The sequence below is a fragment of the Cervus canadensis genome, chromosome 11 (genome assembly GCF_019320065.1).
Source record: "Cervus canadensis isolate Bull #8, Minnesota chromosome 11, ASM1932006v1, whole genome shotgun sequence".
NCBI classification, from domain to species: Eukaryota; Metazoa; Chordata; class Mammalia; order Artiodactyla; family Cervidae; genus Cervus; species Cervus canadensis.
Window position 1 is genome coordinate 57,579,480 of NC_057396.1, and position 244,298 is coordinate 57,823,777.

General features: G+C 42.7%; 1 protein-coding gene and 1 non-coding gene across 3 annotated transcripts; one reads left to right on the forward strand and one right to left on the reverse strand.

Annotated features, from left to right (window-relative positions):
• Positions 1-7,249: 7,249 nt before the first annotated feature.
• On the reverse strand, positions 7,250-208,173 carry LOC122450289. Of its 2 annotated transcripts, none has more exons than XM_043482539.1 (3): positions 208,068-208,173; positions 108,165-108,408; positions 7,250-7,689 (listed from the first exon to the last, which is right to left on the reverse strand). In XM_043482539.1, the coding sequence occupies exons 2-3, from the start codon at positions 108,380-108,382 to the stop codon at positions 7,305-7,307; spliced, it is 603 nt and encodes a 200-aa protein (XP_043338474.1). In that variant the 5' UTR covers positions 108,383-108,408; positions 208,068-208,173; the 3' UTR covers positions 7,250-7,304. The 2 variants fall into 2 exon arrangements, with proteins under 2 accessions (XP_043338474.1, XP_043338475.1); XM_043482540.1 differs by lacking the exon at positions 208,068-208,173 and adding an exon at positions 198,225-198,528.
• LOC122450688 lies at positions 194,338-194,460 on the forward strand. The gene has a single exon (XR_006272187.1). It is a non-coding gene; the product is annotated as a small nucleolar RNA SNORA26 (small nucleolar RNA).
• Positions 208,174-244,298: the final 36,125 nt, after the last annotated feature.

Here is a 244,298-nt window from a genome sequence, read left to right on the forward strand (position 1 = left end):
CTTCAGCCTTCCTAGCATACGGGTCTTTTCCAGTGAGTTGCCTCTTTGCATCAGGTGGCCAGAGTATTGGCGCTTCAGCTTCAGCATCAGTCCTTCCAATGAATATTCAGGGTTGGTTTCCTTTAGGATTGACTGGTTTGATCTCCTTGGTGTCCAAGGGACTCCCAAGGCCTACCAGGCCCGATAGCATCTGGTCCTTTCCCACCTCATCAGCATCACTCGGTTTCACCTCCCATAGCAGCCTCACTGACTTTCTGGTCCTCAAACACACCAAATTCATTTCCAAACTGGGCCCTTTGCACTTGCTGTCCTTTCTCATTGGGAAGCCCCAGTGCACACGTCCTGGGGTAACTCAAACATGATTCCTCAAAGGGGACCTTCCCGACTCCATTACTTGTAGTAGTCCTTCAGGCTTCCCTGGTGGCTCAGTGGTAAAGAGTCTGCCTGCCAATGCAGGAGCTGCAGTTTCGATCCCTGAGTCAGAAAGATCCCCTGGAGGAGGGTATGGCAACCCACTCCAGTATTCTTGCCTGGAGAATCCATGGACAGAGGAAGCAGGACCCCCTGGCTACAGTCCATGGGGTCGCAATAGAGTGGGATACAACTTAGCAACTGAACAATGACAACATTTGAGTCCTCATTTCCCTGTTTTATTTTCTGCCTGCTATGTACATATTGCCATTTATATTTGTTTCCTAGGACTGCTATATAAATTACCATACAAGAGTGTGGCTTTCAACAACAGAAACTGAACAGTGCAGGCTGGAGTCTGAAATCAAGTCGTTGGCAAGACTGTTGTTCAATCACTAAGTCATGTCTTACTCTTTGCAACCCATGGACTGCAGTACACCAGGCTTCCCTGTCCTTCACTGTCACCCGGAGTTTGCTCAAACTCAAGTCTGTTGAGTCAGTAATGTCATCAAACCATCTCATCCTCAGCAGGACAGTGCTCCTGAATGCTTTAGGGGAGAATCCTATAATCCTTGCTGCTTCCTGCTTCTGGTAGTTCAGGTGTGCCTGCTATGACTGCTTCACTCCACTCTGCATCCGTCTTACGGCCTTTTCCCCCTCTCTCTGAGTGAGTCTCTCTTGTGTGTCTCTTACAAGGACACTTGGAATTGGCTAGGGCCCACCTAGATAATCCAGGGTGATCTTATTTCTAGATCCTTAATTATATCTGCAAAAGGCCATTTTTCCAAGTAAGCTCATATTCACAGGTTCCAGGAGTTAGGAGGGAGACATATCTTTTGCGGGGGTACCTATCAACCAACTGCCTGACATCTTGTTTGTAAATTGTTCATCTTCCTTGAGCTAGAACACAAGCTCTATGACAACACCCTGATTTGTTTAACTAACTGCTGGTTCCCAGGACCTAGAACAGTTGAGCAATAAAGCCTAGCCTACAATAAATACTCTGTAAGTATTTGCTGAATGAATGAGAGATTGTTAGCTTTAATGAAAGAGAATACTCCTGGGGCGGAGGGGGGAACAGAATTCTATAAAAAAATTTTTTTAAATAGCTAACATTTGCTGAATGAAAAATAATTTGCCTAGATTCCAGAGTGATCAAATGGCAGGACCAGAATGCAAATCCAAGTGTTCCTTGCTCCAAAATCTGTTGTTTAATACTAAATTTTACTGCTCAAAATCTCTGAATCTGACATATGTTCTCTTTATTTCTTTGCTCACTCACTGTATATGATTATGTGGTCAGGAAATGAGAATAACTCACTTACCTAGAAATAGGCTGACACTTTTTTTTAAGCAATGAGAACCTGTCTTTAAAAAAATGAGAAAATAATATAGTGTAACCTAATTATAAGCATAACACTTTTAAAAGGTGCTAACATTATTTTTCCCCCAAAAGGGAATACTGGCTGGTTTATTAAGTTATACATAGTCAGATGTTAAATATATTTTGAACACTAAGTTTTTCCCTTTCAAGTCAGTGCACATAAGACGAGAACCCTCAAAGAGACTAGTGCTTCTGGGGCTGAATTTAACACTATTTAAGGAAAGAAAACCTTAGCTAGGGGACATAGCTGTTAACATGGTGATTTGTAAAGCCTTAGATTTCTAATAGGGTCTGACTGTTTCAAGGAAAACATATTTTGTTTCTAGGTAACATTTCAAGTCTGATTATGAACAAATGCTACAAAATTGATCTGTAATGGGAAATACTGTTATGTCACAAAGCATTATCTATATGCTTAATGTGACTGAAAGCATTAATTGCTAGGAGCCAAAATCTGTCCAAGCAAAACATGAACATGTATTTTGTATCTCTTGTCTCTTACTGTAGATTTTCGAATGAATTCGAGTGTAACAAAGATGTAGTTAGAAAATCTGCACACCTGAAGGCTTTCTTCACCCGCTTGGATTACTGTACTTGTTCCTTGTTAGCAAATGCAGGAGTCGTAACTGCTCAGAAGTGCCCAGCAAACAATAGATACGTGGCCACTTGTTAGTAGCTCAGCAAAAACCTCTTGCAGAGTGGTGAATGGCTGACTGCATTTTCAAGTCTTTCTAGATTTATTTTGCCACCTTTATAGTAAAAGTCAGCTTCCTCCAACTACATGCAACTAAGATTTGTCCTCTCTGTATTTTTTTTTTTTAATTCTTTCTGTATTCTGAAAGCAAGGTCATAGTGCTAGGATTTCCCACCAAAAAACCAATGAGAACCATAACATCTAACACTTTGGCTCATGTTGAAGCATTAAAATTTTGAGCAATGGAAAGATTGTGTCATCAGCACTCAAACTCATGAGATTTACAATGAACTTGGAGCAATTTCCAAGTATCCATCTGTACTCTCAAATATAGTCATTTCCAGGGCCTGGGACTGGGGAAACACACCCTAGGTATAATGCATCCCATCATCCCGTGTGCTTTAAGTACCTCTCTGATTCTTCTCCTATAAAATAGTGCCCAATTTCCCAGAGAGACTCATAAAAGAAAATGAATGTGAAGACTGGTTACTTTCCTACCTTGGAGGTATTTGTGTAGTGGGAACACACAGTATTTCTTTTCTCCTACGTAAATACTAATAACACCTGTACCAGGCACCCTGCCAAGGACTTACATACACTAACCACTGAACCCTCACAACAGCCCTGTGAGGCTGGTACTTGTAAGAAAGAGGATACGCTGGGTTAAGCTGCAGTAAAAATCATACCATCTCAGTGGTTTACAGCAACAGACAGTTAATTTTTCCTTTCTCAAACTCTGCTTTGGTTCTGAGCCATTGTCCATGGCAGCTGTGGTGTGGGACTCAGCAGGGTGGCTCCATATCCATCCATGTCCACTGAGAGGTGGAGCACAGGCACAGAAACATGGTCACTCCTGAAGGTGACCTTGTCTCCCATTCATTGGTCAAAACAAGTCACGTGGGCACGTGGCTCCCATTCATTGGTCTAAACAGGTCACATGGCCACATCTAACTTCAGGGGAGTAGGAAGCGCAATTCTACTATTGCTCTGGGTGAAGGGTCAGGGTGTTAAAAACATTGGTGACTGGCACTCCTCAGTAATTAGTGGTTCAGTTCAGTTCAGTTCAGTCGCTCAGTCATGTCCCACTCTTTGCAACCCCATGAACCACAGCACACCAGGCCTCCCTGTCCATCACCAACTCCCGGAGTCCACTCAAACCCATGTCTGTTGAGTCGGTGATGCCATCCAACCACCTCATCCTCTGTCGTCCCCTTCTCCTCCTGCCCTCAATCTTTCCAAGCATCAGGGTCTTTTCAAATGAGTCAGCTCTGTGCATCAGGTGGCCAAAGTATTGGAGTTTCAGCTTCAACATCAGTCCTTCCAATGAACACCCAGGACCCATCTCCTTTAGGATGGACTGGTTGGATCTCCTTGCAGTCCAAGGGACTCTCAAGAGTCTTCTCCAACACCACAGTTCAAAAGCCTCAATTCTTTGGTGCTCAGCTTTCTTTATAGGTCCAACTCTCACATCCATACATGAACACTGGAAAAACCATAGGCTTGACTAGACAGACCTTTGTTGGCAAAGTAATGTCTCTGCTTTTTAATATGCTGTCTAGGTTGGTCATAACTTTCCTTCCAAGGAGTAAGCGCCTTTTAATTTCATGGCTGTAGTCACCATCTGCAGTGATTTTGGAGCCCAAAAAATAAAATCAGCCACTGTTTCCACTGTTTCCCCATCTATTTGCCATGAAGTGACGGGACCAGATGCCATGATCTTAGTTTTCTGACTGTTGAGCTTTAAGCCAACTTTTTCACTCTCTTCTTTCACTTTTATCAAGAGGCTCTTTGGTTCTTCTTCACTTCCTGCCATAGGGTGGTGTCATCTGCCTATCTGAGGTTATTGATATTTCTCCCAGCAATCTTGATTCCAGCTTGTGCTTCTTCCAGCCCAGCATTTCTCATGATGTACTCTGCACAGAAGTTAACTAAGCAGGGTGACAATATACAGCCTTGATGTACTCCTTTTCCTATTTGGAACCAGTCTGTTGTTTCATGTCCAGTTCCTGACCTGCATACAGGTTTCTGTTGCTTCCAGTTCCTGTTGCTTCCTGACCTGCATACAGGTTTCTCAAGAGGCAGGTCAGGTGGTCTGGTATTCCCATCTCCTTCAGAATGTTCCACAGTTTATTGTGATCCACACAGTCCAAGGCTTTGGCATAGTCAATAAAGCAGAAATAGATGTTTTTCTGGAATCCTCTTGCTTTTTTGAAGATCCAGCAGATGTTGGCAATTTGATCTCTGGTTCTTCTGCCTTTTCTAAAACCAGCTTGAACATCTGGAAGTTCACGGTTCATGTATTGCTGAAGCCTGGCTTGGAGAATTTTGAGCATTACTTTACTAGCGTGTGAGATGAGTGCAATTGTACTGTAGTTTGAGCATTCTTTGGCATTGCCTTTCTTTGGGACTGGAATGAAAACTGACCTTTTCCAGTCCTGTGGCCACTGCTGAGTTTTCCAAATTTGCTGGCATATTGAGTGCAGCACTTTCACAGCATCATCTTTCAGGATTTGAAATAGCTCAACTGGAATTCCATCACCTCCACTAGCTTTGTTCGTAGTGATGCTTCCTAAGGCCCACTTAACTTCACATTCCAGGATGTCTAGCTCTAGGTGAGTGATCACACCATCGTGATTATCTGGGTCGTGAACCAGTGGTAATAGTACTATTTTTTCCATTTTATTAAGTGAGGGAACTTTAAGGGGAATTAATATCCAAAATAACACAACTCATAAGTTAGGTGACTATATGATTGATTGGCAAGATCAGAATACCTTTGCCAATGAAAGGAGGAAGTCTTAATCAACACCTCCCTAAATCCTGAGCAACCTGCACTGACCACATTGGGATTTACAGATCCTCTCTGTTCTCCTCTGGCTGGGATCCTCTTCCTCCTCCTCCTGAACTGAGGAGTCCACAGCCAGGAGACAAGGTGAGCAACGCATATGCAAGAACTCAAGAGCAGAGAAATGAGACACACAAAAAGGGGGTTTTCCCCAATGACCTTCCTGAGCAGGTCAAATGCCAGAGGTCAGATAAATCAGTGCCTACCAACCAGGCTGCTGCTTAACGGTCTTGCCAAGATTTAGAATTCTTGTACGAAGTGTTTTAAAACCTAAAAGTTGATCTATCACTAAGTGAAACTGAATGAATTAAATGACAAAGGAATAGCTTTTAATGTTGTTTTTATCATGGTCAGTGTATTCCAAAGCTAGTTGTATGTGGTGGCAATTTGAAACTCATTTCAAAAGCAGATCAGAATCTTAGTACAATCAAAAATATTCAGGAAAGGTTATATTTTCAGAGGTGGAAACTGAGGCCCAGAGAGATTAAGCTTGTGTGTTTCCCTATCTCAGGACTGAGAGAGAAGTTGGACTAGAATACCTTCCCCAACTCCAGTTGTTCTCTTTAAAAGCTCAGTGTTCTCATCTGAAAAATGGCAACAGTAACTCCTACTTTATAGAAGAGAAATCAGGATGAATTAAGGTTATGACTATAAAGCACTTTGTGTGGCTAGCACGCAGGAAATGGTAACGATTTTCATTGTTATACCAAAGCAGGGTTCTTACATATTTCAGCATCAAAGGTTTACTTTTAGATTGCAACACATGCCATTAGTGACTGATGGACATCGTGAATTTATCAGAAAATTGTCAAAGGTGTGTTTGTTGTTTTAAATACAGAAAAGAACGTTGTTTTTTCCTTTTTTTTAAGTTCACATCTGACCAAAAAAAAAAAAAAAGAGTTCATGTGGTTATATTAACTGTAAGAAGCTGAAGACATTTAAAGACTCAGATTAGTGGTTTTAAATCACAGCAAGTATGCAGCCATGCTGCTGGAGATAAAGATGCCTGTAGCCAGCATGCCCAGGTGAGTTGAGAGACAAACCCACTCACTAGCTGAATGACTTTAGGCCAATTATCGATATTCGCACCCTGCAAACCTCATTTTCCTCTTTGAGAAAGGAGGGAAGGGCAGCACCAGCCTGGCTGGCTGGTGTGGGGGCTCAGTGAGACCCTGGGTGTGAAGCACTCTGCCCTGGGCCTGATGCACAGGGATGCTTGACTGGTGAAGCGAGGTGACACTCATAAAGGGTAAAAAATACCCTCTCCTCAGGGTGGAAAAAACCACGTTAAGGAATAAAAAGAAATCATCTAGAGAAGGAAATATTGCCATTTGCAGCAACATGGACAAAGATGGACAAAGAGAACATTATACTTAGCAAAGCAAGACAAAGACAAATATTATATGACATCACTTATAAGTGGAGTCTAAAAAATAATACAAATGAATCTGTATACACGATAGAAAAGACTCACTGACAGAGAAAACAAACTTTTAGTTACAAAAGAAGAAAAGGAGTAGAGAGGGATAAATTAGGAGTATAGGAATAACGGATACAAACTACTGAGTGTTAAATAGATAAGCAACAGGGGGTGTCCCCTGGTGGTCTAGTGGTTAGGATTCTGGGCTTTCACTGCCTGACCTGGCCTGGGTTCAGTCCCTGGTTGGGGAACTAAGATCCCTCCCACAAGTCACATGGTGCATCCCCCACCCCCCAAAAAGATAAGCAACTGTACAGTACAGGAAATTATATTCAACATCTTGTAATAACCTATAATGGAAAGTAATATGAAGCACATACATACATATATATATTATATATATATATATATATATAACTGAATCATTCTGCTGTACACCTCAAACCAATACAACATAAATAGACCAAATGTAGTTCAATTAAACAGAAGAAACTGTTAAGAGGATCATCTACCCTTTATTTTCTGGCAGGCGTGACTCCCATACAGATGTTCACCCTGGAGCCGGGCTCATCAGCCGCAGGAGGCCCCTCCGGAAGTCTTCGGGAAGGCCCACCGGCTTGCTGGTGGCTGGATTGACAAAGACATGGACTGAAGACCCTGTGGTACAGGCCAAGGCGGCAAAGTGAGCCAGCTTGGGGTGGCCGAAGAAGAAGCCATCGCTGAGGTCCCAGTGGTCGACGGAAGGCGTCTCCCTGGTGGGCTTAGGCGGGAACAGAGCAAGGCGGTAGTGCACGCTGGAGCGACCCACTTTCTCCACGGCCAACGCAGCCACTGGGATCTGAGGAAAGCTGACCGGTGTGTGGAAGGTGCACTGATTGGTCGCCATGAAGCCCACCATGGGGGACGTCAGCAAGCCCGTTTTCAGGCCGCAGTACCTGGGAAAGTACATTACAGTGCTTACTGTGGGTCTCCACGATGCGGTCTCCCAGCCCAACCCCGGTGTTTCAGCCCAGCGGGACCCAGCTTCAGTGGGCCTAGAATCAAATCCCAACTCCGCCCCTCACTAGCTGGGTTACCTTAGGCAAGTTACTGAACTTCTCTGTACCTCAGTTCCCACAATAATGTAATGTTCACAACACTGGTACCTACTTCATAGGCTGACTGAGAATTAAATCAGAAGTGTCATCTAATACAGTATAACATGTAAGACACTAACAGTTCACAGATAGTTCTCATTAAACACTGGCTATTGTTATTAATATTGTGTCCATCTTGTCTTCAAGTCTCCTTGTAAAAAATCAGGTATTTTTGTGCAAATGAGAGAATTACTGTGTCTCTTACATATGTTATGAACTTGTAATCTCTTTAAGGACAGTGACTGTGTCTTTCTTCTTAAGTTTGCTGACTAGAAATAAGACTATGTTTGAGATAGGCTCACTGGGTAAAGAATCTGCCTGACAATACAGGAGACACAGGGATTCGATATCTGGGTTGGGAAGATCCCCTGGAGAAGGAAATGGCAGCCCACTCCAGTGAAAAGTGAAAGTGAAGTCGCTCAGTCGTGTCCGACTCTGCGACCCCTTGGACTGTAGCCTACCAGGATCCTCTCAGTCCATGGGATTTTCCAGGCAAGAATACTGGAGTGGGTTGCCATTTCCTTCTTCAGGGGATCTTCCCGACCCAGGGATCGAACCCGGGTCTCCCACATTGTAGGCAGACGCTTTACCATCTGAGCTACCAAAATCCCATGGATGTAGGAGCCTGGAGGATGACAGTCCATAGAGTCACGAACAACCAGACACAACTGAGCGACTGAGCACTGCTGAGAAAAATGTAGAGGCTGAACAAAATCAGAAACAAAAAGCATCATGCTTAGCCTCTTCCTTCTCCTCCAAAGAAGTCTACTTATGATTGAAACAGATTAATCATATTGTCTTTTTTTTTTTTTTTTGAGAAAATTAAGACTGAATGTGAGAATTTGCTGTAAGAAAACAATTGTGGATTGCCTAAAGGTTTGCCTACAAAGCTGCTCACTTCGGCTCACATGTTTCACAGAAACAAGCTATGAGTCTCCTTCCAGGGCGGGCACCGTGGGTGCCAGGGGCCAGCCACCTGAGCATCCACTGATGTCACCCATCACGACATTAGATACATTCATTTACTGACATGGGAAGTTGTCAGTGAAAAAGATCATATTACAGAACAGTATGTAGCATTCGATCCCATTTGTTTTTATAAGAACATACTGGCTTATGTCCTTATTGCCTAGAAAGAACTCTGAAAGGATAGACTCCCAAGTAGTTTCATGGTGATCTAGCAGTGGAATTTTGTATGATTTTTTTTCTTTTTTTGGCTTGCATATATTTTCCAAAACAAACATGATTTGCCTTTGAAATAAAAAAAGTCCTATTTTGTTTAAATGTCTGAATATGAATTTAATTTCTCCAAAGAAACAATGGAGAGACAAGCAGGCAGGAGAAGCAAGGCTCCTTCTGCCCACTAGGATCCTGCCCCCGGCTGCACTGCCTGAGGGGCCTCCCTCCTGAATAAAGGAGAAGGAAAAGGGAAGAGGAGAAGAAAACCCTGATTTTCAGTGTGACTGAGATCCAGTGAGAACGAAATTCTCCCATTTTTATTTCCCAGGCTTCTTTCCTGCAATTGCTTTCCTAGTTCCCTGCCACCTTTTCCTCATTCTTTTAAGGCACTGACAGTAAAGAAATAGTGCCTCCTCCCACTGGGAGTACAGCATTTCCTGAGCTCCCTGCAACTCTGAGCCAGGCCACCATACCTTTAAATAATTAAAATGCAGGAGTACTTTCAAACAATGAAATCGATGAGCACCTGGTCACCAGGGCCGGCTGGGTGTTTTACATTTTGTTATCCATCTTCAAAACCACCCTGCAGGTAGGTCTCATTTCCCCCATTGTATAGGAAAGAAAGAAGAGCAGGGAGGCTGGATCAATTTCCCAAAGGCATGCGTTTGCACAGTTAAGTGGTGGTCCAGGCCCAAAATTCAGGCTCTGGAGAGCCAAAGCCATGTTTATCCTTCATTCTGGCTTAGTAGATAAAGTAGGTGAAGCCAAAATCTACATTTTAGTCCCATGAATGAATTGCATTTTCTTTACGTGTTCCTTTGACTTTAAGAATGATATTTTCTTTAAGAACTGAGTGATGGCTTCATTACATTTGGATAACAGACTTCCTGTTTGTAAGTTCATAACCAATTTGATTTGACTGGTGGTGACCATAGGGTATTTGGGCTTCCCAGCTGGTTCACTGGTAAAGAATCCACCTGCCAATGCAGGACACACAGGAGACATGGGTTTGATCTCTGGGTCCGGAAGATCCCTTGGAAGAGGGCACGGCAACCCATTCCAGTATTCTTTCCTGAAACATTCCATGGACAGAGGAGCCTGGCGGGCTGCAGTTTATGGGGCTGCAAAGTGTTGGACACGACTGAGCACGCACAACCATAGGGTACTCAGTAAGAATTTTTCCACATTTCCATCTTTTTTAGGTTTTAGTCTTTATCAGAGTTTATACACATGAACATACTCTAAAAAGTCAAACTGCTGCTTGAGGCTTATTATAAAACCAGTGGTTCTCTGGCTGGTTATACCATTGGTTACAGTCTAGGTCAGGGACTCATAGTAAATTCATTCATTTCACAGCCTCCACAGTTCACCTGCTCTTTGTTAGACGCTGAGGCTACAACACTGAGTAAGAGAGGATTCCCGCCCTCAGGAGTTCTCGACTTCAGGGCAGTGGTGGGGCAGGATGTGTCCACTCCTGTCCTCTATTTGGCCAGAAGGAGCCTGTTGTTCCTTTCTGGTTCCCCTTCCACTTTCTTCTTCTTCTCTCCCTTTCTTCCTTTCCTCAGCAAACATTTACTGTGCACGTCTGTGTTCCAAGTGAAGAAGGAATTCATAGGGCCTGGACTCCATCTCAGGCCTGTCCATGCTGGCTGTGCTCGGCTGCCTCTCCAGCGGACTCTGAACCCTCTGCTTAGTGCCTGTGGGGATGACAATGGAAGGATAAGACCCCCTCCAGACAGGGGAATCTTGAAGATCACATCCAGGCTACTCATAGCCTAAGAGGAAGCATACCGTAATCACCCCTGTCTCCGGACAGGTCATAAACTTTTTTTCGTATCTATCAGGATGTAATCACAGGCTTATCAATTATTAACTGGTTGGAATGTAACTGCGGGCTTATTGACTATTGACTGTTTGGACACGTACACATGGGGTAGGTGGTGGGTTTGGACACGTACGCATGGGGTATAAAAGATTTTCACAAATGCTGGACGGGGTCCTTGGCTAAGAGGAGACTCTGCCTTGGGCCCGCCGGCGTAGTAAACTGCACTCCACTATCTGCATTGTCCTTCTGAGTGAGTCTGTTTCCCAGAAAGCGTGGCTATAACACAAGCACGGAAGAGAGAGCCATGAACAGTCAGTAGGTGACAGTCCATGCCTTCACATGGCCATGGTCTAGAAGGGGGCACACTCAGAACTCAGGGTGATGAGCCCTAGGCAGGGGAAGCACAGGGACTCTGGGAGCTCGTAGCAGGGGGTCTGGCTCCTTTTTGGTATCAGGAAAGACCCTCTGAGAAAGTGACAGCTAAGCTAATAAGCTAAGGAGAAACTGTACAAACTTTTCAAGTGAACAGTTGGGGAGACAGCTTTCCAGAAAGAGGAATGGCCTTTGTGGTAGTCTAGAGGCCAGGGACCTGAGGGCACGTCCCAGAGACAGCACAGGTCCCGGAGGGCCGCCACGCAGACTGCCAGCAGCAGCGGGGGAGCAGGCAGGAGGCAGACTGGGGAGGGTCTTGGTGAGGATTTTGGATTTTATCCTGGGGCATTGGGAAGCCACTAAAGACAGGGAGATGTTCATTCACTCAGTCAAGTCTGACTCTTTGTGACCCCATAAATTGCAACAAGCCAGGCTTCCCTGTCCTCAACTATCTCCCTGAGTTTGCTCAAACTCATGTCCATTGAGTTAGTGATGCCATTCAACCATCTCATCCTCTATCATCCATCCCCTTCTCCTCCTGCCTTCAATCTTTCCCAGCATCAGGGTCTTTTCCAATGAGTCAGCTCTTCGAATCAGGCAGCCAAAGGATTGGAGCTCCAGCTTCATCAGTCCTTCCAATGAACATTCAGGGTTGATCTCCTATAGGATTGATTGATTTGATCTCTTTGCTGTCCAAAGGACTCCTCTCAAGAGGCAGGCAGGGAGAGGCAATATCAGATTTATTTAGTAAAACTGTGGTTTTGAATCAAACAATGAATTAGACAGAAACAGTGATGTATGCAGAAGAATAATTAGGTAACTACATAGTTCTAGCAAAAAATGATGGTGCCTGCGACTAGGATGATGAGAGCAGAGATGGAGAAAACTAGATGGAATCAAGAGAGATTTTGCATAAGGTGTGATGATAAATTGAAATGAAGGAGACAGAAGAGCCCAGAGTTGCTCCCAGTCTAGGTGACTTAATGCTTTGAACAGGTTGAGCTGAGGTGCCTGTGAGACCCTAAGATGATATGCACAGTAGGGATAACAATACCTCTGAGTGAGTGAGTGGAAGTCACTCAGTCGTGTCCGACTCTTTGCGACCCCATAGACTGTAGCCTGCCAGGTTCCTCTGTCCTTGGGATTTTCCAGGCAAGAATATTGGAGTGGGTAGCCATTCCCTTCTCCAGGGGATCTTCCCAACCCAGGGATCGAACCTAGGTCTCCCACATTGCAGGGAGATTCTTTACCATCTGAGCCACCAAGGAAGCCCTAGCTACAGTTTATTTAGTCCTGCACGGCATGCGAGGCCTTCCATGGATTATCAATCCAGGAGGCATCTGGATCTACGGGTCTGATGCTCAGAAAGAGGTTTGGGCTGCAGACAGGAGTTGAGCTCAGATCTAACATCAGGGTCTAGGCAGGGAGGGTGAAGAGTGGAAGCCACTGGCATAACACACGCATCGTGGTGGGCCTGTGGTGAGCTGGAAAGCAAAGGCCCAGTCTGACCTCACGCAAATTCAGACTCTAAAAAAGATACTGATGTTAAAAAGAAATACTCAGCCTCAAATGGAGTCATGGCTCCTTCAGACAGCACACGAACACATCACTGCAATTTCAATCCCTCCTAGGAATGTGACCTTTGAAACAGTCAATCTGAAAAGTCCTACCTACGGGAGTGAGGTTATCTGCATGATAAAGACCCCTGCTGCTCCCTGCCCCCAAAAGAAGACACCATGGTCTGAAATAATCCTTTCTTCTCTTTGGCTGATACCTTCTTGACCCATCCTCCTTTTACCTATAAACATCTTCCATTTTATACAACTCCTCAGAGCCTCTTTCTATTTAACTAGACGGGGTGAATAAAACCAATTGGATCTTCAAATTTACTCAGTTGAAATTTGTTTTTTTAACACTGGGCAGACTAAGTAAAATTCATGTGTGTACTGTCTGGATTTGTCTTTCTGGTTCCTGGTTTGTGACCTGTGGGAAAGACTAAATCAGGCGAGAGGGAGGGCCTAAAAGAGAATGTCGGGGAGGGTAGTGAAATCAAGCCCAGATTCAACCTGACACACACAAAAAACTGTCTTTGAATAAGCTCTCAATGGATATTTCTTGGGATACAACAAATGACTGATAAAGTGATTGTGACGCTGCCTAATAATTAAGGTGAATGTCCATCTTCTATGCTTTCTTACACCTGCTTTATAAAGTAAACTTTAGCATAAAGGGCTGTTTGACTTGGAAGACCCCTTGTGACTTACTTAATATAGGGGTTCCCCAACTCTAGTGTGGGACTTGGAATCTCCTGGGGAACCTTCACAACATCCAGATCTCCGGAGTCCTCTCACATCTCCTGAATCAATATACATGGCATCCTGACTCTTAACAAAGTCCCAGGTGACTCTGATGCACACTTAGCATGGGGGTTGTTCCTCAAGGGCTACCCTCTCAGATAAGGAAACTGCCCAGAGAGATGAAGTAAGTTGCTCATCTGCACACAGCTAGAAAGGAACAGGGTCTATCTACACTTGGCGGTCACTTCAGCCCTTTCCATTAACCTCCTCAGCCCCAGACACAGCCCCATCCCAGGCTTGGAGACTAGTGCATCTCTGGGGCATTTGTGGCTCGGAATCAGATCAACTGTGTTCACGATCTCACCCTGACACTGCACCCAACTCCACCGGCTGGGCTTGGTCGTCTCTTACTCCTCCTTCCCAAGCTCCTGTCTCCTTCCTTGAGTCCACAGCTATGTTCTGCCTTGACCCTAGCGCTGAGGCTCCGCCTTGGTGCCTCGCCTCCCCTGGTTGCCTCTGGAGCAGGAGCTGTGCACACTTGGGGGACACGGTGCCTCTGGGTCTGGGTGAGCACACAGTCTTGTCGCCTCCTGAGGTCTGGAGAGAAGCGCCTGTCAGATGGTAGGAGGCCAGTGGGCATATGGCACAAGTAACACCTTTCAGAGAGGTGAGGCTATTTTTGTCACTTGCTATAAATAACATAGGATCGGCCATGGCTTGTGGTCAGTTACCTGGCATGTCAAGGCAGGATTCTGGCAGGAAGTCCATCCCCACACTCCCTGAAACTAAGAATAAGCACAAGCTGGGCAGCGTGACCCCATGACTGTGCTGAGTCCTGAGGGAGCATCACGTGAGCTGCCGAAGAGAGACTCCGGCCAAGGGAATCTGCACAGAGGGGCCCCAGCTTGGGCGGTGTCAGGAGGTTATGTGGTTACAAGGAGAAATACGTATTTAGAAATATAGACCTGGGGAGAAAATACCTTAAATGTGAACATGTATAGAGCTAAAAGATTAAGATGATGAAGCTCACACTTAGGAATATACTCTGAATGTCTTTACATAAATAATTTATCTTCCGTCAAGCCTCTTTGGATATTGCCTTCACAGAATGATTTTGGTCTACAGGGGCTAATTGAAATTAATTGTAGGCAAGTCCCTGTGCCATCCATTTCTATTGACCTTGGCCTGCAGTGTAAAATACTGGTTAAGAGCTCAAGTCATTAGACCTGGGTTTGAATTACAGCTCTGCTGCTGTGTGACTTCAAAGAGTCACTCAACCATCCCAGAGGCTCAAATTTTTCTCATTTCTAAAATGAAGACAGTAACACAGACATGACAGGGTTTTTGTGAAATTAAATAAGGCAACGCATATCTTATATGTCTTGGCTGATTACTGCAACTTAAAAGATTTTTGTTGTTATTTTTGTTTGTTTTTAAAATTTTTCAACAATTTTGGTCTCTAGGGGTGGACATTTACATCTGTCTTTGGGCCAAATGTTTCCTTTATTTAGGGAAGACCGCTTGTATCAAAACCCTGGCAGCCAACCAAGGTGTCGACATGGTGTTCTCACAGGAGAACTATCAAAAGGGCCAGTGTATTGTTTCTTCAAGTGGTTTTAAGAGCAGTGGAGGGGAGAAATCAGGCAAGCAGAGCAAGAGGGAAAGGACAGGATGGATGAGACATGGCAACTGTTGCACTTTAGGAACTTTGAGAAAAGGCCGAGAAATGCTTTGAAGGGGAGGTAGGACAGGTTCAGCAACTGAACCAAGTAAGTTTGAGCCAGTGTACTTTGCATAGAAAACTTACAGAATTTAATGATTGCTGCAATGTCGTAACAGACAAGAATTTACTCAAGAGGTAAATGGAAGTTGTTCAGTCCCTCTGTGGCAATGACACAATCATACCAATTTGTGGAGCTAATCCTTCTCAGCAGAAAATGGTAAACCAACCTTGACTTCATCTGAGGTCTTACTGACCTAACCACATCACTGGGTTTGGTGCTGGTGATACGGCAGCACTGGGTCCTCTTCCCCGGCAGAGCTTACACTTAAAGAAAGGCCATAAAGAACACAAGCTGGAAGTGCTCTGCGGGAGATGGACACGGCTGTATAAGATGCTGTAACAAGGGAGCCTGAAGCAGGTGGAGGCAGGTGGGAGTGCAGAGCTCCTGAGGGACTGAAGGAAGGCCAGTGAGGCCCCGTGGCTAGACCACGGGACAGGAGGGGAGGATGGAAGTGGGTGAGGTACGAGAGAAAGGCTGGGCCTGATCCTTCACCGATCGGATTTTAACCTAACACAATGGGAAGCCACTGCTGAGTTTTAAAGAGGAGGGAGAGTTAGCATTTCACAAGTGACCCTTTAGGGGATGGATGGGGAAGGCAAAAGCGGAGGTCGAGGTACCAGTTAGGAGAGCTGGGACTGGGGACAGGACTGGGCTTGTGGCTCCACAGATATTCAACATGCGGCTCAAAGGACCCATGCCTGGGCCTCCCTGGCTGGCTGGCTTCCACCTCTCACAAAGGTTACTGCTCACACTAAGAGCATCTACAGCAGAAACAGGGGTCTCCACCATCCCGATAACCTTTGAGACTATGATGAAACCTCGCGTTCCTCACTGTAATGCCACTCTCCCCAGGTTGATTTCTGCCTCAGTTAACTGTCACTGGGCATGGCAATACCTGTGGTCTTGTCTCACTCTCTGAGCATAGTTTTAGATCTAGGTTTTCCAGGTTTTTCAAGTAGTTAAGGAGGAATATTATTCCAAACCCAAGGGGAAATGACTACCTAGACAAATGAATGTATCTGCAAACGTTTCAGCTATTTTGCTCCTGAAAGGGAGAGGGAGGCAGTTAAGATAAAAATAGGAAGAAATATTTTCTGACAGCCTCACAGTTTGAATAACCATGACCTGAAGAATAGTGAGTTTTCCTTTGGTTAGTTTCACGTTGCTTTTAAGCACAGTTTGGCTTTATTTTAAAGGACAAATGGTTTTTAAAAAGGACAAATGATATAAGTAACAAGAAGGATTTCTTAGACTTTTAAAGTCAAGTAGGATGTGAGATTGAATAAATAAACAAGCCTACCTCACATTATGTTTACTTTCATTTGGCAATATTTTTTTAAAAACCAAAATATATATAAATAAACTGGGTTGCCTATCTCTGAATATAAAAAGCTGATATAATGAGTTGGCAGTAGCTCACATTAGGAAAATGCCCAGACCCAGCTGCCTGCACATCATCACAGTTTTCAAAGTGCACGCACTGGGTCCCCAAACTCAGCAAAACTAATGAAAATCATCTGCTGTTAGAGCAGAACAATTTTCGCAACTGTGTTCTCCCAAGAAATTCATTCTGGTAAATCAGTGTCAAGATGACAAGAAAGTCCAACATATCTCAAGAGGCACAATCTATAACAAGCAAAAGTCCGTGCTCAGAAGCAATATTAAAGGATCTGATGAAGAATTCAAGACTCAGAAATGAAGGATGTGAAACAAATTCATTAAAACATTTTGAATAAAAATAAGAAGACTGTGACATGATGCTCAATTCACAGGAAAACACGGTCTCAAAGGGTAAATGTGATAGATGATGATCAGATAATTTCGGACATCCAGACGCAGAGCCAACTGTGGGCGAAGGCCAAGAGAAAGTAGATTAGGGTCAACTTGGACTCCACACACTAATGATACTACTACTGCTGCGCTTTCTGTCTTTGTTGGAGTTGCCCTCTGAGGGAGAGAGTTCAAAGACAGCATCTTTGAAAACTGACTATTAGATCTTCCAGGTCCTCAAAATTAGGCAGGCCAGGGATATGGTGATAGTTCCTGGGCCCGCTGAGAAAAAAGAACAGAAGTTAAGAAAGGTGTTTATGCATTCCATGAGGTCCCTAAAATCCAACTTCTTCCAATTAGTTATGGGCTTCCCTCTCTGGTGGCTCAGACCTGCAATGCAGGAGACCCAGGTTTGATCCCTGGGTCAGAAGGGAATTCTACCCACTCCAATATTCTTGCCTGAAGAATTCTATGGAGAGACGAGCCTGGTAGGCTACAGTCCATGGGACTGCCAAGAGTCAGAAGAGACTGAGCATTTAACACTTTTACCTTATGGGAAAGTCCAGGGGCCTGTGAAGAACAGCAGTTAAAAACCTATTTTAAAAACCCATTTTAAACTGACCAGTAGAGTAGAAAGCACTTTAACACATGCAGAACCGTTTAGAATAACAAATACACCAGCAATAACTCTCTGAGGGCTTTCCATCTACAGAAAGCAAAAGTTGGAGAAGAGTTAGAATGGAAGATAAGTTTTTCTTTTTTTAATTCCACAGAGTGTGATGTAGGAAGTTGAAAGAACTTTGAGCCTTGGCCACAGAAAGAGGCTAGTGAAGAACGCAGGTGCCCAGCTCAGAGGATTCCCCATCAGTCCATGCACTTGGGTGGCTTTAAGGCTTTTTTGTCACGTTTCCTCATGATTTTTAAATAATTTTTATTACATAATTAATGCATACACATTGTAGAAAAGTAGAAAATATAAGCAACTACTAGTTTTAATAATTTTATTTAATTTTGGCTGCGCTGGGCCTTTGTTGCCCTGTGCAGGCTTTCTCCAGCTGCAGGGAGCCAGGGCCACTCTGGTGCAGCGCGCGGGCCTCTCGTTGCGGTGGCCTCTCCCGTTGCGGAGCACAGGCTCTAGGCAGCTGCGGCACACGGGCTTGGTAGTTGTGGCCCATGGACCCAACTGCTCCACAGCATGTGGAATTTTCCCAGCCCAGGGACCCCACGTACCCTGAGTAGGCAGCTGGATTCTTATCCACTGTGCCACCAGGGAAGTTCACATTTTTAAAAAAATTACCCTTTATTCCATAACTCAGAGATCCCCAGAATTAACATTTTGGTACACATCTTTTCAGACTCTTTTTCAGAAAAGGAGGTTTTTGTTTTGTTCTGAATAAAACAGATCACACTGCAATTTGCTTGCTTCAGTCAATTATATATTATGAACTTGTTTCTATGCCAATAAATGTATTTTTAATGACTGCTAAGTATGCCCTTGTATGGATGTAACATTTAGTGAATCAACCCCAAAGCAATTAAAAAACTTGTTGTGAAGTGCTTTTCGACTTACAGAAAAGTTTGCAAAAACAGTACATAAGACACCTGCATAACTATTGTACAGAGCCGTCCATTCTTAACATTTTGTCACATGTGCTTTAGCATTAACATTTATTACTTCTGAATTACCTGAGAGTATGTTGCATATATCATGCCACTTTTCCCTAAATATTTCAGTGTGTGTTTCCTAAAAACAAGGATAGTCTCCTCCATAACTACAGGACAGAATTTGTTATCAAATTCAGGAAATTTAACAACGGTCTAATCCTTCTAGTAATCTACAGTTTATATTCCAAGTTGTTTCAATAAGGTGTTTTACTTTTTAAAAAAGAAGAGGAACTGCTATGGTGGTCCAGAGATTAAGACTCTGCCTGGCAATGCAGGAGACACAGGTTTGATCCCCAGTGGGGGAACTCAGATCCCACAAGCTGTCGAGCAGCTGAGCCCACGTGACACATCTGAGCCTGCACACTCTGGAGCCCTCGTGCCACAACTAGAGTTCATGCACCACAAAGAAAGATGCCGCCTAACACAGAAAAGAGCCCGCGTGTACTGAATAAGACCCAATGCAGCCAAATATTGTTTTTTAAAAGAAGAAACTTCTTTTTCCTGGTGCAAGATCTAATCCCAGATCATGTGTTACATTTAGTTGTCACAGCTCTTCAGTCATCTTTTAATCTGGAACAGTCCTTCGGTCTGTGTTTATCTTTTATGACACTGATATTTTCCTGATGAATAAATACAAGCTAGTTATTGCACAGTATGACCCTTTATGTGGGTCTGTATGATGACCCCTCAGAGTTGGATTGAGGTTGGAACACTATACAAATGTCAGTGGGCCCTTTTCAGGCTTCATATACAGAGCCACAAGAAGTCCATTTGTCCTTATTGGTGATGTAAATTTGGTCACTTCATTAAAATATCTATTGCCTACTTTTTCTATTGTATAGTTTTCCTTTTGTCTATTTTTTAAATTGTGGTAAACACAAAATTTATCATTTTAGACATTTTTAAAATGTATAGTTCAGTGGCAGTAAGTATTGATACATTTATGTTTTTATGCATCTGCTCTATAGTATTTATTTTTCCTTTTAACAAGTAATCTGTAGAAAGACATGAACATGATCTTAGCCTCATGCTCAGATACTGTCCTTAATTACCTCTCCTCCTACCTGCTACTTCTTGATCTAGGGCTCACTGATGATTCACGCTGAGACTAGAGACTAAGTCCTGACATTAACCCCAGCCCTTTCCCTTTCCCCTTTGTCTTCCCTTCATTCCACAGACAAGGGCGTAAAGTTCTTCTAGTCACTGGCTCTGGATCTGGAGAGAGAAATGCTGACCTGGATGATTTCCAAGAGCCATTTCTGCCCTAAACTGCTATAATTCTTTACAAAAATAGTCATGCCTTTCCTGGTCTCATGTCCAGTTCTTCAAACAACTCTTGGTTCTACTCTGGGCCACGCTCTATACTGGATGTCAAGAAATAAAAATGGATAAAGCAAAAGCACCTTTTCTTGAGCTGCTTACATTTTGATGGGAGATACACAAATGGTGGGGGTGCAATGTGGGGACTCTGGGCATGGAGGTGGCCTAGAGCACAATGGAAACACACTGTTACAAAAATGAAAAGACAAGCCACAAACTGGGAGAAAATACTGGACAAACCTATCCAACAAAGGACTTGGATCTAGAATATATAAAATACACTTACAAGTTAATAAGACACACAAGACAATTTTAAAATGTGTGAGATTTGAATAGATACTTCACCAAGAAGATATATGAGTGGCAATAAGAATAAGAAAAGATGTCCAATATCATTAGTCATTATGAAAAAGATAATTAAAACCACAATGAGATACCCATTGAACACCCACTAGAATGGCTAAAATGAATGAGATACACTATATCAGGTCTTGACAATGATGTGGAGGATGGATTGGAGTTCTCATATACTGCTGATGGGAATGGGAAAAGGTACAGCTGCTTGGAAAAATACTTTGCCAGTTTCCTGAAGAAAAGGCAAAAATACACCTACCATATGACACAGCTGCTCGATTCTTAGGTAATTATCCAAGAGAAATGAAAGCATTTTTACACAAAGGCTCATGCCTGAATATTCACAGCAGCTTTATTTGTAATAGCTGGAAAGCCCAAATGTTGGACCACAAGTGTGGTACATTCATACTATAGAATACTATTCATCAACAAAAAGAAATGAACATACAACAAGGATTAAACTCAGGGTAATTATGCTGAGACAAAGAAGTCAGACCAAAACAAAAGTACATACTGTAGGATTCCACTTACATAAATTTCTAGAAAATGCAAACTAATCTCTAGTGAAAGAAAGCAAATAAATGGTTACCTGGGGATGGGGGTGGGGAGGACTCGGAGGAGGGATGACCAAGAGAGCACCAGGGAACTTTGGGTGGTGTTCCTTTTCTTAATTGAAGTGAGGATTTCATGAGTGTACAAATATGCCAAAACCCCTCAAATTGTGCACTTTAAATATGTGCAGCTTACTTTGTCAAAGCTGTTTGAAAAAATACAATGAAAAGAAATATGCCAATATCTTAGCAATAGCAAATATGCTAATATCTAAACAAAATCAGTCTCTGATTATAGGATGGGGGAATTATTAACAAGGACTCTTTTCTTCTCATCCTTTTCTGAATTTTCCAAATTGTCCAAAATGAGCAGGCTATACTACCTAAATCAAAAAAGCTACTTTTGCAGAAAAAGAGTTAGATACACAAAGAAATCTGTAGAAAACAGTCTATACTTATGAACTTTAAGACTACTGGGTGAAAAAAATCAAAGACATGGCACTTTTCAAATAACAAAAGAGCCTCTATTCTTTCAGAAGTTATGGCAGACCAGAGGGGACCGTGAGAAGGTTTTATATGTTCCACAATAATAAAAATATCTAAGTTTAAAGCCATCTATGGAAAAGGTACCGTATTAACAAAATGCATCATTTAGCTGGATTGTTCAGCTCAAATGTCTTTCAAATACATGAGTGGGAGGTAGATGCAGGGAACCGGGAAAAGGAAGAGACAATGCCAGACATCAAAGAAGGTGAATTTTTACAAGATGTCCTGACCCTTTATTTCTTGAGTTCACCCAGAAGTATAAAGATTAAAGAAAAATCCAACATAATTAGCAAGTAAACTGCATTGCATATCCTTAAAAAGAGTACATACTGCAAAGGACAAGTTTAGCCATGGAAAATGCCATTCCACATCTGACCAAATATGGTTGAGAATCATTACTCTGGGTTTCCACTCTTGGAAATGTTTGCTACATCTGTCTGTAGTGGGTTGAGGATTCACTCTGAATTTTTACTAATAGTGAAAATAATAATTTTAAAAAGCTTTCAGGGAACATATTTAACCTAATTAGATGATAAATAAGTTTTAAAGCCTGCAGTGCATTAATTATTTGGATATCAAGAACTGAGGCTTATGAAGCAATTAAGTTCATTTATTCAACAAAAGTCACCTTCAACAACTGTGCTAGACCCTAGATTATAAAGAAGCAAAGACAACCCATGCACTCTTAGAGCTCTTAGTCTAAGGAATAAGAAATCTGTAAACAGTTGCAATACAAAGTGTCCACGGCTTGGGAGAATGGAAAAAAAGAGAAGCCTACAGGAAGGAGGTAACACTTGAGGAGGGCTTTGAAGGCTATGTAGGAGTTCTCTGCTTAGGAAAAGAAGGACTTTCTAGGCAGAGGATAGCATGAACCGGAGCAGCAGGAGAAAGCTGGATTGTTCGGTAAATGGCGAGAGTTCAGTGAGGATTAAGAATAGGATTCACCTGGAGGGGAGAGGCCCTGAAGATGGAAGTCCTTTACTCCATGTTAGAGGAAATGAGGAACTGTGTGTTGGTCACAACTCGTTCATTTTAGAAGAAATGAATTTGTTAAAGAAGTGAGAGAGAAAGAGAGATTGAGAAATAGAGAGAGGGAGAGCGCAAGCGCTGTTTCTGTCTGTAGAGCCCTCAAAGACTTCGTGCAGTCAAGCCCAGGAAGGGGCTGGAACTGAGAACAGGAAAGCTAGAGGAACTCTCTTCTACCTTTTATCTTTTTTTTTTCTCTCTCTAAATCTATATTAGCCAGGATTCTTTTGGTCATAAGTGACAAAAATATAGTAGTTCAAGCCAAAAAGGAAAATTTTTTACTCTTTAAAATGAGAAGTATAGGCATGTTACAACATATATAAACCTTTTTTTTTTTTTTTTATGTTGGCCCTCAAATGGTCTCACTTTAGCATTCCTCAGTGATGCCTGCCCTTAACCTCAGAGAGGCGTAAGACCTGAGACCAACTGGGAGGGCCCAGTCAGATCTGAAAGCTGCACCCACTGTGCTCACCATGCTCACCTTAAACTCAGGCCACTTAGATACCCACCCCCTCTCTAATCTAGTGGGCACCACACTTATCCATCCATTCCAGCCACCTTGATTGAGGACTTCCTCTTTTTTTTTTATGATCCTGAGGACTAATAGAAGGTTCGAGGAAACGCATCATATTTTGGGGACACTTTTTTTTTAAGATTTTTTCCGATGTGGACCATTTTTTTTTTTTTGATGTGGACTATTTTTTTTTTTTTTTTTTTAAGTCACGTCAGTCGTGTCCGACTCTGTGTGACCCCATAGACGGCAGCCCACCATGCTCCCCCGTCCCTGGGATTCTCCAAGCAAGAATACTGGAGTAGGTTGCCATTTCCTTCTCCAATGCATGAAAGTGAAAAATGAAAGTGAAGTCGCTCAGTCGGGTCCGACTCTTAGCGACCCCATGGACTGCAGCCTATTGGGCTCCTCTGTCCTTGGGATTTTCCAGGCAAGAGTACTGGAGTGGGGTGCCATTGCCTTCTCCACTTTTTTTTTAACCTTTTATCCCCTTCATGCATTTCTCCCACACCCATGCCCCCACAATACCGCTACCTCCTGCCTCTGGCAAACACCAGTCTGTTTACTGTATCTAAGAGAGCTTGGGCTTTTTGTTGCTATTGTTTGGATTCACATATAGGAGAAATCATATAGTACTTGCATTTCTCTGTTTGATTCATTTATCTTAGCAAAATGCCCTCGAGGTTCATCCATGTTGTCACAAGTGGCAAGATTTCCCTCTTTTTTTAAGGCTGAATTTATAGAATATATAGAATATATATATATTATATAGAATATATATATATATATATATATATATATCTCACAACCTCTTTAACTATTCATCCATTGACAGACAACTTAGGTTGTTTCCATATCTTGGCTATTGTAAATAGTGCTGCAATGAACATGGGGTACACATATTATATTTTTTCAAGTTAGTGTTTCTGTTTTCAGATAAATACCTGGAAGCGGAATTTCTGGGTCATATGGTAGTTATATTTTTAATTTTTTGAGGGGTCTCTGTACTATTTTCCAAAGTGGCTACACCAATTTACATTCCCACCAACAATGCACAAGGGCTCCTTTGTCTCCACACCCTAACCAACACTTGTTATTTCTTACCTTTTTGACAATGGCTGTTCTAACAGGTCTGATGTGATATCCCACTGTGGTTTTGATTTGCATTTCCCTGATGATTAATGATGTTAAGCACCTTTTCATGTACCTGTTGCTCATCTGCATATCTTCTTTGGAAAAATGTCTATTCAGATCCTATGTCCATTTTATAATCAGAATTTTTTTCTACTAAGTTATATGAGTTCTTTATTATATCTTGGATATTATAACCCCTTATCAGATACATGATTTGCAAATATTTCCTCCCACTCGGGAGGCTGATTTTTCATTTTGTTGATGGTTTCCTTGCTGTGCAGAAGCTTTTTAGTTTGATGTCATCTCATTTATTTGTTTTTGTTGGTTTTACTTTTGGTGTCATATTTTAAAAATCATCGCAAAGACCTATGTCAAGGAACTTACCACTTAAGTTTTCTTTAAGGAGTTTTATGGTTTCAGGTCTTATGTTCAAGCCCTTGATGTATTTTGAGTTGATTTTTTTGTTTGTTTAGTATAAGATTGTGATTGTGTTTCATCCTTTCAAATGTGGCTGTCCAATTTTCCTTACACCATTTACTGAAGAAACTGTCCTTTCCCCATTGTATATTCTTGACTCTCTGTCACACACGAATTGATCATATATGCATGGGTTTATTTCTGGGCTCTATTCTGTTTCATTGCCAGAATTATACTATTTTAAAGATTACTATATCTTCATAATAGAGTGTGAAATCAAAAAGCTTGATGTCTCCATCTTTCTTGCTCTTTCTCAAGGTTTCTTTGGCTGTTTGGAGTCTTCTGCATTTCATACAAATTTTAGGGTTGTTTGTAATATTTCTCGGAAAATGCCACTGGAAATTTTGATAAGGATTGCACTGAATCTATAGATTACCTTTCTATTTTTTCCTGATTCAGTCTTGGTAGGTTGTATGTTTCTTGAAATTTATCCATATCTTCTAGGTTGTCTAATTTGTTGATATATAACTGTTCATACAGTATTTCTGTAGTATCAATTGTAATAGCTCCTCTTTCATTTCTGGTTTTATTTAAGTCCTCTTTTTTACTGATAAGTCTAGCTAAAAGGTTTATTAATTTTGTTTATCTATTCATGAACCAGCTCTTATCAGCCTGAAGACATTTTTCGATGTCAAATAAGCTACACACAAATGAAAAATATTGCATGATTCTACTGACACAAGGTACCTTGAGCTGTCAATTTGTAGAGACAGAAAATAGAATGGCGATAATCAGGGGCTAGGGGAAAGAGAAACAGGAGTAACTGTTTTAATAGTTTAAGTTTGGGAAGATAAAAAGTTCTGGAGATGGATGGTGATGACAGTTGCACAACAGTGTAGAGACACAATGCCACTGGACCATACACTTAAAAGTGGTTACTTTATTTGTTATGTATATGTTAACAAATTTTTTTTAAAGTGGGAAACCTAGGAGTAAATACAACTTCAGGCACTGTGAGATTCAGGAGTCAAGGGACACCACTGAAATTCTGTCATTCTCTATTTCGCTCCACTTCCTTCTGTGTCAACTTCATTTTCAAGAAAGTATAGTGGAGGTGAAAAGGCCACTCTCATCTTAAATCATCTATAGAACTAAGCATGTGCCGTGTTGTGTCCAACTCTGTGCAATCTCATGGACTCCTCCAGACTCCGCCATCCATGTGATTTTTCCCAGAAAGAATACCATGGGTTACCATGGTTACCATTGGGTCACCATGCCCTTCTCCAGGGGATCTTCCAGACCCAACCTGTGTTTCCTGCATCTCCTGCATTGCAGGTGGGTTCTTCACCACTGAGCCACCAGGAAAGCCCATTGAACTAAGGGCCGCAGTAAAAAAAGAGCTTCTTCCCTGAAAGTTCCAGCTGAACTTCAGGGGATGACTGACTGGCCTGGTGTTGCATCACAGAACCATTCCTGAATCAATCACTGTAGCCAAGGAGTAGAGTACTCCGACTGGCTGAGCCAGGGTCATGTGTCCAACCTTGAACCAATCACTGTAGTGAGGGGAACAGAGTCTTTCGGCAAAGGTTCCACTTGAATATGCAGAATGAAAGAAGGATGATTTCCCAAGCAGATATTGGGCAGTCAAAACATGTCCATCACATGTTCCTTCTTCTTTCTCTGCAGAGCAGTTTTCTGCCTTTTCAATCAGTATAGGAAGAGAAATATTGCCACCCTCAGCTTAAGTTACACTTTTTCTATTCAAGAACTTTTAAGTGCCAATTCAAAATCCCTGGGAGCATCTGATTAATGCAATTTGTCTAACTTATGGTGGGGGTGGGAATAGTCTTAGGGATAACATGGCTACTACAGGGCCACTTTTGTGAGCATCAGGGTAAATTACAAGAATCAACAGAAGCAAGACTGATACTTCAAAATACATCTTTTACAACAAATAATAGACCATTTTTTACAGGAAACTGATGTAAACAGATTGTATGAAAATAGTACTGGCAGCTAAACATAGGATATGTTGGAGCAGGAAAATTTGATGGCAGGAAGACTAATCATAGGGCTACTGCAGAACGATGCTGCTGGAATTTCTAGCTTCAGAGAATGAAAATATGGCGATGTCATCCATCATGAATGAGATTATAAAAGCTATGTCTGGTTTGGGGTGGAGTGGTATCAATAGGGCGATGAGTTTAGCTTCCAAAGGGTTTCCTTCAAGATGCCTATGGAACATGGAGGTGGAAAAGCTCAGTGGACAGCGGGAGATAGAGTTCTGAAGGAGAGTGCAGTTGGGGATAGGAATTTGGGGATTCCTGGGAATTCCTGGTGCCAAGGTCACAAAGCATGTGAGATCGCATGCAGAGCACATTGAGTGTAAGCAGAGAAGTGAGCGGAGGGCAAAACCTGCATGTGAGGGGCTGGGGCAGATACCCTCAGTGCACTGCCCATATCTGCTCAGCACTCACTGTTTCCAGATATGCCAGGGTCATCCCACTGAAACTCCTGCTGGGGACTTTCTCTCAGATTGAAGTTGGCGCCAGTGGGAAATGCACCTTCTGCCAGAGTAGCTGGATTGGACTGGAATGGACTAAAGTAACACTGCCTGAAGACCACTCCCCCTTCTCTCCTTTGCTTCTTAGGCTCTGGGACTGAGTCTGACACTTGCTTCTCAGGGAGAAATCTCTTTTAAGGGCCTGCTCTCTTCCTTTGCTCTTATAGTAATACATACTCAGAACTCAATTACTTAACTATTATCTATGCCCTTGAGACTACTTACAACTATGGTCACTGTACAGTGAGGATGCTATACAATGGGATGCTTCACATCTCTTCCCAGCTCTGTCTTTAGTAGCCTCAAGCTAGTACTTGAACATATTGACCATGGTGGGAGTATTTACACCATGGAAATCAGCAAAAAACGTTATTGTTTTGATTTACTCAATAATATATTGTCTTATTGATTGTCATGACAGGGAAGGTAGTCAGCAAACATTTTCTGTAAAGGGCTGGGTGGTAGACCTTTTAGGTTTTGTGGGCCTTCTGGTCCCTGTCAAAACCACTGAACTCCACTCTTGCATGATGAAAGTAGCCATCAGTTCAGTTCAGTTGCTCAGCCGTGTCTGACTCTCTGACACCATGGACTGCAGCACACCAGGCTTCCCTGTCCATCACCAACTCCTGGAGCCTACTCAAACTCATGTCCGTCACATGGGTGATGTCGTCCAACCATCTCGTATTCTGTCATCCCCTTCTCCTCCCACCTTCAATCTTTCCCAGCATCAGGGTCTTTTCCAATGAGTCAGTTTTTGGCATCATGGATAATACCTAAATGAAAGGGCATGGCACTGCTCCTATAAACTATATTTGCAAACATAGGCAGCAAACCAGATTTAGCCCAAGGGCTGTGGTTTGTTGATCCCTGGGCTAGACTAAAGACTTAAGACCATGTTAATAATACAGATAAAATTTTTAAGTGCATAATGTCTGTAGTGTGAATCGTGCAAAAGCTGAAGAAATATTTTTGCAGTATTCAAAAACTATTTTCTCTCTTAGCTCACAACATACTTCTTACTCATTAACATGAACAAAAATATCAACCAACATTCATGCCAGAAACTATACTTATCAATGCAACTAAAGGTTAGCTAAGGATAGAAGAATCCAGCTAAAGAACAATGAAAACATTCTGTGAGAACCAACTGACTCTATGGAATTTACCATAAAGAGGATTGTATATTTTATTGCAATTTGTAAATTGTGTGGCTAGCATCTTTTTTTATCAGTAAAATTTATAATGACCTTAAAACATTTACCAGCACACGATTCACAAGGCTCCCAGTCCTGATGAAAAACAGTAGATGTAACTAGATCCAGGAGGAGGGAACTGTTGCCATAGATCACAAAGCAAGTACACCTGAACCTTCTTTCAGGTCTGTCTGGGGACCCCAGCACATCTCCATTTCACAGATGAGAAAACCCAGGTTTGTCCAGAGTCACATAACTAGTGATTGACAGCACTGAAATCCAGACGTTAAGTCCATTTGACTCCACAGCCTACCCCTGGAGACTGCTTCATTAAAAGCCATGTATTTTGTTCAGAGGGCTTCCCTGGTGGCTCAGATGGTAAAGCGTCTGCCTACAATGCAGGAGACCTGGGTTCGATCCCTGGGTCGGGAAGATCCCCTGGAGAAGGAAATGGCAACCCACTCCAGTACTCTTGCCTGGAAAATTCCATGGACAGAGAAGCCTGATAGGCTACAGTCCATGGGGTCGCCAAGAGTCAGACACAACTGGGTGAATTCACTTCACTCCACTTCATTTGGTTCAGAAGAACATGTGCATGTGTGCTAAGTCACTTCAGTCATGTTCGACACTTTGCACCCCACCCCCCCACCCCGGACTGTAGCCTGCCAGGCTCCTCTGTCCATGGGATTCTCCAGACAGGAATCTTGGAGTGGATAGCCATTCCCTCCTCCAGGGGATCTTCCAGACCGAGGCATTTAACCTGCATTTCTTGTATCTCCTGCACTGGCAGGTAGGTTCTTTACCATAAGAGCCACATGGGAAGCCCTCAGAAGAACACAGGGAAGTTTTAAGTGAGGCTCAGTTTGGAAATGACCTAGAGGAGGCATGGAGAAATTCCAGATGAGTTGATACCTAGGTGAAGGCCAGGCAGGGCTATGGGAAAGGAAGAGTGGCTATGATGGGGCCACATGCATGAATACAGATTTTAAATGTAACTGACAGCAAACATTTGGACACAAAGATGAGGAAGAAGGCTCTCCAATGTCAGGCTGCAACAGTAAGCACATTTCCCCTCATCAATGGTGGTTTGTACTGATGAAGAAATTGTGAGTGCAAGCATCTATAATCCAATTAAATAGTTTTGTGATAGGAAATGGAGCGTGTTTTTTAAGTGGTATGCAGTCAGAGATTAATAGGAGGTGCTGGGCCATGGCTGGGAGCAGTGCTAGGGGGTTGTAAGGTACAGTGCATTTGTGCTGACGTTGCAGCTTGGGAGGTAAGGAAGTAAGAGCGTGGGAGTGGGCCTCAGAACTCATGTCTACTTTCTGGCAGAACATGAGCAAAAGAAAACAGCACCTTTTGTGGCAGCACCTCCAACGGCCTAATGACCCTGGCTGGGAGGGGTCATTGCTAGGACATAATCATGCCTCACCCCAGCACCTGACAAGAGGACACTGAGTTCCTGTTTCCTCGAGGTTCTTCCAGCAACAAGAGATGAAAAGTCAGCTCAATGGCTTAAGTAGAAAAGGGGAACATATTGGCTTGTGTCACTGGGAAGTTGAACAGTGGCCTCAGGACACTAAGTATTAGTCGCTCAGTCGTGTCTGACTCTCTGTGACCCCCCCTGGATGATAGCCAGCCAGGCTCTTCTGTCCATGGAATTCTCCAAGCAAGAATGCTGGAGTGGGTTGCCATTCCCTCCTCCAGCGGGTCATCCCAACCCGGGGATGAAACCAGGGTCTCCCGGTTGCAGGCAGATGCTTTACCAGCTGAGTCACAAGGGAAGCCCCCAGGACCCTAAGGACTGAACCAATTATAAATCAGCTCGGTCACACTTCCGCTCTGACTCTGCTTCTCTTAGCTCCGGCAGACACTTTCTCCTGCAGCAGGCAGGAGGCATGGCTGAGACAACTCAAGGCCACATAGCCTCAGCTTAACACTCACCCCAGAGGGAGAGAGCTCCAGACTGCCAACACCTGGATATAAGTTCCCACTGGTCCACCTTCAGCCATTTGCGCTTTTCTGGTTCATTGGTGAGACCAGGCAAAGGGATGTTATTACTGCCCAGGCTGGTGTGATGCTGAATTGGTGGCCTCACCAGAACCACGTGGAAGGAAGGGGCCTGCCCTACCCACCCAGTGGGTAGCCATTCCCTTCTCAAGGGGATCTTCCCGACCCAGGGATCAAACCCAGGTCTTCTGCATTACAGGCAGATTCTTTCAGCTCAGATTCTCATCTGAGCCATCAGGGAAGCCCAAAATAATGTTTAAAAAAGTAATCAAATCACTTTACTCCCTTGTTTAAAAGCCCCCAAATGATAATGTCAAGAACAAATTTCCATGAATGAACTATACAGCCCTTTATAGTCTGTCTGATGACTGTCTTTTCAATCTCTTCTCCTGATCCTTCACTGCTAGCAGAGTAAAAGGAGGAGAGGGATGCTAGATAAATAACAGCTGAAGTCCCTTGATGAGCTGAACTCTGCAGGGGGTTCTCAGACACAGAACAACTGCTAATATCAAGGCTGCAATTATTAAGCGGCAAGGGACTCAGTGTCTTGACAAGACAGGAGGGAGGGAGGGAGGGGTTAGCAATCATTGGGTGGGCACTGTGTGAGGGAATGGACTTGTCGGTACACTTGCTGCATCTGATTTTTGTTACTACGTCATCCTCACTTTACAGATGAGGAAACAGGACTGGAAGGTTAAGTAACTGCCTAAAGTCATACAGATAATAAGCATCAGTGTCAATAGATGGGAGGTCCAGGCTTTCATCCTCTGGCAGTGAGGAAAGTGCCGATACCTAGTCCCCTCTCTTATCAGACCTCACTGTCAAAGCCCTACAGATATATTTTATGCCCCTTCAAGCACATTTTCTTTGGGCTATTGCCAAAGTTCAAGATGTAGCAAGATGTCTCCTCTTTCATGTCTGATTTGGGGAGGATGAGATGTTCGATGCCAATGTCCCTGAACAGACACAGAAAGAAATGGAAAAAAAAGGGGTAAGACGATGATGTTTTCACTGCACAGGTGGTCGCTGGGCCCCTGACAAAATTAACCAGCACTCAGCCTGGCTGTGGAGCTTCCCTCTTGTTATACTTTGTGAGACAAACAACATGGGTATTGCAGAGTCAGCAGGGGACAGAGTCAGTTCCATTGTGTGTCTGTAGCTCAGTTTTTTCTGACTCTTTGCAACCACGTGAACTATAGCCCACCAGGCTCCTCTGTCCACGGGATTTTCCAGGCAAGAACACTGGAGTGGGTAACCATTGCCTTCTCCAGGGGCTCTTCCCAACACAGGGATTGAACCCTTGTCTCCTGCACTGCAGGCAGATTCTTTACCGTCTGAGTCAAAAAGGAAGCCCCCCAGGGACTGAATCTGAGCCTTTTGTGTCTCCTGTATTGGCAGGTCTTTACCACTGGGACCACTGACTCTAGGAAGCCCCAGAGTGAGTCCCAACTTGTTCCTAATTCCTGCCTCTGACACTTGCTGGCTGAATGAACTCTCACAGATAACATCTATCAGCCTCAATTTCCTCATCTGGGATCTTTCTTTCAGCATGTGGGCTCTTAGTTGCAGCATTCGGGATCTATTTCCCTGACCAGGGATCAAACCCAGGCCCCCTGCACTGGGAGCATAGTCTTAACCTCTGCACCACCTGAGAAGTCCCACACCAGTTTTCAAGATGCACCAAAAAGTTGTTATTATCCCCATTCTTCTTACTGTGCCCATAACTTCTGTCCCTTTTCCAGTGGTGGGCGCTTGAGATGAAAGGCTCTGGTGATTGGAGCTGGAACAGCTGTTTGGGCCCAGGCATAAAATAGATGAGCAGAGGATGCTATTTGAGGAGAGAGAGAGCCTTTGGGAGTTAAACAGATACTATAGGAGAGAGAGAAGTGGGATGAGAACAGTAACATGGCTCCTGAATGTTCTATGTTATCTGAGACAGCTTGAGGAACTGTCCACTCCTTGTATCAAAACAATACAAAACAGTACATCAAGAGGAGCAAAAGGACCGCTATGAGCATTCCTGTTTCTGACACATAGTAGGCACTCAATAAGCACTAGAACAGTTCTTTCCCTGGACTTGATTGAGGGAGACTAAACTCTTTCAAATTAGTCCCATGTGCCTATAGCCAGATCTATATTTGGATCGTCTTCCCTTCTATTCCAGAAATGGTGGCCAAACTGACTCTGCAAGATATACTGCACAATTAGTGTGCACCTCTTAGCCTTGGCTAATTACCTCTTTTATCAATTAAAAATATTTTCCCATTAAGCCAAAAAGTTGTGTGCGCGTGCGCGAGAGGAATCTCCTCTCTATTTCCAAAGCTTCTCAAAAACCCAGCAAGATAATGTCACTGATTTGGTTAATTTCAGGTGCACATCAGGCCATTCAACCTAGGTGAATTTAATGACTCAGGACAGGTCAGGCGATGAATGTCCCTGTAAATCATTTATAATTGCAAGCATAAAAATTAAAAATCAGTCTGAAGAGCAAGATAACGTAATGCTAATGACGGAGGGCAGTAATCTGAAGATAGAGGTTTCCCGCTTTAATCAGGCCCATTCGGATGACAGAGCGCTAAGCCTCTAGGGGATTGTTCTGGAAACAAAAGACTGAGAACCTACTTCAGTCTTTAATGACTCACCGTGATAAAAGAAATTAACTGAATTTTCATATTATAATTATAAAATTTAATAGGGAATTTTTTCCCCTTGATACTTTTTATTTTTCTCCTAGTCACAATAAACCAACACACAGTCTATTCTCCTCATAAGGATGAATTTAAAAGGCTAGTTGTGTTCAGCCACATCACGTTGAAAGTCCAGTTAATAAATTAGGTTCAGGATGAAGAACTGCCAGTGCTATAACAGAGACAGTTTCCAGAGGCTTTAAGAAATTAGGAAAGTCTTTACCTTGTTTTCTATGTTTATAAAATACTGCAGTCCCCCAAGTCATTCAGAATAAAAAATGGGGTGAGCAATAAAACATCAAATTCCTCCCTTGGGATGCTTTCACACTACAAACTGAACACTCTGACTCACTTGCCTTTTCTACCTGGTGGGTGTCTAATTATATTTCCAAGTTTAATTCAGGTGGAACTTCTGGGATTTATCACACTGTATTGTAAGGTACAGTAGTAATGTCATTGCATTCTCTCCTCCAAAACTGTAAGTTCTTTGATGGGAGACTATTTGGGAACCACGACTGATGGACCCTCCAAATACCTGGCACTTTGTGGGCATTGATAAATATTTGTCAGCTTTCTGAGTTTTACCTTATTTCTAGGCTGAAAACATAAAATATGAAAGTGTTAGTAAGTTGTGTCTGGTTCTTTGAGACCCTGTGGACTGTAGCCCACCAGACTGCTCTGTCCATGGAATTCTCCAAGCAAGAATACTGGAGTGGATAGCCATTGCCTTCTCCAGGGGATTTTCCTGACCCAGGGATCAAACCTGGGTCTCCTGCAATGCAGGAAATTCTGAGCCGTCTGAGCCACCAGGATAAAAATGAGAGATAAGTCAAGAAAACACTAAAGCACTGAAGAATAAAAACTACAAAGAGAGATGCAGGAAATTATAAAAATAGATCTGTTGTTTTCAATAGGTAAGTTTTTTAAAGTACACAAACACACATACATATACACTTGCTCTTGACAATAAGAAAAAGCCATGAGGTGTTTTCTCTGGAGCTTCTAAGTATTTCCAAGAGCCTTGGTAAAATTATAGTCTTTTCTAGAGCAGCTGGGGTGACATCACGCCACATAATTTCTTCTCTGTGTGAATTGTATTTAGTCATATTATGAAGCAAATGGGTAAGGATCTTTTCAGTTGCAAGCAAAAAAAAAAAAAACCAACTTTAATCAACTTAAGGCAAAAACAGTAAGTCAGGGTGTATTTTGTTACTAGGACCTAGAAGTATCTCACCAAAACCAAGGACAGGAACATGGCTGGGTATCAGGAATTGAGAGCTGGCAAGTTACCTCATCCAGAGAAGTTTCCTCTTTCTTTCCCATCAGTCATATTCCCTAGGTATCTTCCCCTTGATACCAATTGAGTGTGTGTCAGAATCACTGGGAGGACCTGTTAAAATGTACATTGCTGGGCTCCTCTCCAGAGATGCCAAATCAGAAGGTTGGCAGAGGGACCTGAGAATTTGTGTTTTTCATCAGTTCCCAGAAGATGGTGCGACTGCTGGTCCACACACCAACTTTGAGAACCACTGCACTATACCAGTTAGTGCACAGAGCAGGGAAATGGCCCCCAGAGTCGCTACATTTGAAGGTTGCAGCTCTAGTCACCAGGAGAGACTATTAAATGTATAGGTGCAAGAAGGAATTAGACTTTCATCAGATTGTGTGAGAAACTCCAGGAGAGGGTGGGAGAGGGTCTAGAGCAATAGTTCTTAACTGGGGAAGATTTGCCACCCAATGACAAAACAATTTCTGGAGACAGTTTTGGTTTTCACAACTGGGATCAGGGAGAGATGCTTCTAGCAGCTAACAGAGATGCTGCTAAACATCCTACAACACACAGGACAATTGCCACAACACTGAGTTATCTGGCCTGAAATGTCAATAGTGCTGAGGTTGAGAAATCCTCATCTAGAACCTCAGTTCAGTTCAGTCGCTCAGTCACGTCTGACTCTTTGCGACACGATGGACTGCAGCACGCCAGGCCTCCCTGTCCATCACCAACTCCCAGAGTTTACTCAAACACAAGTCCATTGAGTCGGTGATGCCATCCAACCATCTCATCCTCTGTCGTCCGCTTCTCCTTCCACCTTCAATCTTTCCCAGCATCAGGGTCTTTTCAAATGAGTCAGTACTTCGCATCAGGTGGCCAAAGTATAAGAGTTTCAGCTTCAACATCAGTCCTTTCAATGAATATTTAGGACTGATTTCCTTTAGAATGGACTGGTTGGATCTCCTTGCAGTTCAAGGGACTCTCAAGAGTCTTCTCCAACACCACAGTTCAAAAGCATCAATTCTTTGGCGCTCAGCTTTCTTTAGAGTCCAACTCTCACAACAATACATGACTATTGGAAAAATCATAGCCTTGACTAGATGGACCTTTGTTGACAAAGTAATGTCTCCACTTTTTAATATGCTATCTAGGTTGGTCATAACTTTCCTTCCAAGGAGTAAGCATCTATTAATTTCATGGCTGCGGTCACCATCTGCAGTGATTTTGGAGCCCCCCAAAATAAAGTCTGTCTCTATTTCCATTGTTACTCCATATATTTGCCATGAAGTGATGGGACCAAATGCCTGATCTTAGTTTTCTGATTGTTGAGTTTTAAGCCAACTTTTTCAATCTCCTCTTTCACTTTCATCAAGAGACTCTTTAGTTCTTCACTTTCTGCCATAAGGGTGGTGTCATCTGCATATCTGAGGTTATTGATATTTCTCCCAGCAATCTTGATTCCAGCTTGTGCTTCTTCCAGCCCAGCGTTTCTCATGATGTACTCTGCATAGAAGTTAAATAATCAGGGTGACAATATACAGCCTTGATGTACTCCTTTTCCTATTTGGAACCAGTCTGTTGTTCCATGTCCAGTTCTAACTGTTACTTTCTGACCTGCATATAGATTTCTCAAGAGGCAGGTCAGGTGGTCTGGTATTCCCATCTCCTTCAGAATTTCCCACAGTTTGTGGTGATCCACACAGTCAAAGGCTTTGGCATAGTCAATAAGGCAGATGCTTTTCTGGAACTCTCTTGCTTTTTTGATGATCCAAAAGATGTTGGCAATTTGATCTCTGGTTCTTCTACCTTTTCTAAAACCAGCTTGAACATCTGGAAGTTCACGGTTCACGTATTGCTGAAGCCTGGCTTTGTAGAATTTTGAGCATTACCTTGCTAGCGTGTGAGATGAGTTCAATTGTGCAGTAGTTTGAGCATTCTTTGAGCCTTTCTTTGGGACTGGAACAAAAACTGACCTTTTCCAGTCCTATGGCCACTGCTGAGTTTTCCAAATTTGCTGGCATATTGAGTGCAGCACTTTCACAGCATCATCTTTTAGGATTTGAAACAGCTCAACTGGAATTCCATCACCTCCACTAGCTTTGTTCTTAGTGATGCTTCCTAAGGCCCACTTGACTTCACATTCCAGGATGTCTGCCTCTAGGTGAGTGATGACACCATCATAATTATCTGGGTTGTGAAGATCTGTTTTGTATCTAGAACCTACAAGATTTAGAACCTAAATAATATTTAGAACCTAAAAAAAGTACAGTCTTCTCATCCACAGCAGGGGCAACAGGGCTCTACATAGTTGAATCCCAGTCCCGCCTGCTGAGCTGGGGTCTCACACCGCTGCTTGCTGGGCCTCCATCTGATCAGGAGAGATTTCAGAGCTCAGTCCATATCCCTGTCCAATCTGAGTCCAACAACCAGAGGTGATTACAGAGCCTAACTAGTGGTCCCACCTGACCATGGAACATAGCCAACAGTCTCACCCAGTCACAGAGTCCACCTAATTTGGACATGAATGTAGAGCCCAGCCAGAGGATCACCTGAATGTGGAACCCAGTCAGTGACACTTCCCTGACTTTACAGCACAGGCAATGGCCTCACCCATCTAGAGACTCAGGTAGCAAATCCTGTTTGCTCATATATGCTACTAGCTGACCTGTCTAGTACATCAAGCTGAGCTGACTGGTAAAGGTCCTTCCCTGACAAAGAGAACCTTTAAAAATGGGAAGAGGAGGTCTCCTACTGCATGTGCAAATACCAATACAAAAATCAAAGATTACAAAGAATCAGATAGATATAACACCACTAAAGAAAATTGACAAAACTCTTATAACTGACTCTAAAGAAACAGATCTATGAACAGGCTGACAAAGTATTCAGAACAATCTCTTGAAGAAGTTCAATGAACTACAAAAACTTACAGACAAATAAAATTAGGAAAGCAATGCATGATCAAAATGAGAAATTCAGCAAAGAAATAGACACCATTTAAAAAACCAAACAAATGGAAATTCTAGAGCTGAAGAAAACAATGACTAAACTAAAGAATTTAATGGAGAACTTAAGCATTAAACTTGACTAAGTAGAAGAAAGAATCAGTAAACTAGAAGATAGGTCATTTGAAATTATTCAGCCAGAGGAGCAAAAAGAAAAAAAGAATGAAAAAGAGTGAAGAAAACCTATGGGACTAATGGGATTTCAAGAGAAAAAAACACAAGAATCCCAGAAAAAGAAGAGAAAAAGAGACAAAGTCTGTTTAAAACAATAAAGGCTGACAATATCCTAAATTTGGGAAGATAAATGGACACCCAGATTCATGAGGTCTAAAGCACACCAAATAGGTTGAACTCAAAAAGAGTTACACTGAGACACATTATAATTAAATTGTCAAAAGACAAAGAGAGAATTTTGAAAACGGCAAGTAAAAAGCCACTAGTCACATAGAAGAGAGTTCCCCCCTCTCTACTCCAGTAATACTACCAGCAGATTTCTCTGCAGGCCAGGAGAAAGAGGTATGACCTATTCAAAATACTAAAAAAAGAATATTGTCAACCAAGAGTACTATACCTGGCAAAACTGTCCTTAAGAAGAGAAGGAGAGATAAGGACTTTCTTAGATAAATAAAAGCTGAGGGAGTTTATCATCACTTAGACCTACCTTACAAGAAATATTAAAGAATGTTCTTCAAGCTGAAATAAAAGGATGCTAATTACCATCATAATACTTATGAATGTATAAAACTCATTGGTAATAGAAAATATATAGTAAAAGTCCAATTCTCTGATATTGTAATGGTGGTATATAATTCACTTGCAACTATTGCTTAAAAGTTTAAAGACAGACATATTTTTAAAACCACATTAGGCATATTAAAAAGAAACATAACTACAATAATTTGTTATTGGGTTCACAACACAAAAAAAGAGATAAATGTAACATCAGTAACTTAAAATATAGGGTGGGGGAATAAAAGCTTAAAGTTTCTGTGTGTTATCAAAGTTATCAGCTTAAAGTATTAATAGGATATTTTAAATATAATTTATGTAAGCCTCAAGATGACCACAAAGGAAAAACCTTTAGTAGATACACAAAAGTTTATGATAAACAGGTTAAAGCATACCACCCCCACCACCACCCCCCCAAAAAAAATCCTCACATCACAAAGGAAGACAGCAAGAGAGAAAGCAAGGAACAAATGAGCTACAAAATAGTCAGAAAACAATGAACAAAATGGCAACAGTACATTCTTGCCTGCTAATAATTATTTTGAAGTAAATGTATTAAAGTATCCAATCAAAAGACACAGGATGGCTTAATAGGTTCAAAAAAGATCCAATGGCATGCTTCCCACAAATGACTCACTTTAGCTTCAAGGAAACAGATGGACTAAGAGTAAAAGAATGCAAAAAGAAATTTCAAGCAAATGGTAACCTGAAGAAAGCAGGGTAGCTATTCCAGACAAACAATTTGCATTTAAACAATACTGTAAACCAAATGGACTTAACAAACATATAAAAAAACATTCCATCCAACAGCAGCAGAAAATACATTTTTTTCAAGCATACAAGAAACATTTTCTAGGACAGGTCATGTGATAGGCCACAAAACAAGTCTCAACAAATTCAAGAAGACAGAAACTATATCAAATGATCTTTTCTGACCACAATGTCATGAAACTAGAAATCAAGAAAATTAACAAATACATGGAAATTAAAAATATACTCTCCAACAACCAATGAATCAAAACAGAAACTGAAAGGAAAAACTTAAAATATCTTGAGACAAATAAAATACAGCACAGTATATCAAAATTTATGAGATACAGAAAATAGTTCTAAAAAGAAAGTTTGATTAAAAAGAGATCTCAAATAAACAACCTAAATTTATATCTTCAGGAACTAGAAGAATAAGAACAAACTAAGCTCAATATTAGCAAAAAGAAAGAAATAATGAAGATTAGAGTAAAAATGAATGAAATATTAATAGAAAAGAAGGAAACAAACAGGAAAGAGTAACAACATAAATTAGAACTAATAAAGGAATCCAGTAAGGTTGCAAGACAGAAAAATCAATGTTCAGAATCAGCTGTGTTTCTATGTACTAACAGGGTACTGCAAGAAAAAGAAATAAGGAAAGTGATCTCATTTACTATAGCATCAACAACAGCAAAATACTTATGGATAAATTTAACCAAGGAGGTGAAAGATCTATGCACTAAAAACTATAAAACACTGATGAAAGAAATTGAAAAAGACACAAATAAATGGGAAAATATCCTGTGTTCATGGATTTAAAGAGTTAATATTGTTACAAAATCCATACTACCCAAAGACACCTTCAGATTCAATGCAATCCTTATCAAAATTTCAGTGGCATTTTCACAGTAATAATGCAAAAAAATCCTAAAATTTGTACAGAACCACAAAAGACTCTGAACACCCAAAACAATCTTGAGAAAGAACAGATCCGAAGGCATCTCACTTACTAATTTCAAACTACATTACAAAATTCTAATAATTAAAACAGTATAATACTTGCATAAAAACAAACCTAAGACCAATGGAGCAGAATAAAATAGACAGATATACCTAGGCACATACAGCCAACTAATATTTGACAAGGGAGCTAAGAATGCTCAATGGAGAAAAGACATTCTCTTCAATAAATGGTGCTGGGAAAATGGGGTGTTCACATGCAAAATAATGAAACATTGGATTCCTCTCTCACAACACTCACAAAAATTAATACAAAAGGGATTAAAGATTTACATGTAAGACCCGAAACAATAAAACTTTTAGAAGAAAATTATGAATAAATCTTCTTGGCATCGATCTTGGCAATGATTTTATGGATATGACATCAAAAACACAAGCAACAAAATCAAAATAAACGTGGGGACTACACCAAACTAAAGAGCTTCTGCACAGCAAAGGAAATCATTGACAAAATGAAAAGGTGATCTAGGGAACAGGAGAAAATATTTGCAACCCAAATATCTAATAAAAGGCTAATATCAAAGATTAACTCAAACAACTCAATAGCAAAAAAAAAAAAAATCAATTAAAAAAGGCAGAGAATCTGAATAGACATTTTTCCAGAGAAGACATACAGATGGTTCATATGAAAAGATTCTCAGCATCACTCATCACCAGCAAAATGAAAATCAAAACCACAGTGAGACACCACATCACACTTGTTAGAATGGCTATTACAAAAAAGGCAAGAAATAACAAGTGCTGTGAGGATGTAGGAAAAGGGAACTATTAGTGAGAATGAAAACTGGTGCATCAGTTATGGAAAACTTTATGAAGGTTCCTTAAAATTTTTTTAAATAGAACTAGTCTGTGATTCAGAAATTCCACTTCTGGGTATTTATCCAAAGGAAATGAAAACACTCACTTGAAAAGATATATGTACCCCCATGTTCACTGCAGCACTACTTACAATAGGCAAGATGTGGAAACAATTTGTGTCTATCAACAGATGAATGGATAAAGAAGTTGTGGTATATATATGAAATAGAATATTATTCAGCCATAAAAATGATGAAATCTTGCCATTTTGACAACATGGATGGACCTTCAGGGCATTATGCTAAGTGAAATAAGTCAGAGAAAAATGGATACTCTATGATCTCACTTATATGTGAAGATGAAAAAATTGAACTCATATAAACTGAGAGGAAACTGATGGTTGCAAGGAGAAAGCAGGAAACAGGAGTTTGTGGGAGTGGTTGAAGGGTACAAACCTCCAGTTACAAGATGAATAAGTTCTGGGATGGAATATACAGCATGGTGACTATAGTTTACAGTGCTATCAATATATATTTGAAGGTTGCTAAGACTGTAGATCTTGAAAGTTCTCACCACAAATATAAAAATATAATTGTGACTATGTGAAGTGATGGATATGTTAACTAACCTTATCGTTAATACATACATATATCAAATAATTGTGTTGTACACCTTAAAGTTATACAATGTTATATGCCAAATATATCTCAACAAAGTTAAAGGGAATATCTAGTAATTAAAAAAAAAGGAGGATAAGCTACTATGGAAAAGAAAAACCCAGGGTTTGGAGAAGCTGCTCGTCTTTCAAGAAGGAGACCATGGACTTTGTGAGTGCCATCATTCTGCATTCCCTCTCTATCTCCTAGCAAAGTGTTCTTATCTTGGCACTTTTCATACTGAATTAGGGAAAGTGAATATTAATCTGAGCTGATACTAATCACCCATGACAGAAAATTCCCACTGTGATCAAACTTTCATAACATATTAAGAGTAAAAAGCCCTCTCCTGCTTCTCACAGGTCAATCTCCAAGCTGCCTATAAGCGTATGCTAATAACAAGCATCTGTCCATCTGCAAAAGGCTCCTTAGCATAGGGCAGTGACAGTGTGAAAGCTGAGACTGCAAACGAAACGTTAAAAGGCCAAGTGACAAGGCCAGCCTCCGTCAAGTGGACGGTAGTACCCACTGCCTCCTTGATCCTCCAGAATGCCAGCACAAAGCTCTGCCCACGAAGACGTCACATCAGGGAGAGCTTCAAGTCTTGGAACTTCAGAGCTGAAAAGAGCTTAGGTGTTTACTAATCCAGTTCTTTCTTTTGAGCTATCAGTTCAGGGAAGGGATTAGATGAATTTCTCTAACCACAAGATATTAAATCTTTTGCAGAACTGGACATTAACTAGAGCTGAGGAATAATCTGAAAGTCCTTCTCTCCCAATGCAGTTTATGATGGTTCTTTAAAACTAGGGACCAAAATCTAGCTGGATTTTGAGGTGTTTTATTTTTAATTTCATTATTATCCAATCTGATAGTCTCTTATTTAGTGGGATAGTTACATTTATTAATTGTTTCTGCCTTCATATTTTGTTTTTTTCTGATGGCTAATCTGTTTTTCTTGACTTATTTCCTCTCTTTTTCTGATTTCTGCCATTTTCAGTACTATAGTCCTTGATCTATCCTCTATGTCTTTTAACTTTTTAAAAATTTTATTGTTTTATTAAAATATCCTTCCCATCAGTACCATATTCTGAATCATTTCCCCAGTGCTATCTTTCAATTCACTAATTCTTTATTCAATTGTGTATAATCTAGAGTTTATCTTATACTTCTTTTTTTTTTTTTTTTGGTTCAGTAAGTATATTTTTTATTTCCAAGATTTGTAATTAGTTTTTGTTCCATTTATTGGTTTGTTTTGCCTCTCATTGCTTGTTCAGTTTCTCTTGTCTAAGAGCTTACAATTACCTCCATGCAGGTTACCCCCAGTCAGGTCTTTTAAAGGCATTTCAGGGCACCCATTTCCATGTATTACTAGGAAAACAGAGATCCAGTCATGAGACAATAGGCAACTTGGTTAAATTCCTAACTCTAGAGGGTTCCTGTTCTCCAATTTCTATCATTTCTATAGCCTCATGGTTCTCAATGAGGGCTTACTTACTCTTTCCCTTAGGAGACACTTGGGAATGTCTGGAGAATGGCTGTCACAACTGGAAGGAGGTGGTTACTATTACTGACATCTAGCGGGTAAAAGGGGCTTTCCTCATAGCTCAGTTGTTAAAGAATCTGTCTGCAATGCAGGAGACCCAGGTTCGATTCCTGGATCAGGAACATCTCCTGGAGAAGGAAATGGCAACCCACTCCAGTATTCTTGCCTGGAAAATCCCATGGACAGAGGAGCCTAGCAGGCCACAGTCCATGGGGTCGCAAGAGTCAGACATGACTTAGCGACTAAATGATGAGTGGGTAAAGGCCAGTGATGTTGCTAAACATCCTACAATAGACAGAGCAACCCCACTGCAAAGAATTATCTGACCAGAAAAGTTAATAGTATCAGCCCCCAGCTTTAAGCAGCAGTGTGGCTGAGTGAGTGCTGGTAACTTTTTTTACCTCTCAGTAGACCTTCTACTCATCCTTGTTGACTTCCAGACCCAGAGTCAACAGGCCCCAGAATTTATCCCCATTCATTTTTAATTTCTTGCCCATATTTCTGAACCAGACCTTTTATACCTTTTAAGTTTTCTACTTTAATATTTTGTCTCTTATTACTATGCATTTGAAACTGAGATACTGGCCCAAAGAATGAACTCATTGAGCTATCTTAACCCAGGCCAACTTTCTCGTGGAGCAAGTCCATATGAATCAACCGTTTCTTGGTCCTTTTTTAAGTTTCTTTTTTCAACAAAAATGTCAGATATCTTGCAAAATGCTGACACAACCCACAGTATAATGAGATAATACTTCCTAGACAGAAATCTTCTCAAGTTACTTTTCAGCAGCTAAAATAGGCCTTTTAGATCACCATCTAAAAACCTCAATGAATGCCTGCACCTTTCATAGGAGCTTCTCCTACACAGGACACTGGGGATTATGGTTAGAGATTTCTGAGAGTTACATTTCAACAAACACAGGTTCCTCCCCCTGTGACTTATATTTTTGCTTCCATGTGTCTTGGTGACCCAGTGAAAACTACAATATACAGCAAGAGGACAGCTACAAAATACCCAAGGTATACGTCTCAGTCTCAAATGAGATTCTGGAGTGGCACATGGAGAGGACTGACCTCTTCATCATTATATCATGATCTTTTTTTGCCTCTTCTCACAACACATCCTAAAGTTCTCTGACATGAGATGGAGCACAGCTGTCTTCATCAGCCAACATCTTGTTCTTCCAAACTTACTGGGTCTGTGTGCTTTAGGTGTATGACCAGCACTTTTACATGTAACATCCCACACAGTTCCATCTGACTCAGATGCCAAGCATCCGCTACATCCTCTGGGGAATGCCCCAGCCCAGGCAGAAGCATGTCTCCTACAGATTTACAGCATCTCCTCCCACAGCCCGGCTCATCATGGGTCTGCTGCTCACCCACCCAAGACACATCCGATTGGATGATGAATGGACACTTGGCCTCACTAACTTCTTTATGAGAAACTGGACTGGGGCCAGAGAGACATGATCATTTACCTGTGGGGAGCTTGGCTATAAGGTCACATGGAATTGGGAGCTGAAAACACCATTTGGGTTTTGCAGGATAAGGCTGTGTGCAAGCAGGGTCATCATGTACAAGGGCACCCAACTGAGAGGCAAGTGAGCACTGAAGCCCAGCATGCCATGCTGTGCCCTGGACGGGGCTCCTTCTCCTAATCAGCACAACTGTCACACAGGCTAGCAGTGAGTCCGGTGTGTAAACAGATGAGGGTGTAGAGAAGACGGTTGGCAAAGATAAGAACAGAGGTAATGGGCTATAGTGATGAGAGATATTCAGCCCCAGAGAGAAAGAAAGAGATGGACAGAGAAGCTGCCTGGGTCCTGAACACTATCAAACACTTTGTTCCAGTTTCTACAACACCCAGCTCTACTTCCTGCCCTAGGTTTGTCCTTCTAATAAACTCCCTTCATTGGTTTTATTGAGTAGGTTTCTTGTAATTAAAAATATCCTGTTGTGATTAAGCGGCAGGAGGGCAGGGGCTGGATCTTGTTCACTGTTACATGCTCAGAGCCTAACACAGTGATGGCAATGAATAAGAGTTGCTCAGTGAAGATTTGCCAAATGAATGAATGATGAGAAAGTTGTGACATGCATGATTTGAGAAAGTGGCAGCCTTTCAGACTCCTCATCAGGCCCACCTAGAATAACAGAAAGATGAAGCTTTCTTTGGTGAGGTTAAATCAGTAACGTTTTTTTTTTTTTTTTACCAGAAGTCACTGCCAAATTTTCAATAGTCCAAAGAAAATTGTGTGAATCCTGATTTTCAAAGGGCTGTGATGTTCCCTGGACAAAAAGAAAATTTATCCCTGTGGTGAAATAAAATCCAGGATTTAAAAATAACCTGGAAAATGTTTTTCTAAGTAAATAAATATTACAAATTTTAAATTCTTTCTGGATTCATAGATATTAACACTGGGATGCAAAAGATCAGTCCATCCAGCACTGCTCTTTGAAGTAGTTGCTCAGAGAGGTTCAATAATTTGCATGAGGTCACACAGCCTGAGTAGGGGAAGGGAGCCTGGACCTCATGTCTTTGACCTCTTAGGGCAGGGTTTCTACTATAACCAGCTGCCCTTGGCAGAGGAGGTTCTTATCATTTCTCTGCTGCTACAATTAAAAAGACACCTTTTGAAACAATTCCTGTTTACTACTTAGTCTTTTAACCCTGGCCAAATGGTTGAACTAATGGCAGCATTTATGCATTTATAAATTGAGTGCACATTTAAGAAGCAACAACCCATCAAATATATCAGCTTCACTGTAGCCCCATTAAAACAAAAAGTTTTAAATGACCAGGGTACCAAAAAAAAAAAAAAAAGGGTGCAATTTTCAACTGTATTATTACCTGTTGAAATATTACAAGTGAAAAATGTAATTACCTTAATGCTATTTTTGATATCATATCAGCAAATTACTCTGAGTCCCCACTGTGACACTTCTATCAGGGTAAGCATTATCCTGTTGTGAGTGTCGATCCCTGGGGAAAATGAAGTTGCTCAAACGGTTTCAATGCTTCAGCAATTAGCCACCTCGAGACTGCCAGGAAGGGCTGATTTTTGAGACACTTATGGGATGTTTAACCTATAAACATCTAGGACATTTACCTCCTGTTTGTTTTTTTCCCGATTAAGCCCCAGAGAATCCTCTTTATGCAAGCAAAGCATCATTTTATGTAATAAGAACTTTTCTCCCTCTATTTTCCTTCTTAATCATCAGTAAATCCGCTTCTGCTATTAAAATACACACCACGAAAACTGGAAAAAGAGCTAATAAGTATATATTGTACTGAAGACTAATACCCTAATGTCATGAGGGAACAAAAACACACACAATGTGATGTGTTGGAGGATTAGCAATCTTCATGTTGCACAAACAAAAATAATCACTTCCAGCAATCTTTGGAAGCCTGTGATTTGTTTTCTGAAGTTCAGAAGCTTTATTAGGAGATCAGAAAGGATGCAAGCACAAACACACACACACTTAAGCTTTGCAAAATAGCTCCATTTACTTTGGGTGTAAAAACATCGTGTACTGAAGTCAGGTCCAGCTATAGGTTAGAAATTGTTTGGGCAAAAATGCCTCTCTGTGCATGTAAGGTATCAATATCATGCACAATTTCAGTTTCTCTACCAAAATAAAGGACTTCATCCTCATTTTACTCTTAATGAGCTCTGTTAAAAATTAACTCTGATATAAATACAGTAGTAGGTCATTCATATCATCCAGCTTTAGGAATGAATTCTGTAAAAATTAAAGTCCTGAGGACTGGCGATTGTTCATAAAGAACTATGTTCTCCATAGTATAAAACCAGCCTTTTGGAAAAGGAGCAGCCTTTTCCAGTTTAGCTGCAAAGATGAACATATTCAGGTCGGTTACTGGGTCTTGAGCATCTCTGCATTTTCGGTGTCTATTTTAGGTAGAGAGTCATCCCTTAGGCTGCCATTCCATCTGGAAAATGTAATTAATAAATCATCAGCTCTCAGCTCTGCATGCTGCCTTAAAATGTGTACCCAAAAAATGAGAAAGGCTAAGATCTATTTATTATGTATTGGCCCCCAGTGCCGCCTTGCACACTTTCTTAAGTATCCCCAGATCTCCAGGAAAACAAGGTGCTTGGGTTTACTTGAAGAAATGCGGCTCTCTCCTGTAAGCACATAGATTTGTCCCTGCTCCTTCCAACCATCAGATCCCCAAGCCCAGACTTATCACACATCTCAAACTCTTAGCTTGAACAAGGGAGGGAGAGGCTGAAGAACAGAACTCATCAAGGGGGCTCCAGGGTCTGATCAGAGACACCTTCCTGTGACCAAAGGGAAGGAGAGGCCTGGCTGGGGAGCTCCAGGAACAGAGCATCCTCAAATCAGAATCAGAACAAACAGGTTCAGGTCCAGTTTCTGTGTTGCCCTGTGAACTGGGGAAGTGTCTTACCTTTTCTGTCCCACTTCCAAGTAAGGACTTAATTATTAGCTATTATGATGATTAAAAGGAACTCATTTGTTCGCAGAGCAGCAACAGCCTCTCTGCCCAGGAAACACCTCCAGCTGGGTTCTGATTCTTCAAGAAAGATCATCCCAGAATGCTGAGTATTAATAGAAGTTGCTCAGCAATGCAAGCCAGTATCTTTACTTGCATTTCCTACAGAGGAAATGGATGTGCAGAGATGTAAACAGCCAGACCAAGGTCAAGATGGTATCTCAGTACCCTGGTTTAAAGTCCTATCCAAGAGCCCAGGGTCCTAACCCCATGAAGGTTTCATTCTTCCCAGATAATCTCAATGTCTCTCTTGTATCTTTAGGCCAGAAGAACCATTTTAATGCTACATTTAACCTAAAAGGCTTATCTTTTCATCCCAGCCCATTTTAGCTTTAAATTTACAACATTTACTCACTCTGCATGCGGCCCTGATTAATGTCCAAATTCAACCATGGTGGTTGTGTGTGTGTGTATATATATGTATCTTACTTACAATTCCAATCCTCCATAGCTAACCAGAGTGTTATCTTACTTGGCTGCTGGGTTTCTGTACCTCACTGGTTCAGAGTGCCAGGTATTTGGGATTAAATCCAGCCTGGAATGTTATTTGCTCTGTTTAGTGCTTTTATGATGATTCTCTTATTATCTGCATGTGCCTCAGTGCTAATTGTACATTACAATGGTTGTGTGCAGGCAGCTTGTGAGGCAAACAGGAGTCGGGGAGGGGGTGGTATTCAGAGCAAGCCACTGTTCCATGGAATCCAGACAAGGGAAGGACCAAAGGGAAAGATGCCAAAGGGAAAGAACAAGGGGGCAGCCTAGTTTGTAGTTCTGAAACCACTGCCTTGTGCTGCCCCGAGGGCCAGATTAACTGTTTCAGGGCATTTAGCAAGTGTTCCGACAAGAAAGCGTAAAGAAGAAGAAAATGTATGTTATTTCTAAAATCCCATGTGGGTGTTCAAAATAAACCTGAATCATCAAACTCCAGAATTCCTGTATGATTATATTCAAGGGATGTTTGGAAAGGGAAATACCACCATTTAAGTTGTTAAAATAGTTCAAAGACCTCAACGATAGTTGACACACCAACTTAAGCATGAGGTTTAGAATAGGCAAATATTAAATCCCTGAGTCCCTGAGTCTGAATAGAAATTTTTAAAAATCATCCTTCTGATGTTTATCAGAACTCATAGGAACAATTATGTTCCACCTTTTAAAAAAACATTGTCAGTAGTTTAGAAATCACAATGAGTCCTGAAATCACAGTCTCTAGTGAAATACTCTACTATGTTACACATAGTTTGCAAATTATTTTGAAAGACAACGTATGACACTAAAATGCATCTATAGTAGTATGATAAATTAAACATAGAAAACAAATTATGTGGTAAATCTTGGCAAGTCTATCAGCTTAAAAATGATTTTAGCACTGACATTTTGCAGTATAATGAAACACAAATTATAATTAAAGAACACCTTTAGGTGTTCATTCTCGAAACCATCTTTTGCAATTCCTGGTTTCCTGACAACTGCTCAGCGACTGGATATGAGGACAATCAACCATTCCCAGCTTTAAACTCAACTTTCCAACAGTCTCTAGGATTTCAGCTCCCTGCAGGTTTCATGCTGATCTGGACAAGGGGCAAACTGATGTGGGGTTATTGAAGCCTGAGCTTCAGGGCCCTTCACTCACTGGGGCCTCTTTTCAAGACCATGGACTTAATTTTCTGCTCCTTTTTCTTAGAAATGAGTCCTCCCAAATGCATAAACTTCAAGCCCCACAAAAACTGCCCCTGGGTAAAGTGGATAAAACTTCTTTAAGCATCTGAGCCACACCAAGGATCACAAAATGCCAGTCCTTCCTAATCCCTTCACAACCAGGCTTGGTTGCCTTGACATTATCATACTACAAACAGACACCACGTGGAGAGCAGCTGGTACCACAGGTAACAGGGTCGGTGGGTGATGCTCCTTGTACTATATAGGCAGATACTACAGTAAAAGATGATTTGATATGATCTTTCTTTTGTTAAAATAAGCACATGTTATAAACACTTTGTTAGTTCTTGTTTTTGATATGCAATGAAAATTTGCAGATACCTCTGAAATGAACCTTGGCATTCCAAAGCAGTGATTCTGACCAGTTTTGAGTAAGCATAGGTCTTTTAAAATTTTCAAACTTGCCAAGTGGTATATTGCTTGGCTTCTGCCTAAACATTTGAAATTTTCCTAAAATTTCCATTTCTAATCTTACTCTGATTTAAAATTTTAATTTACGCACAGCTTAATCCAAAATGTTCTGCAAACTCCACAAAAATATCTAAAATTTCTGCCTCTTTTTCACTTTTTCTCAACTCAGTAATCAAAAGTTTGCAGATTTCACAAATTATTTCTCTAAAGACTATCTGGAGTCTTTATCACTATGTAAATACATTTTATCTTAGAGTTTCCTATGAATACAGCGTTAAGAAACTGGGTGAAAAGATCTAATTTTATTGACCTCACTTTTCCCACATGTTAGTACAAAGCTAACATAAATCTCAGAATAATTCTATAAGGTAAATACTATTATCCTTATTTAGTAGCTGTGGAAACAGGCTCAGAGAGACAAAGAAACCAGTTTAAGTTCAGTCATGTAACTAATAACTGAGTAGATGTGAAGTCTGATCAATTCTATTGTATCAGACAACGAAGTATTTGAATATACACATACCATTCTCACTTAAGAGTATACATGAAAAGAATTACTAAGAAAAGCCCAGGATTTATTCCCAACCATAGTTCTAAAAAATTAATACATATAGTTTGATAATGCCTAAACAATTTAAGTGAGGTTTAGGGAAGATGGGAATAACGTCACGGGCAAATATGAGTAAAAAATTGAGACTCTTTACAGAGTAAACATTTTCCAATTCTAGCCACATGTTATTAGTGCTGACAAATAGGAACTATGAAGAGTTATAGACAGAAGATAATGCAACAATTTTTTTAAGAATGCTGAAATTCTTGGGCTGCAGCTAAAAACTGATCAAGGTTACCAATCCCTGCAACCTGGACAGTATGCTTGACACTTCCTATTTAAGAAATAAACAGGTACTAATAAGCAACCCAAGACTAGAAAGCAAGGGAATTTTTTTTAGAGGTGCTAGGCTTAGCACCAGACCATATACTCCAAGGAGAAGAGAGTGTCAGGATGGGATCAAGACAATATCAGTTTAGAAGTAAGTTGAGATTCTGAGGCTGCAAGTCAAAGATCAGCAAACAAGGTCATTTATTCCAGAAAGTGATGTCGTTGAGATGTCTCAATGGGATTCAGTGGAAATGGAAGAGAGTTCACCCAGTTTTAAAGCAAAAAAAAACCTGACAGGCTGAATGAGAAAAGGACAGAGGCTAAAACACCAAATCAAGGAAGATGAACAATCTTTGGCAAGAGAAGAGTAGACCTCTAAAATGAATTTGGGACAGAGGGCTGATTTTAGGTCTTTTGGAGTGGATAAAAAAATGACAGCAGTTGCTTGATTTGATCTTAAGAATCAATGCCAACTCCTTATTAAACTGTCAATCTTTCTTAGTGTTACCCTTAAAGATCTCGATTCAGTGAATGCGCCCGTGAACCTGAAAGCTGCAAGTTTCAACAGCTCTCCTTGCAGCGTAAACATCAGGCTCCTGCCCAGATTTGCCAGAGTTTCTGGTGCCACTGAGTGCAGCCGTCACACAGACGTTCCTAACAAGCTCTACCAAATTGTTTACTTGATGAATAATTTTCAGCAAACATCTAATCTTGGGAAATACTTTTTAAATAAATAGCTGGTACTGATTTCCCTAGAGCCCACAAACAACTAAAACCTATCATTCCCCAGCCCGGCACTGTGAAAAATGGTGAGAATGGCCACGTTGGCAATCTGAAAAAAATATAAGACCGTGATAAAAATCAGTAACACCATCCAAGTCATTTTTCCCTGAAGGATAACTCCTGTGTCATCCATCCACTTGAGCTCTTTCGGGGTTAATGGAGAAACCAGGGCAAGGATTAAAATCTGATCCTTCTTTGGGGAGTTCAAAATGGAGAACTCCTTGCCTTCATGGCTCCCAGGATCATGCAATGACTTGGGTCACTCATCTATCTACACCAACTTTAAAAGTTAGGCAGGTTCCGAAAACCCAAAAACAAAGCATCTACAGCTGCTCAACTGCCATTTTGATCTCAACCAGGATGTTCTCTGCATGTGGAGGGGCAGCGGGTCTCAGGCGTCTTCTCCTGGGACGTCTCACTCAGCTGTTACTATGACCAGGGCTCAACCCACCCCGGACCAGTGGGCCCCACACCACAAAGGCCAGACAGTGACACAATCAGGCTTTGTTTAAGGACACCCGCAGAGTAACACATATAGATGATGTGGCCTGTGAAGCTGAGCTCTCTCATTACCCGCTGGGTCCCTGAAGACCCCTATCCCCACCTGCATCCATCCACCTCCATGTGGCCAAAGCCACATTCCCTGTTCCCACTCCATCAATGTCCTCAGGCATACCTGGAACCCGCTTTGTCTAGCTCTAGAAAGGGGAGGTCAGGGAGAGATAGGACTCCCTCCTCCAGCTTCCAAGGCCCCTTTGCAGTCTGTAGCTCCCTCTCTCCTGAGCTCTAGAGTGGTCATCTCCTTCACAGGGGTGACTTAGCCTTTGACTCTCAGCCTGGGCTTTACTCTGGACTCTACCAGGTTAGAATATGATACCTACACAAAGGCCAGAGACACAGTGGAACACAGAATGTGGGTGTCTGCTGATGGGGCTCTCAATGGCAAATTTCAGACATGAGTCATCCACTTAAAAACAGCATGAGCAACTCTTTCTGGGCCAAACACTTACACACACAAAAAATGGAATGTTGTTTCTCCTGGAAAGACACAATAAAAGAAATATACCATGAGCCACATAGGTAAGGTTAAATTTTCTACATTAGCAGCCACAAGTACAAAGAAACAGGTGAAATTAAGTGAATAGTATACTTTTTATAAGCCAATATATAAAAATATTATAGATTTCAACATGTAATTAATATCAACAATTATGAATGAAATACTTAACACTTTTTTGGCACTACCTCCTCAAAATTCCAACTGACACTTATCAGGTCAGTCAGTTCAGTCGCCCAGCCATGTCCGACTCTTTGCAACCCCATGGACTGCAGCACACCAGATTTCCGTGTCTATCATCAACGCCCAGAGCTTGCTCAAACTCACATCCATTAAGTCGATGATGCCATCCAACCGTCTCATCCTCTGTTGTCCCTTTTTCCTCCTACCTTCAATCTTTCCCAGCATCAGGGTCTTTTCCAATGAGTCAGCTCTTCGCATCCAGTGGCCAAAGGAAGTTTCAGCTTTAGCATCAGTCCTTCTAATGAATATTCAGGACTGATTTCCTCTAGAATTGACTGGTTTGATCTCCCTGCAATCCAAGGGACTTGCAAGAGTCTTCTCCAATACCACAATTCAAAAGCATCAATTCTTTGGTGCTCAGCTTTTTTTAGAGTCCAACTCTCACATCCATACATGACTACTGGAAAAACCATAGCCTTGACTAGATGGACCTTTGTTGGCAAAGTAATATCTCTGCTTTTTAATATGCTGTCTATATTGGTCATAGCTTTTCTTCCGAGGAGCAAGTGTCTTTTAATTTCATGGCTGTAGTCACCGTCTGCAGTGATTTCAGAACCCCCCAAAATAAAATCTGTCACTATTTCCATTGTTTCCCCATCTATTTGCCATGAAGTGATGGGACTGGATGCCATGATCTTAGTTTTCTGAATGTTGAGTTTTAAGTCAACTTTTTCATTCTTCTCTCTCACTTTCATCAAGAGGCTATTTAGTTCCTCTTTGCTTTCTGTCATAGAGGAGGTGTCACCTGCATATCTGAGGTTATGGATATTTCTCCCAGCAATCTTGATTCCAGCTTGTACTTCCTCCAGCCAGCATTTTGCATGATGTATTCTGCATAGCAGTTAAAGAAGCAGGGTGACAATATATAGCCTTGACATACTCCTTTCCCAATTTGGAACCAGTCCATTGATCCAAGTCCGGTTCTAACTGTTGCTTCTTGACCTGCATATAGATTTCTTAGGAGGCAGCTAAGTTGGCCTGGTATTCTCATCTCTTTAAGAATTTTCCACATTTTGTTGTGATCAGCACAGCCAAAGGCTTTAGCATAGTCAGTGAAGCAGAAGTAAATGTTTTTCTGGAACTCTCTTGCTTTTTCTATGATCCAATAGATGATGGCAATTTGATCTCTTGTTCCTCTGCCATTTCTAAATCCAGCTTGAGCATCTGAAAGTTCTTGGTTCACGTACTGTTGAAACCTGGCTTGGAGAATTTTGAGCATTACTTTGCTAGCATGTGAGATGAGTGCAATTGTGCAGTAGTTTGAATGTTCTTTGACACTGCCTTTCTTTGGAATAGGAATGAAAACTGACATTTTCCAGTCCTGTGATCACTGTTGAGTTTTCCAAATTTGTTGGCATATTGAGTACAGCACTTTCACAGCATCATCTTTTAGGATTTGAAATAGTTCAGCTGGAATTCCATCACTTCCACCAGCTTTGTTCGTAGTGATGCTTCCTGAGGCACATCTGACTTTGCACTCCAGGATGTCTGGCTCTAGGTGAATGATCACACCATCGTGGTTATCTGGGTCATTAAGCTCTTTCTTATATAGTATTTCTGGGTATTCTTGCCACCTCTTCTTAATATCTTCTGCTTCTGTTAAGTCCATCCTGCTTCTGTCCTTTATTGAGCCCATCTTTCCATGAAATGTTCCTTTGGTATCTCTAATTTTCTTGAAGAGATATCTAGTCTCTCCTATTCTATTGTTTTCCTCTATTTCTTTGCATTGATCACTTAGGAAGGCTTTCTTATCTCCCCTTGCTATTATTTGGAGCTCTGCATTGAGACGGATACATCTTTTCTCCTTTGCCTTTTGCTTATCTTATTTTCTCAGCTATTTGTAAGGCCACCTCAGACAACCATTTTGCCCTTTAGCATTTCTTTTTCTTGGGGATGGTTTTGATCACTGCCTCTTGTACAATGTCACGAACCTCTGTCCATAGTTCTTCAGGCACTCTGTCTATCAGATCTAATCCCTTGAATCTACTTGTCACTTCCATTGTATAATCATAATGGATTTGATTTAGGTTATACCTGAATGGTCTAGTGGTTTCCCCTACTTTCTTCAATTTATGTCTGAATTTGGCAATAAGGAGTTCATGATTGAGCCACAGTCAGCTCTGGGTCTTATTTTTGCTGATTTTATAGAGCTTCTCCATCTTTAGCTACAAAGAATTTAATCAATCTGATTTCAATATTGACCACCTGGTGATGTCCATGTGTAGGATCAACACTTATAGCACATCTCAGTTCAGACTAGTCACATTCCTTGGTGGCCATGGTAGCTACTGGCCCTGGTACTGGACAGTACAGCTGCAGAAGCTTATAGTCCAGTGGAGCTGGAAGATGTTCCCATTCTCTCTAACCACCTCTCCGTGTAAAGTGATGTTGAGATTCAGAATCCATCCTCTCCCTTACCCTGAGGATAGTGGCCCAGGAATTTTCTGGATGAATGTCCTTGTGGCTGTGGTTCAGTCGCTAAGTTGTATCTGACTCTGCGACCTCATGAACTGCAGCACACCAGACCTACCTGTCCCTCACCATCTCCCAGAGTTTGCCCAAGTTCATGTCCATGGGATCGGTGATGACATCCAACCATCTTATCCTCTGCTGCCTTCTCCTCCTCCTGCCTTCAATCTTTCCCGGCTTCAGTGTCTTTTCCAATGAATCAGCTGTTCACATCAGGTGGCCAAAGTATTGGTGGTGAATGGTATTGGTGACAGGTCCTCAAGCAACCCTTTAACACCTGTGGACTAAGTGCTCTGTGCCAGGCAAAGGGACAGACACAAAAGAGTGGATCGCAGCCCTTGCTTGGCACAGTTAGCACCCAGATTGCCTGATCCCAGACAGTCTGATCCCCAAGGAACCTCCTTGGGGTTCCTGCTACAGCTACTTTCAACAAGGTGTAAAAAAAGCCCATTGAAAGATAGGAAGTTGAACTACCCTACACAAAGGCTTTCAGAACTCTTGTCTCTGACTAAATTCCATTCCATTATTGATCTCTGAACAGTTGATTCTAGTATATAAGACACTTTGGATACTGGTAAAGTTACCAGTTAGAAACTCTGCAGCTCCAAGTGACACACTAACCAACTCAAATTAACTCAAGTAAACAGTGATCAAAGGGTATGAGTGTTTTATCAGCCCACCTAACTAGAAGACCCAGAGAAGGTAAGCTTCAGGTGAGGCTTCATCAGTTTCACCAAGGACTTGGCCTCACACTCTGTCCATCTGCATTCCTCCATGTGGACGGACAAAAGCTTCAGGTGTGACACAGTGGTCTCTAGCAGCTCCAGGAAACCACCCTGAAGTCTCAGAGTGACTTCAGCAGTAGCTCATCTCACATCCAGTGGGAAAAAAAAAAGAGCCTCTTCTCCAGCTTCCACAGATCTGAGAATCATCCTCTGCCATTGGCCAGAACTAGGTCACATGTCCATTTTGGAACCAACCACTGCAAGTAATTGCTGGCTTTCCTAACTGGCTTAGGCCAATCAGGGCCCATCCCAGGAGCAGGAAGAGGGTTCATTCCACCCAAAGTGTATGGCAGAGAATGGAGGGATGGTACAGTCCCTTAAGGAAAAATCCAAGTCCCTCAGTGTGAGAAGCTGGGGGTAAACATGGGAGAGTCCCCAACACATGTCCACCACAATCAACATGATGTGTCCAAGGCTGTTACTTTATCTTGCCTGATGTGTGTGGATTCAACTAGGGAACTGTGAATTTTCTGGTAGCTTCAACCATGTCACACAAAATTAATTTCAATCCCTCCAGAGAACTGTCATAACCACTGCACTCCTCTGGCTGGAGAAAAATCTCCCCAGCACAATGTTTTTAGGAAAACAAGTCCCCCTTCCTGGATGGGGGAAGTATCCCTGAGACTGCTCTATTGAAATCCTGAATGCAATCCAGAGATATTAAGACATAGATGCTTCATAAGAATTAAACAGTACAGAAAGATATTATGAACAAAGCTCAAGTACTGTCAGCTATTAATATTACCCTAAGATTACAAATAAAGCCTGGTCAAGCATGAGGGTGGCACATCTTTCAACATGTAGTAAAAGAATGAAAGAAGTGTGTGATGTCAACTTTATGTGAAGGGTCCTTCACTTTTTTTCTTAAACTCACAGCTTACTGTGCCAACTCCTTCTGGTGACAAAGACGCCACATGTGCATAAGTGGTGGAACTTGGAGAGGGTCTCTAGGGATAAGGAAGCAAGGGATGCACTTTGAAAAAGAATAATTCTTGACACTGGGACATCCCTTGGTCTATTTCTGCTCCAGAGGTCTTTAAAATATCACATCCATTTGAAAGATGGAACGTCCCACCTATGTTTATAATCTATAGCAATTACTGCCATTAATAATTGGTGACATCCATATGGGCAGGAACTGTGTATGTTCTGTTCTCCACCGTGTACCCAAGTCCTGGAACGCAGTAGGCACTCAGTAAACGTTTGATGTAGTGAAATTAGGTTGAATTTATTTTGTAGAAGCCTGCCTGTTTTAACATACAGATTCAGTCTGAAGACTGTTCCATGTATTCTAACGTAATTACTCTCGGTGGTTGGACTGAGGTGGGGCAGGTGGTGACAATGGTGGTGGTGAGGGAGAGGGGTTGAGAACGTAAAAGCACTTAATATAACCTAAGAGCAATCTCTCCAGCAAGTCGACCCTGGCTTGCCCAGTGCTGGGGATACAGAGATGGAGAAAACGTAAGTGCATAGATGTCCAGGGCAAGGGGGCACCCTGAAGTGGCAGCAGCACAAAGCAAAAATATCTAACAGGAGGATGTGTGAAGTGATAGAGGCATGAGGATGAAGATGAAAGGACAATTCATTCCCCCTAGGAAGATCAAGGAGGGTTCCAGGGAAGAATCTTGGGTTATAACTGGCCCTGCCAGAAGCTTCCACAAAGACAATATTTAAAGTCTGCCGAGACCCAGAGGAATGGTGAGTGGGAGGCAGGAAGACCGGAGGTGCCCTGCTATTCCTGGAGCCTTTAAAAGCAGCCAATTTGTCTTCACAGATGGACAAGGCCTCCCTCTTAGGCCCCCAAGAACCTTTGTGTGTGTCCCCATCACAGGCCCACAGGTTCCCAGTCTGCTAGAACAAAGCCCCAGCTAGGAGATGACACGATGTCCTGAGGAGTCTAGCAGGGAGGGACAGAAAGTCCTTGCTTTGAAAGGAGGCGGTGGGTTGTTTTTGCCACGCTATTTTGTTTCTGGTGAAATTCAATAAACATTGGTTCACTAGAAGGGGCCACATCCTCTCCACTAGATAGATCTGCTTTTGCCACACGGTTTTCAGTGTTCCTAATGAACTGTTAACAAGCTGTCAGTTAAGTGCACAAATTAGAAGAGATGACATGGAGGGGTTTGTACAACACGGCACGCTCTCAGGCTGCAAACCACAGACCTTCCAGAGAGCCTGAGGACCGCGTATTCGGACCACCCCACGGATACCTTTGACCCGATGGGGAAAATACTGCAAATAGGCCTTGCTTTGGGGTGGGGGAGGGTGGTTTAAGATATGAACTAAGTATAAAATAACAAAATTTTCTCATTCTAAGCATTGAAAATCCTCTTGGCTTATGGCAAATCAAACAGTTAATTCTCTGCTGCAACTTGTAAACCTGTTTTACTTAAATGGGTGCTGACAGAAGACTTTATTCTGTGTGACTTTTATTGTCATTTCTTTTCCAGCTAATTGGTTCTGTAGGCTTTCTGCTGTTTATCAGGCCCATCTTCTGGGGGAAAAAACTCCACACAAAGGAAGAAAAGTACACAAATGAATAACAAACTTTAAATGTAATTATCTCTGCTCTCTGCCTACTGCTGTTCCCAAGAGAGTCTCCTAAAAGGACATCTCGTGGAGAAGCCCTGATTCTCCGAGCCCATTTTATTGCCAGAGTTGGGATGTTAAGGGACCAGCTTCAGGGATGCTAAGAAAAGCAAGGCAGCTTAGCTCATCAGAGATGGGGTGGCAGGGGGAGGGGGTGGTGGGGCGGGGGTGGGGGTGGGGTGGCATGTGAAGTTCTCTGGACACAAAGGGACATGAAAGGTTTTATGCAGACCCAAAAGAGAAAGGAAACAAAAATCACAAGTGCTCCCTCGGTGAGAATTGCTGGAAGGGTCCCTCACAGAGAAATGAGACAACAAAAGGACCAGTTACTGGTTAACTTTAAGAAAGAGCCGGACACACTGGGGCCAGGGCAGCATCTTAATACAGTGAATGAAATGGCCCCATCAACAGGTCTGTCAAAGTGTCGGTGGTAGGAGTTAATTCTGGAAAGGAGGCCGTCAGGAGGGGCAACCCCTGAGCTCGGGGAGCTGATAGGAAATCATCACATTCACATCGCCTGAATAGAAGAGCCGACTGACTGATTGGGAAAGATCCCGATGCTGGGAAAGATTGAGGGAAGGAGGAGAAGAGGGCAACAGAAGATGAGATGGTTGGATGGCATCACTGACTTGATGGACATGGTTTTGAGCAAATTCTGGGAGATGGTGAAGGACAGGGAGGCCTGGTGTGCTGCAGTCCAAGGGGTTGCAAAGAGTCAGACATGACTGAGCGACTGAACAAGAACCCCAGAGTCAATCATTTCCCCCAGAAAGACAAGCAATCTCTGGTGACTGGGCCCTGAGATTTGCGGAGCTGATTCCTGACTGGCTCCAGTGCTCTGTGACTCAGTGTCCCTACCTGCCAAAGACTGGAATGATGGTGAGGGGAGACACCCAGAGGCAGATGGATGTGGGCATGTGAGTGGGTCTGGCCAGCCGAAGGCCCCTGGAGGCTGGCTCCCAGCCCCTCCTTCCCTTCCTGGGCCGCCTCTGTCTCCTGCTGTCCCGCCCATTATCTCTCAAGTCTCAGGTTTCTCCCTCCCTCTGGCTCATCACCATCTCCCTCCCCACTCAGGACTTCTCTTAGACGCACCGTGGGATCTTAGGCCCTTACCCTCCCTGCTGTAAGGCAGGATCCTACATTTGGAATCTGAAAAGCCAGGCTCGAGTCCTAGTTCTGCCATTCACAATGTGACAATAAGTGTATTTCTTAACCTCGCTGAACTTGGCTTCCTTTTCTGAAAACAGATCACAGAGGAAAAAATAATCTCTTATGAGGTTCAAGTGAAACAATGGAAACTCTGTAAACTAGAAGGCAATAAACCAGAAATTTTAAAAATCTGGGTATTTATTCTCTTTTAGCAGAGGCAGCCTCTTTTCCAAATGACATCCTAACTGCACACACAGGAAAATCAGAGGGTTCTGGGGGATCGGGGCAGAGCCCACCTCCCCTTGGCCACCTCCTCCAGGTTGTGTTCCCTGCCTCAAAGTTTGAAAACCACTGCCCTCAGGTCATAGCCACTAAATCACTAAGCATAGGTATTTTGAAAATACAATTCCATGCTATTACCGACAACTGGAATGGAAGATGGACAAACAATGCCCTTCAAATGTTTATTCACCTTGACAGTTACCAGTTCAGGATGGGGCTGACTCCCACCTATTTCGGTATAAACTTATTACAACAACCTGGTATGGTTTAAGCTTCCTCATGGGCACTACTGTTCCATTCACCACCACATCACTGTATCACCCTGCTCCCTTCATGTCTTACACTCATGGTTGTTTATCCTTAGGAGGTAACTTCTGCCCATTTTGTGACTCACTTGTACACACACACGCACACACTCTCTCTCTCTCTCTCTCTCTCTCTCAATAGCCAAGTTTAAGTTTCTCAAAACCAGTCTAAGAAATATGAGCTACAGATTCATTAATAAGAGCCCTTCGGAACCCCCAATGGTCCCCCACCACGAGACATGTTTCCAAAAGCAACCACCAATAATTGTCCATGGCTGACTAAGGTCCCTGTCTACAAGAATGGAGTTTGCTGGACAGAGGAGGGGTGGGCAGGTATGTTAGCAGAGATCCTTGGCTCAGCTCTGCCTAGGCCTGGTTTTAATTCAAAGTATTCCTGCAGGAGCCACCATTACCTCCCCCTTTTTGCACTCTGCCGATTTCATTAAGCAGTTCTCCCAGATCTAAATGCTAACTGTCATGGCAGGCTGCAAAGCCGCACTCCCTACCCCCAACCCCCGAGAAGCCCAGAGGGAAAGTCAGCAGGCGCAATTATAGCTTTCATGTGTCTTTCTGGAGAGAAGACTTAAGTGTTATTTTATATATTTTCTCTGCACCATGTCAGTGATTTTCTCGGGAAGCACAAGCCTCAGGCCTTTTCTCCCCCACAATGAAAATTTCATGGAAAACTAATCCAGACTAAGGAAAGCAACATTTTTATTTCTGAGAGGCATCTATCTGGTCTGCTTTCTCCACACGCTGGTGCCGTAAACAGAGTCATAAATAAATCCAAGAAGGTAAAAGAGGGGTGTAAAATACGAACAGAGAAGGAAAGAAAAAGAGGGGAATCAGAGAAATTGAGAGGGCTTAGCATTTATGGGGAAAAGGAATAATAAACTGCCTTCTTTACAAATGAGAAAATCAAGCCTACGAGCGGCCTTTTCCTACTGTTCTGATGCCGACCTACCAAGCCATGGGCATTCATGGCTCTCTTGTGCCCTCTAGTGGGCAGAGGAGGTCAGTGTTTTTCCTTGAGTGACAGCCAGCGTCTCTTATGCACTTGTCGGCCTTCTTATTACATCATGAATTTTGATAAGCCCATTAGCCAGCCAGGCAGCCAGGAGGAGGATGTCTTTCTCACTTGATGACTACACAATGAGGAGTAATATATTTTAATTTAAACACCATAAACCTATTGAGTGCTTAATTAACTTTAACCGTCTTTAGGGGAATGAAGCCAATTTGAGGGGGTCAAAAGGAGTTGTTTCAATATCAAACAGTTTTACATAGTCAATCCATTCATTCGGCCTACAGCTACTGATTAACACACAAAATTAACATGTTAGTAAAAATTCATATTCAGGCCTCTGGGGAAATTAAGATGCGCATGCACAGGGCATGATTAGCACAGCTATTGTTTTCTCCCAACAATATAATTTAATGGGTTTTTAGAATTACAGAAAGAGAGACTCGGTGCTGGTTTGAATTGATTATTTACCACAAAGCTTTGAAATATAGAAAAGATAGAAAACATCTCAAGCCAAAAGGGCCAGTGAACAGAGGCGGATGGGCTTGGAGTGAGTGCATCTTACCAAGGAGCTTGGCCAGGATGAGCCGGGCGCCACAACCAGGCAGCAGCCAGGGCGGTGGCAGGAGCAGGGAGACGGCTCTTGGCTGCATGGCAAAGCACAGTACAAGCTACCTTCCCAGGGAGGAGGAAACGGTTTCATTTTAGATTTAATCGTGCCCAGCCTATTCCCAGAAGCATCTGAGGCATTCACGTTACTCAAACCCATTTTAAAAGAATAAACAAAAAGCATATAATTTTGTTTAAAAAAAAGATATGCAGTCCATGAGAAAAGAGAGCAGAGAGTAACAGAAAAGGTAATTATCCAATTCGCAAAGCATATTTAGTTCTGAGCTTCCTGGCAGCCAAGGAAACAATGCTAAGTATACTGGGGTATATACTTCTCATTATCTGATGTCCTCATGGTAGCATGTTTTTCTGGACAGACACGTGTCCCTCTTCATGTTGAATTTGAGAGAAATTGTATGGTTACTTTCAGAAAGTCACTGTATAAGAAGATGATCGGCGGCTTCCCTGGTGGTCCAGTGGTTAAGAATCTCCCTGCCAATGCAGGGGACACAGGTTCGATCCCTGCTTTGGGAAGATTCTTCGTGCTGCGAGGCAACTATGCCCGTGGACCACAACGACTGAACCAGTGCTCCAGAGCCTGCCCATTGTAATTACTGAAGCTTCACGTGCCCTAGAGCCCATGCTCGGTGACAAGAGAAGCCACCAGAACGAGAAGCCCATGCACCGCAACTAGAGACAGCCCTCGTGCATAGCAGCAAAGACCCAGCAGAGCCAAAAATAATAAACAAATAAGTAAATCTTTAATTAAAAAAAAGGAGATCATCAATGTGCTTAATTACTGACTAGCAAGAGATTTAGAGATGTTCTTCAGAAAGTGCTTCTTGTGTTATCCCTCCATAAAAGGTGAGCACAAAGCCTTGAGCTGAAATTGGCAAAGCCATCTCTATAGGGAACTAAAATAATACAGTCCAGGTATATGCTTTCTGATGGTCTTTCTTGAGTACCTATGATAACAGTGGCTTTAGGACCCAGATAAGCAGGAAGGAAAAAGCACCTTTTCTCACACAGAATTTATAGGGTTTTATAAGAACCTCATAAGTGACCCGAAAGCCTTTAGTCTCTTTCCCTCTTCACATCATCTCTACAGGGCCAAGAAATGAATCTCCCTAAAACATTTACTTTAATATACCCATCTTTGCTCCAAACCCTCAGTGCCTCTTTGCCCCCCACACAGGTCTGTTTTCAGCCTCATCTCTCAACACTGCCCAACACGAATCCTTCAGCCAACCTCCAGCCAGGCCTCGGGGCCCAGCACAAACCGTCCCCTGATCCCGCCCTGGGCTGCCTTTCCTCTGCCTTTTCCATTTCTTCAAATCCTTCTTTCTCCACCAAACCTTTCCTTACTCTCCTCAAAGGCTAATTTTATGAACGATAAAAAAAATCAAGGCCCTTCACTATCTGACCCCAGCCCTGCTCCCTCCACTACATTCTGCATGCCCCAAGCATCAGGCTACAGAACTCTTACTTTTCCCCAAGCTTACCACCATGTTCAAATCTCTGCATCTTCGCTCATACCATCCTTCTGCCTTGCTGTCTCTCCTCTTTCAAGCTGGCACACTCCTCCTTCAAGACCATCTGAAACCCCTTTTGTGGAGCTGCTCCAACCCTCCAGGCAGAGTTAGTCTCCTTTGCCCTCTGCTCCCAAGGCGCCTGCCCCCGTCTCTTTGGGAACTCAGCAAGGTTGACTGCCAATATCTAGGTCAGCTTCCTTCTCCCCTGCCACACTGGGAGCTCCCTGATAAGGAGTGTGTTTTAAGTGAGCCTTCTTTCCTTTCTTTCCCTTCACTTCCCCTCCTTTCCCCTCTCCCTCCCTCCTTCCTTCCTCCCATTCTCCCTTCCTTCCTTCTTTCCTGTGTCTAATGGTGCCTGGCACTTATCAGGGCTCAGAATATGCTAGTTGAACTAAATCACTCAATAGTCCTCACCCACATCTACCAGGTGACAGGGTCTCAGGGATTTGCTTCTTGGTGTTCCTCATGCTGGTCCCCATGTCAGGGGAAAGTGGTCACAGTCTCCACTTGTGGAGACAATGAAAGGTCTGACTGTCCATCTGTCTGTTTGACTGACTGGCTGCCTGCCTCCTCCTCCCCCTTTTCTCTCTTCTCTCATAGGCTTTTCTTCAGCAAAGAAGCCTGGCAAAGATGACAGGTACATGAAACCCGAAAGAGAAAAAAGATGATGGATGAGAAGACCCAAAGAACACAGACTGACTTGGACCCAGTTGGCCTTGATTCCTGGAGCTGGAAGAGGCCCAAGGTCAAAGGATACTAAAGCCCAGTCCTTCAGCAAAGTGAGCAGACCAGTAGTCAGGTCACTCTGACAGGCTGGGGTCAGAGCGATGGAGACGGGACTGGGACTTCCGAGCAGGAGAGCTGGGGTCTGGGAACTTCGCATGTGTCAGGCTCCCTGGGGAAGCGAGCAGGGCTCACAGGCTGGGGAAGGCTGGCAGCCGGTCCAGCAGAGAGGAGATGGCGTCTTAACGTCCCAGTGACCCTGGCCTGCTTCCGCTTCTCCTGTTTTCTCCATTAACCACTTAGTGTTCACTCTGTTTCTTCATAGCGATCAGAAGATGCAAACATTTTCAGCCAAGTTATATTCATGAGGAAGTTTTTCCAATACTGACTGAGGGCATGGGTGCGTGCTCAGTCACTCAGCCGTGTCCTACTCTTTGAGACCCCCTGGCCTGTAGCCTGCCAGGCTCCTCTGTCCATGGGATTCTCCAGGCAAGAATACTGGAGTGGGTTGCCATTTCCTTTTCCAGGGGAATCTTCCCCACCCAGGGATTGAACCTGCATCTCCTGTGTCTCCTGCATTGGCAGGTGGAATCTTTACCGCTGAGCCACCCGGGAAGCCCTGACTGAGGTCAGTGGAGCAAATGCTGCTCAGAGGCGCACACCAAGTCCTCTGGCTTTAGCCTCTCTGTTGGGCTTCTTTTGTTGATTCCCGAACCATCCAACAGAAGAGGCCGGTCCTGTCACTGGGTTTGGAGTTCACATTCTGACCCCCTCTTTCTCTCCCTCTCCCCGTACCATGCTATCTTATTACAGAATAAATGTAGGCACACTTCATCGTCATTGGATAGAGTGAGTGGTTTGGGGCTAAGGCAGTTACACAGCTACGCAGGCTCAGCTCCTCATCCGAGGCACGGAGGCAGGACGGCTCTCTGGGTGTCTGAACTGACCACCCCAAAGGGTACCCTCCACACTGCTGGGGAGGGGCTTCCTCAGGGAGGTTTGCACACTCACCTGAAGTCATAAAACTGTGCACCCAGTGTCGTAAAGCTGGACACCTTAGGAATTTATGCCAATAAGTAATTGCAGGTGTGTTCAGAGATTCATCTGTATGGACATTCATTACAGTATTACTTTGGGAAAGCTGAAACATGCTTAACAAGAGATTAGGTTCCTTAATGAAATTATGGTGTCCAGTAAATGGAATACCAGAAGTCTAAAGTAGATTAATAATTACAGACAGAGGAAAAAATGTTCCTCCTATCTTACTAAATCAAAAAGGCACAGAAAAAAACAGTTTCTACAGCGTAATCCCATTTTACTTAAAAATATGTGAATGTACAGAGGAAGTTCTGTAAGGATGGTTACCAAGAAGTTCTCAGTAGTTATCACTATGTCATGGAGTCATGGTACTTTTTCATTGTAATCTTTCTGTGAATCCACAATCTTTCATTTTCTAACAATAAAACTGTGCTGCTTTTGTAAAAGAAAAAAAAACAGGAGTTATTTTAAATTATTTTTTAGAAACCTGAATGTGCAGCTGTAAGCTATTCTCACTCTTCACTGCAATATTATCCTCAGATTTTAGGAAACTGTTATCTTGCTTGGCTAAGATTCTGATTGCCACCCAGCACCCATTCTCCCCTTCTTTGGTAAGGAAACCTGAATGTTATGCTGGGTAATAATCACTCAGATAAATGGGCACTTTTTCCAGCCTCCTATATGGATGGCATGGCCCTGAGCGTAAGTGCTGCCCAAGGAGACGTTTGCAGAAGTGCTGTGTGGAGCTCCCAGGAAAACTGTTCAAGGAAGCTGAATCCATGGGAAGTTTTATCCATCTGTTCTTCCTCCTTCCTTTCTTCTTATTGCCAGGGTGGCTGATGCTCCAACAGCTTTCCTAAATCGTGGATGGCTTCAAGTTGGAGGCCTCATGATAGAACGGTGGAGCAGAAACATAGAAGATGCCTGGGTCCCTGTCATATCAGCCGTGTCCACACATCTCTGGACTTCTTTCATATGAAAAAATGTACATTCTTGTTTACGCCCCCATTATTTGATTTTCTGCCATACATAGCCCTTCCTCCTCCCCACTGCTACAGTGGGTCAACAGTTACTTAGAGGAAAAATAAAAGAAGTAAAAGGACTTGAAATTCTAAATTAGGATGGCAAAGAAAGCCAGCAAACACTTCAGAGCTGGGCTTTTATGTGCTATTATTTAAAATCATAAATGCTGACATTTATGCAACTGAGGGAGGAAATGCCATTATTTCAAGCATTAACAGCACAGAGCTATGGCAAGTTATTTCACTTAGAAAATGTTTAACACAGGTACCATAATTGTCAGTTAATGGGTCAGGGAACCAAGAGAGACCTGCTTTTGTGTGTTAGGGCCTCCTCTCTGCAGATCACAAATATTTCCTTTTATGTTTAGGAAATGTAATTACATCTAATGCAAATTACAAGCCAGAAAACCACCACAAAGCGTATTGCTTTGTGACGGTTTAGTCCTTCCATTAGTTTACAAGCGCTGCAGTCCCCCAAAGGCAAAGCTTAACTCCCAAGAAAGACCCTGTGAGGGATGTGTAATTTTGTCTGTCTGTCACGGAACGGGTCAGCACTGCTGTTGGGCCAAGCTTCCAAGGAGAGTTTTTTAACCACAGCTTTCCCCTAAGGGAATGGCAACCTACTCCAGTACTCTAGCCTGGAAAATTCCATGGATGGAGGAGCCTGGTGGGCTAGTCCATAGCATCGCAAAGAGTCAGACACGACTGAGCGACTTCACTTTCTTTCTTTCTTTCCTCTAAGTGAAGCTTTCAGGTACCTCCCTCTCACCTGACTTATTTCTTGTCTTTTAAGATTCTCGTCTGGTATCCCCTCCTCCAGGCAGAGCTCAATTAGGGCCTTGTCCTCAGTGTTCGCATCACACCTACTGCTCACCATTCATAACAGCGGCCACCTATTAGTCCTTATCAGGCACTAGGTACTGTGCTAATTGGTGCTCCAGGTGGACTACCTCATTTAACCTGCATAACAGTCCTATGGGTAGGTTCACGGGCATTTTATAAACGAGGATACGAGGCTTAGAGAAGCTAGCCACTCGCCAGAGACTTTGCAGTTATGATCCCAAGATTATAGGAAATAATGATTCAAACAATTCATCAGGCTCTAGAGGCCAAGTCATACTGTCAAATAAACCAGAAGCAGCCTCTTACTACACTGGAGTACTTCCCATCCCTGGGCTGCTCAGCATCCTGGAAGTACTCAATAAGTGTCAGCAGAATAACTGATTGCTCCAGTGACCATTCATTCCTATCCAACTACACAGACTTGGGTTAAAAATCACCGGATGAAACAGAATTAGTCTCCAGGCCTGCAATAAGCAGCCTCTGTCCCTGGGGTTACCCAGGCAAGCATACTGGAATGGGTTACTATTTTCTCCTCCAGGGGATCTTCTTCACCCAGGGATTGAACCCGCGTCTCTTATGTCTCCTGCATTGGGTTCTTTACCCGCTGAGCCACTTGAGAAGCCCCTTTGTGGGAAGTGAGACCCACAGTGGAGGACGGAAGCTCATTTTAAGATGCGTCCTTGTACTGCTGAAGGATGCCTGGGTGGGAAGAGTCCACACTTCCTCACGATTCTATATGGAAAGAAGATAACAACCAACAGCAGCTTAAAAACACATAAGGAAGAGCACCCTAGAGGCCGGCCCAGGCCTGTGCTCTGACTCCAGGCGACAGTGGCTCCAAACTCAGAACAGGATCCAGAGGGTGTCCTTAAAGAGGCTCCAGAGCCTCACAGCAGAGATCTGGCAGAGGCTGGGGCCGGAGACCACCCACCAGCAAGGCTGTCCTCCGACCCCGCAGCGAGGCTGGCCCTGGGGTTCCCGCAGCACCCAGCGCTAGCCTACGCTCCCGATCAGGCCCAACGCTGCCCCGTGTTGAGTCTCCAGCCCACACCACCCGTGTTTCTGCCCTGGGAGGATGCGCAGAGTTAGGCAGGAGAAGAGCTTTCTTTCTGCTCAGGAGACTCTTAGAGACCAGGAAGTGAAGCTTCAGGAGAAGAGGGGTGAGGTCTGTGGTCTCCCCTCCTGTGAGCCCCCAGAGACAGCCTCCCCACTGGGCCTTCGGACCGCCCCCCTCAGCGAGCCCCTCTGTGCCCCTGGCTCTGGTGCCCTCCGCGGGGGAGCCCGGCCCCGGGGGGCAGGCACAGGAAACGGGCGCCACGACGGGGGCCCTGCCAAGTGGAAGCACGGCTTCCAGCAGCAGCACCTGGCCTCCTGGCAATGCCACAGCCGGGCTTGGAGTCGTGCCTGAGTTTTTTTGTTTCTGATTTTTAACATCTCCCCCCACCCCACCCCCACTTCATTTTTTTTTCCTTTTTTCTTCCTCCAAAAAGCATTCTCTCAAAAGCCACCCCTTGTCGCTCTGTGAGGGGCCGGATGGGGTTGGTACCTGATGGCTAGTCCTCCGTTTACTATGGAAGCTATCTCTGACTACTCAGCCAACCGCAGGCTAAAATCTAGCATTCTTGAAACTGCAAGTTTGATTTGTGAAATGAAAACGAAATCCCTTCTCCTCTGGCAGTCTATAGCATGGCTGCCGTGGTTAAGGCTGTGTGTCTGCGGGCAGCTATTAGCTCTGCCCCGAACATGGAGCAGGATCATTGTCGGTCTTATCAGTGGCCACATGAGACCTCAGCATCCTGGAGAGGAACGGGACAGGCTGGGGACAGGGAAACCCACCATCTCCCAGGTCTTCCTTCTTCCCACACATCCACAGTCACCAAGCTCCATGAATACCACATCTCCAATGGCTATATCACAGCCTTTTCTCTATGCCTGGCACCAGGAACACCAGCCTGCGAGGTCTTTTGCCTGGGCTGTTATAATGGCTGCCATCTCTCCTCCCTTTCTCATCTCCCTCCACCCTGCAGCCCTACAGCACAGCGTGATCATGTCTCCCCCACTGCCAACTTCTCAGTTCCACAAGCTGGCCCAGATACACTCCACCATCCTCCTCCTCACCTTTGGCGATTCCCCTCTCCCCACCGTACTCTTGAGTTCTACCCTAAGGACACTTGCACACCTGTTTGTGTGGTGTTGCCCCTGGAGTCTGTTCCCCACTCTCTGGTTTCCTGTGCTCCTCATTCTTCAAAATTCAGTTCACATCACCCGCTCTGGGACGGAGACCACCAAGCTACACACTGCCTGCTCCAGGCTGAATGAATGACTCCCTCCTGTGTATTTGGTAACTCCTCTCCTTTTTTGCCTCCCCTGAGGGACTGTGAGCTCTCCGAGTCTATGGCCTGGTGTGAATTCATCTTTGCGTCTCCAGCAAAGGCATGTCAACCATGCAGGGGGCCAGCAGCTTTGAGGTGTGAATGACAGCAAAAGGGAAGAGCAGACTATGTGCACAGACACCAACCTAGAAGCCAGGCTCCAGTGAAGGAGGAGAACTCACCTGAGACACCCAGAAAGACCCTCACGCTCCTCAGCACGTGCGCCCTCCAGGGACAGGTCTCTGGGGGATTACCCAGCCCTCATCAGTGAGCTTGAACTTTGGAGATTTCCCACTTGCCGTGGGCAGATGACTCACATTCCCGAGTCACACCCCTTCCCTTTCTGAACTTGCTTCTTCAAACATCTTCCTCCCCTAACTGCTCACACGACCCCTGTCCCCAGTTGCTTTCTAGCTGTGGATTTGGTGCTGGTAGAATTGACCTTGGTCTGCACCCTGCCTCTGAGTAACTCAGCTTCTAGGGGGAAATGACTGATGTCTTCCTCTCCCAGGTATTCTTCCAAGGACAAGACGAATGCCTCGATGCAGGTCACGCGGCATCAGGCCGTTACTGTGAGGTGCTCCTGGGTTAGGGGAAAGGCGAATCCGATCTGGTCCACTGGGTTGTCCTCTCTCACTACAAACTCATCTTAATGAAACTGAACTTGTTATCTTCAGTCCCTCCAACTCCATTACCTCTGACAGCTGGGTTGTACCAGTCTCACATCCACAGTCACACACAATCATCTCCCCTTCCCCGCCCCACTTCCCCTGTCATAAGTGGGATCTTATCATCCTTCACCTGGGCAACTGACGTAACCTATGAGGTGAGCTCCCAACATCCAGTCCCTTCCTCCCTGTCTATCTTCACATTGGAGACACTAATCTTCCTAAAATATATGGTGATGATGTCCCTCTCCTGCTCAAAATTCTTCCATGGCTCCCCACTGCCTACAGAATGAAGTTCAAATGCCTTCACCTGCCGTTCAAGATTCTCTAATGATTTAGTCCCCACCTGCTTCTGTTGCTTCATCTCTGAGCATCTACCTACAAGGACCTTGCCCTTCTTCCCAACAGGATTATCACTGTTGCTCTCGATCCAGGTATAATATCCTCTTCTCTCTGGGCAAAATCAATCCCTCCATTCCCAGCATTTGCACAACACCAACTTCCTATCTTAGATGAGCAGTCCTTCATTCTGCCTTTTATTACACTTGGCTCCTTGCATTGCACACTGGCCCTGCTGGGCTGTAAGCTCTTGGGTATAAGGAACCTGCCTCATCCACCTCAGTAATCCTCCACCATTGCCTTGACCCCAACAGATGATCAGTGTATTTCCATTAACTGCAAATGAAACAAAAGAATCAAAGAAGTGAGTTGTGTTTAGATAGGTTCATATGCATTTGAAAGACCCTGTGATCAGGATCACAGTGTGAAGTAGCTCTGGAAGAGAAAATAGCTCTCAAGGAGCTCATAGAATATTTGAGATAATACAGGAGAATGTCCAGACAATAAAAGCCACAAAGCAATGCAAAGAAAAAGAATGTTCTTCAAGCATGCATGCAAAACAAAGCAGAGATTGCACACAACTTATAAAGTCTGTGGAGGTGTTTTCACGCTATGAAAGAATCAGACTGAATCACATCTAGGATTTAAAATACTACCGACTTTGTTTGGGGAAATGAAGACTGTCTGAAAAGTCTTAGTATGGTTACTTAGATTGTGTCACCATGATCTGTCCAAACAAGGGACTCTTCCGGCAAAGTGTAGCCTCGTGATGAAGAGCCAGATCACCTGAATTAAAATTCCAGCTTCAACACTTCCTCGCTGTGTGATGTTGGGCAGTGACTTAAGCTCTCTATGCCTCATGTTTTTCCTTCTGTAAATGGTGCTTCTGCCCGTGCTTAGTCGCTCGGTCATGTCCGACTCTGAGACCCCTTGGACTGTAGCCTGCCAAACTCTTCGGTCCTCGGGATTCTCCAGGCAAAAGTAATGGAGTGGGTTGCCATTCCCTTCTCTACAGGATCTGCCCGACTTAGGGATCAAACCCTGATCTCCTGCACTGCAGGCAGATTCTTCACTTTTTGAGCTACCTGGGAAGTCCCCTGTAAATGGAGGGCATAATAAATATCTACCTCACTGGATTTGGGGAAGAACTAATTGAGTTAACACACAAAGTTCTTAGAACACAGTAAACCATATGACAAACATTGACTATTATTTTTAAATACACCAACTTTTCAGAGACAGACAGACAGACTATACAGCTTCCAAGAATGTGTGTAATACCTAGACTTGAGGCGACTTCCCAACTGGCACAGTTAGTAAAGAATTTGCCTGCTCAATGCAGGAGACACAAGAGATGCGGGTTAGATCCCTGCCTGGAGGAGGAAACGGCAACCCACTCCAGTATTCCTGCCAAGAAAATCTCATGGACAGAGGAGCCTGGTGGGCTACAGTCCATGGGATCACAAAGAGTCAGACATGACTGAGTATGCACACACAAGATAGCACTGAGGTACTATTCATTCCTTCTCATTGTTTTTAGGGACTAACTTTTAATGGAAAGTTTTTATTGTTGTTGTTAAGTGGTTACCATCCATTAAGGGTTTCCTCTTTTCATAGAGTATGTATATAAATTAATCATATATTCAAAAGGACCACAGTAAAGTAGCTAAGAGCTTAAACTCACGTAGCCAGGCCTGCTGTATTATTCGTAGGTATCTCCACTACGTGACTTAGGCTTTCTGGGTCTCAGTTTCCTGGTTTGAAAAAAGGGAGTAGTAACAATATCTACTTCTTGCCACCCTTGTGAGGATTAATGAGTTGGACACAGAAGAGGCTTAGAACAGCCCTTGGGAGGTTGTGAACACTCAATAAATGTTATTTATTTTCTTAATCAATTAACAGGTACTGAGCACCTACTTATTGTATGGGAGACAGGGATCAAGACCATCCCCTAGAAAAAGAAATGCAAGAAAGCAAAATGGCTGTCTGAGGAGGACTTACAAATAGCCGTGAAAAAAAGAGAAGTGAAAAGCAAAGGAGAAAAGGAAAGATATACCCATTTGAATGCAGAGTTCCAAATAACAGCAAGAAGAGATAAGAAAGCCTTCCTCAGTGATCAGTGCAAAGAAATAGAGAAAAACAATAGAATGGGAAAGACTAGAGATCTCTTCAAGAAAATTAGACATACCAAGGGAACATTTCATGCAAGGATGGGCTCAATAAAGGACAGAAATGGACCTAACAGAAGCAGAAGATATTAAGAGGTAGAAAGAATACACAGAAGAATCATACAAAAAAGATCTTCACAGCCCAGATAATCACAATGGTGTGATCACTGACCTAGAGCCAGGCATCCTGGAGTGCAAAGTCAAGTGGGCCTTATGAAGCATCACTACAAGCAAAGCTAGTGGAGGTGATGGAATTCCAGTTGAGCTATTTCAAATCCTGAAAGATAATGCTGTGAAAGTGCTGCACTCAATATGCCAGCAAATTTGGAAAACTCAGCAGTGGCCACAGGACTGGAAAAGGTCAGTTTTCATTCCAATCCCAAAGAAAGATAATGCCAAAGAATGCTCAAACTACCACACAGTTGCACTCATCTCACACGCTAGCAAAGTAATGCTCAAAATTCTCCAAGCCAGGCTTCAGCAATACGTGAACCGTGAACTTCCTTCAAGCTGGTTTTAGAAAAGGCAGAGGAACCAGAGATCAAATTGCCAACATCCACTGGATCATCGAAAAAGCAAGAGAGTTATAGAAAAACATCTATTTCTGCTTTACTGGCTATTCCAAAGCCTTCGACTGTGTAGACCACAATAAACTGTGGAAAATTCTGAAAGAGAAGGGAATACCAGACCACCTGACCTGCCTCTTGAGAAACCTGTATGCAGGTCAGGAAGCAACAGTTAGAACTGGATATGGAACAACAGACTGGTTCCAAATAGGAAAAGGAGTACATCAAGGCTGTATATTGTCACCCTGCTTATTTAACTTATATGCAGAGTACATCATGAGAAACGCTGGGCTGGAGAAGCACAAGCTGGAATCAAGATTGCTGGGAGAAATATCAATAACCTCAGATATGCAGGTGACACCACCCTTATGGCAGAAAGGGAAGAACTAAAGAGCCTCTTGATGAAAGTGAAAGAGGAGAGTGAAAAAGTTGGCTTAAAACTCAACACTCAGAAAACTAAGATCATGGCATCCAGTCCCATCACTTCATGGCAAATAGATGGGGAAACAGTGGCTGACTTTATTTTTGGGGGCTCCAAAATCACTGCAGATGGTGACTGCAGCCATGAAATTAAAAGACGCTTACTCCTTGGAAGGAAAGTTATGACCAACCTAGACAGCATGTTAAAAAGCCAAGACATTACTTTGCCAACAAAGGTCCATCTAGTCAAGGCTATGGTTTTTCCAGTGGTCACGTATGGATGTGACAGTTGGACGGTGAAGAAAGCTGAGCACCGAAGAATTGAGGCTTTTGAACTGTGGTGTTGGAGAAAACTCTTGAGAGTCCCTTGGACTGCAAGGAGATCCAACCAGTCCATCCATCAGTCCTGAGTGTTCATTGGAAGGACTGATGTTGAATCTGAAACTCCATTACTTTGGCCACTTGATGCAAAGAACTGACTCATCTAAAAAGACCCTGATGCTGGGAAAGATTGAAGGCAGGAGGAGAAGGGGATGACAGAGAATGAGATGGTTGGATGGCATCCCTGACTCAATGGGCATGAGTTTGAGTAAACTCAGGGAGTTGGTGATGGAGAGGGAGGCCTGGCGTGTTGCAGTCCATGGGGTCACAAAGAATCAGACACGACTGAGCGACTGAACTGAACTGAACTGAGCACCTACTGTGTGCCAGGCACTCTACTAGTTGCTGGCCATCCAGCAGCAAAGAAGACAAAGTCCCCACACTTTGGAGATGTGTGATCTATTCTCACCATCCTCAATCTTGAAACTGAGGATTAGGGTGATTAAATCTGCCTGAAGTTCCTTATGAGTAAGTGAACAGGCTGTGGTGTGAACCCAGGTAAGACTTCACCAGACCACCATGCCCCTTCAACATGGAGCCCTCAGGGCTCAGTTTTCACTCCTTCATAACCCGAGAGATCTGGGTCTCTGTCTTCTGATTATCCCGAGTTAGAATTTGGACTCCTTAGGGTGTTACCCCAGACATGTCAACCATGGTTCCATCTTCATATCCCTTTCTGTGGGAAGCAGCTTAGGGGTGATCCACAAGTAAGACAGAGCCACTCACTGGAAAACAGCTAGGCACCCGACTCAAGAGCAGTCCAACTACAGGCTGACCATGACCTGTGATATGGCCAGCACAAAAACGATGCCCAGTGAGGGTTATGGCAGCTAGTTAAGCCAATTAGACTCAGAGTCTCTCTCTAGAAAACTGGGGACAAGCAAACCAATGGGAATGATGGGCAAAAATAAGAAAACACCCAAACAGATGCAGAGAACAGAGGGGCAGCTTCTCCCTTATTGGAAGGGATGGCAGGGGTGGAGATCTCAAACTCCAGGTGGTGAGGAAAAGGCGTTGGATTCAGGACAATGGTGAATCCCATGGAATTTCCTACTTCCTTCCAACCCCCCATCCTGACCAGAAGCCTCTCTTAACAGAGAGAGCTCCTGAGACTTCTCCCCCTAGCTGTGTGCAGCCATTCAAAGCTCTCTGATCCCAAACTACCTGCCCTCCTTTCTCTTCCATTCTGCTCTACACACAACACTCCTGGGACCCAAACAGGCCTCAAGCATTCCTGCTCACCGTCTTCCATGCCCTCGGCCCACTCACCTACTGCCTGATGGCCCCCTCAGCAGGCGCTGCTCCCACCTGTGACCTCTCCCATCTGCTGTTTCCTTCTTTGCCTTCAAACACAGTCCTGTCTGCCCAGCACAACCCCAGTCACGCTGCGGGCCTAATACCTTCTCACACAGAGCCCCGCGCACAACACAATGAAACCCAATAATATTTGCTGGTTGACCAGCCTTCTGATCATGCAAAGTACCGTAGGGCTAGAGAAGGAAGTCTCACCTGCAGCCCCAGGGGCTATTTTGCCCAAACGGAACATTTGGCAATGTCCAGAGACATTTCTGCTTGTCACAACTGGAGGGACGTGTTACTGGCATCTAGAGGGTCTAGGCCAAAGATGTGCTAAACTTCCTACAATGCACAACAACCTCCCCACAATAAAGAATTATCAGACTTTGGGTTAGAGCCATAAGAAAAATAAAAAGAAACAAGATTTGAGGAATACACTTACCACAGTAACACATGGTTAGACATGGAAGGTTCAGCTAGATTATATTCCTCTGAAGGTTATTCATGACTTTAGAAAGATAACTGTGAATCCCTGTGGTCCTGAACCACAAGATAATGCTAATTTGGAGGCCTGGTAATCAACAAACAATTGACAGAAAACTCACCCAGCCTTTGCTTTCACCTCTCGATGAGCAATAATGTGACCCCACATTTTATGGGATGGAGTTTGAGACTCCACCTACTGTGTTAGGTGGGGTCAGAGTGTAGTTCCACGGTGCTGGCAGAGATCAGGAGCAAGCTAGTGCCATTCTGCCAGTCAGGTGTTTTTTATTTTTTATCCAACCTATGGGGCTTCATTGGGATTGGTCCTATTCACCCTTCTTTTTAAGCTGAATGGCATTTGTCTTTTCATGTTGGTTAAACACATAGGCTTTGGAGATGGGTGAAGCCAGAGTGCACTCTGATCTGCCAGTGGTCCGGGTCTGTGCACCCCAAGGGCAGAGACCGGACTGTGCCACAACCACTGTATATTCAGTGCCTGAAAAGTGAGGGGACCCGGGACACGTCTGTGGAAGGAATGACTACACTCCCTTGCTCTCTGACCTCATTCAGACTCACTTTCTTCATCTATAACATGGAGAATAGCACCTGGGACAGCAGTTGTTTCAAGAATGCAGTGAAGTAAGACCATGTAGATCAAGCTCCCAGTGCAGGTTTGGACACAGTTCAGTGACGGCTGCTATCCCTCCATCTGAAAACTAGTAACCATCTGCTAGTTCTCTCAGAGTCCTGAAAGGCATCATGAGTTCCTCCCTGAACACTCTGTTCTTCAAAGAGGCACTGTCAAGCCAGAGGAAGTTCTAAAGCACTGAGGCTGGGGTAGGTTTATTTTTCTGAAACTAATCAAAAATCAAAAGTTCTGCCATGATTTCTAAGCCAAATTTATTCTCACATGTGGGCTTCCCACTTTAAATTTTAATTTGATTATGCACATTTCAGATTAGCAAGAGAAATGGATGAGGACCAGTGTCCTGTCTTTTTATATTTTCTCAGCATTACCTCCCTACAGCAGGTACCTAATCAATAGTTAATGAACAGAGGAAAGGACCATAACCTCAGGCTTTAGCTACCAGATTCCCTAAGGGTGAAGACTAATTATACAAACATGAAAGCTTATCTATCTGTACTTTGGTTCACAACTGAACATAAAGCTACCAGGATGAAAGAGTTTCACTGTAGTGTTAACGCTTCAGATAAAACCTTGCAGACCCTGCTGGTGCTGAGAGAATTTCCATTATGCAGCATCCCTCAGAAGTCAGACCAGGAAGACAGGGTGGCAGAGCAGAGCAGGTGAGAGGGCCGGCTCCAGATCAAGCTGGGTTCAATCCTCAGTTCCACCACTTTCTAATTGTGCAACTTTAGGTCTCAGTTTTCTCATCTGTAGAAGGGCAATGCAGAGAAGGCAATGGCAACCCACTGCAGTACTCTTGCCTGGAAAATCCCATGGACGGAGGAGCCTGGTAGGCTGCAGTCCATAGGGTCACTAAGAGTCGGGCACGACTGAGTGACTTCACTTTCACTTTTCACCTTCATGCATTGGAGAAGGAAATGGCAACCCACTCCTGTGTTCTTGCCTGGAGAATCCCAGGGACGGGGGAGCCTGGTGGGCTGCCGTCTATGGAGTCGCACAGAGTCGGACACGACTGAAGCGACTTAGCAGCAGCAGAAGGGCAGTGGTATACCTGCTGGCTTTGAGCTGAATTGGACTCCCTGCCCCAAATCCAAAGTTGACATCCTAATTCACATGACCTCAGAACGTAACCTTATGGGCTTTTTACAGAGGTAAGCCAGTTTAAGTGAGGTCATTGGGGTGGGTCCTACCCCCGGACTCCTTTTTGTCCTCACAGAAAGAGGACTTTGGAGACAGACAGGCACACAGGGAAAATGTCAGGTGAAGATGAAGTCAGAGATCGGGGTGATATTTCTACAGGCCAAGAAACACCAGATGGCCAGCAAACCACCAGAAGCTAGGGTGGGGAGTAGACAGGTCCTCCCTCCCAGGCCTAAGAAGGAACCAAGACTGCAGACAGCTTGATGCTGGGCATCTGGCCTCCGACAGAACTGGGACAAATTTCTGTTGTTTATGCCACTGTTTGTAGTACCCTGTTATGACAGCAAACTAATACATCTGCATTATAAGCTTATCCCAAGAAATCAAAATGAAGTTATAAAAGACACATCCCACAGCTTACAAGAGGTGGCAAAGCTGATAGTTGTTGTTACTACTGCTTATTAGAATATCACAAGTTGAAACAACATTGATATCAGACACACCTGTATGCTGAACACAGGAAATATCCTACTGTCTGAATATAAGTCAACTCCCTAAATACTAATTTACCATTTTCTTTCAATGAAAAAACCAGGGAAATAACTTTTAGGGAATAGAGACAAACTAGCCAAATGCCTACTTATAATATGTAGTGTAGCTGAGTGAAATGTGTACATGCAAAATCACATATATTAAAAATCACTTGGTGACTTCGAAATAGTGCTTTTCCCATTTCCATATTTCATGAAATAATTTTATTCTAACATCAGTTTTCATCACCTAGGACTTTTTGGAGTGCATTTTCAAGAGAACTTCATTTTCATTTCCATCTAAGTTATTTGAGATGGAGCAATCTTGAGTCTGTGTATGATGCTAATATGAAAAGCCTATCCTAAACCACAGTACTATTTTCACATACCATTATAACTGTTGTGGATTTTTCCATTTATTTGTACTTATATGTATAAAATGGGCTCAACAAAGGACAGAAATGGTATGGACCTAGCAGAAGCAGAAGATACTAAGAAGAGGTGGCAAGAACACACAGAAGAACTATACAAAAAAGATCACGAGTATAGTCACTTTGGCACAGTGGTAAAGAATTCACCTGCCAATGCAGGAGGCACAAGAGACGTGGGTTTGATCCCTGGGTCGGGAAGGTTCCTTGGAGGAGGAAATGGCAATCCACTGCAGTATTCTTGCCTAGAAAATTCCATGGACAGAAGAGCCTGGCGGGCTACAGTCCATGGGGTCACAAGGAGTTGGACGTGACTGAGCACTCACACACACACTCACATAGATGCTTTACATTGTCGTGCTAGTTTCTGCAAAATGAGTCAGGTATATGTGTGTGTCTGTCTATCTATCTATCTAGATAGATAAAATCCCCTCTTTTTTGGATTTCTTTCCCATTTAGGTCACCACAGAGCACTGAGTAGGGTTCCCTGAGCTATGCAGTAGGTATACATAGTATCAATAGTGTATGTATGTTGATCCCAATCATCCAATTCATCCCACCCACCCTGTTTCTCCTCTTGGCGTCCATATGTTTTTTTCTCTGTATCTGTCTCTATCTCTGCTTTGCAAATAAGATCTATACCATTTTCTAGATCCCACAATGTGCATTAATATATAATGTGTGTTTCTCTTCCTGACTTACTTCACTCTGTATGACAGTCTCTAGGTCTACCCATGTCTCTACAAATGACCCACTTGCATTCCTTTTTATGGCCAAGAAAACCCAGCACTTTAGTCCAGATTATAAATAGCCTATGCATAATTTTATCAATCCCAAAGCTTTTTCCTATGGCGCCCTGATTCTCATCCTTCAAGGCCAAGTTCAAATGTCCCTTCCTCTTTGAAGCCCCTCCCCCAGGTAGCTGGAATAATTCTCTCATCACTTAGGTCCCACTGCACGCCATGGTCCATCTCCCATTGTTTTCTTTAGCCTGGAGACAGGGTGCTTGTTTTAATTACCCACTGGCAGCGCCTTGCTTTGCAAACAATAGGTTCCTTTTTCTTTCATGAATGAGAGAAAAAAACTTTATTCTTTTCTTCTGATAATAAAATTATTGCATATTCATTGTAAAAACTTTAAATTTCACAGAGATGTTTCAAGAATAAAGCCCACCTTCTAAAACTCCTCCACTGTTAAATTTTTCATGTATTTACTTTCAGAATTTTTATTATGTGCACATAGCAGATACATACTTATACATGTACATACACATGCATATACATTGAAGGACATTTTAAAGAGATGCACAATCATGCCATAACATGTTTTGCAACTTGATCTTATCACTTAATAAATTATGCACCCTTTCTATGTAAAAAAAATACAAATTCATATTATAATTGTTAAAGGTAGCATAGTATTAGACTATCAAAATATACCTAATCATTCTCATACTGATGGACCTTCAAGTTGTTCTACATTTTTTTATAATCACGTGAAATACTACAAAGACAAGCCCTGAGATTATAGCTTAGAAAAATGATCATTTCCTTAGGATAAATTCTGAAAAGTAGTGTGACAGTTCAAAAGGGTATACTTAATGTCAGTTTTATTTATTCCCAGTATGAGTGCCAAAAACAATGCCTGTTTTCCCAGGTCCTCACCAACGTTAGAACTACCACTGTTTTTAATCCTGGCCAAAATGAAAATCATAAAAAGTAACATTTCACTGTTTTAATCCCCATTTTTATTACTCATGTGTTTGAGCATCTTTTTGGTTAATTCAATTATACAATTGTTTATTGCACAATACAACTATTTATATTATAGTAAATATATTTGAATCCCATAAAATTGTTTATTGTACAGTGTAATTTATCCATTGTATTGCATTATAATGTATCATTATTAAGTTCCTAATAAATATTTGCAGAATAACAATAGCTAACACTGGTTATGTGCAAGCCCCTGTTCCAAGGACACCTCTACATGCTTACCTCCTCTGGGCCATCTGGGTGCATTTATCATTGACTAGGTGAAATTAAAAGATGCTTGCTCCTTGGAAGAAAAGCTATGCCCAACATAGACAGCATATTAAAAAGCAGAGACATTACTTTGCCAACAAACGTCCATCTAGTCAAAGCTATGGTTTTTCCAGTAGTCATGTATGGATGTGAGAGTTGGACTATAAAGAAAGCTGAGCACTGAAGAATTGATGCTTTTGAACGGTGGTATTGGAAAAAACTCTTGAGAGTCCCCTGGACTGCAAGGAGATCCAACCAGTCCATCCTAAAGGAGATCAGTCCTGAATATTCATTGGAAGGACTGATGTTGAAGCTGAAACTCCAATACTTTGGCCACCTGATGCGAAGAGCTGACTCATTTGGAAAAGACCCTGATGCTGGGAAAGATTGAGGGCGGGAGGAGAAGGAGAGGACAGAGGGTGAGATGGTTGGATGGCATCACCGACTCAATGGACATGAGTTTGAGTAAACTCTGGGAGCTGGTGATGGACAGGGAGGCCTGGCATGCTGCAGTCCATGGGGTTACAAAGAGTCAGACATGACTGAGCGACTGAACTGAACTGACTGAGGTGAAGGCTGTCATTTAGTTTGAATAGTGGTGTAGTATTTTTGGAATACGATTGCTTTTTGAAAGAATGGTAATATTTGTTAAACACACTTTTTCTCATTCTCCCAACAACCTCGCACACCTGGCACCACTACAATTCTCACTTTGCAGATGAAGGAACTGGTACAGGGGGACTTGGGTGAATTCTGAGAGTACAGGTCTAAGACACACAGTCACAATTTGAACCCAGGTTTTCTGATTCCAAAGCCTCTATTCTTAACCACTACAATGAACCGCTAGTAATAGAAGCCCCTGTTAGGTACACTTAATGTCCCCAGACAGAAATAGTAGCTGGCTCACAGAACTCGTCTCTAAGTCAGAAGGGACACTTACACCTTTAAAATAAAACAGTACGAGTTAGAGACATTTCAGGTCATTGGAAACCCTCATGCTTCCGTCCAGCGGTTCAAACCCTCCTCCATCAGACACAGGAGAATCCCTGAAATGGCCCAGGCTGGACAGGGTTGTGGGAAGAGGCGGGGGAAGGGGGGATACAGGAGACGGGGTGGGGAAGGGAGGGCATGGGGGCGGGGAGATTCCTGGCATACAATGGCAGGAGAGATCAGGGAGCACCAGTACCCTCACTGGCTGGCTCCAAGTAGAAACCTAGACTAAGAAGCTTTGTTAGCCAACCAAAGAGAGCGGGACAGAGCCAAGTCAGGGAAAGGAAGGGTGAGGGAGAGAGGGAAATAAATAAAGCAACATTTTCTGAGGTTTTGCTGAAGACATGTTAGAGAGGGTTCTGGAATTTATTTTTAACCAAGAGGCTAAAAGAAAGCAAAGGCAGAAGAGAGTATAGTGTAAGGTAAGTGTTCAGGGGATAGAAAGTCACCCTTATGTCATGAGCACCGAGAGGAACTCTTGAACGCAGAGGGGGCATTTCAGGGACAAGGCATCCCAAGACCAGCTCTAGTCAAAGCTCCAGCAGCCTTTGTTCCCCTCGTCACAGTGAGGAAGATGAGTGGAAGCCAGAAGAAGGTTTGCACCTGCCAGCCTTGCTGAGTCTGAAATTCATTCTCATGAACAAGGTGTGAACAACACCTTCCAGAAGATGAGGTCAGAGAGCCTCAAAATGAAGAGAGATTTGTTTTTAATATAAAATGTAAAATGTGCATTCCTTTTGACCTAGAAAATTCTCCTTCTGAAGAAGAGATCTGATTATGGAAAATATTAATGTTATTATAAATCATATACATGTCCAGCACAAGTGTGCTTGGTATACATATGAAGGTACCTTCCTATAATCACACAATATATGGCTATGAAAATTAATGTTGGGAAAGAATACTTACTAACATTGAAAGATGTCCATGCTATTTGGTAAGTCAAAGAAATTGAAGTATGAAATAGAGTATTATTAAATTCTTGCAAAAGAAAAAAAAATTAATGTATGGAGAAAAACACCAAAGTGTTCATGAAGAGGTTATATGATTATTGATGAGTATGGACTTACTGGTGATTTTGACTTACCTATATTTTCTAAAGCTTCTACAATAAACATTTATTATTTTTGAAATAAGATAAGAGATCAAGAAGTCAATTTTAATTGTTCCTCCCACCCAGGAAAAAGACCCAGAGCAAGTACAGGGCTGGCTGTGGCTCCTGGCTCTTATTTCTACGACTTGGCTTGTTCCCAGGCACAGAATTCAAGGTTGGGTATCAGAAGATAAAGACTGAATCCTCACATGGACCCTGTCCACTGGAGCATATGCTTCTCAACCTCTCCATTCGATCACCACTATTTTATTTAATTGAAAAAAAAGTATTTGAGTCCATTCATTCCTAGTGTGTGTGGGGGGCAGGGATCAGGGGGGGCGGTGCTTCCCAGGTGGTGCTAGTGCTAAGAACCTGCCTGCCAATGCAAGGGATGTAAGAGACTCGGGTTCGACCCTGGGTCGGGAAAATCCTTTGGAGGAGGAAATGGCAACCCACCCGCTCCAGTACTCTTGCCTAGAGAATCCCATGGACAGAGGAGCCTGGCGGGCTACAGTCCATAGGGTTGCAAAGAGTCAGACATGACTGAAGCGACTTAATATATATAGTGCATTCCTAGTGTGCATGGGTTATACTTAATAGTAAGAGCTGTCATTAATTATGTGTTACTTCCATGCAGTATGTGTTACATACCTTCAAATTACCTCATTAAACCCTTCAACAACTGTGAAACTTAGGTACCATTATTCTCATTTTACAGCCAAGGAAAAAGAGGCCCAGAGATATAAGTCACTAGCTCAATTCCTAATGACCAGTAAGTGACAGAGTCAGGTTTAAACTCTGGTCTGTCTGAATCCAGAACTTTCTTCCATCTTTATGTGATTCTGTCCTTGAAAGGAATTCATTTATTAATCTTTATAGAGAATACATATGTGTTGAAAGAGGTCTTCCAAATATCCTAGGACTGGAATGAAAACCTTCATCCAGGAAGTTGTCAAATGTGAGGTAATACGTGGCAAATGCGACAATAAATTATATTTAAAACAAAGGTATTAAATGTACTACTCAAACCTCATCACCTCCTCATTAATTTACTACATTTTCCTACTAAGTATACTCTTATGTGTGTAGTGGAAATACTATAAAAAGGTGTCCTGTTGCATATCTCTTCCTAATTCTGCATTCCATGATACCTTGTTGGTAGCCTGAAATTAGTTGTAGTGGAGTACTTACACCATGGAAATTAACAAATGCTATGAATCAAGGCTTGATTTATTGTTTTGTTCACTGTCTAGACTTAAGAAGGCAATGAAGAAAATGAACTTAAACTGTGCTATGTCTGGCTGTCACATCACGAGTAGTACCAAAAAAGATGAAAAAAAACATTCTTCCAATATCTAATATCTGCCTCAGTGCAGAACTATCTCACATCATTGACAAAAGAATAAAGTACTAATATATGTCTTTGTTGAGTCATTCATGTTGGAACTGTACTCATTCATGAATGACGAGGCAACTTCTTTGCTGAATCACTGTAATCAGACATTCACTTGCAGTCCAGTTTTGTCAAACTATGGTTGGATTGCTACTATAGGTTGGCTACAGATACAAGAGTTCAGCAAAAATCAACAAAAGCATTCTGTGATAATCAGCTGACTCTGAGATTTACAATAAATATGTTATATTTTAATAGCATTTGTAAGATATGAGCTATACATCTCTTATGTCAGTAAGTTATAACTTTTAGGTTAAACATTTAAAACACACCCCTGGGTGTAACCACGGGCAACATACAAAGCTCCTCCAGCAATAATTTCTCATGGTTGTACAGACAAGGTCTTCAGGGATCCCAAGGAAACCCTAGGGAAGTGACATTTCAGACCTAGCCCCTTCTCAGAAATGATGTCCCAGCACACACTTTTTTAAGGTCACTTGATCTCTGGGCCCATCTCTCAAAGAGCTAACCACAGATCTCTTAATAGAACTATAAAGTCCCCCCTGGATCATAACGTGAAAGTGAAAGTCGCTCAGTCATGTCTGACTTTTTGTGATCCCATGGAATGTAGCCTGCCAGGCTCATGGAATTCTCCAGGCAGGAATACTGGAGTGCTCCAGTATTCCTGCCTGGAGAATTCCATGGACTGTACAGTTCATTGTCGTATTTATCATGTGACATGGTTACTGATCTACATGTCAATCTCCCCTGTTAGACCATGACCTCCACAAAAACTGGGGTGTTTATTATTCATCCCATGCTCAGCTAGAGTTCAGTCAATGTTCTACAGCTCATGCATGAAGGCCTAAAGAGAGGAAGGCTGAGAGGGGAGGAAGGATTTCCTCTACACACTTGGTGTTGGCAGAATTAACATGTCTGTGTTTTTTAGGTATTTCCTGCATGGTTCAAGAGCAATGTTCTGATTGTGATGCTACATCCAAATAGATGCAATAGCAAGTCAATTCAAAAGTCATCCAACTTTTTCAAAATATACTACATATATACTCATTGTTCCTACTGTATAAGATCCATAGTGATTGTAATTAATGAGCAATATCCATGGAATTCATAGAAACAAATAAGCTGCCTTTGCATATATAACTCCCAAATTTCCAAACATATGAACTAAAGATACTGTTCAAGTACAATGCAGACTTGCCTCTTGAAGTTTTGTATTTGTAGAGTAGGGGCAACAATAACCCATGCTGTGTGACTGTGTATGGTGGAAGCAGGTCCCACATGTACAACTTTATCCAGGGTATATCTTGTCTACCTGTTTCAGAGTATATACGAACTCATGCCTAGGGCATTTTGGGGACAGAAGACTGAGATGTTGAGAGGTGAAAACTATTCTCCAGAACACTACTGATCCTGAGAGCAATAGCAGGTAATACCCACACAGGGACTGCTGCAAAAACATCCATAGCTTAGTTTTCTAAGCTGTGTATGGAACTGTTTTTTTTTTTTTTTTTAAAGAAGGGACTTCCCTGGTGGTCTAGTGGTTAAGAATCTGCCTGCCAATGCAGGGCACATGGGTTTGATCCCCAGTCTGGGAAGATCCCACATGCTGCAGAACAACAAAGCCCATGCAACACAACTACTGAGCCTGTGCTCTAGAGCCTGCAAGCTGTAACTGCTGAGCCCATACATGGCAACTTCTGAAGCCCATGTGCCTAGATTCCATGCTCCGCAACAAGAGAAGCCACCTCAATGAGAAGCCTGAGCTCTGCAACTAGAGATTAGTTCCTGCTTATTGCAACTAGAGAAAACCTGCACACAGCATTGAAGACCCAGTGCAGCTAAAAATAAATGAACTGAAATTTTAAAAAATAAAAAAAATGAAAAGAAGAATGCCAAGCAACACATTTAAGGTAATTAAGTCATCATTTAATTCAATCAACAAAATAACAGATATCAAAATAGGACTAGAATTCTCCTTTGGGATCCTTATGGATATTGATGCTGGCCACCGTCCTGAATTCCATGCTTTCCATGGCTTTTAATTTTTCCTTTCAATGACTAGAAACCAAATACAGGATTTTATCCTTCTTAATTCTCTCACTAGAAGTTGGAGATTTTCTGACTTAAGAAGCTAATTAAAAATACATTACTACCGCAGGGATTGCTTGCCTTGCAATGCACCTGGTATTGAGGGGTTAATCTCACACATTTAATACCCCACCTTAAGCAGGAATAATAGAAGCCAGGAAGCAGCTTTCATGACAACCTTCCTAAGATGGTGCTACTTCTTCACAGCACAACAGTTTAAAAAAAAAAAAAAAAAGGCCATGCAAATGGAGATAAATGGTACGCAGGCCACCGAGGTAATTAAAAATGTATTTTCCATCTCCTAGTAATTGAATTGTGTACAAGCTGCAAGTTAATGAGGTCATCTACCCTCGAGCACTGACAGGAAAGCAGGAATAATTATCTTTCAATTTTTTCTTATGTAGCAATTAATTTTAACCATTCGCCTACACCCCACTTCCACTCCCCTCAATCCAGTCAGTCAAAGTCATGGCTAAACTGAATTGACAAGCAATTGATACGGTGGAGGCATCAAGCTGCCGAGGCGGGCAAGGTAATCAAGGGGCTGCAGCTGTCGAGGGCTGAGCGCGTCCAGGTGAGCATCGCCGGAGATTTCGCATTCTGCCACTTGGAGGACGCGGGACACACAGTGGTGGCTGACAGAACATCTGGTGCCAGGTGGGCTGGGAAGAGGCACTGGTGACTTGGGAAGGCAACAGAAGGATGGACAAGGATTGATGGATGGACAAGACTTTGCAACAAAATGTCACTTACAAAAAACGTTACCCAAAACCGGGGAGAAGTGCTCAGCCACTCGCTACACTTGTCCTGCACTTATGGTACCGCTGAACTTCTCAGAGCTTTTTGGCTGGTTGACTTTGGAGTGGGGTCCTCCACTGGAGTGGGGACTAATGCTTCTAGAATTCATGGGTGCAAAAAGTTTCTTATTTAGCTCAACAAAAGTTCATGGCTTTTATCAGTCATTCTCCTTCCAAGCCCAGTGTTCTAAGGCCAGAGTAATGGTGAAAGTCGCTCAGTCATGTCCGACTCTTTGTGACCCCATGGACTATACAGTCCATAGGATTCTCAGGCCAGAATACTGGAGCGGGTAGCCTTTTCCTTCTCCAGGAGATCTTCCCAACCCAGGGATTGAACCCAGGTCTCCTGCATTGCAGGCGAATTCTTTACCAATTAAGCCACCAGTGAAGCCCAAGAATACTGGAGTGGGTACCCTATCCCTTCTCCAGCAGAGAATCCCAGTTCGATTCCTGGGTCAGGAAGAGCTGCTGAAGAAGGGAAAAAGTCACCCACTCCAGTATTCTGGCCTGGAGAACTCCACGGACTACAGTCCATGGGGTCGTAAAGAGTCAGACAGGACTGAGAGACTTTCAGAGCAATGGGAAAGCCTTTTATTCCATTTATGCAGCTATCTGGCTGACTCAGCCCCAAATGTATCGTGTTATGATAGGTGTTGACGGGAGTCTGTCCATCTGTGACTCCAGTTTGCCCAATGTTTAGATCAAGTTCTGAACACCCAATTCCATCCCCGCTTCTCTAATTGGTGAAATTAGAGCAAAATCAAAATATTTAAGAGAAAGAGAGATTACTGGGTAGCACAGGAACTATATTCAATATCCTAAGATAAACTATCATGGAAAAGAATGTATGTATATATATAACTGAATCACTTTGCTCTATAGCAAGAATTAACACAACTTTGGAAATAACTATACTTCAATTTTAAAAAAAGAAATCAGGTCTCCACTCACCCTACTCAGACTTATTAAGCTTAATTAGATAGCTCTTAATACTAAGTAGAGTGTGTTACATCTGTTGTCCTGATACACTGATTAATAGCATCTACTTTCACTTTGAAAGTATCCCACGATTGATGGTAACTTATATGGCCACCTGGTGGATGGGGTGAAAGGTAGATATGGTGAGATTACAAGCTTCCTCAAAGTTATAAGCTCTCCCCACTCCTTGAGAGCTGCTTGCCATGAGTTATTCATCTTTCCTTTCCTTCCCACAGTACCCAGAACCACCAGGGAACATGGCAGCCTCTCACTAAATGCACATAAATTACTTTGTCAGTCCCATATGAGATGAGAAGTTAGTACAGGGAACTTACACCAGGCAATGTGATGGGGGTGGGGGGTGGAAAACAAAACAGATCTGAGATAAGGCTAGTTTCTTCATTCCCAAATCAAGGTAGGCTTTCATGACAAACCAGATAGAATACATGGCTGGAAATCTTTACACTTTCCCAGATACTTGCAAAAAGGGAATTTCCCTTTGAAAATACGGACAGTTCTGAATTAGAAAGATTAGCACAGAACAAAATGAAATTTCTCAAGAGCTACTCATTAGGACAACAGATATAAACTGAGTGTCTTCAAGTCAAGCAGAAGGGCAAAGTGTGTAGCTTCTTTTCTTTGTTCTTGAGGCTTTTGTGGCCTGTTCATTCTCATAATGTCTATGCTGTTTCCCCAAGGACACCACAGAAACAAGAGCACCTTGGATCCAGCCTTACTCTGATCAACGTGGGGATGACCCAGGTGGGCTCAGAGATCCATGGCAGGACAAAAGAAAAAAGTCTCCCTCAAAGGCTATGAGGGAATGTAATCCTGCTCCTATCCATGGCCTGAAACAACCGCAGAAGGAGACTGCAAGGGTAAGCTCTCCCAGGCCACTTTTCAAAGATGAGCGGCTCTTGTTATAGGCCTGCTGATACTGCAGTTAAATCCACCTCTGCAAACCCAGAATCCAGGGAAGTCGTCATGGAAAGATGCACTCTGTACGTCGCTACAACTTCTCTTAAAGGGTTAACTCTCACCGTCCTTGCCTTCCTGGCTTCCCAGGTGGTGCTAGTGGTAAAGAGCCCACCTGCCAATGCAGGAGACGCAAGAGACTCGAGTTCAATCCCTGGGTTGGGAAGATCCCCTGGAGAAGGAAATAACAACCCATTTCAGTATTCTTGCCTGGAAAATTCTATAGGCAGAGGAGCCTAGTGGGCTACAGTCCATGGGGTCGCACAGAGTCAGACACAACTAAGTACACACGCATGCACTAGCACAAATCTCTCTCTTAAGAGGATAAAGAAGCTAATGTTGATTTAGCTCCTACCATGTGCTAGGCAGGTTACATGTGTTTATTAGCTTGATTTTCATAGCAAATTTATCCTGTGCCCTATCACAGATGAGGAAACTAAGGCTTGGAGAAGTTAAGGGATTTGCTTAAAGACATTCAAGCAAGATTAAAGACAAAGGCTTAAGACCCTAAACCCCTTCCCTTTTCCTTGACATTACTCAGTTGGACCAGATAAATGAGGTTTTCATCTTTCCTTCATTGCAGATGACTTTTCTTTAGTGCTACAATGAATGGTACCAGATCTCATTTTCTAAACAAGTGAAGTGACATCCATGCTGATGCCTGAGTGACCGTTCTTGGTGATGTCTGTGTTGAGCATTGCCCTCTTCCTCTTCTACAGGTAAACCCCACGTGGGAGGGGACATACAACTGTCTCTATTGCCTTGGTATTGCTGAATTTACTGGGTCACTTTTCTCCTGAATTATGAGACTGTCAGGAAATAAGTTCTATGAAAAGAAAAGAAACCCAGAACCAGGGAGAAGGACATACATGAACAGGCTGGGGTTGAATAGTATGTTGGTCAGAATTTTCCTGAGAATCAGAAACAACAGATTTACAAATGTAAATAGATAGACAGAAAAAGAAATTTATTTTAAGATACTGGCTCAATCAATTGTAGACACTTGGTGAGTTCAACTCTGGCAGGAGATTCAGGAAAGAACTGCAGTTCAAATTCAAAGGTAGTCAAGCCTGGAGATTCAGGAAGAGTTGATGATGTAGTTCAGGTCTGAAGGCCATCCACAGCAGCATCTCCTCTTACTTAGGGGAAGTCAGTCTTTTGATTTATTCAAACTTCTGATTAGATGATGCCCACCCACCTTATGGAGGGAACTGCTTTACTAAAAGTCCAACAATTTAAATGTACATCTCATCCAAACACCCTCACAGAAATAGTCAGATTCACGTTTGACCAGATATCTAGGCACTGTGGCCCAGCCGTGATGGCACATAAAATTAATAGTTATTAGCAGGAGGGAGTGACAAAGCTGGTATCGTCTCAGAGCATCTCCTGGGCCAAGACCTGGAGGAAGTAAGACTGCTGAGCAGCTTTTATCCTTCACATCACTTTTCTGGCTCCCCAGAATCCCGGCCCTGATGAAATTGAGAAAATAAAGCATGCAGGATGCTTACTGGGAAAGATACGTAATTGATTAAGGATGATGGGAAGATATACTAAAGATGGGAGATAGTGGATCAAGCATCTACACTGGCAGGAATGATCCCTTGGAGAGGGAGAGAAAAGTAATTCAGAGGGACAGGTAATGGCCAAAGGTACCAAGATCTATAGAATAGGAGCCACTGGTACAATCATAGAACCTTAGAGCTAGAAGAGACTCCTGAGTTCCCCACACATTCTACCCATCAGAACTTCAAGGGGACATGACAGAAAAGGCCACTGAGCTACTTAATAGCACAGCCCAGACTGGGACCCAGATCTTATCAATGACTTACTGTTTGTTGAGCACTTACTTTGTGCCAGAAATTTATTTTACAGAGCAAGAAACTGGGACTCAAAGAAGTGAGCTGTTCAAAGTTACACAACTACTAAGGGTGAGGGCTGAGATTCAAGCCTGATGATGTCTGATTCAGAAACTCAGACACTTATTCTCTGCACTAGATGGCCTCCCAGACCAGGGTCCCCATGCCCTGCAGGGGAGTCACTGAGTCTCTGGAACAGCTCATCTGGGGCTTCTCACATCCTTCTCAGGGAGAAGAGGAATGTCCCGACCTCTTGCAGGGTGGTCCAAACAGGAGTGATTGTGTCCGTATCCATGACATACAGTCACACAGCTTCTCAAGGTGGGAGACGAGACTCTAAGATCAGATCCTTGAGAGAGTCTGTCAGGAACACCGCTCACAGACCCACACCCGCAAAGTGCTCACCAACAGACAGCAGAGCTTCACATAACTCTGTGAGGAACAGGGGCTGCCAGCAGGAAGCTCCAGCATCACCTGCTAATGACAGGCTGTTCCACCCCCAGCAGAGCCCTGGAACCGGTATGCGCTCAGACACAAAAAAGCCCAGCTTCATTTTAGCAGCCAGATTGCCATCCAAAGAAAAGGCTTCCCAGGACAACAGATTTCTCTGAGGAGACCACAAAGCGTGGACAGGTGGTCTCCCATTGAAGAGCATCACCCATAACTTCCTCTCCAGACTCCAGGTGGCCTAGTCAGACCCCAAGAGGAAGAGAAATGCTGGCTCAAAATAGAGAGATTTTTTGAAAAGCACATGTACTTTTGGAGTTGTTAGACATTTTGTTTCAATAGCTAAAGGAAATTTCTTGGAAAAACAGTAAATGATAATGATAATGATGACAGCTACTACTTATTAAGCTTAATAATGGTAGCTGCAATTTATTGAGCATTTACTATACATACTAGGAGGGCTTCGTAGGTGGCTCAGTGGTAAGGAATCCAACTGCCAATGCAGGAGCTGCAGGAGATGTGGGTTTGATCCCTGGGTTGGGAAGATCCCCTGAAGAGAGAAATAGCAACCCACTCCAGTATTCTTGCTGGGATAATTCTATGGACAGAGAAGCATGGCATGCTATAGTCCATGGGGTCACAAAGAGTTGATCACGATTGAGTACGCATGCACTTCACTTCCTAAGTGTCGGTAACTATGCTTTACATGCTTTCTCTAACTTGCTCTTCACAACAACTGTATGAGGAGTATTCTATTCATATTACCATCTTAAAGAGGAGGAAATGGAGTGTCCAAAAGGTTAATTCATTGCTAAAAGGACACACAGCTATTAAGTGCAATTGCTGGGGTCACTGGGAATTTCTGGGAATCCAAGTCTGATTCCAGAGCCAGTGCCCCATCAGTGTGTGGGCATGGAAGTGCATGAGTGTATGTGTATCTGAGTGGTGTGAGTGTGTATGTGTGTGAGTAGATAATATAAAATGCAAAGCACTTTGGGCAGTTAGAAACGTCCAAGAAGCAAGAAGAACTTCAGGACAGAGTGAAGTCAAACCTTCTCCTCTCCACTAACAGGTCCACACAACTGGGGATATGCAGGTGAGTGCCCACAGCTCCTCTGTGCTCAGAGGGCGAAGGTGGAGGGAACTCCTGCTCCTTTCCTCTTTGCCAGAATGTCTCAGCTTTCTAGACCCTAGTCAGGCATGCATTCCCTGGGGCCCTCCCCAACACTCTCCATGACCTCTACCCATTGCCTGCACCCCTCCCAGTATCTTTAATAACAGAATAAAAAGTTCTTTCCTTGGCCAACAAAGCCCTCTGTGATCTGACTGACTGCCCCCGTGCTCAATACTGCTGAGCCCCCCGTCAGCCTCAGACCCTCCACCTGCACTGCTGATAAGAGATAAATAAACCTCTCTCTTGTTTAAGCCCAGCATTTGGGGAGATCTGCTACAGCCGCCTAGCCAGTATCTGACTCATACTCATGGTCTCTCTGACCTTGACATTTTAACTTCCTCCACTCTCCTCGAATCTCTGGCCTGCTCTGACCTGCAACCCCACAGTCACAGCAGATGACTTGACCTACTATTTCAGAAAGAAAGGAAGTCAGCACACTCTCTCAGCTTTCACTACCACTTTAGGTGACCCCCCGCACCCTGCCCACTCCTCCCTTCTCTGCTCTGATTCCATGGCAATGTCCCTCCTCCTGTCTGGCCAGGACTTTTATCGGGGCTTTGAGTCCCATCCTCTCTGTTCCTCAGAGAATTCTCATTTTCAGTCTCCTCTCTTTTTTTTATAATTCAACCTCCCCCCTCAACTCTGTCCACAGTAGGTTCATGATATTCTCATCTTAATATCACAAAAAAAATACTAAGACTTCTCTTGATCACACACCACCCCGTGCTCTCAAACCCTTAGAGAGAGCTGTGTGTGCTTTCTGTCTCTATTTCTTCAGGTGGGATCTCCTCTTCAAACCACACTCCCCACCACCCCCATAGGAGTCATGTCGCAACACTGCACTAGAAGTCCTGGTTAATCTCTCCAGCGATGTTTGGTCGAGAAGTCCGATCTTCATCCTCCTTGGTCTCACAGCGGTGTTCACCCTGTTATCCTTCCCTCCTTGAAACCGTCCTCATGACACCTCTCTCTCCTGATTTTGCTCCCATTGGTCTTGTGATCCCTATCTCATCTAATTCTCAGAATGAATCTATGAGGTAGGGCTATTCCTATCCTCATTCTTGAGATAAACAAATGGAAACCTAGAAATGGTAAATACATTTCCCAAGGTGACACGGCTAACTGGATGATCTGGGATAGGAACTCAGACCCCTGACACCAAAATCAGTGTCCTGCACCTCCACATGACATTGTTTTCCTCACTCAAACAGCTTGAAGCCTGCTGATTATGAAAATACTTGATTCTTTTCTCCCTACAAAGTGACAGTTAGCATGTAAGTAAGTAGCAAACTCTTTAGCATGGGCACTTTGCCCATCATAGGCTGAGCTTGTTCAGTCAATGAATCCCCTGAAGAAATCTCTGCCACGGCCTTTATCCACAGAAACACTCCGGACAGGGTCACTGTCTTGGCTGCCATCCTACATGGGATGCCACTGGTCCTCCACCTTGGCCAGGATGGATTCTGAACAGTCTCTACATTGACACGTTGGTAGCTGCCGATTCACAGCCTGAGGCAGGTGAATTGACAAAGCCTGGGTCCTGTGCCAGCATTTTAGCTGCAAAGGAGGCTAGGAGAACAAGTACCTGGCATTTTCAGCTTCTACATATGCGTGTTGGAGAAGAGGAGTTTCCTACAGTTATAGGAAACGTGTTTGGTTGCTGACAGCCAAAAAGAATGATTAATACTAACTGACAAGTGAAATAATCCAGTACCTGATGTGTTATCTGTCACTCTTATACCTCATCTTACCAAGTCTGGGTTGAGCATAGTGCCAGAACGCTGTGTTGTAAAGACATTCACAACTTCCCCCAGTTGCCCCCAACACCCCATGAAACTTCCCATCCAATATTCACCTATCTCCACATCCCACTCTTTATTCTTCTCCCCCAGAAAGTGAAAGTAAAAGTTACTCAGCTGTGTCCAACTCTTTGCAACCCTATGGACTGCAGTCCATGGAATTCTCTATGCCAGAATACTGGAGTGGGTAGACTTTCTCTTCTCCAGGGGATCTTCCCAACCCAGGGATTGAACCCATGTCTCCCACATTGCAGGCAGATTCTTTACCAGATGAGCCACAGGGGAAGCCCAAAAATACTGGAGTGGGTAGCCTATCCCTTCTCCAGGGGATCTTCCAGACTCAGGAATCAAACCAGGGTCTCCTGCATTGCAGGCAGATTCTTTACCAACTGAGCTATCAGGGAATGCCTATCTGATAAACAAATCTGTCCTAAATGATGATGACTGAAAATGGGTTAATTAGTGCCTGATTCTTTCCAGAATCTTCCTACTTTCCCCAGGAGATTCCAGGGGCTGCAAAGGTTCAGCCCAAAGTGATTTAAAGTGAAAGTGAAGTTGCTCAGTCGTGTCCGACTCTTTGCGACCCTGTGGACTGTAGCCTACCAGGCTCCTCCGTCCATGGGATTCTCCAGGCAGGGATCCTGGAGTGGGTTGCCATTTCCTTCTCCAAAAGGGATTTAAAGCAGCTGTGGAATTTATCTTGGAGAGGTTCTGGTCAGCACAGTTTTTCGACTGAGGCAGCCGCTCTTCAGTACGTAACCTGGGGTAAATCGGTATCACCAACTCCCTAACAACCCCAGACCCATGAGTAGACCCACATGCTTACGTTTGATCTAACCCAATCTTCCCTCCAAACCTCATATGCTCTCCAGGGTAAGTATAATTATCTTCATTTGATAAGTGAGATACCCATATAGGTTTAATGAATTTCCCAAGGCACTCAACCTGGTAAACAGGACAGCTGAGATTGGACCCAGATTTCTTGACTCTTATCAAGGTGTTTTTCACTTTCCAGAACTCCTGGCTGCCCTTTTCCGGATCTTGAACAACCCCAGGGCTGGAATGAATGAAGGACCAAAGGAACCCGAGGGACAGTCCTGGGAGGCAGGAGAGATTGACAGGGGAGAAGAAGCAGCCCCAGGATGTTCCCCTTTCAAGAGCACATCCTATTTACTTTGATTTGACTCTGTTTTCAAGTGGGTTCTGATTGCAAAATATTTACATTCACCAGGAACACTAAACATAATGGCTTCATTTTTATCTCAAACATTACAAAAATTAAAGGACATACAAGAACCACAGATGGAATCCAGGAGCTGAGCTGGGGTGGGGAAAGGAGGACCAAATCTGCAAACCAGTGTGAGCCTTTGTAGCTGCAGCGATGGGGAAAGCCTGCCGTGTCCAAGCTCCATGATTAAAAGCAACTGCAAATTAGTTTCCGCAAAGGTCTTTCCCTTTAAATTGAAAAGCATGGTGTAATGGAATTTCATAGACGCAGCTTTGCAAATGACTTCATACCTCACTCTGTTCAGAGCTGAGAGGTGGCCACATGCTGTGAATTGTAAGAGACTGAGGCTCTTGTGAGACTGCAGATCCTTCCTCCGACTGACTTTGGTATCTAGACACTCACAGACTCACCCCATCCCTTAACCTGGGGAGGGAATGAGTGGGCTGAGAGCACTGGAGTCACTGCCGCATGGTTAGTAGTCTTCCCCTCCCCCAAACCAGGCTCCTGACCTGCAAACTGTACTTTCTACCACAGTCAGGATCCTAGGCCTTGCTAGCTGCCTACAGATGGCCCAGGTATAAGCATTTACACATAAAAGGTTTTGGAAGGCTGTGGGGTTTCTGAGTTCTAATAAGATTTCCAATAGAAATGATTAACTCAGGCTGACTGATATACTGAATGCCACACCATATTCACTGACCACCTTAGGTTTCTTGGGGGTACCCCTTGAGCTTAATATGGAAATCATATTTCTTAATTGTCAGCAAGTTTACAGTGACTCAAACAGGTTGCATTTCAGTGGCAGGCCTGATTGACTAATATTTTCAGACAGCCCAAATCTCTAATTCATTCACACAAGAAAAAGGTATTAGCACCTACTATGTGCCAGGCACTATGCCAGGCCCTGGGATATAACCTGAGTCACAGCTCTTGTGGCGATTACAAATGACAGACAGGATGCATTCAAATGGCTTTTCCAATGAATGTAAAGCTGCAACTCTGACAACGTGATCCTGTGGGCGATGCTGAGAGAGAGCCCAGGAGAGGGGGATTAGAGCTGGTCAGGGCATCCAGAAGACATCCCTGACAAAGTGACCATTCAGCTGAGAACTATTAAAGGTCAGAAAGAGCCAAGAGAAGAGAGAAGGGAAACCCCTGAGGCAGAGGGCACAGAATAGGCAAGCCCAACAAGGTCAGGGGCGTGGTGAAAGCTGGGGGGGAAAAAGGCTAGGATACATTAAGCTTGGTAAAATAGGGGAACAAGACACCAAAGGAGCCTGAAAAAGGGGAGACCCTGCTCTGCAGGACCTGTGGAGGAGTTTTGCCTTTATTTGAAATGCAAATTGGATGCCATGGAAAAGTTGTAAAGGGGATGAGGGCCATTCGAAAATGTCTCTCTGGAAAAAAAATTAAGAAAACGTCTCTCTGGCTACAGTATGGCAGCCAGATTAGAAGGGATGTGGGAGGGGGAGTTGTTTGCCAAAACCCATCAAGGGAAGTAGGGTGTTCAGAGTCTCACTTACCCTGGCAGTGACCTGAGTCACCCATAATCACAAGGGCAGTGGCACAGTCAACTCAGGAATTCAGGACAAGAGTGTCTAACACCAAAACTCTTTCCGCTACAGAATTACCTAGTAGCACAATTTTAAGGTGTGATGTTATCACCTGGGCAATAAGTTAGTAAACCAGACAGTACATCCCTTCACCTCTCTGGGAAATGACCCATCGGGCACAGACAACAACACGGAGAATAATAAGCATTGAGGTACCAAGTCCAGTGATGGGTCATCAGCACACAGAATAATCTCTTCCCAAATGTATCTATATATCCTCTGCCTGAGAGAGAAGTTCAAATGTATATGCACTTTAAAATGACAGTACTATCTATTCGGTGGTTCTCAGGACAATTTTGTCCCCCTCCACTGAGGACATCTGGTAGTATGTGGAGGCATTTTTGGCTGTTACAGTGGGCGGGTGTTCAGCTGACGTCTAACAGGCAGACGCCAGAGATGCAGCTAAGCATCCTACAATGCACAGGACAGTCCTCCCCAACAAAGAATTATCTAGCCCCAAAATGTCAACAGTCCTGCTCTTCAGAAATCTGATCTATGAGAGCTCAAAACCACAAGGTGGGTTCTTGAGTAACTGAATGGACAAAACATCACCCCCCCACCACCACAAACACACACACAGACCTCCATTTGACAGTGATTTAAACAAGAAATAAACTTTTGTTGTGTTAAGCCACTGAGATTTGGAGGTAATTCATTATAGTTGCTAGCATTATTTACTTTAACAAATACAACTGATAGAGGTTAGTCCTTCTAGGAGGACAGGTGCACCCTAGCAACAGAGCCATATCACTTTATGACAGTACTGGGAAGGTTTCTGGAATTAAAAAGTGAACAGTAAGGAAGTTCCTTTAAAAACTAAAAACAGAACTACCATATGACCCAGCAATCCCACCACTGGGCACATACCCAGAGAAAACCATGATTCAAAATGACACATGTACCCCATTGTTCATTGCAGCACTATTTACAATAGCCAGGACATGAAATCAACCTAAATGTCCATCAGCAGAGGAACAGATAAAGAAAATGTGGTGCATATATACAATGGAATATTACTCAGCCATAAAAAGGAATGAAATTTGGTCATTTGTAGAGACACAAATGGAACTAGAAAGTGTTATATAGAGTGAAATAAGTTAGAAAGGGAAGAACAAATATTGTATGTTAACACATATACATGGAATCTAGAAAATGGTATAGATGATCTTATTTACAAAACAGAAATAGAGACACAGAGGTAGAGAACAAACATATGGTCACCCAAGAGGGGAAGGGAGGACGGGATGAACTGGAGTTTGGGATTGACATATATATTAATACACTATTGACACTATGTATAAAACAGATAGCTAATGAGAACCTACCGTATAGCTCAGGGAACCCTACTTAGTGCTCTGTGGTGACCTAAATGGGAAGCAAATCCAAAAAAGAGGGAATATATGTAACGTATAACTGATTCACTTTGCTATATATTAGAAACTAACACAGGATTGTAAAGCAACTATATTCTGATAAAAATTAAAAGTAAAAAAAATTTTAAAAGGAAGTGAAGGACTGTGCATGCCTGGCCCTGTCCTGGAAGTCCTGAGACCTCCCATTGCCATGGGGATGAATAAGTCAGGAGCACAGTGGCTGCTTTCCCCCCACTAATGACCAGAAGCAGCGCCTCTGGGGAGAAACTCTTAGCAGCTCAGCGGAGAAATGCAGCAGGAGCCCACCAAGCAAAATCACAAGAACTAGCTCATCTTCCTCTTTCCCTTTCCCTTTCTTTTTATGAAGACAGGGACTAGCTGACAATAGTCAGCAAGGTCCATTTAGTGTAGGGTCTGGTCTTGCTGTGACTAATAAGATGACTGGTTGTATATCTACTCTTTATGGTTGTTCATTATATCACCCTAACATAAAGTAATTTAATTTCAGTGGGATAATTAGGGTATTTCTAATCTAACTGATAGTCTGAATGAAATGAGATTCTCAGAGGGAGATTTGTGTATCAGGAGACTGGTGACCTCCGGCCCCAATTTTCACACAGTATATTAATCTGATAGCCCGACTTCCCAGGCATCCTGGATCTGGACGTTTCCGAGCCTGTGGGTTGTAGCACACACTGGCAAATGAGATTACCTTACTTATAATGAGATTTCCATGGACTCGGGGAGGTAGATCATAATATTTGAACTGAGAACTTCAGATTGATGGAGGAACTATATGTAAGCGGAGACCCCGAGATACAAATGTACTCAAGAGGGCATACGGTCCATGCAGGGTCTCAGAGATGAGACTCAGAAGAAGAAAGGCAGAGAGAGCCCTGTGTGGTGTCTGGCTGACTGGGACACCCAGGGCCACCCCAGCAGGGAAGTCTCGTGCTGGGAGGATGGGCAGGACTGTCCTCAGGAAGACGCAGAAGGAGTCTGCTCAGTAAGCCTGAGATGGAGAACCAAGGAAGGAGACCTGGAAAGAGGAAGCAGCAGAGGTCGGAGGGGTCAGGCCAGCTTTCTGAGCAAGGAGGCAGCTGAAAGACCTGCCACCTGCTCCCCAGTCCCCCCCACACATCCCCAGCGGCAGACCCACTCACCTCTGTCCTCCACGCTGGCTCCTAATCTGACGCTGTGCTGTGCTTAGGGCTCAGGCGTGTCCGACTCTTTTCAACCCCATGGACTGCAGCCCGCCAGGCTCCTCTGTCCATGGGATTCTCCAGGCAAGAACACTGGAGTGGGTATTCTTCTCCTCCATGCCCTCCCAACTCAGGGATCAAAACCAGGTCTCCTGCATTGCAGGCAGATTCTTTAAGAGTCACGCTTTCATACCCATTATCAGAGGCAGGATACCAGCTCTTTTGAAAGAAAATCTGCCACTGAAAACACTTCCCATTTTTCATTTGTTCAGTGAGCACCCACACACGGCAAGTACCAGTCAGACTTGCAACAGATAAAAATCTCTCTTTCCACACTAGTTACATCCTTTTTATTTTGTTGCTCAAGCCTCCTTAGTAAATTCCTTTAAATTCCCTTTAGAACTTAATTTGAGAGAAAAAAGTTTGTTTTTTTCTGGAAGAAATAATGTTTTCTCTTATCAGATAATAAGAACTATATAGCTTGTTTCCCTTGTTTTTTGGGTGCTAGGAAGCCCAGAGGTTAATGTCATACTCAATCTCAGCAGTAGGTTGATGTTTTGTGCCTTTTTCTTTCTTATTTTCTATTTTTCCATTTCTAATGAAAAAGACTTACTTAATGCTTTTTATTTGGTAAGATATTTCAGTATTTCAATACTTTTTTGAAAGGAGTGTTAAATGTATTTAGTCAAACATTAAAAAATAAACAAAGATAGAAGTATTGGCTTACAAAAGCCCACTGTCAAAAACCCTTCAGTATTTACTAAGTACCTATCATTGGCTGAGCATGTAACATGGGCCCCTTTCTAAGCATCCTGTCCGTCACAACAGCCTTTGAAGTAAGGACTGTAATCCCCACTCTAGACAGGAGTGAAGAAGTGGGGGCTAAGGAGACCGCCTGAGATGAGATGATACAGTCAGTAAGAAGAAGCACCAGAAGCAAAACCTGAGCAGTCTGGCACCCGAAGCTGTCCTCTTAACCACTGCCGCTGCACATGCAACTTACTACGCTGGGCAACGGAACAGGTACAGTACACGTTCGGACACCTCTGCCAGGTGGCCTCACCTCCTCAGTTCCCCCTTTTGATCCCCAGCCATTGCTGCAGCAACCGGCCTTGCTGGTGCTCAGGTGTGACCGGGCAGCCCCTTGCCTGGACAGCGTGGAGAGTCTCCCGCTTTCTGACCTAGGGTGGCAGCAATCCGTTCAGTGAATCTGACACATGCACACACTTGGAGAAAAAAAGAGCTAACACTCCATAGAGCAAACCTGGACCAAGGAGGGATGGAGCCAGCGGATAAACGCTCCTGTTTCTGTCCTGTGGGCAGAGAACTCCAAGGCCCATTCTACACAGCTCCTGGAGGGGCAGGGGGATGCCCAGTGGGATCCGGCTGCTGCTGCCCACTCTGCTGATCAGCCCAGTAATACTGGGTTGGCCTTCCTTCGAGTTCACTCCTCCTGGGCCCCCCTCCTTCTCCTTGGGGACCCATTTCTAAAACAAACCACCTGTATGCACAAGCTTGTCTCTGTTCTGCTCTCTGAGGAAAGCAAGGCTAAGACACCGCAGTCCCTATTCTGAGGAGTTCAGATTTGGGTGGCACATCATCAGGAGAGGAAAAATTCAGTGCCACTGCATCAATGATCATGACAAAGCAGCCAGAAGGGTCACTTGGACCGTGAAACCACAAGAGCACGGACAAACGGAACAAGCAGGGAACTCCACTAAGGTTTCCTTGATTCAACCACACGCTGTCTACGGCTGCCTTCCCACCACAGCAGCAGAGCCTCAGAGCGGCTACACAGCCCACCACCAAGACAAAAATACTTCGTATCTGGCTGTTTCACATCTGGCTGTTTACTGTAAGTTTCTGGGTCTCTGGTACAGAAGAGCCAGGATCCTACGGGGATACAGAGAATGGGCGCAAGTCCTATTAATACCTGTGACGGGCAGTTGGGAGGGTCGGACTGTTGAAGAATAGGAGCAGGGGCGTTCCAGGTAGAGGCAACAGCTGAACCAAATGCACAGAGCTGCGAATCAGCACACGGCTGGTGAGCAACCACGTGGTTTTACCATCGCAGGAGACAAAGGAACCATGAGAGGAGTGATGGGAGATGAGGCTCAGACAGAGACTTGAGAAATCTGCTGCTGGGTTGATTCTCTCCTTTCAGGCGATTTCCTTCAATACCCAAATATACTGTGTGTGCGTGTGTGCTAAGTCACTTCAGTCGTGTCCAGCTCTTTGCAACCCCGTGGATTGGAGCCCACCAGGCTCCTCTGTCCATGGGATTCTGCAGGCAAGAGTACTGGAGTGGGTTGCCATGCCCTCCTCCAGGGGGTCTTCCTGACCCAGAGATCAAACTCACGTGTCTTGCCGCTCTTGCACTACAGGCAGATTCTTTACCACCAGGTCACCAGGGATGCACCAAATATACTGTAACCAAGAATAACTTCAGAGTTGGATGTGTGCCTTCTACTGAAGGGAGTTTATATGGAGTTTGTAGTATTTCTGTTCTGATGAATAGTGGGAGCCTTCTCGCAGAGCAGCCCTCTTTGCACCTGGGCATTCCTGACATTAAAGACCCGCTACTCTGCCCTTCTCGGGCGGCCCGCTTTGGGATGGGTCAGTTCAGGTCTCCTGATCCTCTCGCTGCTGAACCACACATGGCTGATGTGTCATCATGAAGGTCAGACCGCACTGCACACTCTGATCTTTCTCCCTGCAGGCCTGCTTTGTGGTTTCCTGGCATGAGGATGCAGTGTGTGCATGCTAAGTCACTTTAGTCATGCCTGACTCTTTGCAACGCTATGGACCATAGCCCACCAGGCTCCTCTGTCCATGGGGTTCTCCAGGCAAGAATCCTGGGGTGGGTTGCCATGCCATCCTCCAGGGTATCTTCCTGACCCTGGGAAGGTTGCAAGGATTGAACCTGTGTCTCTTATGTCTCCTGCATTGGCAGGTGAGTTCTCTATGACTACAGCCACCTGGAAACAGGAGTGGGTTGCCATCCCCTTCTCCAGTCGATCCTCTCAACCAGGGATCGAGCCCAGGTCTTCGGCATTGCAGGTGGATTCTTTACCATCTGAGCCTCCACAGGAGCCCAGTAATAGATGTCAAAAACAAGCATGGGAGACTGAGACCTGCCCTGCAGCCCCAGGAGGCAGCGTTTCTTCCTGCCACTGGGAAAGGAAGAACCCGGGGTGATCAGCATGGTCTGAGGTTGAGTTCTTTTGTTTAGTTCTTTCAGGAATACTTCCTAAGGAAGGACAAAATACCTGCCAGGCAGGGCAATCTACTCAGGATACAGAAGAATGACGAAGGGCCTGTCCTGCCCTCAAGGACCTCACAGTCAACTGGACAGAGGTTCTATTTCATAGCAGGAAGAGCCTGCCAGCTCCCCTCTGATGGGAATGCAGCCCTGAGAGATAAAGCTGAGAGGATAGTAAAGGCTTAATAACATCCTATCTGTTTTAATGATTATTTTGGAATGAAATACAGTTACCAAATCAATTGCTGAAACGCAAGCACATGCATAAAGTACTGAAGGATACTCCAAAACAGTTTATTTCCCCCTCAAGAGCTTCAAGATTTCCCTGACAATACTTATTTACATTGGTTGGGTGAACCACTTTTGAATAAGCAATGCAAAGGTAAATTTCAGTCCCAAAAGGACAGACATGAGCATTACCTGGAAAACACACTGGTCATGTCAAGCTGCTGGCATTTAGACACCCATTTCAATTGTTTCAAAGACCAAGATGGAAATACTGAAAACCAACACTGATTTTTATCAAAAAGAAAAAACAGTTAACATCTACTAAGTATGTGTATTTTATCAGACACCGCGCTAACAGCTTCATATGCTGTACTTCATTTGGTCTCCACAGCAATCCTCGAGGTAGATTCTAGTATCATACTGCCTCCATGTTACAGATGGGACAACTGAGTCTTAAACAGGTTAACTAACCTGTCCCCCCACCTCCCTGCCATCACTGGAGGAGGCAGATGTCACCTGACAGTCTATCCACAGGGGCCACACCCTTCACCAGCACACCAACTGTCTCCCCTTACTGGCCAGTCCCCAGTTCCTGCCTGGGACACCTTTTTTCAGCAGTTTGGCCCAGACTAGGTCTCAGGATAAGTTCCTTCGTGGTGATAAGCAGGGCCCACGATCTCTGACAGCTGTTCCCCGCTCTTCATCATCATCTGAAACAATCAGTAAGCATTAGAGAGTACTTCTCCCTTTACAAAGGTGATAATTAGATAACAAGCTGAGATTAAAGTAATTACAGTTAGACAGCTGGCGAGGCAGCACAGTCATGTTGAAATACTGTTGGTACTTCAGCATCTGGTTCTAATAACAGCATAGGCTAAAGGATTTTACATTAATTACAGAACATAATTTAATATAAACACATTTAATTACAATTGATGAGCGATAAACTGTTCAAGAATGAGTTAACCCCTTCTGCGTGTCAAAGTGATGGGAACTTTGGGCAGTCTGCGTGGCCTCTTCTACTGTCTCTCCTTCCCCCTCCACAGCCTCCATTTTACCCTGGTTCTCTCTCCTGGAGAAGACCCTCCTCAAAGAGGGAATCTTCTAGACACGGGTGTGGTTCGTTGATTATCCCACGGTGTTTGGCACATGTGCAGAGCCACCCATCCTTAGAAAAGCCAGGTGGAAGAGGGCCAGTGAGCAGGCCAGGCTGGGAGGCACCGCTTCCGCCTGACCAGCTGCCTTCCTCGCACTGACTCGCACTGGGACAACCAGCCTGCCTCTCCCTGGCCGGTCTTCCCAGGGTCCTCACACCTCTCTGTGGTGCTGGCTTGGCTTCCGACAGTCAAGTGAGCAGCCCTAATATTAAACAACCCTCAGCTCTCTTAGAAAACGTATGAAGGTGAATCCATTTTTTGCCATGATCAGGAAGTCTCTGGTCACAATGGTCAGGGTATTTTCACAGTTTTGGAGTCAATGCGTAATATCTGGGGATTTCTACATGAAACAGGACACTACTGTGGCAGAAATTCTTCCTCACATGCTGCCAATCCCCTTCCCTACCCCCCAGGACTGGCAGAAGCAGAACCTGGATGAAATGGTTGATAATGAATTGAGACCACACAGACACAATCTCCACTGGGTGAAGGACTCAACCATTATCTGCACACTGCCTTTCTAGAAGGCCCATTTACAAATGAAAGACTTCAAAAGTCACAAAAGTGATGCTGTAGACTGCATGTCTCTTTCCCCCTTGAATTCAAATATTGAAACCCTACCCTTTGATGGAATGGTATTAGGAAGGAGGTGGAGTCTCTGGGAGGCAATCAGATTGAGATGGGGTCATGAGGGTGGCTCTGTCTCTTTTTTTGGTCATGAGAGGATACAGCAAGAAGGCAAGTGTCTGTAAACCAAGAAGAGGGCCCTTCCCAGAACTCGCCCATGCTGGCATCCTGATCTGGGCTTCCCAGCTTCCAGAACTGGGAGAAACAAACTTGTTATCCAAGCCAGTAGTTTGTATTTCTATTGGAGCAACCCAGGGCTTCCCAGGTGGCACTCACTAGTGGTAAAGAACCTGCCTGCCAATGCAGGAGACGTAAGAGATGCAGGTTTGATCCTGGGTCAGGAAGATCCACTGGAGGAGGAAATGGCTACCCACTCCAGTATTCTTGCCTGCAGAATTCCACAGACAGAAGAGCCTGGAAGGCTACAGTCCATGGGATCGCAGAGTCAGACACGAATGAAGTGACTTGCACACACACACACACACACACACGTAGCAATCTAAACTAAGACACACCACTAGCTCTCGATGGCAATAAAATTAAGAGTCAACCCAAAGAAATTACAAGGCTGATCCTTCCTTTAAAAAGAGTAAGTAGCCCTGGAGCGAGTTGGGAAAATTCATTGTCAAGTTTCCCTATGTGACAAATGATGTGAAATTACAAAAGGCCTCAAATACTGTTTTTACCTCCTGCTGTGGATTTCAAAGTATAAAGCACACATTCTCCTAAAAGCTAACACGAGTGCTGAAAAAAACATTTATTATTCATAAGTAAGCAGGTGTAAGCCAGTTCTGGAGGAATCACTGACAGGTGCACACAAAGTGAAATTAGTGTGACAATTCAGGACTACATAGCATATGAGAGAAGCAGGCAGTCTCAAGTGAAAGTTGTTCTATTCTTTTGAAGAAAGAAGACATTTAGTTTCTCTATACATAGCAAATTTGCACTGTGAGTGCAAACTATAAGGTACATCTTATAGATTAAATCATCCTGCAGAAGTGAGGAAGGGACAAGAGGAGAAAGTAGCCAATAAAGCATTTGCTATTTAAGAAGTGACCACTGTCATCAAAATTAAAAGCTCATGCATGTCAATGGACACTAGCAAGAAAGTGGAAAAAAAAAAAAGAACACAGAATGGGAGAAAGTATTTGTCTTTTCCATTTTTCCCATAGTCCTACCCAAGCAGGTGGGGATCTTTGTTGCAACTTTGGTTGCATGAGATCTTCTGCAGGCTTTCAGTAGATATTCTTGAGAATTATTCCACGTATAGATATATTTTGAAGTATTTGTGGAAGTGAGTGAGCTCCACATCCCTCTACTCCAACATCTTGATCTCCGGGAGAAGGTATTTGTGAATCATTTATAATAAGGGTGTAGTATTCAGAATATATAAAGAACTCTCACAACCAAACAGTAGAAATCCAAATACCCCAGTTGAAAAATGGGGAAAGGATCTGAATAGGTATGTTTACAAAGAAGATATACCAAAGACCAACAAGGACATAATATCCAGAACATCATTAGTTATCAGGGAAATGCAAATCAAAATGAGATACCACTTCATTTCCACCAGGATGACTACAAGCAAAAAAGACAGATAGTAACAAGTATTGGCAAGGATGTGCAGAAATTGAAATCCTCATCATTTTGGTGGGAATATAAATGGTATAGTCATCAAGGAAAACAGTTTGATGGTTACTAAAAAGTTAAATATATGAGTTACCCTATGATTCAAGCAATTCCATTCTAGGTACATACCCAAAAGAACTGAAAACATGTCCACACAAAAACTTGTACACAAATATGCATAGTAGCATTATTCATAATAGCCAAAAAGTGGAAACAACCCAAATGTCCATCCAATGACAAATGAACAAACAAAATATCAATACAATGGATTATTATTTGACCATAAAAGGAAACAAAGTACTAATAAAAGCTGCAATATTGACCAACCTCAAAAATGTAATGCTAAGTGAAAGAAACCAAACACAAAAGATCACATATACTATGATTCCATTTATATGAAATGTCCAGAATTGGCAAATCTATGGAGACAGAGGATGGGAGGAGAGAGAAACTGAAAATGACTACTAACAGATATGGGGTTTCTTTTAAGGGGGGGGGGGATGGAGTTCTGGAATTAGATGGTGGTGATGGCCAGACAGCATTGTGAATATACTAAAACCACCAAATTATATGCTTAAATGGTTTTAAAATAGCACGTTTTATGGTGGGCTTCCCTTGTGGCTCAGCTGGGAAAGAATCTGCCAGTGATGCGGGAGACTTGGGTTTGCTCTCTGGGTTGGGAAAATCCCCTAGAGAGGGGAAAGGCTAACCTATTCCAGTATTCTGGCCTGGAGAATTCCATGGACTATATAGTCCATGGAGTCGCAAAGAGTCCGACATGACTGAGTGACTTTCACTCTCACGTTTTATGGTGTGTACATTTTATCTCAGTTTTTTTCAAGCTACCAATCTGGGAAATGGAGCCTAATCCCACTAGGCAAGCCTGGGAGCCTGTGTACAGCATGCAGCTCAGATAACTCAGCCAAGGAGTAAGGAAGTTGGGGTATTCATATTATACACTAACTCCCATCAGTCAGTGACTGAAGGTTGCTTTTAGGGAGCACTGATTCCTTGGGCTTCTGGCCTGCCTGCAAAAGGGGCTCTGGTGGCCAGAGAAAGTCCTTAGGCGAAGAAATGTTAGTGTTCATAGCCGAGAGTCAGGCCAGCATCCCCTGAAAGGTACAGGCAAGGGGGTTCAGGCAGTGGACCGACAATCTGCTACTCTCTCATCAAGTTGTTTTTAGATTAAACAAGAAAGGCTGTGCAAAAGGCTTCACAGTGCTAGACGCAGAGAAAACTCTCAATATATGTGAGTTATTTTTACAAAAGCCTCAATAAGGTTAAATAATTTGATCCAAACTACACAGTTAATACAAGTTGGAGCTGGGATTTACACAGCACTGTGTGCAGCCCAGTCTTTCATACAGAGAATGATATTAACAAACATACACTAACCAATCTTGCAAACACACCTCAGGCAGCGATCCTGTCGTCATGGCATTCAGAGGCTACAATGTGCATCTTTACTCTTTAGTCTCTCTCTCCTCCCCGTTATATGCCCTCGGTGGGGGGAAGCAGCTGCTTTTCTCACAAAAAGGCCTTGAGGGCTGTTACTGTCTGCTCAAGTTTCAGGGTTTGGATATTACATGGCTTGGTGTGCAGTTGCTTAATTGAGATTCAAAGCCTGCACATTTGCTGATGATTTAGTGCAAAGGACCAAGACAGACAAACACCTGCGACTGCAGGAGCAGCAGGGCAACCGTGTCCTCCTCACTCACCTATTGGTCCAGCTGTTCTCCAGAATAACCTGACTTCAAGTTGGCTCAACAAAGGAGCCATACCAGCAAAAACACTAGAGGAAAATGGGCATCTCCTCCCAGAATGCCCTGCACTTGCCCCCACCAGAGCACGCCAGAAAGGTGACATGAGGATGGGGGCTGAAGAGCCCGCACCTACCTGATCAAATACTGGTTGATAATCGTGTCAAAGTAGCTGTAGTACACGACATTGTTCACGTGGCCGTACTGGTCATTGTCCTGCCACCTCGTCTGGATGGGCAAGAAGTACCCGTAGGCCTCCTGGTGCCGATGGCGATCCTCAGCTCGCTGGTTCTCTGATGCTGTAGCCAAGGAACGGCCATTCCGAGGAAGCAGCCTTGAAACCCAAGAGGTCATACTGGGGCTGCTGCCTTGGACAGTACCTTCAAGAAAAAAAGCAACAGAGGATGAGAATGGTCTTCAGAAATCTTGATGTTAGTTTTACAAAGGCAACTGCATTAAATCTTGACCATTGGTTCCAAAAGGAAATTAGACTTTTTTTTTTCTTTGGCTAGGAAATAAATCTTCCCTGATAATCCAGGTCCTTACCACAAACCTACTGACTTTTTAAAAAGGATTCCTTATTTAAAAGATTTTGACACACACTGACAGAAACAGGTGAAGCCTTTGTTTGAATTTGACCAGTAAGAATTTAAAGTACATTTCTATGGAGGTGCTCTACTCCACAAAGTATTTCAAGGTGGGCACTGTTTCTGACAAAATCTGTACCATCACTAAGGGCATAAAGACAGAGCTTAGGCAACCAGTATAAAATAAAATGTTTACTAGAAAATATTATCAGTTGGGCCTATCAACTGTAAGGGTTTTTTCTTTTATTTATTTATTTATTTATTTTTGGCATGTGGGATCTCAGTTCCCTGACCAGGGATTGAACCTGTGCACTCTGCGTTGGGAGCACCAAGTTTTAACCACCTGACTACCAGGGAAGTCCCGGGTTTTTCTTTTAAGGGCATTAATTTTCCTTTAGAACAAAAGTAACGTACTATGGAAAATTTTTAGATGACGCACAAACAAAGGAGGAAAAAACCCAACAATACCAGCTATTAACACTTCCATGTGCATTACTCCTGTCTTATATATCTGCATACACATTCTTAAACAGGATCATACTGCTCACGTTGCTTTGTAATCGCCTGTGCTTAACAATACTCGCTAATGTTACATAGAGAGTGTCTATGCTGCGCTGTACTTAGTCGCTCAGTCATCTACGGCTCTTTGCAGCCCATGGACTATAGCCCGCCAGGCTCCTCTGTCCATGGGGATTCTCCAGGCAAGGAGAGTGGGTTGCCATGCCCTCCTCTAGGAGAGAGTAATAAATATGCTTAAACATTCTCTTCTGTCACTTGCAATGCTGGATTCTGTTACATTCCATTGTATAGAAGCACCACAATTTATCAAATATTCTTTTGTTGCAAACTGAGGATTTTGATTCCAAGTTTGTTAACTGGGATTGGAATCTTTGTAAATAAACCTTCACACACATCTGTGATTATCTTCTTAGGATAAATACTTAGAAGCAGAATTACTGGGTCAAAGAGTACATTGTTAAGGATTTTGATATAAGTTAATGCCCTCCAGAAAGGTGGTACCAATTTATATCCTCCACAGCAGTGTACAAGCAGGCCAATTTCCTTGTCAATTTTTAAATATTTTATCAATTTGACTGTGTTTTCTCATTTCTATACAAATTTAAAGAGATGTGCTCAGTGGAAAGATGACTGCTGCAACCATCTATGATGGAATAACCAGTATCAGAATAACCCCTCTGAGAACAACTACAGGAACTAGATGAGACACACAAGCAAAGCTGTGTGGAGGTTTGAAGAGAAAAATCAAGGCAGCAGGACTCTCCAGGCTGCACCCCTGTACACTGCTGTTTCTCATCAGGGCATTTGCTAATTTGCCACATTGGGGAATAAAGGCTGAAGAAATAACAGCAAGCTAGAGTTTGCAGTAAGTAGTCTCGCTGTGGTGGAAGAGTTAACAAAAATTGAAAGGCCAAGACCCTGGAGAAAGTGAGCAAATTCCCCTCAGGGCCTTTGCTGACTCTCAAGCTGCACATGCTCAGAGAAAAGAGAGCAACTAGCTGAGGCAACTGTGTATGGCTAACGTCTCCGGAGGAGAAGAGAGTCTCATTACACCGAGGACCCAAAAATGAGCTTTCGGGGCTGACAAGGGAGGGCGAAGACTAGACTTTCAGTTTCGACCCAAGAAGTATTACTCCCTTAGAATGAAGGCAAGCCTTACATTGACAAGCCTTGATCAAGATTATCTACCCATATATCATCTGTCAGCTAGTAGAAAATGAAATCATCTCTGAAGGGAAACACCACCCTCCAGAGCCTGTACATCATCATTTTATACACAAAGACTGGCCTTCACTCAAAAATACCAAGTCTAAAAAAAAAAAAAAAAAAATACCAAGTCTACTAGCAAAAAGGAACAGAAGAATTAATTTTAATAAAATAGAAACAGTCCCACAGACTCACACAGATTTCAAAATAGCTATGATTAACATACATCAGAGATAAAAGGCTAATATCCATGCCAACACATAAAGAATTCTAAACCTGAAGGGGAGAAATGTCAAAAACCCAATACAAAAATAAGCAAAAGTCACAGATAATTCACAGATAAAGATTTTAAATGACTTTCAAACATATGAAAAGATGGACAACTTTAGTTATAATAGAAATTATACCTGTGCTGAGATACCATTTCTCAATTATTAGATTTGGTGAAAATTACAAAGCTTGATAGCACATTCTGTTGACATAGCCATGAGGAAAGAGACTTTTATACATCGCTGGTGGGAATGTCTCCCACACCTTTATGGGAGGAGAATTTGACAATATCTAACAAAACCACAAGTAAGCTTACCTTTTAAATTGCATCTAATAATTTTCCTTGAAAATACACCTTCAAGAATGTAAAAAAAAAAAACCGAAAACATATGAACGAAGGACATTATTTGTAACTAAAAGATATTGTGAAAAAACACACATTAAAAAAAAAAACACATACACATAAGAGATTGGTTGAATGAACTATGGTATATTCGCACAATAGTATACTGAAAGTGAAAGTCGCCCAGTCTTGTCCAACTCTTTGGGACCCCATGGACTGTACAGTCCACGGAATTCTTTAGACCAGAATACTGGAGTGGGTAGCCTTTCCCTGCTCCAGGGGATCTTCCCAACCCAGGGATCGAACCCAGGTCTCCCGTATTGCAGGCAGATTCTTCACCGGCTGAACCACAAGGGAAGCCCCAATAGTATATACTACGTAACTGTAAATAAAAACTAAATAAGACATGATATGGAGTGATTGACAGAATATATTTGTTGTCTATCAATAAAAGCAGTAGTTTTTAACCTGGTTGTCCAGTGGTTAAGAATCCACCTTCCAATGAAAGGGACACAAGTTCAATGTCTGCTTGGGGAACTAAGAGCCCCCATGCCAGGGGGCAAACCAAGCACACATGTTGCAATGAAATACCCAGAGCAGCCGAAAAAAAAAAAAAAACATCAAAACCAAAGTGCAAAAGGGCATATACAGAATGATACTTTTGTGCAAGAAAGAAGAGGAAATAAGATAATAAAAATGTATTTACTTTTATTTTAAAAAACAAATCCAGGAAGGATGAACCAGAAATTTACAAGGGTGCATTAAGGTGCATGGGGTGGGAAAGGGGAAGTAATACTCCTCTGAATATAGATTTTTGTGTAATTTTGAGTTTTGGAAGCATGCTAATGCTTTATATACTCATACAAAATAAGGATGATGATGATGTTAAATTAACAATGATGGAGGGGAAAGAAACCAAAAATGGAATACAAACAGAAATAAATGAGCCTAACTAAAATTCATATGAATAACAATAATCACACTGAAGGGAAAAATAATTACTTTTGAATGCAGAGTTTTAATTATATACTCTCAGTTTGGAAACAAAAATCTTTTTATATGCATTGAACACTGGTTAATCAGCATGATTTTTTATAGTGGTAGGGGTAGCAAATCTAAAATACTCTCTGTGAATCTAAGCCTAGGCAAGTGAGTAAAATATACTGAGAATAATCTGAGCCAGATTTGTCACTTGTAAAAAGGGCTTACAAATATAGAAAGGAAAAAGACTAAAGTGAACATTCTGGTGTTCGATTAGATCTGGGATCATCAATATGAACTCCATGGTTAGAGGCAGAGATAGAGATTTCCTAATCCAGCTGAGACTAGATGTAATGGCAGAGACTAGATATAATATAGTACATTTTCTACTGCAGTAGAAAATCGGCACACTTGGTGTCTGCTTCCCTTGTGGCTCAGCTGGTAAAGAATCTGCCTGCAATGCGGGAGACCTGGGTTTGATCCCTGGTTTGGGAAGATCCCCTGGAGAAGGGAAAGGCTACCCACTCCACTATTCTGCCCTCGAGAATTACAAGAACTGCATAGTTGTAGGGTTGCAGAGTCAGACACAACTGAGTGACTTTCACTTCACTTGGTGTCTAGACTCTTTTTCTTTTTTTTGGTCACACCACACAGCATGTGGAATCTTAGTTTCCCAACCAGGGATTGAACTCTTATCCCCTGCATTGGAAGCACGGCGTCTTAACCACTGGACCACCAAGGAAGTTCCCAGATCTAAGTTTCTAAATACCCACCTCCAGAGAAAGGAACCAGGGCTCCTTAAAAGAAACAATTGATTACAATGCTAGGGTAGATAAAGTAAAAGATGATCCTGGAATATCTCACTGTGCCAGAAAGTAATGAAATGTACAAAGAATGATGAGCAAGTCAAAAGTTCATGGGAACTTGTTTGAGTGGGTTCCCAATGGCCAAATCTGAAATATCTGAGTATCAAATTAAAACAAGATCAACGGATTATAACATTTTGAATTAAATAACAATTCTTAAGTCTACCAAATTAATAAATAGCGGTAAAAGAAAGTTACCCCTTACATCAGTATGCTGAGTCATAAATGTAGAAAGGATAATGGAGTTAGAAAAATCATCATTTTGCAAATACCATAGGAATAACTGATTCAGTCAACAATCATTGATGGATGATAAAGTATACTGGGTACAAGTTTGGTGAGAAGCAGATAATTTCCACGGTCTCAAAATAGTTCCCCACAAATTACTTATTCATTACAAATTAACAGTATTAAGTTTATGATGGCTCATACTGGTAAGACATCTCCTTACGCAAGTTGTCAAAGTTAGTATCACTAATACTGAATCAAATGAACATCAAATGCCTCCTGATACAATGGCCTGAGAAGGACACAACATCACTTTTGTGTTATTTTACAATGTTATTGCATTGTAAAATACCTGAATCTAATCATAATGAAACACCAGAGAAACCAAGATTTAAAAATTCTACAAAGTGCTTGCTTGTACTCTTCAAAAATATCAAGATCATGAAAGACAAAGGGAGAAGAATTGTTTCAATTAAAGGAGATTAAACAACCATGACAACTAAATGCAATAATCCTAGATTACATACTTAACTGGGAAAAAGATTCTGCTATAAGGGAAATTATTGGAATAATTGACAAAATTTTAATTTAGATTGTAGATCAGATAACAGTATTGTATCAATACTAAATTTTCTAATTTTGAAGTTGTACTTTAGTTACATAAGATAAATTCCTTGTTTTTAGTAGATACAAACTGAAGAATTTTAAAATAAAGAAGTATGACATCTGCAACATCTTGCCAAATGGTTCAGAAAGAATACTGTGTGTGTGTTGAGTATGTAGGGGGATAATACACGGGCATGAAGGAGAAGATGATAAAGTAAATGAGGAAAAAATGTAAAATATTGGTGAATCTAGTAGAATATATAAGTAATCCTAATTTAAGATTGACTATAAGTCAAGGAAGCATGGTATAATCTCTAGGATAATCAGAAAAAGAATATTTAATTAACAAAGGGAAAACTAAACAATAAAGATACTTTTCAAAGCCAAAAGAAAGCCATATGTCAGACGAGAGGACCAAAAACAGATTGAGACAAAAAAAAAAAAAACAAAACTGTAAGATAGTAAATAGACAAGAATAAAAATTAGCAGTAATTACATGAATTGCAATGAAGTACTCCAAATAATAGGCATAGACCCTAAGAATGGATATTTTTAAAACACAACTACATGTTATTTATAATAGACACAACTTAAATACAAGGAAAAGAAAACTCAGTAGTAAAATGATAGAAAACATACAAACATAAACAAGAAAAAAGGGTGATGTAGATATACTAACGACAGACAAAATGGATTTTAAGGCAAGAAGTATTACTACACACAAAAGAGAAATTTTGGTAAAGATAAACAGATCAATTCAACCTGAAGATTTCATAACATAGCCTCAAATATAGTAAAAACTAACAAAACTACAGGACTAATAAACATATTCCCACTTGCAATGTGTAGCTCTAACACACCTCTCTCAATAGCTCAAAGAAGTAGCAGAAAATACATTAATCTATAGAAAATTGAACATGATTAAAAACTTAACACGGGACCCACTGATTGGAGAATACACATTATTCTCAGGTACATATAGAAGTTACCAAAATAAAACATATACTAGGACATAAAACAAGTCTCAAAAAATTTTAAAGAATTAAAATCAGAGTATGTTCTCTGACCACAGTGGAATTAATCTAAAAATCAATAACAATAACCACAACAAAAACACAATTTTAAAAATCCCCAAAGGCCAGATGATAAATAAAGTTAAATAGGAAATCACAATGGAAAATAAGAAAACATTTTCAACAGAATGGTAATAAAAATATGACATATAAAAACTTATGGGATATACCTAACATGTAGCTAGAGAAAACACAATAGTTAAGTGAAAATCTAAGGATGAAAAGGAGTGATCTAAGGATCCATCTCAATAACCTTAAAAAGAGGAGCAAATTGAACTCAAAGAAAGTACAAGAATAATAATGAAGATAAGAACAAAAGGCAATAAAATAGACCAAAAAGAACAAAACAAAACAAAACAAACAAACACCACAGTAGAGAAGTCTTTTTCTGTAAAGTACAAATGGTAAACATTTTAAATTTTGTGGGCCATATGTTACAACTACTCATCTCTGCCACTGTAATGCAAAGCAGGCGTAGTCAATACAAAATGAATGGACACAGCTGTGTTTCAACAAAACTACGTTTACAAAACAGGTAATGGGTTATATTTGACTCATGGGCCATATTTTGTCAATCACTACAGCAGAAAATATAATAAAGCTAAAAGTTTGTTCTTTGAGAAAATAAAACAAAATTGATTTAAAAATATAGTAAGAGTATAAAGAGAAAAGAGGGTACAAACTATCAATATAAGAAATGAAAAAGGGACATCACTACAGATCTCACAGGTATTAAAAAGATAAGATGCTATAAATATCTTTAGATCAAAAAATTTGATAATTTAGGTGAAATGGATAATTCATTTTTTAAGATACTAACTTACCAAAACTGACACAAGAAGAAATAGAAAATTCAAATAGCCTTATATCCATTCAAATATGCATCTATAATTAAAAGCCTGTCCACAAAGAAAAGTTTAGGACCAAATGGCTTCATCAGTAAGTTCTTTATTTCATGAACTAATACCACTGTTATACAAATTATTCCAAAGAACAGATAAAATGAATTCACTTCTGAACACATTTTATGAGGCCTATACAGCCTTGATACCAAAACATACCAACGAAGAAAAAGTACTACAAGAAAGGAAAAGTATAAGCCAACCTCTCTTATGAACATAGATGCAATAATTTGGCAAAATGAAATTAAATATTGGCATGTCAAAACTGGGGACATAAAAGAGAATAGATCTCAACTAACTTAATTTATAATACTAGGCTGATTCATATCAATGTATGACAAAACCCACTGGAAAAAAAATTAAAAAAAATAAAATAAAATAAAATAAAAATAAAAACTTGAAAAAAAAATTAAAAAAAAATAAAAAGACACATGAAAATCCTCAAAAAAAAAAAAAACTTGAAAATCCATCAATATAATTTACTCCCATTAACTAAATAAATAACAAAAGTTATATTGTCACTAATACATGAAAAAAAGCACTTGATGAAATTCAATGCCAATTCATATTAAAATCCTAACAAAGTAGGAATAAAAGAAACTGCCTTAACTAATAAAGAATATCTTTTTTTAAATTTACATTAAGTATATTAATGGTAAAATAGTGAAAGTTTTACCATTGAAATTGGGAATAAAATCAGAATGACTGTGATCATTTTTATTAAATATTATATTGTGGTCCAAGGGAAAAAAAATAAAAGTTTTTAGGGAAAAAATCACCATTGTTCAAAGATGATATGAGTACACACCTAACATATTCAGAATAATCTATTAAGGATTAAAAAGTGAATTTAGCAAAGTCCCTTTAAATCATACTTAAAAGTCAATTATGTTTCTAGATATTAACACTAAACAACTGGAAAAGGAAAATCTAAAACAATACCATTTTTATTAGTAAAACATATACTACCTAAGAATCAGTAAGTTCAGTTCAGTTGCTCAGTCGTGTCCGACTCTTTGCATCCCCATGGACTGCAGCACGCCAGGCCACCCTGTCCATCACCAACTCCCGGAGTCCACCCAAACCCACGTCCATCGAGTCGGTGATGCCATCCAACCATCTCATCTTCTATCATCCCCTTCTCCTCCTGCCCTCAATCTTTCCAAGCATCAGGGTCTTTTCAAATGAGTCAGCTCTTTGCATCAGGTGGCCAAAGTATTGGAGTTTCAGCTTCAACATCAGTCCTTCCAATGAACACCCAGGACTGATCTCCTTTAGGATGGACTGGTTGGATCTCCTTGCAGTCCAAGGGACTCTCAAGAGTCTTCTCCAACACCACAGTTCAAAAGCATCAATTCTTCGGCGGTCAGCTTTCTTTAGAGTCCAACTCTCACAACCATACATGACTACTGGAAAACCATAGCTTTGACTAGATGGAGCTTTGTTGACAAAGTAATGTCTCTGCTTTTTAATAAGCTGTCTACGTTGGTCATAACTTTCCTTCCAAGGAGCAAGCGTCTTTTAATTTCATGGCTGCAATCACTATCTGCAGTGATTATGGAGCCCCAAAAAATAAAGTCAGCCACTGTTTCCCCATATATTTGCCATGAAGTGATGGGACCAGATGCCATGATCTTAGTTTTCTGAATGTTGAGTTTTAAGCCAACTTTTTCACTCTCCTCTTTCACTTTCATCAAGAGGCTCTTTAGTTCTTCTTCACTTTCTGACACAAAGGTGGTGTCATCTGCCTATCTGAGGTTATTGATATTTCTCCCAGCAATCTTGATTCCAGCTTGTGCTTCCTCCAGCCCAGCATTTCTCATGATGTACTCTGCATGTAAGTTAAATAAGTAGGGTGACAATATACAGCCTTGATGTACTCCTTTTCCTATTTGGAACCAGTCTGTTGTTCCATGTCCATCCAGTTCTAACTGTTGCTTCCTGACCTACATACAGGTTTCTCAAGAGGCAGGTCAGGTGGTCTGGTATGCCCATCTTCTTCAGAATTTTCCACAGTTTCTTGTGATCCACACAGTCAAAGGCTTTGGCATAGTCAATAAAGCAGAAATCAATGTTTTTCTGAAACTCTCTTGCTTTTTCGATGATCCAGCAGATGTTGGCAATTTTATCTCTGGTTCCTCTGCCTTTCTAAAACCAGCTTCAATGTCTGGAAGTTCACGGTTCATGTATTGCTGAAGCCTGGCTTGGAGAATTTTGAGCATTACTTTACTAGCGTGTGAGATGAGTGCAACTGTGCAGTAGTTTGAGCATTCTTTGGCATTGCCTTTCTTTGGGATGGGAATGAAAACTGACCTTTTCCAGTCCTGTGGCCACTGCTGAGTTTTCCAAATTTGCTGGCATATTGAGTGCAGCACTTTTTATCATCAAAATGATAAATACCAGAAACCTAGAAACAGAAGTATTAAAAACTGCCCAAGACCTATATACTGAAAACTATGAAACACTGCCAGGAGAAATTAAGAATGACATAAATGGAGGGATATATCATAACTGTGGACTGGAAGACCAAGTATTGGGAGGGTCTCCCCCCATTGATCTATTTAAGTTCAAATAAATTCTAATCAAAATCCCAGCTGGCTTTTCTATGAAAACTAATAAACTGATCAGACATTTTACACAGAACTGTAAAAGACAGAGTAGTCAAAACAAACATGAAAAAGAATAAAGTTGAAGAATTTACATTATCAAATATCAAGACTTTAATTATAAAGTATAGCCTAATCGAAACAGTGGTATTGGCACAGGATGTACAAACATATTGATGAAATAGAACAGTGGGTCTGGGAAACAGGCCATCTTTACAAGACCAAATAATTTATGAAAAAGGCGCCACTGAAATGCAATGGGGAAAGGATAATATTTTTAGTAACTTGTATTTTATAATGAAACTTTATCCCATCTCAAAACATGCACATAATTCTATATGATTTATTGATTTAGATGTAAAAGAAAAAACAATAAAGTTTCTAGAAAGTATTATAGACTATGTTTTTAACATTGGGGTAAGCAGAATAATCTCTTAATACAAAAGGATACAAAAGTCACTTATTATAAAAGAAATGATTAATAAGTTTAACTTCTTTTAAATTAAAATTAAGAACTTGTGTTTATCAAATGACACCAGTAAGTTATATAATACATATATCCAAAAAGAACTAATACCCCAAATATATAGAGAACCCCTACAAATCAATGGAAAAGAATTACACAACCCAAATTTAAAAAGAAAAAGTTAAAGACTTGAATGGGCACATGATGAAAGAGGATACTCAACTGGCCAATAAATATAATTAATGATACTAAATATCATTCATTACCCATCAAGAAGAAAAGAAAGTGAAGTCGCTCAGTTGTGTCCAACTCTTTGCGACTCCATGGACTACAGCCCACTAGGCTCTTCCATCCATGAGATTTTCCAGACAAGAATACTGGAGTGGGTTGCCATTTCTTTCTCCAGGGGATCTTCTTGACCCAGAGATCAAAGCTGGGTCTCCTGCAATGCAGGCAGACCCTTTACCATCTGAGCCACCAGGGTATGAGTATGAGCCATGAAGAAAATGTAAATTAAAACCACAGTTATTTCACTTCTAAACCCCTCATAATGGCTAAAAGTTAATTTTGTTGGTGAGGATGTGGAGCAACTGGAACTTTAATACTCTGCTGGTGGAAGTATAAACTGGTAGATATTAATAGAATTTAGCAATCTATTTCACAGTATTTACTGAAAGTGTACAACTTGATATATTATGACCCAGCAGTTCCACCCCTTGTTATATAGTTTGCAAAAATGCTTACATATGTCCCCAAAAAAAACACATACAGGGACATCCTTAGCAGTGCTGCTCATAACAGACCCAAACTTAAAACAACACAAGTATTCATCAGTAGTACAATGGATAAATAAAAGGCAAATACACATATAACAGAATACTATACAGCCTTGAAAAGTGACTTTCTGCTACATACAATCACATTAATAAATCTCACAGGCATAATTTTGTGTGAAAGGAGCCAGACAGAAAAGAGTAGCCACTGTATGATTCCTGGTATGTAAACTCCCAAAACATCAGAAACAGTCTTCATCAATGATAGAACAATCAATGATAGAAATCAGAATGATGGTTACTTTGGGACAAGGGATAATGACAGGGAAGGGACATAAAGAAGGCTTCTGTGGGGTTAATAATGTTCTACACCTTGGTCTGGGGTGGCATTTACACGAGTACATGACTTTATAGAAATTCATCAAGCTTCTTTCATCTATAAAGGTGTTATGCTTATGGCATCAGCATGGTAGCAGCTGGTGGCTCAGGCAGTAAAGAATCTGCCTGCAATGCAGGAGACCTGGGTTTGATCCCTAAGTCAGGAAGATTCCCAGAGAAGCGAATGGTTATCTACTCTAGTATTCTTGCCTAGGAAATCCCATGGACAGAGGGGCCTGGTGGGTTACAGTCCACGGGTTACAGAGAGTCAGACATGACTGAGGAACTAACACTATCACTTTTCAAAATTTGTTCCAAAAAAGAGTGCAATGTGAACAAAAATTACATCATTACTCTAAATTAAGTCTCTAGTGTCCAAAACAATTTATTTTTCCTTTTTATGTATACAAGGAATCTATCTCTTGTCCATTCACCTTCATGCAAACTCATAAAACTTAAGGGAGTCAAGATTCTTCTTTATTCACTTAATGCCTTATTATATAGATTGTTTTGTGGATATGCACATAATTACACAGCCGCAAGCAGGCAATGATAAAAATGGACTTTAACTGTCACTTAGTAGAAAGCATGGAGAAGGAAATGGCAACCCACTCCAGTGTTCTTGCCTGGAGAACCCCAGCGACAGAGGAGCCTGGTGGGCTGCCGTCTATGGGGTCGCACAGAATCGGACACAACTGAAGCAAGGCAGCAGCAGCAGCAGTAGAAGCAAGAAATTACTTAGAATCTTTGATGACCTGAAAATAAACTGCCATCCAAGTGACATTTAAAAAGAGAAGTTTCTTTACTTGCACATCTTTATGTGAAACTTTCTTAAGGAATCAACCTGCAACATCTGTTTCTCTTCGTAACACACAGGCCAAAATTCATCCACTTAAGCAATACAAAAATCTGAAGAGTGCTCTGCATGGTACTGAGTATCAGTTGGCATTTTGACTGACCACTAAGAGAAAGTAGAAGGAAATCATTTCCTAAAACAATTTTAAAGAACTATATCATTAAGTAGCAAAGCATACTGGCATAATCTAAAGGAAATCAATTTTGACAACTGCTTCACAAATATTCAGATTTTCCAAATAATATTAATGGAATTCTAAATCCTTTGGGAAAGTGTCTTGACTCCACAAAGAAAGTTATCACAAATGGGCACTTTGCTCAAGTCTAAATGTGTGGGGGAGGAGAATCCTGCCATGCAAAGAAATTCTCAGGAAGCTGTGAAGATATTAGCTATTTGACTCAATTGATTCCAAGCTGAAACATAATAGTACATTATAAATCTGTTTTGATTTTACTTAATCTAATGAAAAAATGTTCATCTTTTTGATAAGTGCTCATTAGCCGTTTTTTTCTGACATAAACAGACAAGAAAGATGTTCTTGTGCTGCATTTAAAACGCAACTCAGCTAATTACAGTGCCATGACTCAAAGAACAAAATCAATGCACTGAAGTTTCTCACTTGAATTGTTTTTATAGTTGAATTAAAAATCTGACCAAAAAAAATTTTAAAGGGGCCCAGCAGTGTTTTTACTAAGGTTGAATACTGTTTAAGTAAACAAAGGCTACTTTTTAGCCCATTATATAAAATTTTTCTGTCAATTACTAAGAATAGTTGCTAAATTTATCAACCAATGGGTATGTGTTGGGGGTGGGGGTGCTCTCTTTTTTGGGAAGTGCTGATAAATTTGCATAAGCAATTCATTCAATTTCATCTAATCCTCTGTGAAACCAAAAACCAACAAGGAGATAATACCTGGTCAGGGTTGGAGCCTGTCAAGGACCAGGGAATAACATGAAGGAAAGTGATCATATAAGAATCAAGCCAATTTAGAGCCCAGATTTATGCCCAAGAGTTTTAGAAATATCAGATGTTTTGGGCTTTTTGAACCACCGAGTATTACTCTGCTGAAACATTATTTTGAATGAGTCTAACAGAATTAATCCCGTTCCTAAAATGCTTGATTTTTGCTTCAGGAAATATTTTAACTACAGTAATCTGGGTGTCTTCGGGTATCTGATATCTGGTTATGACTCAAATAATCATTTCACTGATTTTTTAAACTGACTTTTTACTATAAGGTATACTTACCTGAAACTAGAAACTTTAGAAATTATTTTAACTCTATGACACATGAATTATGCATATTGTATGCAAATTTCAAGGCAAAACATTACAAAGAGGAGCAAGTAAAGTGAATTACTTAAATATGTCACTTCTTCTTACCCTGTCTATGAAGTCAGTAGTTAAATGAATATATGAAACTTTTTAAAGGTTTAATGAGCAAAAATAGGTTAATGAGAGAATAATCTAGCACTAAACTTGTTCAGTGGATGGTTGTCAGAGTCACCTTCATGATTTTGCTAGCATTTCATAGCCTTTAGACGTTTAGAGTACTAAGCAAAAACACATCTTATGTTCAGAAAGAAGTCAAATGGCTTTCGTTAACAAAGCTGTAAACACCATATAACCACCTTGAAGCAAAAATGCATAGCTTGGAGGTCAAGAATTGAGGGTGGAAAAACCAAGATCAAGTTCCAACTCCACCACTTGCTCTTCAAGGGAAACTGGACAAGATGCCTCACTTCTCTAAGATTCATAAATGATTAATGTTTGGGGAAAGAATACCTACATTGCTGTTTTGATACTACACTTAATAAGACGATAGATAAAAAGCACTCAGCACAGGGCATAACACATCATTAGGATTCAAAAATTCTGCTGATACAAACAAACCTATAAAACTTGAGTCTCAAGGACCTTTCCAGGGATGAGGAGTCACCTTTCTTCCATTTCATCCTATGTCATTTTCAATATTCCAGCATTGTCTGGAACAAAAAGGCAGACCATTTCCTTATATCACACTAACTGGTTTATATCAGGCATCAAACCTACAACCTTGACTTTGTTATTATCATCTCAGCGTAACCAGCTCTCTTTATTTGACTTTATTTCAAAGTGTCAGCATGTAAGAGAAATGCAGTACATGGTGCACTTGGTCATTATGGCTCACCAGAAAACCACATTTTTTCTGTAATTCAATATTATATTTCCATTAGTACTATTTGGCACAAAGGAAAAGTTTACCAGCTTATTAAGTAATGGAATGGGCCATATTCACGTTACTCTGACTTTATCTAAAGCAAATGAAACCATCAATGTTTACATACTTATCAGGTCTGATCCAAGTACCTCATTCCTTTCCATTAATATAAAAGGTTAATGGTCAACCATTAATGAATGCTTACTAAATTCCAAGAACTATGTGACACTCTTTCATGGACTATTTCACTTAATTCTCCAACAATCCTAGACAGTAGCTACTGACATCCTTATAACCAGAAAGTGAGACTCAAGACAGGTTAAGCAATGTATTAAAGGCCATGCAGCTAGTAAGAGATTATTAGCAAATATTAATACATCCAAGGGCATTCACATCAGTAAAAATTAATTCCAATAGGGTCAGAACTAGACACCAATTAAATGTTATTCTTCTACTTTGGGGTCATCTGGACACTGCTTAGCAAGTTCATTCTTTCATTTACTTCTGTTTGTATTTACTGACTTTAGATTCATTTAGATAACTAAGATTAAACTTTGGGCAAGTATTTTACATCCCCTAGCACCAATTTCCTCATCTTTAAGATGAGAATATCAAATATCTTGAAGATTAAATAGCATGATATATGTGAAGCACTTGCAGCAGGAATTGGCACATAGTAAGTGCCCAGCAACGTTCGCTGCTGCTGCTGCTGCTAAGTCGCTTCAGTCGTGTCCGACTGTGCGACCCCATAGACGGCAGCCCAACACGTTCTGCCATCCCTGGGATTCTCTAGGCAAGCACACTGTTCGCTAGCTATCATTAAATGAAAGCATATTTTAAGACATACTACGTAGAAAAGGAAATCATGACACCAATGAGTTGAATTGTGACTTTATTATCATCACCTCTAGAAACAAATTCTAGGTTTTCTCAGACAGAGATTTTTTCTTATTAGAATATAGAAAAGGTTTCTAATCACCAAGACATTTAAAAAACTGCTACAATATGGGGGTCAACTCTCTGCTGTTACAAGTGGACAAACAGCATGTTCCCCTCCATCATGATTGTCATTGGGAGGGAGGTGGGCTCACTGTCTTACACATTTCTTTCCTACTGTAAGACACTGAATTTGAATTAAATTTTCTGTAGAGTGAGCACAAAAGAATCATGCTAGCCTGACCTCAGAAGAGAAGATGAGGAGAACTGAAGGCAGTTTTCTGAAGCACTGCAAAGACAAGGGATTTCTGGGCCTGAGAAGACTCATATGGCCAGAGGCCAAAACAAAAAGTGCCGGAATATTTTGCTTGGTTCCTGGAAACCAAATGCAAATCTAACCAACAATCAATATTTATCATATCTAGCATCATGAAAAGCTCCAGAAACAGCGCTGGAAATAGAATATGATATTGTTAAGGATGACAGTGACCATGAGCTCGTGTTTTTATCTCCGGATCTGGGCTATGTCTTCTGAGGCCTGAACTCACTCACATTTGCTCAAAGATACCACTCTGGGGTTCCTCTCCTAGACAGGGAAGCACATGCTTTGAAGAGCCACAGCATTTAATTCTGCAGACAGTTACTGTAAGGTTGGTGATGTTACTCCCCCCCCCGCAAAAAATGGTTCCTTTGCAAAATATAGATCAGAAGAGTGAGAGTAAGGAGTAACAGAGGAGACTCTGGACTGAATATTTTTAAAGTTTATACCCAAGCTCCTGGAAGAAAATACATCAAATCCAAATTTTAAAAATCTGAAAAATAAAAAAAATAAAAAAAAAAAATCTGAAAAATACCTGGCCTTGTCAGAATTTTAAAATAAATTGTCATTTTAAAAACTACTTTCCAGTCCCTTGCAGACACTGTTAACTTAGTTACCAATCAAAAGCTTTTTTATGCATTTAGCCCCAAACTGTCCTGCTGCCTGCAAAATCTGCAATAAAGCAATTAGAAACCGTAGAGCAAACAAAATGTGTTCAATAGGCTGGCAGGCTCGGGAAGCAGATCAGAAATATTCACACACTGTCAGGGTGTTTTCTGGCTTTTTCTCTGTTTTATTCATTTATACTAATGTGTGGACAAGGGGGTTGAAAACATTTTGCTAAGAATGAAACCCTGAGATTTATATGTAATTTCTAAGCTTATCCTTGGGAAAGAAGCCACAATCTGTTTTCAGACAAGAGTAAAACACTCGCAATTCCCTTTGAAAAACAACGTCCAATCTTCCCTTAAATTGAGATGCCAGAGCAACTAGATTGCGATTTAAATCAGAGGACAAAATTAGCCCAGGTACACTAGGGTGGAAGGAGAGGCAGAACAGACACTGGTAAATAGCCTATGAATTCAAAATGTAGAGCCTTCTTCCTGCCCTGAGCCAGGTTTGACTTCCAACAAATTAGAGAAATAAATTGGCAGTTCACCTACAATTCACTGGTAAACAAACATATTTCACCAGCTATTTCATGACCATCTTTTGAGCTGAGCCTTTTTAAATTCCATAAAGGACTGGGCTGTAACGGTAACTCTTGGAGTTCACAATAACCCTTGGCAGGGCTCTAACGAAAAACAAAAATCTCCACCTAATTCCAACAATTTGCCATAGTAACGGAAGCCTTCATATTATTGATACTACTATGACCTGAGGAAGAGTTAGAACCTCAGTGAGGGGCAGAGGCTGACAACAGAAGCTAAAATATTGCAACTCTTGAGATTCCACTTTCAAGTTGGGTTCAAAAAGCACAAATTTGGACCAATATCAACCTCAAGGATGGACTTGGCCAAACAGCTTCATATGTAGCAGAAAGGACCTGATCATCCTGGTTGGACAAGGGCTTGGCCAGCTAAGACTTCTTTCTGCTGTTGGTAATGGATCCATTCAATGGTTCTTCTTACAAACTGGATTAAGAGTTTCACCTCCACATTCCCATAAAAGTCAGTACACCTGGGGATTAATCATGATCCCAGATTCACCTACTCTTCTCTATGGCTTCTGTAACCAGCTGAGATCTCTACTGGCAGAAAATTGAGGGTTTAGTAGGGAGGGATGGAACACATTCTGATGGGAGGAATTTCTACTCCACAGAGGCGCCTTTATCTCTGCAAATACGTCCCACTGGCAGGTTGGCTGGAACCAGACCTATCTCTCCAAGGCAAAGGCATTTCAGGACTCAGCCCAAGGTGGCACCTATTTAGTCCAAAAGTTTGCCATCAATAGAGCTCACAGTCTGCTGAGCAGGGCTTATGTGGTTCCCCCACCCCCAATTCCTTCCCCAGTGAAAGGCACTGATCCCAGGTGAGGGGACAGCCAGAGACAGGAGAAAGAGTCTTCTAGAAAATAATTTTTGCAAAGGTTCAGGTAGTGATAAGGAATGGGGGATAAGAGATGATTTGCATGAATCTAACACTATAGCATTAAAATTCAAAAAAAAAAGTATGCCAAATGCTGGAAAATTATAATCAGCTGAAAGCAAAGTGGTCCTTCCTTACAGAAGAGTTTCAAATTCAACATCTTTTTGATGAAAGAGATGGGTTGGGAGGTAGGAAAGTGAGTTTCTAAAAGACACGGCAGATCACAAATGTGCTGATCCAACACTGTCAATGACATCTCATCCCAGATGGCAAGTGAAGGAGACACTGGGATTTAAGGCACCTAGATACTTGCCAACAGAATATGAAGACATTAGGAAAAAACAAAAAAAACTAAACAAGAATCCTTAAAATGCATTGCTTAAAAGGCATATAGATCTAAAAGTAATCTAAGGAACAAGTTCAAAAATAATAAGCATCTAAACCTCAGTATAATGAGAACCTCCAAATGCAGCGAATAGGGATGCTTACTAAATCCAAATCTGTTCAGAGACTTTATTCCAGGGCATGAGGCTGAGCTGCTGTAATGTACACAAGTGGGGTGTAAAGTCAATGGGATTACATTTTCCTAATTATTTTCCGCTTGAGCTTTACAGCACACACACAAAATTAGATCAGCCGGGACTTGCCTCTCTAACAAATCACTCAGATTTAAACATTGCTCACATAAACAAAGGGGGTGGGGTGGGGGGAGAGAGGCACGAGGCTGGGAAAAGACAGAGATGGGCTTCTTCAATCACAGTTGCAAGGAACAAAAACCTGGAGGGGGAAAAGAGTTGTTGGACCGCCACCAAATCTCCCCCACTGGAGACGAGAGCCCATCTGCTGAGCTCGGCAACTTCGCTTTAACTACCATTCAGCTCGCGTCTCTGCAGAGATCTGTCTGCAGAACTGGCAGATGGACCCCTGCTTCCCTGAGTCGCTGTGTTATTTGTTTAATAAATTTAATTAATATCCATACTGCATTGGATTTCTCCCAGAAAGGAGGCCGAAGTGCTCTCTTTCCTGATAGCCACATGATGAGTGATTTCCCAGAAAAGAGCAGATAACGGTGCCCTGGGGCCACAGAAAAATTAAAAGTACCATGTGCTTACATTTCTTTGCATGTATTCCCATTGTTTGCAATGCACTAATAGTTTTGGTGGATATTTTAACTTTATCAAAGTATGCAGTTCTTAAAGAAGGCAGATTACCTCTTCTTTCAGATCAGTTATATTTGTTGGAATGTTTTTTACAGAATCCAATTCAACCACATCACTCAACATTTTTATCTATTTCCCCCAAAATGGTGAGTCATGAATGTTAAGGAGGTTCTATTTGGCAAGCAGCTAGCTCCACAACCACTGTTAGCAAATTGAAATTTTTCTTTGATCTTATTGAACTTGTATGATTTCCTAAGCTGGAAAATGTGGCCACTGCAGAATGGAGAACAGGAAGGGTCTTGAACCAAATCAAGGCAGTAACGTACTCTCTCTTCACTAAGCGCAGTGCCAAAAAGCTCTTGGTGACAGAGTCCCTGCCATCAACAAGTATGAATTAAAACAGTGCTTCCCCTGCCTTGTTATTCAATGTCATCCTATCTTTCTTGGCAGCATATTTCATCTTAACCTAGATTTCTCAGAGTGTGTGCCAAGAAAGAATAGCCCCTTGAGGATAAAATAGTCTAGGAAACATTATGTCAAAGAAGGTTAAACAGGCTTCCTTGCTGCAGGACTTCTCAGAGCCTTCCATGTGCTAACAGGTATTGTGAATATTCCCATATGGGAGGATGGGGTTCAATATAAAAGGCAGCATTTCCCAAAACCCAGGCTAGTTTGGTTCATCACTATATCCCAGGGCTTAAGGTAGGGCTTGGCAGATAGTAGGTAATCATTAGTACTTGTTGAATGAATGAATCAAAGGGATGAGTGAATCAATGAGCAAAGTAAATCCATAGTGGTTTTGCTTAGAGGTAACCCTTGGGCCCCTGAACCTGACACTGACAAGATTTAAAAAACGAATGAACAAAATCACCTCAACACTAAGGAAGAACTGAATTTGAACCAAATGTTGAATTTGGAGGGATTCCATTTCAAGATGCTATTTTCTTATATTAAGTTTATTCTGCATTTAAACTCTTCTCTACTGTTCAATATTCAAAACAATCCCCTCTTCCTTTAGATCATGAAAATCTGATCTAGTTGAATTTTGTAAACTTCTCAGCTCCTTGGCAATACCCTAATTTATTTGTGCTTGATATGCTTAATCTCTTCCTAGGAACCGAGTAATGAATTCAGTTCCATCATAGGCATTAAGCTGGTGATAAGAATAAAAAAAATTACTCCTTTCAAGAGAATTATTTTAAGTGCAAAAGCTCGCAAAGGCAGATTTTGAGAGTTTATTAATAATTTCGATGTCAAATTGAAATTAAAGTTTTATTTAACAGGAAAAAAACAGTCATTTTAATGTAGGTTACCACTCACGCACTTTGTCTAAAACAATCCCCTATTGCTCATTTTCCTTCTGTAATTTTCCTGCAACACTCCATCATGTTGATACAACACTGAGTTCACTGTCTTCCTCCTACAATTCCAGACACTTACAACTCTTCTTGCTAATTAGATACTCACGGAGAATACAAAGAATTAACACTGGCTCTTAAATATCCAGAATAATTAGATGACAGAAATCGCTCCTCTAACTCAGCTGGCTACTAATCTCTAAACTTACAGAAAAAAAATCTGCTGTTACCTAGGGATTTCAAGCTGATGATGACAGTTTTATGTTGAGAAATCTTAGAAGGCTTTGCTAACATTAAAACCTTTAAAAGGAAAAGGAGAAATGAACCTTAAATAAGCAGAGCATTTTTAAAATTTCCTGCATCAAAATGTTTCTTGAATTGGGAGAATAGATAATCCACAGGTAGAATTATGTGGCGTTAGTCGTAAACAATCTGTCTGCCAATGCAGGAGATGTAAGAGACGTGGGTTCAATCCCTGGGTCAGGAAGATCCCCTGAAGTAGGAAATGGCACCCTACTCCAGTATTCTTGCCTGGAAAATTCCATGGCCTTAGGATCCTGACAGGCTACAATCCATGGGGCTGCAAAGAGTTGGACACAACTGAACACACATACACACACACACACACACACAGAATTCAGAAAATATTACGGGCTAGATTTTAGGAAGTAAGGGGAAAAAAGAAGGGGCAGGAAACTTGATATTAATTGCATGCCTACTTACATGCCAGTCAGAGGGTTCAGTACCTTTAATAATAATAAAAATAATCAATGAGAGCTAACTGTTACGTGACAGATATTATGATAAATCTTCATATGGATATCTATTCCTGCCAATAGGTACTGTTTTATGATTTTAACTTGAGGAAACTGGGGTTCAGAGACCCTAAGCAACATGCCACAGGTCATATGACTAGTAAGCAAAGCCAGGGAGCTCAGTTTTGAACTCTGACAACCTGACTACAGGGCTTATGCTCCCAACCACTATCCGTTCACACTTCTTGCATGTTTACCTTATCTCAGAGACTATATACAACAATATCAGATCCTCTTGGCCCCTCCAGGGTGGAAAAAGACATAATGAAACTATTTCACCTTAATACTCCAAATATATAGTAATGGCAGAACTGTGTCATAACTGATGCTGATAAAGACAAGCCCTGAACTAAAACTCTGTAAACTTCATCAAAACCCAAGGTCCCTCTGCACTGACTTAGCCCTCGTTTCCTCTACCACACTGTCTAGCCTATATTTCAATGAGATTTTCTCTTGCAGGTGTCATTTTCAATAGTCTACCTAATGTGATACACTGTGATTGTTTATATCCCCTCCTCAATCTTCTCGTCACTTTGGGAGCAGCAATTACTACAGACAGCTCTATTCAACAATAAACACAGACAAAAGACAAATAAGTACCTCTCTACAGTTGTTTGCCTTCTCCCTCAAAATCCTCATTTTCCTTCAGGGCAACATGAAATTTTTTGCTTTGTATGTATGTGTTATTTTTTTATCTTTATTGGAGTACAGTTGACTTACAATGGTGTGTTAGTTTCAGGAATGCAGGCAAAGTGAATCAGTTATACATATACATACATCCACTCTTTTGAATTCTTTTCCCATTTAGGCCATTACAAAGTATTGAAGAGTTCCCTGTGCTACACATTAGGTCATTATTAGTTACCTATTTTATATATAGCAGTGTATACATGTCAATTCTAGAAAAATTTCACAAGAATTTTGGCTGTCTACTACTTATAAAGGCTTCCCAGGTGGCACTAGTGGTAAAGAATCTCCCTGCTAATACAGGAGATGCAAGAGATGCAGGCTTGATCCCTGGGTCGGGAAGATCTGCTAGAGTAGGAAATGGCACCCCACTCCAGTATCCTTGCCTGAAAAATTCAATGACCAAGAGAAGCCTGATGGGCTGCAGTCCATGGGGTTGCAAAGAGTGGGACACACACATCACTTATAAATATTAATAAGCATGCATTGAGCACCTTCTGAGTGCCCCCCCCCACCTGCTACAAGGTACTGGCTAGGATACACTCTGTTATCCCTACTTCACATAAATACTTTATTATTTATTTACTTGCACTATAACAAATGACCCCCAAACTTCAAAGCTTAAAACAGTAAACATTTATTCTCTCACTGTTTCTATGGGTAAGGAATTTGGACACAGCTTAGTTGGATGTCTCTGGCTTAAGTTCTCTCATGAAACTGCAGCCCAACTGTGAGGTAGGGATGCAAGCTCATCTGAAGGCTCAAGTCAAGTGGGGAAGGATCTACCTGGAAGCTCATTCACATGGTTGTCAGCACTATCTATTTCCTCAAGAGCAGTTAGATTGAAAGGCATCAGTTCCTTGCTGGCTGTTAGCCAAAGACCACCCTCAGTTCCTTGTTACATGGTTCCTCTTTACAGGGCAGCTCCCACTGTAGCATCTGACTTCCCTCAGAGAGAGCCAGAGAGGGAGACCAAGATAGAAACCATGCTATCCATGTCCCTTAATCTCCAAAGTGAGCTTTCCTCGAGGTTCAGATGGTAAAGAATGCGCCTGCAATGCAGGAGACCTGGGTTTGATCCCTGGGTTGGGAAGATCCCCTGGAGAAGGGAACAGCTACCCACTCCAGTATTCTGGCCTGGAGAATTCCATGGACTGCATAGTCTACAGGGTCACAAAGAGTTGGACATCAGACCAGCTTTGCCATATTCGATGTGCTATAAATGTGTGTAGGGCCAGCCTACATTCAAGGACAAGGGATTACCTAAGGGTTTAAAAACCAGGAATCAGGGACCATTGAGGGGAATCTTAAAGGCTGCCTACCTACTTCCACTGTCGAATTTTTTGTGCCCCTAAAGGGCACACACATGAAAAATCTATAAAATAATTCTTATTTCCCAACATTTCTGTTTTAAAGCTAAATGAACACATTTAGGAAAAGTCATTCAACAAGTATTGATGGAATGGCTAATATGGCTAACATGACCAGATATGAAAGATGCTGGGAAAGATTGAAGACGGAAGGAGAAGGGGACAACAGAGAATGAGATGGTTGAATGGTATCACCGACTTGATGGACATGAGTTTGAGCAAGCTCTGGGAGTTGGTGATGGACAGGGACGCCTGGTGTGCTACAGTCCATGGGGTCACAAAGAGTCGGACACGACTGAGCAACTGAACTGAACTGAATATGACCAGACACTGTTATAGAACAAAAGAAATAACTAAAACTGTGTTGTAAAAACTCACTAAGACCACTCCCTCCCCGCTGCCACCACCCACCCCAGGCAGAAACAGGGAAGAATAAAGATTAAGACAACCATTGTTCTTTTCTAATTAAAACCACTTCAGCATTTACTGTTATAGACTATTTTAAGAACGTCTTCCGAAGCTAGAGCAGTGACAAGCAAATCTACTTGCCCACAGATATAAAACACATTCTCTAACATCAGCTTTAATAACAACAGCAGTGCTATTTCCACCCCCATATGCCTTCCTCTTCTATCTTATAGCTCAATTGATCGGAATTTGGGAGAGAAAGAGGGGTATTATTTATTGATTCCATTCAAAATTCAATATACATTAAGTAGGGGCCATCAGCAGTAAATGGTACAAACCAGACACCCTGTCCTTGATGCTAAGGAAGCACTTTAGCGTCTTCAGAATTTTAAGTGTCTCAAGGAGAAGAAAATGAGAAGGGTGAAAGAAACACATTCTTTTTTTCTTTCTTTTTGTAAAGAAAGGTGTATATGTTTATTTTTGGTGGTGCTGCAGAACATGTAGGTTCTTAGTTCCCCAACCAGGGATCAAACCTGTACCCCCTGCAGTGGAAGCATGGAGTCTTAACCACTGGGCCAGGAACACATTCTTAATTGAAAGAACATTTACCAAAAAGAAACTTGAGAAATTATCTACACAGGAAAATAATCTGAAAAAGAATGGATCTGTGTGTATGTATAACTGAGTCACTTTGCTATACACCTGAAACTAACACATTGTAAATCAACTATACTCCAATATAAAATAATAATGTTTTTAAAAGAAAGTGAGAAAATACAGAATTACCTGAATTTACCTTGAGTTGGCAAGACTCCTCCCCTCGCCCCATCACCAATCAAAACAGGAACTCATGAGCTGGCTTAGGTTCAACCAAAGAGAAATAACATTCCATTTTGCACACCTAAGTTTTTGAAAATGATGTCTTAAACAAGCAAATAAATAAAATCTGCAATAAGTGCCAAGAAGAAAAGAGGGGGAAATGATAGAGGGTAAGTGATGAAGAATTGCTTAGTTGAGAAAGAGCTCTCTAGAGAGGTGATATTTTAGCTGAGACATAATACAGGAGAAGATTCCAAGCACGCAAAAAGTAGGACAAGGAGTTCTCCAGGCAGACAGTGAAACCAAGCAGGGCCCTGTGGGGCTCCTGGGCATGGAAGCCTTTCTGTCCCTCATTTCTTGTAGACAAGACTCCAGCTTCCATGACCTTCCCTGAGTTCCAAAGGACAGATTTGAACGGTTGCTAATCAAGGGAGAAGCAGCCAAGAAACCACTTGAGGCAAGATTAAAGGGACCAGAGAAGCGCATCAAGATCAGGAGACCAACCACCTGAGACCCTGCACACAACCTAATCTTGTCAGCAACCCCACTCTTGAACCATTGCTATCAAATTCCTCACTACGTCCTCCCAGGTTGGAAAGCATAGTTTTTCAGAGCAGGAGCCTGCTGTGTCCCCCTTTTCCTGGCAAAGCAATAAAGCTATTCTTTTTGACTCACCCCAAACTCTTGTCTCTAAGATTTGATTTGACACCACTGCACAGAGGCCGAGGTTTCAGCAGCGAGAGGACTGCATGTTTCCTGATAAGAGGAAGAGCCTGGCATGCCACAGGAATCAAAAGAAGGCCAGCTCTGGATGAAGCAGAGAATGGAATAAAATGAGCCCACACCAGCTACTGTGAGGGAAGTGGACAGGGCAGGATGGGCAGATCCGTTCTGAGGCTGCTGGAGGAATTTGGCTAAGAGATGGTGGTGGCTCAGTCTGGAGTATTGTTAATGGAAACAGAAGTTAGAGGCCAGAAATACTGAGGACATAAAAACAACCAGTGAGATTGGATAGGAGGGTGAGAAAGAGGTGGAGAGAGAAAATGAGAAAGTGAGAGACAGGCCGAAGAAGAAAGATGACTTCTATGAGGACAGTTTCCATGTGTCTGAGTTAACAACGTGGTGAGCAGTGTGCTCCAAAGGGACCTACATCTTTGACTTTGAGAAAACAGCTTCCCATTTGCCTCATGAAAAATTCTGAAAAACCCAGTTCTCACTTGTGTTTATCCTGTCAGCCACAGATGAAATCTTCCATTCATTGGGAAGTCAGACAGGAAACTAAAATGCCTCTAGAAAGAGGGCTGAGAAATTAAGATTATACACAAAATCCAGAAAGTGTGTTTACTGACCACATATTCCAACCATTTTATCAGATGAGAAAAGTGTGACTCTGAGAAGTTAAGGAGCAGGACCAAGTTAACCATCAGTTAAAGGAAGAACGAAGGCTAGGATCCAGTTCTTCTGATTGGTCCAAATACAAACGAAGCACTATGACAAATGGGCACAATGATTACATGTACTTAATAGCCATGTATTCATAATTTGCTGTCTTCCATCCTCCTTCCTTGGTGGAAGAGGTATGGCATTTGAATGCAAATTGCAAGGGGATGGGGGCAGGTAAAGTTTTGCATCGATTTTTTAAGAGAGCCTGCTAAACATATGCACAAGCTACAGGACACTAAACTGTAGTGGTATAAATGTTACTGAAGAAAATGAAGAAAGGATGGAAGGGAGGGAGTGAATGACAGAGGGAGAGAGGGAGGAAAGAGAAAATCAAAAATTTTAACCTCAAATTATATTGTTGAAAATGAACATATTTGGACCCTATATGAACATTAATGTAATGCCTCCTTTGTTCTACTAGGTTATAAATGATATGAAATTTGTGTGAAAACTTTTAATATTTCAATTTCCTAAGTCTAAGAATCTAATTTTATAATATTTTTCACATTTTTCTAGTCTTCCAATTCTAGTTCTTTCCCAATATGAAGAAAAGAATAGCTTATCAGTTCAGAAATAGGCAACAAATGGAAAGAGAGAAGATGATAAATGCAAGATATTATGATTTTAGCTCTAGTATTCCCTTCCCAAATGACATTTCAGTGCTACAGGCTTCTCATCTCACTCCCCAATTCACATTTACTTTTAACTCTCCTTTACAAACCCATTCTGATACAAATTCAGAGAAAAATCTATGTAAAATAATTCAAATTGTTACTCATCTCACAGTCACATGTTTGACTAAATTCAAGTTCTCAGGAAAAGACAACTTTGAAGTCTTTCGTGCAGACTTACATCTCCAAGCTTTAATAAAAAACATGCTTATGTCAACAGATCCAATTTTACATGAGAAACAAATAGCTTTCATACACATTTACACCCACCAACAGAGAAAACAATCTAGCCTAATGCTACCCACTTTTCCTAAAATTATGGATACCCTATGCAAGTTGAAAATGTCTGTTTGAAAGCTTTAAAAAGCCAGAATTAATTTTTCTTTTTTCTTTTTTTTTAAGACAGCCACCAAACGTCTTTTCTCTTAACAGGAAAGTTAATTCTCTGAGTCTGGGCACACGGCAAATTTGAAGTTTGAAAAGATCAATTGCTTCTCTTTTATATTTCATGCTCTCACACTCAAAATGGCTGGCTCAATTTAGCTAACACTTTCCTCCAAACACCTCTCATTGTAAAGCACAATATGACTGCTCAGAAAGTTATGAGTCATGGAAAAGAGGAGGTTACAAAACCTTTCTCCTCTAAACTAAATAAAATCATTTATTGCCAACCACAGGAGATAAAAGTCAAATCAGTCTTTCTGCAAGCCAGTGAATCAATTCTATAACCTCCCACAAGATTCTTCTCAAGTAATTTGCAAAAGAATTAGCACAGCCTTCGCCAAAGAAGTTGAAAAAACATCCCACTGTGTTTCTATAATTCAGTGATGAATTTATGAGCATTGATAATTTTCTTGTCAACAGAAAGACCCAACTTCACTCTTTTCCAATTCAGTTTTGTATGTAAGTGATACCGTGCAGTTTAAAGAATAAACCTTAATCAAATAATAAAACAAGGCAACTCATGGCATTTTATTATGGCATAAACAATTCAATCCCACTGCATACCCAGACTATTTCAGGACCAATCCACAGCCAAGGGATTCATGGTTCTCCAATCATGTCTGACTAGGGAGAAAAGAGAAAGGGACATGATGAAAGCACCAAGCCTACTTGCCTTTCTCCACTGTGTTCCAGTTTTATGTGAAAAAAGCAAAAGGGTTTTAAAAATATTTTCAGGATAGTAATCTACTTACAGGGACGCAAAATAAAGAGTCCGTGATTCTTCTTAATACAAAGACATAAAGTTATTGCTAGGTGAGTGCCTCTTCCACATACGCAAGCATTGATTATTTACTTGGCTGGTTTTCCACTCAAGGACTAGCACCCCCACCTTCATCCTATCCCCACCCTAACCTGCAGCGCCATTTCACCCTACCCCCATCTCCCAGTCAACGGCTAAAACCGAAGGCAGCGCGCACTGATCTGACTTGTAACATGGCTCTAGGAAAGTAGTCCACAAGGTGGCCAATCACGGACCGCCCTCTAGGGACGCCTCCACAGTGGTTCCTCGGAAGAACACAATTCACAGTATGTGGCAGAGGCAGGTAGCCCACGCTCTTGCCAACTCAGTTCAGCTCACTCAGTCGTGTCGGCCTCTTGGCGACCCCATGAACCGCAGCACGTCAGGCCTCCCTGTCCATCACCAACTGCCGGAGTTTACCCAAACCCACGTCCATTGAGTCTGTGATGCCATCCAACCATCTCATCCTCTGTCCTCCCCTTCTCCTCCTGCCCTCAATCTTTCCCAGCATCAGGGTCTTTTCCAATGAGTCAGCTCTTCACATCAGGTGGCCAAAGTGTTGGAGTTTCAGCTTCAACATCAGTCCTTCCAGTGAACACCCAGGACCAATCTCCTTTAGGATGAACTGGTTGGATCTCCTTGCAGTCCAAGGGACTCTCAAGAGTCTTCTCCAACACCACAGTTCAAAAGCCTCAATTCTTCAGGGCTCAGCTTTCTTTATAGTCCAACTGTCACATCCATACATGACTACTGGAAAAACCATAGCCTTGACTAGACGACCGTTGTTGGCAAAGTAATGTCTCTGCTTTTTAATATGCTGTCTACGTTGGTCATAACTTTCCTTCCAAGGTGTAAGCATCTTTTAATTTCATGGCTGCAGTCACCATCTGCAGTGATTTTGGACCCTAGAAAAATAAAGTCTGACACTGTTTCCAGTGTTTCCCCATCTATTTGCCATGAAGTGATGGGACCAGATGCCATGATCTTAGTTTTCTGAATGTTGAGCTTTAAGCCAACTTTTCACTCTCCTCTTTCACTTTCATCAAGAGGCTCTTTAGTTCTCCTTCACTTTCTGCCATAAGGGTGGTGTCATCTGCATATCTGAGGTTATTGATATTTCTCCCAGCAATCTTGATTCCAGCTTGTGCTTCTTCCAGCCCAGCATTTCTCATGATGTACTCTGCATATAAGTTAAATAAGAAGGGTGACGATATACAGCCTTGATGTACTCCTTTTCCTATTTGGAACCAGTCTGTTGTTCCATGTCCAGTTCTAACTGTTGCTTCCTGACCTGCATACAGGTTTCTCAAGAGGCAGGTCAAGTGGTCTGGTATTCCCATCTCCTTCAGAATGTTCCACAGTTTATTGTGATCCACACAGTCAAAGGCTTTGGCATAGTCAATAAAGCAGAAATAGATGTTTTCCTGAAACTCTCTTGCTTTTTTGATGATCCAGCGGATGTTAGCAATTTTATCTCTGGTTTCTCTGCCTTTTCTAAAACCAGCTTGAACATCTGGAAGTTCACGGTTCGTGTATTGCTGAAGCCTGGCTTGGAGAATTTTGAGCATTACTTTACTAGCGCCTGAGATGAGTGCAATTGTGCAGTAGTTTGAGCATTCGTTGGCATTGCCTTCCTTTGGGATGGGAATGAAAACTGACCTTTTCCAGTCCTGTGGCCACTGCTGAGTTTTCCAAATTTGCTGGCATATTGAGTGCAGCACTTTCACAGCATCATCTTTCAGGATTTGAAATAGCTCAACTGGAATTCCATCACCTCCACTAGCTTTGCTTGTAGTGATGCTTCCTAAGGCCCACTTGACTTCACATTCCAGGATGTCTGGCTCTAGGTGAGTGTGAGTGATCACACCATCATGATTATCTGGGTTGTGAAGATCTTTTTTGTACAGTTCTTCTATGTATTCTTGCCACCTCTTCTTAATATCTTCTGCTTCTGTTAGGTCCCTATCATTTCTGTCCTTTATTGAGCCCATCTTTGCATGAAATGTTCCCTTGATATCTCTAGTTTTCTTGAATAGATCTCTAGTCTTTCCCATTCTATTGTTTTCCTCTATTTCTTTGCATTGATCTCTGAGGAGGGCTTTCTTATCTCTCCTTGCTATTCTTTGGAACTCTGCATTCAAATGGGTATATCTTTCCTTTTCTCCTTTGCTTTTCACTTCTCTTCTTTTCACAGATATTTGTAAGGCCTCCTCAGCAGCCATTTTGCTTTTTTGCATTTCATTTTCTTGGGGATAGTCTTGATTCCTGTCTCCTGTACAATGTCATGAAACTCCATCCATATTTCATCAGGCACTCTGTCTATCAGATCTAGTCCCTTAAATCTATTTCTCACTTCCACTGTGTAATCATAAGGGATTTGATTTAGGTCATACCTGAATGGTCTAGTGGTTTCCCCTACTTCCTTCAATTTAAGTCTGAATTTGGCAATAAGGAGTTCATGATCTGAGCCACAGTCAGCTCCTGGTCTTGTTTTTGCTGACTGTATAGAGCTTCTCCATCTTTGGCTGCAAAGAATATAATCAATCTGATTTCAGTGTTGACCATCTGGTGATGTCCATGTGTAGAGTCTTCTCTTGTGTTTTTGGAAGAGGGTGTTTGCTATGACCAGTGTGTTCTCCTGGCAGAACTCTATTAGCCTTTGCCCTGCTTCATTCTGTACTCCAAGGCCAAATTTGACTGTTACTCCAGGTGTTTCTTGATGGCCTACTTTTGCATTCCAGTCCCCTGTAATGAAAAGGACATCTTTTCAGGGTGTTAGTTCTAGAAGGTCTTGTAGGTCTTCATAGAACCATTCAACTTCAGCTTCTTCAGCATTACTGGTTGGGGCATAGACTTGGATTACCATGATATTGAATGGTTTGGCACAGCACTAATTCACCCGTGGGCTTGCCCAGCAGTTCCACCTGTTACACACATGGATAAAGGAACTCATCTGAAAGACGAGGCCAGACGTTGACAAATCAAATTCCAGGAAATGGGGCCCCAGTTGGCATCCACATCAACAGGCACCCAATTTTTTAGGAAAGTCTTCAAATCACAGTAAAGTATTACAGATGAATAAGTTAATGAAAAAGAAGGGCCTAGACTTTACCTTGCTTGGGCCCACTCCATCCTTCCAAGCGCTAAACAGGATTTTATTATCTATTTTTATTAATGTTTATTTCCATGTCCAACTCTGCAACAGGTTGTCTTCAAAAAAAAAAAAAATCCTTAGGCAAATGGTAACTTTCCATAATATCACAAGACTATGCAGATGTCTTTGGCAACTCTGGCATCCTAGGATTTTGCACATATAGGTTCCTTTTATAAGTATTACATTTAATTTTGAAAAACTTATCTATTTGAGGTCCAGATCTGGATTCCTCCCTCTGAATAGAAAAAGTAACAGAACTAGTAAATTTGTGTGTATGTGCGTGCGCACATATGTGTAGGAGAAGCTTGTTAGATGTTAGGAATTGACAAGAAAAATGCTGGGGAAGACTAGTGGGCCAATTAACACAGCCCCCTAGACCTACTTTAAGAAATATCTTAGATCTAAATGGTACTTTATAAGCACATCTTTATAGTTTATAAGCCCATGTGTTTCTTTATAAAAAGCCTCATTGCACCTAAAACTACTGAGATGAGTCATAATTTAGTACAAATTGAAAACAGAATTCTGTACCCAAGTACTGTGCTCCTTCAGGCAGTTTGTACTAACTGTGAGTAGATTTTTATCCCCAATATTCACAGATGTGGGAGAGAGCTGGGAGAAATCTTATAACCCTAAAGACTCTTAAAACCTCTAAGCCAAAGTAAGCAGGCCAAATGTGCTAATAATCAGGCAAATGGAGATGGCCGAGACCTCCACTCAGAGCTTTAGGAAGATATTCTAAAGTTCACATTAGTGCAAATAGGATTTTCAGGATATGAATTTCACTAAAGCACAAATTGAATCATGTCGGTTAATCCTCACATATTTCTGCCAGCTGGGATCCTGGATGTTGAGATGTGACCATCTCTCCATGGACCTGAAACCACCAATCTGTCTCACCTGGGTTGCTGCACGGCCATCAGATGGAGACACTGTGTGGTCACTACTCTAACAGACAGATCCAAAGCACCTACGTCTAGGGAAACAGCTACAGCTCCCATTTCCAATCTCCGGAGCCATCCAGTCCCTCTGCAATGGAGTATCAATAGAGAGGCTAAACGAATTGTTTACTTAATTGTGCTGTGCAAGCTGAATAATTGTGCGCTTTCCAGAAAGGCTTTGTAACCAATGAGACAGTGCTGGATCTGCCAAAACCTTTACCTTGAAGCCAACATCCTTTCTTTCTAATACAGTCTCTCTCCTATCACAAATAACGGCAACCATGGTATTATTGCCAGAGGAGGCAAAACCATGGCAGAAACATCAAAAATCATGTCTTTCAAAATGGAAAAATCTCCATTAAGCTGCTGCTGAGAACTGCTATCTCCGAATATGCCAGTGTGAAACCTTTAGTCACAAACCGGGATACAGTGGATTACATACTGAAGCAGTCAACAAATGGCATCCTCAGTCTACCTTTAGGGTGAGCAAAATTGGCCCATTAAATATAATAACCACATTTTAAGAGGAGAAGAGAAATGTGATGAAAACAAGAGGGAGTGTTGGGAGCTGTTTTTCAAATACCAAATATTGTGCAAGAAGGCTAGAAAGATGGAAAATGGAATATTACGTACAAGTCAAAGTCTCTAGGATGATAAAAATCAATTAATGCCAGGTTAGAAGACAGTGAAATAAGGTATGTCGAGTGAAAAAAAAAAAATCTTAAGGACAGCAACAACCAAATGTTTAGCCAAAGAAAACCCTATATTACTTGATAAGTCAAGAGAATAAGACCAAGACAGATGTCTTTTTAATTCTTTTCCTGAAACTTGCTTCGAGCATTAAAAAGCACAATGGAAGTTCTCAAAACACTTACTTCTGGTAGAGAAATTGCTTGCAGCACACCACACTTGTTTTTTGGTTTTCATTAAGTTACTTTTCAACAGATAAGGCTCCAAAGACATGGTTCAAAATTGAGAAGTCTCCCTCCTACCTGTCTCCAGCCATCCATACCTTTTCTCAGAGAAAATCACTGTTTCTTGTTTCCTTCCAGACCAGAAATCTAAATATTTTTATATTCTATTTTATAATAATTTTCCTTTGATATGTTCTTGCCTATTTACTACCTTGTTTTTATTTCTTGCAACAGTTTTTCATTAATAATAATCAAGGTCTTTTCTCCTTGGTAGGTCTATGTTCATATAGTTTGAGATTCTCCAATTGGCTGTTTCTTCTCAGTTGTCATAATCCCCCCTGATACAGTCTAATTGTGTGAGGCGAGCAGAAGTAACGCCATGGCAGGAAGCTTAGGTTAGGAGTAGGCCTTCCTACTTCTGGGTGGTAAGATTATCAGGCCACCTGGATACAACCAATCAGCTTAACACTGACCGCTGTTTGCCAATTAGGAATGGGGCGGAAACCCCCGGGAAAGTCCTGCGCGCGCGCGGAAGTTTTGAAAGACCAATGAAATTGCTTTACAAACTTGTAACCAATCCACTTAAACCAACTACCAACGGCATGTGCTCACCCTATAAATTTGTGTAAAGCTTAGGCTCAGGGCTCTCTGACCCCGCACCACTGCGTTGGATGCGGCAGGAGCCCTGACTCGAGTCAGCAATAAACACCCCTTTTTGCGAGTTGCATTGTCTTGGAGGCTTTCTCTCTTCCCGCTCGGGGATTCGGCCATCAGGCATAACAATTGACATGTCTCACTAACAGAATTAGGACTTTAGAAAAACAGTATGCATCAGGATCTGACAAGAATGCAAAAATGCTATTTTTATGCATATACCCTTCAAAAAATACCCAAGAGATTGAAAACAAATGGGAAATAATACATCGTGCAGCCACCAAACCAAAGTTCTAAGTGGGTTTGAGTCTTGACAGGACATTCTTATATCCTGATTCAAGAGCCAGCTGGCTTGGATTTTGAAACATCAACCTCATCTGATTTTTCAGGTTTAGATTGGTCCAGAGCAATACAGTTCTGCTTTTACAAAGTTTGCTTTACACCAGTTTGCTTTTACAGAAGACCTACATTAGTACCTGTTTGGGCTAACCAAAAGAAACTCGAAGAGGATTTTCACTTTTATGAAAAAGACAAAAAGAGAAACTAGCGTTCCGTGTTTGTTCTGTAGGTAACTGTTACTCAGGCAGCTTGAACCACAAACAGGAAGAGTGGCACCGCCAAGCTCCTTCCCAGGAAATAGACTGGGTGTCTCAGCACCAAGCTGCAATAGCTTTGAACTGTGTCTGTTCTTTATCTCTGTGTATTTTGTGCATCCAATAGCAACGTGTATCCTAAGTTAATTGCTTCTTCACTTTCACTTAAGCCGCTTAGGCTCACGAAAGGTTTCTTAGGAACACTCTCTTTCTGATAGCGCGGGAAACCTGTATTGGCCTGAGTGCTTAGGAGTGGGGAAGAGATGATGGGTGCTGGGAGGGAAGATAAACAGGGTGCCCCCCCCCAACAGGCAGAGAGGCCTTCCAAGGAGTCCTTGCTATGAGAATAATTGAATGGAAGGTAACATGCACGTTTCAAACACTTCAAGTGTGTTTTTTTTCCTTCCCAAATTCATCTGAGGCTATGGATAGTTAGGAAGGGAAAAAAAAAAAAAAACCTAGGCTCTAGCTCTGGTGTCATTTTGAATTTAATGTACCCTTGGCTTAATCACCTTCGATTCACTCTCCTCATTTATAAAATGAAGACCTTGGCTGTGATGAGTTCTAAAGCCCTTTTTCCTTTTAACCCTCTCAATCTAAGATTCAATTTCTCTCCATATATTGACTTATATGCCTGTTATAAGGGCATAATTTTTTTCATGTCCCACAAATTTATTTACCATGAAATAACAAACTTGGTATAAATATTTTAAAATCCTCATCAAGGAAGAGAAGCGACTGTACTGCACAGCTCTCATTTTGAAGATGTCCATCATCCCTTCCCCCTCCTCAGCAGCACCTGGATCGCTTTAGGGGGAAGTATCTGTGTACACCTGAGGGGAGATAAGCCCAGGTGTTTGCCTTCCCACTACAAAAGCTTAAGAGGAAACTGGAAATTTCCTTCTCCCAGAGTCTCCTCTCATAAATCAATACATCCATAGAATGGATGTGTGACCACCAAATTTTCTCCTGCGGGCCTCTCAATCTTTAGCAGAACAACACAACAACAAGAGAAACAGCTGGAGTTCATTCACTCCAGAAGTGCGACTTAGGCAAGACTGTGGAGTAACTCCTGCTACAAGGCTTTCTATCCTTTCATTCTGAAGTTTTCCCTTAAAACCTACAAACAACCCAGTATCCTCACAATAAATTCTCTTTTCTATTTAAGATAGTGGTTTGCTGCATACTGATCTACTTCAAAACTTAATGGCTTAAAATAATAACCATTCATTTGCTCACAGTTCTATAGATTGGCAATTTGGGTAGGGCTCAGCTGGGATGGTGTGTCTCTGCTCCACGTGGTACCAACTGGGTTCATTTCAACATCTGCAGTCAGTGGGAAGATCTGCTCGGGGCTGACCCAGGATTGCCTCACTGACTCACTTATTTGGAAGCTGGCTGAAGCCATCAGCTGGAACACATCAGTTCTCCACGTGGCACCTCGTCCTCCAGTAGGCCATACTGGAGAAGTGCTCAAAGAGAATAAAGCAGAGCTGAAACTTCCCTGACATCACATTCTGTTGATCAGATAGTTTAAAACCAGCCCAGATTTAAGGGGTGGGAAAAGAGACTTCATCTGTTAATGGAAGGAGTGACAAAGAAACCTTCCCATGTAAAGGGGCTACCGGGAGACATGATTCACTGAGGACCATTACTGTATGAGTCTACCATGGTAGAGTTCATTTCTGTTGCTTGCAACCTAACAATGATAACTAATCCATCCCTTAGTGTAATGGGACATGGAACACATTAGATTTGGAAGGCCTCAACATTTAGGACCTTTTCCCTGTTTCTACCTCACATATTAATGAGATTATTTGGAAATAATGTGGTATCATGGTAGTGGGACTGTAAGAAGAATGAATTTAAAGTGAAATTATCATGTTTCAAGTCTTACCAGCTATTTAGTCGTGTAATTTTAAACCTACATAATCTCTGTGACTTCATTTATATATATGAATGAATGGATGGATGGATGGATGAAATGGGCTGATAAGATTTGCCTGAATTGCAAATATTGTTCAGTTCAGTTCAGTCCCTCAGTCGTGTCTGACTCTTTGCGACCCCATGAACCGCAGCACGTCAGGCCTCCCTGTCCATCACCAACTCCCAGAGTCCACCCAAACCCATGTCCATTGTGTCAGTGATGCCATCCAACCATCTCATCCTCTGTTGTCCCCTTCTCCTCCTGCCCTCAATCTTTCCCAGCATCAGGGTCTTTTCAAATGAGTCAGCTCTTCACATCAGGTGGCCAAAGTGTTGGAGCTTCAGCTTCAACATCAGTCCCTCCAATGAACACCCAGGACCAATCTCCTTTAGGATGGACTGGTTGGATCTCCTTGCAGTCCAAGGGACTCTCAAGAGTCTTCTCCAACACCACAGTTCAAAAGCATCAATTCTTCAGGGCTCAGCTTTCTTTAGAGTCCAACTCTCATATCCACACACGACTACTGGAAAACCATAGCCTTGACTAGATGGACCTTTGTTGACAAAGTAATGTCTCTGCTTTTTAATATGCTGTCTACGTTGGTCATAACTTTCCTTCCAAGGTGTAAGCGTCTTTTAATTTCATGGCTGCAATCACCATCCACAGTGATTTTGGAGCCCAGAAAAATAAAGTGAGCCACTGTTTCCCATCTATTTGCCATGAAGTGATGGGACCGGATGCCATGATCTTAGTTTTCTGAATGTTGAGCTTTAAGCCAACTTTTCACTCTCCTCTTTCACTTTCATCAAGAGGCTCTTTAGTTCTTCTTCACTTTCTGCCATAAGGGTGGTGTCATCTACATATCTGAAGTTATTGATATTTCAATTGTGGTGGATATGAAATAGAGTAACTGTGTGAACTACAGGAAATCTTCACTTTGTACTGTAGTACAGGACCATAAAATGATCACACAAGTTGATACTGTGCAAAACTGTCTTAATGGAAAACATTATAATTGTTCCATAACCTCTAAACATTTTTGTCAAAACATTACAATCTTTTTCACTATTGGTTATAAATGTTTCAGTAAATGAAAAAATAGAACAAAACTGTTTTTGCTTAGTATGCTATCATTTAAACTAGTAAAAACACTAAAAATAAAGTATCTTATTTATTTGTTTAAAAAAAAACTTATCAAGATTAGCTTGGTAGTGTTTGTCTTTTTGTCATCATATTACTGACAATGTGGAATGAGGATATTTTCTATGCCTTGGCAAATTGTCACACTGCTTTTTAAGTTTGCATCTGCTTCCAACATTTTTTTTTTTTTTTTGCTTCCAACATTTTATCCCTTATATTTTTAGTGTCATGAAATGTCTCCAAGAGTTTTTTTTATGTGAATTTTTTTTGCTGGTGTCACTGCCTCTAGGACATTTTTATCCTTTCATACAACCACTTTCCTTATTTATGTCAGTAAATTTGCCTTCACCAAATTCCTCTGGGTGCATGTCTTTCAAAAGGCAGTAGTATTGACATTCCCACAATCAACTTTCTTCTACGTTCCATTTATGTTTGACTCAAACTTCACTTTCAGCATTATTACTTTCGTTTCTTTTGTTGAACTTTCATTTTTGCTGAACTATTCTTTCTTTTAACTATTCACATTTGTAAAATGTCACATGAGTTTATCGCTGGGAAACAAAGAGGCAACACAAACACACACTTTGCTGTCCATTGTGAACTGTACAGGTGCACCGTATCAATCACTGCAAGAAGTGACAAGATTGGTCACTGATAGTAATGTGCATCTGTCACTTATGTAGTGACTTGTGGACCAAAGAGTTAGCGGCAATGTTTGTACTTTACACAACTTCTCAGTGAATATATTTGGTAACTGAAATTTGAACCACGTCGCTGGGAGACTGATGTTATTTAAACTGAGGTAACTGACATGTGTGCATATGAAACTATGCAAAGTAAACCATTTTAAAGATGATGTTAAGTTTAATTATTGCCACAGTTGTTATTAAAGAGAGAAAGAGAAGACCTCATTTTTACTGTATTAAAGAAGTTCAGTTAATTTAATCACTATTAGGCTCCAACAATTTTCATCTTTGCCACTGCAAGGTCTGAAGATTAGTACTAAGTGCAAGCAGAGAAGAGGGGAGGAAGAAGGACTGAAAAAAAAAAAAAAAAACCTTCATCTTAACCTTTCCACAAAGGCCTAGAAGAAAATAGAATACACCAAACCCAAAGGTCATACAAAAGTGAGGAAAGATATTATCCAAATTAAGTAGCTCTTTCTACTACTCTTTACTTCTATGGCCAGAAGGAAAATATTTCGATAACTTTCCAGGAATGGGGCTGGTAATCTCCCAATATTCATTTGCCTTTCTTAGTAGCAGAATGCCAATCTTTGACTGGTTATGCTGCTACCCAGAATATTTCCCAGCTTCCCTTGCAGCTAGCTGTGTCCACATAACTTAATACCGCCAATGAAATATCAGTGAAAGGATTGAGGGGTTGGGGGCAACTCCTTAAAAGGAGCTTATTCTATTAGGAGAAGCAACCTTTTATCCTTCCTGCTGAATAGAATGTGGGCAAGACATTAGAAAGTCATCTGGGACTAAGGAGGCAATGTTGAGAATGGAGGTCAGGCATTGGAATGATGGAACATAAATAAAGACCAGCACCTGAGTCCTTTTTGGCTTTATGCAAACATTATACCAGCTCTGGGCTCCTCTCTCCACACTACTTTATGTATATTTAAGCCATTCATTCTTACCCACATCTGAACACAGTTGCTAACTGATAAAACAAATACTCTTATCTAGCCAATGGGCTGTATCAGTGACTCAAGTAACAACGACTGACTCTTGCATCATTCTACACAACGAAGGTCCCAAATGAGGCACAAACCCATGGGCAAAACAATACCCTCCACGTGGTGTTGGATATTTAGGAGAACAAAAGCTTATGGTTGTTTGTAAAATCCTAAAACAGATTTTGATAACCAAAACTCAAACATAGACCTGACTTAGAAACTGTTTGGACAGGGGAAAAAAAAAGGTGAAAGGGAAGGAAAGAAGCACTAGCTCACAGCTAGCTTGTTATGAATCAGAGAGTATGGGTGGGAAACAGAAGCCCCAAAATATAATTCAGTATAAGGCTGCCCTCATGTAAGGGTGTAGAGGAAAACAAAGGAGGTCCTAGCTTAGTGCTGGTCTCCCGTTAAAAGGGACATTTAACAAACAGAAGTAAATTGAGGTTATACAACAACCAGGGTGATCTGGACTTCCCATTTTGTGAAGGATGGGAGAAGAAACTGGGATTATGTACCTAGGAGCAAAGAAGACAAAGAAGAGGTACAACTGGTGTTTCAAAGGTGAAGTGACGTATTGTGGAAGAGGACTTTGTGTTAATCTGCATGGTTTTAAGCACTGGAACTAATGAGTGAAATAAAACATATTTCAACTCAATAAAACGAAAAAACCTTCTGAAAATTAGAATTTTCCGAAACTGTAATGCACTTCTTTGTAAGGTAGTGAGTTATCTGACATGGCAGTGGATCTTTTTAAAAGTAGGGACCATAATGGAATTCAGGACTCTTTCTGAAATTCAGAATAGAAAATGAAAACTCTATTGTATCTTCAAATCGTTGAAAAAATGAAGTGATTTTAATTCTAGGACGACTGTCAATGAAGAAAAAGGAGGTTGCACTGGATGAGAAAATGACCGAGGTGGCTCTTCCATTCTTATTGCGCTATTAATCCTGTATTTTCCTGTTACATGTAAAGTAGTTAATATGCAATGATCCAGGTGTTGAACAAATGCTTCCTGAGGAAAATTATGATGATTGTAGTGGCCAGAACTCTTCCACCTGTAAGTGGATGAAACCAGCTTAGACTAGACTAGGGGTAAAAATAAGAAATTCAATGTTAGGGGTAAATCTCATTTCAAACTCAAAAAATGTGGTCAGATTCTTTCTCTTCCTCTTGGATCAATTCTCTCCAAGCTGGCTTCAGGCAGAATCTTAGCCATGGAGAAGCCTAGACCACCTCTCTCAGCTTCATACGTCGTTTCCTAGCCTAGAAATTTCAATGGACAGAGAACTCCTTTTCATTTAAAAGTCTTATAGCTGACTTGGACTAACCTGACTTCAAACACAGTTCATTGTTTATCCAATTACTGTGGACTTGGATTGACCAGCTTGGGTCACATGAACTGAGTACAGGGCACAAGTGATTTCCACAAGGAAAAGAAGCTTCTGAAGTATGGATGCTGTGAAGATAAAAATAATCAATGTTCACTACAATGACACAATGAATGTAGTAGATTTTTTTTAATGGCCACTTCTGGGCCTTTTATGAATCTCAAAATAGGAAACAGAAACACCATTGTACCTTTTTTCTTGTTTTGTTATTGTTGTTCACACTGTGCAACATGCTAAATCCTAGTTTCCCAAGCAGGGATTGAACCCACGCCCCCCTGCAGGGGAAGCACAGAGTCTTAGCCACTGAACCACCAAGGAAGTCCCAAAACACATGAGAATATGAAGTTAATTTGATTCTTAATCTAAATTATAATACTCTGGCAAATAATTTTAACATGTCTGTCTTTTCACCAATTCCCTCTTTTTTTCCTTAAGATGCCTCGGTTCACAGCCTCATCAGACAAAGTAATAGCAAATGAAGAGAAAAGCCTAAAATGTTTATTGAAGTGGATAAAGGCATGGCATGTAAAGAAAAATTATTCATTAATAGTTGAAAAAATATTTATATTTAATATTCAGGTGACATATTTCTACTTCAAGAGAAGTAAATATTATAGTCATGAATAACAAACAGAAACACAAACTCCATTTATTTGTAAAATAAACTCATTTTCTTTTCATATGAATGCAAAAAATGACCGAATACCATATGTTCCATTTGCCATGATTCTAAGACAGCAAAGCTATACAATTTCTAGATCATTAACTTGTCCTCCTATTTTTCCATGTCTTACTGCTAGGTAAGCGTTCATTCATTCACTTTGATAACGCTACTTTTTATAGGTTTGGTATTTCATTTGCTCAATTACTCCATGAAAAACTACAGCAGCCAGAAAGTGCAGGTTTGGGGAAGAAAAGGACTCACCCCACAGTTTCCCTAAAAGAACAAGAACTCAGGAAGGACTACGCTCCCAATGGTTTCAAACAAAAGCGGGTTTTGTCTTTTGCTAGTTTCAAGTTTGAAAAAGGCATCCATACCCCCTCATTTTATATCACTGGAACCAAGTTGAGTGCCACAGTATTCAGGAGAGCACAATGGTACAATATAGCAGCATGTCAGCTCTGTAAGTAGTGGGTGGGAAGATAGGGAAGAGGAAAGAGTCCCTGTAGTCACATGGAAATCGTGGAAGGGTCGCTAGAAGGGAAGAGGAGCAATCATGGGGCTCTAGGTGATCTGCATAAAATCAGAGACGTAGAAATAAACCCCAAAATTAGACATGAAAAATATAATTCAGAGTCATGGAATGATACGAGAGAGAGAGATTCTGAGGTTAAAGCAGCCATGTATCACAAAAACCTAAGTTTTCCATTTTTATTACACTGCTTAGCTACCCACAGAGATTTCTTCCAGCCAGCTTAATCTTTTCAAAATGGTTTCATGAGATTGAGAACATTTTGAAAGAAAAAAATGTACTCAACTTCTGGGACAAGCTGTAGAATTCACACTAAATAGCGTAGTATATGTGACTTAAAATATAAGTCATCAGTAGATGCTTACCCAAAAAATCAAATAGGAGCTAGTATATAAGCTGAATACATAAACATGTTAACAGGACGAAGGAGCAAAGCAGTAAAAAGAGGTATAAGAAAATGGAGTAACTCATGACAGGGGCATGCCTACACAGTTATAAATTTACTACTTCTCTTTTGGAGATAAACTCAGGAGTTCATAAAATGAACAGACATAGTAACTACAAAAAGACCATCATGATTTATTGAGCATGAATAAATCCTTTAATAAAAGCATTGGAGGACTTCATCCAATTCTTTCTAGAGGCAGGCATTAATAGCATCTCCATTTTACAGGAGAAGAAAGTAGATTTCTGAGAATTTTTGTGTAATTTCTTTAAAGTCACACAGCTAGCAAACACAGAGCGAAGATTTTAACCCTGCCAGTCTGATTCCCAATTCTGTGCTTTTAACCACAAGTACTTTTTTCTTAAGCATTTTGCATGAACTCACTCATTTGAGTCTCCTTACAATCCCAATAAACTGAAATTATTATTTCCAATCTTTAATGAGAAAATCAAGAAGACAGAACCATTGTTCTAGGTCACATGGCTGGCCAGTGGCAGAGCCAAGATTGGAACTTATGTCTCTCTGACTCTAGAGCCTTCTTTCATAGATAATATGTTACAGGCTGCTACTTGCCTATTGAAATCTATTCTCTTCTTCCTGGGAATGAGTCTGCTTAGCCAAAAACTACACTTCTATACTTTCTTTGCAGTTAGGTATGGCCATTTGACCAAGTTCCTACCAAAGGAATATGAGTGGAGGCGACACGTGCAACTTCTAAGTCAAAAGGAACTCCATGATCCCAGACCTCCTCTTTCTCTTTCTCATGAATCAGACCTCAGAATAGGAGGGGCCATAATTCATTAGAACAATCAGGTTAGAATCCACCAGAACATAAAAAAACAAAATTCCTTTTACAGCAGGTGTACTGAAATGAGCCCAAGTCACAATATGGTGACGTACTAAGTCACAATACTGACATCACTTCAGTTATCTTAATTTCATCTCTACCCTGCCTATTGCCTCTCTTAGAATGCTGTTCTGGGTCATATAGTACAATCTCCTTTGCCATCTCTTTGAAAGATATCAGGAAATATTATAGGGGCCAATCTTCAAGTATACACCTATCCCAGGTTACCCAAAGAATCCAAATGGGATCTTTAAACTGAATCTAAGAAACCTTAAGTTTTAATTTTTTAATGTAAAAAAAAAAATTTCTGGTGGAAAGTAGTTTTCATAGAGTTAAAGATCCACTAAAATGATCCTAACTTTTGACACTCTAACACCAAACCACATCTGGATGCTTATTTTAATGAAATGATAAAAAGTATTATATTTGCAAAGATGTTCACTGAAGCATAGCTAAAGAAGGGGAAAAAACTGTAAACAAAATGTGAAACGGTAGATAAAATTAGTTAAATAAAATGAAGGTTCATCCTGAGGGGAAATATGAGGCTGATATTTAAAAACAAATTCAAAAATCCAAAGCAAAGGCACTGAGAAATAAATTAAAATTTTCCAGTTAATCTGTCAAAGTGATAACAAAAGATTTGCTTTGGATGATCCAGAACAACGTGTCCAAAGGAGGCAACATACAGTGTAGAATTACACATTCTGAAATGACATTATGGAAAAGTAAACAGATACATCCAAATTGGGTACTTCTATAGCACAGTTGACCAGGTTTTTTCAACAAGTTAATGGCATTTCTTAAACAGTGAGTCTGCTATAGATTAAAATAATGTTAAGAGATATAACAACCCACTGGAATGTATAGATCATTATTTGCATCCTCAGGTATACGAATCAAGGTTAAAGAAAGACATTTTTGAAATAATGAAGGAAATTTGAATATGATTAGATTATATGTAATATCAAGGAATTGCTGCTAATTTTGTTAGGTACCATAATGGTACTACAGTTGAATTAGAAAACATCCTTATTTTCCAGAAATGAATAATAAAGTATGTAGGGGTGAAATGACTTAAGGCCTAGAACTTGCTTTAAAATATTTCAGTAACAATAACAGCTTTAATGTCAAGACACAAAGCAGACAGTGTACAAGCCCTGCAGCAGCCTGCCTAAGGAGCTCCAGTTTGGATCCAACACTTACTAGGTGTATGACAAGTTACTTAACTTCCCAATGCCTTGAGTTCCTCTTTTGTTTACTAGTGATAACAATCCCATCTCTTGTCTTAGGTTACTGTGAAGATCAAATGAGATGAGCTCCGTAAAGAACTCAGCACAACATGTTAGCTATTATTATCATCATTATAAACCAGTATGCTCTTCACTCATCTAAGACTCCAAATGTCACTCACCAAAAACACTTAATCCCTTGAAATCTCTCCTCTGTCTTTCTCTCCAGGTTCCTTCTTGTTTCCTCCCTCCCTAGCCTATTTCCTTCTTCAGGACCTAGAATTTATGCTTTGATTGTTAATAATGAACTGCTGCTGCTGCTAAGTCACTTCAGTCGTGTCCGACTCTGTGCGACCCCATAGATGGCAACCCACCAGGCTCCCCCGTCCCAGGGATTCTCCAGGCAAGAACACTGGAGTGGGTTGCCATTTCCTTCTCCAAAGCATGAAAGTGAAAAGTGAAAGTGAAGTCCCTCAGTCGTGTCCGACTCCTGGCAACCCCACAGACTGCAGCCTACAAGGCTTCTCCGTCCATGGGATTTTCCAGGCAAGAGTACTGGAGTGGGCTGCCATTGCCTTCTCCGTAATAATGAACTAACATTTCATTAATTTTTAAAGTGATTTTCTTTTTTAAAACTAAATTAGGAAAACTGGAACAAGGTAGAAAACAGGAGAATACAAAAGAAACTGGGATAATTATCCCCAAGTATAAACATGGAAAACAATCAAAGGAAAAGTAGAATATATAAATGGAGATTTTCCTTATACCTAGTGATTCTTACATTAGGTTCAAGCACGACATTTTTTTTAAAAAAGCAAATTCTACAGACCTAAGAGACCCTAAGAATAATTGAATAATACATGTGTGTGTCTTTCAATGGAGGAGGGCATGTTTGGCTGTTACTGGCAAATCTAGAGTATAAATAGGAAGACACAGAATAATAAGAGCTATGACAATACTTCTTATTCCATTGATTCCATGGTATCTTGGGTGTGTGGCCTGTGCAGTCACATAGGACCTTGCGTTTAGGAGGGCCCTGTGAGTGCGTGTGCTCAGTCATGTCTGACTTTTTGTAACCCCATGGACTGCAGTCCACCAGGCTCCTCTGTGCATGGGATTTCCCAGGCAAGAATACTGGAGTGGGTGACCATTTCCTTTCCAGGGAATCTTCCCAACCAAGGGATCAAACCCAAGTCTCCTGCTTGGCAGGTAGATTCTTTACCACTGGGCCACCTGGGGAAGCCCTCAGAAGGGCCTTATACTTGGTTTACTATCCTGCTATCACCATTTTGAAATTCTTACTTTCTAAACAAGGGGCCCCACATTTTCATTTTGCACTGGGCCCCACAAATTATGTAACTAGTCCTGACTGCACCTTATGAGATGGACACTATTATAATTCCAATTTAAAGGTGAGAAAGTTGAGAGTTAAAGGACATAGCTAAAGTCACACAGCCATCAAGTGACAGGATGGATATAGGAAGAATTCAAAGTGAAAGATAGAGAATGGGGTAAAGAACAAAAAGAAACCCAAGTAAGCCAGGGCACAAGAATATTATCATCCACCTGGGGGCCAGTTCCTGACTGATTAGGCAGTCAAAACTCCTGGGTTTAGGCTGAGAGTTAAGGCCACCCCAGGAAGGAATCTGTTCTATAGCCCATGACAGGCTCTATATCACAAGACTGTCAGCGTGGAACATAGAAAGGGTGCAAGTATCCATTGGCCCCTCTGGAAACAGGATCTACAGAAAAGAAAGGCCAGAAGTGTTTTCCCTTAAAAATTGGCCACCTTTTTGCAAGCTCTTGTGTTCCCCCTTAAAAATTGGCCACCTTTTTGCAAGCTCTTGTGTTCCTTGAAAAACTACAGCAGTCAAGGATTAAGATGATCCTGTCACTTTGTTAAAATGAAACTTTAAAAAACATATTTCAACACAATGCTTTCTTAGCTTAGGCAGCACAGAAAATTGTTGATCTACCCACTTGTCCTCACAATCACTCCAGAAGTCAGGCAGCGCTGCTGGCATCAAGAGCACTCAGACCCACCCTTGGGCTTCCTGTTGCCTGACTCTGGAACAGCCTAGGATTGGGAGGGTCATCTTGACAATGTTAACAAAACACAGAGTCACACAAAGTCTTAATGGTCCTTTCCAAGAGGTCTTATGGCTATGGCTGTTCCTTTAGATGGATCATTAGAGTTAGAGCACATTTCTACAGGGGGAAAAAAATTTTAGATGTCAGAGAAACAGTGAGTGCCCAGATTAGAATTAATAATAAGAAAACAATTCAAAGGCTCCCATCCGTAGTTTCACTTTGGGGGAGGATAAATGAATTATATTCTGCTGTGCCTGTTAAAGCCAGAGGGTGAGGCCACAACCCTATGTGTGGAGAGGGTTGTAAAGACTCCGAATGGGGCTCAATGGGAATGAGACTGATTTTTCAGTAGGAAGCCAGTCTGTAGAGGCCAAGCCTTAGGCAGGGAAGAAACCCCTGTCCCTCCTTGGGACCCACTTCTCATAACTGGACCTGCCTCCTTTGCTGTGTTTGAGAGGGACACCTTCTGCCCCAGGAGGAAGTCAGGAGATGAAGCCATAGTTTCCAACTAGCCTACTTCTCTGGAGTAGCTTTTTAATATACATATTCCATGACCTACTCAAGGGCAACTGAATTGGAATTTTGAGAAATGGTCCCAGATATTTTTTCTTTAATTCATCTGTTTTATATTTCCCAGGTTATTCTTATGCAATCAGCTCATACTGATTCACAGACTAGTTTTTAGAACCACTAGTTTTTCTTTTATTTATTTATTTATTTATTTATTTTTCCCGTGTTGCTCAGTTTATTTCCTTTTGCTATACTTTCTGGCTTTAGGGACTTGACCACATAGTTGTGCATCCACTCCGCCTCTTTGCAATGCAGCGGAAGAGGTGGACAGCGCCCCCTAAGGAGAGAACGGGTGATTGCAGCAGTAATTAGTGAAGACACCCAAAAGGGAAGTGGCCAAGACTTCAGGGACCAAGACTTAGCTACTGTGAGGCTGAATCCTGCTTCAACCAGAGTAGTTCTGCATTTATCTGTTATATACACCTTGTATATTCATCTGAATGAAAGGTTCCAATGCAAGAGGAAAAAGTTTGAAAAATAATGCTTTTTCTAGAACCATAACATAACCAAAACACATTTCTTCTTCAGTTACATTCTAGACAAACAGCGTTTTGCGGGCTACCCTGAAAATCTAAATATCATTTATAACATGGATCTTGTGGAAAAATCTGAATTCAAGATGGCAAAAACACATCTCCCTCCCCACCTTCCCGCTTGCCACTGACTGAACAGCAAGATGGGATCTGCTGGTATTCTGGGATGCCTCCCAGAATACCTTCAATCCCACATACAAGACTAAAGGGATGCCTAGCTTGGAATAAAGGAAACTCTCCCTGAAGCCAGGAGGGAATCTCTAGTCCCTCCCTTCTCCCCTTATCCACTACCTGCAGTGGCCACAAGGGCTGGAGATGGTCCAATGCAAAGGGACAGCAGAGATACACCAGACACATCGATGCTCTGGGGCTCAGGAACCACTGCCCCCCACCCCCACAATCAGACTCTTAGCTCTACCAGTAAGTGCCCCAATAAATATTTCAGACACAAAGAGGAAGCTACTGCCCTACTGCCATGAGCGTTGTTAGAGAATGTGCTCTGAATTGCTTTGAGGAGTTAGCTCTGATCTTCACATGCTCCCTGGGGAAGAGCAGCATTTGTGGAGTTATCCCTGGACACAGATTAAAGTAAATCCATGTGGCAACCTTGTTCTTAACCTCCTGACTACAGTGTCCCAACCAGACGTGGCCAAAAAAACACCATGGTAAGAACTAAGGCATTGCTAACTACTTCATTTGCCAGACTTGTATTTCTCTTCTCTTTGAACTCTGTCTAACAAAATTATACTCTCGAGACTGCTAAGTCAGCACTAGGAGCCAAAAGTCCTATCTATTCCTGGTGTTAACTAAAGAGTTGAATCGATGAAAAAAAAAATTAATTCACACCTGAAAACAAACCAATCCTAAGCATAAATAATCCACAATATTCCACATGTGTCTTATGGAGGGAATACATTTATTTAACTCAAATTTCTCAACCAGCTGCATCAACAGCTCCAGTAATGACCTATAGATAATGACCTAGTAATAGGTAATGACCAATAATTGGTAATGACCAAAACATTTGAAGGTTTACCTAGGAGACCTGAAGAAGCCTCAGTTACAAAAGACTGACTTGGGCTCAGAAAACTGTGTTTATTGATAGAGGGAAATTAAGACTCACATATTTCCTCATATACTCAGGAACAAAGTTTGAAACCAAAGAGGTTTAGGGAACAGTTGGCAGCCCACTCCAGTACTCTTGCCTGGAAAATCCCATGGACAGAGGAGCATGGTAGGCTACAGTCCATGGGGCCGCAAAGAGTCGGACACAAATGAGTGACTTCTTTCCTTTCCTTTCCTCCTAATTATAAAGGACAATGTCTTGAGCATTCCAGTTAATGAAGAGATTGCCTCATGATTGCATCTGTAACACTAATGTAAAAACACTAAACTTTTTACTCATTCATATATTAAATAATTTTGTTGTTGTTTAGTCACTAAGTCATGCCTGACTCTCATGACTCCATAGATTATAGCCTGCCAGGTTCCCCTGTCTATGGAATTTCTCAGGCAAGTATACTGGAGAGGGTTGCCATTTCCTTCTCCAGGGGATCTTCCCAACCCAAGGATCAACCCCACATCTCCTGCATTGCAGGCAGATTCTTTACCACTGAGTCACCAGGTAAGCCTCCATATTAAATAATAATGGCAGTCATATATCAGGCACTATGCCTGACCTCTTTTCTAATTACCCATAATGGACTAGTTCCAAATTGGGAAAGGAGTACATCAAGGCTATATATTGTCACCTGGCTTATTTAGCTTATATGCAGAGTACATCATGCAAAATGCTGGGCTGGATGAACCACAAGCTGGAATCAAGATTGCTGGGAGAAATATCAATAACCTCAGATATGCAAATGACACCACCCTTACGGCAGAAAGCGAAGAGGAACTAAAGAGCCTTTGGATGAAAGTGAAAGAGGAGAGTGAAAAAGCTGGCTTAAAATTCAATATTCAAAAAATGAAGATCATGGCATCCAGTCCCATCACTTCATGGCAAATAGATGGGGAAACAATGGAAACAGTGACAGACTTTATTTTCTTGGGCTCCAAAATCACTGCAGATAGTGACTGCAGCCATGAAATTAAAGGACACTTGCTTCTTGGAAGAAAAGCTCTGACAAACCTAAACAGCATATTAAAAAGCAGAGACATTACTTTGCCGACAAAGGCCTGTCTATAGTTAAAAAAAGCTATAGTTTTTCCAGTAGTCATGTATGGATGTGAGAGTTGGGACTATAAAGAAAGCTGAGCGCTGAAGAATTGATGCTTTTGAACTGTGGTGTTGGAGAAGACTCTTGAGAATCCCTTGGACTGCAAGATCAAACCAGTTAATCCTAAAGGAAATCAGTCCTGAATATTCATTCATTGGAAGGACTGATGCTAAAGCGGAAACTCCAATACTTTGGCCACCTGATGTGAAGAACCGACTCACCAGAAAAGACCCTGATGCTGGGAAAGATTGAAGGCAGGAGGAGAAGGGGACGACAGAGGATGAGATGGTTGGATAGCACCACCGACTTGATGGACATGAGTTTGAGCAGGCTCCAGGAGTTGGTGGTGGACAGAGAAGCCTGGCGTGCTGCAGTCCATGGGGTCACAAAAAGTCGGACACGACTGAGCGACTGAACTGAACTGAAATTCCACCTTCCAAATATACTAAGTTGCTCACAAGGCTCAGAATATGCTCTGCTCTCTCCAGGCCTCAACACATGCTATTCCCTCTAGCTGGAATGCCTTTCCTCACACTCCACAGGGACTATACACACAGACACACACCACTGCCTTCATCATCTTCTGGCACAAACGTCTCATTCTCATTTACTGAGCTCAAAGGCCATTCCTTCCAAGAAGCCCTCCTCCACCTCCTATAATAATATGTGCTGCCCTTAGAAAAGACTCTGACGCCGGGAAGATTGAAGGCAAGAGGAGAAGGGGACAACAGAGGATGAGACAGCATCACTGACTCAATGGACAAGAGTTTGAGCAAACTCCAGGAGATGTTAAAGGACAGGAAAGCCTGGTGTGCTGCAGTCCATGGGGTCACAAAGACACAACTGAGTGACTGAACAAGTCTGTCTCACTGCAAAATGGAACCGATTTATGTGCGTCTTTCTTCCAGTGAGCTCTGGAGAGCTGAACCTTGGCATTAAGAAGCAGTTCCTTTTAGTGGTTATACAAGCCCTGCAACTGACTCCCTGGATTCTAATCCCAGGTTTATCTCTCTTAATCTCTGCATAATTTAGGGCAATAACTTAATCTCTCTGGGCCTCAATTTGCTCATCTTTAAAATGGGCATAACAACTGCGCCTATCTCCTTGCATTATTAAAAGGACTGCAGAATACATGCAAGTCTCATGAGAGGTATTGGTCATAGTAAGAATTCAATAAATGGTCTTCTAAAAGTCTCTCCTATAGAAAGGTCGGGAAAATTACCTGTCTACACCTCCATTATATTCTGAAAGGGCACTATACTTAAATGATTTATCTCTTTTAAAATGCCCAATAATAAAATTAAGTGGCAAGACCTACAGAAAGAGGCAAAACCAAGTTAAAAGTAAAGCAAGTACTAGAAAAGGTGGGCTTCCCTGGTGGCTCAGAGAGTAAAGAATCCGCCTGCAATGCAGGAGACCCAGGTTCGATCTCTGGGTCAGGAAGATCCCCTGGAGTAGGAAATGGCAACCCATTCTTGCCTGGAGAATTCCATGAACAGAGGACCCCGATGGGCTACAGTCCACGGGGTCCCAAAGAACTGGGCACAACTGAGTGACTAACACTTTTACTTTCAGGACAAGGTACTTGCAATGCAATTAACTAACAAAGGATCTGTTTCCAGAAAAGATTTTTCAAAAAGAAGAAAGAAAAAAACCCTATTATGAATCAATAAGAAAATCAGAGACTACCTAGCAGAAAATAGGCAAAGGATATTAATTATGCATAAGCATTTCACAGAAAAAGAAACCTGAATGACCTATAGAACTATATAGCAATTCTCAGGGAAAGAGAGATACCATTTGATAGCCGCTAGATAATGCCACATGTAGCTGAGGATGCAGGAATCTTTAGGCTAGCAAGGAAGTGAAAGAGAGGGGAAAAGGAAACTTGAAGTAAACATGACACAATAAATATGAAATCTGAACTGTGGGTACATGGGTTTCTAGAAAATTATTTTCTTTTCTAATTGTTTTAGATATCAAATAATTTAAAATGTTATGCCAAGTAAACTTATAAATAAGAACAGGTATTACAGACTTCCTGTTTCCAGGTATATTTCAAGACACTGAATATTCAGATCTTTTATAGATGCTCAATATTTTCACTGATTCCACTAAGTGGATGACTGGGTGAGAGGATGGGCAAACAGAGGCAGGGGTGAATGGATGGATGGACAGATGGGTAGGTGGACAGACAGATGAACAGGCAGCTGGGTAGACTGACATTCAAGTACATAAACAGAGACAGAAGAAATAAAGAAGTCACTTACTGAAGTGAGAAGTTTTAATGAAGTTGTATAAAATGAAGACTTGGGAGACTGAAGTCCCGGCTCTGGCAACCCTCGGACAGCTACCTTGGCGGGCCACCGGGTGAACTGCACGACACCAAAGGGCCCTATGTACGCAAACGACAATGTGACTGGCGCCCCCTGGAGTTGTGCAATGCCCCAGCCCTGGAGGATAAATGCCATTACCTCTCTGAGTCCTTATTTCTCCATCTGTAATATACAGCCCTATCATATCTGCTTCGTGGGGTCTATAAGAAGACTAATGAGACCTTGTGTGTGAAGTGCTTAGCACAGAACCCAGCACGTGATAAGAAGTGAGAATGTGCTATTATCATCCAGGTAGTACTAGGAAAATGGACACTAAGGTTCAAGACTCGGTTAATGTGCAACAGTCGCCCGAGGAGCTGTCTCCTCAGGATTTAAGGAGTAGGAAAGTAACATATGTACCTAGCGGCATTCCTAGCCAGTTTGGGATCTTAGTGACTGTAAGTTTTCCAGCAGACACTTTCAATCCATAGTTCCAGAGTTCACTGGGGTGCCTCAGGTTCCAGGGGGTGGGGTTAGGCTGGGCGGCTGAGGGCCCAGACTCTGCCTCTGCCGTCATCGGAGCAGATGGGCCGCTCTGTGCCCTCAGATGCAGGTGTCTCTTGGCTAATGTAAGCAATGTTAAGACTTCACGAACATAAATCCCATTTTATGCAACACTTTCCACAAAGCATCTATCAAATGTTCACGGGGCACAAACAAACACAGCAAACTCAGCCATGATGTGCACCGCGCACATGGAGAGCAGGGCGGGGAGCAGGCAGGAGGAGGCAGAACAAGGGGCAACCGGCAGCTGTCTCTTCCCTGCCTACACTGTCATCATCCAGAGCCCAGTTTCACAATTTAAAATAAGGGGGCTTTTCCACAGACAAAACAGACTGAACATAAGGTTTCCCTGAAGGGCACCTTTTTTAACACAACAAACTACTCCAAAACTTAGTAGCTGAAAATACCGAGAAGTGCCCATCTCTCCTGACTCTGCACTTTGCTGGGAGTTCCTGCTGGGCTTGCACCCTCTGCTGCAGTCAGCTGGAGGGCTCCTGAGCTGGAAGGTCCGCCGTGCCTCGCGGCACTCCGGGCGGGATGCCGGCCGCGAGGCCTCGGGTCTCCATGTCTCCTCCCATCCCCTGGCGACTAGAGCAGCTTCTTCTCTTGGTGGCCTCGGTGGTCTCGGGGCAAGGAACCAAGAGGAGAAGAAGTGCGAGCTGCCAGGCGTCTAGACAGGGCTGGGGCTTGGCTGGCACAGTGTCACTTCCACACATTCTTCTGGTCAGAGCAAGTCAAAAGGCCACCAGACACAAGCGGAGGAGAAATCAATTCCACCCGGAGAAGCAGCAAAGGCCTCTCGCCGGGGGGTGTCCAGGGACGATCTGAGGAGACCACCTGCCATACGGCCCTTGGAAGTCAGGCGTGGACGGGCCTGGACTTCTGAACATGGTCTGTTTGTTAAGGAAAAAAAAAAAAAGTCCAGGGCTTAAAAGAAGCATTTGAAAACCACTCCATGATAGCCAACAGTCCAGAAAACACTGTGAACACAGGCGGCTGCTGCTAAGTCGCTTCAGTCGTGTCCGACTCTGGGCGACCCCACAGACAGCAGCCCACCAGGCTCCACCGTCCCTGGGATTCTCCAGGCAAGAACACTGGAGTGGTGAACACAGGAGTGAGAAGCATTTATTCTTCTCCTGAAGAAAAGTCTTCCTGGCAGGAGCAACAGGGTTCCTGAGGAAGCGCGATTTCTCCTCCACTGAGCAGAGAGTGACAGTCATATAGATGTGACCAATGAAGATGGTGAACAAGTGACCGGGGGAGGGGAAGACTGGGCCTCACCGGAGCAGGTACCTGAGACATGTCCTCACAGGACAGTGACAACGACCGAGGATGATGCTTGCGTGCGGACAGGCCAGGCTGTCAGGTAAGAGAGAGGTGGGGCGAGGGGAGAGGAGCCTGTGCGCAGGGGGAGGGAAGGGCGCTGAGGGGAGCAGATGCAGAAGGAGGCAGAGCTGCTCGGCTACAGGGACGCCCCTCACCAAAGGAACACAAGGCTGAAAAGCCAGCCTCCGGAACTCTTCTTTCCTCTTCTGGAGACAGCAGGAAAAATAAGAACAAGGCTTTGTGCAAACAGCAAAGTCTTATCAATACAATAACTGGATGCTAAGTAGATGAGAAGAGACTTCAGAATGCTCTGACAAATCAAAGAAGAGGACAGATGAGAAGAGGGCAGGATAAGGCCGAGATTCAGACAATAACCAAGCCATCCGCCTCTAAGAAACAACCCGGCTCCCTCTGTGGGGACAGGTGGACACATACAGTCACACTTGTATGCGTGGGTTTATAATTGGTTTCATTTTATTCCACAGTAAAATGGGTTAATGGTACATCCATATTGTCACAACATTCTCTAGCAAATGTCCTAATTAGGAACCCTAACTAGCTTTCCATTATTTCAAAACTGTCCAAATCTGGGTAGACCCCGAAGACCATCTGGAACCTGGACTTCTGCCCAGGCAGCAAGGGATTGTCCTTCATTAGACCTCTCCACGCCCCAGCTAACTGAGAGAGAGACAGAGTGATGGAGAGTTACGTGGTAAACACACTGGGAAACAGCATTTCTTGCTCAGATATTTGGTTTTGTGATTTTATCTTCCTTGCAAGTGACCATGTTCATAAAACTTCAAAGGAGATTTTGATTTAAATCTGGTGCCTTGGCTATTTAAAATTAACTGGGACATGCATTTATTTAAGCATGCATTGCTGTCTGCGGGCATATGCAGAACACTCATCCAAGAAACAGCAGAAAGTACTGTTATTCTTTATCTTTTAACTATTTTAGTTTGAAGGGGAAGCTTTTTAAAAAATCAGGAATAACTTCAAAATCCAGAGGGAGGAATTGCCAATAAAGTAAAACCATTCACATTGATTTATCATTGTATTTCTGCAACCATTGCTTGCTTCACTAGCTTGTCACTGTATGTGTTTTGAGGGTGGGGGGAGGCAGTCATCTGGATCTCACATCACATATAGAAGCTGATATAGATGATAAAAGTCAATCATAAAGCTCCCCCAAGTGGATGTTTATAAAACTACATCAAGAAACCAGCCACTCTAGCTGGGATTGTGATCAACACTGAGGCCCCAAATGATAAGCAGCAGTGACCTGGCTTATCCATTATTTTGTACATAATTTAATAAGATCTGCATCTTGGGAAAAGAATTCTATAAATTTTAAAAGAGATTCTGCAAAAACGCTCCTTTTGGCTTCCGGGGAACTTAACTGGGCCTGGAAGCTGCTGGTGGCTACACTAGACCTTACCTGGACGCAAAGGATCCCGGGATACAGTGATTTGCAGCTGCTCAGGGGTGCAGAGTGCCCCCATGGCCCCTCTGGAAAAGCTCCCCATCCACTCAGTTGTGTTCCTTATGCCACTAGCGGGGCTGATTATACCGAATTACTTGGCACCCCTGTTAAGCCTGTCACTTAGATTCCAGAACAAATTAAGTTTGCTGAAGGCTTTGCTCTTTCTCTCTATTAAAATATTCATATCTACTCTAACAACCTGATAAAAACTGGCTAAAAGCCTTGCAGTATCCCCTATAGGGAGTGCCATTTTTAATGAATCTGCAAGCATCATAAATAAAAAATAACTGGTCTTAATAAAGAATTGATAGAGCAGCTCTGGTCCCAGATAGGTGTCAATGGGGAGGCTACACACAGCCTTAGCAGACCCAGTGCAGCAAATGAGTCTCCCAGTTAGATGGGGAAGGCCCCCATCCACCAGTAAACTCCAAAAAAGGGCAGCATCCATGAATAACTTTCCATAGAATAGTTGAACCTAATGGATCTCATTGGGGATGGATGGTAGAGGGGTGACAGGAGGCCCTTCCAGGGCTGTATAAGAAAGTGGGGAGGAGGACAGGTGATAAGAAGAGTAACAGCTAACATTTCTTGAGCGTTTACCACGTACCAAGCATTCTTTTCCCAGCAAACCTACTAAATGGGCAGTATTACCCGCGCCTTAGAAATGAAGGCTAATGGAATTTTTGGGCTTCTCCTGGTGGCTCAGAGGTAAAGAATCCACCTGCAATGCAGGAGGCGAAGGAGATGCGGGTTCGATCCCTGGGTCAGGAAGATCCCCTGGAGGAGGGCATGGCAACCACTCCAGTATTCTTTCCTGGAGAATCCTCATGGACAGAGGAGCATGGTGGGCTACAGTCCATGGGGTCGCAAAGAGTCGGACACGATTGAAAGGAGTTAGCAGCAGCACCAACAGAATTTATATAAGCAGCCTAAGAGCTGAATTCCAACACAGGTCTGACCCTCAGCCCCAGTCCCTAAGCACTAAAGGCTTGATAAAAGCATTAGAAACATTTCATAAAACTCTTAATTCACTCCAGTTATTTTTTGGCAAAAGGTGGGACATGAGGCCAGCAATCAGCCTTCACTTGGCCCTGGGGCCAAGGACCAGGTTGGAGTCTGGGCCTCCTTCCTGCTAGGCCAGCAAGCTGGCTGCTCACTCTGACTCCACCCCAAGGCTCCACAAGAGAACACAGGACCCAGAATCCTAAGCTCCAGAAAATAAACTAAATAGCTGTGTTTAGTTACAAGTTTCAGACCAGCACCATTTTCAAGAACACTGGCACTCCAGACTCCAACGAGACCACATTGTGTAACCTAAGGTTTCTGATCCATTATACGGGGAGAGTGATCAACTGTAACTCATAAGGTGGTGGTGAGCTTGAGTGAAATCAGCCATGTGAAAGCTTGGCATATAGTAAGTGCTCCATAATATTAATAGTTAGTTTTTATTATTGGGGCTAAAACAGACTTGTGCTAGCCTCAGAACCTGGCTGCCAGTTAGAATGCCACTGTTGCCAAGAGAAAATACATTCTATTAATAAGATGCAAAACACAGGTTGACAACCAACTTTTGACAATGAGCTGTTATTAAAAAAAAAAGGAAGTCAACATTCAACTTTCAACTTTCTGGGGGTGGGGGTGGGGCTGTGCGGGTTTCCTCCAGTTGCTAGAGCAGTAGCTACTCTCTAGTTGCAGCGCAGGCTTCTCGTCGCGGTGGTTTCTCTTGTGGCGCATGGGCTCGGGGGCACATGGGCTCAGCAGCTGCAGCTCCCAGGTTCTGAAGCACAGGCTCTGTGGTTGTGGTGCACAAGCCTAGCTGCCCCGTGGCATGTGAGATCTTCCCAAATCAGGGACTGAACCCATGTCTACTGCATTGGCAGTCAGATTCTTTACCACTGAGCCATCAGGGAAGCCCCCATTCAAATTTTAATCAGCTAGCTATGCTAGAAAAAGATCGCCTTTTCAAAATCAACACAAAAATGTGGTACTGATCACCAAAGATGCTGTTGCAACAAGCAACATCCTTTTCTTCATCCAATGAGTCTAATGTGATCAATGATTTTTTTTTTTTTTTTTTTTTAATGTATGCCTTTCACAGCATCATGTCAAAAGTTTCTTCGGTTCAGGGTATGACAGAACCCAGTCACCCTCAACCCCCACTCAAGGCCATCCTCAAAGTCTAAGTGGCATCAGGGATCTTCACTGAGTGACAGCTACATGGCTGAAAGTTAAACACATTTTTCAATGGACTGTTGGGGTCAGAGAGAAGTGCATGCCTTCCACCTACTACTCAGGGTCAGAACATTTGCAGGGGTGGAGCAGGAGGTTAAGCCCTGGTCTTATCTCAGGTGGGAAGGAAAAAGGTCAGGATTCTTACTCAAAAAATAGCTCCCCCATAATCCCACCAATTGGTTTCACTGAGTCTACAAAGTTCTCCTTTCACAACTGAATATTACACAGAAAAGGATTCTAAAGAGATGCTCCACAGTTTGACACTGGTTTTCTATAGGTGGTGGGACTGTGGTTGATTTGGGGTTTATACTTTTATCTATCTGTATTTTCTAACTTTTTTACAGTGAAAAAGTAAAAGTTAACTTTGATTTTGAAAAGACCTTTCTTGGCAGGATTAAATAAATTATATTTGGTAGGAATCAGCTTAAAAATGGAAGAAGCAAATCACAATGAAGTATCATTCCATACTTATTAGGATGGCTATCTTTTTTTAAGGAAAAATAACTAGTGTTTACAAGGACACGGAGAAACTGGAACCCTCCTACACTGCTGGTGGGAATGTGAAACAGTGGAAAACAGTATGGCAATTTCTCAAAATCTTTGACATACTGTTATCGTATGACCCATAGCTCCCCATCTAGGTATATATTTAAGAAAAATGAAAACATATAGCCACACAAAATTTGTACACAAGCCTTCACACAGCATAATAGCCAGAGAGTATAAACAACCCAAATGTCCATCAATGGACAAACAGATCAATAAGATGTAGGCTATCTATATAACAGAATATTATTGGATCATAAAAAGCAATGAAATACTGCTACAGCATACTACATGTATAAACCTTGGCAACATTATGCTAAGTGAAAGAGGCAGTCACAAAACCCAATGTCATTTGATTCCATTTATATGAGATGTCTAGAATAGACAGATATATAAGGACACACAGGAGATAGATAAGCAGTTGCCTAATGCTGGGGGATGCAGAGATGGGGAGATCGCAGCTTAAGGGTACGGGTTTCTCTGCGGAGTGATGAAAATGTTCTCAAATTGTGGAGAGGACTGTACTCGTATGCAAATATACTAAAAAAAACTATTTTTAAAATAAATTTATTTATGTTTTAATTGAAGGATAATTGCTTTACAGAATTTTGTTGTTTTCTGTCAAACCTCATCATAGGTGTACAGCCATAGGTGTACATATGTTCCCTCCTTCTTGAAGCTCCCTCCCATCCACCTCCCCACCCCACCCCTCTAGGTTAATACAGAGCCCCTGTTTGAGTTCCCTGAGCCAGAGAGCAAATTCCTATTGGCTGTCTATTTTATATATGGTAATGTAAGTTTCCATGTTACTCTCTCCATACATCTCGCCCCCCTCCCCTCTCCCCATGTCCATAAGTCTGTTCTCTATGTCTGTTTCTCCACTGTTGCCCTGCAAATAAATTCTTCAGTACCATCTTTCTAGATTCCATATATATATGTGTTAGTATACGATATTTATCTTTCTCTTTCTGACTTATTTACCCTGTATAATAGGCCCTAGGTTCATCCACCTCATTAGAACTGACTCAAAGGCATTCCTTTTTATAGCTGAGTAATATTCCATTGAGTATATGTACCACAACTTCTTTATCCATTCATCTGTCGATGGACATCTCAGTTGCTTCCATGTTCTAAGTATTGTAAATAGTGCTGCAGTGAACACTGGGGTACACGTGTCTTTTTAAATTTTGGTTTCCTCAGAGTATATGCCTAGGAGTAGGACTGCTGAGTCATATGGTGGTTTTATTCCTAGTTTTTGAAGGAATCTCCATACCATCTTCCATATAAAAAACCTCTTAATTATTCACTTTAAATGAGTGAATCATGTGGTATATCAATTATATCTCAATAAAACTGTTCCTTTCCAGTAGTCATGTATGGATGTGAGAACTGGACCATAAAGAAGGCTGAGCACCAAAGAATTGATGCTTTTGAATTGCAGGGCTGGAGACCACTCTAGAAAGTCCCATGGACAGCAAGGATATCAAACCAGTCAATCCTAAAGGAAATCAATCCTGACTATTCATTGGAAGGACTGCTGCTGAAGCTGAAGCTCTAATACTTTGGACACCTGATTCGAAGAACCAACTCATTGGAAAAGCCTTTGATGCTGGGAAAGACTGAGGGCAGGCGAAGGGAGCAGCAGAGGATGAGATGGTTGGATGGCATCACTGACTCAATGGACATGAATCTGAGCAAACTCCAGGAGAGAGTGGAGGACAGAGGAGCCTAGCATGCTACAGTCCACGGGGTCTCAAAGAGTCAGACCTGACTTAGTGACTGAACAACAAAGCTGTTCCCCTCACCAGAGGGAAGAAAGCAATCTGAGAAGGGTGGGACTACTGGCTTGTATGAGGAGGGAGCAACTCTGAGTTGTGAGGGGTCAGAAGTCCCTGGAGAGGAAGATGTCGGCAAAGAGACTGCAGAGTACCAAAAGGCACGGTATGATGTGCAGCTGAAGGACCAACCTGCAGAGACTGGAAAAGTCAGCCCTGGTCCTCAGCACAGGCCTGGGCTTCCTCTCCTACACACACCCAAGCATTTTTACCATGAATGAATCAAAACCCAATTATTCCCCACGGCTCACCTTAGGCACTGGGAAAATACTGGAGTGAGAAAGGCAGAGTCAGGAATCAAGAACTGACTCCACCATAATCACATAATTCAGGCTAACTCAGCAGTGATTGCCTAGTGATTTCTGATCATCAGACTTGCCCAGGGAGTTTACTGGACTCCCTTCTGGTTTTGAAACATAGACCATTGGGCCCCACAACCCAGAGAGTCTGATCCCACAGGCCTGGGAGACAGTTAGGGACCCTGTACCCTTTAGAGGTTTCCTCCATGTTTCTGACTATAAATCAAGCACAAGAACTTCTGAAACGAACAACAAGCCCTCTTAAAATATTTTTTAAAAGAAATAAGAATAAACATTTTTTTAATTTAAAAAATCTTTAGCTTTCATGCAAAAAGAATATACTTAAACTGCTTAACATATGGTTCTGTAATCCCTGGTATAGCTGCAAAATTAACTTTTAGAAGAATAAAAATATTCGTGACTTCACAACTTACCAATTTTCAGTTTTAGTCAGGTATCCCAATCAATTCTTCTAAATTATTCCTAAACCACTGTTTAAATATCATCGAATTTAAAAGCTGAAGCGCCTTGGATACTCCTTCAGCAATCTCGTAGACAAGAAGCATTGTTAGCCACAGAGATGAAGTGTCTTGCTCACCCAGTGGGCCCACCCGGATCAGAACCAGGAGGGTGTGTTCACAGTCCAGGCCCCTCTCTGCTACATCTAGGACATTTCTGCAAGAAGAGCTTACACTGTGCCTGCAGTTGTAGTAACATTAATCTCTGCAGATACAAAGGGACAGCATTTAAGCTGTACCTCATATTAAAGAATGTGAGGCCCATTCTAACAAGAAGGACTCTACAAGAAGTCTGCAAGACTAAAAATCTACAAAGAACAGGTAACCCATTCCATAAACCATAATGAAGCAACAGAGAACAATATTGGAAGACAGGGCTTGAATGGAAGTCTCTGAGAGAGATGACTTACTAACCCTCCCAGGACCCAGCCTCTCATCTCCTGTGAATTATGCAGGAGGCACTGAGGGGGCATCGCTAAGCTGTCTCTGCCCCTACAAAGATGTAATCACTCTCCCTCTCCGAGTTTGTACTCACTGGTCATCCTGTACACAGCCTTTCCAAGGCAGTCGGGCAACAGCAAGGAGATTTTCCCTGAACTCGAATGGAGTGGAATATCGGGCTTGCCAGTTTTGACTTTTGTCACAGGCATGATCAGCAACAAGTCCTGCCAGGTCCCCCCTGGCTGTGGCCCCCGGAAACTCCTCTGCCTGCCTAACTGACCCTGAAACTAGGAAGCCACGTGTGCCCCAGCAAGTGCTTGTGACAGGACACAGGTGGCGTTTTGATTCACAGGAATAAGGACAGTTTACCTACAGGAACTGGATAGAGTTTATATGGAAATATCACTCGAAGACATCATGGTGTAAGAGTGTCACTGGTGCAATAGAGGGACAAGGTCACCACCAAGTAACCGTGTGCTAATTCTCCTCTATTCCCCCCTGGAAACTCGACCATTCAGTTAAGTGCTCTGATTCCCATTGACTCCTCTGTAAAACAAAAGGGACAATTAAGATGTCTTACCTCCCAGCTTTAGCTGAGCTCACATTTGTAAAAAAAAGAAAAAAAAAAATGAACATTGTTAAACTCTGTAGCCTACCCATGTAAATTGTTCCTGTTACTACATGGTGTAGGGTTATGGGAAGAGTGATAGTTACTAAAAAAAAAAAAAAAAGCCCACCAGATAATAACAAGAGCTACTATTCCTTGAACACTTACCAAGAGTTTTGCCAAGTTCTTTAAAATTTGTTCCTCCCCAAAATCCTATAAGGAAGGTGTATTATCACTGCATCTTCAGAGGGGAAAGGAAATAATAAAACATTCAAGCATTTGCACAGAGCCCCACAGCGAGTAAGCAGCAGAGCTCGATTTTGAACTTAGGCGTCCATCAAGTGCATCAAACAAGCAGTCATCCTTCCATTTTAACTCTTCAAATAATGGATATCTAATGCAAAGCTTAAAATGAGTAGTGGTGGTAGAACTCTTTTTATTTTGGTCTTGGCGATGGGGCATTCCTTTTTACTGCAGTTTTAAACAGTTGTGTGAATCAAGGACAAGGCTGTGTTCCCAGGTTCTCTTATCCCCTCTCTGTAACGCAGCTACTCTTTCTGGAAAGCCCAGCCCACTTCTGGCAGCCTGCTCAGCAGTTGTCTCCTACGCTCCCATGTTGCATTTTCATCAAACTGGCAATGGCTTATCCAGATCTGCCTGATGGGAAGGAACGGGCTGCTTGTGTCTAAAACCATCAGAAGGAACAAGCTACTTGTCACTAGAGCAATACCTTACATGGTCTGTGCAAACCAACTACAAGTTGAAGTATTTTTGCAAGAGGAGACGCGCCCAGGTTTTTTTTTTTTTTTTAATCCAAAGAAATATCTCCAAGCAGAGAAGCTCAAAGGAAAAATGTCAGTTTTCTTAAAAAAAAAAAAAAAATTTGTTTTTTATGTGATTTGTGAATCAGCATCTGAGGCCACAGTGGAAGCAGCGGCATTACTGTTCCCTGCTGCCCCCACCAGGGAGACAAGGACTTTTATCATCAGGGGCTGAAGGGGGCCTGCCAGTCACCAGAGTTAGAAAGACCCCCTCACAGGAAAGCCCCCTCAGGCACCGAGCTGGTGGAAGAGGTCTAGACACCCACCCTTTAAACAAGGGCAAGTGCATCGCAAAGCCTCCATCTTCCCCACAGTTCTTCTAATCACAGAACTTTCCTAACCAGTGCCTCCTCACTGGCACAGGGGCTGGCTGGAAGTCCCAACCCTCAGCAAGGCCTCTGAGGCCCCCTCGTGAGGCTCTTTCATGAAGATGGGCCTCACGATGGCATGAACCAACCCAGTTCACCCATCTTCTCCCTCTCAATCACCAGGACTGCAGCCTGACCAAACCACTGTCCACCCTGACCTCCCCACTCTAAGTCACAGGGCCCACCCAGGGAGGTAATGCAACCATCATCTGCTGTATCAATGAACACTTGAATCTCCCTAAATGAGGCATGTTCTCTCTCATCCTCTCCGATTGAAGTGTCTTTCCCATTCCTCTACCTAACTCCTTCTCTTTAAAGAAAAAAAAAAAAATCAGCTTTAGAGTTCTTCTCACTTGGGAAATCATTTTTGACCCTCTCTCTGAGCTGGAGTGAGGGACACCAGTTACCAAGAAGATTCTGGGTTTGATGGAGAAGAAATGGCACCAGGTTTTGCTTTAATAAGCACATATAAATTTACATTCCAAATAAGTGGTGTCCCCTTTAAAGAAGTCATTAGTCCATCTCAAGGGCTCAGTTGGGTTTATGGTGTTAGTAACCCTCTTAGAAGGCTAAGAAATACATTAAACTTCCCAGAACATCATACCACTAAGGGAGACATCACTCTTCTTGTCTACCAGAATCTTTGACTGAACCAAAAACCCAAGACTGGAAGTTAACTTGGAGATCATCTCAACCCCCCAGCCTACAGATGTGGAAACTGAGGTCCAGGCTGAAGTCATTCCAGAGCTCAACTAGGAAGCAGTTGGAAGCGTTCAGACAAAACTCAGCTCACATTTAAGCCAATCATACCTTCAAGACTTTAATCTTGGCATCTTACACTCAGAATAAAAAGCCAGTAAATTTCTCCCAATACCTGCTTTGAATCATATATTCAATGTTCCTTAAACATCAGTGCTTTGCATATTATTACCTCAATTTTTGTCATATTTGAACACCATCTTTATTATTTAATTACATATTTACTCTAACTCTTTTACTTAACTCACTTTTTAAAACATAAATATCTAGCTTAACCTAAGCCTAAGCAAAATAATAATAAATAATCAAAGAAATCACAGACTTGGTATGCTCTCATATCTTCCTAGCATATTTAAGATGAATACATTACTATTGAAACAAAATACATTTTTGTGGCCCCTTAAAAATCACCCTGTATACTACCAGTAGTATGCATGTAACATAGGAAATTGTGCTTTTACTCTAGAGCACAGTTGATTCTATTCAAAGCGGAACTAGTCTCTATAGTTTCTGTTCAGTCTTCTGCATGCACCTAATTTATCTGAAATGCCAATCAGTGGTAGCACAAGCAGATCCCAAACTAAAGCTTATCTTTGCACTAATAGCTTCTCTTATCAACCTCTGGATCACTATGCCTTCCACACATCTGATCTGTCACTTTGTTTGAAATAATCCTTTACCCTAATGTTCTTCACTGACTATTAATAAATTACGAACAAACAGCAAAAATAATTACCCTTTCACCTAGGAAAACACTGGTGACTACGACTTAATGGTCTGCCAGTGACATACGGCTTTCCCCAGCATAATGGATGCAAATGCGTAACAGGATCGGGGCAAGTTATTTTCACACAAGCTGTCACTTGTCACACAAATTACATGGGGTTCTATTAGCTGTTTAATTCACAGATTAAAAAACAACAACAACACATTCCATTCACAATACCTGCATCATCCCTGGATCTCCTCGAGAAGGCAGAACCAACCCACAAAGCCGCTGAAGAACAAAGGCTGCGGGAAGGACATTTTCTGTTTGCATAAAATTCTGCTGTACGCAGGTGTAGGTAACATAAAACTCTGTGAGCAGAGTTGTCCAAGGATTCAGAAGTCTTCAGAGCAGAAGAGGGAGACCTGAGATTCTGAAAGAAGCCCAGCCCTGGATGCCACATCAGAGCAGGAACTCTGGTTGATGGGACTGCCCAGGCTGTGCTGGTGAGGCTGGTGGGGCGCCATACAAAGTCGAGGCTAAAAGGTCAGCTGCTTTACATCATCAATCTAGACTGGACAGAGCCCTGAGAAGGGTGCCTTCCATGCCCATTCCTGAGGAGCACTGTCTGGGAACTGAAGTTGAGGGGAGCTCCCGTGTTGCTGGGAGCCCTGGGGCCTGAGGCTGCAGCTGCGGGGCCAGCTTCAGTCCAGGGCTTTGTTACGCTTTTAGGACACCAGCAGATGCTTTTGAACATGGATGTGCCTTTATTCACAGCCCTTATATCTTAGAGTTAGTATATTTTACATTTTCCCTCCTTATAGTAACAGTAGCTATTACTGATCCAGTACTTGGCATGTTTCCCAGATGACTTGGTGGCAAAGAATCTGCCTGCCAAGGCAGGAGGCACAGGAGATGTGGGTTCAATCCCAGAGTCGGGAAGATCCCCCTGGAGGAGGTAATGGCAACCCACTCCAGTATTCTTGCTTGAAAAATCCCATGGACAGAGGAGCCTGACAGCCTACAGTCCATGGGGTCGCAGAGTCAAGACATGATTGAGCACTCTCACACTTAGCACTGTTCTAGACAGTTCCAGGTGTGAACATATATAGCATCACTGAAAGTTCGATCTGGAAAGACACTCCGCCATTATGGTGGGAGGAACCCTGGACGTACATCAGGAGACCTTGCCCCCTGTCAGCTATGAGATCTTGAGTGAATCCTGCCTCTCCCTGGGTCCCAGTTTTCTCATCTGATAAGGTGGTGAGAGAATAAGAGGATGAATAGACCTCTACCTAAATGCCAAATCTGAGCTGCCTGGGACACAATGCAGAGTGGGATTCCATGCCCCAATCTGTTAGCAATGTCTGCCACCACAGGCTCAGGGGCAGGGGGTAGGCACGTCACCTATTTGTGTGGGCTTCCCAGGTGGTTCAGTGGTAAAGAATCCGCCTGTCAATGCAGGAGCCCTCGAGTGGCACTAGTGGCATAGAACCTACCTGCCAATGCAAGAGACATAAGAGACACAGGTTCAATCCCTGGGTCAAGAAGACCCCTGGAGTAGGGCCTGGCAACCCACTCCAGTATTCTTGCCTGGAGAATCCCATGGACAGATGATCCTGGTTGGCTACAGTCCACGGGGTCACAAAGAGTTAGATACGACTGAATGAATGAGCTCGTGAGCAAAAGTCCCTTCCTGCTCAGATTCTTGAATTCATGGTTCCAACCAAACCGCCTCACTAAGCATAGTCTCTTCATAAATTAAAAAAGAGAAAGAGACTAAGATTAGCTTTGAAAACGTGGATACCTCACTTCTGCTACAGAATATGTAGCCTTTGACAAGTAGTTGAGTCTCCTTAAGTCTCAGTTTATTCATCTACAAAATAAGGATAAAAATGCTTAACCTGCATAATAAATAAATGTGTAAAGCACATAGCAGAGTGCCTGGCATCATGCTGATGTTCAATTAAACAGAAGCTGGTATTGGTATGTTCATCACTCACATCGTTATTAGTCTATCAACCCCATTTTCTGAGCCATGATTTGTAACTGAAAGAATACATGCTTACAGTAAAAACCCACTAGATCACTCTTGAGGAATATATGTGAGCCCCTTCCCAAAGAAATACAATTTAGATTTTTATTATGGACAATTACAAAATATACAAAAAATAGAGGATATTAAAATGAACTTCCATGGACCCATGACTGAGCATCACAAATTATCAATCCATGGCTACTCTTGTTTCATTTATATCCCCAACCACTTACTCCTCTTCCAGACACCCTGGATTTTCTTTTAAAGCAGATCCCCAGTTTTATATCATTTCATCTGTAAATATTTCAGTAACTATCCCTAAACAATAGAAACTATTCATTCTTTGTAATTTAACAAATATCTGTTTTTAATTAAATGTAATGGCAGCAAGGCATAATTAGGAAGTTATTTCCTCACATCTCTAATAACATACCATAAAAGTCACTAAAAGTGTATGTATTTAAAAAAATAATAATAAGGGGCTGGCTCAGGAGGCCACGTGGGGACTGTGGTATGCATGATTTATTACAGCTACACAAAGTGAGTTATTTCATTCTTTCAGATATTTATGACACTGCTAAAACGCTGAATACATCAACATCAAAATTAATCATGAATAATATTTAATTAGTGCTTGACAAGGATCAATTTGGCAACTCTTTTTGTTCTTGCTCCTTCCCCCAAATAGAAAAATAGTCATAAACTAAAGTGTTTTATTTTTTCCATCTGCTTCTGGTAAAGCGCATCCCTGAATTGCTAACTTAGTTGCGATCTCCTGAACTTTCATATACCCAGGTAATTAGACTCAGATGCTGTCCGGACTGGGATTATAAATCAAGTCTGTGTATGTAAGCAGAAAACAGACCGCTCACACCAAGGGCGGGTGCTCTGGCAGGTCCGTTTCTCACAGACCTGTCCGTGGAGCAGACAGAAAGCAGCTTTCATGTAGATCTCATGTCACTGAACCCCTTCTCTCACCGCTGCAATCCCCAGAAAGCACTGATTCTCAGTTGAATTCTTTATTTACAAAAGAAAAGAAGTCCTTTTGGGCTGCTCTCAAGCAAAAATTCTGCCCAGAGCTGTGCTAGTACATTCGAGCCAGGTACGTGGCAGATGGCATCTTTCCAGCCAGACTGCTAATGTCCAAAGCACTCGGTGCCCCAAAAACTTGTGTACCATTTCCCAACCAAGGAGTTTCATTCCACAGCAGAATGATTAGGAAAACTTTCAATCCACTGTTTTGCAACAAGATGTGCATGCGTTGAATTTTAACAGAACAGCAATATTTGTTTTCAGTTAAGTTAGTATTTTAAATTGTGGAGCCAAAGACTCCTGGGCTTTTGAAGATGTCTGAAAGGAAGTGCTAAATGATTATTTTTAACTTGGAGAGCGGGTGTCATTCTAAGGGGTCGTCTTTTCTTTACCTCTGACTCATATCAAGTAAAACAAAGTTGAAGTGTCTATTGGAGACAATACACATGACCTTAGGAGACGGGGATCTAGAGATCAGCTAACATTTGTTAAGTTCTAGTGCCAAGCCTAGTACATCCTCCAGCTCACAGAAGCCTCACAATACCCCTGGGGTGGTGGGATATGGTCATTCACTAGAGGATGAGAACATAAAGCCTCAGGTGGCCATAGGGGTGTCCAGAGTCATGCATGAGTTAGGGGTCCATATTCAGGCCTTTCTGATCCCTCAGTCCAGGTTCATCCCACACAAGCTGGTCCTATAAAGGATCTCCGATCCTCAAATATAATAATTGATATTTATTGAGCACTATGTACTAACAGCTTTATATGTGCTCGATCGCGTCAGTCAACTCTGTACGACCCCATGGACTATAGCCCTCCAGGCTCCTCTGTCCATGGGATTCTCCAAGCAAGAACACTGGAGTGGATTGCCCTTCCCTTCTCCAAGAGCTTTATATGCACCTCATTTAATCCTCACCCAATGTCACTTGTTCCTTCCCATCTTACAGATTAAAAAAAATAATGCTTAGAAAGGATAAGTGACATACTCATGGCCAGAGAAAATTCATCTGACTGAAGGGTCCTTAGCATTCTGCTACATCTCCCTGAAAGGCAAACTGGGCCACAATTACAATTATATTGTAATATAATATTGCAAATACACTATTGTTTTTCTTTGGGCTGTGCCACACAGCATGCAGGATCTTAGGTCTCTAACCAGGGATTAAACCTGTGCCCCCTGAAATGGAAATGTGGAGTTTTAACCACTGGACCACCAGGGAAGTCCCTATATTTCCATTTTTTAAAAACTGGGCCATATTCATGACTTTTAGAAGGCACAATACTCTGAAGTCCTGAGTTCCCACAGATCTGTAAATACTGCTGACCGACTGCTGGGTAGGTACAAACTGACTTCACACCATCTAAGGGCACAAATAACTAGAACTCTAAGACCTTCAACAGAGAACATCCAACACACACACACTGCTCATAAGAACACAAGTAAAAATGGGTACAATTGAATGATTTTTCATAAGGGGGAGGAATAGTAAGAAAGGAACTGGCCAGAGTTTATCATAGAAAGCCAAGCTCAGAAGATACTATTGAAATAAAATTTCTAACTGCATGTATCCTCCCTATGCCAAATGCTGACTTTCCCTCCTCCATGCTGGGGCGATGAGGTCAGTGGATCTTGTTTCTGCTCCACTGACTTTTCCACATGCAACCTGATAGCTTCTGGAAACAAACCAATGATTACAGATCATTAAAGTATGTCATTTTAATTAAAGGAGGGTGCTACGTGGAGCAGGGAGGGGCAGTAACCCAGTTAGCAGCCAACCCAAGTACCAGGTAAGAATCCATGGTCGGGCTCACCAATCCCTTCACATGCTTCTGCCTCCACACCACAGCCTGACTGGGCCCAATTCTGCTTTGAGCCCATATGAAACTGAGTCAACCCACCTAGTACCTCACATGTGGCATTTTCCAGATATGCCTTGAGTGGCGAGAAGTTAGTGCATTAAAGCAGTAATCACCGCAAGTGCTAAAAGAGAGGCTTGAAATTTAATAGGGTTTTGAGAAAGAAAAAAGAATAAAAGTCTAGACTGCCAAAAAATAAACGGGCATTGCTGTAAAATTGTGTTGCACAGAGAGAATACAAATATTATTCATGTTAAGGAAAGGGTTGACCTAAGATGTGATTTATAGGCACTTCAAATGCAGTACAGGAAGTAAACGGAAAAATTAGGGTGTGAGGTCACCGAGTAGGCAAGAGTCAACTGAAGGGTAAAGTTAAAAACTTTAGGAAGGGAGCACACAGTTCAGCTTGCCATATAAATTAAGATCTGCCCTCACTTTGAAAAAATGGAAAAAAATTAAATATTAACGTACATATGTTACAAAAGGCATTTTCTGCTCCACATACAGGAAAATAGATAATTTGTTATAGGATGAAAAATGTCAATGGGATGTTTCATAAAGAAAACAGAGAGGAAGTTGATGCAATCCAAAAATCAACTGTGTTATCAGTCAGTAATGTAAACGAACCACAGTTACAAGTTAACGGGCTGCAGAGGCACTGTCCTGAGCAAGAACAAGGAATCCAAACTAAGTTTTGTTTTTAGGGATGTGTCATTTCATTTTTTATTAAAATAGTCTAAATTGGTTTGGACAGTTCCCTAACTTGTTAAGTGCCAGGAAAGGGTGACTGAAGCAGAAAGAGGTTTCAATTGTCAAGTTCCAGGCGCTCTGCTCTCTGGCCACTCTATTTAAAATACCCTCAGCATGTGAGCATTAAATATTGCCTTTCTTCCTTTCTTTTTCTCCGGGGAATTGGAATGTTTCCCAAAGACCCACTAGAGGGCAGAGCTTTGTGAGGTTCTGAAATTAGTAATTGCACAACCAGCCCAGTTTCTTGGGGACTAGGAGGGGGTAATCACAAGAATGGCTGTTACCGCACTTCTGGAAAGCTTGTGACTGTCTCCCCTGGGCCAAAGTCCACATAAAACAATAACAGGCGAGAGACCCTCTATCCCTCCTGGTGGAAGGAAACCGGGGAGGTGGTGGGGAGCTCAATGACTGCCTGACACAGGCCAGGCCAGAAGGGGGCGCTGCAAGCCGAAGGGGATCAATACACCGCGGAGGCTCAGACACTGAAGACGCGCCGGCTTCCTCCGCTGCCTGGGCAACTACACAGGTGGGCACGGGCCGCCCCAGCGAGCACTCCACTCACGCGCCTGGGACTGCTTTTCACGGCAGTCCTTCCCCGCCTTGAGCAAGGCCTGGCTGTTCATTTTACTGTCATTTCATCTGCATATAAAAATACTGGGTGAGAAAAGCCAGGCTATCAGGAAAATCCACTCCCCGCCTAATGCCTCCCATATTTTCAGCCCTCATCGCAAGCTCGCACTGGCCTCTGTTGGGCTGTAAGCCTGGAGCGGCCAGAATCAAGGCTGGAGGCCGCATCCTGAGGGCGGCTGAGATACAGAGAAAACGGTGCCTGGGAGAAATCTGAGTGGGCAGCTCTCAGCCCTCGGCTGCCACGGATGGCTCCCACAGAGTCCCACAAAACCCAGAGGTCACTCTGGCCCCTACAGGGCATTCTCACGCTATAAGACAAGGAAATATGTTCCCGGGGCCCGAAGTCCCTTCGCTGCCTGGGGACCTGAACACAGGGTGAGAGCTAATTCCCCGTGATCATTGGCCACCCCTGCAGTCAGGGTCCTCATTAACCCATGCCCTCCTAGCGAATCTATCAGAGAGAAATCTGATCTCAGCTAAGGGTGTGGGAAGGGGCAATGGGAATTTTCTCTGTCTTTCAAACTCTGCATTAGAGTGTCATACCAGGTATAATTAAAATTTTCATACCTGCAGCCTCTGTCCAACTGCTCTAAGCCTCAGTTTCCCAATTTATTAAAAGGTAAGAATAAGATTAACTATGTCATGGGATCTCCAAGAAGCCAGAATGTGGTCATGCGGTAATCCTCGCAAAGCCGCAAGTGCCGCTTTACATTTTGGTCAGCCTCTAATTGCAGGGCTGTGGCTGTCCATCATCTCATGGGATGGTCTGCTTTTCCACCAGAAACTGTGAGGTCAAGGAGGGTGACCTTAACCTAAACAAGTCTATTTCTGCCCATCACCTGGAAAGGACTCCAAATTAATCTTGTGACCTCATAAATAGATGCCTGGTTTCATCCGTAAAATAATACAAAATTTTATCTTAGTTTCCTTAGGGATCCCAGGACAATCCATGGTTCAAAACTATTTCTAGGACTGCATCTGCTGCTCCACCAGCCATGTCTCATACAGAGGTGGCCCATCTTAAGCTTGTGGACACTTATGAGCCCTACATCTTTTTCACAGGGGCTAATCCTAAAGCAGGCCTCCATTGCCTCGAAATGAAAATGTGCCCTGAATTTAGAACAGTATATTTTTCTTCTTGCAGGTTTCAGCGCATGTTTCAGCCTGTTTGGATCACTCTGAATCTCCAGTTGAGTCTGAGTCTCTCCCAGGTTTAAGTCAAGTCTCTAGATTGCAGGAGAGGGGGATGTCCAGGGTGAACTACATGCAGTTAACATACAATATCTTTTCATGGTCAGATCACAAAGGAAGAGGGGTACTTATCTAAAGCTAAATACCAAGGGGTAGAGGGCATTGAAGGACGACAGGAGTCTCTACCTGCAGGGCACACTGTCAAGGTGTAAGAGATCACGTGGGTGAGATATTAGCACAGGAGTTGGCATATGGTAACTACTGCTATTATTGCTTTTATTATTATTAATGTACAGTTTCATCAATTTAGGGCCTCGTTTTCTCCTATTGTTCAGCTTTGACCATATGTTCACACCCAAACCCAAGCATGGTGTGGTACAGTGGGACAAACACAGCTTCAGAAGCCCACAACCTTGGATGAGTTACTTAATGTCTCTTAGTTTCCTCATGGAGAACAGGCAGGTACTAAGAGCATCTCTAGAACTGGTGTGAATAGTAAAGATATGATGATGTATTTGCATAAGTGCCTAACAAAATGGACACTTGCTGAGTAACAGTTATCACTGTGATGAAAACAGGTACTTGGAAAACTTGTTAATTGTCTTAGAAGAGGAAAGACACTTCAGAGAAAATGGCATCGTGTGTAAGGCTACACTAGGGTTCTGGAATTACCAGTGGATTTCAATAAGTAATTTAGGCAGGCTCTTCTGCTTTCTAGCCACTATCCCCACACCCACTCCCAAGACACACACACACCTGGAGATAACTCTTTAAGAGTTTCCCATCAGACTGGAACAAAACCTGAAATCCATCCAGTGCTGCCTCTAAGGGCACCTGGATGAACCTGGGCAAATCAGTGAGACTATCGAAAATCTCCATCAGTAGAGAAGTTGTAAAGATCCAATGAGAAAATACATGTAGCAAATGATTTACAAATTCAAAAGTATAATTATAACAATCCTTCCTCTACTGCCCTGATGCCTCAGTGGTAAAGAATCCGCCTGCAATTCAGGAGACCCAGGAAACACAAGTTCGATCCCTGGGTCAGGAAGATCCCCTGGAGGAGGAAATGACAACCCACTCCAGTAGTCTTGCCTGGAGAATTCCATGGACAGAGGAACCCGGTGGGCTACAGTTCATGGGGTTGCAAAGAGTCAGACACGACTACACTTAGTAAGCACACAGCGCTCCTCCACTGCACGCATTGAAGAAGTCCCCAGTGGAAGGACCACATAGGGTGTTTTGCGAAGTGACAGAGTCTGGTGAGGAAACTGAAATAAACATTCTTTAAAAACAGATGTGTCACTCACCATTGTCTAAATGAAACCTAGATTTAATGACTAATGACCAAACCATGTCAGAGCTCAAAATTATATACCAGTTTCCTCTGTGTTGCTTCTCACAGGCTTCAGCACCAAACCTTGTCTAACCCTGATTGTGTTGGGTTCTGCTGTTGTTCCTGGTTTTGTTTTAGGCGGAGTTCTCCACGGGGATTGCCCAAGAGGGAGTGAGCCGTGACAGCCCCATGGTAGTGCTCACCAGTCACAGGTTCGGTTCTGGGGGCTCAGAGCACGCCCCAGGGAGCACGTGGCAACAGGCTGGGTCGCCCCAGGGCAGGGATGGTGGAGGAGTATATATATGACCCAGGTTACTAGAACTGGATAAACACACCACTGGCGCTCAGATCCGATGGCTAAATCACAGCAAAGAGGCTTTCAGTAAGAGCCCAGGGTAAGATTCAGTTTATTTAAAATTTCCTCCCAGAGCCATCCTTATAATAACCCAGGCAGTGGTTTCTGTAAAAGCCAGATTAGATCGTCCTGCCCTGCCTTTTAGAAGTTTCCACAACAGATGGAGGGACACGGCCTAGAGGAAACCCCAACTCACATCCGTCTGCATTCATTATTGGCCCTGTTCTCGAAATGCTATATGTTATCTTGGGCCTGTTTGTTTTTATCTGTCAGAGTGGTTTATTGTTAGGGAAATGTGGTGTCAGCTGTCTCTTCCCCACCATCAAAGCCGCTTCATTAAAGTTAATAGTGTTTGACTTGCAGAGATCTCTTACCGAGGTAACCCAAGAAAGCCCCTGCTGGCTGTTATTTTTCCGGCAGTAAAGGCACCAAATGGATGCAATAACTGCATTAATCTTTTAGGAAGAAGAAGAAAACCGTACAGCCTGACTCTTGTCTAGTAGCTGCTTAGTAAATGCACCTCGGATTTGCAAGGCTAGCTCTACCCCTCAGTTCAGGACAGGGAGTCAAAACTAGACAACCTTTGTCCTGGCTCTGCCAATTAGGGCTCTGTGGACTGTGGCTTGTCACTTCTGCAGGCTGAGCTTCAGTTTACTTATCTCAGAAATGGATTTCAAGGAAGCCCTTCTTTTTCTAACTGGGAAATTCTTTGGACAAAAGTAATCTTATAAGGAAAACTGACCTTGAAAGTAGATAAAAGCAATATATTTTCTAGCTTGAGGTGAGGAGAGAGACCAGAGGACGTACCTTCTTAGCATCTTTACCCTCCTCCATCCCCCCTCCCACCTAAAGCCATCCTCACCCCTCCCCAGAGGGTCCTGGTAACCTCTGTGGGCTCCCGCTCCCACTAAGGACTTCCTGGAACATCATTTGAAACCTACTGGCCTAGCAGTCTTATCTTTAAGATCTTTTCTGCTCTGACTCCGGATTCTGTGATTAAGTAATTGAAATCAAACCACATGAGGACCGTTTCTAATTAGTGTAATAACTTTATAGAAGACGCTCTGCTCAGCGCCAGACAAACATGAAACAGTTTAGGGTTTGCTTTGTTTTCTGTCTTCTAATCACGGCTGCCAAATCTCCCTTCTCAACCGGAGTAGTGGATCTCAAGCAAGTCCCATCACCTCTGCATCCCTGTCACCGAGTCCTAGTTCGTTCAGTTTGATATGTCAAACTGACTCAGTTGGAATCTCATCACCTCCCTCCCCTGCAGGGCAGGCTGAGGCTGGAAGCGTGACTCTTCAGAATGCTTCCTCACCCAATGGGCATCCTCACAGGTAGGAAAACCAGCAAGAGAGTCAAACACTACCGCCCTCGGCAGAGTGCGGACCAGACCAAGATAAACTGGGGCATCCTCACCACCTCGGCCCCGCCAGCATCCTCCCGCGCCTCTCCAGCCCTCTTCTCTGCTCCAGCCGGCCAGGGGACAGATAGAGCAAGATCAAGCAGATGTCCAGTAGGAAAAGCTAAAGCCAGTTTTCCCTGCTTGCAAACAAGAAGGAATTACCCCCCCTCATTAAATTTGTTGAGGGAAGTCTCTGTCTCTCCCTCTCGGAAAGAAGAGAAAATCATGAACTTTGTTCTGCCAAAAGGCTGCAATCAGAAAGACTCTCTCCCTCTCTCTCTTCCCCCACAACCTCCATAGAAGGCCTTGAGGATGAGACAGGAGACTGGGTCAGTGAATGAAGGTAGAGGACCAAGTAGGCTACCCCAAAGTAGGGGATAAAGGGGAGGCAAGGAATGGAGATGGGACAGGGAGGGGCCACAACTCTCACTGACTTTATTTAAAATCTGCCTTTTCAACTAGGGCTCTGGTTGCCAAGTCCAATACCATAGGGGGAAAAAAAAACTTCCACCAAACACCCTGCACACATGCAATACTAGGATGTCTACCAGATTATGTTTGTGTTTATACATGTGGCTTGGACTTGGATGGGTACCAGTACGTGCACATGTGTAAAACTCTAAAGAATCCCAAGCCACACATTTAGTTTTATTTTTTTTGACCCATCTCTGACGGAGAAAATAAAACGAGCGGGAAAAAAAACATTCATTTACTCATGCATGCATTCAGCACTATCTATAGAACCTTTCCTTAACACCAGGCACTTGAGCAAGGCAATGACAAATAAAGCATACTCTCTGTCTGGCCATGGTTATTCAAAACCACAGAAGTAATTCCATTTGTATAAAACTTTAGCATTACTTTTCAAGAAGACTTTTATACACAATAGTTCATTAGGATCCTCGCAGTCATAAGATGGTTATGGTAGATATAATCACTATGTTACAACTGAAAAAAAACAGAAACATGGCAAGGTTAAATGACTTGTCTAGTCCCACAGATACTTGAGGACAGGGCAGGAATTAAAATTTAAATCATCTGCCTTCTGGTCCCAGGCTCTTTCTGTTTGATCAAACTGCAGCGGAATATATCCTGTGACTTCCTTACAGCTGCCGTTACAATGTATAGCCCAGACTTTGAAGCATCTTTTCAGTTTCAAATATTCCATTCCCTTGTCCACCAAATTTTGCTTGTCAGACCGCTTGAACTAGTTCTGAAAATATAGTCACTTGTACCAGCGTTTAGGTTTGAAAAATATAACTCTTTTTTAGTTGAAATGGATTGAAGTTAGCTTTAGACTTTATAATGTTAAGACTAGGCAAGAGTCACAATTTTTCAATCAAACCATCCTTTGGTGTAGAAAATTATTTCACTACACACATTATTTAAGCTATTCTGAAACCTACTCTGACGTTCTTTTTATTAATCTTTTTCCTGTTTCGAATCCTTCCATCAGGCATTTCTGTCAGGCTTCTGAAGGGTCCCATATGCACACTTGCAGTGCAGAAATGTGTTCTTTTTTGGTTCATTGGAATCCTTCAGAATGTCTGGCACCAAAACATATTGGCTTTAATTAAAAGGCTATGATTTCTGTGAATTCCCATTAAGCTAGTGAGAAAAAAAATCTGCATTTAAAAAATACAGTTAACACATTAAGATACAGTTGTACTGAAAAATGGTTCATGTTTTAAAAACTACTTAAGCAGATGAAACTAAGCTGCCTGTAATAAAAATAAGCTCATTTTTAGTAAAATCCTTCACTTCTAAATAGAGGGGTTAGCTTAGTACATATGTGCCCAATTAGCCATAAAAACTCAACTAGACATGAACCATGCAATCCACCGATTCGCCCTTGACTTTAAAACATAGATTCTATTAACAGGAATGTAATTTAAATGGTTAAAAAATGATAAAGTACATAACTATAATCTGATAGGGTTTGGAATATGACCCTGCTGTATACTGATGACAAATTAGTTTTGGATTATGACTCCAGCAAAGTTTGAAATAGCTCAAGCCTGATAATTAGTGATCCACAAATTCAAGAACTGCCTTATATTATGTTATATATTATACTTACTCACACCTCTTTGCCCATGAGAAGCACATTCTCAAACATTCAAAAAAAGGGCCATGTCAATCTTTTAAAATTCTAGGACCTAAATGCCCTAGAAACCCCTGACTTAGTTTTCTCTATTCAGCTTATCTTTAAAACATGGTATAACTCCAGACAGTTGCTCAAGAAAATATTTAAGAGCGCCCACGGAGCACAGCGAGGCGCCGCGCCCAAAGTGCCAGCACATTTGGGAAACTCAGCCGTGGCCACAGGACTGGAAGAGGTCCGTTTTCATTCCCATCCCAAAGAAAGGCAATGCCAAAGAATGCTCAAACTACTGCACAATTGCACTTATCTCACACACTAGCAAAGTAATGCTCAAAATTATCCAAGCCAGTCTTCAGCCGTGAACTTCCAGATGTTCAAGCTGAATTTAGAAAAGGCAGAGGAACCAGAGATCAAATTGCCAACATCCACTGGATCACTGAAAAAGCAAGGGAGTTCCAGAACAACATCTATTTCTGCTTTATTGACTATGCCAAAGCCTTTGACTGTGTGGACCACAATAAACTGTGGAAAATTCTGAAAGAGATGAGAATACCGGACCACCTGACCTGCCTCTTGAGAAACCTGTATGCAGGTCAGGAAGCAACAGTTAGAACTGGACATGGAATAGCAGACTGGTTCCAAATAGGAAAAGGAGTACGTCAAGGCTGTATATTGTCACCCTGGTTATTTAACATATATGCAGAGCATATGATGAGAAATGCTGGGCTGGATGAAGCACAAGCTGGAATCAAGATTGCTGGGAGAAATTTCAGTAACCTCAGATATGCAGATGATACCACCCTTAAGGCAGAAAGCAAAGAACTAAAGGGCCTCTTGATGCAAGTGAAAGAGGAGAGCGAAAAAGTTGGCTTAAAACTCAACATTCAGAAAACTAAGATCATGGCATTTGGTCCCATCACTTCATGGTAAATAGATGGGAAAACAATGGAAACAGTTACAAACTTTATTTTCTTGGGCTCCACAATCACTGCAGTTGGTGACTGCAGCCACGAAATTAAAAGATGCGTGCTCCTTGGAAGAAAAGCTATGACCAACCTAGACAGCATATTAAAAAGCAGAGACATTACTTTGTCAACAAAGGTCCATCTAGTCAAAGCTTTGGTTTTTCCAGTAGTCATGTATGGATATGAGAGTTGGACTATAAAGAAAGCTGAGCGCTGAAGAATTGATGCTTTTGAACTGTAGTATAGGAGAAGACTCTTGAGAGTCCTTTGGACAGCAAGGAGATCCAACCAGTCCATCCTACAGGAAATCAGTCCTGAATATTCATTGGAAGGACTGATGCTGAAGCTGAAACTCCAATACCTTGGCCACCTGATGCAAAGTACTGACTCACTGGAAAAGACCCTGATGCTGGGAAAGACTGAAGGCAGGAGGAGAAGGGGAAGACAGAGGATGAGATAGTTGGGTGGCATCAATGATTCAATGGACATGAGTTTGGGCAAGCTCTGGGAGTTGATGATGGACAAGGAAGCCTGGCGTGCTGCAGTCCATGGGGTCGCAAAGAGTCGGACACAACTGAGTGCCTGAACGAAAGTGATGAAGTACAGAGATGTTCCTTGGTTACTGGAAAAATGCACAAGGAGCATGAAAATAATCACTTCTCTCCAGGGCCTCCCTGGTGGTTCAGTGATAAAGAATTCACCTGCCAATGCGAGAGACGTAGATTCGATCCCTGATCCAGCAAGATCCCACATACTGGGGAGCAACTAAACTCCTGTGTCACAACTATTGAGCCTGTGCTCTAGAGCCCTGGAACCACAACTATTGAAGGCCAGGTGCCCTAAAGCCCATTCTTGGAAACAAGAGAAGCCACCACAATGAGAAGCCCACGTACCGTAACTAGAGAGTAACTCCTGCTCACTGCAACCAGAGAAAAGCCCGCACAGCAACAAAGACCCAGCACAGCCGAAAGCAAAGTAAATAAATAAATAAACAACAACAACAACAAAAGAATCACTTCTCTCTATATCAGACTCCATTGGGATATGCCCACGTGGGCACAGGAAAGTCCGTGATAAGAAAGACCTGGAAGGAAGATGTCTCATCCATTTATCATTATTTTTATAAGAGGTAAATGTGAGCTTATGCGTCTTACTCGTTATTGTAAAATAACACCCTAAACATTTATGGGATGGGGTGGCGCGGTGATAAAGAATCCGCCTGCCAATGCAGGAGACACAAGTCACGAGGGTTCGATCCCTGGGTTGGGAAGATCCCCTGGAGGAGGAAATGGTAACCCATTCCAGTATTCTTTCCTGGAAAATTCCATGAACAGAGGAACCTGGCGGGCTACAGTCCATGGGGTTGCAAAGAGTCGGACACAACTGAGCACAATGACAGCAACATTTACGGGACAGGCTTGAACCCATCAAGAAGAATCAGATGGCTCACCAATGAATTAGTGACCTCACTCTGAGAATCACTGCTCTAGGTGTGAATAATATTACAGGTAGGGTTTCTTTTATAAGTGTTTATAAATGTAATTAGAATGAATTATATTGGAAGACACACTAAATGCCAATCATCATGATTAACTGTCTCATCTTTTTAAGTGGCCACAGAATAGTGTGCGGCCGCCCCCGAGATCATGTAATTCCAGGTAGCTCCCATCCTCAGACTCCACTCCTCAGGTCTAATCCAAATCCCGTTTGCTTAGGCTCAGCAGATTCCCTCCAGTTTTATATTCTTTGGGGGAAAAAAAAAATCTTGTGACACCATTCTCCAAATACTATGCTACCATCTCAAATGTAGAGAATGACTAGGAATAGTGTGCCCTACCAGAGGACCTGAGCCCTGCCAAAATTACCAGAGGAGACGCTGAATCAAGTGGCCTACCTGGTGTCCTGAAGAGAACCAGTTTCTTGGAGGAGAGGGAGGAAATCAGCATGCGACCGCTGATGAATCAATCTGTTTAGTTCATGTAGAAATAAACCCACTGGGTATGAAGACCTCCATTCAAAGTTCACCAAATGTTACTGTGCTTCTCTATATTAAAAGTAAAAATGTCAAACTCTAGAAAGACATTCTGTCATTGCTGCCTTTCTAACCAAGCTCAGATTCATCCCCTCCTCTCCATCTTTTGCTGCACCTCTTCAGAGTGGTATTGTACCTTGCCCGGACCATTGCAGTAGCCTCTAAACTGGCCCCTCTGACCTGAGTCTCATTTTTCACACTGCTGAAAAGTTAATCTTCCCAAAGTCCCGCTCTGATAAAATTACTCCCCTGATCAAAAAACTTGAATCATTGCTTCCCATTGCCTGTTAACAGAATTAAGATCACATTGCTTAGTCTGGGATTCAAGGCAATTTTTCCTTTCCAATGTCGCTTCCTACATCACTCCAAGCAATCTGCAAGGCCCACCCCTCTCAGTACAGACTCCCTGCTTCTGAGCTTGCAGTTCCCCCACCTGGAGTACTGTCCTCTGCCCTCATTACATCTCCTCTTCAACCCTCTAAGACAAGATTCGATCCATGCTTAAAGGCTTAGAAGAGAAATTCCATCTTTTCTATAAAAAGTGCAAAGAGCAGTTCCCGGTTCATAAGCACACAATAAATATTATCTGTTATCATTGTTGTTACTGCCATGAAGTCGTTAATCTTCAAAGATGGAACCAACCCCTTCCTCTTACAGGATTTTTAATTTTAGCTCTCTTAAGATACACTTAATTACATGGTATTCCCTTTCATAGTTATTTAACTATATATTTCATCTTCTCTTAACAGACTGTAAGCTCCTTAAAAAGATCTGATTTCATTCATTTTTGTATCCTCCATGTCAGAATACAAGGCCTTAAACACAGATTTGAAGAAAAATGTTAAGTATTGCACTAGCCCACAGGGGGGCATGGTTGAGCTACTCTCAATGGTGGAGTCAGCCTACAATCAGTAATATTGTCTTTAGAACTGAAAGGCTTTTCTCCCTTGAAAGTGTATTTGTAAATCTGTTTAAAATAAATATATATGCATTATGTGTGATTACAACTCTGTTCATGTTGACATGGAAAGGCAGGTGCAATACAGTGAATTTTAAAAAGGAATAAGCAAAATAGAATTTCTATGGTCTGATTTTTATAAAAATCTACCTGGGCTTCCCAGGTGGGGCTAATGATAAAAAAAACTCGCCCGCCAGTGCAGGAAATGGAAGAGACACGGGTTCGATCCCCAGGTTGGGAAGATCCCCTGGAGGAGGGCATGGCAACCCACTCCAGTATTCTTGCCTGGAGAATCCCATGGACAGAGGAGCCTGATGGGCTGCCGTTCATGAAGTCACAAAGAAATCAGACATGACAGAGCGACTTAGCATGCATGCACCACATTCTTAAACATTCACGGGAAAAGTAAAAGTCTGGAAGAATATCCACCATGATGTTATGACCTGTTATCTCTAGCAGGGGAGGGGGAAAAAGAGGGCAGTAATATGGAGGTTTTTATTTTTATTTAGTACTTTTTTGGATTTTTAAAATAACCAATGCATATTAATTTTATAATTGAAAAATTAAAGCTATTTACTTTAGAAAAATATCCAAAGTGCTTCTCTCTCTTTTCATCTCATCTCCATCTCCATATTTGATGTATTTAAAAGTAAACACACAACTTTGAGAATTTTCTGATGTACTAAAGCAAAGATTTTCAAAATCTCTTGATACATTGCACCAGGGGTGTCTCAGTAATTTTTCATGGCACCCCTGAAATGAAAGAAATACCTAACAGTTAACACTTGTTAAATCGCTGAGTTCAAACAACTTACTAGTTATGTCCTAGTAATTTCATAGCCATTTAAAAGAATAATACGAATAGACTGAAAAAAATTAATTTCCTTCTTAAATGATCACAATCACTTATTCATGGACTGTGTACACCTACTGCACACGGGACAGCTTCTTAAACATTGGAATCGGATTGGACACTGCTCCCCTCGTTTCCTACTCCACGCTGGTTCCATCTAATGACCGACTTTACCACTGCAGCCACCAAAAACCCAGCTCCGCAAAGATATGACATCATTAAAGGAATGCAGCACGATCTAATGTTGAAACTATGAACACCTTGAGCTAGTGGTTCTTGAGCATCCCACAGTATAGCTCTGTTTTCCTTTAAAATTTAAAATATCTCATAGCACCCTGCAAGTGCACTGCAGCACCTCAAGACACCAAAGGGCACAATTTGAGAATCGGTAGATTCACAAGATAAAGCTGGTTGTTTTCTGTGAGGCTGGTGGAAGGGGAAGAAACCTCATTAAATTTTCCTTGAAACTATTCCAACCTAATAGCTCAGTCAAAATTACTTTTGTTTTCTCTGAACCAAAGTCTTCTGGGAAGGAGAAAAGGATGGTGTGGGAAGCTGAGCTGACCTCCAGGCTCAGAGTTTCCACGTGTCCCCATTCCACCAAGTTCAGTTCAGTTGCTCAGTCATGTCCGACTCTTTGAGACCCCATGGACTGCAGCACGCCAGGCTTCCCCGTCCATCAACAACTCCCAGAGCTTGGTCAAACTCATGTCGATTGAGTTGGTGATACCATCTAACCATCTCATCCTCTGTCCTCCCCTTCTCCTCCTGCCTTCAATCTTTTCCAGCATCAGGGTCTTTTCCAATGAGTCAGTTCTTTGAATCTGGTGGCCAAAGCATTGGAGTTTCAGCTTCAGCATCAGTCCTTCCAATGAATATTCAGGACGGATTTCCTTTAGGATGGACTGGTTTGATCTCCTTGCAGTCCAAGGAACTCTCAAGAGACTTCTCCAACACCACAATTTAAAAGCTTCATTCCACCGAAGTCCTCTTCTAAATCTCTTCTCTCCAACTCAAAACTGAGTACCAAGAGCAGCCTCCAAAGCAGCATGTCCCTGGGAAACACCCAAATTCTTCTCCATGTTTTTCTGAGCCTGGATCTCCAAATATCCTACTAACTTTTCCATCTCTCTACCCAACTGTTTTGAGGCTTTGCAAAGATCTAAGGAGAACTTCTGTTGAGCCAGCCCTCGTCCCTTCCCAAATCAAAAAGGACTTTCTCCTGCCAGGAATCACCAGTTAGCTCCTGGGACCAAGCCCTCCAATCAAGTTCAAAACTGCTGCTATCCAAATCCACTTGACATGGGGACTAAGAAGAATTTTTTCTCTAAAGTTGAATGAATCCAATTTCACATCTTGATTTAATGAGATGATTGGTGATTCTCTATTATCAACTCAAATATAATTAAAATAAATCCCAAAGTCATCGCCCACTTGTGCGGAAGGAAGCTCTGTTCAGGGACTGCTTAAAGAACTTAATCTTACAGGTAGGTGGAAACAACCCAAATATCCATATATAACAACAAATGTAGCATATACATACAATGGAGTACTATTCAGTCTAAAAAGGAAGGAAATACAGACCCAGGCTACAACACGAATGGACCTTGAAAACATTACACTAAGTGAAATAAGCTAGATACAAAAGGACAATTATTGTATGATTCTACTTACATGATGTCCCTTGAGATTAAATTCATTGAAAATGGAATGGCGGTTGCCAAGGGCTAGAGTAGGGAGTGGGAATGGGAGTTATTGTTTAGTGGGTATGGAGTTTCAGTTTGGGAAGATGAAAAAGTTCTGGAGTTGGATAATAGTGATGGTTGTTGAACAATGTAAATGCCCTTAATGCCATTGAATTGTACACTTTAAAAACATTAAACTTTAAAATAGCTAAAGTAATTTATGTTTAAAATTAGCTTTTTAAAAGTCATGGAGATGATTTTTATGGTAAGGGGAGCCTTTGATTTAACTGGAACCATGTCCCTGGGTTGGGAAGATCCACTGGAGAAGGAAATGTCAACCCACTCCAGTATTCTTGCCTGGAAAATCCCATGGACAGAGGAGTCTGGCAGGCTACAGTCCATGGGGTCGCAAAGAGTCGGACACAACTGAGTGACTAAGCACAGGCTATGTCCCTAAATGTCAGGCTTCCCAGGGGGCTCAGTGGTAAAGAAGCTGCCTAGCAATGCAGAAATCGCAGGAGATGAGGGTTCAATCCCTAGGTTGGAAAGATCCCCTGGAGGAGGAAATGGCAACCCAGTCTAGTATTCTTGCCAGAAAAATCCCCTGGACAGAGGAGCCTGGCTGGTTACAGTCCACAGGGTCGCCAAGAGTCGGACACGGCTGAACGACTGTGCACGCACGCACACCAATGTCCCCGTCAATGGAGAGCTTGCAGCAAACCTAGAGATGAGTCCATTTGGGTGATTTGGTGTGAAACACATACATGAAGTTTCAAAACCCTGTTCTAAAGAAAACAGTGTCTAAATAAGTGGACAAATAATAGAAACAGGGCTTCCACCTCTTCTAGCCCATCAGAAGGAAGAGTAAAATATTCCTAAGGAAATTCAAAATCTCCCCCAAATTTCCCAGCCCTTCAGGAACAAGTGTGAAATTCTCACTCATCTTCCATTCAAAGTTTGATGCCGCACTTCCCCTTTGCTATAAATCTGAGGCAAGTAGTGTCTGGAATAGCAGCCTGAAGAGAGGGGCAGATGCTCACTGACCTGGGTCCCAGAACCCAGTGTCCTGGGGGTGAGGCGACCTGTGAGCTGTGACCTGGCTGGACTGTGGGACTGATGTTGTTAACGGAACATGATGCTCTGCTTGCTCTTTCCTTGCAGGCCTGGTCTCCTGATACATTTCCAAACTGTGTTCTGGGGTCAGCTGGGGTAATGCTGCATGATACATGCTGTAAAGGCTCAGAGAAGTCCTGCCGAAGAGAAATTTCAACTCCAGCTTTCTCACATCCTCACCCACTGATCATTTAAAAATGTCCCTAGCTCTTCCTCTTCTCTATTTTGCCACTGGTATCCAATCTCCAAACTTCAGAGTCTATTTTTTTTTTTAATTTCTCCTTTGGCCAATATATACCATCAGTCCTCAAACTATAAATCTGGCTCCTCCTCTCCCATCAAAACTTCTTTTTTCCTATGCCTCCTGCCATCATGCTAGTTGAAATCCTATGATCATCCCACTTGACTATCCCCAAAGCCTCCTCGCTGGTCTCCACATCTTGTTTTCTTCTCTCTTAACAACCACCATCAGAAGAATGGTTCTAGGTCAGGTCAAAGTGCTGGGCACATCACAACTACACTTAGGAGCCCTCAATGGCTCCCAGGGCCAAACGGCTAAGGAAGGCCAGACCCCTCGGTGAGGTTCTCTCCGCTTTTCACTCCAACCTGTCCTCCTGGTCTCATCCTCCACCTAACATTCCAGTCAACTCAACTATTTACAGGCCTCAAGATTTCTTACCCAGCTGCCCATTTGCGCTCTTCAATGAACTCTGAAGTCCAGCTCAGATACTAGAATCACTGTGAAATCACTGATCTTTTCTTTGCATTCTCCCAAACACTTCAATTGTTGGATCTCATAATACAATCAGCTTTGATTAGTGTCACATATCAAAACAATCAATAGTATATCCAACATGTTACACACTGAAGGACTACAAACAACTTTGAAGGTCCAACTGTCTTATTCATCTCTGTATTTTCCCTAACTGCCTAACACAAGGCTTTATACATAAAAACATTTAATAAATGTCTGTTGAATGACATTTAGCCCTGTTTCACACTATCAAATTCTTAAATCTCTACTATAGTCTTAAGCCAGCAATAGTCAATATTCTTTTTCCTGCATCCTGGACCTTTCTTCTGTTGAAATCTTAGATGGAATCCCAATATATGTTTTACAGAAAGATTTCATATGTGTTTTTAGATAAAGAGTAAATAAAACACATCTCATTTTATAATGAGTGGTATTTTATATATATATATAAGTGGCATCTCATTTTATAAGCATTTATTTTAAATTAAAATGTACAACATTTTAGCATTTCTCATTATTAAGTGAACTACTGAGAATAGTAGGCAGTTTTGATGAACATAAAATTTAAAGTAGAGGGTTTGCAATCAGTCATTTCTGGATCCAGCTTATTTCTGTATTTTGACTTTGTTTCACATAATTGAGACTATCCCAAGTCACACAGATAAGTCACAGTGTGCAACTTTACGCTAGTGGATCACTGATAGGGTAAAGAATTTCATTCGCCCTTTCCAGTGCCCTTTTAAGGCTGACGCAGTGCCTTAAGAGGCTAACACAGGAGGATAAAGAAAGTCTCCATAAAACCCAGAGAAGAGATTTTTAGAACTCCTCTCTGGATCCTGTCTGGAGTCACAACTGAACAGGAAGATTTTAAGTCTTAGCACTTACTAAAGTCATTAAATTTAAACTTGACCTTCGGTTTGAAACAAAAAAATAAAGTGCAAATACAACTTGTTATATCAGCAAGACATTAAAAAAGCCATTCACAGCAGTTAAGGACACAGACTCTGTTTTAAAACTAAGATATCCTATTTATCTATGCAGACTTTAAGCAACTTATTTGGCCTCAGTTGCCACATCTGTAAACTGGAAATAAACATAATTCTTCCCTCACAAGGTTGTGCAAAAAGAAGATGGGTCACACAAATTAATGCTTCAATGGTCCTGTGTGTTAAAACGTAGTACAAGAGAATCAGAATGTGCAATCTTAATGTTTTATCATATATAAAGCAGTTACTAAAACATTTATAAGATGTACAGAAAATAGCAACATCACAAAACCCACATACCCACCCAGGTTAAGAAAGAGAAAGATGACAGTTACTTTTGAAATGTCCAGTGTGCCCTTCCCACACCTTTTCTCCCCTACGAGGTAACTGTTACCTTTCCCACACTGTTTGGTTTTTTGTTTGTTTGTTTTCATTTTTAGCACTTACCCTGGCACTAGTATATGCCAGCAGAGAAGGCAATGGGAACCCACTCCAGTACTCTTGCCTGGAAAATCCCATGGATGGAGGAGCCTGGTAGGCTACAGTCCATGGGGTCTCTAAGAGTCAGGACACCACTGAGCGACTTCACTTTCACTTTCATGCATTGGAGAAGGAAATGGCAACCCACTCCAGTATTCTTGCCTGGAGAATCCCAGGGATGGGGGAGCCTGGTGGGCTGCCGTCTATGGGGTCACACAAAGTCAGACATGACTGAAGCGACTTAGCAGCAGTATATGCCAGGCTTTAGGTACGTTCCAAAATTTACTCCAACTTAACCATCATAAGCACTCCATGAAGTAGATAACATTTTCCTTCTTAAACGTGAGGACTGTGGGCCACAGAGATGCCGAGAAGTATCTTCAGGTGGAGGCACCCGGATTTGAACCCAGGAAGTGGGCTGCTGTTTCCTAGGTTTTAAGGGCTTCGCTGGTGGGTCAGATGGTAAAGATTCCGCCTGCAATGCAGGAGACCTGGGTTCAATCCCTGGGTCTGGAAGATACCCTGGAGCAAGAAATGGCAACGCACTCCAGTATTCTTGCCTGGAGAATCCTATGGACAGAGGAGCCTGGTGGGCTACAGTCCATGGGGTCACAAAGATGTGGACACGACTGATCGACTAACACAATCCCTGCTTCCTAGTGGGCCGCCGGAGTCCCTGTCCACCGACACAGCCAGGCTTGAGACACAGTTCGAAGCACACTCTCATGCTGCGTACTTGAATGAACATTTATTAAGCATACACCTGCCGAACATCACGCTGGGCTCTACAGCGCTTCAGTAAAAGCTGCTTCTCCGAGTGCAACTGCAGTTCCCCCGGTTCCTCCCTGCCCCCGGTCTCTAACCCCACCCCTCAACGTGCAGGGCCGCCTGAGGGACCCTGGGAGCCCAGAGTGGCTGTGAGGAAAGGCCAGCAGACCCAGATACTCCACCTTGGTGTTGCCCAGGGTGGTTCTCAACAACAATCAATCCCCAAGGAACCACGGGAAATTCCAAACTTCTCTGCCCCCACTCCCAGCCTCTTCCTCATCAAGGCTTCCTCCGAGAAGTGAACCACGTAGGAATCCTCAGGAATCCACAGCCTCTGCCAGCAAGAGGCCAGGCGCGGCTTCGTGAGTGACCCAGCCCACAAGGAAAGGCCTCGACTTGAGCGCATGTCACTCCCCTAATTACTCCCTGCGCTGGGAGTCCAACAATAACAGCGCATCTTTCACGGGCACCTCCCACCGTGAACTTGGGAACCTCGCATGCAGCCAAGCGCTAGGAAGTGCTAAAAGGGTCAGGGGCTGTGTGCGGCCAGCAGTCCCAGGCCCCTGGGGGAGAATCCCACTCGCTCTCTAGTCCAAAATCTGGGCCCCCAAAAAACTGCCTGAGCCCCAGCTGCCTCCAGGGCCTACTTCCTGAGGCTGGGAGGGTCACCATGGGTGGGGCCCTTAGAAGAGCCAGTGGGTCGCAGGGCAGCTGCCCCCAAGCTACCCAGGGGAAAAGGAGGTGGGGGGGCAGTAGGGGGACCAGGAGATGTTTCCTTGAGGGTCACATTCACTTAGCAGATGCTTCCAAGGCAAATGCTCTATACTCTGACCTTTTTTTCCCTTTCTTTCTTTCTTTTTTTTTTTTAGTATTTACTAAATATGAGTCCTGGTAGACTCTGGGAAGTGGCTTGTATGGTTCTAGGATGTTATTAATAACAGCAAGTAAAAGAGCAAAGTTCCTTAAATTATCACAGTAGGGGCACACAATAATCTAATAATTTCAGATCATGATAAGAGCTTTGAAGAAATAAAATATCCTTGTTGTGTGAGGGTGGGCAGGGAAATGGATTTTGAAAGCAGAGATCTGAATAACCAGCAAGCAAAGCAAAGGCAAGAGATAATCACTCCAAGCAGAGGGAACATCAGTACAACTGTGAGGTCTCTGATTTAATGCTGATTGGGGGTTTAGGAAATGTTTTCTGAAAAATTAATGTTCTCTAAAGTCTAGTACAAGGTAGAGTTGAGTTCTTTAGAGTGCGAAGATCAAAGTGCTATATTGGAAAATTTGTTCTTGGCTCTAAGATGCAAAAAGAATGTGTGTGAATATATAAAGACCCTCACAAGGGTCTTTAAAGAAAGCCTTTCATGTCCTTTATCCTTTAAACTTTTATAACTTAGGTTGAAAGTGTGATACAATCTTTAACTTCTAACTCATGTATTGAGAGACCTTTTTCTCAGAACTAATGAAGGCTTCTGTTTTCTTAGGATGTAATTAACCTCCCTGTTCTAGAATTTGAAATAAGAATGCCCTGTACCTCGAAATGCAACTATGTAAAAAGTATGTGTGCACATGGCCTTAGGCAGTGGGAGATATAGGACAGGGGTAGGGTTGTTTTCAATATTCCTTTTGTTGTTGTTGTTAAGACTGGGGAGAAAAGAATACATTGTGCACCACTGTGCGGTCTTCTTGTCCTCGATGTTAATAAATGTGTTTTTCACTGTTGTTTATATCCCATTTCTAACATCACTACCATCTTACATCTGCTCCAAGCCGCAGAGTTGAAAAGTGCACGAGGTCTTTACCAACCCTTGTGCAGCGAGTGCGCCTGCTCATGTGCACCCTTCTTTCTCGCTCTAGACAGCATTTCTTGGGGAGCCCTCAGGCTCCCCCCGGCCATATTTCTCCCTAGGCGCTTATTAAAACCAGGTGCGCGGGAGGCGGGCCTTTTTGGCCAGAAAAGCCTTCTCTGGGCCCGAAGCTCCCCCTTCCGGTGTGTTTTCTAGAGGGAACGCTGAGCAAAGAGAAAGCAGGCAGCTGGTCCCGGGCGGGCAAGCGGGGGTGACCTTGTCGAGCCGGGCACGCGGCTTGGCCGGGCAAGGGCGAGGTGCACAAGGGCAGAGAGAGGCTGGGGGCGGGGAGGGGGGTAAAGAGCCGGTGACGCGGGACATTCCCGCCCCGTGCCACGCAGGCCCTCAGGCCTGGCGGAAGAGGAGCCGAGGGAAGCCGCACCGACCCCGCGCATTTGAACTTGAAAGCCGGGCTGGCGGCGGGCTCGGAGCAGACCGCCGCAGGAGCCGCCGGAGACCCCGACCCTCCCTCCCGGGGCTCCTCCGCAGCCCCGCGCCGGCTTCCAGAGTGTCCGCCGGATGCGCAGCGCTTACCCTCGGTGGCCGGTGTCGCTCGAGTCTCCTGAGACCGGGACGGCCCTTGTGGGGACCGGTCGTGAGTGACGCGGTGACCCGGGCCGCGAGGCGCACTGCGCGCCCGCCCAGGCCGCCGCAGCCCGGCGCCGGAGAGCCTGAGCTTCCGGGGGCGCGGGGCGGCCCGGCGCGGGGTCGCTGTGCGGTTCTCTGCCCGCGACTCGACCCGAGAGACTAGGGAGCCCGGCAAGGGGCTTAGCTTGAGAGCCTCGCCCCGCAACCTGAAGCTCGAATCCGGCCCAGCCTCTGAGAGGGCGTTGGCTACTTAGTTGGGTCAAAGATTGGCGTGCTGGCGCTTTGATCCGACTCTAAGTGTTCAGAGTAGGAGACAGGCCTCAGGAAAAAGAGGAGCGTTGTCAGGTCGCAAAAAGTTAAGGTGCAGAGAGGAACAGAGACCCCCAAAGATGTACTTCCGAATTTTGAGTGGCTATTTCCTATTCCTGGGACCAAACATCAGACCGGCCTGTTTTCTCATTTTCTCTAACTGCTGTTTTTTAAAGCCCAGTTACCAGGGTCTTGATAGCCTTTCAACCTGACAGCCTTCCTTTCTGAGGGATTGCATGAATTTTAAGTGACTTCAGGAAACAAACAGACAAGGTTAGAAAACCCAACCCATTCCAAATGTTTGCCTAACACCCTGGACTCTGTAAAAACCCCTCCAAAGTGGATCACTCCAGCACATCTTCTGGGCTTGGTGCCCTGTTTGATGGGAAAAAGTGTTCTCAGCCTTAACCCCAAGATCCTGTGACAATTAACAAGTAAACTCTAGAGAAGTTTCCAGATTAAAGCTACTCTAATGATTTCTGGCAGAATACCGCCTACACCAGTTTCTCAAATTTTGGTCCACAGACCACCTCCATTAGATTCCTGGGGGAATCCTTGTTGTATGTTCAGGATTTAGAGCTTACACTATAGCTGACAAGTTAGATTAAGAGCCATGAGCCCAGAAATTTGCATTTTTAACAGCTTGCCTTGTGAAATGTCTGCTCACTATAATTTGAGAATTACTAAACTTGGCTTTTATTTGACATTGCTAAAATGGTGCTTGTTTTCCCATCTGGAGCCCTCCCTCTCAGCAGTATTAAGCATTCTTTTTTTTCCCCCAAGTGTAGATTATGAAGTTTGTGTTCCAAACAAACTGTGCTTTATTTCCTTATTTCATGAATTTTTTAAACGAAATTATGCCAAAAGCATTACTTCCCACTGTATAGAGCTCTGAGCACATACTGATAATAAAGTAGATGGGTGATACTATGTGAGATTGTTGGATGGCATTACTAACTCAATGGACATGAGTTTGAGCAAATTCTGGGAGTTAGTGAAGGACAGGGAAGCCTGACATGCTGCAGTCCATGGGTTGCAAAAAGTTGGACACGACTTAGCCAGTGAACAACAACTAATGTTGGGCTCTTTGTCATTCTGAGCCACATATATTCTTGCTCTGTTGCTGGAGACTGAATGTTTTGTGATTTGACTCCTAACCACCACCACCCCCGCCCCCCTGCCCTCCACAAATTGATTTGTTGAGACCTAATCCCCAGTGTATCATGGCATCTGGTCCCATCCCTTCATAGCAAATAGATGGGGAAGAAACAGTGACAGGCTTTACTTTCTTGGGCTCCAAAATCACTGTAGATGGTGGCTGCAGCCATGAAATTAAAAGAGGCTTGCTCCTTGGAAGAAAAGTTATGACAAACCTAAACAGTGTATTAAAAAGCAGAGACATTACTTTGCCAACAAAGGTCTGTCTCATCAAAGCTATGGTGATTCCAGTAGTCATGTATGGAAGTGAGAGTTGGACCATAAAGTAAGCTGAGCACCAAAGAATTGATGCTTTTGAACTGTGATGTTGGAGAAAACTCTTGAGAGTCCCGATTGGACTGCAAGGAGATCCAACCAGTCCATCCTAAAGGAAATCAGTCCTGAATATTCACTGGAAGGACTGATGCTGAAGCTGAAACCCCAATACTTTGGCCACCAGATTCAAAGAACTGACTCATTTGAAAAGACCCTGATGCTGGAAAAGATTGAAGGCAGGAGGAGAAGGGGAGGACAGAGGATGAGATGGTTAGATAGTATCACCAACTCAATCGACATGAGTTTGACCAAGCTCCGGGAGTTAGTGATGGACGGGGAAGCTGGCATGCTGCAGTCTATGGGGTCTCAAAGAGTCAGACACAACTGAGTGACTGAACTGAACTGAAACCCCAGTGTAGGGTTCCCCCAGTGGCTCAGCTGTGAAGAATCCACCTGCAATGCATGAGATGCAGTCTGATCTCTTGATTGGGACAATACCCTGGAGAAGGAAATGGCAAGCCACTCCAGTATTCTTGCTGGGATAATCCCATGAACAAAGGAGCCTGGCAGGCTATAGTCCATAGGATCGCAAAAGAGTTGGACATGACTTACTGACTTAACAGCAATAACAAGCCCCCCCCCCCCCACCAGTGCAGTGGTATTTGGAGGTGGGACCTTTGGTATTTGGATTTGGGGACTTTGTAAAAGAGGCCCCAGAAAGCTTCTTCATCCATCCCGCTGTGTGAGAACACAGCTAGATGATGGCTGCCTATGAACCAGGAACTGGGCTCTCGCAAGACACAAAATCTGCCTGTGTCTTGATCTGGGAATTCCCAGCCCCCAGAACTGTGAGAAATTTGTGTTATTTATAAGCTACCCTGTCAATGGTGTTGTATTATACCAGCCCAAAGGGACTAAGACACCTGCCAGTTTTTCTTCTACTGCTTCACTCAGCCTCAATTAGCACAGCTTTTCTTGGGTAAAATGGAAGCAGAGTCTATGATCAAGATGGTTTCCAAACTGAACTGCACAACAAAAGCATCTATGGAGCTTTTAAAATACTGATGCACACAGAATCTCAGCAGTTCCAAACACATTGGTTTGCAGAACCTATTTCACAAAACATCCTGTGGGATTAATGAGCTATCAAAAATAGTACTATCAAAAGTAGCACTGAACTGAATTTGAGGAAATAAATGCATAAACAGAATATTTGCAACAAAAATACTCAAAACTCAGTTGCTAATAATATAAAGAAATTGGAAATAACCCAAATTTATCCAGCAGTAGAAAGTGGGTTAAATAAGTGATGGTACATTTATACGAAGGAATACAAGAGAACTATGAGTGTAGTTTAGAAACTATTTATTGGTTTGGAATGATATTCTTGATGAGTAAAGTGAAAAGTGCAACATGAACAATTGCTCCATTCTTGTTAAAAAAAAAAAGTAAAAAGTCTAGTGGTAACCAACAGAAGACCCAAGAAATCAAACTCCCAAGCTGATGATAGTGAGCTCTGAAAATCCTAATTTGCACTGCAGCACTGGGCAACAGAACATAGAACTGTAATTGGAAGTCTATTGAAGAAGTAAATTGATAACCTGTACAAGTCATTACAGCTGGGTGACTGTGTCCTACCCCAGCAAAATACTGGAGAGGCTAAATGCATTAAAAACAAAAGGATTAAATGAAAATTTAGATACAGCCCAAGCCCTGATCTCTAGTAGGTTGAAAGCCTGACATATATCTTCTAAAGAGGAGGTTGTGGAATTCTTCTCTGATGAATCTGGCCAGCCAAAAAGAAAAGAGGGACGTCCCTGGCAGTCCAGTGGTTAATGTGCTTTCCAACGCAGGACATGTGGGTTTGGCATGTAGGTTTGATCCCTGGTCGGGGAACTAAGATCCCGCATGCCTCATGGCCAGAACATAAAACAGGTGGATACGATAACAAATTCAATGAAGATTATTTTTTAATGGTCCACAACAAAACAACAAACAGAAAAGATGCTGACACGACAGGCTTATGATCAGATCCATAAGATCACCCTGTGGTGAAGCCCATAGTTGACAAGCCCCATCCTCACAACTCCCAATTAGTTCTTTTTTTTTTTGCCCCACTTGAATACCAAGAATCAGTTGCTGTTAGAAGAAAGATTCTAATGTTAAAGAGGTGGTAAGAACAAACAGAAAAGACAAAGGCTATTAAGGGAGAAGAAAACCAGTATTTTTTCATTAAAGTTCTCAGAGAAATAAAAGAATATATGCATCCATGAAACAAGAACAAGCTGTTTATAAAACACAAAGCAGAAATGAGAACAAAGCAGAATTCTTGGACATTAGCTATATGAAAAAAAAGGGCTCAGGAATAAAAGATATAGTTGACAATAAACGACAACATGTTTACCAAACTTGTTGGCAAGATACAGAGCCCACTGGGGGAAATTTTGTAATTTTAATAATTAATAAAATTAATGAAATAAATGAAATAAAATAAAAATTAATGAAATTTTAATAATTACATAAAAACTTCATGAGACAAACAGAAAATAATGTAATTCTTATTCCTAGGACAACTTAGAGTTGTGATTCAAAGGAAAAGTAATCTTCATACTTTTTATATTACATGGCTCAGCAGTGGATTGTGTGTTATCTAGTCATGATAACGTGAACACTAAATGTTGATCTAACCAAAGTTTTATGCTAGACCTGCATCAAGAAGATGAGGGTGTAAGTGTTGTGTACCAGGGTGGGCAGGTGAAGATGGACGCTAAATGCTTATATGCCTTCGTGGAAATCAACAGAAAATGCCTAAAAAAGAAAACTCAAGAAGTGGCTTAGACATATGTGTTAAATGCCAAAGTAAACAACTGTAAGATTAAAAGTAGTTCCCTCCAAAAATAAATAAGAAAATTGAGGAGATGGAGTAGTTTGGGAACTGCTATTTTTTGTGGTAAGCCTTGGAGAACAATGTGGATATATAATTTGGTAAAAATAAAAACTAATTTTTAAGAAAGAAGACCAACACAGCTCTAAAGCTTCTCCAGATAGTCCTGAAAAGTCTGTTTCTACCTCCTGGTTTTCTCCAATCAAACCTACTTTTTCCCAAGCAGTAGTTTTCTGCAGGACTCCTCTGTGATTCTCTGCCATTGTATACACATTTTCATAAAAACAGGCTTTTGTGAGCTAGCCTGGGAACTTAACCATTGCTTATATTACTTCTCTGGAGACATGTATTTCAAGTTCAAACCAAACAACTTCCAAAAGTCCTTTCAGAACTTCTCCTGTTTGTTAATTGGGGACTGTATTTTCCATCCCCGTAAGACTTTACATACAACACAGCTGAAAAGACATTTGAAAAATCATAGAATGTTGCAATTACATCTGACACTGTGCCAGCTGGTACAATCAGTGAGTGATGTGGCTACTGGAAAAAAGAAGGGTCAGTGAGAGTCATCAGGAGAGATTTCATCAAAGAGTCTCAATTCAAGCTAAACCTGCAAAGATGGATTGTACACAGTTTAAATGGTGGCATCAATCAGGATTTTGTGTGTAAGTGACCGACACTCAGACCAAACTAGCTAAGCCTGAAATGGAATTTTTTGGCTCACCTAGCTAGGATATCCCGAGGGGTCTGGCCTCAGGCAAAGATTGATCCTATTTCCAAAAGAGTTGCTAAGCTCTCTCCATCTCCCATTGTTCTCCTCTATAGCTTCAGTCTTACTTTCCAGCTTTGCAGCATGGGGTGCTGATGAGGTGGGTGAGTAACTCTATTGGCTATATATCAGAATCTCAGGGGAAAATGCCGATTGGCCCTCAGTGGGTCCAGGTGAATGGATACTGTGATTGGCCAGACCTGAGTTAGCTGCCAGAAAAGGGAAGATGGGGAATAAACTGCTGGGCTGCCAAAAATAATACCTATTACATCCAGTATAATTGTACACACCAAATATGTTCTAGTGGAGATTTATTAGAACCTGGGCCAGTTGGCAGTGTAAGTAAAAATGTCTCATAAATGCTGAAGCACCATGAAATGTTGGTTGTGAGTCAGTACTAAATGTAAGTCTACATTGGCCCTGCCCAGCCAAGCTGCAATTACTCCTAGATGCTCAGCTCTCTGAATGTTTTAAGTTTTTCTTTCCTCCTAGCAGATTCATTTGTCACAGTTTCCCCGGGTATTGGCCTCTTTCTTCTAACAGAGTCTGCTTCCAACTGCAGTGAAAAATTTGTTCATGTCGTTTTTCAAAGGAAGTCAGGAGGAAAAAAAAAAATCCACAGTTGGAATAGTTCGAAACTGAAAACATAATGGATGTATATTCGTGTAATCAGATTGTTCTCAGCATCTTTCACTCTACCGTTTCTCTAATCTATTGAGTCACTTTCTTGGCCTTGTTGCGCCAGTCCTCAAATAAGCCAAAAATATTTTGCTGATACTAGCTGCAATTTATTGAGTGATAGGATATTTGTAATGTATTTTGAGACTGAGCTTATAGCCCTGAAGATGAGACAATTAATTAGTAGAGAAATATTTTTGCCATCTTGAAAAAGCAAACCAGATTAATTAACGGTCTGTATTGGAATTTCCAATTTTTATAGGCCTACTTTAGACGTCTGATTTTTAATTAGGTGTGAGGTGTTCCTTGACTGCTGACAATATGAAGTAGGCTGATGCCTAAATGTGCTTCTGATAAAGCTCTCATTGATTTCAACACTTGAATACCTAATGCTGCATTGAGCTTTGTATTTGAAGATAGTACGGATGAATGCTAACTACTCTGAGTCTGAGTTTTCCTAAAAAGTACTTTGAGACTGAGCCAGATCTTGGTATTTTCTCTCTAATGGATTAAGCCAGATCTCGGTATTATTCTTTCTAATGGATACTAGTAAAATCTTAGGACAGTCCTTCACTTCATTTGCACAAAATTACCAAAACAAGACATTAGTAGATGATTACCCAAGGCCATTCTCGGCCAACTATTTTCCTTGCCAGCTTCCCATGACAGAGACTGGAAATTGCAAGTATTCACTTTCCCAGCCTCCTGTACAGCTAGTGATGGCCATGTGATCCAGATCGGGTCTGTAGCAATGAAGAGAGAGATGACTGGGGGATTTGAGAGAAAGGTTTTCTTAGCTCAGTGACAGACAAGATGCATAGGTAGAGAGACTTTTTATTTCCATCCTTTCTGCTTCCTTCTTGTTTAGGCACCTTGAGAAGGTAATGCCAAGAGTTCCAGCAGCCATTGATGACCACTGCTGAGTATGAAAGTGAGAAAAAGCTTAAGTCACAGGAGATATCATTAAGCCACTACACCCACTGGAATGGCCTACTTTTACATTTGATACAAAGTGAGATTAATCATCTACATTTCAGTCATTTGGCATTCTGTCACTTTCAACCAAAGGCATGCTTTATCTTTAACTGATTCAAAGATATGAATTATTTACCCAGGGCTCATTCAGTGTTCTCCGCTTTTTGACCATACCCAGATTTTTATTTGGGTATCCAGCCTTCTGTGTGTCCCATGTGGTGGAAGTAGAAATAGATTCTGCCCCTGTTTACTGGGGTGATCAGTGGTTGGCTTAAGTTCAGTCAATAAATTCCACTCCCCTGGCATTGAATGGAGATTGATTCAAGGGTTAGCTGCAATTTACGTCATCCAACAAAAGTGAACCCTCGGATCTTGCTCGGAATACTGAAAAAGAAATGCTCTCTTCCCTTCTCAACTACTCACATATGAAGCCTAGAATGCTATAGCCATTTTGCCATCATGATGAAAATCAGCCTTTGGAAGAAGTACACGCTTTAGAAGGCAGAACAGAAAAACAGAAAAAAAAAAAGCTAACCCATCATCAAGGAGCTGGATCACTGTAGTTTTGGACTCGCCATTACATGAGTTCATAAATCTCCTTTATTAAAGTCAGTTTGAGTTGGATTCTCTGTTCTTTGCAACTTCAGAAAGCATTCTGATTTGATATACTTTCTCTCTGGACTGTTAGGCGACAGGCAAAGAGGAAAACCAAATGGCAATCTTTTTAGAGGCAAAGTAAAAACTTCTCTGTAAATGAGCCATCTGAGCTAGGTGTGCACATGGTCATCCATCTTTTTCTTCCCTCATCAAAGATATATATATATAAAAGAAGTATTTCTTCCCTCATTAAAGATATGTATATATATATATAAGATGTATTGAACTGCCTCGTGTGCCATGCTCTGGCACTTACTCTTTTGGGCTTTAGATGAGTTACTTAACCTGTCTGTGCCTTGGTTTCTATATGTCCAAAATGGAAACCATAATAGTATCTGGTCTAAGATTAAATGAGATAATACGTGTAAAGTGCCTCTCCAGGGCCTGTTCATAGTAAACACTCGGTAGATGCTAAGTATTATGATCATCAGGATCCCAGGTCAGTTAGGGATTATGCTAGAGAGGACCCATGTCTCCTATCAGATCTTCCAAATGATGTCTGTACAAGACACTATCTGGTAGTTGAAGAGCTCATGCCTCTTCTCTTGGTCAAAAGAGAATAAAATAAGATGGCTGCAGAGCTCCAAGCCCTTCAACTCCTTAGCTCACAGACAGATCTGTTACTCAGAGGTTCCTGCCTTTCAGAAGGGCCTGGAGCACTGACTCTCACCCTCCATGAAAGGAGGTGAAGGATACCCCAATCCTCTCACCCCAGGAATCCAGAACTAGCCCTGGTCAGGGCAGCACAACAGCCTGTGGTGGGGGGAAATCTCACCCTGGAAGGTGTCTGTACTTGGCGATTGCCCACCTCACCCCAGTCCCCCGGGGAGAGACCTGGATGGGTTTAGTAAGCCCGGAGGGAAAGGGAGAAACCCAGAGACTGAGAAGCAGCCTTCGTAATCAGGGTTCATGGAACGGCTGCATAGTGATTTCATCCCTGGCCAAAGATGCCATAAAAAAGAGAAATATTCGGTGATCACCATTTCACATCGCTGTAAAAGACCGAGAATTGGGGCCCAGAAAGCTCGGCTTCCAGCAACATTCTGCTTTGACAGGACCTTAAAATGCCTTCTGGAGTCAAGACAGGGAGAAAAATTCTTAAGGTGACTGAGTGCGGCACATAACTGAGTATGAAGAATTCACTCTAACTGCCAAAAAGGAGTACGGCCAAGGCTCCTAAGGAAAGGGGGGAAAAGTGAAAAAGAAAGCAGAAACATTATGATAAGAAGAGAAGGGATGTTCATTTTCAAACAGGAGATAAGATATGGATTAAAGTTCATCCTCAGAATAATGTAGCAAGAAACTTTATAGCCAAACTGACTCCAACCGGAAAGGTCCCTGTTTCTCGGATCTCTTTGAATTATAGGGAAAACTAATTGGATCTTCATGTTTACCACGGAGGAAACCAAGTGTTACTCGGGATGTAAATCCTGAAGGTACTTTAAAAAAACAACATTGACCTTTACAAACCTCTCAACTTATAGATCTGTAAGGAGAAAAAAAAAAATGGATTTCCTGACCTTTGACTGGCTTCTAGTCATTTTTTTTTTTCTCCACACAGGGGCCCCCAAACCCCTCACTCTCTTCCTGGTGTTAATTTTCTGACTGTGCCCTGTGTCCCTGGTCAGACCCAGGGGAAGGGGACGGGCCCATTCTCCATCGGGTCCAGGTAAGGGGCGACTCCACCACTCAAGGACCCTGGGTGAAGCCTGCCGCCTCTCAGCATCCTCCACTGTGTCTAGAAGCTGGCTCGTTTCTTCATCAGTCCCATGACAATGAGACGAGCCACCACAATGCTTGAGCACCTACTGTGTGCTGGGTGCTGCAGCATGACATGATCAGACACTGTCTTAATTAATTAATCCTCACAACAACTCCGTGAGTCTCGACCTCTAACTGGCTACATGTGTCTCTCTTGTTTCACAGATCAGGAAAACCCCCATCCCCTCACCGTTTCCTCTCTCCTGCTTCCCCCTTTCTTCAGCCCACCTTCCCTGTGAGCCGATAGGTAAGATAAATGAGGGACAGAGCCATCTGAACTCACAGTTCTCCTGGCTGGTGGAGTTGTTGTAGAGCTGAGGAAACTGGGTCCTGGAGACGGAGGCCCCCCAAGTTCCTGAGATGCAGGGCCAGGAGCCCCCAGGCCAACGTCATTCCGCCACCCCACACAGCATTTTTTCATTCACTGAAGTCTGGCCCCGGAGGCCACGGTGACTCACCATTCTTCCGTGTGAAGTAATTCCCTGTGAGATATCCGGCATCTTTAGCGTCAGAGTCTACAGCGGGAAGAGAGGGGAACTTGGAGGTTATTGCAGGACTGGAGGGGCAGAGGAACAAATGGGCACACCAGAGGGAATGTTAGGATCCTGGGGCTAAGTGATTCTCGACATGACTCTATCCCTAATCTTCAAGCAAAGATGGCCCTTCTCATAGTAGGCAAGAGCTAGGCAGTGTGATCTGAGATAGGCCTGCCTCAGGGGCCTGTTCAGGGCCCCACATCTTTACTATTTGCCACTCAAATGGTATAGCAATGTCTCCTGATTTTAAGTCATTTACTTATCATTATGAAGATTTTTGTCATATGTGTGAACCATCTGCAATACAACTTGCTTAAGAGTGTAAATCAATGTTTAAAAACATCAATAGATACATTTTAGGGGAAACTTTCTGTCAATCAGTACAGTAAGCAGAGAGTCAGTATCATTTGTCATAAATTTGTAGCATAATAGTAACTACAATGAAAACAATTCAAGGTTATGAGAATCTTGCTGTTTAGTTGCCTGTGAAAGGTTCTGAGCCTGAGTTTTGTTCTCTCTTTGTTATGAAGAGAGATTACCAAGTGTTAGGTGTTAAACAAGGGGCCAAATGGAAATTATCTCCTTGACTTAAACCAGGATTGACAGGAAGTTAAATGCTGTTGAACATCACCTAAATCATCTTGAGACCTGCCAGTGGTCTTCATCTCAGACATTACGGGATTCTGAGAGCCCCTTCCATGTTTCTCTGAAAAGCAACAACAGTTATACGTAAGAAGGAACAACCACTGAAGACCTATTATCCAACTGTGAGTTGGGGTGATTCACTCATCTGAGCCTCAGTTTTCCTCATCTGCAAAATGGGAAAGTTGGACCAGATAATATCCTTCAGTCTTTTCCAGTTCTGGATCCTACTTCCTCTATAACCTCAGAAAATAAACATCAGATCCAGACACAGGACAGCTTGGGCGTAATGGGCAGCCAAATGGTCATTTGAAAGGTGATAGAGAATGAGTGAGCAGTTCTGAACACTGGAGATAAAAGTCACCCTCTTCCAAGCCTTACCCAGGGCCACCAAAATAACATGTGCATCCCAAGAATACTCAAATGGTGAAAGTGTAAAACTCTGATCTTTTCATATTCAACACCTAGATTTCCAAGATAGATTGTCTAATTTACAGTAAGAAAATTGGACTTTATTTTCCTTTAAAAAGAAAGTATCTACTCTCTTATATGGAGCATCCTGAGTAGGCAGGTTTCTGTCTGACCGAGAGGTGTTTTCAATCTGTGGTTAAGAACTTGGCCTGAATTCCATGACTTCATAAGGGTATGACTTGGACAAGTAAGTCTCCATCTTAAAGAGGGCGTTAATAATGATACCGACTTGTGATATCCACTTGTCATGAGTTGGATGAGAAAATACATGTATAGTGTTTGGCATAGTATCTAGCAAACAGTAAACGTATAAACAAAAATATTAGCTGTTAGTGTTTTCTGCACATCTCATTGGCCCTTCTACTTGCTATCCCAACAAAGCCTCTCCTCTTTTCTCTCTCTCTCCCTCTGCCCCACTCTAGTTCTTTCTTCCTGTCTTAATGATCACCTTCCTCATGCTCCGGCTGGTATCTCTTCATACGTCTGTCTCCATGCCCTTTGTCAGACACAGTCAGCACCCAATAAATCTGTTCAATTGTGTAGAGGCTCCTCTGAAAATAGTGGAAGCAGCCTTTAGCTGAAAACAGGAAGGATTTTACAGGAACATTTTTACACTGCCTTCATACTGACTGCCAAAAAAAAAAAAAAAACACCTAACCCAAAATTGTGTTATATATGAGGAATATTTGTGCAGCATGTGCCATCTTTATGGACTCAGTTGAAACAATTCCTAGTTCACTAAATTAAGATGAGTTAAAGAACATAATCTCTCACTTCTGTTTCATTTCACCCCAGGATAAGGAAGAAAAGAGGATGCAAGTTTCCCAACTGTCCTGGTTTTCTTCTTGGATTCATCTAAGTGTGTTTACAAAATATACACAGTGGATTCCTTAGTAACACACACATGATTAGCCCTTTCTGATATCTGAAAGATATATGAATTGCTGAGCTGCTGATGAGAAAGATCCATGAATAGTTTTTTTTTGATTGGTTTAGTAAGATTATTTCCAGTCAACAATTCCCTCGTTTAGTGACAGAAGATAGATTTGTTTTCCATAAAAGTGAAATGCCAGACTTTTGAATCACTCCAAATAAAAAGCATTCCCTTAAAGAGTCACTTGCTATCATTTGTTTTATAGCAAAAAATAAAAGTCAAGATAGAAACTATTATCACAGAATGGCATGCTGAAGAGGCACTAGCAATGATAAGAACACAAACAGTTCTCAGTCCTTCACTAAATTTCCAACTACTGCTGAAGGATACACTGTGCCTCGTTGGAAACAAATAAACAAACATAAGCCAACTTGCCCTCATTTGTTTCCATCAGCTCACTAAGAATTGCTGCCTCTTGCTTGGACAGCACTTTAGAGTAGAAAATGCTCTCTTGTCTAACTTTTATTTGGTCTTCAGAACATCCCTGGGAGGCAAATAGAGTGGTAAGAAAGGTAACATCAGAAACCACCCAAATGTCCACCAGTTGATGAATGGATAAAGAAACTATGGTATATCCATACAATGGAATATTATTGGACAATAAAAAGGAATGAAGTACTGATGTGTGCTATACCCTAGATGAATCTTGACATTAGACTAACTGAAAGAAGTCAGTCACAATGGACCATATATCATATGATTCCACTTATACAAGATGTCAAAAGCAGGCAAATCTATAGAGACAGAAAGTAGATGTGTCGTTGCCTAAGGATAAGTAAGCATAGTAGGGTTGGAGTATGAGGTGGCCAAAGGGGGAGGAGTCTCTTTTCTGGGTAGTGAAATGTTCCGAAATTGATTCTGATGACCATTGCACAACTCTGTGACTATGCTAAAAGCCAGTGAATTTTAAACATCAAATAGGCAAATTGTGTGGTTTATTGTATGTGATAAAGTTTTTTTAAAAAAAGAGAGAGAGAGAGATGACACTGTGGAGTCTGCTTTTGGCATTAATGTGGCTTCCATCTCAGGCTTGCCACTTAGGTACTATGTGACCCAGCCACTTACCCACTTTATGAACCACAGCTGACCTGTCTCAGAAGTAGTCATACCCCCATTGCAGGGGGGCATGGGGGCTCCAGTCAAGGCCCACCGGGTGCCTGGACAGTACTGCACGTGGACTGTGATCATTCTGTTGGTGAGATAACTGAAGCTCAGGAGATAAAGAGCCTTGGTAATGGATAGAAATTGGGTCTGACTGGCCTTCTGACACATAGCACTAATGTGCCTTCTTCATGTTTGAGGCAGAAAAGAAAATCAGAAAGAATTTCAGATTCAAAAGCAGAAGAACTAGGCACTTATTCCCTGTCATCTTTTGGCCCTGTGCTGGCAATGAGGGGTTAGTAGAGAGCTAAGTAGATGTGGTCCCTCTCCTAATGGAGTTTACAGAGTAGCAATTAGGAGAACCAGAACTACTTCCCTCTTCCATGCAAGTTGCTTAAGTTTTTTCTTAAGGTTCAGTACCTACAAGTGTCAGGTGAACATACTAGTCATGCATAATCTATAAGAATGGTGTGACCATTTAATCAGACTATCTATTAAAAAAGTATTCAATGCAGTCTGACACACAATAAACACTAAAAAACAAAAAACACTAGTATTACTATTTTATTTACTATTATCACCTGGAGTAGTATTGCATCTGTGACTTGAGGACCATCTATTCAATTTCTCTCAGCTTATTTCCTTATTTATGAACTGGAGATATTAATGGTTATCTCTAGCTTTTTATGCAAGCCAGATAAGAAAAATTATGTAAAAAGCACTTTTGATGTGGGATTATGATTTTCATTCCATGAACATAGCCCCACTCAGAACCTCGAGTGAACCAAATGTTGCTTTGTTTTCCCTCTAACGGCAAGCCCTTCTAAATTACAGCCCTGGGAAATCGAGATGCTAGTAAATTATTCGGGCCATCCCCTGGCCTGGGGGACTTAGGGTTAGGGTTCAGGTAGTAAGTCCTAGAGTAAATGGACGTGTAGCCAAGCTGCAGATTGATGAGGGCTGAAAGGAGCCAGTTATTTGATCCCCAGGAAATGTTTCTGTGCGGAGGTCACTGTTGCCAGCTTTTGAATCAATAACGCAGCACCTTTCAGACCAGAAAGTTCAGCTCTATTTATCAAGTCAAGAGAAGTGAGAGAAGCAACAAGCATGATGAAAGCAGGGCACTAGCTAAGCCTACAATGACTCCAATGTGAGATGGAAGGACACAGGCAGAGTGATTTCCGCTTTCCAGGGGCCTCCTCAGGTTTCTGGGGTCTTCCTTCAAGATCTCCACCACTTCCTCACCTCTCCAGACAAATTGATCAGCAGACGATTCATTCTGTAAACCTTTATGGAACATGTACCTAGGAGCTAGGAACTGTTCTAGGCGCAGAGACTCTTCATTCATGTATTCATTCAAGCATGAACATTGAGCACTGACTCTGTGCCAGCATGCGTGCATGTTAAATCACTTCAGTCATGTCGGACTCTTTGCGACCCTACGGACTACCACCCTTCAGTCTCCTCTGTTCATGGGATTCTCCAGGCAAGAATACTGGAGTGGGTTGCCATGCCCTCCTCCAGGAGATCGTCCCGACCCAGGGATGGGATCGAACCCACGCCTCTTACGTCTCCCGCATTTAGGTGGGTTCTTTACCACTAGCACCAGCTCTCTGATAAATGGAACGTGGCTGAGACATGGCCCCTCACAGAGCTTCCCGTCTAGGAGGGAAGAGAAGTGAGCAGCAATTACGGAGGAAAAACAGCGTAGGGACTTTCAGAAGATGGACTTTATTCTTGAAACATCTCTACAAAATTTGAAGTTTTTACAATAAATATGTAATAATTGATAATCAAAAGAAAAGAATAAAGCTGTCTTCTCTCAGTCTTTAAAGAAAAAGGAATCTATTGTTTGCAAAGCAAGGTGCTGCCTGTGGGTGATTAAGACAAGTACCCTGTCTCTGTGAGGCGAGCAGAAGTAACGCAGCTTAGATTAGGAGTAGGCCTTCCTACTTGGTAAGATTATCAGGCCACCTGGATACAATCAATCAGCTTTCGCTTAACACCTACCGCTGTTTGCCAATTAGGAAATTAGGAACCCGGCGGAACCGCCCCCCCCCGGAAAGTCCCGCGCGCGAAGTTTTGACCAATGAAATTGCTCTGCAAACTTGTAACCAATCCGCTTAAACCAACTACCAACTGGCGTGTGCTAACCCTATAAATTTGTGTAACAGCTTGGGCTCGGGGCTCTCTGACCCGCACCACTGCATTGGATGCGGCAGGAGCCCTGACTTGAGTCAGCAATAAACTTCCCTTTTTGCGAGTTGCATTGTCTTGGAAGCCTTCTCTCTTCCCGCTCGGGGATTCGGACATCGGGCATAACAGTCTCCAGGCCATGGAAAACTATGGGAGGGACCTATATAAGGGAGAATGCTATCAAAGCATAGACGATGGGACTTCCCTGCTGGTCCAGTGGCTAAGACTCCACATTCCCAATGCAGGGATCCTGGGTTTAATTCCCTAGTCCGGGAGCTAGATTCCACGTGCCTCAATTAAAGATCCCACATGCTGCAGCTACAACCCTGCAGAGCTAAATAAATAAATAAGCATAGCAGATGGATACCTGATCAGTGTGGCAGTATCTAAGATGCCTTCCCAGAGGTAGAAAGCCAGGAATTGAAGGTTGAGTAGAAGTCAGTCATGTAAATTGGAGACAATAAGCAGAGGAAGTAGTGGCTTCAAGGTCTAGATGTGAAACACACAGTGTTTTTGCAGAATGGAAAATAGCTCCATTTGGCTGTAGTAAAAAATATAAATAAATAAAAGTGCACCAGTCAGAATGACCATCATTAAAAAGTCTGCAAACAACAAATGCTGGAGAGGGTTTAGAGAAAAGGGAACTCTCCTACACTGTTGGTGGGAATGTAAGTGGGTACAGTTACTATGGAAAACAGTAGGGAGGTTCCTCAAAAAACTAAAAATAAAGTTACAACATGAATGAGCAATCCCACTCCTGGGCATATAGCCAGACAAGACTATAATTCAAAAAGATATGTGCACTCCTGTGTTCATAGCAACACTGTTCACAATAGCTAAGACCTGAAAGCAATCTAAATGTCCATTGACAGATGAACAGATGAAGAAGGAAGAAGGTGTGGTACATACATACAGTGAAATACTCCCTGGAGAAGGAAATGGCTACCCACTCCAATATTCTTGCCTGGAGAATTCCATGGACAGAGGAGCCAGGTGGGCTACAGTCCATGTGGTCATCAAGAGTCTGAAATACTACTCAGCCACAAAAAAGAATGAAATAATATCATTTGCAACAAAATGGATGCAACTAGAGACTATCATACTAAGTGAAATAAGTCAGAAAGAGAAAGACAAATAGCATATGATATCACTTATGTATGGAATCTAAAACATGGCAGAAATGAACCCATCTACGAAACAGAAGCAGACTCATGGACACAGAGAACAGACTTGTGGTTGTGAAGTGAGAGGGAGGGATGGAGTGAGAGGTTGGGGTTAGCAGATGTAGACTATTATATATAGGGTGGATAAACAACAAGCATCAGAAACTGTGTTCAATAGCCTATGATAAACCATAATGGAAAAAATATAAAAAAAGAAAACAGAATCACTTTGCTATACAGCAGAAATTAACACAACATTGTAAAACAACCATACTTCAATTTTTTTTTTTAAGTACACAGTAGAGACTAGCTAAAAACATAGGTAAAAAAGGCTAACTGAAGCCACAGCATCACCCACCTGCTCCAACTAGTCTGTGGGGTTCCAGAGCCGGCCGGAACACTCCAACTTCACCAGCATAGGTCTCAAGAAAAAGGACTTGTTTTTAGTAGTAACAGTGCTTTGTCACATGAGCCACCTTCGTGGACTAAGAAACAGCCAAGGGCTCCGTCCTCGATCCCCATTGCTGGGGGGGCTGCCCGCCCCCACCCCCAGTCTGAAGGCCTGGCTTGGCTAGTTTCAGTCCTCCGGGAAGTCTCTGCGCCGACACCCAGAGCAGGCACACACTGTCAGCCGTGACACAACAAAAACCATCCAGATACAGGTTCTCTTGGTGACCCCATGTTCACGGCTTGAAATCCCAACACCCGCTTCCACCCTCTTCCTACTACCTCTCCAGTATGTTGACTTGGCCTTTGATGTCACTGAAAACTCCCCAAAGGGAGGAGACGCCTAGAGGCAAGCTGGCCCCATATCAAGGAAATGAATCAAGCTCTCACATTTATGTTATGGCAACACATCCCTCGGGTACTTTTCCCAACTGGAGTGTTATCTGGCCTCTGTGATTCGTGATTCTCCTGGGGGTTCCCATCTAAAGTACTCCCTTGGGGGGTTTCCTGTAAAGGGTTACTGAGCTTTTTGTACCAGGAGGCATTTGCCACGTGCCAGGTCTGGGGCAGAAGGGTAGGATTCTCAGCAGGATAAGGGGACCCGGCCGCAGAGGTGGGGCAATGTACAGAGGCTGCTGACTTTCCTTAGGGGAATGAGAAAGGGCAGAGGAGGAAAGACGCAAGATGAACTGGATTAAAAGACTTTGCTTGGGAGAGGTAGTTGTGCATTCATAATTTTTGTATTCTTGACCGAGAAATTCCCAGGTGGCTCAGAGGTAAAGAATCTGTCCACCAATGCAGGAGACATGGGTTCGATTCCCTGGAGAAGGAACTGGCAATCCACCCCTGTATTCTTGCCTGGAGAATCCCATGGACAGTGGAACCCAATAAGCTACAGTCCGTGGGGTCACAAAAGATTTGGACATGACTCAGAAACTAAATCACAACAACAACATTCTTGGCTGGGAATGGGGTGTCTTAGAACGATGCTTCTCAAACTTAAGGTGCGTGTGAATCACCTGGGTGGGGGGAGGGGGCGGTGAGCCTTGCTAGACTGCAGCTTCTGATGCAGCAACTGTGAGGTGAGGCTTGAAGCCTGCATTTCTCAAAGGCTCCCTGAGGATGCTATGTTAGTTATCTATGGTGGCTAAGGGATTACTCCAAAATTCAGCAGTATGAAACAACAAATACTTAACATCCCACACAGTTTCTGAGGGTCAGGAATCTGGGAGCAGCTTAGCTGGATGACTGTGGCTTGGGTTTTCCTATGAAGTGATGAGCCAGCTCATGAAGTGGAGGCAAGTAACAGTCTCTGAAGGGACCGGACTGTTTCCAGGCTCAGGCAGTCAGTCCCTGACGGCGGGAGCCTTCAGTTCCTCACCATGTGGCCGTGCCATCCGGCCCCTCACGGTCTGGCTTCCCCGAAGACGTAAGCCGCAGTCTCTTAACACAGAATCCCCAAAGTGACAGGCCATCATTTCTACCATATTCTGTTCATTGGAAGAGAGTCCTTAACTCCAGCCCACACTGAAGGTGAGAGGAATCAAGCTCCACTCCTTGGTATCAAGGGCTTCCCTGGTGGCTCAGAGGTTAAAGCGTCTGCCCGCAATGCGGGAGACCTGGGTTCAATCCCTGGGTCGGGAAGATCCCCTGGAGAAGGAAATGGCAACCCACTCTAGTATTCTTGCCTGGAGAATCCCATGGATGGAGGAGCCTGGTGGGCTACAGTCCACGGGGTCACAGAGTCAAGACACGACTGAGCGACTTTTCACCATTTTCACAACCCTATGTGATAGGAGCCACTGTTAAGCCCATTTATCAGATGAGGTACGGATGAGTCACTTAAGTGACCTTCCAACCTCAGCACTATGACTACAGAAAATGTAGTCTCCTGCATTGTAGGCTTTATTGCTTTACCCTCTGAGCCACCAGGGAAGTTGGTGCCTTATAATTCAGAGAAACCACTCAGCACAGTACCTGGTATGTAAAAGCACTCAGTTAATGGCAACCAATGTTGTTGTTGTTGTTTAGTTGCTAAGTCATGTCCAACTTTTTGCAACCCCATGGATTGTAGCCTGCCAGTCCCTCTGTCCATGGGATTCTCCAGGCAAGAATACTGGAGTGGAATACCACTTCCTTCCCCCGAGGATCTTCCCGGCCCAAAGAGTTACCAATGTTATCATTGCTCAGAATGCTATCATTCGAGAAGCTGACCTGCTTCCCAGGGTCTGGCCCTGCCAGCTCTGGGCTTGGCCCTCTTTACTCCTTGGTCCCAGTCTGGGCCAGGGCAGGAGAGCTAAACCAGGGGGTGTGGACTGCCCTGTGCCAGAAGTCCAGAGAGCCCCTCATTCTCACTGTCCTGCAGCCTCCCACCCAGGGCATGGGGAGTGGGTGGAGGGAGGGGAGAATGCCTAGACAACATGAAACCAGCGTTTGGGATACAGCACAGAAAGCCTTGAGGTGGCGGGTCATCTTGGAACAAGATGATCAGAATCTCTGGAGATGGAGTCAGCTAATCTGCAGGTATGACACACTCTCCTGGACAATTCCTATGCACACCAGCGTTGGGAAAGCCCTGCCGACAGATGCGGGAGATTTATTCACTCACCACCACCCCCCTCACCTCCCAAAGAACGGGAAGGCTTGACTTTGAGTCCCTGAGTACAATAATGAGCTGTCCTCCGGGGGCCCCGTCTGAAGCCTGAGCTGGACTGGCCCTGGGGCTGACCCGGTTCAGAACTTCTGTCCTGGTGACTAATGATCCGGCGCGGCCCGGCCTGGCTGCGGTTTGTCTACCGGCCACATGACAGGCCCGTCCACCCAGATAACCGCAATCTTGCTTTGTGGGATCAAATACTGGCTTGGGATTTATGAGTCCCAGATACGACAGGGCTGTGCCAGCGAGGGGGCGGAGGAGGGCCGGAGTTGGGGAGGGTGGTGGGGGCAGCCTCTTCTCTCCGCCCCCGGACTCGGATCCTTGGCTCCTCACCTAGCAGGCCCCGAGGACAGTCTGCGGGCTGTTTTGGGTCTGAACAGGGTCAGGGTGCCAGTGGAGAGCGGAACAGCTGCTCCGTGTCTCCACTCAGCCCTTTCCCCTTGTGTCAGAGGCAGAAATCACTGCATGGTACACACTGGTGCATTTTGTCATCTTAGAACGAAGACAAGGTTAAAAATAAAAAAGCGTCATTCCCCCATTCCATAATCAAGGAATGGAAAAGATGTTCGTCCTTGTTACCCCCTTAAAGCTGGAGCTGACAGTTTCCTGAGGGTTGAGCTGCAGTTGAGACTTGCAAACAGGCATCCTTCTCTTTTTTATTCCTTTGGGAACACAGGCTTGTGTCTTGATAATTAGGAAAGGTGGACAACTCCAGCCTCGCTTTCCAGGTGTTCAGTTCTCACTGATGAGAGCAGGGCAGTATTCATTCACTGATTTATTCATTCATTCAACTGATTTTGATGAAGTTCTGTTTGCTGGGCACTTTCCTAGGCAACTGAGGAAACAGCAACCACCAAGACTGATGGCAGAGCTTACATTCTGGGAAGGTGCCAGTGGCCACAAATAATACACAAGGAAACATAAATTAATGAGATAATTTCCAGTTGTGATGAAGCAGGGCTGGACAGTTGCTAGGAGACTTTTTAACAAGCATTATACTGGGCTATGGTCGGAGAAAGTAAAGACTTAGAAACTGATTTGCAACCTAGACTTCAAGCTCTTTCACCATTTCTTTTTCTGAAATAGTTACCTGATTTAAGGACTATCTTTCACTCGCTTTTCACTTTCCATTTTGTTTGGACGGACCGTCACACAGCCTCCCAGCACAGAGACCCCATTAATAGCACAGTTGTTACTACACAGATTTGTCCAGGTCAGATTTTATTGCTTTTGGCCCAAGGCTGCTGCAAAATTTACAGAGCAAAGAGAGGTACAATGTGGTCTACTGAACAGGTTACTGAGTTAGAGCGAGCTTCTATGCTTGAAGATACTTAGCATTTAAAAGCAATTTCATAAAAGTCATCATTAGACTAATACATCACAATGGCAATTCAACAATGATGTCTAAAAGTTTTAACTGTGATTTTAGAGCATCCAGTACAAAAACAGCCTTGAATATGGGGTTGGGGTATTTTTGTTTATACGTTTTGGGGGTGACTGAACCCTCTGAGACCTATGAGGTGTCATGAACCCTGGAAAATGCACGTGCATTCACATAAAATTTCAGGGTGGATAAACTCCTAAAGTCCATCCACGGATTCCCCGGGGGATTCACGGACCCCTGTTTCCTGCTCTAAAATTTATACTCATGGAAAGATATCCAAGGTATTTTTAATGAAAAAATAAATTGTAGACAGGATATACAGCATGATTCCATTTTTCACTTAAATGTTGTATATTCATGAACATTCAGTACCTGATGGGAGTGGGATAAAGGGAAAGAATTACTTTTACCTTTTATTCTGTATACTTTATTTGGAATTATTTCAGATAGCAGACACATTACTTTTGTAATAGTAATTTTCTTTAAAATTTAGCCTTCAAAAATAGGAATCATACCTGTGACTGAATCAGACAATGCTCATTTACCATTTCTGGGCAACTCATGTTGACTGAGAACCGGTACTTACAGGAAGCTGTGGTGTGGACCAGGCTAGCAGGGGACAGATAGGAGGTCACGTGGAAGGTCTATCTCAGGGTGCTTTAGATATAGGTTTGCTGGATTTAAAAGAGTTCAGTTGGGAAGGCACGGAATAACTTGGAAATACATTTCCAAGCATATTTGTCTAAGTTGAGGAAAGAGCAATTTAATCAAGTAGAACGGTCTCCTTAGATCATTTTAGGTTACCTTGCAGAGGTCTATAACACAAAAGCATTATGATCAAAGATCTCTGTTCATCGAGACTGGTGCCAGAAGCCCAGGACGAGTCCTCATCAGAAAGCAGCAGAGCAGACGCAGGCAAGGGGGTGGTGAACCCAGCTTCCACAGTTCCAAACCTGGGCACAGTTCCCAGGGAAGGCTCACATCTGAGGGGTGTTTGATGATGTAGAGAAATTGGGTATCTCATGTTTTAAACCATGACCCCTCTCTGCACCGCGCCCCGCCCCCGCCCCGACCCTTATCTAACCCAGAGCTGCTCCCTGCTAAGGTGGTGAGTAGAACAGATAAAAGTATTAAGGGGACTTCACTAGTGGTCCAGTAGTTAAGACTCTGTGCTCCCAATGCAGGGGGCTCTGGTTGATCCCTGATGGAGAAACTAAGATCCCACATGCTGTGCATCAAGGCCAAACAAATCAACAGGTAAAGCACTAAAAAAAGGCCCTGTGCATTTAGGAATCATTTATTGCTTTGAGGGTGGGTTTTTGCAAAACCATACAGCTTAGCATATCACACAGTATATAAAAGGGAGCTCAGCCGGGCACAGAAGAAAGACACCGGGCCGTCCTCTGAATTAAGTCCTGGTCTGTCTTTGCTGCTTTCCTTCCACTGAGAAACCACAAGCTCCTGAGAGCCAGAGTGGGTCAGCACCTGCTCTGTTTCCTCTGGCTTTGGGGACTGGAATCCAGTTACATTTATTGGAGCCACTCCATCTAGTGTGCATGTAGCCAGGCCTCTTGAGCTTAAGCTGAACAGGGTTAATCACCACACTTCAGAATGGCTCTTCCAGGGAGGCAGGAGAATGAGGTGACTGAGTTAGCGATTATCGGTGTGATTTTAGCGATATAAGCAGAGCTGCTAGAAGTCAGTGCCTAGTCCTGCAAAGGTCAACCTGGCATCTCGGGTGAGGATGACACATCTGTCCCACCTCCAGAAAGTGAAGCATGTATGGAGTTAGGATCATTCTGACCCCTTCTATCTTTAATTCCCAGTCCCTCCTTGAGACCAAGGCCATGGGAAGGGACTGGCACAGCCCCTGACATCAAAAGCCCATTATCCAGTAGCCCATCCCTTCCTGCCACCATCTTCCATCCATAGAGTGCTTTCCAGCCTACACGCACAGCAGTGTAAATTAGTTATCTACTTGAGTCTCACAATTTATCAGTGAGCCCAGGTGAGTGTGCCATTTGACAAATTAGGAAACTGAGACTTGGACAGAATAAGGAATTTTTCCCAAGTGTACTTATCTCATCAGTGGAAGAAGGCACCCTAAACCAAATTTTCTGACCCCCAAGTCCAATGTTCTTTCTCCTCCACTGGATGAAACTAGGCAAGGGACCACAAACAAAGCACAGTCCAGCACTGAACCAGAAAGCATCCCTGGGGATGGTCAATGTTTGCCCTGGACACAGTAAAGGAAGCAATCCTTTGCCCCCCAAGCAAAGATAATAATACCTAGCTACATAGTTCTTACTCCATGTCGGACATGGATCCACAAACTACCCTAAATAGAAAGTACTGTTATTCACTTTATAAATGGAGAGACTGAGGCTCAGAGGCATCAAATGACTTGTCCATAGTCACAGTCAGGATTTCATCCAGGCTGTGGGACTCTTAATCACACACTTGCCTCCAGCTCCCAGCGGGCTTGTTCCTCCGTCCATTTATCAGGCCACCCACCCCAGGCCCGATGCCCTCAGGACCTTTGCTTGGTAGCAGGTTAGTTGATTGGATCGAGCAGAATACTTCCTCCTCATCTGTTAACACCCCTTCAGCAGTGGTGCGTTAGGGCCCAGAGAGCCCTTAAACCGGCAATGCAAAATCCCCTCTTTCTGCAAAATTGATCTTTCAGATGTCGGTCAGAGTCCATGAGGACACAGAGGCAGATTTCTCAAACAGAGTCTCACTCGGCAGCATAATTAATAAATGTCCTGAAAAGGGTCAGGGGAAAAGATTTGCTGCCGTTTTGCTGGGCATCTGGGGAGTGAAACACAAGCAACTCAAGTTCATTTTTTATTTCCACTTATTGCCTTTGTCAAGAACCTCCATATTCCATAGTGCCAGATGAATTAGAGTTCTTTGTTTAATAGTTGCATGTTTAAGTGAAATAAGACTCCTACCTCTGCCTGATAAAAAGAAAAACTACAAAGAGGAAAGGCAACCACCTAAGCCTTTGTTGACAAATGCCAGGAAGGAAAACTTCCTTTTGTTCAATATGCTTGTCCTTGTGTTTCAGAAAAGAACATTATTTTCCTAAAGCAACTAAATGCAAAGTTGATACAATTTTGGTAGAGAGAAGTCAACTTGCAGTGGATTGCCCCCACAAAAATGTGCTGATAATGAAGGCAGGATGGAAGACTTGGGAGAGGGTTTGTGCCAAGAAGAGAAAGCAATCCGGTGCCTGTGACCTGAAGTCTCAGCCCTTCGAGGCCGGGAGTTCAGCTTGGGGTTTTGCTGTTTTCCCCGGAGACTCCAGAGGATTGCCGGTGACTCTGCGGATACGACTTGAATGAACTCCCAGGATAATGACCCGGCCTCCCGTGATTTACTAACCTCACCGCTGCGCAGCCGCCCCACCAGGGCCGGTTAATCCTTTAATGGTCCCTGCAGTGCGTCCAGGTTTGCGGCGAAAATTCCACAGCTCTCCCTGGAACACTGAGGGGCATTGAATGCCCTCTGCCCTCCCCTCCCCAGCTCCCCACCCCCATCCCCTTATCTTATCAGGGAGCTAATTCCCACAAATTATTGTGTGATTCAGGCAGAAAAACGAAACAGCTCTCAAATCATAAATTTGTCACTTTCTGGACAGCTGTTAAGTCAAGAAAATCTTGACCAAGTAGGGCTCAGTCACTGTTCTGGACAATTAAGACCCAGCATTGCATTTGGTACACTCTCAAAGTGATGTTTATTAATGGGTCGGAAGAAAATAGTTTATATAGAGATTTAACACAGGATCCACTCTTAAGTGCAGTGTAATCCTTCATCAAGGGTAATGGGACCCCAGCATGTTGTCCCGGACAAAAGGTCTCTGTGGCCCACAGTACCCCATCACTGTGGCCATCCTCGGGTCTAGTGTTTGCCTTGAGATGAGCACCACTCAGGCTTCCTATATCTAGTCCTGCTCAGTGCTGAGTAAATACCAGCGCCCTCACAGAGGGAGCCTCTGAGCGGACACTGAGGAAACTTCCTTTCAGATTATATATCCAAATCTGCCTACTGCTCACCGTCTCTACCACCACCAGCTCCTCCAAGCCACCTCTCCTGGATTATCATGGGAGCCTCCTCACTGATCTTCTTCCTTATTCCACTTCAGTCTGTTCATCACATAGAAACCTGAGGGATCTTTTAAATTGTTTTTTAAGAGTTAAAATTCACATAAGACGAAATTAAACATTTAAAAGTGCACAAGGCAATGGCTTTTAGTGCATTTACTACGTTGTGCTATTATCACCTGTATCCAGTTTTAAAACATTTCATTATCCCACAAGGAAACCCATACCCAGTCACGGCCTGTTCTCCCTTTCCCCCACTTCTGGCGGCCACTAATTTGCTTTCTTTTTCTATGGATTTGCCCATGCTGGACATTTCATTTAAACGGAATCACAAATATGTGACTTTCACTTAATACGTTTTTGTGTTTCATCCATGTTATAGCATGTATTAGCATGTCATTCTTTTTTACAGCTGAATAATATTCCATTTTCTGGATAGACCACATTTTATTTATCCATTCATTAGCTGATGGATGTTTGGTTATTTCCACCTTTTAACTACCGTGAACAAGGCTGCTATGAGCATTCTCATACAAGTTTTTGTTTGACTATCTGTTGCCAATATTTTTCATACATATGTAGCATTGGAATTGCTGAGTCAGGATCCTTTTAATTTCCAAGTCAAATTATGTTACTCTTCTGCTCAAAACTCTCTAGTGGTTTCCCAGGCAGAATGAAAGCAAAAATGTTTACAATTCCCTGCAAGGTCCCTCCACTATCTGGCTCCTGCAACTTCTCATCCACTATTTGCCCACTTTGCTCCAGCTAACTGGCCTCCTTACTGGTCCTCAGGTACACAATGATGCCCCATCCCAGGCCTCTGCACTTGGCTGCTCTGCCTGGAGCTCTTTTCCCTCCTCCCTCACGTCCCTCCAGCCTCTGTCCAAATAACCACCTTATTTAAAACGGAACACACATCCCCTTTACCCTGATGTGTTGTTCTTCACCTGACTTAGAAAATATTTATTTAGTTTAGTTGTTCATGTTTTTTCCTATTTCCCCTAATAGAATGTAAGCTCCATAGGAGCAGAATTTTTTTGTTTTGTTCATTGAAATTCCCAGTATCTACAACAGAGCCTGCACAGGCTAAAAACAACTAGCCATACTCAACAGCAGGGTGCTTTTCATATTAAATTATCATCTCTTTTATCTCCAATCACAACATAGGACATTAGTTCAATCTCTAGGCCGATATCAGATTTTTAAAAAAAGATTCAACACAAAGTAAGTTAGACAGCATACCCAAATGAAGTATTCTACCTATATTAACTCAAATAATCTTAACAAGAAGTCTATGTGTTAGCCTGACTCATGCATGTGTGTATGTGTGTGTAGTCACTCAGTTGTGTCCAACTCTTTGCAGCCTCCATGGTCTGTAGCCTGCCAGGCTCCTCTGTCCATGGGATTCTCCAGGCAAGAATACTGGGGTGGGTTGCCAGGCCCTCCTTCAGGGGATCTTCCTGACCCAGGAATCAAACCTGTGTCTCCTGCATCTCCTGCATTGCAGGTCACTTCTTTACCTGCTGAGTCATTGAAGAAGCCCAGCCTAGCTCATGAGCTTCTTGTAAAGAGGTTAAGAGATTTGCCCAGGGTCACACAGCCAGCAAGAGTCAGAGAAAGGATTTACATCTAACAGAGTACTTACTCATAATGTACCATATAACCTTGATATTTGAATGCATTGAGCAAATGAAGGAACACACAAAAATACTAGGCTTAGAGATCCAAATTTTCATTTCAAAACTCAAGAAAATAGGCTTCAAACACTTGCTATCATATGGGATATTAAAAGATATTTTCTTTGACAGCTAAGAAAGAATTTTGCATTGTGGCAGGATAGTTACTAAACTCATAGCAAAGTTGACTTTTGCAGATATGTGAAAGCAATAAGCACAGACAGTAAACCATGGGGGTGTTTCATTCCTTTGTTGGATGCATGTGTTGGGTTTGAATTCCAACCCACACATTCAAGAGCACAAGAAATATAACTTTATTTTCCTAGAATGGAGCTTAATTCCTGTATCAAACTCCCACATCACTGAGGACTAACCTTGGTCAATGTTCAAAATCCTAGTCTATGTTTCAGAAGACTCATCGCCAAAGCCTGAAAGGTGATCTTTCTGGTGTTCCAGGAATCTGTGCATTTATAATAGATATCCACTGAGACACTTCCCCTGTCTGCCTGGCCTCTCCAGACCAAGAGGGCACTAGATATTCAGCTGGGCTACATACGGCACTCCACCACCCTGACTACCTAAGACACATCATCCCCCTTCCTGGGCTCTTGCTTTCTCTCTTCTTAAGCTGCTCTTTTCTCTTTCTACCTCCTCTTGCCTGAAGGAATGTTTTTCTGGTCTTCAAGAGAAATCCCTTCTTCTTTTAAACCTTGTAATTTCCTCTTAGAGTCATTCCCTTCATGATATTTTTTGGTAAATACAAACATAAAGATTCAAAAGAGGGACCAGCTGGCCATTTCCTCTTCTCATGTTACTGAGTCTAAGCTCATACTGCTTGCTGCACAACAGGCCAGTAATCAAGAGATGAGCTGTTGGGGCAAGGAATAATGACCTTATTCGAAAAGCCAGCAAACCGAGAAGATGGTGGGCTCATGCCCCAAAGAACCTTCTTCCCTGAGTTAGAATTCAAGCTCTCTTTCACTAAAAGGAGAGAGAGTAAAGTCAAACACACTTCCTGGTTCCCATCAGCCACGAATGGCTATGTGTTCATTTCTTCTTCCCTGCGGTCACTCACTGGTGGGGCTGGTCAGAATGTTTCCTGTGAGATAAACAGAAGTATTTTAGGGGGCTTCCCTCGTGGTCCACTGGTTAGGAATTGCAATGCAGGGGACACTGGTTTGATTCCTGGTCAAGAAGGATTCCACATTCCATGGGCAACAAGAGAAGCCACTACAAGGAGAAGCCCTTTCCACAACTAGAGAAAAGCCCACACAGCAATGAAGACCCAACACAGCAATAAATAAATAAATATTTAAATATTTTTAAAAGTATTTTAGCTTAATGCTCATTACCTGGAAAGCAGGGTTCCCAGAGATAGGCCATTATGTATAATTGAAACTTGTAGGCAACACCCCTCTAATGATTAACTTGTAATAGAATACAAAATTTCTTTCCTATTATAGTCATACTATCCTGAAGAAACGAACTCAAGGACTAGATGCTAGAGTAGAAAGAGGAAGAGCAGAATGCTAGGAGAAAAATGAGGATAAATTTCCCCCAAATAGCATCCTGCCACATATTATTGGCATATTGAAGCTGGGCATGCTCCATGGGGTCGCAAAGAGTCGGACATGACTGAGGGACTGAACTGAACATGTTATTGATATAGAGGGGAACAAAATCTGCACAGAGGATGGGTTTGTTGTCTATTGTTGCTATAGCAAATTGCCACAAACTTAGTGGCTTAAAGCAACATAAATTTTTTAATATTACCCTTCTGAAGATCAGTGGTCAAAAATGGTTCTCACTAGACTAAAATAAAGATATCATCAGGACTGCCTTCCTTCTGGGAGCTCTGAGGGAAATCTGTTTCCATGCCTTTTCCAGCTTCGAGAGGCTGCCCACGTGGGCTTCCCTGATGGCTCAGCAGGTAAAGAATCCACCTGCAATACTGGAGACGCAGGAGATGCGGGTTTGATTCCTGGGTCGAGAAGGTCCCCTGGAGGAGGAAATGGCAACCCACTCCAGTATTCTTGCCTGGGAAATCCCATGGACAGAAGAGCCTGGTGGGCTACATACAGTCCACAGGGTTGCAAAGATGTCCTATGAGCCGTCAGGGAAGCCCATTCCAAGATAATCTCCCCATTTAAAAATCTTTAACTTAATCACATCAGCCAAGTTCCTTTCACCTTGTAAAGTAACATATTCACAGGTTCTAGGGATTGAGAGACATCTTTGGGGAGCCATCATTCTGCCTACAGTAGGGGGTTTAAAGTCTAGAGCAGCATGGTAGGTGCAATCATAGGAGGAAAGTAGTATTTGTGAAGGGTCACAGAGATAGAAGGCTGGAAATCAGGAAGTGCCTCTCTGTTTAGGCTGAGACCTGGAGGATGAATAAGAGTTATGGGATTTGGGAAAACTGGGAAGAGGAAGCTATAGAGAGAGGAATTCAGAATTCAGACACAGTTTAGAACAAAAACTTCCCTTGTGGCTCAGCTGATAAAGAATCCGCCTGCAATGCAGGAGACCTGGGTTCAATCCCTGGGTTGGGAAGATCCCCTGGAGAAGGGAAAGGCTACCCATTCCAATATTCTGTCCTGGAGAATTCCATGGACTGTATAGTCTATGGGGTCGCAAAGAGTCAGACACGACTGAGTGACTTTCACTTTCACTTTGGAACAAAAGCTCTATAAGGTAGATTCATGGAGCTATGAGTTCGGGGGCAAGGAAAGGGTCAGGTGTCCAAAGGCCTGTTAAACCCCTGGGAAGTTTAGGCTTAATCCTAAGGGAAACAGGCAATGAGGTGAGATGACTTGCCTTTTTAGACAAGTCTCTCTTGACTGCTGATCCAGTGTAGATTGTAGAAGGGAAAGACTGGAGATGCAGAGAGCAGTTATCAGGTTGTAATATAATCCAGAGACAGACCATAGGGGTGGGAGCTGGAGACAGGTGAAGGCAGTGGAGAGAGGTTTAGACTTAGATTTAGGGCTCCATATTTGATTGAACGTCAGGTAGGGGCATAAGGAAAGAGGAGTCCAGGATGACTCCCAGATTTCCTGTTGAAGCCACTGAGGAGGAGAAGGAAGGGGCTTGGGAAAGAAGGTGATGGGTTCCATTGTGAGCATATTGATCTGCCGATTCCTCTGGAAGACCCAAGTGGAGATGACTGGGAAGCAGCATGTCATTGGGCTGTGGGGATTATTCGATCCATGGAAAGTAGTTAGCCCAGTAGCTGGTACATAGTTATGTGCTTAATAAATGAGGTATTATTATTATTATTTAGTTTTATATTCAGGTCTGCACTATGCTTCAATAAACCATGCTCTGAAAGCCATTGGAAGGTGGGTAGAGAGGGACCAAAAAAAGCAAATAAATGAGAGGAGAGCCAGGAAAAGAGTGATCCTGTAGCTGTACCCATGTCCACACTTTTATTCCAAGTCCCTTGGATTAACAGAGGAAGGATGGCCATTTGCTGAAGTGGAGGCATCAATTAGCATTAAGCAAATACAGAGAAAAGAAAACTACCCTGAGTACACTTTCAGGAATTTGCCAGTATCCCCTGGAGGAGCCAGGAGGGAAACTTGGGTTGATTGCTAGGATTAAGTAGGCTGGTTTGTTTTTGATGGGAAGCTGGGTGGGCGTCAGAGGTGGGGGGCAGCCCTTTCTCAGCAATATCAACAGCAGCGACAAAAGCAATGAGTTGATTCTTTTCTTCACTCTGATTTCAATCTTGTACTGTCATCAAAGAGAGTTCTCCATCTACATATCTGGGCACACAAGTACGTGTAAGAAGTCTGGGGCAAATTCTCCTAGGGTTTTAATGTTAATACTTTCCCCTCATAGAGAGGAATTAATTAGTACTTGCCCCTCAGAGAGAGGAATTAATTTTCCTGGGCAAAATTACCATTTGCTACAAGGGAAAGTTTTGATTTATGAGGCAACAGAGGCAATTTATTTCCTTTAAATATTATCATTATGAACATAGCAACTTCATAAGAGAAAAATTGGATTCAAGGAACATTTCCCTTTAAAGAGTTACAGCATTTCAAATTCCTGTCCCATCTTCATCATCAATAGGATAACTTTGGAAGTTGTGAGCACAAGGTCAGACAATGCAATGAGAAATATCCAGAATCCAGTTGGGTTGGATGTTGTTTCAATATCTCTTCTGTGTCGTTGGACTCCAACACTGGAAAAATATTAAAAGAATGCAGAATTCTACCCAGTTTAGAGGTCTTTAAAACTAGACCAGAGATACTTAAATATCTTAAGAATCAAATAAATGCAAAAGCCAGCCAAGTGAAGCAGCAGATTGTGAGGTATACAGACTTCTGTGAGTAGAGACAAGGTAAGAATTGTGCAACCTGAATTCAGAGGACCCTGAGATACAGGGACATAAATAAAGCTCACTGGGTCTCATTAGTCTTATGGAAAGTCTTGTAGTCAGACTCAATCACACCTAAGGTAACCCCGGACATGTTTGCTATGAACAAACATATCTTATGAACAAATATATGTTGTGAACAAACATATTATGAACAAACATGGATAATGAAATTGTTTCTTTGGAGGTTAAAATCTTCCTTAACTCAAAAACTGGAGGACTTGATATACTTAAGTATAGAAAAGGCAAGAGAATCAGGCAAAAATACCACTATTTTTGGGTTAAGACAACTGTATGTCTTGATATTTAAAGTGTAATGTTGAAGAGCATTTGTTCTATTAAAGTCATATTTCAGATGCAATGCACAAATAAAATCCATTCTAGTGAATTTTCTTATATTTTTAGCTGCTGGACTCATTTTCTCTTACTGATCATTCTTGGATGCTTTCCTGAGATCAGAAAAATATATAATTATGTAATCCATTAATACAAATAAGTGATATTTTGGATGTATTTTCCTATACACCTTCTTTGATGAAATGTTTGTTCAAAACTTTTTCATTTTATGTTTTGTGTCTTATCTCTATTATTTATATCTCTTGTCTCTATCTCTCCTTGAATAGTTCTTGCCAGTGTTGCTAATTTCTGTTAAATAATCGTGGTAACAAGAAGACATTCTTGTCTGCTTCCCTTCTGAAAGAGAATTTCTTGTATTCTTCCACACTGAGGATGCCTTGGCTTTTGCACGTAATTTTTTAAAAGCATCATGGAAATTTTCAGCATGCATAACAGTAGAGTGAAAAGTATACTAAACTGCCATATACCTAAACACCCAGCCTCAACAATCTTTAACACACCTCCAGAGCATTCATTGGAAGGACTGATGCTGAAGCTGAAGCTCCAATACTTGGGCCACCTGATGCGAAGAGCCAACAAGCTGGAAAAGACTCTGGTTCTGGGAAAGATGGAGGACAAGAGGAGGTGGGTGACAGAGGATGAGGTGGTTGGATAGCATCACTGACTCAATGGACATGAGCTTGAGCAAACTCTGGGAGATAGTGAAGGACAGGGAAGCCTGGCATGCTGCAATCCATGAAGTCGCAAAGAGTTGGACACGACTTAGTAAAACTGAACGACAAACAATAAAAATTCTTGTTCTATTTACTGACCTTACTCCAAATATTCTTTTCTCTTCATCCTCCTCAAAGATTGTTGGGTAGACTGGAGTATTTTTTAAATGAGGTAAAATCTATAAAATGCATCAATTTTAAGCATACAATTTGATGACTTTTGATAAATGTATATACCCAAGTAATCAAAACCTCAGTAAAGATATAGAACATCTCTATCACCCTAGAAGTTCCCTGAGATCCTCTCTCCCCACTCACCATAGGCAACAATAATTCTGGTTTCTATCTATGAATTATTTTGCCTTATCTTGAACTTCATATGAAAAGGATCATACAATACATTCACTTTTGTTTCTGGCTTCTTTCATTCAAAAATTTTTGAAATTCATCCATTTTGTTGCAAGGATCATCCATTCATTCTTTTATTATTACCACATAGCATTCTATTGTATGAATGTGTCATAATTAATTTATTTATGCCTTCTCCTACTGATAAATATTTAAGCTGTTTCCAGGTTTTTACTGTTGTGAATAGAGATGATATAAACATTCTTGTACAACTTTTATTGTGGATGTATGCTTCCATTTCTTTTGAATAGACACTGAGGAGTGGAATTGTTGTGTCATGGGGTAGATGTATATTTGACTTTATAAGGAATGGGCCAAGAGTTTTCCAAATGACTTTACTGTTTTACACTTTTATTGGCAGTATATGAGAATTCCTGTGTTCCACATTGTCTCCATTAATTGGTATTATTCTATTCTAGTAAATGTGAAATGATATCTCAATTGTTTTACTAATTTGCCTGTGTATGTATGTGGGTGTGTGTGGATGTACGAAGAAATTCTTCCTGTGAAATTTTTAAGAGTTTGACCAAGGAAAATAACAATTTTTCAAGGTGGTTGTATTTACCAGATAAGTATTAAGTAAGTAATAAGTTTTCTTTTTTCTGTTAAACAAGAAACTATTAATAGTTTCCAGCATCCCAGGCAGCGCTAGTGGTGAAAAGTCCATGTAGTCAAAGGCACAGTTTCTCCAGTAGTATGTATGGATGTGAGAGTAGGGCCATGAAGAAGGCTGAGCGCCAAAGAATTGATGCTTTTGACCTGTGGTGCTGGAGAACTCTTGAGAGTCCCTTGGACGGCAAGGAGATCAAAGCAGTCAATCCTAAAGGAAATCAACCCTGAATGCTCATTGGAAGGACTGATTCTGAAGCTGAAATTCCAATACTTTGGCCACCTGATTCAAAGAGCTGACTCATTGGAAAAGACCCTGAAGCTGAGAAAGGCTGAAGGCATGAGGAAAGGGGACGACAGAGGACGAGATGATTGAACGGCATCACTGACTCAATGGGCATGAATTTGAGTAAACTCTGGAAGATAGTGAAGGACAGGGAAGCCTGGAGTGCTGCAGTCCATGGGGTCACAAAGAGTTGGGTACGACTTAGCAACTGGACAGCAACAGTTAATTTCTACAAATTACATCTTCCATTCCCAGAAAAAGTCTTACATAACCATGGTGGACAATTCTTTAAATAAGTGTTGCTTTATTCTAATTGATACATTTGTTACACAGGTTTTGCATCTTCTCCCAAGGGTAATGAGTTTAAATTATTCGGTGGTGAGGGCAGCATGGTAAAGGTGGTGCTGCATCCTTGTCAGATTTAAGGAGAAAACTAAATTCAATTCATACAATAACCTCAGTTATCAGATCCCCCCACCGCTGATATTTATGTTATAAAGAGAAGATTTATGGTGCGGTAGAATGAGCATTGACTTGGGAAGAAAACAGAACTGCTCCAAATATCAATCAGCTCCTCACCAGACTTCCGACCTGGCAAATTACTCTGTCTCTCTAAGCTTCAGCATCTCCCACAGGACAGAACAAATAACGCTAGAAGATGGACACCTGGTGAATCTTGATGGTCAGGCCGAGGAACTGAGATAAAAATCTCTGTGAAATGAGACAAGCAACGATGGAGTTACACTAGGCACAAGACCTCCTGGCACACGGCATCACCGGACATTCATCTTTGCGCACTGTATTCAGTTTCCCACAACTGAGTGGCTTAAAACAACAGAAATTTATCCTCCCACAGTTCTGGAGGACGGAAGTCTGAAATAAAGGTGTCAGCAGGATTGGGTTCTTCTTGAGGGCCCAGAGGGAATATTTGTTCATGCACATCTCCTAGTTTCCGGAGGTTGCCAGCAACCCTGATGTCCCTTGACTTGTGATCACCCCAATCTCTGCCTCCGTCTTCACATGACCTTCTCCCCTGCGTCTCTGTCTCTCTTCTCCTCTTCTTATAAGGAACTAATCACATTGGTAAGGACGCATCCTACTCCAGTATGGCTTTGTCTTAACCAATTACATCTGCAATGACCCTATTTTTGAATAAAATCATATTCTGAGTTCCAGGGAGGGCACAAACAAATACACATACTTACATCCACTCATTTTTGGGAACTCAATTTCGGGTTATAAAACACATGTTTCATTTGTTGCACGCCCTTTGTAGATGGCATGGTACACTCAGAAGGCCTGGATTCTAGTCACTGTTTGGCCTGGAGCTGGATGGTCTTGGGAAATCCACCTCAGCTTTCCAGGCCTCCTCTGAAAGATGAAATCTGGACAGGTGACCTCTAAGATTCAGTTCACTTTATTCCCAAAATTCTGGGGGCCAATGAAGCTTCTTTCATGCAGGGAAATGTGAAAATGAGCCATCAGGAGACATGGCACAGGTTGGGGAAAGGTATAAAGGCCAAACAAGTGTCACTTTTGGGGAACCCCTCAGCACCTCTGTAAATCTTGGTGGATGGGAGACAGGTCATCACAATCCTATTCCAGAGTAGCCAGGCTGCAGCCACCCAGAAAGCATCCGTAAGGTGTTACTTGCTAATTTTCACCATACAAAGCCTGCACCTTGTGGGAGTGCTTTCATCTAGAGCATTTACAGGATATTGAGGCTGTCCTTCTGTGCTGGTTTCTCATTGAACAATGGAGTTTATTACTAAATAAAGACCATATACATTTTGGAAAATGTGGATGAATACCCTCTAGCATCAATCAAAAGAACAGATTCCATTTACTGCAAGTTACTAGGCATTGTGACGAAGACCTTCCATGATCTCTTTCATTTAATCTCTCAAACAACTCTTTGATGTCTTGTTCCAGTTAATCAGTTTATTACCTCTCAGCTCCAAATTCACCCTTCAGTACCTGCTTTGCAATGATAGATGGGATTCTTGAAGTATTTCTTCTTCACACGGAGCACCATGTCAAGCTTTGTCAACAGAGGGCAATGGAGAGACACTACGGGGCGGGGGGGTGGTGGATTTTTTTGCACTTGCTTTGCTTTTGGTTGCTCCTGCTGCTCTGCTCATGCATTGTGGAGATGTCCACTGGTGTTCCAGCCCACCTAGGGTGCCTAGTCTCTCAGCAGCCTGCCCTACCTGGAGCCCAGTGACCACTTCCCTCTGGTCTTCCTCATACAGACACTCCAGGCCCCTCCCAGGCTCCCTAATCCCCTTACACCTGCCCACCAGCCTCTGCTTGCCTGCGCCTTGGACAATCATTTCCCGTGGCCTCCTGATACCAACACTCAGATTCCAGGCCAAATGTCACCTGCCGGGAAGTGGACTCCCATCACCATACTTCTTTGCCCACCCACCTTGGCTCACCTGTACCTGGGCTGTTTCCTACTGCCTGGCTACTGTGGACCAGCTCTGGACCGAACAACCTGGCAGACTTGCTTGCCACCTGGGGGGCTCCACCCACATCTTCTCCCACCAGGTCTGCACATCAGCCTCTGGAAGGCCTCCCATCCCATGTTTGTCCTTCCTTGAGCAGTTTCCCTCAGCCTTGGATTACCCTTTAGGATTCTCTTCATATCTTTGAATGCACCAATATCTGAGTTTAATACTTCTTGAGAATAAGCCACCCCTGTCCAAATCATTGTGTGGTTTCTGTCTCCTGATAGGACCTAGACAGATACAAGTACTATTATTATTTCCTTTTGGAAGATTAGAGAATGAGATTGAGATAGGCTACATGACTTGCTCAGGATCATAGGAGGGGTATGGCAGAGTTGGATACAAACCCGGGACTGTGGGCTCTAAAACCTTTGACTTTCACCATCTGCCCCACTAACTAGGAGTCCACATAAAAACACTGCAGGAGACACAGAGCAGTGGGCTCACCTCCCTTCACCCCCTCCTTTCCCATGCTTATGGATCCTGGCTGTTTCAGACTAAAACAAGGGCAAAAAAATGTAAAAACGAGGCCAGCTCCTAGAGGAAGATTTTCAATAGTCTTCTTGAGCTAATGGCCAAAATAAACACACAGGAAAAGAAAACAGAAAAAATTCTACTTAAAAATCACTTTTACACTCTCTACATATGGTCAATATTCTGCTCCAAATACAATTGTTTTGAGGCTGATATTTGATTTTTGCCAATTTCCCCAGCTTTGTCTTATCTGCTAAAATGCCTCATTTTGCTAAAGAGAGCTGAAATCCCAATTTGGGGTCTTGCTTGTATTTGTATTAGTATTTGGCTCAAGACAGCCAGATTTCTGGATGATGTATGTCCCTTTAGCTCCCAGGGACTCTGATCCCCACTGGGGCTGGGCTCAAAAGCAACAAGGAACAGCTTCCATATTGCTGGAAACGAAGCCCCGGCCTCCTCTTACAGTTTCTCCCTTGGGGAACACAGCAATGTGACTCCTAATTAGCCTCAAAATAACAAAATCCCAATATTAATGACCTTCCTTGAGGGTTGTTCTGGTCTTCCAGCTTTGTAGGAAAAACAAAGTCTTGTGCGAGGATTAACCATTTCCTGCTGATTAGATGATTAGATGTAGGGAACTCTGGACTATGAGTTAGGCTACCTGGATTTGAGTCCGGCCTTTGCCACTCATGATGTGGCCCCTTGTTTTTCTGCAAACAAGAAGATTGGATTCTAAGCTCCTTTACAGTTCTATGGTCCTTTGACTCAGAATCCTTTCAGCCTTATTTCATCAGAGCAATTTACATCAGAGCAGCTTCCCTTGTTGAGGGCTCTCAATGTACTGGGAAAATTGCTAAGCCCCTTAAAGGCATTATCTCTTCGGATTCTCACTGCAAACCCATTACTATTCAGTGTTACAGATTCAGAGAGATTGGAGCATAGTCATGATAAAGCCACAGCTACAGTCTTCTATCCAGATGGGTCACTAACTGTTCTCCTAATCTGATGAATGGGATCCAGCAGAAGAATTGTAGGTAGATGCATCATTTTTTTTTTTTTTAAGTTATCATCCACCTCCATCATTATATGAGGCTAAGGCAGGGGGTAGGAGTAGTCAAGGCAACTGGCTGATTACCAGCAAAGCCAGGCACTTTGTACACAAAGTCTAGCTTAATTCTTACAGAAACTCTAAGTGAACTTGTTACTCTATTCCCATTATACAGATGAAGAAAATGAGGTTCAGAGAAGTCCAAATACCTCATATACACTTAACCACCACCAGTCAGCAGCAAAGCTGTGGTCTGAACATGTTACATTTCATTCCTCCTATCACTGCTCTGGGACAACTATTCGTGGTCAGAGGTTTCAGGGCCTGAGCGACTATATACACTGCTATCAAGGAAAAGGCTATGACAACTGGCAAGGAAATTACTGGTCAACTCAGTGAAAGGTAGAAAAAACATTTCTTTAAAAACCACTCCTTTCTTGCCATTGGCTGTGCTGGGGTCTCCAGGGCCAGAGGCCCAGTTCCTGGCCTGCAGCATCTCTTTCTGGACGAGTGCTGTCCTACCCATGAGAGAGGAATCAAGTCTATGGTCCTAATCACCGTTGGGACGGACTCTAGGTTCTAAAGCAAAGAAGGCTTTAGAATAGGCACGTGGGGACTTCCCTGAAGGTCCAGTGGCTAAGACTCTGAGCTCCCAATGCAGGGGGCCGGGGGTTCAATCTCTGGCCAGGGATCTAGATCCCACATGCCGCAACTAAAGAGCCCTCATGCAGCAACAAAGACCCAGCACAGCCAAAGAAATAAAAATGAACAGATAAATATTTAAAAAAAAAAAGAACAAGCACGGGGGAGGAAGTACAAGAATACGGGCAGGGACATAGCCCTGGCAAACTGAGCCATCTTCAAAACAGAAAGAATCAGAGACTGTTGTTCTGTTTCTCTTTGACCTCATTCTTAAGGAGCAGCTGTTGAAGAACCACACAACAAGGGCTTCTGGGAGAAGGGAGTAATTGACTCTGAGTACAGACATGGGCTTCCCCGGTGGCTCAGCAGTAAAGAATCTGCCTGCAATGCAGGAAACACAAGAGATGTGTGTTCAGTCCCTGGGTCAGAAAGATCACCTGGAGGAGGAAACGGCAACCCACTCAAGTATTCTTAGCCTGGGAAATTCCATGGACAGAGGAGCCTGGCAGGCTGCAGTCCATGGGTTCACAAACAGACACGACTCAACATATATATTCTATTTATTTACTTTCGGCATGTGGGATCTTAGTTCCAAGACCAGAGATCGAACCCATGCCCACTGCATTGGAAGCTCAGTCTTAACCACTAGACCACCAGGGAAGTCCTCCTGGTCCTTTTAATTCTGGTAGATCCTTCCACCTGGAGAGTTCTTCCCCTTCTTTTTTGTCTCAAAAACTCATATGCATCCTTCAAGTCCAGGCTGAAAACTATTCTGATAGCTTAGCCTTTCCTAGCCTCTTCAGGCGAAATTCATCCTTGATCCTTCCCCCACACCTGTATTATCTGCTTTAGTTTCTGCTTCTTCTACTAGATTGTGAGGCCCTGGGGAGCGGATCATGCTTGCTTCATCTCTGAACTAAGGGCCAGACACATAAAAGGCTTACAATATGTGACTACTAAATGAATGACGTTATAAATTTATCTCTGACCTTAAGTCAGACAGTGAATGACATCACTCCTTAACCTAGTTTAAATGTCCCTGTTTCCAGAAGGTCCATAAAAGTGGTTCTAATGGTAGTGGCTGGACAACAGTGGCTAGCAGGGTATGTCTCATCTCTAGCTGTGGACTGGAAGTACCTACTGTAGGCAAGAGCATCTCTGGTCAACCTTGGCTCCAAAGGGATGTTCTGGGAAGACCCAACCACTACAGTTGGTCTTAAACTTTTTGGCAGTCACAAAAAGGCAGAGGACAGAGTGGATTTGAAGGCCAGAACTTGATCGTTCTCTTAAGCTCCCCTCAAAGCTATGAGCCTTCCATAATGATGGACCATGTCCTCTAAGATGTCCTCTCAGGACTGACATGAGAACCATAGCATCAGAGGAAGGGCTAGACTGACTCTCTCAAACTGGAAATATCCAACCTGTAAGAGAGGGAGGGAATAAAAGGCAGTGGGAGGAGTGAGGGAGAAGGGATAAAGAATAAGAATGACTGCAGAGAGTAGTAATGCTCTCTACATAAACAGGTGATAAAAGCTGATAACAGCAATGACAAAATTAAGAAAATAAAAACACTGTTCTGAAGATTTATAGGCCAGCTAGCACAGAGCTAAATCGGCAATAACTCGGGCTGATAAAAAGCAACAGGGCATCAGCCACATAAACACTCGGTCACTTCAATGCTTCCGTGTATATTACGATGACACTGGTTTGTTGACACCACCCCATCCCCATGACCTCAGGCGGCAGGAGCGGTGCCTGACTCACAGAGGGGGATGTTCTGCAGGGCTGATGCTGACGAGGAGCTTTTTCAGAAAGACAAGTTATCCTTGACTGGATACAGATGGCCCAGTGAAAAATGAAATCTGCCAGCGGAGGCTGCCTTTATCAGCTGGAGAGGTTCAGCAGGGACAAGACTTCCCTATCCCCAGCCCGCCCGAATGAGCCTCCGGTTTCAGCACCATATCACTGACTGTCCTAATGAATTCTTCTGACGGACTGGAGCCCACGCGTATCTGCTTCAAGGAGTGCGTGCTGGCAGGCTGGGGCATGGTACCAAACTCGCCTGGGGTCTGCATTCTGCCTTCAGAGTAGGCAAGCAATGCTTGCGGCGGGAAAGGGGCTGTCAGATCCACCAGGACTGAATGCCCTGCCCACACCGACCATCCTCCGGTTTGCCTGGGCTCCCCTCCCTGACCAGCAGGCAATGGGTGCCCAGGAAAGGACAAGAGGTTCTCCAGAGCACACCAAGCCACCCATGGGTGTCCACCGTGTCAAAGACAAAATTATAAGCACAAGCTGCTATTTGTTAACTAACTTCCTATTATGTGCCAAGCTCCACGCCAGGCACTTCGTCAGGTTAGCCCCATACGACTGTCCCTGGGGTCAGTGTTACCTTCCCATCTTAGAGATGAGAAAATTCAGGGTTCAGTCCAGCTGTCCAGTCTTAGGCTTCCCAGCCGGCACTAGTGGTAAAGTACCCGCCTCCCGATTCAGGAGATGAAAGAGACGCGGGTTTGTTCCCTGGGTGGGGAAGATCCCCTGGAGGAGGGCATGGCACCCACTCTAATACTCTTGCCTGGAGAATCCCACGGACACAGGAGCCTGCGGGGCTATAGTCCATGGGGTCACAAAGAGTCGAACATGACTGGAGAGACAGCATGCATATCCAGGGTCATGGGGCTGGGAAATGGCAGTGCTGGGGCTTGAAACTGGTGTGACCTCCATCCAGACAGCCTGTTATCCTAGGAGGACTGGTGTGGAGGAAAACAGGCAAAGTGAAATAAGTATCTGGAGGCTCTATAGTAGATAGACTTTTCCATTTGCATCCCGGTTTAGTAGTGCCATGGAGACGACTATAGTAAAATATTGATAAACTCTGAATCTATCATTGTGGTTTTTTAAAACCCACACACTATAAATTCATCTCAGAACCCAGAACCAGGAGTTTTCCATCGCTGCTGCTATTGGAGACACTGTTCCTCTCGTTGGGAAACCAATCAAGGTGTTTCCAAAGACCCAAACAGACCCCAAAACTGCGACCCACGGCTCTGCAGACTCCTTGGTCTTGTCCCTCTTGCTGACACATCCCACATTTTGTGCCTGAGCCAAGGCCTCCGAAAACTTTTTTCCTTTCCTCTTACTTGGGAAGCTGAAATCAGCAGGAGGCATTCTGAAGGGTTCAGCGAGGACCTTTATATGAAAGATGCCTCGGGACACCAGGGCGTGGACCTGACATCTGATGAAGGTGGGTCCCAGCCAGTCCCACTGCCAGCCGCCATCTCTCCAGGGTGACCTGTGTCCCAGCCCCTTCAGTCTCCTGGAGGATCACACAGACGACAAGTGGGACAAGTGAGGTTTGGCAGTGACCGACTCCCTGCCCCTCCCGGCTTTGCCCAGCGCTGCCCCCGTCTCCTCTCTGCAGTGCGGTGGGCCATGGCTTGCTGGCTCTGCCTCAGTCCTTCTTGAAAGGCTTTGCCCTGATCATTGCACAGCTGGAGACCTGGCTTCCCTGCCTGAGCATGCCAGCTGAGCATCCCCTTCAGGCTTCTGGACCACTCTGGAGAACAGTGTTGTTATCTGAGCAGAAGCTCAGGTTCAGAAGTCTCGGATCTGGCGGTTTGAGCCGCAGAGCCTGTATCTCATTGCTGGGATGCTCCTGGAGGACATGCCGACCCCAAGGCCTCTTTCAACAATCCTCACCCTCTGCTCTGGACCTTTCTAGACCCCTCCTGTCAGAGGAGAATGGAGGGACTGGCCAGAGGCTGGATCAGCAGACAGAACCATCGTGTCTTGCCTCTAGCAGTTAGAATTTACTAGACACAGGTGGAGGGGGCATCTTGCGTGGTTCACAGCTGCTTCTCCCAGGGCCCAGGAGTCCTAGTCTAAAAACAGCAGCAGCTTATCTCCACACGACAGCATCAGGAGTCTTCCTCGGACAAACTTTGTGGTGTCCACCCAGAGATTTCAAAGGCATCTTTATCAGGAGGAGCCTATGAGTGGGGGTCAACTCAGCCTCACTCGGCCTGCTGCTGCCGTGAGGGCAGGTGTGGCCTCGCTGGACTTCTGCCCCCAAGAGACCTCCACAAACCTTCCAAGCAGAGCGTGCCCCACCTTCCCTGCCAGGGGCGAGCTCTGCTGCAGTGGTGGCTGGAAGGAAGGCTATGCTCGCATTGAGTGATAAAGCCCACTGACATGGATCATTGTATTTGGAGACCTCAGAAAAATTAGGACAAGAGACAGCTGTGAGAGTCTCCCTGGAACTCCCTCCTTTGGACGCTAAGGGCCCAAAGACATCTTTGAAACATGAAGGCTGCCTGCTGAGACTAAGGGACAAACCTGTCCATGGGACCCGTCCCAAGATTTCCCCCTACCCCCACCATCACCAGACACCAGCGGCTTCCTCCCCCGCCCCCTCCCTCTGACGTAGAGCTGCTTGGGAAAGCAGGATGCTGCTTTTTAAAAGTACTCATTGACCTTGAACTCTTAAATGTGTTTCTCAATTTTCCCCTTTTATCACTGACCGCCTAACATTATGCTATGTCATTTAAGTTCCGGTATTTAATATAAAATATTGAATAAAAACATACTTCACAAACAGCCTCTATCACTGGATATGGGAGGAACATTTTACCAATTACACCTACCCTTCCTCCAGGCACTCGGAAAACATTCCTAGTATCTGAACAAGCTGGTGGGCAAGAAGACATCACTGCTGTGTTCTCTCAGCACTTCTGTCCTCTGGTTCATGGGGCCAACATGCTCTGGGACGAGGGGGATAAGTATTGTAAAATGAAGGGGTTAAGAGTGTGGGATCTGAGTCAGAGTTGGGTTTGCCAACTCAGAGCTCTGCCATACAAGACCTGTGAGACCCTGTGTGAGGTGTTTCATAGAGCCTCAGTTTCTTTATCTGTAAAGTAGGCACATTCTCAATAAGACAATGCATGTACAATGGCACTGGCCTGTACATAAAGATCCAGTAAATGGCCCCATTATTATCACCGAGCATCTTCCATTTGGAAAAGCCCAGGGTACATGTTAACAGAGTTGGGATGGGTTCACATGGGTGTCAGCCCTGTCAGACAGAAGCCCTCACTTCCTGTAAGACTTCCCTAACATCCACACTCCATCCCTCATCTTTTTTCCCAGGGTTGTCCCCTTCTTTCCATGCCTCCTTCCTCTTTCTCCTGGACTCCAAATGCCTCCTCAGAGTCCCTACTGTGTCAAGCAACTGCCCAGTGTCAACATCAATCCTCCCAGGATGCCCAGAGGAAGAGATGCCATTCGTTTCAACCAACCCATCCTCTACAATGATCTCAGCCCCATTCCCATGGACCATCTCTCAATCCTTCTGAGCTCCATAAAAATACCTTGTGATCTCCTAAAATTACATTTGCTCATTTGCTCTGCCTTAGCTGTTTCTATCTGAGACCTTTCTGTCTGAGGCTCCCACTCAGAGCAGGCTGTTTTTCAATCTATGCTTAAAGGTGCAGACTTCTCAGTGTCCTCAGGAGTTTGTCCACATCTCCTCACCAGTCTCTGAAACAAAACTTTATTCAGAAGAGCCTGACTATGGCTGTCTGGTCCGCTGTGTTTCTGGCCCTCTCAGAAGTGACCCTTCCTGTGCTGCCTGCATCTCTTTCCTTCTTAAGACGAGTCTGAGAACTCACAGAATCAGGATTTTGCTTGAAAAATGGAGAAGAACCTAGAACCCTCCACTGAGGCAGCTACTTTCTCAGTGTAAAAAAATCAGACCATGTGGTCGTCATTGTGATCACTTACTAAGTTTTGCACAGATTTCAATCATTTGAAATACAATTAAATAATCACTAGAAGCAAAGACCTGAATAAAAAGGGCCAACATTTTCTTGGAGATTTGTTTCTTGACTGTGGTTCTTACACATTTACCTGTGACCAATTCCCATGAGGCATTCTGCTGGCTGCAAGGCTCTGAAGAAAAATGTGTCTAGTTGGGAACCACTCTTCTACTTATACGCACACATACGCACACCTGTTCCTGACATGCCTGACCTGCTAAGTCCAAAGTCAGTGGTGCAAACACCCCGCAGGGAGCAGAGGGCTCTGGAAGACACTGCCTTCTCCCTTTTCCCTTTGGTATCCAAAGAGCTAAACACTGGCCCCTAGTAGGGATGAGACATGGGGGATTCCTACCTGGCTCATGGGAAATAAATCCTCTCCAAAAAACTGGAAGGTTTTGGTCTATGGGCACCAGCAATCATGGCATCAGGGAGGGAGAGGCCTGCGGTGGAGATGTGAACGCAGTGGGGTGTGAGGACTGGATCTGCAGGCGGACCGTGCGCCATGCATCTCCTTACCTGGACTTGGGTTGAGGGAGAGGGTGTCTTCTCTGCCTGTGGAACATCACTGACAGAGGATGGGCAGACTGTGTTTGAAAACAAACCTCTGCAGGGATGGACTCGCCTGCACGCAGCACTTCTGACCACATTCAACACCAGTGCCCTGCCCCTCAGCCCCAGGGCCCATTATAGCAGAGCTCTGGGCCATCTTCATGGTCACTGTCTACAGGCTAATAAGCAGGTTTGGGGTGGTCCTGGGGCTGTCAGGTGAAAAACTTAGCAGAAAGTATTTATGGAGCCCAGCCTTTAGGTCTTTGGAAAGTGTGGTCCACCTGAGCCACCAGAAATATAAGAATTCCATGGACAGAGGAGCCTGGCCGGCTGCAGTCCATGGGGTTGTGAAGAGTCAGACATGACTGAGCGGCTAACACGAAGTGTGGTCCACAGCCCAGCAGGGTGGGCACTGCCTGGGAACGTGTCAGGAATGTGGTCTCAGGCCCCGCCCCAGAACTTCCAGAATGGCAGACTGTACTTGAACAAATTCTGTTCCATAGGTAATGTCTATGGATAGTAAAAACTGAGAAGTCCTTGAGAAGTAACATAGGAAGGGAGATGATCCACTCCTCTAGGAGCTCACACATGGTTAGGAAGGTATAACTTGCAGATATAAAACTATGAAGCAGAGTGCATGTCTACATCATCAAGCACGTTTTGGAAGGAAAACTGGATACGGAATACCAAGACCAGCCGCAGTCACTACTATCACTGAGCCTTAGCTTCCCCATCTGTAAAGTGGGAATAATACTTATCCTGTCAACTTTATGGACAGACGGTCCTAGATGGGAAAGCACAACACCCATATCAGATGCTATTGAATGTTCTGTACTCCAAGCGCTAGAGAGGTTCCAGGATGAGAGAGTCTGGGAAGAACCACTGAAGGGCAGGAGGCGGCCTTTTAAAGATACTGGACCACACAGTTTACTCAAGTGAAATGGGAAAGTGTACATTTTGACATCTGCACTTCATATAGCCTCTAGCCTGAGCTACAGAGAGCTCCCTGTGACCAACTTTCTTCCCGACAATCTGCTCATGGTCAACAGCACAGGTCTCAGAACACATACTCAACGCCACTGGGTGCATTACCACACACAAAACCAACAGATGTGGTCTCTGTGGGGAGGCTGACAAGAGCTCTGTTGCTGCAAACCTTAACTCTAGTTTGTGAAACGGATTTGTTTGTCATTTGGTGAACTTGACCTGTGAAGATATCTGGATACCACAAAAGGACACTGGAGGTGGTGGTAGTGTTTAGGGCGGGGAGGTGGGAGAAGGGAGTGGAAAGGAAATTAGCATGAGTTCTTGGGTAATCATTTTCCTAGATGATGTTTATGAAGCCTTTGCTATGTGCTTGAAGTTTTAATGCTTTTCCCCCTATTTAATCCTCACTACAACTATCT

Excerpts from the sequence above, each read along its gene's own strand:
- LOC122450289 (XM_043482539.1), bottom strand. The coding sequence starts at position 108,382 with ATGACCTCTTGGGTTTCAAGGCTGCTTCCTCGGAATGGCCGTTCCTTG. Across the intron at positions 7,690-108,164 it reads ATCAACCAGTATTTGATCAG|GTACTGCGGCCTGAAAACGG; the intron begins GTAGGTGCGGGC and ends GTACTTTCCCAG.